The sequence below is a fragment of the Mastacembelus armatus genome, chromosome 5 (assembly GCF_900324485.2).
Source record: "Mastacembelus armatus chromosome 5, fMasArm1.2, whole genome shotgun sequence".
Taxonomy (NCBI): Eukaryota; Metazoa; Chordata; class Actinopteri; order Synbranchiformes; family Mastacembelidae; genus Mastacembelus; species Mastacembelus armatus.
The window spans coordinates 10,121,520-10,354,107 of record NC_046637.1 but is presented as its reverse complement, the minus strand read 5'-3'; the positions used below and the strand labels follow the sequence as shown (position 1 = coordinate 10,354,107).

Sequence of the window (232,588 nt, the reverse complement as noted above, 5' to 3'; positions counted from 1 at the left end):
CCTCCATTGTGGGCTTATGTATGTGGCAATGCTGCTACATTTTCTAGTGGATTAATTCTCATAGACATGGTAAAAAAAAACAAACAAAAAAAAAAACTGAATATTTGAATATTTTACCATTAGCTATGATGGAGGGCAAATATTTTTAAATTCAAGCAATTAGGGCGAAGAAGCATATGTAGAGCAGAGGGGGGGAAGAGTGAAAGGAGGAGAGGAGAAAGACAGTTCCATCAATGTTGTCTCGTTTCTATAGACCAATTTAATCAGTCAAATGAGCACCCCCAGCCCTTGGAACGTGTTATGGTTCAATAATGCGTCCTCCTCTGCATCCTAAGAAAACAGCACATGGTAACCAAACCTGAGGCAACTCTGTAGTGATGCATTTTGTTTTATTTTCTGCAGTAGGATGGGAAATGATTATTAGTGCAGTAACCAAAGGATTACACTTAATGATACTGCAGTATTAGTGAAGTATTATCAAAGGATGCCAAAACTGTAGATTTTTCATAACTACATCTGAATGCCCCATAGCTCTACAGTCCTAGCAAAGCTTGATTTCCTAGGACTACACTCAAACACGTGAATGATAACTGCACACAATCACATAACCACACATTCTTTCAGGGAAAGAGTAGCTGCAGCTTCTTTTAAAAGCCACTGGTGTGATGCAGACTATTGGCTTTAGTGGCTGTTTCACTTCATAAACAAACATTACCTTCTAATACCAGGCTTCACTATACAGTCACTGTTTCGGTGCACGAGAAGAGCATGGTTCCTAAATGCTGTCAGCAACAGCAGGCTGAGTCTGCACTGTTTGTCGCTCTGAGCTTTACGTGAGGAAAAGAAAAAGCCAGAAGATGACAGGACAAAAGGAGAGAAAGAAGATTATTCAAGCTGGAAGAAAAATACCCCACCCACATCTGAACCGTATTAAAAAGAACAGCTCGGCATTGAAAAACTGCAGAAGATATAGACCTACATTAGATTACAGCACCTTATCTTCAATGGGCAAATATTCCTATAAGGGTGTAAAGCAACTTCACTATTTAAGAGCGACTCACCAGCCTATTTATTGAATGCGACTCCTCAATATGTGTCAAGGATTGAGGTTTCAAGAAATTCACAGCTTTCATTTTCCACACATTTGGTCTGTGCTGATTCTGTCTGAATGGACAGGGATAAATTCTTGAGCTTTATGTCACTGAAAGGGGCTTTAAAACTGCAATCTTAGTAGCTCATGTGGCTACACCTGATTTGAGTCACAATTCTAATGTTTTTAGACAAGAGATATTGGTTTCATTTGTGTGACCACCATACAGGTTAGTGCATGTTTCCATCAGCCAGCAGCACTCACCATTTAGTCGCCTTTCTTTTTGGCTGTTGAATATAAAACAGCTCAAAGACTGTGGGCTGTCTCTCCAGTGCCACCAAAGTTATATGATGTGCAGCATGACAGCAAATGTGCTGATGACAGAAAAAAAGTTGACAATCTACTTTTCCTGTCATAAAAAATGACCAGCTGGCAGGGTCCCGTTGTCCAAAGAGACATGCCTGTGCACATAAATTTGTTTTTGCATAACTAATGCAGGATTTGTAGCAAGTCACGATGACTCAAGCCCAGTGGGTGAAAGGGGGGCAGGGGGGATCTGTGTTTTGTCAACCAGAAAAGAGCTAAGCTATGACTCACACAGGGCTGCAGTGTGAACTGTAGCGACATCTTAAGCTGACCTACATGTTTCATGACACACATACCATAAGAAGCAATTATATATGTGTTGATGAAAACACACATGGCTATGGTTCGATATAACTATATACTGTAAATATGTGAAATACCGCTTCAGCATCAAGATTTTTTGCACTACAAAAAAAACAAAAAAAAACAAAAACACTTACATGAATAATTACATTTATTACTACAAGTATCATAGCTCAGAAGTGTTATGGCCCTACAGCTTTCCTCAGGCTTGCTCCTTTCACGGCTGTAGCTTAGAGATGAGATATGATCTCCCTTGTGCTGCTGCGTTGGAGAAAACACATTGAGGATGCGCAAACACAGCAGGTCCACAATGCCAGGAGCATCACTCATTTGTCAACACACATATAAGGCAGGTTCACATAGACGTGTGCACACACATCCTCACACATGTACACAAAAACACAAAGGCTGACATACAAACACATACAGGTCTTTGTCTTGAATGTCGTTACTATTCAATTTAAGTACACACACACAATTGGGGACTTACCCTAACCTTGACCATAATCATAACATGAATAATTGTAACACCACCCTAACCTTAAAACAAGTTGTCACCCTAAAATTGAATGGTGTGCATGGTAGGGAACCACAAGAAAGGTTGAATCACACACTTTGTGAGTGCATAAACATGTGAGTACCATCAGGTGTGCACACACACACAAGAATGAGTGAATATTCATAATTACAAATGTTTGTATCAACAAATGAATCATTATACAAAACACTTCATTCAGTAATTAATGATTCATGTGAGGGGTCGGATATTTACATGTTTCATAATGTGACTCTTGATACTGTGTGTGTTTGTATGTGGTGTACACAGACCTGATTAAATGTTGCTTTGGGGGATTTGCTAAAAATATCTGTGGATGTCTGAGTAAATATAAAAGGGTCAAACCTCCTGTGGCTTCACTGGCTTAATTTAGATAATCCATGAAAAATCAGAACACTCTTTGCACATCTGGCAGGGACACTGGACGCTCATGACATGGTACGAGACATGCTCTGGCTTTAGTGGGGGCATGCATATAATCAAAAATTCCAGTAATTTAATGAATTATTCAACTCAGTTACAGTCCAGTCCAGGTGTTATTCAATCAAGCTAATACTGGGGGATAAAAACTGATTAAATGGAACTTTGCTCTGAAGGGAATTTTAGATGTAGGCAGATTCATTGACAACACAGCTGGCACAACCCAGAAAGTAACAGGGTTATTTTGGGGCTGTGTTATTGTTGAGTCCATCTTAACAAAATGTGTGACAATAACAAACACACAGAACTCACCTGAAATTGTTATCTGTATTGGAAATTGATGCTGCCAGGGGAGTGAGAAACAGCAGAAAAACACGCTAATTGTCTATTCTATTCTTTGATGGTACCTTGAGGAATAGATGTGTGAATTCAGGCTGCTAACCTTGTTCTTTTTGAATGATCTTTAACAGTGCTGCGTGGATGGATGGAGCTACAAAAAAAACAAAAAACAAAACACCCACACACAACTCATACATGTGCAGCAAATCTCCCCATATCACAATTTCAGCCTTTGGCATACCACACATACAATACATATACACACACACACACACACACAGGCACGCACAATAAAACTTACTCTGCAGGGTGCTGCAGTGCTGACGGGGCTGATGGTAATATTTTTACGATAGGCTTAACTGCCCTGTAGGTACAACACGAAAGACCTTAAAACTACCATGGCAACAAGTAGGACGGTGTTAGTTTGACCAACACAGCAATGAAAAGTGAGACTGATCATATCAAGCAAAGTAAGAAAATTTTAGTAATGTCTTGATACACTATAAAGAGCATATGTATCAGCATACCCACAGTTGATATTTGGTATCTGGGCACTGACCTTCTCATTCACCACAGCGATAGGGGGATGTTCAGCACAGCAGGGAAGACCAGATATGGAGCTATTAAATCCTTGAACAGCAGCAACAGCAGTGGAACAATTGAAAGGAGTATATGCAACAAAGCTCTCCAGCGAGTGGTGCAGCAGCAGGCAAGGCCGAGCAAAAGAGTGAGCAGACCACTGACGACTAAAATACAGGGGGGCTCTGGATATACAGTATATGGACACATGGATACACATCATTCTACATGTACACACAATATTTTTTAGTGATCAGATTTTTATCCTGTGCTTGGCCTTCTGGCTAGACTAATGGAAACATAAATTGAGGCAAATCTCTTTTCGGGGTTAAGGTAAAAGAATAAACTCATTGTAAAACATCAGTGATGTCTTTAAAATGGCACAGTTGAACAAGTTAAAAAGGACAAGCCACATATATTTTAAATATCTGATTATTGTTTTGTACAAAACTAAATTCAGACCTACCTGCAGCAGTTTGGGACTAGTCAATACTCAGTTTGCTAAACATTAAATCAACTGACTACAGCATAATACAAACAGAAAATGACACTGATAACTAAAGGTACAATAGCTGTTGGTAGAATATCTTACAAAGCAATAAACAATTTGTGGCAGCACAGTGGATGAGTGGTTAGCCCTGTTGCCTCACAGCAAGAAGATTCAAAACCCGGCATGGGCCTTTCTGTGTGGGTTTTCTCCCACAGTCCAAAAACATGTATGTCAGGTTGATTAGTGACTCTAAATTGCCCATAGGAGTGAGTGTGAGTGTGTGTGGTTGTTTGTCTTTGTGTGGCCCTGTGATGGACTGGTGACCTGTCCAGGGTGTACCCCTGCCTTTCAAGAGAGCTGGGATAGGCTCCAGCAGATCCCTGTGACCCTGGTTAGGAATAAGCAGGTATAGGTAATGGATGAATGAACAGGACACAAACTAACCCTCTATTCCAACACTTTTTACACATGATGCCATAATGCTCAATATATAATATATATATGCCCCACTGTGCCATCCTAGTTTTTTCTAGGAAAATTCACAGACTACTGGGTCTGAAAATGTGTGTGTGGGGGCTACAAAAACTACTAATGAACTAAGGTGTCTGGAACAATATAGCCTGAAATCACATATAAATTTTATGGATTTTAAGTTTCCTCATGTGATGGCTACTTTAACCGTTTCATTAAAACATATTTTACACTTTCTATCTTTATATACAGTGGGTACGGAAAGTATTCAGACCCCTATAAATTTTTCACTCTTTGTGTCATTGCAGCCATTGTCCAAAATCAAAAAAGTTCATTTTATTTCTCATTAATGTACACTCAGCACCCCATGTTGACAGAAAAAAACAAATGTAGAAATTTTTGCAAATTTATTAAAAAAGAAAAACTGAAATATCACATGGTCATAAGTATTCAGACCCTGTGCTCAGTATTGAGTAGAAGCACCCTTTTGAGCTAGTACAGCCATAAGTCTTCTTGAGAATGATGCAACAAGTTTTTCACACCTGGATTTGGGGATCCTCTGCCATTCTTCCTTGCAGATCCTCTCCAGTTCTGTCAGGTTGGATGGTGAACATTGGTGGACAGCCATTTTCAGGTCTCTCCAGAGATGCTCAATTGGGTTTAGGTCAGGGCTCTGGCTGGGCCAGTCAAGAACGATCACAGAGTTGTTCCGAAGCCACTCCTTTGTTATTTTAGCTGTGTGCTTAGGGTCATTGTCCTGTTGAAAGGTGAACCTTCGGCCCAGTCTGAGGTCCTGAGCACTCTGGAAGAGGTTTTCTTCCAGGATATCTCTGTACTTGGCCGCATTCATCTTTCCTTCAATTGCAACCAGTCGTCCTGTCCCTGCAGCTGAAAAACACCCCCACAACATGATGCTCCCATCACCATGTTTCACTGTAGGGATTGTATTGGGCAGGTGATGAGCAGTGCCTGGTTTTCTCCACACATACCGCTTAGAATTAACGCCAAAAAGTTCAATCTTGGTCTCATCAGACCAGAGAATCTTATTTCTCATAGTCTGGGAGTCCTTCATGTGTTTTTTGGCAAACTCTATGCAGGCTTTCATGTGTCTTGCACTGAGGAGAGGCTTCCGTCGGGCCACTCTGCCATAAAGCCCCGACTGGTGGAGGGCTGCAGTGATAGTTGACTTTGTGGAACTTTCTCCCATCTCCCTACTGCATCTCTGGAGCTCAGCCACAGTGATCTTTGGGTTCTTCTTTACCTCTCTCATCAAGGCTCTTCTCCCACGATTGCTCAGTTTGGCTGGACGGCCAGGTCTAGGAAGAGTTCTGGTCGTCCCAAACTTTTTCCATTTGAGGATTATGTAGACCACTGTGCTCTTAGGAACCTTGAGTGCTGCAGAAATTCTTTTGTAACCTTGTCCAGATCTGTGCCTTGACACAATTCTGTCTCTGAGCTCCTTGGGCAGTTCCTTCGACCTCATGATTCTCATTTGCTCTGACATGCACTGTGAGCTGTAAGGTCTTATATAGACAGGTGTGTGCCTTTCCTAATCAAGTCCAATCAGTTTAATTAAACACAGCTGGACTCCAATGAAGGAGCAGAACCATCTCAAGGAGGATCAGAAGAAATGGACAGCATGTGAGTTAAATATGAGTGTCACTGCAAAGGGTCTGAATACTTACGACCATGTGATATTTCAGTTTTTCTTATTTAATAAATTTGCAAAAATTTCTACATTTCTGTTTTTTTTCTGTCAAGATGGGGTGCTGAGTGTACATTAATGAGAAATAAAATGAACTTTTTTGATTTTGGCAAATGGCTGCAATGACACAAAGAGTGAAAAATTTAAAAGGGTCTGAATACTTTCCGTACCCACTGTATATATGTATGTGTGTGTGTATATATATATATATATATATATATATATATATATATATATATATATATATATATACATAATATTTATGTTACATTATAATTTAAACATCCAGGCTATTTAAAAATCAACCACAACAGTTTCAAACTGAGATTAAAATGGCAACAACATTATTATTTGAGATCTTATTCTACTTTGACTTGCTCCTGACTCCCACATTATGAATATTACTGGCTTACTCCATGCTGGCTGACACTGAAACCTTCTAAGGACTGAGATTAAAGTGGCTGCTTCCCTTTCTCTCTTCTTGTGGGGTTCTGAAGCAGCAGCTGTGCATCTACAGATGTGTGTGTGGGGATAATGGTGCATTTTCTTTTAATGTTTTACTATGTTTCGCAGCACCATATGATGTTTTCACTAGGTATGGGCAGCAAAGGCAATCTCCATGGCAACAGCCTTACAAAAGCTGAACAGATTCTCACAGTTAATGCCTTTGTGTATGTGGAAAAGATGCAAGTTTGGATCTATCGCACATGTAGGATATGTGTACAACACATTAAGCATGCTTTAAACTATTAGGTGTTTTACTTTTTTTTTTTGTAGATTTACTATAAAAATTTTATAAACTAAGAGACTTGAATATTTACTTTTAAAAGCAACAGTGAACAGCCAGCTAGATGTTTGCAAGGCCATGCCTGTCAAAGATGATTGCATCTAAATTAAGTATTCCTGGAGCAGCCGCTCAATGTCTAACAGAGGTACTGTGAGTTGTAAATCATTTGCCACTTTTAGATAAATCTATAGGATAGAAGCTTTGCCTAAATTAATTTAGATTGGATAATGAAAATGCAGCCTTACAAACTCTGATTCACTTTAATTAATTGCTCTTGCTCCAACTGAAAAGTTTCAAAGACAGCCTTTGCTTTAATTTCAACCAGTCATTTTCACACTGGCCCACACAAACACTGTGAGAAAAGATGGAGGTGTGATGAGAGAATTCTCACTATGGTTGACTTTGTATATTTCTTCTTGTCTACTCTATGTCACTATCTGTGTTGGGCCCAGTTTGCCCATAGGTTTACTGCTAGTCAAAAACACTGAGAATGAAAAGGTGTCTATTTCAGTCCTTAAAGGTGTGTAAAATGTGAAAGATTTAGCAGCATCTACTGGTGAGATTGCAGAATGCACCCCTTAAACCCTACTTCCCCTGGTTTCTAGCCAAGAGAGAGGGCACAGTGTCCATGATGTGTCATGCCAAAACATGATTCCCTCTGTAAGACCCAATATTAGCTTTGTCAATTCTTGCCTAATATAGAAACATGGCTCCCTCCATGGGCAAAGACCCACTTCTACTAAGATTAAAAAATTGCAGTGGTTGGTATTTTCCAGTGACAACCTATTTATGAATACTATATTCCATTTCTGGTAAAATGTTACACATTGCACCTTTAAATTTTTTGCAGTTTATTTAAAGCAGCTATAATCCATGTTATTATAATAATGTATCAAACAACAGCAACAAATATGAAAAGGATTATTCATAGCGACAGGTTATCGCCCAAATCTACAGCTCCTCTCAGCTTTACAAAATTTCATAGCAAGTGTCTTTCATTTTTTAGTTATTCAGCTCACACTGTTTTGGTTCACTCAGCTCTGCTAGTGGATGGCAGCTGTACAGCCTAAAGCTATTTTAAGCAAAACATTCCATAAACCTTTTACCTTTTATCAGCTAAAAAGGCATTTGTTTTAGTCCCAAATGGATCAAATGCTAACTTTGCTCAGTAACTGCTGGATGTATGTATGCCTGTGACACTGTTTGCCAACTATATCACATCAACTAAAAACATATCAATATTGTAGTGACAACCTTTTTATGATGCCCCCCACGTTGCCAACAATTTAGCCATATTTTGGGTTGTTAAACTTTACCTGCAGAAGCTTCTAAAAATCGATTGCAAGTCCACTGCAACTTCAATTAAAATAACGACTGTTAATCCATGGGAATACAAACAGCATTAATTCCATGTGAATGCCATGACAGATTCATGAGGTAATGTAGTCACAGTATTTACAAACTACAGGGAGGAAGAAGTAGGCCATATTTAGTATGCACAAGTAATGCACATCTTTATGGTCACGATCACATGTCTAAATATAACATTTGCATAATAGTGGCGATGGAAACATGTAAAAATACTTTTTTGTTCTACAGTACTGCCACTTCACTGTCCCTGAATCAACAAGGCACTTTAACAGGGTGAGTGAGCTTATTACTCAAGATGCAGAAACTTTTAACAATATTCATATAGCTGAAAAGATGGCTTGTGGCACTTACTAAGTAGATAACATTTTTTCCTGCTCTTGACATCATTTCTAAGTGTCACAAATGTACCTTCAATATTAATTCATGCAAATACAGTGTTTTGGGCACTAAAAACACACAGGTGATGCTTTTAACACAGATGGCATAAATAGTGTTCAGTTAATTTCATACAAATTGCAGTAAAAGGAATAAATCTAATCAGTATTTGAAGCACTCCCCATTGCCCTTAAACCAGCAGCAGTTCTCTTTGGTTTGACGTGCACACAGTTTCTCCCGGTATTTTGCAGGACCTTGGAGAAGCTGCTGCAATTCTTCTGTAGGCTCAGGCTGTCCCAGTGTTTCTGTCTCTTCATTTGATCCCGGACTGATTCCACACTGCTCAGATCTAGTTTTTCTTGTCCCTGAAAATAGTTCTTCATGAACTGTAATGGGTACTGTAAGGGCTTGTTGTCCTGCGAAATGGGATGCACTATGACTCTGGGATCAATCAGAGACCTGTGTCGTGTGATAAGAATCTAAAACATCTAAACTGCCTAAAACCTTTGCACACTACTGTAGATGTGAGTGACTGCTTTTGTAAAGACTTGCCTTACAATCTTCTTGGTTTTTACTGCTGCAGAAGTATTTCACATAAACCGCTCATTAAAGATTCATTTTAATATCATGGTGTATTTTGTTTGTGAAAGTTTTTTTATGCTGGCTAGCTGCGTTTGCCTTCAAGGATTTTATTTAATATCTCTAGTAGTTAAAGCCCAAACTCTGCCAAATGTAAAAATCTGGAGCCTGAGGGAAGTGATCATTATCATGTCAGAATGACTGAATTCTCATAGATTTTTCTATAAAATATGTAATGCAATATAAAACTTGCAGATAGAAAAAAATGAATGGAAGCAGATGACCAGCCCTGACTTTTCTTGAGTCTGTTCTATTATTTTACAAATAAAGAAATGTTGTGATGGTTAGCACTCAGGTTAGCACTTCCCATGCAGCTGCTACAGTATGTTTCAATGAAAAGACAGCAAATGCAAGCTAAATATATCACATACATTACATATTGCATATTGAAATACTTATTGACTTCTTACCAACTTCATTAAGTCAAGAGACAGGGAAGTAAATGGACTTGGGTCCTTTCACGTTCACTTTATATAATTGATACCGAAACCATTTATCTTTAGATGGGACTTACAGTCTGTATGATACAGCAGACAGGCTGGTACTACTACATGATACTTACCTTAGTTATCTGAGCGCAACCATCTGTACCAACAAATTAGCATGAGCTCACCTGACCGCCACCTAGCTAAACATGGCAGAAAACCGCCCTCTTCTGGCTGGTTCACTTCGGATTTTACGTGTTTACCAAAAAAGTAAAATAGAGCAAAGTGCTAGCAAGTTTATGTTTCATGCCTATAACGACTCATACACGTAGCTCCGTGCAAACTAACGTGTAATTAACGTGTTAAACGTAAATTTATAGGTTCAGATTGCTTACCTTTCATCTTTGACTCACTTTCCCGTGAGCCCCCAGTAGGCAACGTAACACGGTGACGCACATTTTAGTCGACTGTCAACCACACAGCACATCCAAACTGAACTGATGGATGTGGTTAAAGGGAAAAAATGGTACTAGTATTGATATCTAGAGGTTGTGGTCGTGTTTAACGGCACGGAGCTCTTCAGTTTGAGATGTATATATTTATTTATGCGATCAGAACTTCGTCCGGCACGTTATTTAGTCGATAGTGCCACTAATAAACCACCTCGTGTTGTTACTGGAAAGTAGTCCTTGTTAGTTTAAAATGACTCTTCCAGCTTTGCACAACTCCGGCGTACTTTACAGAAGGATTTTGTCACAGTTCCCTCAGGATATCAGCTTAGCTTTTGTCTATGGATCTGCCGTTTTCAAACAACATGGGACCAGCCAAGGTCAAATGGAGGTAAATGACACATGTACTGAGAGCTTCCAAAATCTGCTCATAATATTAAACCTGCAGTGTACAACACAGTTAGAGCGGCATCAAAGCATATCCTATAACGTTATAAATGAAAACTCTTTTGCTTTTAGATTCTTATGTGAGGGTTTGAAGTTGAACTCTGCCCATTTTGATTGTTTGGAAAACACAAATTTGTAGAAACAATAAGATGATATGATAATATGAGATCACCAGGATTTCACTGATTGCTAATTATAGCCTACATTTTCAATGAGTTAGTGCCTCACACATTAGTCATTACATGTGAATTTGAAACAATGTCCTAATTCACAGTTTAAGACAATGTGGTTATTTTTGCTCTTAATACATATAGAAGAACATGCTAGACTTTGTTTTTGCGGTGGATGACCCAGTGACGTGGCACACCATGAATCTGCTGCAGAACCGCAAGCACTACTCCATACTCAAGTTGCTGGGTCCGACAAAGATCAGCTCCATACAAAATGAGTATGGGGCCGCAGTATACTACAACACGCTAGTGCCTGTGGATGGGAAGGTAAATGACTTGGTCTGGCTTCTTTTTCACTGTTCTCCTCAAAGGATAATGTGTCCTGTCTTACTGAGCCCACATTGAGTATTCTTTTTCTTGCTGAGATCAGACCATCCCTAAACGATTAGTAAACAATTATTTACTTGATTTTTGTATTACTGAATGCAATTTAGTGGATTTATTAAAAGAAATGCCAATATAGTAGTCTCCTAATAACCTAAATGAATACCTATGTCTCATAATATTTTATTTTAATTTGTTTTTTCTGCATAAACATAATGTATTAACTACATACATATGTGTATAACCTTCCCTTCTTTACAGATAATCAAATATGGGGTCATTAGTACAGAGTCTCTAATTGATGACCTGATGCACTGGAAGACCATGTACATTGCTGGGCGCCTTCATAAACCAGTCAGTATCCTGTTTTTTTCTGAATCAGTCAGAAAAACCTTGATCTGTAACACTTTTGAGTCCATCCATCCATTTTCTATACCCGCTTTTTTCTGAAAGCCAGGGTCATGGGGATCTGCTAGAGCCTATCCCAGCTCTCTCTTGGGTGAAAGGCAGGGGTACACCCTGGACAGTTGTTTTTAGGCATTAGTCTTGACCTAAATAACTAAACATTTATTTTAGTACAAAATACATTCAATGAAATCTCTGTATACTTTACTAAAAATGTATGTGCACAGGTGTATGCATTTATACTTATGTGTTTCTATGCAGGTAAAAATGTTGATACAAGGTGAAAATGGAAAGCTCCGAGCTGCCTTGGTGGCCAATCTGAAGAGTGCTGTGACGGCTTCCTTCCTCATGCTGCCAGAGAGCTTCACTGAGGAAGACCTTTTCCTGCAGATAGCTGGTCTTTCTTATGCTGGTAACTAACCCATACAACTACATCAGTCAAAATGCATACTATGCAGATGTAAATACTTTTTAAAATGCATTTGCAGTATGTTTCAATACTGGACTGTTATTTGTAGTCCAACTCTCAGCATGGTTCTGAGTTGGTTTGCTGACAAACAAATTGCACTAAATAAACTGGACTGCTGCTAATAGTTAGTCGAGACACTTAATTAACCCTGTTGATTTGTTCAGATCCAATAAAGTGAAACAGTAGCAGGTAAATTAACATGTTTTTTGTTGACCCTACAAATGCTTCCTGCTAAAGATGTGCTAATAAGGTGCATGTTGCCATGCAGTGTCCCCAAGCAGGAGCTACAGTAATGCCCTGATGACTGAGCTAATGAGTATTTTAACACTACCAGGAAATTTACACAGGAAACTGAACACCAGAAGGACTTCAGGAAATTAGAATTTGTTATTGAATGATATTAAAACAGGGAGGAAAACAAATGTAATGCAAATATAACAATAGGTATACTTATCTGTCTCTGAAGGGGATTTTAGGATGGTGATTGGAGAGGATAAATCCAAGGTGGCCAATATTGTCAAAGACAACATTCAGCACTTCAGGATTCTGTATAATAACATCCTACGAGACTGCCCTCAGGTGGTCTACAAACCTCAACAAGGAAAATTAGAGGTAAAACCTGACACAGACACGCATTCGTAGAACACACCTTTCATATCTGAGAAATGCAGATTAAATTGAACATTGTGAACTGTTTTTACATTTTTTTAATACCTTAAAATCAAAATGGTATATAATGTCAAAAATTCTGAGGTTTTTGAATGAAAATTTTATATCATGCCTTGAAAACAACACTCAATTTGACCTGAAGAATACATTGTTCTCACAGTAACATTTTACTGTGAGAACTAGTAAACATTAAATTGGGTGTGAGTGACTTGGCACTCTGCCCTCTTATGTGCTCATAAAACCAATACTGGTCCACCTGGGTAAAAAAAAATGCTATGATTAGCCCTAGTATGGGCCTGTTAGAGCAGACCATACTCCTCTTAAGTTTAGACTTTGAATGACATGATATATTCCTCCACAGTTTTTCTTGATGTACAGTGTCATTTTGTTTTTATTTTTTAAATTGTTACAACCACTCCCTGCTACACTAAGGAAATACGACCTCGGGCATCACACCATCCTGGAATAACATGTTTAGTAAGATGTTGCGAGGATTAGAGAAGAGCTACTCTATGTGCTGTTTGTGAATGTATTTGTGTCATTTGTAATTGAGTCACATATTTTGCAGCAAACTTTGTTTTGCTTTTCAACTGTGCGCTGTGAGCTCTGAATATGGGAAACGCCCTTGTACCTCTGTACATCATCGGGCAGAACAGCAGAAGTCACACAGGCACGAACTAGCTGCAGACTGACGTGCATTTGATTCATAATGCAACAAAACATTTTTAGTGGCTGTGTCAGTCTATTCACTAAAATATGTGTTTCCGTCCCTCTTGTTTTTTCAAGGCTGTGTAGGTCGGTGGACTTGTATGACACCACTGGTTGGATTTAGCAACACATTAATTAACATTAACTCTAAGCAATGGGAACCTTTAAATAACACTACTTTTGTGTATTGCAGTTTTTAAACACTCCACTTGAAATTTCCAAAAGAGACTGTTTTGCTTTTCTGTGGGATTGTTTATCACATTGTCTCCTTCTGGAAATGCCTTCAGATCCTAATTTTCTTCTGTGTAGTGGTTGTCTTGTTTTTACATGTTGACTTCATATTTGCCGCTCCCTGAACCACCACCTTATTGTGGTGGAGGGGTTTGAGTGCCCGAATGATCCTAGGAGCTACGTTGTCTCGGGCTATATGACCCTGGCAGGGTCTCCCAAGGCAAACGGGTCCTAGGTGACGGACCAGACCAAGAGCGGTTCAAAGACCTCTTATGAAGAGAACAGCATGGACCGTGATGTCGCCCAGTACGGCGAAGCTGGGGTCCCACCCTGGAGCCAGGCCTGGGGTTGGGGCCCGTTGGCGAGCACCTGGTAGCTGGGTCTCCCCCCATGGAGCCCCACCCAATCCTTTGTGGATCAGGCAGTGGTCGAGGGCAGGGACCTCGACAACCTGATCGCTGGACACTGAAACTGGCTCTAGGGACATAGAATGTCACCTCACTGGGGGGGAACGAGCCTGAGCTTGTGCGGGAGGTTGAGCAGTACAGACTAGAGATAGTCGGGCTCGCCTCCACGCACAGCCTGGGCTCTGGAACCCAACTCTTTGAGAGGGGCTGTACTCTCTTCTACTCTGGAGTTGGCTGCAGTGAGAGGCGGTGAACTGGTGTGAGCTTGCTCATAGCTCCCCAGCTCAGCGGCCACATGTTGGAGTTTTCCCCCGTGAATGAAAGGGTTGTTTCCCTGCGCCTTCGGGTTGCGGACAGCCGAGTACCCTGCGTTTCTCTTGGGGGGGGGGTGCTAAAAGGTGCTCGTACTTGGGACGCCATCATTCTGTTGGGGGACTTCAATGCTCACGTGGGCAGTGACAGTGAAACCTGGTCCGTCCGTCTTGGACTGGTCCGTTGTGGTGAACAAGGAGCTGAGCCAAAAGGCAAAGCTCTTGATTTACCGGTCAATCTATGTTCCTACCCTCACTTATGGTCATGAGCTTTGGGTCATGACTGAAAAGACAAGGTCTCGGATACAAGCGACTGAAATGAGCGGCCGGGCGCTCTCTTAGAGATTGGGTGAGGACCTCGGTCACCCGGGGGGACCTCGGAGTAGAACCGCTGCTCCTCCACATCGAGAGGAGCCAGCTGAGGTGGCTCGGGCATCTGTTCCAGATGCCTCCTCCCTGGGGAGGTGTTCTGGGCATGTCCCACTGGGAGGAGGCCCTGGGGAAGACCCACGACACGCTGGAGGGACTCTGTCTCTCGGCTGGCCTGGGAATGCCTCGGTGTCCCCCTGGAAGAACTGGAGGAAGTGTCCAGGGAAAAGGAAGTCTGAGTGTGTTGTTCAGGCAACTTCTGTCCAGACTTGGTGCAGGTTTAACAGGGCACTTATTGTATGTTGCCAGGGTGGAGACTTAAGTCAGGGATTAAAAGTCTCTAGTTATCAGTAAACACTAAAGGTTACTGGACATTAAAGACTGACAGGTGGTCTGCCAGATATGCACTGATCTGCACACAAATCTGTAGCTGTTTATAGGTAGGTATACTGTAAACTTGTCTACAGCGGAGCGCTACACCACTGACTTGTTTACTGGGATATTTGATGAGATCTGTAGATGTGACAGGTGTTGTAGCTGCTGGTATTCAGTTTATAGTATAAATCTTTGTTTATTCATGTGTATCTGCAGGTAGACAAAAGCCCTGAAGGCCAGTTTATCCAGCTGATGGCATTACCACGTACCCTGCAGCAAAAAATCACTAAGCTGGTAGACCCTCCGGGGAAGAACAGAGACGTGGAGGAGATCCTGCTGCAGGTGGCTCAGGATCCAGACTGTGCAAGTGTTGTACAGCAAGGTTTGTACTAAAGTATGGGTGGATGAGTGGAGAACAAGGGAAAAGATAGTGAGAGAGAGGTAGATGGATGGCAAAAGTAATCACTTCCAATTTTTTTAATGATGAAAAATTATTGTCTGTTTGTTATCCTAAACAAGGGAATTACAGTATATCAAAACAGTCTAAACATCTGATGGACAAATGGATCACTTCATTTTTTTTCACTTTTTTTTTAAGTAATTAATTATTAATTAGTGGATAGACCAATTTCACCAGTCACCTTTACATGGCAGCAAGCAAAAAAAAATATCTAGTCTAGAATACATGGGAAGCAGTACATTTCTTCTGTGGTGAAATTTCCTTGTAGTGGATTAAACATGTTCTGCCCATAAGCAACATAAAACCATATTGCTGAGGGATGAGCTCTTAAGTGTGTTATAATTGTGTTTTGTTTCTCCTCAGGTATCTCATCTATTGTGAAATCCTCCAGTATAACACAGAGTGTCAAAAGCATTGCTACAGCTGGTAAGCACACTTGTGATATTTTAACAAAATTCTATAACATTGTCAGGTTGTGCTAATGCTCTATAGGCCAATTTAGTGCTTCAGATTCTGTAACAGAGAGATGGGACATTTTGAGAAATAGGCTTATACAATTTCTTATAAGCAGTTTCTTTGCCTAGAGTTATACTGTGTTAAAAAGACTGATACTGCTGTCATGTCTGGGTGCTAACTTTTAACATATATCCACCAGCTGCTTAGCTCAGCATAAACAAGAGGAAACAGCTGGCCTGGCTGGTGTGTTCAGTTATCTTTGGACAGAGTCGGTCTAAGATGGTCGACGACTGTAGCTTCAGATTTACAGTACGGTGATGAAGATGTATCAGCCCTGTCCTCTAAATCTCAGCAGAAAGGCAAATTAGCTTATTTATCAAAATGTCACATTATTCCTTTAACATGTTTTTTTTAATTTTAATTAGCAAAATCAATCCTTTCTTAAGAAATGGTATTTTGGACAAACTAGACATCTCCTTTAACCTTCCGTGGCATATTATCAATAGTTGTACTGTAAAAATAATGTTCTTCTTTCGTGGTTGTTAATGTTCAGTGCTCGGTGTGTCCTGGTCCTCTTCAGGTTTGTGGAAGACAGTATCATATAGCTCCAAAAAACTGAGGAAGATGTGGAAGGGCTGGAGGAGGAAGTCATCTGTCTCACAGATGTTCTGAACCTGTCTGTTCACCAGGAACCTGTCTGTCCTTGTAGCTCCTAGACTTGCAATCAGCATCCGCCCTTTATTTTTTTACAGACTAAACTTTGGTTTTATCACCCCAAAGTCTCTATGAATGGAAAGCTGTCTGAATAATTTTGAACCACTTCTGCTATTGTCCTTTTTTTAAACAATTCATGAATGTTTTAGAATAAAGAGTGGCATTTCACAAGTCTGACTGAATTATGGCTGACATTTAGGGATAGAATGGACCAGCCTGCTTTTTGATTCAGTGTAGTTAAAAAACAGCACCAAATCAGGTTGAGCACAGCATGGTATCATCAGGTACTGCAATTATAATGAAGAAATGGCTTATATGACAAAATCTTCTCATGTGGATCATTTTACAGCTGTGCATTTTCTCCACAACCTAGATGACAGATGAGCAGTTGACAGGTGCCAGCTAAGATTTCCAAATAGTACTCAAGTTTGGAGAGCACTGACTTCCTTTCAGCTCCGGAACATTGCTACATATTACACACACACACAGACACACACTTACTGTATCTGTCCTCTTGCCTCCATCTCTTAACTCTTAATATCCAAATGTTTTTCATAGTTGTACCACAACCAGTATTTATAAACTAAAAATAGAACTACATTTTACTGAGAAACTGTTTGGGATCAGGCTTTATTCTTTATCATCATGAAAAGAATGGGTTTAATAAATGTTTTAATATAACATCATTTGTGTTTGCTCTTGTGTTGTATAACAGAACTTGCTTATAAACAAGACATTACTCTTAAATTATATTTTTATACAATTACCTATCCTCCACCTTTTTCACATTTTAACAATTAGGGAATCTGTCGGTAAAGCTGCTATAAAAATCAAACAAGTGCTGTTCTTATAGTTAATTTTTAAACAATACATACTGTGTATAACTAAATACACCTTGGCCATTGGTTACATTCAGTAGAGAAAAGGATCAAATCAAAAGAAGCGTAATAAAACAGTAAAATAATAAATTATCAAAATCTTCATATGTTTAATAGCAGTTTAGCCATTTAAAAATACATTATGTCGTACATTCACAACTGGTTCCAGTTACTTCCTGGTTCTGATCATGTGACAAAAAAGTATTATGGTGATCCTTTTCACATTTTTGATGTCTATGTTGAGACACATTTTTATAAAAGTAAAAGTTTCTGGACTTTCACAAAAAAGCAAGGATTGGAGAAAAATACACAAAACAGTCCTAAAACTGTTGGTCAGATGAAACAAGAAGAGAACACCCATTGGCTTACAGAAACATTAATTAAACTAATTAAAATTAGTTAAGACTAGAAATAGAAAAATTAATGCAGCACTTCTACTCTTGGATACGGCTGCTTTCACTGGAGTCAGTAAATCTCTAAATACTGAAGGGCCTTGCTCAAGCAGTTGTGAAGGAGGAGACTCGTGTTGTGTCGAAATGAATCTAGATTAATAAGACTCAGATGTTCCACCACACCAGTAGTAAACACAAGGCAGCCGGTCAGGGAGGATGTGATGCAATGGTTTATTATCATAATATATGCTGATATCATTGCTCCGGTCCTGCGCCAATCAGCGCGCTTCACTTTCACCACCTGCTAGGAACTGAATTCCATCATTCCAGGCATTCCTGGCCCTCTCCCTCCTCCGTCTCCTCCTCCTCCTCTTCCTCCTTTACAGCCAACTTTGTCCCGACAGCTCGGCTACTGTTTTCCTCCCTCGTCCGGGGCCGTTTTGCCGCGGCTTTTTGTTTTGTATCTACATATTTTTGTTGTTGTTGTGATTTATTTCTCGTGTGGACTTTATCATACTGGAAGATACCAAAGTGGCGCTTGAAGGAGGTAAGTGCTGCAAAACATGAAGTTGTGCGTGTGCCTGACATTTGGTCCGGGTTTGTCTGTACGCGCGATGAGAGTTGAGATATCTCCAGGTTATAAATGAAGACTGTCCCTTGATGTACGATGGGTAGAGTTTAAATTTCATTCATAAAAACACTAGCGGCTTCCCGACCTTTCTCTTATCATACAATTTAAAACAAAACAGCTTGACGGATTTTGGAACATCTCTCCTCAAAGTGCGGGGGGGTGAATGAATCGGTTTTCTCTTGTGCCAACTTTACCTTAGTGCCAGACTATTTTGCCGTGGATATGTCATATGTCTGATGAGTCAGGCTGATATAAATACTCTGCGCGGCTGGTGGGAATAAAAGCAGACGCACTTGCTACTAATATAATCAGTTTCACTTTGGTTGGACTCGATCTCGCGTTTCTTCGGGCGCACCACGTAGGTTAGTTGGCGTTAGAAACATGACATGTTTGCAGCGTAGTAGTGCAGCTGCGGGGCTATATATTTTTTTTAATGACAGTCTTGCTCCAAAGGCAGTTTTCGTGGAGAAATGTGAGAAAGGTATCTTAGGAATGCAGAGAGAGGGAAGAGAAGCGCGTTGGAGCTTTTTTTTTGTTTTGTTTTTTTTTTTGTAATCCACAAATACCTTTCATAGCGCAGCTAGAATGAAGGCTCAGCTTTGTAGGAGAAAAATCCTAAAAATGTAAAAAAAACAAAAAAACATCACTAAACATATTTTAGACGGACCAAATATCACAGGAAGGTCACAGTGATGCAGTGGTGGAGTAATCCTGCCCTTTAAAGTGATCAATGCAACCCTATGAAATACTTTACTCAAGTACAGAATACTATCAGGAATATGCAATTACTTCGGGTGTCAAAAGTTCACGTACTTAATATGCCGACTTCCCCCTAATTGAGTCTTATATATCCATAGGATATAATGCTTTTCTTCATAATAAACTGAATATCTGGGGGTTTTGGACAAAACAAACTCTCTGTAGATGTGAGCTCAGGCACTGGGATAATCCACCAGGCCTTTTTTCACCAAATGATTGATTTCCTTTGATATGCTGGGTTTTCTTTTTATATATTTTCATCATTTAGAATATGATCATTGAAAAGACTATGACTTCTGGACTTGAGGGCTGGTTAGATGTGGCTGATCATTGCATCTAGTCTCAGTTTAATTGTAGGTTTTAGGCATCGGCCATGATAAATCTCGGTCAGTAAGAGATTCACAATGATTGTCATTCAATACATTTGGTTTATTGTCCAGCTCCTGGAAAGAACCACATAGTTATGTTGTAATTATAGGAAAAATGTGGACAAAACACTGCTATTTTAGTTGGTTCAGTTATTTGTGTTGAGCTCGTTGTTGGCTTTCAGATGAATTCCAAGGGAAAAAATTACTGATCCTCGCAATAAATACAACAAATAAATATTTATTAAATAAACAAACATTAATTTATTGTAAGCTGAGACTTTATTTTTCAATCATTTCAATATTCTAGGTTAACATGTATGAACTGTAATTAGCACCAAATTATAATGATTGAAACAAGCTTTTCAACACAGTGCCCTCCCCTCTGTTTCGCAGGCATCCAAGCATGGAGACTCCACTGGATGTTCTGTCAAGAGCAGCATCATTTGTTCATGCGAATGAAGAAGAGAGTAAGTTTTCTCACAAAGCTGTGGGTCCTTTTGTGTTTGTATGTCAGCAAAATTTAAGTTCAGAGACATGTTTTTTTTCCCCTCCTCTTCCATTCTGGACTTGTGCAGATTAGAGTTGATTAGAGCTGATGTGAGTTGAGTTACACATCAATTAAGTGCAATAGGCCTGTGCCCCGGACTGTTTTCTGACCTAACACAATAGGCGTCTTTGTGCGGTGCAAGCTCAAAGTTGCAGGTACAAAGGCAAATAAGACCAACCGCACTCAACTGCCATGAGCGCTGCTTTTTAACTAGCTGCTTGCTTGTGTTAACCTGCTTTCACTGGAATCAGGGTGCGGTGGTGTTTGCATATCTGTTTTAGTCACTCTCTTTTTCTCTAACTTTTAGTCCGTGTCACAATCTCATCTTGCTCTTTTTCAATCTCCACGTTTCCATTGTTATTTTCTCGTGCACTGACTTCTTCGGTTGTTTCTTTCTTCCTCTACCAATCATGTCTGAAAACTTCTGGCTTTGCTGAAAAAAAAAAAAAAAATTCCTTCCGAGATTAGGGAAAAAATGCCAATCCTTCTCAGCAGGCCCCTCTACTGCAAGCAGGGCCCAGAACTGAGGGGCACTTAACATTCAATGGGTACCAGTGGATAATTGATCTTCTCTGTTTGTGGGTGGTGGATTACTTTATGTTTTTTATGTATTGTCTACAGCGGTGTCTGGCAGCACAGCACTAACAAATGTAATTTACTGCTGTAGAGAAAAAAAGAGTGACTAGAACTTATTAATTTTCACATATTTATTTTATATTGTGGTGGAATTTAAAGCTCTGGAAGCACCAGGGGGCAAATAAATTGGAATTCTTAATAGGAACCAGTTCCATTAAGAAAAGTTCATATTGTAAATACGGTAGAAGCTTGCTGTTAAGTCCATTTTATACATAGAAAAGTTCTTCCTTTAGAGTTCACTGTCTATAAAAGTTGCATGCCACTTGATTAATGTTGAATACACAGTAAACAGAATAATACAGCAAAATATACTGTTAGGTAATCACTTGTTTTTATTGGTGTTTTGAGAGACTGAGAATTTTTACATGACATCAGTTTGCCCCATAATGGTTCACCTTATATAAGTGGAATATCAGCTTCCTTGCACTTCTGAGTAAAATGGCAAGGGAGTTCCCCTCCCTGCCTCCCGTGCTCCCTCGCTCCCCTGCAGGGTTTTTGTTTTTTCCTCTGCACTGATGTCACTTTTTGTTGTGGGTCGTTCATGGCCTCTTTGTCCAAGGACAAAGCACTCAAAGTGTTTTAACAATAGAGCAAGGAAAAATGGGTGAACTAGTGAACCAGCCAGCTCACAGAACTAGTCCACCAACCAGCTAGTGTGCCAAACCAGCTACAGCTCAGCCAGCCAACCAGACCAACAGGCAGTTGAGTCAATCGCCTCTACCTGCTCGTTTGCATTTATGACAAGGCTTTGTAATGCCCATGCAACACTTGACACCAGAGCACTTGCCACAGAACAGGGAGAAGCTTGGGCCCGTTTTCACAACAGCTGCTTCAACTTACAGGGACAGGGTCATAGTGGGACTTGCTGGGGCAGTGCTGCAGTTCTCAATATTTAAAACCTGAAATGAAAAGCATTGTTAGGTTTTTAAAGTACACCCCTGCAGATAAACCATCTCTGCTGGGAAGAAATTTTTCAGATAATTACACAAAAAGATTTCTTGAGGGAACTGGAATTACAGTTTATGAATAATGTATTAAGTCAAATCTGAGGTTGTGGTTCTTGGCTCTAAAACGGAGAATATACTACACCAATATACTGAAATAGGATTGTTGGCCTTGGCCCAGATTAATTAAGACTGTGTGAATATAAGTGCTTAGAAAAGAAAAAACTTAAAGAAAACACATAAGTTTTTATTGAAATGGGGCAAATCCTGACTGATTCTGTTTTCTTTCTGCTTATACATTTACAGTAAAGCAATACTTTGCACACACTAGTAGAAGGCATTAGTCACAGTTGATACAATTTGAAATATCACAACCATAGATCTATATCATGGAACTGCCTTATAGGTTCATGTCAATTCAGTTGTATTTATATCACAGAAAGTCACAAATATGTCTGAGAGAGATTAAAAATATATACTACTACTATAAATATATAACATGCAAACGACTGTGCTTTAATCCTGGACGTGTATCAGAAAGCAAACAAGTAAAAAACATTTTATACAAGGAAAAGAATGAAACAGTAGTTCAAAAATTAAAATACTGAGAGAGTAAAAAAATTTGTGATGTTTTTTTGGTTTTGTTTTTTTTCCAAAAGTTCCATAAGGGTTGAAACCAGCCAGTATTTTGTGTACTCACCATAATGTGTGTGAATCCAGACTCTGGTTTAGCATATTCATCTGTACTGTAGCAATCCATTGTTTGAAAACAGACAATCACTTTTTACAGGCTCTGAAGGAAGAGTCAACTTTGAATGTGCATGATCTCTGCTCTGTTTACACTACTCCGCTAGCTTCATTCACTGTTATGTGTAGCCAGACGTTTTGGCCTTATCCCTTAATTATATATAAAGTGTAGAAAGCAGAGGAAGCTGCAAACATTGAGTGAAAACTGAAAACAGGTATGCTGTATTTTACACTCCATCATAGTGATGTTAAGTAATCAAATCTAAGCAGTGACTATTTGAAACATCAGACCGATACTTCATTCAAACAGAAACCAACTTCAATGAATATTTATTTTGTGTTTGGTCCCCACTAACTCCTGGGGGACACATTTGGATCTGTAGAAGCTAAATGCTTCATCATGCTCTTTTTTCAAGAAGGAATAGCTGCCTGTTGTGGTTGAAAACAACATTGGTGACAGTGAATGAAAACAATAAAGTTGCGGGTCAGTGTGTTTATATTCACTGAAGTAATTGGGTTACAGTTGACTTTTCCGTTTAACCTGATTTCTTAAAAGTCATCTAAACCTGGTTTCTGTAATTTAATATTTATTAAAATTATTATTCATATTCTAAAAAAAATATATTATTAATAATTATAAAAATATTATTAATTATTATTATTTAGTTTAATTATTGTTGAATTAAAGAAACCAGGTTTTGATGACTTTTAATTAATTGGACAGATCAGATTTTTTTTACGTGAACTTAAGGATAACACAGGTTTCAGCCACATTTATGGGTAACCAGGTGACAATTAACTGCAAAAAGAGAGGTCATTAAACACAGCAGTGCATCATTATGTTTAAACTTTATCCAAAGTATAGCCATTTTAAGGTTTTCCCAGCAGTGGAAAAATGTTTAGAGTGAAGAATGTGGGTGCCAGGTCAGAAAAAAACTTTTTTTGAGGGTTTTTTTTTTTTTTTTTGGCATTTTGATATGATCCTAGAAAAACAGAATAAAACTTTTTCATTCTCTTTGACATACAGTAGATAGATGCATAAACACTGAATCATGATGTCAGACTGAAAGGACAAGCTGTCTGCATTCAATGCTAATCATAGGTCTTAAGACAAACAGCCCTGATCTTGAGTATACAGTAATTATACACTTTCTAAAAACGCAGTGAAGTAATCTGTGCTTTATATTTAATGGTGAATGTAGGGAATTGCTTAATACTTGCCATCACCCCTCCATAGCAATTTTGGTGGCTACTTGGAAGATCGTACAGTGTGCTCCACCCTGCCTGAAAGCAAACCTGTATTTGAAATCAACCTTACACAATCTGGATTTCGCTACAGGCTCTTAGTGTTTCGAAAACACTGCATTTTATATATAAAATATAGATTTTTAAAAAAATATAAAAATATTTTTGTGTAGCTTTTGGTTTTAATGTTAATTTAGTGAAATTGCCAGCATGCCTTGACCATGGTTTTTGGTTTTTAGATGTTAAATCAAGGTCAGTTATTCCACAGAGGGCTGGTGGCCTAGAGCCATACAGGAGAGATGGAATATGGACCTTTTGTTCTTAGCAGGAACCACAACAAAAGAACTGGTGCCAAGAAAAGATGGTTGAGTGAGATCTGTAAAGTGCCCTCTGCTCCAGTTCTGTAGACTGAAATCCTGCTTGTTTGTATAGAGACACACAGTTACAGACACACACACAGAATCTCCCATTCATTGTTATAGTTTCCATGGTTTGTTCAAACACTGGAAGTTTTTTCCTAGTTCTTTATGAGGGTTTTGGTCTAAGGGAAGCAGTTTATCAAAGCACATACGCTGTTCTATGTCATTCTTGCACTGGATGAAGCTCAGAGAGGTAATATAGATGATAGACAAAACATTATGAACCCCTAACAGTTTAATACATGTAGTGCAACAACACCACAACCTGCAGCCTTTAAAACTGCAGAGCTAATTCAATTTCAGCATTAAAAAAACCCAAAACCCATGCATGCTAACTTGAACATTTATTTGAAAGCATCACTGTGCTGCTAGCATGTTGCATGCTGTAGACTCTTGTTTAAATAGGAGCATGAATTTAAAGCGACAGCAGATTCTCAAAGCTCTTTTTAAACAAAACTGATTCAAATCCTCAATCCTCTCTGGATTTTTGTGCCTTTCGTTTTCATTTTTGTTGGATCCTTTGGGACACATTTACTCAATGTTGTGGCCTGTAGGCTTATATTTTCATGTTTATTTAATGAATGCAATGGAAGCTGATTCTGTACAGGGCAGGCAATCTGAAAATTAACCTGGTCATTGTGACCATGAGCTGCAATGCCATTCTGTAGTCTTTGGTGTCCAGGCAGCTTACATTGCAAAAACTAAATTTGGCAAATGGGTTTGTGAGCATTTTAAACTCTTAAAGTGTGGTAGGGCAGTCCTGTCAGCAAGTGAACAGGGGAGACTAGTCAGGGCCTGTTAATGCTTGATGATGTGTATACTCATCACTGAAAGTGAAATCGGAGATCTTGCACGTTGGCACGCTGTCTAAACCTCGCTGGAGGCAATCTGTATTCGTGGTAGAAGGTCATTTTAGCAAAGATTCATGCCTATGAGTGGGATGGGTTAGGTTTTGGCATGTGTGTACAGCTTCTTCAGAAAGGAGTGGGTTTGCCCTCCAGCTTTTGCAGGTTTCTAATAGATTTCTCTCTATGCTTGTGTGGGTAATATGACACAAGGGTTGTGCAGCATCTCTGTTTTTTTGTCTTCCCTGCGTTGCTTCGTAAGGCAATTTGAAGTTAGTGAAGTGAGACTTAAAGCGTGGATCAGTAACACAGCCAGTCATGGTAAGAATAACATGGGCATTGATGCATTGGAGGCAGCTTGATAATGTACTTTTGCGGGTTACTAAACCCATTGTCAGCTCTTTTTTTTTATATGATTAAAAACATGCAACATGTACACATGTCTGCTCCTGTTCAACAGTGTGAAATAGTGTGGTAGTTCCTGGAGTGTCTGCTGCTTGAATGGCAACCTCCATATAACAGCAAAAATCCAGAAAGTCACTGCTAAAATGTCCAGTGGCATTTGTTCTTCAGCTAAAACAGGTGATTAATTGATGAGCTAGGCAGGTGAATTTTCTTTTACTTTTAAACAAAGCTGGGCCCACTTTTCCTGTGTTTCCAGTTTTTACTCCATGCTAAGTTAATTGCCCTCTGGCTATGGCGTCATGTCATGTCCTACTGATCCTGTTGACAACTGAAAGAGCCATAGTTCTGAGAGTAAGAAATGCTATTGTCAGTGTTGACTCTGCTCACACAATAAGATTACAAACTTGAAATAGTGTCACAGATGACCAAGATTTATATACTCCAGTGACTATACTGAATGAATGAACAGCCAGCATGCCTTGTGATTAAATGAACAGACAGGCACTAATATGTATACATGGAAGGCTGTATGCTGTCTCCACCACTACCTTTGTTTTATATTCTATTTTCCTGTTGGTCCTAATCAGTGTTTGTTGCCTGTTAGGAGTATGTCATAAACTCACTGTTTGAGCTATCACCTCCTATCAGTGTGTGTGTGGGGCTCAAGAAGTCTGCAATAGATAAATCTTGGTTATCAGTAAAAAGTTTTATGTGTTATAAAGATTTTATGGTGCCAGTGATGTATAGCTGATGTACAACATAACACTTGTCCTACTTTAATGTTGACTTCATTGCTCTATTGCTTGGCTCTTTTTTTTTTTACTCATCAGAAAAGACATTTACAGTATGTGAGGCATCACTGAAGGAATCCTATTTTTGCCCTTGACCAAGGTCGTGAGAACAGGAGAAGTTTTGCTGTTGGTCTGCTTGTTGCTCTTAATGGTTGGGAGTCAAAAAGATAAAATATAACAAAGGCTGCAGTTTAACCAATTATAGTCTAGCACTGTGATGGACAGAGTCAATAATGTGTAATAAAATTGTATCTGCATTTCTGCGTGTAGTAAAACTGGCTCTGAAAGCAGTTAAACACAAACTGGGCCCTCGTGATGAAGGAATAGGCATAAAATTGTGGATAGTATCACTTCGAGGTTAACTTGTCTCAATATTGAATGTCTTAACCTGCTGCATGGAAAAGATGTGCATGTCAGTATTCATCTGTGTTCCAGTATGTTGCACAATTACACACTGAATTGCCTGAATGTGAAAGTGCAGCCACTGTCTTTTTTTCTATCATGAACAATATTTTGCATTCAAGCTGGAGTGCAGGGGAAGTGGTGAGCAACAGTAGCTGGAGACAGAGAAAGGAAAAAGATTTGAAGGAATAGAGGTTCAGGACGGACATTAAAAGGCTGCTGAGACCCTATGTTGCATTATCGACATAGGGTCCATTGCCATTCTATTTCTCATGGGCAGTAGTCTGGCAGTTTATTTTCTTTTATGCTCAAATCCAGTCATCAAGCATGCCAATTTGAAGTTTGTGTAGACATATTTTCATGGCTTCTGTGGTCAAATCACCTGCTGCTCTCCTTAAGCCTGTGTTGTTCATCATAAGTCAGTGGGTTTTGGACTCTTGATTGTTATATGTATACTCTAATTCTGAAGGAGAGCTAAGTTTGAAGCCAAAGTGGGCATAGAGAAATTTCTAACATGCTTACTTATGGCGTATGAATGACTGGTTGTTTCCCTCTTACCATTAGTCCGTGTCTTCTGGTCTGACCCTCTTAACTGCATCATTTCTGTGCCCCTACACACACACTTCTCTCAGCTATGGACAAACTCTCTCTCTCTCTCTCACACACACCCGCACACGCACACACACACACGCACAAAAGCACACAAATGCACACAGGTGCTTATGTTCCCGTCACTGCTTTGTCTGTGTCATGGTTCAGCAGTTGGCCATTAGGACCTGAAGCCAAGGGGCTGTCATGGTCACAAGGTCAGAGGTCAAGTGTTAAAGGGTCACTGTGCCAAATCACAAGGCTAAATATAATCGACCCTTGTTTTTCTTTATACACGGCATTTCTGTTTTACACTTCAACTGAAAGTGTTAGTATATTCTTTCATATGTACATCTTCATTCTGAACAAGACTACATGCTTTTTTTGGCTTTCAGGTCCTTGTCTCATCTCTAAAATAGTTATTTGTAGCTAACTGTAGCAAAGATGTGTTTTCACCTATCATTTGTTATTCCAGCAACATTTAAATGATGTTTTTTTTCCCCCCAAATTCTATGTGGTAAATTTGGTTTGACTCCAGGCTTCTTACTCTGCTTTTTCCTCTTTTTTTGGGCTGGGGAGGGTGTAGATACCATATGCTTCTCTGACAAATATTATGATAAATATTTCACATAGAATTTTTATCACTACCATTTTTCATAGGTGAATCTTCTCTCTCCGTCCTGCGCATCAAAATTTCCTAAACGCTGGCCTCAATCACATTGTCAGTGTATAGCTTTATATGGCCCTTCACCTCACAAGAATGGTTACTCAAATTTTGTGTCCTGGTCAATGCAACCTTTGTAAGTATTGGCATTAAGACTGAAAATGTGAAAGAATTCATGTCGTACATTCGCTCTCAGTAAATGCCACGCTTTCTGGTCCCATAACATTTCTGTCGTCTTAGCGAAGGACCTTTTCCTCAGAGCTGTGCTGACCACACATACTTTGCATTCTTCTCTTTTTGATAGTACTCGCCATAGTTACTCAGAATTAAATGAAACAGGATTGAGCTGCCTCAGACAAAGGAAAAGGTAACATTTGTAGTGCAAAAAAGTATGAACACCTTTTTAGTGAAGTTCAGTTGAGTAATGGTTCCAGACTTGTGCAGGTATTCAACAAGAAAAGTCGGCAAACAACACAAAATTACAACAGTTTTATTTTATTTTATCATTCAATAAAATACCTAATACATAGTAATACCTTAGAAAAACAGCGATCAATTTCCATTACCAGAAATCAGATCTGTTGTGGCATAAAGTAATTTAAACACACCTAACACCAAATTAGCAATGTAACAGACCTTTATTTACCTTATAGTTTTTATTTCCCAAATTTGGAGTGGAGGACTGCAGGGGAGCACTTTATGGTTGGAGAAAGGGGAGAAAAGAAGTGGTCCAGGATGGACACTTAACAAAAACTGCTGGGGCCTGATGTTTCATTGTAAGAGAAGAGTTTTGTTAAATCTGTAAGGCAAAGGGTGCAGACAGCATGAGAGAAAAAAAGAGCAAACAGAAGGTGAGAAGAGTGAGACAGATTACTCAAATAGTAAAAGAGAGGCAAGATGGCCCACTTTAAGAATGAGTGGGTCACATGACTGAGATATCTTGGCTGCATAGCACACTTTACACAGGCCACAGCTGGCTTATCTTGTTTCTTGTCACTGCAGATTACATAACATTGCTGAAAAGCCACTGATTATAATAATACACTGGTGGTCTGGGTTCCTATTTAATGGCACTACTATGTAATATTAGAATTCAGAAACTCTTCCAAGTGTAAACTTTGGAACAGCACAAACTGCTGTGAAAAGTAAACACAATGGGCCATCAGTGATGAATATGGCATGATTGCTTTCACTTTCTTAAAACCATTGTTTGAGATGCAAGTGCTCAACAGGATAATGAATACAGCACCCTCTTTGAATAGATGTCCACGTGGCCCACAGTACAGTTGGATACCATGTGTGGATTTTTGTGGGTGACATCTGCCGTGCACTGATTGTAAACTGGGACTTCCAACATATGCGAACAGGTCTCTGTCACATGCTACAACTATCACTAATAATAATTACACATCCGCTAGCCTAGTGCGAATATATAGCAATGAAATAGCTACCATATACAGTACCTACCACGTCCACAGTTTGATTTCAACCATAGATTTATTTTGCCATAACTTCCTCCTATTAAGTATATCAATATAAGCTGTTAAATATATCACAAATTAATCAGAGCATCCCTTTTTAAAAAGGCAACTCACAATATAATGCATTTTACAGTCACACAACATTACTAATGTTTTGTGGGATATGTAGTTCCAGTGTTTAGAATTAAACTAAACTTTAGATTTGTTAATGTTTGACAGTTTCCTCCTTTTCATAAACCGCACACAGGCACACAAGGGTAGGAGATGACAGAATAGCTTTGCTACCACATAATCACCCGTTGTTATCATTGTTTTGGTGTGGCAACCTGATATTTCCTTGTTATTATGAGTGTGTGTGTTGATCTTTTCAGCCAAACACTCCCAGAAATTTTCTGTCCAGGTATCTCGTTACAGCTGTGTAATTTTGCCCCTGTAATAAACTGAGCTTGTGTTTGTTCCATGATGGTTATGAGAAACAGGAATTAATCCATATAGGATTTGTAGATGGTTTAAAAACTGTCAAACAGTAGCATCAGAACTTTAAATACAGCCCTGTCAGGTGTCTGTAGACATTTTGTGTGTAATGAAACCTTTTATAACCTCAGGGTTTGTTGGAAAGAGTTAACTAACCTCCCTGATACCAAGAGCTGAGACAACAAACTACAGAGGGGATAAATGTCTTCAGTCCATTATGTCACCATGTAAACATTGCCGGTAATGTGGTGACGGTATTTCGCCAGAGGACGCCATAAAGTAATCAAAGATTTAACCTTTGATCTCTGGCAGTTTTCCGCCATCCTGGCTTATTTAAGAGCATTTTTATACTCAGGTTTAAGGCCAGTTTGGGGAACTTACACCAAAATGATCCTCTTTTTGGTCATTCTCACCTGTGCATAAAAGTAAATAACTAGAATGGCTAATATGAAGTTAGAAAGGCAAAACAAAGTCAACCTTTTTCTTAATGACCTGGCTACAGTCTTTTATTCTGACAGTGTTTGTGTCACAACAGTGGCGCATGTTATAAAGCATTAGGATGACTCACCACCTGCCTTGTTGTTATCCAGACACACCCACTCCCCGGTGAAGCTCAAGCCTGTTCAGACAGAGACATGCAACACCGGAGGAGATTAAGTAGGTCCTGCAGCTCCTTGTCCTGATAGATTAGTTAAATAAATATAAAGGCAGGAAGTAGGGATGGTAATGACAGGAAAGCAGGAATGGCGAGTGGTTGTGTACCCACACCAATAAATGAAAGACAGATGCGTTAATGGACGATTAGCCCATTTGAGATAGAAACTAAGGTAAATAATTACTGAGCATAATCTGAACCTGATGAGGTCCAGCTAAAAACAGAATAGTGCTTATATTGTAAGGATAGAAACTTCATAAACAAGCTCAAGTCTGTATTAGTTAAATTATTCATTGGTATGATTAGTTTTAGTTTGTAGGCAATGATACTTTGCCAAAAAAGTTTGCATTTAATTATATAGATACTTTTTTCTAACAAGCCAGTTGTCACATAAGAAAACAAGCAGTGGGTAGAAAAGGTTATTACCACAGTAACTTATATTTAAAAACATATTTTATTTCTATGGAGAAAAGAGGTGGCATTTCACCAACCTGTTGTGTAACCATTAATCTCCTTAGTATACCTGTTCAGTCTTACAGCATGCCAGACTGAAGAAAGACACTGTGTTAGAGATTTTGTTTGCCTTTATAAGTAAATTCTAAATCAGGTTTATGTGAAAATTGCAAGACAGATGTGTATGTTAAAGTAAATGCAGGTGTCACGAGGAAACAAACCCTGTAACAACCAGAATTACATTCCTTAAATGCTCGTTTGGTTCATCTTTACATGCAGTGGGTTTTAATTGATGATCAATGTTAACATTGCATGGTCATTGTAATTATTATATATTATAGAGAAAATTGTTATAATCATCTTTGGTCAAATTATGAGCTAATTAACTGTGTGAAAAAGAAAAGGGCAAAAATGAAAAATGGCAGCCTGAAATAGAATAAGTCCATTGTGGAATATTAGGGAACCAATTTTATATTTAAGCTATTTTTTTTTGACAGTCTTAACAGTAGAAAATGGGTTTAGAGAGCCACTGGTGAAAGCTTGAATGAGCTGCCACCAAGCTTTGTCAAAGTCACAGTTAAAGTAGCTGACAGGTCTTTTATGTTTAATTGTCCTGTTGCTGACTGTCTTATTCTGGCTCTAGCTCGATGCCTGTGAATGTTAATTTAAAAAATGTGGCTTGAAATCATTTCTTGTTGCTGAGATTTACTTTGCCTAAATAAAATATAACCTGGTGGCCCTGATATTTAGATCTGCAATTTTAATTCCTCTGACACATTTTAATCTTACCTCCTTGAACAAGGGTGAAATTTTGACTTTTTGGAATTGATTTTTGATCTAATGATTTTAGATTTTATATCATATATCTGATTGTTAAATTAAGAACTCCATAGTTAGAGAAGTGGATACAAATAAATAAATCCCTGCAAAATAATGTCAATAATGTTTAAAAGTCACCTCGGCCCTCTGCTGAAAAGCACTTGTTAAAATTGAGTCTGATGGCAAATGGGTCTTGAAGCCTTTTAAGGGGGCACTAGTCCTTTTGAGAAATGAATGACTTTTCATTCTGACAATCTGTCCATATTTTTATGTGGCATGAGGTTTTGTGCACAGATGCACTGTACTCGCCACCTGAACAGCTAAGCTGTCTTTTTACAGCTCTGTGTTTCAAGACAGTGAAATATTTCCTGAAAAACATTGATCCACCTGGAGCTTTATAAAAGTTTCAAAAGTTTTAATTTTTACTTCTTGCTACAGGTGTTGTCACACATTTTAAACATAAGACATTACAACTGCTGTACATGACAATAACTTTCATTTTCAGGCCACTATTTTTTTTTTTTTCAGGTTTTTGAATTTAAGCCTATGAATGAGTTGTCACCTGCAGCACCAGCTGTAGCAGCAGCACTGAATGGGCTCCCTGTCTGAACTCAGCCTTGTTGTGTGTGTGAAACTGGAAACAATGGGCGTCCACTGAGACAAGAACCATGTTCCTTAGTTGAGAGCCACTGTGAGAGGGAGGCCAGCAGGGGAGGAGGGGAAAGGCCTTTGTGTTTATGCTTGTGTACAAGAAAGAAGGGGGGTGGTGTTTAGAAAGATGTGTTTGTGAAGCAGGGTATGAGGGTGTTTATGTTGATGCATGCGTACATACTGTGTTTGTGTTTATTTTGTAGTCACTGCTTGTGTGTGGATGAGTGTTGAGTGATTGGGAAGGAGGGTGTAACGTCCTGTGTAATCTGTCAGTCCAAGTTTGAGCAGTGCTAGAATTTAAAAATGACCCTTATTAGTGATACAGACGTCAGCCATGACTTTGGTGGTTGAATAACGGCCCATCCAGTCTACTGTCAAATGAAGTCTACAACAGTTTTAATGAGGATAGAAAAGTAAATCATCTTGCTTGAAAGCTTTAATCTCTTCCTTTTGGTTTCTTACCAAAAGGCATTGAAAGTAAATTTTTATTTTGACTTTAAACCTGCGTCATATATACTGATTCAGTATAGTGTTTTTAGTACCCTTCGTGATGTTGCTTGTTTTGGGGCGCAGCGTGTGTGCCGGTATGTGTCACATGAAAACACAAACACATGACAACATGTGTGTTTGTGTGCAAACTCACAGTAAGGTCAATTCACACCCTGTTGATTGCTGTACGTGCTCATTCAGATACCCTGCTTATATTTCTAAGTCATCCTGTATTCTTTTTTCACACAGATCAGGTATTGTGATGGTATTGACATTATTATTCATCTGTGATGTAGATACCAACTACATCTTCTCATGTATTCCTCTGACTTTCCATTTCAGTTTCCAATTTAAGTTCTATTAGTATGTTGAAAATATTTTATTCTTACTGTGTGTATTATAATCTATATTTCTTGTCATTTTGTTGTGTTTTCCTGACACTGACTATCTCAAACACCAGGGGGCAGAAGTGAACCACTCTGAAAGTCACTGGACATTTGATAACTTTCATATCCATCAGAATTAATACAATTTTTTTCTTTTTTTCTTTTCTTTTCTTTTTTCTTTCCACTTACACAGCAACTGCGGCCAATTTATTGGCATTTTCACACACTGTATACATTTAGCATATAATCTATTCTGTTACTGTAATCTATTCCTTGTTACCTGTTACAATGCCAATATGCTGTATATTATCAATTACTGATGATTTTTGATTGTTTAGTCTTTGATCCAAAAAGATTAATTCAACCAAAACTTCAGTTTACAGTATTACAAGCAAACCAGCAAATCTGCATTTTTGAAAGTCTGAAATCTGCTGTATCTTGACTTGAAAAATGACTGACACAATTAATCTGCTGTCAAAATAGTTGCAGATTATTTTCCTTTCTGTCAGCTCATAAACTAACTGACTTCTTAATTCAGCTCACTAGGAGTCTCATAAAAAAAGTGTAGCTGGAGTGGAAAGAAAGAATCGGTTTATAAGCACAAACCTCATAAAAAGAAGCATTGATTACTTATTTACCCTCCTGGCCTCTTTTGTCTTTTATCTTTCCTGTTACTTAACTTTTCATCTTTCTTCTCCCTGCTTCCAAATCTATTAACAATCACTGCATTATTCCCTTACTCCATTATCAAACTTTATAGCCTGTGTCCTATCACTATAATATTCCTGCAGTGACTCTCACCCTTTGATAAGGATATAGCAATCTTATCAGTTCTATGACTTCTTTAATCTCCTCACTTATCACTTGTACAGTTTATTCCTAGAGGGACACAGTGCTCATCTGCTGTAGCCTATCTCAGCAACCAACTTCCAACACAAGTATTATTTCCCTTCTTAAAAAAACAAACAAACAAACAAACAAAAATACAGGATTACAACTGCAGCTCCCCTCTTCTCTCTGTACGTGTTTGGAGAGGCTGATCTTGCGGGTAAAACATCTCTGATATTTGAGGCGCTCCAGGGATTTAGCGAGCATGCCCAGTGCGCCCCTGTCAGCAGCAGAGCACAGCGCTGGTGCAGCATAGGAGTCATACCAAGCATAGCCTGCGTGTCAGTGCAGTCGACTTACAGCTGGCTGTGAGGAGAGCTGACGCTATTCTTTTTTTTTCTCCCTTTTTTTTGCTCTTTATCACCGTGAAACATTTACCCGCATTTCCAAACAAGTATCCTAAACTCAGTAGAATAACTGGAGGAATCCGGTTTCGATAGTATCCTGCGGTTTTTTTTGACTTTTTTAAGGGGGTGTGTAGAAAACTAAAGTTGGAGGCTGGGCCTTTAACTAGCTTTTTGGCCATCGTTTGAGCGCAGCAAAAAAAAGAAAAAAGAAAAGCTGGTCTTTTTTTTTAAACTCGATAAATGCTACTAACGAAAATGGACCTGTTGAACTACCAGTACCTGGACAAAATGAACAACAACATTGGCATCCTGTGCTACGAAGGTAAAGTGAAGTGTTTGGGCTGTTTGTGGGCGGTTGTCACGCTTGTTGTTAAAACTCTGCCATTACGCTGTGACTTAGCGCTAGCGACGCTGTTGGTCCAAGTTTTCACTCAAGTTACTGAGCCTTAGCTGTAACATTTCCACAACCTTAAGAGAAAAATGTAGTTTTTAATAAGCAAATCATAGTTAATTACATTTCTACACGTCCTCGACTGTTTGTAATACTTTTCGACGGGTTGAACTGAACGTTAACGCCAACGTAACGTAACGTACGTCATTTTTCATAGAACGTAATTAAGGTTATAACCGTCAGCAAGGTTAACTTTAGCTAGTTTTCATTTTATTTAACTATTTGCTCGTTATCCCAAAGACTTGGGTGTGTTTTTTGAGTGAGTTGTACAATTTTCTGTCTCCTCAAAGGACGACATGGCTAATTACTGAGATCAAAGGCTGAAATAACAGTCTGTAAGCCATGTGTGAATTTCATTGGCTCTGCTCCTAAGGTTGACTCATTCTGTATTACTAGTTTCACAGTTATTCTGACTCATGCTATACCATTTACACTCCTTTAACTTGGTAAATATATTCCTATAGTTATCCTGTGTGAAGCTTTGACGCCGTGTGTTGTTTTGTGATTGCAGTACAGTAGAGCAAACAAGAAGGTTTGCATTTGAAAATCTGTCTTTTTCGATAAGAGCCGTGATTTCTCTCTGCTGACACCAGGTTATCTGTAGCGTTTAGCAGTGTAGGATTTCAGGTTATGTCATGAACATAGTTAGCTGCCGTATCTCTGCGAAGTGGCTGACTTTGGCGTAGTGTAGCTCCCCTCTGCTGTTAGTGCTCACATGTCAGGCTTTGTAACATCATCCAGTCTTTCTGGGGGGGGGGGGGGGGGGGGGGGGGGGTTACTTAGATGCGAGATTCTTCCTCTATCCTGACCCTGTCCCCATGTATCATGCATAATCAGCTTCATCAGCAGTGATAAAATATTTCTTTACCTTCACAAGCATGTCTGTAGAGATTCTACAAGGACTTGTATAAATAATAATGACAATGGCGTGATTGTAAATAAAGAAGAACCGATTAAATGCAAAAGTTACAGCAACAAAAAAGAAAAGCAATTACATGATAAACTTTTCTCCTCTGTCCTTCAAATTCTCACCCCAACCCCGTGCTGCTCTTTCCTAACTAGCAGCTCATCTGCAAGAATGAACTTGTAATAGCACTGGTATTAAAATTGTGTGACAGAAAATTATTTTGCATATTTGCAAAGAGGCTGGCACCAAAGTGGCAGATGGTCTAGGACCTCTTTATAAGAGGACAAATAATTGTAGCTTGCTGCCTGTCAACATGGTAAATGCAGAGATGAGTTACTGTGTTTGCACTGACTTTACTGAAATTGATGGCAAAAGCACAAGATGCTTTTCTTGGTGGTTGAGCATGTGATTAAAGGGCTCTGTCAATAGAGTTATGTTTTTGTCAGTTTCTAATGGTTTGTAGAAAAAGTGTGCTGCTGTAAGTAAAAATGCTCAGCAGTTTAAGCCCACCTGCCATTCTTTTGAAATTTTAGTTACTGTTTCTTTTAACGCTCAGTCTTATGTGCAATGGTAAACCTGCCACCGACCTGGGATTGAAGCCATTTAGAATGGGGGGCTGGGGGTTCTGTGTGACTCCAAAGCTTCATCTTTCTCGTGTTTCATCCTATCTATGTCTGTCTGTGAACAAAATTAGAGGACTGCATAGAAGGGTACTGCTTTTTAGTGGTATTTTTATACATGTATATCCTCTGGGTGTCTCTTTCACCTGATGAATTTAGACACTATGCTTTATTTCTATCACTGGAGGCATATCTCTGCAGGATTAGGCCATCTATTTGTTTTTCTGGGGGGTTTCTGTGTGTGTTGTTTTTAGCTGACAAAGCTAAAATCAGACTTCATCATGTGCCTCATGATAAGAAAACAAAGATAAAAAACAGGGAAAAGGGCCAATCAGTAAAGAGAATGAAAGAAAGGCCCTTCATGTTCAAACATGTTGAGCTGAGAAGGGGTTGGAGGAGCTTTGTGACATTGTGGCTGCGCTGGCTTGTTATTGTATATGTGTGTGGTCAGACAAACACACATACATACATAATCTTAATACCTTTCATTGACCATATTATATTAGTGTAATAGTCACCTTAAAGTGAAGTTTAATGATTTATGTAATGATTAGATAAAATTTTAAAAGTGGCATGTGGCAAGTATCTTAATTATATCATTAAAAAGAAGCAAAAACATCAACATCAATGAAATTATTTTGTTGTTGTCCATTGTTAACTGATGAAGGAAGGCCATTCAATTGTTTATCAGCACTAAATTACCTACATCGACAGTTTGGTAAACAGCTGCTAAGTTTAGGCTTTAATCTCCTTCAGTACTACACCAAGTGATTGCTCCCATTTAAAAGCAAATGATTTTGTTTTCTGGACATAAGAAACTGTGGTGTTAATTATATTTTTGAAATGACTGTTTTAGGGGTGAAACGACATGTGTCCGCATGTTCAAATCTGCCTCTCATTCTGTAAAGCTGTTATCACTTGAGGGATGCAGGGAGATACTGTCTGTACCTTTTTTTTGTTGAGCAGGTGAAAATAAACATGGTTCAAAAACTTTTTAAAGCCAAATATATTTTTGTCAACCTATCTAACCCTTTGTCTGTCTTGTTTTCCTTTCCTCTTTCCATCAGAGATCAAACCATTTGTAACATCCGGTTTAAAAGTTCAGCTCACACAGACAAGAACATCTGTGGAAGAGCTTTTAGTATGTTTTTTTTTTTTTCCTTTCTTTTTTTGAGTATTTAAAGCATAAAACCTCTACGGACCTAAAGCACCCCACAGGGCTAAGTTCAGGTTACTAAGAAACTCAGCCAAAAATAACTACTTTGCTGCTTTGCAGTGGAAGAAGAGGACATGCTAGGACTCATCTTTTTTATGTATCAGAAGGGGAAAAAGAGAGAGAAATGGAAAGATAGAGAGGTTCACCTCCATTTGTAATCCAATCTCATCCTGATTCCAAGCTTTTTGAAGTTCTGTCAAGAGAAATAGGCTTTGATCATGTGGAGCTAATAAACTGAGAGAGCAAAGAGAGGAAAGGAAAAGAATGGAGATGAGTAGAGATGATTTAACAAAGAAAATTGTTGTGTGTTGTTTACCTGCTGAACAAATATTGCAGATATGCCTATAAACTGCAGAACTCTAAATCATTATTAATGATGCGTACACTATAAGCTGTAGCTATTTTTTTCATGTATGTCAAAGCATGGCCTCCTGTCAGTGATTGTGTGAGTACTTGCTTTTTGTTTTTCTTGTCTTTTTTTGATTTGCAGGTAAATTGGACATACTTGCAAAGTTGTTTTGGTCCTTTCTGGCGTTGGCAGTCCGCCCTTCTGTGCACTTTAATTTCACCTGCTCCTGTGCATGTATCATATTCAGTTGCATTTTTATTTCAATAACCCCATTGCATGCATTCTACTATTAAAATCCTCATAATCTCTAAGCAATTGAACTGAACATCAAAAGCTTAATGTTTGGAGTGTTTGTTATAGTTTGAAGTAGGCACACCAACCTGAACCAGCTTAACATGCTGTTGCTCAAGTTCACTATTGAGCAGCAGTTAGAGCAACAGTATCTGACTTTATACAATCAAATATCTTATTTGTTTGCAGGGGAAACATTGACAGATTCACCCCTTGCTGAGTGCTTCGGTCGTGAAACTCTGATAAGCTGTTAGGCGTCCAGATCCTGATTGGACAGTGTGGTGTTACAGTCTCTCTTCTTTCACTGCCACCCCTGTCCTGCCGATACAATGATGTCACCCTTGTTGCCATGGTGCACAGTGGGGCGAGCAGAAACATGCCAGAGTGGGAGGAGCTGGTGGTGGTGTTTGTAAGGCCATGCTAAAACTTACTATACATAGTGAGCACTGGTGAGCATTGCCCACATTCTGTTTAAATAAAAACACTTTTCTATGCACATTTATGTGTGCGTGCTGTGATGTACTGATAGAATGATTTTCAGAGATGTTTAAACTGCTTTTTACTCAGACTTTATGACCTCCAAGTGTTGTACGTCCGCATCCAAAGGAACGCTTTCCACTGTAGTTTACAGGTAACTTCCTCTCGCAATGAAGGCAACTCGGAAAATGTTGCAGTAAACAAACATTATAGGATTGTAATGTTAATAGTCTCATATTCATCCAGATTATGGAAAATTTGAACTTTAACTTCAAAAAGAAAATGCTGCAAATGTGCAAATGCACTAATGCTGCATAAATAAATCATTTTCCAAAATGTAAGCAACACTGCAGTTCATATAGTTTGTAACATAAATTGGTTTGAAATGAATCAGGAGCAATAGTTGGTTGACTGAGTAACATTAGTACCTAACTTAATTTTAGTATATTCAGTAGTTATGGAGAAAGCTGCAAGTTGTAATGGGGAGTTTTGAGGCATTATGTTTTGTTTGGGAAAAGACAGATAGAGGAGGCTGAAGTGGAAAGTCCCCGTGCTGAGACAGAGCCAGTGGTAGTTTTCCTGATTCTCCTTTTCTCTCACTCCCACTCACTGACGACTCTGTAGGTCTTCTGTACCAGGACAAGACTGGAGGGAAGTCAGACACAGAGAGAAATAGTTCACACCACACACATGTATGCAGAACCCATCCACAACTATTTCTTTCAAAACATTCATAACCAGATACTCCTCCGCTTATGCCAGAGGTTTTTGCTGCTCTCAACAAAATGTATAAGTCAACAAAATACATGGTTTGAGCTGAAACACAGACTGTACAGTAAAACACAGTTATGAAGTAGTTATTGTTGTCACCTTGTAATAAATCAGTCACCTTCTACCTGAAAATACCATAATTTGAAAAATTACCCTAATCTATGGCTAAGAACCATGTGAGAAGTGAAAGCATGTGTATTGACAGCATAATATCTGCCAGGTCTTTTGCAGTCCTGTTTGAAGTTTCCAAATGTCACGTCATGAATATCCTTTGTATAACATAGCTCTTTTTCTGCACTGCAGGTGCAATACTTTAAATTCTGTTTAGTTTTGTCTGCTTTTTCTGTTTAAGAACTGATTACCTGATTAACTGTTTCTCTTCTGTTTGTTTTCTCCCTCTCTCTCCTCCCTTTCAGGTGAAGCAGCTTTGAGGGGGGACCCCAGACTCCAGTCCCTGTCTCTGTCCTCATCTTCCTCCTCCTCATCATCTTCCTGCTCTTCGTCATCCTCCTCCTCCTCCATCTCCAACCACAGGACGGGTCCTCCTCCCATAAGCCCAACCAAGAGGAAACTGAGTGGGGACCAGGGTGACAGTGACATGGATGACAATGAACATGTGGCAAAGATGAGCCGAATGTTTGCTGCACAGCTGTGAGTATATACGCAGAGACAGTCATTTGAGGTTGTATAAATGAACAGGCACTTACACACATTCTAATAAAATCCATTATAGGGACCTTGAAATAGTTATTTCTAGATACTAATTTCCTGAAGTGCTAGAAAATTGTAGATCTTTAATCTTCTCATTTCTGTTCATCTGTTTCACACACAAGCACACTGTAGCTTGTAAAGAAGCTTCCAAGATGCTACATATGCATATCCAAAACTCGTCAAGTTTTAAAAATAAGTCTCATTTCAGTGAGACACTAGTGTTTCTGTGGACCATGTGTTTGTGGGATCCACGGAAGTCCCCGTTTGGACACTATAGTGCTACACCAGGTTTAGCTGATTCCACAGTCTTCTCCTTGTAGTCACACATGTATGGGAGCTTAGAAACAGGAACTGCACAACAGAAAAATTACATCTCCAACGTTCCCCTATTCCCACTTCCAGAGATTCCAGAGATTCTGGAGAGCAGTGGTGAAGGACTGCAGTGGACTCAGAGCAAATAAATCCCCCCCCCCCAACCCAACCTCTCGGTTTGACTGAGTCAGTCATGGGACTCCAGCCATTGCTATTTATTGCAGAGAGAGTCAAAGAGGTGTAGAGTTAGGTACAGCTGCACAGTTATATTTCCTAGTTCTTGGCAGTATGGCCTGTTGCTGAAAACAAGGATAATGTCCAGAATTAATGGTTGGTGTTGTCATTTTGTTTCATCACAATCACCTGTTTGTTGTCCCCATGACTGTAAAGTGATACAATGGAACACAGTAAATGGCATACAATGGAAGCCCTGGATTACTAACGGAGCACAATTACTAAATATGTGCGAACACAGAGGGATGGGTAGATCCAGACACAGTACACACTGTCCTGCTGGCACATACACATTTACACACAAAAACAAACTTACCTCACCATTTAGTTGAATTGAGCTTATGTACCACCTTCAGGCCTTAAAGGTAAATCTGAATACGTGTCAGCTGTTGTCAGCTTGTATTCATAGAAATGGTGAACCAGAGTTGAAATGTCAGAGTCCACAGAAGTTTCTGAAATCACTCCTGCAGTATAACCCAGACCTCTGCCAACACCCTACAATGTAACTGAACACACTTATGACTTTGTCAGGTCTTCATATTCTCCAGATTAATAATGATTTAACAATTATAAATAATATTTATTTAGTAGTTTATTTAGATCATTTATTTCCCAGAATGGAATAAAGGCTTTTACTTGGTGAATCTCCACACAGCAACATGAATTGCAAAAGCTGTATATGTTTATTTGTTTCTTTGTAGTTAGGAATCTGTGGCTGTTAAAGTTTTTCTAGTGGCACAAGGGAAAGGGTCTTTTTTCCTTTACCTTGTGGCTTGTGTAACAAAGGTTTAGCTTGTGCATCTTGACATTTGCGTAATCATCTTGTTTTCTGTTATTGATGTGTCAGTGGTGGTAGAATTAGCATTGCACTTTGCAGAGAAACCAGGCAGTAAATCCATCTTCCCACTCTGTGTTTCAGTTGTTCTTCGCTCTGATATTTCTCATGCACCATGCGGTTAACTTCTGCATACATTGCTCTTGCTCACATATCACACGTCGGATTTCAGTTGGTGTCCCAAAGTACAATGGGACTTATTGTCATATCAGCTTTCAGTTGGTTGCAACTCCTTGCCAAATCTTTCTAACACAACCACTTTGTGTAGTTAGAATTAGATGCCCTAAAAATAAAACAGTTGCAGCTTTAGCTGATGTGTACAGCTTTTAAACTGCTCCTTGAACCATGATTATTTCCTAGAAGTAAACTGTGATAAGCCATAATCCCTTTTTTTAATCTTCATTTTAATTATGACCTTCAAGTCATTTGACTCTCAGTGCTGTAATTACTACCCAAGGAAACTCAATTGCTGGGCTTTCTAGTTCACAAACTTCATTAAGATATTTATTTTATCCTGGATACCTGTTTACCTCAGGGCAATCGTAAAAAGTGTCTTATTTTTAGTCACTTAATTTGAGGTTTCTCTAAGGACATTCTTTATTCTTTCCCTGGCTAAGGTAACAGCTGAGTGACTTGTTGAAACGTGCAGAGTAAGCATCTGAAAAGTTTTCCTCCTTGTTTTCCTCAGTGTTGTGTCTGTCCAAAGAACAGTGATTATATTGATGTGGGGAATAATCTGTTGCCGTTACAGAAAATGTTAAGCTAAAAATAGTGAGAAAAAACTGTATAGAAAGCACAGTAGGACACTTTACAATCGATTCCTCTTTATTTAACATAACATGAGCTTTCTGCTTCATTTAACTCATCTGTCAGTTGTAGGTACAGTGATTAGGCTTAATTTGAAAATTACGGTCTTAGAAAAAAGCTAGACTGAAAGCCAGAGAATAAACTCATGCAACTCCCGACTTCATTCACACACACACACACACACACACACACACACACACATACACACGCGCACACAGTGTTTCGATGTCCAGAGATGGTTATCTGACACCATTTTGGCTTGTTGGATTTTGCTGGCTGCTTCTGCTTTTGTAACTCGCTTTTTTTGGGGGGACTGGTCAAATGTGATTGTTTCTGTATTTTTCAAAGCTTTACTGTTCATTATCTTCTTTTTCCACTGTAATGCTTGAATGACAATTTTCCTGGCTGTTAACTATATCAGTTGCTAAATAATGTGTCTTTTTGACAAATTTTTATTTTTATTTTTGTCTCTAAGTTCAGTCATATTTTCTTTAAGTATTGATACAGACAGACACCTGACACCTCAGATGCAGGGTGGGGCTAGGAAAGTGGAAGCTCAGGTTTCTTTTGTTGTCCAATCACAGCAGGCTTAAGTCAGGGGAGGCTGGGGTAAGAGAAAGAAAACTCTGGACCAACTTTTATAAGAGTATCTCTTTAATTTAATCTCCTTAATGCAATACAGAAAGTTTTACGGCATGGTGAATTCTACATATATATATTAAAGTAATATTATTGGCAGACTTGTATGTATTTGTGATGGGTATGTCTGCACTGAGCCCGCGTGTGTTTACATATGTTGTTGTGTGTGCTGTCCATACAAGCATGTGTGGTTGCCCATCTGTGATCATCTGTGTGTGCTGATGAGTGGGCTTCTTGTTAGGCAGCAGGGCTACTTTCTCGTTTTCTCTGGGGAGTAGGAGGAGTCTTGAACAAAGAAGCCTTATCCTATTGACTGGAGCCTGTGGGCTGGAAGCTTGCTGCGGCCTGCTCGCCTGCCTGTCACTCTGCAGTTGTAGTCCCATCAGTGTAAAAGTCCACTTACTCAGCTGTTTCATTGCTATGTAAAAGTAAGAGCCAGTCACAGAGCAAGGTTTTGTATAGGCGAAATCAGCACTAAGTGTGTTGATTTCTATAGATATTAGGAATTCGTTGTCCTTTGTTGAACTAACTTCCCTGAATAATATTGTTTTTAAAAATAGCCAGATTATGATAAAACTGAGTAGCTGAAATTATGCAGTATTTTTAGCAAACAATGGTTGAAAGTCATTGCTTGGAGCAAATTTTTGTTCTTGGTCATGCCACTTTAACCTGAGAACCAGTTCTGTTTGTTCTATTGCTGAAAAATATAGATATGAATAACGTTTCAGGGATCTGAGATCGAACGACATGCTTTTCACAGGTGTATGTTGGCTTTCTTTAATACGTATATAGCTAAAAGCACCAAACAAAGTTACTGTAGCATACAGAAAGTGCAGCTGCTTTCTACTGGGAACTTCATCAGTAAGTTGTTCTCATGGACGTTGTTCTCATGGAGGCCAAACGGGGAGAAAATAAGAGAGGGAGAGTGAGTGTGTGTGAGAAGGAGAGAGAGAGAGTGTGGCCAAGGCTAGTGAAGTCACTGTTACCCTCTTGTTTTACATGGGACTATTTACGTAGTATGTGAACATGTGGGGAAAGGAGGGAGACCATTTTTTTTCAGTGTGTCTGTTGTTTGTTTTGGCTCCTTGTTATATCCATATCCGATCTGTCCCAGCCTTGATAACAAAGGAGATTCTTTCATTTCTCTCTCTCTCTGCATTCAGTTAACTGGAAAATATGTATATGATTTTTGCACTGAAAAATATAGAGCTGTTTGGAAAATCATACAAAAGTCTGTCTTACTTTGATAAGAAAGATTTAAAGTAGTGTTTTCATTAATTTGATATGATTTTATATTATATATCAAGGATTTATACTGGATTTATAATACACATCTGTTGAAATGTATTTCCTCTGGGTCTTGACTTATTCTAATTTTAAGGGATGCAAATATTATTGCTGCTCAATTCCACTACTATAGTCTGGCCTGAGCAGAGTAAACTGGGTTGTGATGTTTGTATACTTTATATACATAGGCTGGATAAGCCCTGTGGCTCAACTTCTCTGTCTGTATGTGTCTATCCATTTTGTGGGTTTCTGTAGACCTCACAGGCCTGGTTGTAACCTGTGGTTGAGCCTTCATCCTCCTCCTCTGCTTTTTTATTTTTTTGTCGTCGTCTTTTCTCTACGCCCTGATTCTTCCCAGATGTTTCCTGTGTGTATCTCTCTCTCTCTCTCTCTCTCTCTCTCTCTCTCTCTCTCCCCCCCATTTATTTCCTAAAGGAGTAGGATATGAACCTCTGCCCAACCAACGATTTGTAGTGAGGTTTTGTCTGAAGACTCTGGAGCATAATTGTGAGAAAATGCCTAGAACGTTTATAGTTTCTGTATCTTTGCCTAAAGTTCAAATATAGCTAAGTTAACAAGTTGATATAACCCTATAAAGCTGAACCAATCACACTAGATTTGAAAATCATTGGTAGTTTATATTTGTTTTATGCAAGTTAGCTTGTACAGAGCTGCCTGTTAAGTCAGCAGGGTTAGAAAAAGAACACAGGCACACAACTTTCTTTTTTTAAATTATTCAAACACAAGATGCCTTGATCTTTAACTTGAGGTTAACTTGAAGACAGAGTATCTTGTGAGTGGTTTCTTAAAAAGCTATACTTAATGACAGATCTGTGTAGTTCAATATTGTTCAGGATATATGACTGTCATTTCTGTATTCAGGGTTGGGCTAACTGGGTTTTACATTTAGGGATCTTTCAATGAGTACCTACCACAGTGATCACCACTAGTGTCAGGCTGCACATAACCCAGAGTAAAATAAAAATAGTAAAATAGCATCAGATAACAATTGGCCATTCTGCCGTCAGTCACATGGTTCCCATTTTCAATACTAGTCAACTAGAAAGAAAAAATGTAAGCAATAAAGTAAAATCCCACTTTGAACTTGGAAGTGCACTCAACACAGAAGTGCTCCACAAAGTATTCAAAATATAATTGACTCAAGAAAGAGCTCTTAGTGTCTGAATATGATTTTAAGATGAAAATATTAGAATTTTCTGACATGGTAGAGTGAGTTATTAACCCTGTTGACATTTATGTGAAATATGTTTGAGCTTTGTTACCAACCCTGTGCCCTGTCTTTTTTTCACAGTCCCTTATTTTTGTTCAATTTGTCTCTTGGCACCCCTTTGTTGGTGCCATGTCTCAGAGTTCTTTACTTTTGAAAGGCTGCTTTCCTCTGTCTCTGTCTCCCACTTTTAGCTCTCATCTGTCCTGTGGCAACTCTCTCATCAGCTTTAGCCCTTGTTACCATCCCCATTCCTCATGTGTAGCCCTCACCATCCGCCCTTTCCATCCTTTCCCTCTTTCCCCAGCTGCGATAATTGAGAGGTGAGTAAGAGAGACAAAGACACAGGGTGGGTTTTGAATGGCTGATCCCTGGCATGAAATGTGGTCCAGGGTTTGGTGGGCAATCAAGCAAAGGGAAGGCGGGGGCAGTGGTGGATTCAACAGCTACGCCATTTATTGGTCAGATTTGTTGATCCCGTTCACTGGCTCCTGCGACGGCCCCTCTTTGTGTGAGGATGTGGGCATGCCTGCTCTTTGGCAGTGATTAAAGTTTGGAACAACTTCCACAACTTAAACTCAAGCTCCAGCTGCTGGGAGGGGATGAGAAAAAGAAAGAGCTTTATTATCTGTTTCCCTCTTAGCTAATCGAGGTTTGTTTATATTTGAAGATAATGGAGTTATGGAGGAGGACTTTGTAGCATTTAATTAAAAGTTGGTGTTTCCTGTGGCAATGAACAGTATATTCACTAGAGCACAGTTTTGTGATTATTATGAACTGCTTTCTATATGATTATGGTGTAACTCCACAAAACATCGTTTTTAACTATTTTATAAGAAATAAACCAAAACTTAATACCACTTTGGGAAAACATAAAAGCTGGTCAGCTTTCGGACAGGATCTACCCAAGTACTGCCAAGTCTGTCCCTCTTTAACCCTCAGGAAGTTTGCTGCGGATTGTGAGAGAAAAAGAAGGAAGACAAAGGGGGGGGGGGGTTCTCTGCTAATGTAAGCTCTCGGCACAAATGGAGGAAACTACCGACCTCACTCTTTCTTATAGTAGAAGTCTGGGCCATTCACATGCAGCTTCCCCCTCTCCATCTCTCCTCGGCTCTTTCCTCTCTCCCTCTCTTGAGTTTTGTGGAGACTATTTATTTATTTGTGGAGAACGGTGCTGTGGGCTCCAGATGCTTGACCCAGCAGTCAGGTTGCCTGGTCACATGGATCTACAACTGTTTGTCTTAACTTTTTGTTTTGCATCCAAACAAACCTTAAAGGGCCTGCTGGCCATCGGCCCTTTCCATCCTCTCTTTTCACTCTGTCTGCTATGTATTCTCATTCAGACTTTTTCACATGAGTGGAGAAATGCCTCCACACGGTAAATGGTGAAGGATAAAGAAGGGAATTATGTGTCATTTTCTATCTGTAATTGTTTAAATGCTGTAAATGTAATCACATTTTCCCAGTTGAGGCTTCCTTGTTTTGTATAGTATGTGTGTGTGTGTGTATATATATATATGTCAGTTAAGGAAGTCGGTGTAAATGTGCCCATTTCTGAATGGCTGTATGTGTGTGTGGGTGCCTGGAGTTGGAGGGAAAAGAGATGGTGAGAGGGAAGTACAGTAACTCTTGTTCCCTGTAACTGGGCCTCAAATTGTACGGGGGGGGGGGTGTGGAGGAGCTGCAGGAAGGGTGTAATACACAGTTGAACACACACACACACAGAACACAGACCACAATTGACGCACTGAACAAAATAATTACTACCTGTTAAAGTGCAAATGTGCTCAGTAACAGGCACAGCAATTTCACAGCATATCAAACATATTAAAGTCATTATCATCAGAGCTGTGAGTTGAAAAAAAGAGGCCAAAATCTGTGTTGTTTCTGTCATTACTTGTGTCCCTTATCCTTATCTTTGCTTTTTCAATGATTAAAATATGAGCTCACCGCTTGCAGGGATGAGGATCTCTTTGAGGTTGAAAGTAATTTTCTTTCATGTGGAAAGTGTGGCCAGCCTGCCTTCTTTCACCTTTAGTATTCAGCTCATGGTTGTTATTGTCGACACTATGCTGTAGAATACTAATTGAGTGAAAAAGTACAAAAACAACGATGTCAGTGACATCTGGCAGATTTAATCAAATGTCGACATGTGTATGCTCTAGTAGCACTGCAGGATTTTTGAGGTTGACATCTGACAGCAGCGAGTGCAGCTGGCTGCAGACTCACTGGAGAGATAAAGTTGAATTGCTTTACTGAGGAAACTTCAGAGCTTTGAACTTTGCCCATTTCGTCCCTCTGTGCAGAGACAGCTTTTGGATTTCATCCATGTTGGATAGAGTTAGAAGAGGGCTCTTTCCTCCTTCCTAGAAAAGAGTGTGTATGTGTGTGTAAAAAAGTGCTTGTACAAAAAGGTCTTATCAAAACCTCCAACAATCTGAGAAGTAGTTTGTGTGTGTACAAATTCAGTATTCTTTGAGTCTTACAGTATGTGACACAGACTGCAATTTACAATTGTCCTTTACTCTTCCCTTTTTCTCCACATCTTCTCTCTCTCTGAGCCTCTTTTCACCCCCACTCCTTTTTATATCTCTTCACTATTAGTCACCCCTTTTTTTTTTCAAATTTTTATATTTCTACTCAATCTACTAACAGTCTTCTTTTATTTTGTTTGTTTTGAGCTCCCTCATGGCTAGGGTTTGGAAATCAATAGTTTATTTTGGATCCACCGTCATATACATAAAAGATTTTTTAAACTAGCAAATTTCTTATTACATTTCTTTTTTAATATTAAGGAACAATATACTTCTGTAACAGAAAATTTTGAGAAAACAAATAAGGATTCAGAGTCAGTATAATTCTGTCCACACCAGTGACTGAATGTGACTCTACATCTTTCCATCAGGAAACCGAACGGAGACTATCATAGCTCTGCCATCTCTAAGGACCGGAGCCGGAGCCCCATCGAACGTGTGGTGGTCCCCAGTGCTCTGGGAGTTCACAGCAACCACCTGTACAGCCACGCCCATCACCATCACCCTCTGGCTAGCCTAGTTGGTATGGACCAACCACTGGCACTTACCAAAAACAGCATGGTGGAGTCGGCACGCAGCAGTGCAGCCGCTATGACTACAATGGCACACACAGTCAGCACCGTGGAGCGCCAGCAGGTAACATGCTTTTTTTTTTTTTTTGACCCCAAAACTGACTCCATCATTAACATATTGTGAGGTGAAACTTCAACTCTGGTAGTGTGACCAGTATGCTTTCATCAGCATAGCTACTTTATTGGTCAAAGTAGAAATTTGGCTTGTTAGCTGTAAATGTTTTAATCCCCTGGTGGTCAGTGAATCACTGTTTCACTCAAATGTCAGACCTACATCTGGACTTAATTCTTAAACTTAAACTTTTCCTTTTTGTCTGCATTTCTATTTCTGTTCTCTTTATATTTACTCTTCTCTTCCAACCTCTTGTTGTATTGTTATAAAAGAGTGGAATTTATAGTTGGTTTTGATGTACACTTGACATTGAAGTTGAATGTTTGTGTTTCAGAATCGTCCTTCAGTGATCACATGCGCCCCAGCCAACAATCGCAACTGCAACCTTTCTCACTGTCCGGTCTCCCACAATGGCTGCTCAAACCTCGCTAACAACTACAGAAGAATCAACAGTGAGTGCACTTATGCAGATGCATACATGTAGACTCAGACAGACATCCTACATCTCTGCATTCAGATATGTTACAGTGGCTGTATTTTTCAGAACTTATGTTTAAGAGGCATTAATGGGCAAACACAATCTCTCGGCAATGAAGTAGCACTCATTATCACCAAATGATCTGTATTGGCCATGCTTGTCTCTAAAAATGGATATAGTTTTGGAATTAAACTAATTTCCCATCCAGTGCAGTTTGTGGGAAACCTATTCCCAAGAGCACAACACCCTCCCGATGAAATACAGCAGCTCATAGTCTCCACATTCAGACAGACTTATATAACGAGTGATGCTTAAAAAAAAAAAAAATACATTCCAGTTTTCGTAGTGTCAGTTTCTGTTTATAGCACTTCATTTGTTGTGATGGTACTTCAGGTTATTGCTGTATTTAGAAAGTCACTTGAGGTTTTATTTGTCCTGTCTGAGTGTCATCCAATTTTTCTGTGGGTTGATAACTTTACTGTGGCTGTTTTTTATGATCCCAGTCAAATCCCTATGACCTCATTGAGGTCAACAATGAAATTTAAAACTTTGACTTTTTTTTTTTTTTTTGTTAGAGTGCAGTGGCAGAGGGAAGTAGATGTTGAAGTCACTATTTTTCCACTGACCTAAAATACACATTGCCAATGTTTAAGTGATGCTGGGCAATAAACTGCCCACTGACCATTATACAAGTGAGATTTTGAGATATTTCTCATTTCATTATGAGAGCTGAAAAGTCACTCTTGCCTTCTCCTATCCTACCCCTTCCAGCCAACATAGCGTGTGACCCTGTAATTGAGGAGCATTTTCGCCGCAGCCTTGGGAAGAACTACAAGGAACCTGAACCTGCTGCCACCAACTCTGTGTCCATCACAGGCTCCGTGGATGACCACTTTGCTAAGGCGCTGGGTGAGACCTGGCTGCAGATCAAAAATAAGGGGAGTCCCTCGTCGTCTGGCAGCAGCCCAAACTCCTCCCCTGACAGTCACATGGTCAATCACAACCACTCCCCTTCTGTGGTCTCCTGAAGGGGGAGGGATTTAAGAGGGATTTCCCCTTCCAATTTTTGCAGCTCCAACATCCACTCCCTTGTCACTCCTGGTCTGTCACCAGCATCCCAGAGGGAATGCCCACCTGCTGCTCTGCTAAAAACATCCAAAACCTTCAAGCCTGCTCTCTCTCTCTATGCACTCATAGAAGATCAATCAAGCAATAACAAAATGGTTGTTTTTTTCCCCTTCTGTCCCCTGGTATGCTAATACCAGACAGTTATCAGTAATGAGTGATGAGGGTTCGACTTGGGGACTGACTAGAGCATTAAGCTGCTCCTTCCAGTCATTCATCATCCCTGCATATCAAGCTTGGAGCTGAGCAAGTGTCTGTAGTTATATGTACATAAAGAGAGAGAGGACAGGCGGTGTTTTAATTATTAATTTTTTTTTCTACTTTGTTTCTTTAACAGTAGTTTTGTGTATTGCTTCTGCATTATGAGATGCCCGACATTTGCAGGAAAAGATGAGAGAAAGACTTTGGAAACAACAATCCCAGACCACCTAACTGTGCTACCAAAGAAACCTCAGATGCTAATGTTTATCAATGCCCACCTCAAAAACAAAAACAACAAAAATCCCATCTTGTAATCTCCTCCCTCACTTTCTCACCTCCCTTCTCTCTCCTGTGTGTTCTGGTGATTTTGTTACTGTATGTGAATTGTTAAGTGATCGACTTGGTCTGATTTGCACTACTCTCGTAGAGGGTAAAGCGTGGCATATTAATATCACAACCTGACACTGCTCTCACCGACTGATAAAGCTGATCAAACTGATAAAATCCAGCTCACTGGGACCTATATTTGACCTCCCAATAACTCCTGTCAGAAATGTACCCGGTCATAATTTCATCCCGGGCCATGACAAAACAGTACAAGCCTCATTATAATGTTATTTATTGAATCTGTCTCTGAAAAATTGGAAATTCATGCCACTGGGGTTGGGCAGTAGAAAATGGTAGAGATATAAAAATTCCCCTGTTGGCGCTCTATGTGCAAATACAAAATGTCTTGGAAGAAGCAAGACATAACCCAAATTGACTCCACTTCCAAACTGAAGTGGAAAATTTGCATAGTGCTGAGAATTAGATTTTTTATTACTTGTAGGTCGTGAGAACTACACTTTCATCCGGTTTAAGTAGGCTGTGTTGAGTTGGTATCAGCATGGATAAATCTTTTGCTGCCCAGGCAAAACCAAAGTAAATTACTACACATGCTTAAATTGTGCCATGCTGTTGCATGACAATAGTACAAGCCCAGGGAGTTTATCAGATCAGCTAACTGTGGTGTTGATGGACATTGCCACAGCCATTATGAGGGGAGATTAGGACTGAAAAGTTGTCCACAGTTGTACAACCTGCCGTGTGATGAAGGTTGGGCTTTGCTGAACAATGTGCTTTGATGTGTTTCCCAGGCTCAACTGCTGACAGTGATGAGGGGATAGATGACGGTGCATGTCACTTTGTGGTTGAAAGAAAAAAAAAAAACACACAAAAAAAACCCAACGTCTGGTTCTTCAACCAGGGGAGAGAAGATTATTCCGATCTCTTCAAACACACCTTTGTTTTTGTAACTCTTTGAACATGGGTGTTGTAATTATATCTGGCTTACACCCTGCTAATCCCTCCCTCATCCTACACACTGTGGTTTTGGTTGAGTTCTACAAAGTTTTAAGGGTAAAGTAATGCTTTTACAGATGCATGTTTTGTGTTTTGTTTTTAATAGCTGGTATCTATTAGTGTTTTTAAGCATTTCAATCTTAGCTAATATTAGCCTTTTCATTCGGACGTTAGTTGTTACTTCTTTTGTTGTCAGTAACAGACATAGACACTATACACTCACTGCTGGGTCAGTCGTACTCCATATTATTATTGTTGTTATTATTACAGTTTTGTATTTTTGTTTTCCATTAATATCAGCATGGTAACAAACATCTGTGGTGGGACAGCCTCCGGACAGGCTCTGTTTAATGATAAGAGCTGTGTTACTCAAAACCATCTCAGCATGATTCCCACAGCAGAGCAGTGATTGTTCTAGTGTTGATTTGGCTTTGGGATATGCAGCCCATAAAGACTTTCTTAAGATGTTGATCCATCGGTGGTACAGGATGCCTTAACCTTCAGTGTGACTGAGCTGAGACACCAAATTGGCACAGATTAGTCTCCACGGCCTTGTTTTCCACAAAAGCATCAGTCTAATTGGTTCTCATCTAAAAGAACTTTACCCTTACTCTTGCTGCAAGAGTTAGGGATGGGATGCTTTTTGGATGTAAGGAAAGATGATACTGTCCTCATAACATCCTGATGATACAAAACGCTCACATTCAAATTTTTTTGTGCAACTAAAAAGTAAATAATATTGCAGTAGTAGATTGGTAAACATAGCACACAGATGCTAGCAAACTAAACACTTTGCTAATAATTGGAAATAATTGTTTTTTCTGCACAAACTCTTATCAACCCTTACCAGTTGACCTTTTGTGTCCTGATTTGGTGTCCAGCCATTTTTTGTGTGTATCTGAATGTGTTCTTTTCTGAACAACATTGGATTGTTGCTGCAGGTAAGCTAGACTTCTGCAGTCAAGTCTAGCAGACTTGATATATAAAAGCCTGCGCCAAGGTGGCATACATTCCTCCTATAGGGAACTTTGTACAGGCCTTGTAAACCCTTATCTCCATATCAACAAACAGATCTAATAACTGGCCAGGGCCGCTTGTCCCGGAGTTCCTTGCCAACAGCATTTCTTGTGTCTTTCCGTGAATTACAACATGTCCACTTCAGCATGTTTTGGCCCAAAATCCATACTGTATCACAAAGGAACAACCAGTGCCAGGAAATTTAGACCATGGAACATAGAGAACTCTCAAAAAGCTGAACTTAAGAGTTCATTGTTATTCTGTATTAAAAAATACTGAATCACTTCATGTCTCTGAACAGAGATTCAGGGGCAATTAGGTTCATATTTGTTTGATTTTAGGTCATTTTTATCAAGTACATCTATTACTGAGCTGTCTACATGGGATGCTTTCTCAGCGCTGTACAATGTCCACACATTCCATCCTCACCTATCAGAACAGATGTGACATAACCAGAAATTGATGTTAAAATTTCTCGAGTCTTCGGATACCTAAAAGTTTGAATTATAACCCAACTGCCAGTGTGTTAATTTCCATAACAAGTGTGTATTCTATGATCTAAGATGTGCTTTCTGTGACAGGTTCATAGTGGTTTGGTTGGTGGTTATTGGCAGTTTGGATGGTTCGGGAGGGTGTGGGGGGGGTGAGGAGCAGAGTTTCAGGAGCTGAGCTTCTGTGAGCAGTCTGTGAGCCAGGAGACTTTCAGCTGCCACTGAAAATCTTTTCAGTAACACCTCCTCCTCTCAGATTCAGTTGACCCTGATTAAGATTGGCTGTATTTAGCAACATGCTAGAAAACATGAGGGCAAGGGCTTGTTGTCCAGAAGATTTTGTTATTCTATTATTATTCTTTCTCATTATCATTTCACTACCACCCTGTAGGTAGGAGGCTCTCTTTCTGCTTCGGCACACACTCCCTACATTCTGTAGGAGAATCACTTAATAAAAAAATACTTTTTTTATAATAGGTAACTATAAGACCATCATTACGCTGTGCGTAACGAATGTACAGAGAAAAAAAATCGTAGGTATTTTTTGAGGATCAATTAATTTGTTAATGATATGTAGCTATTTAATTGTTGTTTTTCCCTGTCCTTATATTGTAATCATTGCATTTTCTTTTTTGTGAAAAAGTTGATCTTTTTTTGTTTATAGAGCTTGTCTTGTTAGAGTAAAGGTTCAAGTGCAGGAACACAGTAAACGTATGAGACCACAATCAGCCACTGGTTTGTCAGTGACAATCGCTACTTCCATTGGTCCCCGATGTTGTGCAGTCGGGTTGGATCGTTTGATCATGTGACTTCTGAGACATTTGAACAAACATTTCACTTGAGCAAAAAAGAGTTTGTTCTTCTAGAGGGTTTGTGAGCAGTTTGCAACAGTTAGCATGTTTTGCATTAATGGAACATCATCATTTTGCCACTAGCCCACCACATCTAGCCAGCCCAGTTCCTAATAATTTCCATGTAACTGTAAAAATAAGCATTAGTCACGGGCTAGCAGGCAGGTAAATTTTCCACCACTGCATGTAAGCAATCTAAATTATCGGTTTGTGAAAGTCTTGATAACTGTTTTTGGTCGACAGATGGGAACTGAGTTACAAGTAAAAACCATCAAACATCTGTCAGATTGGTTTGACTTGTCCTCATCACTGAAATCATAACTCTAACAAAGCTTAGCTGATGAACATCACACCACAGCATTTTCGTACATACTTGATGCTCAGGTTCATCTGCTTCTTTGCCTGTCAGTGAGGCTGAGATGATCTAACACACCAGCTCTGGGTGGTACTAGTTCCCATCTGGGGAGGCCATTCTGCATCTGTAAACATTAAAGCTGTGCAGATAAATCAAAGAGGAGGTGGTCTTTACTCTAATCGTACCACATTCTACAGGTCATTTTTGAAATGGAAGTAGCATGTACTTAGTGGTAGTAATATTCTGAACTGTAAAAAAAAAAAAAAAAATTGCATCAAGAAAACAATTTGTGGCTCTGTGTCTCCTACTAAAAAGGTTTTGGCAGGCCACCTTTTTTGTACGTAAAGTAGCCTTGATGAACAATAAAGTGCTTTCAAACCACTGTGACTGTGTGGGTGTCTTTGTGGCTGTGCAACAGTTAAGACAGATGGTACAAGTGGGCGGTTATTTTGGAGAATGGGTTCGAAGATGCAGATAAATGGATTGTATACAATGCAGTGTAATGTAGAAGAAGGCAGAAGAATTCAAATACTCATCAGAATCCCAAATAAAACACAATTTTGCAGCAATGCAAGGCTCAAATGTAAACAGATGAATAAGGTCACAATTTATTCCAGTTTCTGGTTAAATTACAGAAGAGAATCAGTGCAATTACAGAACAACAATTACAATAATTAACAGACTTAGTCTGAATTCTCATCTTAGAATAAATTTGGAGTCAAAAGTCTCAGTTCTCAGGATTTCTAATAGAACTATGGCTTTTTCTCAGAATTCTTACTTCGTCACTGCATCAGGAATAAATCTGTGAACTGTGACTGCACTAATTGTCTTCTGTTAATATCTAAGCAGCTGTTGAAATACTTTTACACATTAGTAGATGAGACACGGGGCATAGAAGAGTAAGAAAAGAAAAATCTGGCACAGACAAAACATGCATCGACAAACAAACCATAAAGCCCTTCAGTTTCTCTGTTGGCTCTCATGGATTAAACTGCATTTATAGCTTCCAGGTTGTATAGAGTAACTCAATCAAGTCACAGTTAATGTACAGTAACATCTGCTCAGAGTAATATGTCCAAAGAAACAAAGCTGATTTCTGTATTTACTCTACTGTACAAACAGGGAGATGGGTGGATTTGCTGAGCTGTTAACTGTGACTTTATATTGTCATGATTCATTTGAAGCGCTTTTCCTAAGTGAGCGAGCAGATGTAGTATGCCAGTGTCTTGCCAAAAGGCTCTTCAGCAAATTCATTGCAAATGTGTTGATGAAGAGACTATGGGAACCAGTATTTAAAGCTCTGTAGACAAAATGAAATCCCTGAATACATAATGTTTTGTTGTGTTTTAGCTCAGAGTGAGTAAATGTAACTGATAACACTTCAAGTATTGATAAATGAATTGATGAATACATGATGATTTCTTCAGCTGATCCTGTTTCTAATGTAACAGTCAAAAACAGACATGGATTATTTCGCTGTTTATTTTTTTTTACCAAATTACTACTCACTTGTGAAGGTCCAAGTCTTCGGCCGATGCTGAATCTAAAGGATTCAGCAACTGCTCTGTGGATGTTTTTATAATGCACTTGGTTTTGATTATGTGAGTTTTATAATTATGTCTGCAAAGCTTTTAGTGAGTCATTTACTCCCCCAATCCTTTGTGAATGTGAGATTCATTAAAAAGAAGTAAAGAAACATGGAGTGGAATGTCCAGTCCTTCAGTGGCTTGCAGGTGGTCCCCGAGTCCTTTAGATGCTCTCGTCATCGCTCATATCCCAAATCTGAGAAACACACACAAAAAGACACAACATAGTTAAGACAGAAGAAAAAACAATTAACACAGAAATCGCTATTTTGTCTTCAAAACTGTAATTTGACTAAACAGTTTTAAGTCAAGGGCAAATGACTAGCTTTTCACAGGCCTCAGAGGTGTCTGCTCAGAAAACACCAGAAAAAGCCAGTAAGGTGCCGTTAAATATGCCCTGTGAAGTTTGACTATAAATACTCAGCCCTCCGTCCATCCATCATCTGTACTACTTATTCCTATTTAGGGTCACAGGGATCTGCTGGAGCCTATCCCAGCTCTCTTTGGGTGAAAGGCAAGTCAGGTCTCCAGTCCATCACAGCTATGAATATACATGTACATGGTAAATGTAAATGCACAGTATTCAATATACATGTACAGAAAAGTTCTTTACATTCAGTGTTTCTCATCAAAAATGTGTTGGTCTCTCTCTATGTTTCTTCTTGAGTTCAAACGTTTTTTTTTTCCACCTTCAAAGTGTCAATTTCTGAAATATTTCAAATCAACCATTGTTTTGACAAAATGTATCGAAACTTAAAGATGCACATAGAGTGACCAGAATTATACAAACCCCAGTCCATTATAATCCATTACAGTACCGAGCCAGGGCTGTTTTAGGTGGCGTTGATTTAACACACTTATACTAATGAACTTTGATTCAATTTGGAAAAAAAAAAAAATCACAACAAACTTCAGAGATCAACAGGCAGCCTATTCTCTCATTCTCTTCACTTCATGCACTAATTCTTTGAACATAATTTTGAACATAATTACTCACATTCATCACATAGAGGTTTCTCACTGGGAAGTGACAGTACCACGTGACACGCACACGCACACACACACACACACACACACACACACACACACACACAGCAACCTCTTTAGCAATACTGTGTCAGCAAACAACAGCGTCTTTCTCATGGCAGCAGATTCTTCACATTCCCGCTCAGTAAGACGTAATTCACATACCTCTACCACTGTCTGGAATGTTACACACACATGACGTGCACACACACACACTCACTCAGTTTTGACACATACATGCTGGATTCTCTTGAATGAGCTGCCTTCAGGCCTCAAAGAGCTCAAATCTAACTTAACTAGCCACTTTTCATGTAGAGTGGATGAATGGGGCATATTGGTGTGAAAAATATGACTACATACTTATTAAGGTCCTTTTTTAAGCCCATAAACACACACACACACACACACACACACACACCTCTATGGAGAACAGATCATCAAGAGACATCTACAAACCAAAGGAGGGCGGCAGCTGAATTATTTTCTCTGTTAATGGTTTGGTGTATGAAATGTCAACAATTTTCCAGGGCCAAAGACGACAACTTCAAATGTTTTGTTATGTCTGCACAACAGTCCAAAACCCCAAAGCCTTAATAATTCTATAAACAGAAAAAAGGCAGCAAGTTTTCATATTTGGGAATAAAAAACACTCAGTTTTTATGTAATTGCCTAAATGCTGCCAAAGGTTTCTACAACAAGTTTTGGCAACCTGTTAATTTTTTTGGGGGGTTATGTAATTTTCCAAATAATTTCCTTATAATTTCCAGAAGCAGTTTCCTGGTCAGTGTACAACAGGTTGATTGAACATGCAACATGTGAAATGGGTCTGCAGGCGAGCATACAATTCAACATATAGTGAGAAAAACACAAAACAAAACACTTCTGTTAGTGATGAGGACGGAAGAATACTCAGGGGGCACTAATGGCTCTGTCACTTCTGCTCAAAGTACAGCACGTCCTCAACAACACAGATACACATCTCTCAGTTAGTTATACTGTGGATCCAGTTTTGGCACGTTCGCGTGAAACAATCAATAAATTACTTTATTATGAACAAGCCTCACCTCAGGCCAGCCTCATTAAAACAGAAAACAAACCTTCTTTGAATTCTGACGAATATACAGGGTGCGTGAAGGCAGAGCTGAATAGATTTGTGTGTACTTGTGTGAACATTTGTTCTCGTACTTCGGTCTTAGAAGCAAAAAGTCGTCTAACCTGTTTTGCAGCGTGATAACCTGAGAAGTCTACTTCACTACAGACCAGTACTGACTGCTTTTTGTTGTTGTTGTTATAGTCTTCAGGAAGCTTTTATTCAGAAACTGGGTTTGAGAATTGCAGAGCTCTGTGGAGAATCAGGGACAAACTCATATCAAAGCTAGACGACTGATATTTCTGCTCCAGTGCTGCTGGGGAGCGAACATCAAAAGGATAGCAAGAAAAGAGCTCTTTGAAATGAAGCGACACTGGATCCCCTCTTTGGATGGCTGCAATGCCGCACTGATGGCGTTTGTGTGTGTGTGTGTGTGTGTGTGTGTGTATGTCGGTGTGTGTTTTGAGAAATCTTTTGTGCAAAATGAAAGAGTGAGGGGCAGAAAAAAGGAGACAATCTGAAGGGGAGGGGGACCTTATGTAACATGAATAGGACCGGCAAACTGAAGCCAACAACTTTACTACACTCTTTCAAGCATGACTGAATACTTGAGATGTTTCTCAACCATTTACCTCTGTTGCTGCAATGCATAAGCAGATTTCTGTAAAGCCAGATCAAAATAAATTACTTCTCAGCTCGGTCCAATTAGGAAGCTTATTGTAAACACCAGCATCTTTTATTCGGAGTAACAAATAATGTGGGCCTGAATGTAAACCATTGAAAAACAAGAAGTCGAACTACGAGGCCTCATTTATTTTAGGAATGGTTGCATAAGTGCTAATCATAGAAAACACATCAGCAAATTAAAATCAACTGGAAATATGAAGTCATTTAAAGAGCAAACATGCAGAATATTTCCTATTCCATTGTTTGATGGCCATCATGATGACCATTGAAAAGTCTTAAAGGTATCACATTTGCGAAGAACTTGTTTCCAACATTGAAAAATGTGGAAGCTAATAAGATGAAAACAGAGGTTGCTACTGCAGCACTAAATATTAGTACAATATAAAAGTCCTGCACAGGTCCAATTTTTCAAACCTTTCCTCTTCCTGCATCCAAGGTTTGGTGAAGATGCTGATCTTCTGCCTGGGATGCACAGCTTTCACACAGTATCATGTTGCCATCAAGTGCAGCTGTAAGGTCTTAGAGGATTCTTGGTTTAAGATCACTCTGGAAACATTAAAAGGTCTCCCAACTAATGGTGGTGTCATTTGCTTAATAAGCTACAGTAGCTAATTAAAGCTGATAAAATCAACAGTTTTTATTTCAATTAACAGAACTGATGCCTCCTGGATAGAAATTACAAACCTCTGCCTCTCTCTGCCTCTGTCTAAAATCAAGGAACCATGGTTTCATATGGACTTTCAAGAGGTAAATCTTCCTAAACTGCACATGGAAAAGTCTGAAAACAGCCAATATAAAGATGCTGCTCTGGTAATTATGATAAAAAATTTGACTAAACAATCAGAAAAAATTGACAAATTAAAAACCAATGAAACTACTAGTTAGCTGCAGCCCGTTAAACTGTATCTCTACCAAGTGGCTGAGCCCCCACACCACACACACATACACAAACCTATATACACACACCATGACAGCACTTCAAAAGGATTGGCAGGAACATAATCACTGACACATCTTAAACTCGGCAGCAACCTTATCACTTCGGGACCTTGAGTCCCTGCAGGTTAGAAAAAAACAAAAAAGGCTTATTACATGTTTCATAAAGTCCAACAATAAGCTGCATGTAATCATTGAGTGAATGTGTTTGTGTTTGTAATCGGTCGGGCTCCAGTAGATATGACAAAAATAATCCAGGCTAGTTGTTGAAAAAAGGCTGGGATCTGATCAGATAGAGGAGGTTTTAGCTGGAAGCCGAGGCTGGTGGAGTCACAGCCAACTCTCTGCTGCTGCTGATTATTGTTCCCCCACAAATGCAACACAAGCCTCAGCATGAAGGTCTTTGGCAATATTTATCACACTGCAGGACTGGGTCAAAGCACTGCTTCTGGAAAAATTACCACCTGAACTACAATATAGTTGCTGTCTGGCATCAAGACGCAACTCTTCCACGTCTGCGATTTCAGCAGCACCACCACTTTCAGGCAGACAGCTCAGGATTGTTGCTCTTTATACAAGCTGATTCAAAATACTGATCCTGCTTACAGGAACACATCCTACGTGCGGGTGGCCTCAGCGGGAATCCAACCTCTAAAGCCATTCAACTAGGCAGCGCTACACAACCACTGATGGGCTTTGCTATTAAACACACATGTGCTTTACATATTAGAACTGACACCAAAGCACAAAGCGCGAAGTCAAGCTTTCATCATAGAGACTGGCTCCATCTGATATGCAATTAGTGGACCACACAGAGGGACGTGGTTTATGGCTACAGGAACACAACGGTGTCTGTGTGCTGAATGGAGAGGAAGAAAAGCAAGAACTCCTGTCTAAGTGAATTACTGACTCATTCTTGTGATCTTGGATCATTTTTATGAGGTTTTTTTTTTTTTTTTTTTTTTTTTTCACAGAAGCTGAATAAACTGTAGAGACCAATACTTGTTTGTCCAGGCTGTTTATTGGAAGATGAAATACAGGCAAAGCCCTTTTCAGAAATTGAAATGTAGCCTCGCTGGCTTCACCTGTTTGTTAAAGTAATGGCTTTTTGTCATTCACATGTGTAAATTATGTAAACTTCATTATTCAGTTTGTTTTATGCAGCTGTGAAAAGAGCCACAATGCTTGGGTAACAGTTGGCATCCAGTGCTGAGCATTTAGTGGAAAAAGTACAAAAATTGATATTTTGTTGTTAAAGCCTTAGTTAAAGCCCATGTCTTTGCAGTGAACATCTTAATGCATTTTCTATTATTTGTATTAATTGTTTGCTATAGACGTCCAACAGTGCGTGAATACAGAAACAACCAGATTTTGAGCTGGGGCATTTAATTTTTTATATTTTTTTATATTACTATTATTATTATTGTTACTGTAACATTTACTAATATGTGTTATTGTTATTTTATAACTCAATATTTAGCAGGAGTGACACTGTTACAACTGTTTTCCCTGGCTTCTCCGGTTTCCTCCCACATTCCAAAGACATACAAGTTGGGTTAGGTTGACTGGTGACTCAAAATTGCCCATAGGTGTAAATGTGAATGTGAGTGTTTGTCTGTCTCTATGTGTCTGCCCTGTGATAGACTGGTGATCTGTCCAGGGTCTACCCCGCCTCTCACCCAGTGTCAGCTGGGATTGGCTCCAGCCTCATCGCAACCCTGAAGGATAAGCGGTCAAAAAATGGAATGGATGGACAGCTACTTAGCCTGAAGCACATTTATTTTCTGTTTGAGTGTGTGGGTGTGTGTGTGTGTGTGTGCGTGCGTGTGTGTGTGTGTGTATCTATAAACCTATGGTACACAATTAAGATCTGTGCTGCATTGGAAGTGTTACCGTAACCTTACTAGATATGATGTGCATTATGACTTGGCCACTTACTGTATATAATTAGGTGCATGTCTGCAAGTGGCTTTAGTCAGCACTGCAGTGACTTAATAACATGTAAAGTAATAAGTAATTCAAAATAAAAATCAAGGCTCATGAGGTCACTGTGTTTGGCTCAAGGCCAGAAAATTTTAATATTCCAAATTGAAGATTTGGCAGAGTTGCTTATATTCATATTAACACATGTCTTCAAGAAACAATGCATGTAAATCATAGCTAAAAGATTTTTATTTCCACTCCATAATCATTGTTTTTAGTGAAGCCCAAACAGTTGTGTCACACAACTGTTCGGATCAAATAACCTCTAGTACACTATAGTCTTATCCAACATCAGTCAGACAGGAAGATGCATTTGATGCTGTCTGTTATACAATAATATCATAATGTTTACCCCTCTTTTGCCTCTGAGGGCAGGTTTTACTGTGAGGAAAATCCACACAGCTACTTCTACAACAGACAAGCTCTTTGGTAAGTCAAGTAAAATGATATGTTTTAATGGTTTCAAGTAGTTAAAAATAAAAGCTAAACTCTGTATTTCAAATCACTGGCTCATCCAAATTTGAAGAGGGTCTTCCTCCATCACTTTACCCATTTCTCCACAAGGTCCATGTTCTGTTTTGGTTTGTAATTCTTAATTTAATTCCTACCCTCTCTACTGGCTAATCACATTCCATTAGCAATGGGAAGATCAGCCCAAACAATGCACAATGTTTGTGTATCAACGCACAAACCCACATGGGAATAATGTGAGTGTATCGATAGAGCAGCTGAGAGTTTTGGAAAGAAACTGAGACTGACTGGTTATTAAATGATTCCATTGATAAAAACTGATCTATTTGATTATTAGATGTTTTTGCATTTATTTAGAAATGTGTCTGATCCAAGTATTTTGTATTTGATTTAATTATTCCTCCTATGTTAGACCTACTTTACATTAATGTGCTTGTTGAGCACAACAAACATGGTGGATTTTAAAAAACTACCAAAAATGTTCAATAAATTAATAAGATGAAATCAAATACAAGGTATAGTATTCCACGACAAATCACTCTAAGCTGACATAGATTTATAAGCTCAAACAACATTTAAGTTGAAACCACAATACTTTATAGTGCACTCATCCACATGCTCATAATCACCCGCACAACACATACACACTGACTATACACGGGTCTTATACCTCTACACTCATACCGGCTGGCTCAGGCCAGTGGATGTGAATAAATAATACAGTTTGAGTGTTGCCTTTCTGAGAATTTGATTTCTGGTATGGAGGAGTAATCAGCTGTGAAACGGCAGCGCTTTGTTGTACAAGACACGTGAGAAGGTTTACAATTTGCTCAGGGGAACAACCTTAATCTAGTTTTGCTTTAACCTGAGCCTGTATCTGTAAAAAATAAAAAAAATAAAATAAAAAAATCTTCAGCTATTTCTCTAAAATCTTAACTTTGGGCTCTATTCAAACTATGCAATGGTCTGTCAAAATAATGTAGATAAAACAGCAGGAGCTTGAGTTTTATCTTGGGAATAATGGAATATGAGCTCTGAGGAATACAGGAGTCCCTTGATTGGATTTATTGAGAAAGCTGCTGCCTTTTCATTTGGCAGACAACCATTTTGTGGAGTGGTTTCTCTTTCTTTTCTTTCACTAAGACACTGTCTTTCAGTAGTTAACACTTATTATGGGCTAAATGACCAGAACAAGATTCTTTTCTTGTGCAACTGACTGGACCTGTGCACTGCTCACTTCTTTGAAGCTTGAAAGTGCAGCGTGCTTATGGTCACATTTAAATGAGCAGCAAGTGTTGTTGGGAAGGAAGTGCTGTGTGTTATCTGGAGTTTCTGTATGTGGCTCTGCAAGAGAGCAACTCTCAGCGGTCCATTTGGATCACGGCCCATGTGTGAACACAGAACATCTATGGCCTCAAAGCTTGGCAGATTTACACATTTACATAATATCCTCGAACCCACCGCATGCCCTACTGCTGCCGCCTCTACTGATTCCTTAAAAAGGTTACCACCCTATGTGAGATGGATAATTAGATGGAGACTATTAATTTGTGGATTTCTATATTCATCACCTAAAGCACAGGACCACAACAGGTGTACTGGCATGTGAAGAACAGAATAGAGCCCAGTAGTTTTCAATTTTTGTACGTAATTGGTTGCTGACAGTGGGGATGCTTGCATTAGACTGACAATGAACCTCTGTTTTGGGATGTTCAATATTTTTTTTATGAAAAAACAACATAAGACTCAGTCATCAAACTCTTCTAAAGTACAGAATCTTCTTAAGTACATTTTGGGTCAAAAACATCAGAAAGCTTTTTTTTTTTGCCGTGGGTTCTGCAACAGGCTGGTAATATGTCTGTTTTCTTCCATTTCTAATGTATTATGACTTGCACAGTCTACAGAAAAACACAGTTTGTCATTCATTAAATCAATATTACTCATTAATCTTGCATCTGGGAAAACAATGTGTCACGTTCCAGTAGAAAGATCAAGTGGGATTAAGAGCATTAAACCTATTTTGTCTGTGCAACCTCTTCCAGTAATTTACACATTTTGATGATCCCACATACACATGCAAGCAAACGTACACAGAGACGAAGATGTTGAAGAGTGCACGTGTATACCAGCCTTCAGCAGAGAAAATGACATCCAGTGGACCAATGTAACACCAACTCCTGCTGCAGCACACAGCATTTCCAGCTAAATTCCTGGATGCCCTTTAAGACATTCCTCCACAACGTGGCAGGAATCTGCAGTACGATGCATTCACTGGCAGATACAGTGTACAGCAGGGTGAAAAGGTAAAAGGTCATATCCCTCTCAAAGTCAGGAAACTAAGACAGGCTGTGACCTCAGTCTCTGTGAGTGGCTCATAAAGGTGACAGAGAAACAGCAAGAGTCATCTTGGGAATGAATGCTTCGTATTCAACAATTAATAAAGATGAGTATAATTTTCTAGTAAAAACAAACATGGAGTGTCTTATTAAGGTGCTGTTCACTGTACAAGTGAAACTGTACAAGTTCACTGTACAGTAAAATACAGTATATCCCCTCATTTGGTGTTTTGATGATGGTGGAGAGTGTCGTCTAATGGATTAGTCCCAAATCTCCCATACTGTGTTGAGATTATGTAACTAGTAACTGCGGCCACAGTGCATGATTCATATTCATTTCCATCAAACCATTCAGTGACTCCTGGATACTGTGTGGAGGCATCTACATCTACTTTATTGTTTCTCTACTCATTTGCTTAGGTTTTCCCTTTAATATGGCAAAAATACAAACACCAAGCTTGAATAACTTTACAGCATAAAAACAAACAAAGAACGACACCCTCTGCGCTGTGATAACAAGATACAGTGGGTGGTACTTTGAGAGGGCTGCTTTAGTACAAATCAAATGATAAAGAGGGAAAGTGCAGGCAACTAACTTTGTTTCCAGGCTACACAATCAAATCAATGAAGTCAGCTGCGTCAACTGTTCCTCTGAGGTTGGGTAGGACCATCTTGGGTCGAGCTCCTCGAAAATAAATTTGTGCATGTGCCTGGACCTTTTCTTAAAAGAGGACATGCATTTAAATCAGGGAGATGCTAATCTAATTTACAATTATATGTAAAATATGCAGGTTACTGCAGTACACAAAGTATACAAAGAAAAAGGGCATGGAAGAGTAAAATAAAATAGTTAGGGGATATGGAAATAACAAAATCATAATAACTGAGCAAACAAAATCAAAATTATTGGCCATTACACTATTGCACTATTGTGAAATTTATCTAGCAGTAATGACATTGTTACACTGAGGAATCCAAATACAGACACTGCTTCTTGGTGTTGGACTCCAGAATAGAGCAAGCAGCCAACCAGGGGCCAGGGTCTACCACAGATGACAAGTACTTTGTTTCTTTACTTTTTTGGCAGAAAATCCTACCCAACATGAATTTTACTTACAGCTAGTGTTTTAAATAACACACAAACTTAAAACAAACACTTGTGGCATAGTTCATCTCATTATACATCTTACCAGAAGATGTTCTGCAGAACATGTGGTGCAGGAAGCTTTGTTCTCTAATCCAAAACTTGTCTTTGATAAAACTGATCTGTAAAATATTCCCACTGCCTTTTTTTTTTCTTTCACAGGACACATGTCACGAGTCCATGTAGGCAGGTCATCATGTTTTTTTGGGTGCTGTTTTTTCAGGCGTTCATCCAGCAATGAACAGTAAAATCCTTACTACTGAAGAGGACTATAGGGCTCCTAATGTGTTCTGTTTAATAATGTCTCCAGGGAGCATATAGATTTCCACACAATAAGCAGATCTATGGCTAATATTGCTTGGCAATTAAAAAGTATTTCCAGATGCCTCAATAGATATAAGACACTTGGTATAATTCAGATTTAAAGCTGTAGGTGTGTCTAATTTGGATGTACAGGGACATTCTGACACCTACATCAATTCTGGATGTTCAACACAAAACAAATATTTCCAAATTTTAAAGCCTTGACAGTCAGAAAGGGGTACATGTTAAAAGATGGATATTTACTTTGCAGTACAGTATGTATGGCCTGTGATCATACAGATCCACTCGTGGATTTTTAATGTTCTTAATGTGCTCTTCCCTTTTTGGCAGCGATGCTCTGTGTTCTCTCTGGTGTCCTCATTGTTCCAGGACTACAGCTCTCAAGGGAGAACACGGAGAACAGGTCACAGAATAGATGTGCGTGCGTATGGGTACACGTCCCGGTCACTGAGACTTAAAACAGGAAGAGGACACGGGTGGAGACAGGAAGAGGAGGGTCACCCATGAACCTAACCTGCCCTCTCAGCAGCACATGCACTAACCTAACACTCTGAAATGGTTAATATAATTTGAAAGCACACAGCTGATTCTATATGTTTACTATTATCAACAAATTTTACTAAAAATATACTCAACCAACAATACAATCAGTCTCTCAGTATTTCCCTTCCTCAATCTCTGGCTTTAAGCCCTAAGTCCATTGGTTTCTATTGAGTCACTTATATTGACTGAGCCATGCAAACATTTCAGACTTTTACTACAGTGGAAGTCTACAGCATACAGGGAAAAGTTATATTCTTCTTTCAATGTCAAATCCTGGTACCTACATTACCCACAATACAACTTGACAGTGGTCAGTTTAGTCAGAGATTTTGGTGTGTTAGGCTCTATAACCTCAAGCGAAGGAAATCTGGTAGGCTCATGTCTTTCTAACTCCACACACACTGTTGTTTTTTTAAACATTCAAACCTGTAGTCTAGACACAAACCAACACTTCTGACCTGAGGCAATTTATCAAATTTCAAACAGTTTTAAGCTTTAAACTGCTCTCACATACGCAGTAGTACTCCCTGAGACTGTAAACAGACTTGGATGAGTAAAATTGGTGGAATTCCCTTTTAACTACCTATGTGGTAGTTTGGGCATGTGTTTAATCTTTTTCTTCTGAGTACCGTACATGTACCGTGCATGTACATTTACTGCACTGTGCATGGTGGACACAGTCTACAGACACATACTGCACAGCACTGAGACACTGAAAAATGTAGGTTCTGAAATATTCATTTGACTCTGACAGTTTGGAGATGAGAAAATGACAGAAAGGAAAAAGTGACTGAGAGAGGAGAAATGAAGCATAAGAGTGGCAGAGGGTTGAAGTAATGGCAGGCGGAACATGAAGGATAACGTGGGAGTGAAAGTGATGGGACCCTGATTAAAAGAGGAAAGGAGATGGTTTAGAGGAGTTCTGGTGGGAACGGTGTAAGTGTATAGGTCCCAGCTGAGGTCACGTCCCCTGGCCGTGTTTTCATAAACTCCTGAGTCTTGGGGTAATCAAACAAAGCACCAGCACTTACAACACTCACTCAGATAGCAAAGCTTGGAGCCAAACCTCATAATAGAGGAGCGGCAAACCCGGAAGTAATGCAGCATCCTCATTACTTTTTCCTCCTTTTCCCTTTTTGCTAATTAAGGCAGGACGTCTGCTCTTTTTCACTATTTCTCTTTTCTTAACCACAAGTCGGTCAGACACCATCACCAACTCCACCATCACCACCACCTCTTTTTTCTCCCTCTTTTCTCTCAAAGTCATAAAGGCCAGCTACAACAACAAATGGAGTCTCTCTCGGCTGGGTGTGGTGGCCTGCAGAGCAACAGCTGGGTCCTGTTCTTTCTCCTGAGACACTGATGGACTGCTCGCCCTCCTTTTCAGGACAACTCTCTTAAATATTTATCCTTTTGGCTCTCACATTCTCAGGATTTCTACCATTTTGAGGGACAACCCTTTGCCTTTCTCTGAACTATTCAGTGTTTTTCTTAGAAGGAGCCCCTCTCTTTCTAGGTACTGCTGTTAAACATTTAGTCAAACATATAAAAATCTCTCTCTCTCAAACCATCCTTTAATTCTCAAAAGTTTGGATTTTCTCTTGTTCCATCCCCCTTCCCTCTGCTTCTCTGTTGTTTTTTTTTTCTCTCACTTAATCTGTCAGTCCTCTGCTCCCTCTTCCCTTCCCTGTTCCTCTCCCTCTGTATCACCAACCGGATCCCCATTTCCCTCTGACACATTTCCTGTATACCAGAGAAGGTTATCAACACATTTTCTGAGTCACACAAGTGTTTCGCAATGCCACCAGTTCCACATCCTTGTTCAAAAATGGGTAAGAACATCACATAATTACTTACATATCTAAACATACTGTAGGCAATATGTAGTTTCCAAATTACATAAATATGACATAACAATTTCACCATCTATACTGTTTTATTTATTATTTCTTTGTATTACAATTGCTGTAAAGTATGAAACTACTCTCCCTCCATTTAGTATGGTGAGGCATCAGGCATGTGTGTGCGTGTGTGCAACCATTATAAACTCTACCTAATGAACCGTTTCGAGCATGCAACTAACCCAATGGCAATAACAGATCAACTTCAGAGGCTGTGTGAGTGAGTGAGTGAGTGAGTGAGTGTGTGTGTGCGTGTGTGAGTGTGTGTGTGTGTGTGTGTGTGTGTGTGTGTGCGCGCGTGTGTGTTGCCAGTTCAGACCTGCCCTAAGTTTAATTAGAACTGTGAGTCAAACCCAACTGACGTGTGGTCAGAGGAGCAATCAAACACAAGGAGGGCCCCATGGGTACATGCACAAACACACACGCGCATGCATGTAAACACGTACGCAGACACACACCCTTACAAACTCATATGTTACACATGTGTAACAACCACCCCACGCACAAAAGAGAATAAAAATTATTGAATCACAAGTTTTCCTTCCTTTCTGTTGTTTTAAAAGCACTCACTTCTCAAAGGGACTGAGAAAATAACATTCAAAGGAACCAACCTTTATGAAGCAGCATGCCCAGACACACAGACACACACACACAGGGCTCACAGAAGAAAAGGAGGCAAAGTGCCTTGTAAACCACAGATGAAGCAATCTTTTCATCTGGTGCTATGAACACCAGACAGTCACAGTTTGTCATTACAAAGGCCTCTTTACACTGCGAATCAATCACTGACAACAATCATCAACATGCCTTTTCCTGAGGGAGAGGACCAGGTGCTTCAGGGGCTTCACGGACCAAACTTTACCTTTTACACTTTGGATATGGTACTTGTGACATATCATTTTGGAGAAGGCAATATTTGTTCATAAATCGATTAAACTAAACAAAATTATTTCGAAATTGTTGTAGAACCATGAGATTTTGGATTGTCACGACTGATGGATTGATTTCTTTAAATTGTTATTGTATTTATCATTTTGTTATTCATTTGTGGTTATTTTATGGACCCCAGGAACTCTAGTGACCACTATCTGGAAGCTATTGGGATTCTAATAAAGAATAAAGTTCAAAATAAAGTTCCTTAATATTGAAGAATAATACTGGTGTTGCTACTTCTTTTCTTACGATTTCAATATTCAGTGTCACACTATATTTAGACATTTAGTATGGCATGAAACGGAACTTTGCATTTTTTAGCTTAATTAAATCGCAACATTGAATTTTTGCTTTTTTTTTTTTCAGGAAAATCAGGTCAATGGAAATTATACCAGTTACAAGTGTGTCCATGAGCAAAAGTGTTCCTGTGTGTCAGAGAAAGACACACACACGAGGTATATAGACATAAATGCAAATATGCATAAATACATATGCATACACACATACATCTACATATATGGTAATTTTTTTCTATTTCCGTGTGTGTTTGTGTATGTGAGTGTGAGTGTGAGTGTGTGTGCATGAGCAATTTTCTGAACCAGAGGCTCGATGGTATCACTGCCCTCCATTTGCTGGGCAGAACACTGTTGGAGGAAAAGATAAGAACTGGCATTGTGACCAGATGTACATTGTGAATGTGTATTTGCATGTGTGTGTGTGTGCGTGTGTGTGTGTGTGTGTGTGTGTGTGTGTATTTCTTACTCAGGACAGATTACCTGTGACAAGCCAGACCAGCCAGAATTAGTCTACAGTGCACATGCAGGCACTGACATGCATACGTGTACACACAGTATTTCACACACAAACTTAAATATATACAGAGAGGGCCATCCTTATCTCTGCCTTTGATGCAGCTGCAGTGTTTATCTGTATTAAAGATTAGCTGAATCTGGAACAGAGGAATAAACAGTCCTGCACTCTGATAGGACTTATGAAAATACTTAAAGTCATTACTTGTATGTTTGCTCATGCAATAACTGGAAATGTTTATACAAATGCAGATCCTACCTAAGATTGTGTACACAAAAAGTAGCATGTTAACCCTCTAACACAGAACAGAACTTGTTTTAAGTTGTAATAATTATAAGTTACCTTAGGATAACAACTGGAGTTGCATATCATCATGGCGCTTTATAATTAGGACTACAGAATTTATAGGAATGATATGATATGCTGCCCTCAAAATAGAAATCATGGTACCTTGATGTGTTAATGCTGTGTTCACAGACAACAGCACTGCATGAAAAAGTGCAGAACTTTCAATCGTTTCTCTGAGGCCACTGTTGCCAATGCAGAGGGTTTTGACAAATAAAATTGGAGCGTTGCATTTCAAAAAAAGTTGATGATGCTACACTGGGACATGAGGTGACAAAGCTCTGCACTGGCCAATCACAAACGTGAAAGTGCACATTCCAGGTAATGATAATAACAATAAATGTTATCTTTATATAGCTACTTGCACAAACGGAGCTAAGTGCTTTACAGAAAGCAAAAACAGTAAAACAGTGATAGACACAGACGACCTAATTTGTTCGCGGAGCCAGTTCCACAGTTTAAAAGGTACTTATTAGAATTGCAGTTGTGCGTATGTGTCTTATCTTTTTAGGTCACATTAAAAATTTCAATTTCTGATTGAGCTATATGCATTAGAAGATAAGCCTCTGTACCTCTGTAGCAAAACTATCCTGATAATGTAATGAGTGAGTCCATAGTGGGGAGATTTTCAGAAGTGAAAAGCCCTTCTAAAAGTGCAATGCTGATACAGATACAGAAATAGTTGTTAAAAGCTGCAGAAGAAGAAGAAGGGTAAGAGCTAAAACAGGGATGACTAGACTACTACTCAATCTGTCGCAGCCCAGTCATCTGTCTATCTGTGCATAGAGCCAGCTGCCAGGTCAGATGAAGGCATCACTCTGGACTGTCTGGCGCCAGGGAGGTGAAGCCATGTATAGGAGCAGGGCTGCTGTAAGTTTTCCCATGTAGTGAGGGAAAAGTTGGTTTATGGGTCCTATTTATGGCTTATGAAAAAAACTCTACTGTGATTAATGATTGGTAATTCTGTATCCCCTAGACTAAAGATGTGGGACAGCTGTCCTGGGTGCTGTGTGTGTGTGTCCCCTTTGCCCCCACCTACAACACACCTTTTCACCAGCTCCAGCCTTCTGCACAAGTGTATTAATAATAGACAGCCCACCCAAAGTAGTACCCCAATAGATTAGCATAATGTGCTCACTAAAGAAATGAGATCTTATCTTTTCACACTGTCCCCTTCATCATTTTAATCTAAACTTGGGACAAATCTAAACAAACAAACAAAAAATAAATATATATAATGCAAAACTAAGACAGGTAACATGTAGTCCTAAGTAAGTAAAGAACCTGAACATGAAGAGAGTGGAAAGTATGAATATTGGGCTTATTGCTACAAAATGAGCCAAAATAATACGATATATCAGTGATTAGATATTTCGATCTGTGCTGTATGTACCCTGGGTGCATATATATTTAACTGGTATTTTGCTGAAGATAGCACCCTGTAATAAGGGAAACACTGAACAGCTATGATACTCATATTACCTCAACTACAGAAACAGAAAGAGGGGTGGAGGGGGTGGGGGTCAAAGGAATGAAGATGACATACAGTAGTTGTCCTACCTGACCTGAATCCTGACTGGGTACTTGCCTGGACACAGAACACCTGCTGTTTAACATGGTGACTCCACACAGTAATGTAGAGTAAGGCTTATTTGGAATCACAAATTACAGAAAGTTGTATTTAAATTATCCAGCACGTTGTATTCATCTGTAACTGAAAGATATTGGGTGATTACAACCTCTAACTTTTTACTTATATTTTAAACTTGTCTCTGTGGAATGATGAGGCTGGCAACTGCCATATTTGTATAACTGCTTTTATTTATAGTATTTTCATTTCTGTTTCATTCTGTATGTGTTTGTCATTGCTCACTGTGACATCAGTTTACTAGAAATGGAAATATGTACACATAGCTTGACACACACTGAAAAATGGTCTGGACTGAACATCTGATAAATAATGCTGTCTTAAAAGCCGGAAAAGAAATGGCTAACAGCAGATAGATGAAGAATAAAAGGAAAAGAATAAAAACACTGGAAAAATAATATTTATTATAGCTACCATGGTACTTGGAACAGAGATTTACTTACATCCTAGCACACAGGAAAGGGTCAGGAAGGTTAGGAAGCGAGGTTAAAAGTCAAGCAACTGACTGACATGAAGCTTCTGAATTTAGCCCCTAAAGAGCTAGGGAGATTTAGACTCACTGCTGTATGTATAGTGCTGAATGTGTATATACAGCATGTGTGAGAGAGAAACTATATAAAGAAAGGAAGGCTAGGAGGTGTGATGTGTCTGTACATAGGTCACATACACACACATTTATAATTAGCAGTGCAATACATGTCAAGCAGGCACAGCTAGCACACATATGGGACATAAATACACAAGCTAAAGTACAGTGACGCATGATGACACTGGTATATATGTGCGTGAATGTGCACTTTACTTTCGTCACCATAAACAAATGCGAGACCATCCAGAATGTGAGAAGGTGGAGACAAATAACAATATTAGATAATGTCAAAATTTTTAGCTAATAATTTCCTAATCAGTTTCCTTCTGTAATCCAATACTAAATGTATGACAGTGGAAGTACTCAATAGAATTTCAAATTGATTATTCCTAATTAAAGTATTAGGTCGCTTACAAACTCAAACTCAATGCTACTAACCAAACCAACTTATATAACATTCTGAGAGTCTATTTCTCCCAAATTTATTACCAGATTACATTGTTCTTTCCAATAACCAACATCATGAAAGCAGCCACTTAATGTGTACTAAATTTAAAAAAAAAAAAAAAAAAACACACTGTTCCTTCTCACGACACATATATCAATTTAAAAAAAGTTCCAAGAAATTGTGCTGAGTTCATTTCTTCTGTGGTATGTGTTTCTGCTTGGAACGAGATGTTTTTTTAAAAATGTAGTTTTTTTTTTTTTCCTGCTTGGTTTTCCCATCTACCTCATTTAAGACAAGAAAAAAAAGACATGTTGTTTGAGCATATTCTGTAATTACATTTCACTGAGCAAAATTACTTTAGAGTAAATTTAAAAGAAATGAAAAGAATGAGACTTTGATACAAGCTGTCAAAAATTGCATGTGTTCACAAAGCAGCAGCACAAAAAAATAATTAATTTCATTGGACAATAAATTGAAGTAAATTGTTATGAAATATGCAGACATTAAGGACAAACATTCAACTACGCTCAATTGAAAATCTGAAATTAAGTTTTGCAACATCTCTTTCAGTCTCCATGCCTATTCCCTTTCTCTCTCCAACTCCCTGTCTCACAGGAGGGTGTGCAGCATCTTAATGAAAAAGCAGACTTAATATGTTTTCCCCGAGTCCATCTGGTAATAATTGTAGCATGTAGCAACCGTAGCTGTGTTTGGATAAAGCTCTGACATACATGGGGCCCTCTGACGCTCAAGGAGTGTGTGTGAGTGTGTGGGTGTGTGTTTATGTGGGGGAGAAACGGAGACGGAAAGGAAGAAGAGAAAGCATGGGACTGATGAAAAGAGTGCGTGTTTCTCTGCGTGTGCGTGTTTGTGTGTTTTCCAGGCTGGTGGGTGACGGGCCAACGTAGCTACATGAACTTTAGCGTCAGCACACTGTTTTACGCAGAGAAGCATGAAGCAGAGCGGGGTTGAGCTAACCTATCATTCTTCGGGGCATCAGCATGACTCAGTGGTTATTAGTGACTTCTGATGGTGCGCAGACTGTTATCAAAAAGCCGAACACACACATATCTGGAGAAACACAGGTGTCTGTATTTTACTGAATGCTGATTCTGTGTAGCCGACTGGAATCAGACCAAAAGAGAAGAGCGTCAATGCTAAGGATCTTAAATCAAGATTGAGGTTATCTTAAAAATGTTACTTCTTACGTCAGACGTGGTTCAAACTTAGGTCGCTGTCTAGCAAATCTAAAATAACTTGGCAGTGAGACTGGCCTCAAACCCTTTTGTGTATGATCCTCCAAACTGTATCTTCTTCTTTTCCTTTCGGCTGCTCCCTTCAGGGGTCGCCACAGCGAATCATCTGCCTCCATTCAACCCTATCCTCTGTATCCTCCTCACCCACACCAACTATCCTCATGTCCTCCTTCACTACATCCAAGAACCTCCTCTTTGGTCTTCCTCTAGTCCTCCTTCCTGGCAGCTCTAACCTCAGCATCCTTTTCCCAATGTATTCACTGTCCCTCTTCCGAACATGCCCAAACCATCTCAATCTGGCTTCCCTGGCTTTTTCTCCAAAACATCTAACATGAGCTGTCCCTCTGATGTACTCATTCCTGATCCTATCGATCCTCATCACTCCCAGAGAGAACCTCAACATCTTCAGCTCTGCTACCTCCAGCTCTGCCTCCTGTCTTTTTCTCAGAGCCACTGTCTCTAAACCAGACAACACTGCTGGTCTCACCACTTTCTTGTACACCTTTCCTTTCATTCTTGCTGACACTCTTTTGTCACACATCACACCTGACACTTTCCTCCACCCGTTCCAACCTGCTTGCACACGTCTCTTCACTTCTTTTCCACACTCTCCGTTGCTCTGGACTGTTGACCCTAGGTACTTAAAATCCTCCACCTTCTTCACCTCTTCTCCCTGTAACCTCACCGTTCTACTTGAGTCCCTCTCATTTACACACATGTACTCTGTTTTACTGCAGCTAACTTTCATTCCTCTCCTTTCCAGAGCAAACCTCCACCTCTCTAGATTTTCCTCCACCTGCTCCCTGCTCTCACTATAGATGACAATGTCATCGGCAAACATCACGGTCCACAGAGATTCCTGTCTAACCTCATCTGTCAGTCTGTTCATCACCACAACAAACAAGAAGGGGCTCAAAGCCGACCTTTGGTGCAGTCCCACCTCCACCTTGAACTCCTCTGTCACACCTACAGCACACCTCACCACTGTCTTACAGCTCTCATACATGTCCTGCACCACTCAAACATACTTCTCTGCCACTCCAGACTTCCTCATACAAAACCACAGCTCCTCTCTCGGCTCCCTGTCATACTCTTTTTCCAAATCTACAAAGACACAATGCAGCTCCTTCTGGCCTTCTCTGTACTTCTCCATCAGCATTCTCAAAGCAAATATTGGCTCTGTGGTTCTCTTTCTTGGCATGAAATCATACTGCTGCTCACAAATGCTTACTTCTGACCTCTGCCTAGCCTCCACTTCTCTTTCCCATAACTTCATTGTCTCATCAGCTTTATTCCTCTGGAGTCCTAGAAGTTTAAACTTTCAGGAAGGTCTCTTTGTATTCTAATGCATGTAGCTCAATAAGTAAGGATTAAGGTAATTTTTACGATTTCACTTCAGAATTCTATAGTGAGAGGATGATGCTGCACAAGTACAGATTACACCATACACAGTGCTGTTGTATGACTAAATCTTCAATATAAAGCCTCTATAACACGCAGTTTGGAACTAAATCCTTTAGAACAAAATCATATCAAGACTGTTTTACCCTTTTCCCTCTACATTATGCGTCTGATACTTTTGGGATTTGTGTCATGAAGCTGTTGTGAAAACTCTTGACTAAATAAGACTAATAAAAATTCATGTCACAAGATCAAAACCACAAAAAAAAAAAAAAAAAAGTGACAAGTGACACATTCTTCTCTAAGTTCAATGCAGATGCCTCTATCTTGTGACTTACTGGCAGTGCCAATTGGAGTAGGTGGGAAGGGACTGAAATATGAAACTCTGCAGAAAGACCCTTTGTACTGAGAGGGTCACACATCCTCTGTTTGGGGCACTCACAGGCGGACAGATTAATGTATGCGGTGACACACAAACACAGGCGAGTAAAAAGCATCACTTACTGAAAATGACAATTGAAAGATGTAATAGAAAAAATGAGCAATGATCATAGGGTTCCTATGATAAAAGCAAGTATTGAAGCCCTGAAAGGACACGAAGGCTGAAGTCTCAAAACCAGATCTAACTACAACTTATTTTACAATTGTGGACATGTGACACTGCAGAACAAGAAATTAGTATATTAATTGAAAAATGATATATAATAGATGATAATGAAATTACTGTATGATTCCATACCCAACCTAATTACTACAGACAATTTTATTAGCATTATTATCATGGGTAGGTTTTAATAACACTGTAGCCTCTTTATAATATGGTAATATGATACTCAGACTGTGTGGAGAAAATCCATCTCCTTTGTCCTCTGGTTTTTAACATAATGAGGATTTGCCTGATATCTATGTGTGCCTGTGTGACTGAATATATTCAGTATTATATGTAACTTAATGTACCAAGCCAAAGATAGTGGGTGGGTGTCAGAGGTACAGCATCCTGTACAGACACTCATTTCCTTTTTGGTCTCTCTGAGTGATTGTGTGTGTTGATTTGTCTGACCCAGCCTTCTACAGTAAGGCTACACCCAAGAAGGATAATCAAACTAAGCACAATACCGTCTTCTGACATGCTGACATATACGCACATTACGACACAGTTACCTGGTTTATTGTAACCTTTGTTTATTTGTTGAAACAGAGGCTTCTTTTTAGACCAACATAGCATCTTGGGGTAAACATGCTTTAAGACTCAAAAATTTCACCTCCTAAATTTAGTTAGTAGAATAATGTTAGTACACTGGGAACGGAAATTTCTGTTATGTAGGGTGAATTTGTTTAATCTTAATTAGGTTTCACTGGATTTTCATCAACTCCGTGACTTGCCAATAGCGAAATGAAGAGAAGAATTTGAGAAGAAAACATGCACATAAGGCAAGACGTGACAGTCAGGAGGCCTAAGTATACTTGAGACAACCTAGGTCAAATGAGACATTTATACATAGCAAAGGTTCACATCTATTTTAGAATTGCTTCAATCAAAGTATGTACATAACAGCTTGCATCACAGCCTCCACTCTGCTGCATCATGATAACTTTGGAATCTTGGCATTATAATCCATACATATGAGGATGAAACTGTACGTTCTCCAGCAGTCTCTATTTAAGATACAAATCCTTTCTTACCTGCACAACTTTTGTGCACCAGCAAGTTGCTGTGTACGGTTAGCATTATTGTCAGATTGTGCCCGAAAAGAAGTCCAAAAATGTTGCTGGTAAGGAGGTTTTAGTTGCTGTTAGATGATCTGATGAGCTGAAGTATATATGTATGCAGTTATAAAGTTATAAGGGAGTGTGTGTCTGTTGTGGTGATTTTTCTGACCACATACATCTCATGAGGCAAAAGATACAACATGTTGACTACTAAAACAAATGTGAACTTCAAACAAATGTTCAATTCAAATACATGTAACTAATTTGGCAAATCCCACATTCATAGTACATCATTTTCCACACTACTATGCTCCTGCCAGAGTCTGAAATCTCAACAGGGCTGATCTCACAAAGAAGCCATTCACACTGAATCATACACATACATACGTACACGTGCACATGCTCACACACACTTACACACACATACAGAGTTTTCAGTCTAAACTTTTACCAAACTTGAACTCCCCCAAAAACCTTGTAGTGACCGCATAAAAAGCAGTTCTCAGGTTACAAACTCGCCCAAAATAGACCCTAAGTACATAGTACTGCTATTTGGTGACGTAGATTATAGTTTAGAATGGTTACACACACTAGCATGAGCAAAGACACACACAGATACCCATAGCCTATAATGAATTCAGTGCCATACTTCAGGGAAAGGGAAGAACATTGTAAAAATAAACACTACAATACAAAAAGTCCACTGTTAACCTGAACATTGTAACCAGAGTTATTGTGAGTGATATAAAGTGAAAAAAAAAGACGTACCCTACAGTACATCTCTACAAACGCCCTGAGTCTCAAAGCAATAAGTCATTAAATAAACCACTGGAAGTGATAATCATCTTCCAATGGTGACTCGTAGCTGCACACAATTCTAATATCTATACATGAAAAGGAATCCAATAAAGGGCCTTTAAACCCTTAATTTTTCCACTGAGATTTATCATTATTTCAGGCCAGTAATTCTTAAAATATGGGTCAAGACCCAAAAAAGCCACAAGCTTGGTTCTAGTGGGTTCCCGTATGACATAAGTAATAACATGCTTTCATGAGCAAGAAAAGAAGTTCTGTCCCTTCCTGGAATTGGAAGAAAAAACTGAAGCAATGTCCTCGAAGAGCAGTAGTTTTCAGAAGAGCTAATCTGTGTACAGGAAACAGGCGCTAAGACTTCTGGCGCTAGTGGGCTGAGCAATCAAAACAATCTCTCTATCTTCGGATTGAGGAGAAAGGGACCTATGCCAGACTCTTCAGCACACTTCATCAAGGAGGGGCGGGGGTGGGGGTGACAGGAGAAGGAAGAAACAAATGTAAGAGATGGAGAGAATGATAGGGAACGAGGTGGAGAGTGGTAGCAGACGAGGAGATGAAAGATAGAGATGGTTAGAGTAAGACGAAACAAAGAAGTCCCAACAATAGAAAAGAAGAATTGGGGGGACGGACGGACGGACGGACGGACGGACGGACGGACTGACTGAAAAACCTGAAATTAACTTGAACTTTACTGGTTTCTGCTCTTCATACAACTTTGTCTCTTACATCTCGTGTCCTCATTTGTCTTCTCTTTATCACTGTTTCTCTTATCTACACTCCTTTTTTCCACATTTCCCTCTTGCTTCCATGCCTCTCTCCTCTCCCCTCCTTCTGTGTGTTATGAGTAGGAGTTGTGGAGAAAGTACGTGGGATTTTCCCACAGCTCGACAGGACCAGACCCAACCCCCACCACCCACACACTCGTTTTCTGTCTCTCCCTCCACTCCCTCTGTCTCATGTCAGATGGGAGTCTTGAGGAAAACCACCCATATTCCTCCACCGAGTATTCTGGATGTTTGCTGGAACTTTACGCCACTCGTTCCATAGACATCAACTGTGTGCTGTTATGGCAACACAATAATTATAAGAAGGTTAAAGGACAAAAATATCTCTTGGAAGTAAAGCAGCTTTAGAAATCCTACTAATTAAACTCTTGCAAAAGGTTTTAGTTACCAAAAGGGAACAATGCTGTATGAAGAATTTTGCATGGATTTCCCAGGGTCATAAAACTTACTCAGCATCTAAAGAACCATAGCAAGCTTGATAGAAACATCCATGTTCTGCACACTTATCTAGGTCTAGGTCACAGTTCCAATAGGTTGAGGTCTGGTTTATGTTCAGAAATTGCTTGCAATATCCTGTCTGCTCTTGACCCACCTTTAAAATCAAGCATTTCTACAATTGATCGATTATAACCACTCTGGACATCAGTGTGAAAAGATAGCTACGGTATGATAGAGAAGGGGAAGATGGATAATCTAGGGTATACCTTCTGTTAAATGAGGACAATTCACCCTTTACAGAAGCATATGATGGCTTCAGTCTTGGTTACAAGTGTCCCTCTATGCACTAGAGGTCACTGTTCTATTAAGCCAACAGAACCAGATCACAGCAAAAAGAAGTGACCTTAAGATCACAATCTGGACACTCCGATGTTCCCAAAATACCCCCCTACAAGATGCCCCCTGGGACACCAACATAAGCCTTTCACAACACATTGACTAGATAGTAGACAGGACGACCAAACTCTTATTAAACTTCAGTCTCTCAGGCCTCTGGGTATCTGTCTGCTTGTTCAAGAGCACCAGGTCCAGACAGGGCTCCTTTTGCATCCAAATAACATACATTACTACTGTGAGGTCTACAAGATCCCTGGCCCTGGTTTTTCTTCAATGAATGTTGTGGGTCTTTACCGTCATATATATAAAGCTTCAAGACCTGATTTTCTCTCATTAAACAGACTTAAGAAAAAAATCAACCACATGTTCTAACAAGCAGTGTGTATGATATTGTGTTTTTATCAGTGCACTTGTTGACACTTTGTCCTTTTAGAGTCTTTAGAGTCTTTTAGTGCAGAAGGGTTCTGTGTGCGTACTTGTTTGTGCAGATGTATTTGAGGGTATATGATTTACCTCTGCTGCCTGTGTCTCCTGGTGCAACAATGTCAGTCCTGTCAGATCTTCCAGGAAAGAGTGGGAGGAATTAAAAACCTTAGACAGGAAGTTGAAGCCTTCTCTCTCATAGTGGTCAAGTACCTGGGCAAAAGAAAAAAAAAAAGAACAGAAAATGTAATGTCTATTTATAGAACAACAGTACATTCTTTTTACCTGGAACATTTGCACTACAGGAACATCATCAATCATCAAATATCACTGTACTGGTGAAAGGTCCATAATTTTCCTACATTTTATTGAAAGTATTGTTTAAACAACAAAAGCTTATCAGTGTAATTATCACTTTGGTAATGGCAGCCACCTATAAATTCTTTATTAGTCCAGCAAGCTATAGGCTAAAATTTAGGATGTTTGAAATGACCTATAATGCGCTGTCATTTTGATGAGGAGCAGGCGTTAACACGGTAAGTTTGATTCCAAGTCACAAGGGTCAAAAAGATTCTCTTATATACAGTGGTGTGAAAAAGTGTTGGCCCCCTTCCTGGTTTCTTATTTTTTTGCATGTCACACTTTAATGTTTCAGATCATCAAACAAATTGAAATATTAGTCAAAGATAAAACAAGTAAACACATCATGCAGCTTTTAAATTAAGGTTTTTATTATTAAGGAAAAACAAAATCCAAAACTACATGGCCCTGTGTGAAAGAGTGTATGCCCCCTTAACCTAATATGGCCACCCTTAGAAGCAAGAACTGCAATCAAGCATCTGTGATAACTTGCAATGAGTCTGTTACTGCGCTGTGGAGGAATTTTGGCCCACTCATCTTTGCAGAATTGTAATTCAGCCACATTGGAGGGTTTTCAAGCATGAACCGCCTTTTTAAGGTCATGCCACAGCATCTCAATCAGATTCAGGTCAGGACTTTGACTAGGCCAGTCTTCATTTTGTTTTTTCTTCAGCCATTCAGTGGTGGACTTGCTGGTGTGTTTTGGATCATTGTCCTGCTGCAGAACCCAAGTTTGCTTCAGCTTGAGGTCATGAACAGATGGCCGGACATTCTCCTTTAGGATTTTTTGGTAGAAAGCAGAATTCATGGTTCCATTTATCACAGCAAGTCGTCCAGGTCCTGAAGCAGCAAAACAGCCCCAGACCATCATACTACATATTTTACTGTTGGTATGATGTTCTTTTTCTGAAATGCGGTGTTACTTTTATGCCACCGGTGTTACTTGCGGTGTTACTTTTACGCCAGACGTAAAAGTATCACCGCAAGGTGTGGGACACACACCTTCCAAAAAAGTTCAACTTTTGTCTCCTCAGTCCACAGAGCATTTTCCCAAAAGTCTTGGGGACCATCAAGGTGTTTTCTGGCAAAACTGAGACGAGCCTTTATGTTGTTTTTGCTCAGCAGCAGTTTTCGTCTTGGAACTCTGCCATGCAGACCATTTTTGCCCAGTCTCTTTCTTATGGTGAAGTCATGAACAGTGACCTTAACTGAGGCAAGTGAGGCCTGCAGTTCTTTGGATGTTGTTGTGGGGTCTTTTGTGACCTCTTGGATGAGTCGTCGCTGTGCTCTTGGGGTGATTTTGGTCGGCCGGCCACTCCTGGGAAGGTTCTCCACTGTTCCATGTTTTCACCATTTGTAGATAATGGCTCTCACTGTGGTTTGCTGCAGTCCCAAAGCTTTAGAAATGGCTTTATAACCTTTTCCAGACTGATAGATCTCAATTACTTTCTTTCTCATTTGTTTTTGAATTTCTTTGGATCTCAGCATAATGTCCAGCTTTTGAGGATCTTTTGGTCTACTTCACTTTGTCAGGCAGGTCCTATTTAAGTGATTTCTTGATTGCGAACAGGTGTGGCAGTAATCAGGCCTGGGTGTGGCTAGAGGAACTGAACTCAAGTGTGATAAACCACAGTTAAGTTATGTTTTAACAGGGGGGGCAAACACCTTTTCACACAGGGCCATGTAGTTTTGGATTTTGTTTTCCCTTAAAAAAAAAAATAAAAACCTTCATTTAAAAACTGCATGATGTGTTTACTTGTGTTATCTTTGACTAATATTTCAATTTGTTTGATGATCTGAAACATTAAAGTGTGACAAACATGCAAAAAAATAAGAAATCAGGAAGAGGGCCAACACTTTTTCACACCACTGTAAAAGCACCTTTTCCCTTTTCTTGCCCAGGCCATTTCAGAACGTGACTTTCTGCACCAAAAATCATACGGTTGAGACAATCCTTTTTGAATCTGATGTGTATAGTTGGGGTGGAGGGGTGAGTCATGGTAATGCCTCACAAGAGATGTCCACTTAGATCAAAAACATTATGCAGTGGCAATATGGCATCTTTCCCTCCAAAGCAAACAATAATATTTTAACGTGACCAAATTAAATATGAAGTCGCCTCAGGCACAACGTCCGCAAAGCGACAGCTCAGCAACTCTGCAGTCACGCTGCTGTTTACCTTGATCTCCTACCAGTAGCTTACTGACTTCAAATGCCCATACTAGCTTTCCAAAACACACAGACACACATACAGACACATACACAGACACCCTCTTTCCTCTTGACTGCCATCCTTAACTTGGACGCCCACAGATCCTCCCCTGCAGGTGTAGGGTTACCTCTGCCTCAGACATCAACAGACCGCCTGCATCAGTGCCTGTGCGTGCGTGCTTGTCTCTTGGTAGATCGACCTGGCGTCTAGTCTTGGAGCCAGACACACCACACACAATACACACTGCCTTGTCCGTTGTTCATCTTTTCAGCCTCTCTTTTCTTTCCTTCTTTCGCTTTTATTTCTTTGACTCTGCACTTCCATCTATGGGATCTGTTTACATGAGAGGCTGACAGCCCAAAACCCATTTTGTTGTAACATAGATGCCCATGACAAAGAAGGCAACTTGATAACTGTGATGATTTTATGATAATAAAGTCACTCCAAGAAATGCACACAGTCACATAGTAACATGCACACACAAACACAAACCATACACTCATTTCATTTTAATAGACATGCAACACAATGAAAAAAAAAAAAGAAAATGTTAGCTAAGATTGAGTTGTATGACTCCAAAAATCTATGATTACATGTAGTTTTGTGTGTAGACTGAGTGCATTAGCACTTTTAATTCCTTTTACAGTTGATAATGGTACAGAAGGCTTAGGGAACTTGACAACAGGGAAGGATCTAAAACTAGCTGCATTCTGGCACCAACAAAAAGACAGACCAGAAACAGACCTGAAACCTTTATTGATTTTTGTTTTGATTTTTCAGTGGGTTTCAGGAACGATCACATGCTTTTGACCGATAACACCAATCAAACAAGCTACAAAAGTAATCAAAATCCGGGTTAGTTGATGTGCTACACATACATATATTTACATATAATTTAACCCTTTTGAGTCTTGAGTTGTTTTGGCCATGCCAAATACTTTTACTACCATAAAACTACTTTTACTACTACCATATTTCAAAATGTTTACCATGCCAATGTTTGGTATCTTTTTTTTCAGCACATCACCAATATGATTTGACAATTATATTTTCACTTTGATCAATTAACCCAACATATTGCATCCAAAACACATAAAATCACATTTGAAAAATGACATAATTTTAGACACTAACATGGTCAATAAAGCATTATAGGTTGAAATATTTATATTATATTTATATTAAATTGAGCGATACATGATTTTAGCATAGCATTTCAAAGCTGCACTTTCAACATAAGTTGCAATCCTCAATATGGCTTTTATTTTATTCTGTGACATCTTGAACCTGTCATTTGATTTCATCACACTGGCATGATAAGAGACTCTAAAACATCTAAACTGGTGATGTCTTCAGTCTGATGCTGTTTTTGTTTAGTCCATAGTGTAGATATTAACTGAAAGTATCACATTAAACATACATGGAGTGGTCTCAAAGAGACTTTGACTTCAGCTGTAAACATACTGTACAAATGTTGTGGATTGATGGCTTTGTATCACTAAGAATAAAGCTATACCCCATATTTATCAGTTGTTAGAAGATAATCCTATAACTGTATGAGTGGGAATAAAAAAAATGTAAGGGAAGATTTCAAAAGAGAACATGTAATAATTAACACTGGTGAATGGCAACTATGACAGAAATTCTTTAACGTTTCGTGGTTTTGCCATGATGTGTCACTGTATACTAAGTGCTATGAGTAAATAGTTCCAGGTGACCCAGTGGATTTAACTTTCCATGTTAACATATATGGTCAATGTGTCAGGTTAGACATTTGCCTTGAAAATGCAAACTCTCCATACTGACTCATTAAATAAACGTAGTTAACGCTCTGTAGCTGCAGTACAGACATTCAGCAGGTGTTGAACGTATACGCACAGACAGTATGAAATAAAATATGAATAGTCTTATTCTAAAATGAGAGAACACCTTGTGATTTACAGATCACAATTAAACTTGTCTTAGAGCTGTCCTGTATAATTAAGAACAGAGCAATCTGAATTTTCATATACTGAAATTCCTGAAAGAAAAAACAACTTGGCATTACTTTCACATAAAAGATGAAAATATTGTGAAATGTGCATGTTCTCCCTGTGCTTGCGTGGGTTTACTCCGGGTACTCCGGTTTCCTCCCACAGTCTAAAAACATGCATGTTAGGTTGATTGGTGACTCTAAAATTGCCCATAGGAGTGAGTGTGAGTGTGTGAGGTTGTCTGTCTTTGTGTGTCTATATGTGGCCCTGTGATGGACTGGTGACCTGTCCAGGGTGTACCCCTGCCTTCCACCCGAGAGAGAGCTGGGATAGGCTCCAGCGGATCCCCGTGACCCTGAGCCAGGAAAAGCGGGTATAGAAGATGGATGGATGGATATTGTGAAATGTATTAGGGGTGTAGATTGCATTCATTATCAATTAAATGCAGCAATCATTTTTGATTAATTAATTTTTGTTTGATCATTAACTTACAAGTTTAATCTACTTGACAGTTTTATTGTTTAATATACTCTAATGAAACATGCAACATATCAGATCCTAATCGCTTTTCAGAATTGTTTGTGAATTGTTGCCTAATCAACTAACTCACTCTTTCTTCCAGCTCTAACATATATAGTTACACTATCACAGTAAGTTCTCCAACAAGATTCATGTACACATCTTGAAAACCTCAATGGAATACACTCTGTGGACCTTTTAAGCCTTTTGCACATGAGAATCAGATTTTGGCACTGTGTATTTTAAATGCAAGGTAGTAACCCTCAGAGATTTAACAGAAAAACACAGTGAGTACATTTGAACTGCGTGTCTTTGCATTTATTTTGCTAAAAATAGTGGAAGGATATTTGGTAGTGTTAGTACAAGAGTTGTAGTAAGAAGTGTCTGGCACGGTTTTAGACAAAGCCACGTCAGCTCTGATTTACTCTCTGGTGTGTAGTTTTATTGGCCTGCAGGCCCAGAAAGAATTAGGAAATACAGACACACACACACACACACGCGCGCATACGCACACGCACACATAGAGTCAGCCCCAACTCCACAGGAACTGCTCCAGCCCAGACAGGGGCTGAAATGTTTTGTTTCCATAGTGACCTGGCAGCACAGAGCTGACTGCGGCAAGAAATACACACAGACAGACATGTACTATACTCACACACACATGCACACAGAAGACAAAGGGCACAAGAGAAGGACACACACATTACAGTGAATGGACTGATAAATGGACAGAGGAACACACAAAGGGAAGAGAGATCTGGGGATGGGAGAACAGGATGGGAGAGAAGGTAAAAGAGATGGAGGGAAAAGTGCAATAGAAGCAGGCTTGTAGGAAAGAAAAGAGTGGAAAGCGGTTAACAGAGAGGGAAGAGGTGTGTGGGCGGGATTAAATGAATCAAAACATATTCAGCAATTTCACTACAAAACCGTTATTCCCAGCCTCATCAAAGGATCGTATTTCCTAACTTATGTTGTCCATTGTTCCTTGCTATACAGGCTTTACCAAATCCCTATCAAACCATAAGAGCCCTTCTGTGCAGACCGAATAATCTCATCAGTCACACGGCAGAAACATGACACCTTAGGATGGGGTGGAACTTCATGCTTTTTTTTTTTTTTTTTTTTTTTTTCAGAAGCAGCGTAGGTGGAGAAAACTTTAAAGTTTTAGAGGACAAGCTCAGCAGTACCCTCCCCCTCCTGCCTCTTGCTTTCTCGCTCTGTCTTCACATGAAAGTGATAGATCTAGGGCTTTATGACCTCTTTATAGACACAAAGACTGCATTGAGATCAGGGGAGAAAGAGGGAGAACCAGCCCTCCACTCATCACAACACCCTTTCTTCAGCCCTGCACTTCCTCTCTTTATCCACCCCCGTCTGCTTTTTTTTTCTCTCTCTTTCTTTTTTTTTTAACTTTCTCCCTCTCTTGTGGTTTTCTTTCCCTTCCCCCTGGTCTTACATTAATGTACATGAACCAATCACATTGCTGGACTCTGCTAACCACAGGGCCACCTGGGGCATTGATTGACCAGTTAGCTGTGGACCAATGAAAATGCAGTAAAAAAAAAAAAAAGAAAAGAAAAAAAAAAGGCTATTTTCTCCCACCCCACTTAACCGATTTTGGTTATGCAGACCCTTCAACAACCCATCTCCTATACACACACACACACACACACACACACACACTGCAGTGGTTGGACCCAATTCCACTTGTACGACAGTCACTGACATCAATGAGCAACTGCTGCCTGATTGTTGCCATATGGTTTTACCAGCTTTTCTGTGTGTGTGTGTGTGTGTGTGTGTGTGTGTGTGAGAGAGAGAGAGCGAGAGAGAGACACTCCAGTATTCCTCAAGGAACAACATTTCAACACAGCTCCACTGACTTAACAATGTGGAAATAGAAGAGATGGGAATCCCCCTATTTCTGCTAGGGCTGCAATTTGTGTTTCAAAACATTGTTGTTACATAGTTACTGTATCTAATTTGATAAGTAAATCCACACATATCTGTATCTATGTTTCACTCTTTCTAACAACTTTGTCTGCAAAGCAGATAACGCCAAAATATTTTGTTATAATTTGTGCTACTTACAATGGGCGAACAGGCAGTGCATTTGTCAAAGGCCAGGCTGGCAGGCAGGACATTGTCGAACCTCGAAAGAAAGCCTCGGATCTGTGGAGGAGAAATCAGCACGTCACAAGCGTTATAGACACAGAGAAGCAGAATCCATCTTCTTCAGCAATCAAAGTGGAACGCTATTGTCAAAGTGACATTTAGATATGTGAAGACCAAAAGGTATAATCACAGAGAGGTAAGCTGAAGAAGAAAAAAATCAACAAAATAAAAATAAGAAAAATAAGCAGGTAGAACTTTTTAGATAATCTCTAACTTGTGAAAAAAAAAGTATTCTAGCATCTTAATTCATTTAAACCAAAGCAAAGATAAGAGAAGTAAGAAGAATAAGAGAGTAGAAAACATTTAATCTGGCACCAAAACATTAGGAAGCAGTTGGACTTTCAGTGATTTTACATTTCAGAATCAGGCTGAGAGCGCCCTCTGGTGCCAGAGAGATGACATCCTTTTCCAGTGAAACCATTGCTGATAGCCTTCCCTCCTATTTATGGCTAGAGTAATTATGATCAATTTCCTTGATTACTGACTAAAGAAACCCATTCACACACACACACACCAACAACTCACATGTTGAAACACCACTCATCACCAATATATTGCTTTCATCGCTTCCCTCGCTTTTTTCATACCCACATCCTCATCCCCACATTTTTTTCTTTCTTTTTTTTTTTTAAATACACGCTTCATCCATTATGTTTTCTGGTGACGCACAAAACCCAGAGCATGAAATGACTTCCTGACTATAATTATCTGGTGGTGAGACCAACAAATATATTGAACATTTGTGACCAATTAGCGCATAATGCACAGCAAGTGAATAGGAGCAGAAATGAAAAGCTTTCAGTTTTTGGCTGGGAAATTCATGTGCACACTCTATGACATTTCCTTCAACCACTTTTTAATGATGCTTCATAGAGCCACATTTGACCTAGCCCAGGCTGTGTGGTAACCTAAGGCTATTGAATTAAAATACGTATTTCTAATGGTGTGACTAGTAATTATGTATAATGTGTTTCTGCATTTTACCCTGCAAAATATTTCACTTCAACAACTGCATAACAACCAGAGGCTCATTTCATTCTGACCATCTACGTATTTCTTCAGTCACTTCCTTCTTGTCTCATACATCCTCCCATTTGTGTGCTGATCATTTCAATTAAAATTGCCTGCTCAAGGACACACAAAAACAGCCATAAAAAGAGCTGCAGGGATTGAAAGATTAACTGCAGTAACAGGATGTACTGATATAAAAAATGCAAGAAGAGAACTGGCACAGCAAATATGTCCAGGGGTTGAATTAAATCAAGGGCTGAGTGGATGAGTAAGTCAGGCCAATAGGAGAGCGTGGGCAAGTGAGATGGACTTGATTCTAAGTAAAACTGCCCAGCCTTTATATAAACCATGCATTGAGTAAAAAACCTATGTATAATATAATGTCATCTACTTAGTCTGCTGCTTACTACAATTATTCAAACAACCGCAGGTATAGGGGTGAATGTTACTCTATATTTTATAATAAATGAAAATGAATAGCAGTTTAAATCAGTCACTGAACGTAAGACTAATGTCATTTAAGAAGGCAAATCAGTAACAGTTTTAGTCCTGGAGACCAAAGTTTAAAAGCATTACACTGCTGCCTTTGTTTTGAGCACAGTGCTGATTTACAGGATTGGACTAAAGAGCTGTTTTTCATACATTTGTAATCTATCTCAAATGTTGTCATTCTGTTTTTGACTATTGGAACTCTGTTTTATTCTCCACACATGAAAACTACTAAATGTCCATCTCTGTTGCTGCTCCATGCCTCCAGGCCTCTTTCATTTTTTTGGATTCACATATATCCAAAAATAATCTTTGAGCAATAGTCCTAACCACAATAGAAGATGGTTAGAGAAACTGCTGCGTTCCAAGTTTTAAGCATGAACTACACTACAAATGATGCAGGTGGTTAAAATTTACATGAAAAAGGGTTAAGTGCTATTGCACAGGGGAGATATTATGCAGTTCTTGTAAGTCACCACAAGTTGTCACTGTGGCACCACAGAAAAGAACACCTTCAGACCATACAAAGACAGTATTGAATTAGCAGTCAATTAATGCTCCAACAAGTATTTAATGGATAAAAAATATTTTTTAAAAAGTGGAACACACACACATGGATACACATCTTTTTGTATTACTCTGCATGTATCTCTATAGTCATCATCATCTTATTTCACACAAGGCACCACATTTGCATTTCATTTTCTCTGGGTTATTTAGTTGAAATGCCATGAGCAGCAGAGGTGTCAAGCAAATGGCAGAAATTCAGACTTTCAGGGTGATGAATACGGATGATGATGCAAATGGAGGTGGTGAGATATTTGACAGCAGTCCATAAGCACAATGACACCGTTTGGATAGCCAAGGATCATCTGGTCTTCCTCTGCTTGGTGACAACTCACAAAGCAGAGTACAAAATCATTACTTATATTATGTTGACTGAGAGGAATTTGTACACAGCAAAGCATTCTTGCATGAAGCAATAATGTTTTTTTTTTAATTAAGTTTGTAACATTTACCATTGAACAGAATATAGAAAAATGATTTGTCTGAGTTGTGACTGGCTGGATTTCCAAGCAATGTCATAGAGGGGTGAACACACAGGGGGCTTTGAAAAGAAAACAGAAGATCTGAGACTATATGCAATAAGTAATATTAGAGTGACTTGTTGCACAGTAAACTGCTTGAATTACTTGAACATCCCAAAGTGAAAACATTTTTTCCAACAGAGAAGAAAAAAGTGACAACCAATAAAAAGAGACTGAAAAGATTGTTCAGATGTAAACTTGACTCACCCAGCTACATACGTGCATTTAGAAAGTATTCAGATTCCCCTCACTTTTTTCAGTTTTGTTATGTTGCAGCCTAATACTACAATTACCTAAATTCATTTCTTTTCTCATTAATCTACACTCAGTGCCACATAATGACAAAGTGAAAACTGAATTTTAGGAATGGTTGTACATTCATTACAAAGAAAAGACTCAAATATCACATTTCATTTTTTTTTACAAAACTGATCTATTGTAACCAACTCATTATCACTGTATTATTTTTAATTTTCAAAACTGAATTTTGCTCACTAAAGAGCTAAATGATCTGTCCATGTTTGACCTCAGCTGTGGTGCTCCTGAATTCCTGAACAGAACTGAATTAATTTTACTCGGTACAAAAGCAGCACTTCAAAACTAAAATGAGCTCATAAAAGGAAGAATGGGATTCATAGCAATAGATAAGGCATGCATATCTGCAAAACATTTCATAGTTTTCATCATAAAACTTTTTCCTCTTGCAGTAAATCAGATTCCTAATTTAGGTAAGACTGTAAAGACCTTTTTCTTCTCCTAATTGTTATGGTGTTATGCTATGGCTATATGGAGTCTCCTTATTGGAATGAAGAGTCATGTTTGATCCTGACCTTTACTTTTAATCAAAAATAGAACCCCCCTGTTCAATGTAAAGTAATCTCTATCTACAGTAATAAAATTAACAGTATGCTTGCAAATACTTTCATTAAAAATTTTTGTCAACACTACCAGAGATGTACTCTTTACCTCTATAGTAGCATTGACATTTGCAGCATTGCTGGACTGAGATTTAGTTCTACCACCATGCTATTTACAATTGAGGAGGATCAAACATTAGAAATAAATTTCAGCATAATGCCGCCTAAAGGAAGCTCTGCTTCCAGGTTTAGCATTTTCAATTAAGTTGTCACTCAAAACAACTGAAATCACAAAAACATTACACTTTAAGCAAGGCAGCTCTTATTAAAGGGTGGTTGTATTGAACAACCCCACACCAAAGAAATGTATTTTCTGTTTATAAAGTATATTTAATGACAGACTGACAAAACCACCTGTAGAGCATAAATAAAACCATCTCTCTATTATACTTGATTATTGCTGTCCTATTCTTTTCTGTTGATAAACCACCATGATGTATTCCTAAACTATTTGTTTGTTTGTGGTCAATGTGAATACAGTGAAACCAGAGAGTAGTACAGCTATGTCATCTCAAAAGTTAGCATGTTCAAAATACAGTCTGAACTACAAGACACACAGACACCCACAAATAAAGATATACCACATAAGGATGTGGTGATGGCTAACGTGGGTATGAACTGGAGGGGGGCTGGCAAGTGGACGTGCATGGGCAAAAAGCACATGATGTCCTCAGTATAAAGCATGCAAATGCATGAGACTGAATTTGAGTGTCTGACCTGATGTGGCACTAGACCCAGAGAGGTGGGAGGTTCATTCATTCGGTCGTCACTGCTGCTGGCCACTGCATAGCCTCTGGATGGACAAAGAGAGAAAATTATATACCTGAAGCCCCCAAAATTTGCCTTTTATTCATGAATGTGACCATATTTTTAGCACCATTTACCTGCTATGCGAATAAAGAAAGTTGAAATTCAATTTGACAGGATAAAAAGAAAATAAAAGGCAGTATCCTTCCCTAAACAACATTTCACAATGTTACATGTGTTTTCCCAGGTATGAGCCCTACAGAACATTTCATAATAATACACGCTATTTCATTTATTACACACAATCATAACAAATATACACAATACTGCATAATAAAGAAATACAGAAATTTATAATCTGTGTAATCTATGACAACTAAATGGTTGTATTTGCTTGAATGTTATATACTTTATATGCTCCATGAAATCTGAAAGCACCCGCTTACCAGTAAATCTAGTCAGGTTTAAATGAGCTGACTCTCTATGAATAACAATAACTGCAATACCAACCCTAAGAGGAGTTTCACAAAGTAAGAACTGTCCTTACTCCTGCAACATTAATCCCTATGTGACAACGTCCTAAAATCTTTTGATGTTACAAAGTAAGATTCCATCTAAAAGCTGATGTAAGAAATAAATGCATGGAGGAAAGGGGGTTATGTAAAGGAATAAACTCAGCTACTGCTTGAAGTGAAAAACCAGGACATATAGAGGACAGATGCAGAGTTCTTCTTATAAAGGAAGGAGGTAAAGAGAGTATATGAAAATTCCCCTTTTCTCCTTTGCTTTCTGAGCTTTTTATCCAGGACAGGCAGACCAGCTCTATAATGGCTTATAACATCTCAAAACACTTTGAGAGAAAATGGCTGTCTTATCAGGCCCAGAAAGACTTTCACCAAAACAGGCACACACCACCATATATTTCCTCATAGACACACTTGTGCACACAAACGCACTCTAAACAGGCATGAAAACATCCCCACCAATGTATGAAAAATAAAACACTTTAGTGAGTCAAAACACTCGGCACTCAGTACATTTAAATCCCAGTGTTTAGAAGTATAAAAGTGAGCAAAGGACGATAAACTGCAACAAAGCTTCTATGGAGAACAGAAGAAAATTTCAGGGGGCTATAGTCAAAATAAGGACACTATGTGGTGCAGAGTTGTTCCATCAAAAAGCAAAAGTAATCAAGTACTGGATGAGCCACAACCTCAAAGGCGCAGCCTTCTTTGGTTTCAAGCCTGTATGTAGTAAGGTACCAGCAGAAAGCTCTGCTGGTGATCAGGGTTGTATAGTAGCATCTGAGTGTCTGTGGTCTTGCAGACCTTTTTTTGTATTTTAATGTGAAGTTAGTCGGGAGGAAAAATCAAGAGAAAGAAGATATGACACGGAATCTTTTATATCCAGATATCCCACAATTCAATTTTCTAAGAAGTGAACATCAGTAGCATCCTGACTAGTGTATGTTAAATCAAATCAAAATCAAATCAACCTTATTTACAGTATACTCAGGTGATTATCTGGCAGCACTGAGAAAGAGGTAAGAGTATCTGCCTGTCAACCACAGAACATCGGTGCATGAAGTCACTCCACGCAGCATTAGGATAAAACAGGCTGTGGTTTACTGTATCAGCATCAGTGCTGTTTTCATGTTCTGTCAACATGAAACTGAAAAAGTTCATTTTGAATACAATACTAAAGTTAACATTGAACTGTCAGCAGAAATGGTAAGGAGAAGAGCATTACATTTTTTCATCAGACATTAAAGCCATGACAAATTATGCTCCTGTGTAATCTTACACAGAGATCACAGGCACTTGAGCTCTCCAACATAAAGCAGCAGTTCTTCCATTGTTTTAAACAATAAAAGAACACCTTTCCTTCTTTATTAGCTGCTGAAGTATAAGTACAACTCAAGAACACATACAATGAATGGACTGCCTGGACAGACCGTTACTACTTCTGACACCACTACAACACAGCAATTTACTGTGCTTACCCTTCACTGTGCTGCAGAATGGACACCATCATCTCTACAGCCAGGGCTCCAGCAATCATGGCGAGGCCTGGTCTGCTGACTGTGCACTGCTGATCCAGAGTTCGATCCCTGGTTGACTGGTCACATAAAAAAAAACAAAAGAAAAAAAACAAAACAATGGCCTTAAATGAAATAAGTGGCAATATAAGAACTGAAATGGCATCAGTATACAGAGCTTGATGGCAGAAAATTGTTTCATTTGATTTTAACCAGGTTAAGATGATCCTCTTATCCAAATTGAAGTAGGCTGAAAATGCAATTGTCTAAAAGTCTTGATTGCAGACAGTTTACTGGACATTGATTATAGGCATTACCTTAGTAATATCATGAAACCATACTATTTTTCTGAATTCGACCATCAAGGCCTGTACCAAATTACAGTACATGGCACTACATCTAATAGATGTCTGCATTTTACACTCTGGACTAAAGAGGTAGAGCAAGAAAAATGGCTATAGGGACCAGCTAAGATTCATAAAACCATATTAACAGCATGGCATGCACTGCATGTTTCGCTGTGCTGTGAGTGCTGCAGGTCCAGACAACTAACAAAACAACACCACAAAAGCCACTTATTAACACAACTTACCAATTTCTGTTCATTTATTTATCAGTCTCAAATCCAAAGCTGATGTTTAATAATGCGTGAGCATGAGCTGTGTCTGTAATGCAAATGTTAATAGTGCTATAATCTGTGAGAGTGTGCTGGTTGCATATGGCATTTATAGAAGGAGTCAGAGCTGAATGGCACAGTTTTCAACAATTCACCGTGGCCTTCAATATCGAATAGATGGTTTTCATAAATTACTCTTATTAAAAGGTCACAAGGAAGAAAAAAGACACAAACAGTGGAGGGCATAGATTAAAAATGAACACTGGCAGAATGTGGGTGGTGAGAAAAATATGATGTTGACAAGTGGAAAGGTTTTGTCTGCCATCTGGATGGTGCCGGGTCTGCAGCATGACAATTCTCAATGGAAAACTTGAAATGAAAAACGGTATTCCTATAAAATCTTAACATAATCACAATCCTTAGACTGAACCATGCAACTTAAACTTCTAACAGACTTTTCCAACACATTATGGGAAAAACAGAATGGGCTATTAATACAACATTGACATATCGCTTTATAAATGTCTTCCAACTGTTAACATGTCTGGGGCTTTAGCAGTTAGATGCCCGACTATATGCATCAAGTAGTTGCTTACTTTGTCTGTCATCGAGTGCTGAGGAGTGAATATATCAGAGCTTTTGCACAGTTTTGTGTTTTTTATTCATACATCATGTCACTGTTTTCAAGTGTTTGCTTTGAGTGCATTAAGTGAATGAATGTTAGGTGCAGGCTTATTAACTGTGTGTTTTCCTCACATCTCCAGGTGCGACAACATCATTGCAGAAGTAGCAGCCCAGCTTGTGTCCTGGGATGTTGGAGAACAAAGAGGATCCCGGGACGAGGGGTGCAGAGGTGGCTGGTGTGGAGGATGAAGAGGAAGCCGAGGAACAGGAAGGGGAGGAGTCTGCTCCTGCAGAAACATTCTCACTCACGAGGGTTTTCTTCAGGCCGTGGCGCATGACGACAAACGTGTCGAAGCCTAGCGCAGCATTCACTACTAGCTGGAGCATGAGAGACAACAATTATGATACAGTATGGTAATCAAAGGTTTTTACAGATGCACATCAGTGCCTATAAAAGATTTTAAATTACTTTAGCTTGAATAGGGATATTTTACATTTCTTCTCAACACACAGTACATTTCAACCAAATCAAACTAAATGGCCTGTTTTTCACAAACATAAGAATGCAATGTGTTACACCCTTTCAAAAAGCAATGACATAAAACATTAATAGTCTCTTTAAAATGATGAAAGCATCTAGATCTATGGAAAGGCAATGGGAATAATTTGTAAAGCCAATTTGTGTCTGAATCATCCCGATAGCACAAATTGCCAAATAACCTTTCAATGAGCAGGCCATGAACAACATCTAAACAGCAGTCAAAAAAAAAAAAACAATTTTACTGCATACAGTGATATAAGAGCTGGATCAGTGATTCAACTGCAGGCATTGCAAGTTCCTGACACAACGTTCAATAACTCGAACGTTGCCTGGCAACTAATAGAATTCCAACTGGTAAACAGAAAATTTGGCCAATGTTATTGAGCAATTTCAGTTTCCCAAGAGGGTAATAAAACCTGTTCAAAATGTCATGTCCCAGCTTAAAAAAAAAAAAGGAATAATGTCATAGCACATAGAGCAAACTGGAAAAAGCTTTGTCTTCATTTTCTTTAATTTAGCTTAGTACAAATACTTAACACTCTAATTCAACAGCCCAAACAAGACCACAACATTTTGTGTTTTATAGTCTCATGAGCCTTACCCTGGTCACAGGAAATGCTGAGTCAAAACAAGTGAGATACTGAAATTAAATGTGTCAAGTGGCTATAATCAATATTTTTGTAATAATAACCTATTGAATGACAACATGAAGATAATGGGACAATATGAAAGGGGTTGTATGTCTGCATTACTGCAAATGAATGATGCTGGTGCTCCATAATTGCTGTAAATAAGCAACTGTTTGTCCCCTTTGCCCTGGAGTGGTTGAATTAAATAAATGAGTACATTTCAATTTAGGTTTGGTTAATCTGTGACTCTAAATTGTCCCTGAGGTGTTAATGTAAGTGGTTGTTTGTGTGTGGGAGCCCTGTGATAGACTGCCTAGTGTGAGCTGGGATTGGCCCCTGCGTATAGCAAGAACATACAATAGGTTAATAAGGATGTTTTGATAGGCATTCAATAGTACAGTCTGTTCCACATATATCTCTTGTATGTTAGCTGAAGGCAGCTGTTTCCTGCTGCCGGAAAGGAGGTGGATGAGAGTAAGTACGCCAAACCAAAGCAATGAGCTAAAACAGGCTGCTAAGCCCCACCGAGCTGCCGAGCAGTAACTGTGTGTTCATCCCTGCAGGGATGCACTTTATACATAATCATTTGATTGTTTATACAGAAAGTGAATATTTTAACTCCAAACTCCAACAGCGGGTGATAGTAATTTGGCTGTTCTGCTCCTCCCTACCTTCCTCTTGCTGGCAGCTATCACTGTAGGCAGCCAGCGGCTCTCCCTCGTATCCATCAGTAAGAAGACCACATCATGCTCCGAAATGAGTTTCTCCAGCTGCTCTACATCCCTCTGGGCTTGGGAAAGAGTGGCCTGGGAGAAATTCACTGGGTGGCCAGGCATGGGGATGCTCATATTGTAACCTTCTGCATTCTGCAAGAGGAAGGAAAAGTGTTGACAGAGAAAAACAGGACACTGCTTATAAATCAAGCCAACATTTACAGTGCATTTACATAGACATAGAGCAGTGGAGTGGCCCAATACAAAATACTCAGACTGTGATGATTTTAACTGCATTAGAGTTACATAAGGGGGAAATTAAAGAAAACTTCAAATTATGGTGAAAAACAGACTTCGACTGCCTTTATGTACCCTGGAGGACACCCTGAATCACTGAAGAAACATCAATTTCAATTTATTTGTTTGTATAGCGCCAAATCACAATACAATCATCTCAAGGCACTTTACAAAATCCAAAAACCCAACAAATCCCTTATGAGCAAGCACTTGCTGACAGTGGAGAGGAAAAACTCCCTTTAACGGAAGAAAAAACCTCCAGCAGAGCCGGGCTCAGTTTGGGCGGCCATCTGCCTCGACCGGTTGGACTGAGTGGATAGAGCAGAGAGAAAAGAGGAAACATCGAAGTTAAGCCACTGAAGATAATATATTAAAGGAATATTACTCTTTAATACAACACTGTCCACATCAAAAAACGATTACTAAATATTACTTATTCACATAACCTAACAGGACTCTCCTGTACATGCATGGCATATTAAGAAAAGAAAGTATTAAATTGCCACTTTCAACTCTACAAAAAAATCTTTAAAAAAAAAATGGTAAAATGAAATGAGTGAAGTGAGATCTCTGAGGAATCAGTGACTCGTATTGCTGTGGCTATCTCCAGGAATTGCACACTCGACAGTGAGGCAAATGGATGTGTCAAGAGTAATTTCATAGTCAATAGAAGGACAGAAAAGGTCAAAGATGGAGTGTGAAATCTTAACAAGAAGAAATTCCACTTTTACTGAATCAGTGGGCTGCTCTCTACATTTCAAAGAGTGGGCACTGTCAACCAATTCTTGAATTTACATGTCACACTGACGCAAGTATTGCTAAGCATTGTGGGGTGATTTCAGGCTGCAGAAATTGTAATCATTTTCCAGTTTCCACAAGCTCAACCTGCAGCTGAGAAAGAGAAAAAAAAAATCCTCTGTGGAAAAAAAAACAAAAAACAAAAAAAAACTCTTCTCAAAAAGATAAACATTTTATGACAATCCAATAATGCCACTGTTGATATCTCCAACTAGCTCTGAATGGACTGTGACAAAATCTGTAGAGGTGGTGCCAAAACTACAAACGGCAAATGTCACTCAACAATATATGTCCACAGACAAAATATGAAATTTACTTCTGACATTTCCAACATTGTGACCTTGTTTGAACCAGGTCCCCTTGGTTCAATTAATTCATTTCTCTATAACACTGGCACCTGATGCCACTGTATGAAGGAGAAAGAAGAAAGGGGACGGAGATGGATGCAGCTGGTATAGGCAGTAGACAAAGTGTCTGAACACACAATGACAGTGCATGGCCATCCATCACCGTTACGTCTCTATTCTTCACTTCCTATTTTATTCCCAGGAGAATAAGAGAGAAATGGGCAGAGAGGGAGGGAGACTTAAATATGAAGTCGATGACATGACAATCATTTGTGTGTGTGGGTGGGTGTTTGCATGTACGTGTACATTTAAGGAGGACATCACAGGCAAGCTGGGGAAAGGACAGTTCTGCAATGTTTGCTGTTAGTCAGTTTAAACAAAATTTTATGAGTCACCGTACAGCCCAGAAGGTGCCAACATTACTGACTAGGCTACCTTCCCGATACACAACTGTTGATACAGCATGCAATTAAAAATTAATTGCAAAACTGAAAAATCATAGTAATGCTTCAGCCTGTACACATTCTCCGGGTTTTCAACCACCAGTGGGAGATAAAGTACTCACACATTTTACCCCATTAAATGCAGAAATACTCCACTTTAAAAATACTCAATGTTACAGAAAAATCCTGAATCTAAAAATGTACTTGATTAAACCTATTAACCACCTGTCCAGGGTGTACCCCTGCCTTTTGTCTGGAGACAGCTGGGATGGTTGAGCCGCGTGACCCTAAATAGGAATAAGTGGGTATAGATAATGAATGGATGGAAAACTATTAACAATAATGTGTTAATGTCTCTTATTGCTGTAATTTGCCAAAGTGGAGAACAGCCATCAAATATATGTAGAGGAGTATAAAATAAAATACTGCCCTACAGTGTCACACACTATTTCATCTTATTTAAAAATAAATCAGATTAATGAAACTGGTTATTTTATTGTGTTGGCAAGTAGATCTAATTTCCCATTATTAAGTCTATAAGAGCGTTCCAGCAGAATTATATGGACTATCAGTTACTAAAAACAGACTAATTAATGCAAATGTATGCTTTATGTTACACTACAGGACTAGAAATGTAAAGTAAGGCAAGCTATTCACATAAAAAAATGGGGGATAAAATATCAGCATTTCATTTCGACTGCCACCTGTGCAGAAACAACTTGGCAAACATGTTATCAAATTTTCATATATATATTTTTAACTTCCATAACCTTCCTCACTCCAGCATTAAATTAAATTGAGGGGGAGGCAGGAGGGAATGTAAACCATCAGATTATAAACTGGCTGGAGCTTTTCAGAGAACCAAACGTGCATACATCAAAACACAGGTGTACACTTAAGTCACATCATAAATATGCATTCAGTCTATGTGCTTGCAAATAGCTTAATAAGAGATGGGCTCACTCTTTCACACCAAAACAGAGCCCTGCTGTGAGTGTTTGGCTGCTTTTTCATTTAGTCACACGGAAAAATATTTCTCCCAGAGACCTTGCTCATTAATTATCAAAGTAATGAAAACACCAGAATTAATATGTGAGTAGCACGGTTCTTGATTTTCTGTCTTGTTTGGCCATCACATCTCAGGCACGTCCAATAAAAGAGGAATACAATTATAAACCTAGCTGACAAAATTCAGATTACTATAATGTCACTGCAGTTGTATAGTGTTTAGATCTTAAAGCAGCTCACAGAAAAACATCTAAACATAGCCATCCTATTTAACTTAAGAAAAACCTGGCAAAATGAAAGATTCCTAACTGTTAAAACCCTGAGGACACACACGACAAATGAGATAAAATGAGTGCGTTTCACAATCTTAGAGGTTTTACTTGACTTCAGGTAGGTACTCACCACTCCAGGAAAGATTTTAGTGAGTCGGTCAACAGCAGCCGTGGCTTTGGACTTCCCTCCCCCGAGACAGTCCTCAAACTCATAGAGCGGTTGCCGAACTGGATTGGAGTATGAGATCTTTGCATTGTCCACAAATGTGATGTGTCTCACCCCCCATCCCTGAAGAAGAAAGGACAAACACCAATCAAACAATAATCACATCATTTTTATTTTTAAGTCAAAGGTTTGGACAGACAGTCTTGTTCAATCCTGTTGGGGAGGATGGGTGCCCAGTGTGTACAAAAGTCTAGAGACCCTATCAATTGCATTACCCCAGGTTTGTTTTGTTTTTTTTAATACCTGCACTGAATGTCTGAGTGGTCTGACAATGCTAATTGTTAGAAAAAAGAAACAGAGACCTACATGCATATGAACTTACTATCTGACAGAGGTCTAGTGTAGTTATTTAAAGATATATATACAATAAAGCAAATATGTTTTAATTTCATATGCATAATTTAAGGTTATCAAAAATCTGAGCTTATGACAAGATTACTGGACAACATTACATTATAGCAACTGGCGAGAGGAGACACAGTTTTCTGTTTGTTATCTGGGTATGGTAATAAGTTCCAAAACCATCTCTAGGTTATTGTCATGTAAATGACCAAGGCAACACAAGGTCAATTATTTATAGTATACAGAAAATTTCTTGGTACACTTTGTTACCTTATTCAACCTATGAAAGTCAGGGATGGCCTGTAGGTGGCCAAGGAAAAGACAATAATATAAATGGTTAGCAGAGCAGACCTGAGCTGGTACCAGATAAAATTGAGTGTTTTTAAGACTTCCAAGTACTACAGAGCCATGTAAAGAATTGAATTCTTGAAAGTCTGAACATGTTGAGCTTGTATTTTTCCAAGACATTCAATAGTACAGAGAAATCCTAACTTAGTCCTTCTGATTTCCCTCTTGTTGAATGTCACTGGTAGCCATGTAATATAACAAAAATCAGATATCAATTAAGGTATTTTTGTTTCTTTAATATCACTGCAGCCCTTGGGATGTGGTAGGTTTTAAATGTCTTACCAGTTGTATTGAAGAAAATAGTCATTAAAAGCCTGTTTTCAAAGATATTTTTTACCCTTTTCTCAATTGCCAAGCAAGTTATTCCTGCCACTTTTTGTCTTTTAAAGCTTTTCATAACCTGTGCCAAAATTCCAGTTCGCTGAGATTTTTTTAATAGTTAAAAACTTTCCTCCACATGTTTTTTTCAGCACAGATGGTGATCTCTGTTTATTTTCATCTTTAGCTCTTCTCCAGATGTTCATAATAAATTGAGTTAATTTTGTCTCTGTTGGGTCTACAGTTTAGATCATGTCTTGAGGTTTTACACCAAGATTATTATAACAAACAGTGCTCCTACTTAAAACAAGATATTTTACCGGTTTTGTTTGAAAGTCTGGGGAAAATTAAAGTGTCATTCAGTGTTAAATGTCTATTTAAATTCCGTTAAGCCTGCTCACTGGTAGGAGACGCGGAAAGATTTTTCCACAGAACAGAGCATTTCTGTTAGTGTTAATATCCTTGTTTCAAAACTGACAGTTTAATCACTGTATAGAAACATTACAAGTTCTAAACATTACAGAATATTATGTTTCAAAATATTTTATATAATTTTTTACACCGTCAAAGCAGTGTGCCACATTCCAGTGTAGTTTCATCACTCTGCTCACTCCTTTACTTTGCTTTCCCACCCTTACCATAAGAGTCCTGGCTACGTTGCAGCCTAGAGTCCCAGCACCCAGCAGAAGACACTTTGTGTTCACCACCTTGTCCAGGTCCAGGGAAGGAACCAGCCGCCATCTCATTAGCTTTAGGTTAAGATCCACTGATGACTCTGCAAGCCTGGAGAGTCATCAGAGTAAGTCGAGAGTGAAGACCTTGTTCGTCTTCAAAATTCATTTAAGCAGCTCCACGAAAGGCTAAGTCAACTTAAAAACATTGTTTTGTTTGCAGAAAGAGATAACACAGTATGTATCGCTGCAGTAAAGCAGAATAAAGAGGGAGTCTAAGGCTTTTGTTGTCACACTCTGCACTTTGTTAAGCTAAAATATCTTTAATATTTCATCTCAGTATGAGATCTGTGTTGTGGGCTGACCCATCTGTACACCTCAACAATTTCCTGCTGTGTACTTTACCTCTTAGGGTCCATGCATTCACTGAGGTTGACCATCCTGGGTCCCATGGCCCCCTTAGGGTTCTTCTCCCAACCTACACTCTTAGGACACACTATGAAAAAACACACAAACCATAAAAAATAATCATAAGATATTCTACAAAAAAAAACAAAAAAAAAAACAGCTGAAACAGCTAGTGTCAGTGTCCACTAATCAAGAAACTGATTCACTTCAGGCAATAGGTATCTGGCCATAACAATGTTATGTATTGTTTGTTTAAGATTTGACATATCCATCCCTGTGATGTCTGATCACGTTAAAATGCACTAACTACTTTCTCATTCATAAATATTCACCTACCTTGCTACAAAGTATTGTCAATATATGCACTGGAATCAAACATTTCCATACAGCTATGCTCTGAGAAGTAAGGACAATTATACTTTCACATTTCTTAAATTATTCAAATTCAAATTAGGTTAATTACACAAAGTTATTGCAGTGGCATGGCTAAAGATATATGTGTGGCTCATCCAGACATACAGGAAGAAATGATCAGCAGCAGAAGAACACACAGTATAACTAAGTTTAGCATGTTTTGGAGATTTACTGTGTTTGGTTATAGTCTCATAAGCTCTCTCATACAGCTGTGTTGCTACACTGGATGTTGCTTTGGCTTCGGCTACTAAAAGCACACATCCCATTGTGTAATGTAGAGTAAACATAGAGAAAATGGTCTGAAATGGACAATTTAAAAAGGCAACATCACTTCTTTCATTTTTATTTTCTAAATGAACGTTGTCGATATCAAGTCATGCAATCATGCATATGTTTGCCTCCCTTTTCTTCATGTCACACTTATTTTAAATCATTGCAAGGCCAAGCGTAGTGTATCAAGAAAACTTGGGCCAAGGATGGACGGGCAAGTCCATGCTTTTGCTTTATGAATACATTCACAGAGTTAATTAAAAGTCACATTATGCTGAAGAGTTACAGTGAAGTAAACAAAGACACTTCATTTCATCATCCACTCAACAAAACCGTCACTGACTACAAAGCTGCTCCCTTTCCCATCCTGCTATTACCATTTAAATTACTTCCATTCCTTATTAAACAGATAAAGGGGTAATAAAGAAGCGGATTATTGTGGCTTGAAAAGGAAGCAGACAGTGGTGAGTGAATTACTGTAAGATTAAGTTCATCAGTTCCAATACACTTTAATAAATTCACTGGAGCATGCATGCACTTTCAGATGAACACGTATGAATTCATGTAACACACATGTAACACACGCGTAGTGTCACGTGCACACGTACAACCACACTCGCATACACATAAAGGAAAAGAGATTACCTGAGTTCTTGCGAAGTTCAGGTAGTTTGACCTGGAGGATGACACTGTGCTGAATGGAGCGACGTCCCTGCAGAGTTCTGTCCCTAAAACATAGCAACTCCACTGTGCCCAGCTTGGAGCCCCTTCACACACACACACACATATACACGTACATGCAAAAAAAGACAAAAAATTCAAAAAATGAAAAGGACACCCACAATTCACAGGGTAGAATGGAAGCTACAAAGACATGGACAGTAAATTCCATTACAAAAAGCTCACATAATGGTAGATTTTGTGCAACACACAAAGTCCTTGTGTAGTTTAATAAACACAGATAAATGATATGACCTACACGTATCCACATAACATCACTTTTCCCCTAATATGGTACTAAATGACTGTCGGAATACACAGAGATCAGACTCACATTGTAGCTAAGCTTTAATTCTGTCTAAGCCAGTATCAACAGTTTATGATGAACACAGAGACAGACTAGCCAAGCGTAAGATTGATGAGGTTTGCATTGGGTAAGAACTGCCTCTGACTACACAGCATAAAAACTAAACTTTCTAAAGGGATTTGCTACTGATATGCTACTGACATCACAGCACTCTATGACTAAACTGGTGCTGATGGGAAAGGATAAATTTAAATAATTAAGCAATGAAAAGGTTTTTGAAATGGCACAAAAAACACATGTTCCAGGAAATACTAAGCTCTCTAGGAAAAAGTGTGACAAAAATTACCATGCAACTACATTTACAGTTGTGTAAGTGCTTTCAAATTGACTGTTTTACCCAACTTAACTGTAGCTTTTATTCTTCTTTGTCAAAATCAGGTTAGGTAAATAACTGCATTTCCAGCTGCATTACCTTACAACTTTGACTTTTTCATATTGCAGAACAACTAATCATTCAAAATCTGGCAATGACATTCAGTGCTTATGCTCCTAAATTATACAACAGGAGTGCAGCTGCACTCTCCATGTAGTTTTTTTTTAAAAAATACACTTAAGCTAAATGTGTTTAGTTTAGCTTGTACTTAACTTTTTTCCGTTGTCCTTAGCATGATGTTTTAACCTCTGTAACAGTTTAATCACCATATACTGTAAACCCCATCTTTGCTTGGTCTTTATAAATATAAATGTAGCTGAAATGTTTAAAAAAAGGTCATAATATAAACCACTGTGGCACGCTTTGGAAAAAGCTGGCTGGTTGTTAACACTGGCTGTGTAAAATAGAAGAAAAAAAATATTAATCTGATTTGATAAAGTTCTTGATGATAAAATGTCATGGAGGACAATGTAGTCTTGAAATAAAGCCATGTTTAAAATCAGGAATAAATGCTAAATATTACATTTGTAGGTAACAAAGTTCTTCCATCCGAGTTAGTCTCCTTCTTTCCTAATATTAAATTAGGTTCGATTGGTTTTCTATTGTTATCCCATAGCAAAATGTGTTCCATCTTTACTTTCTTTATGTGGTGCAAATGCAAATACACTGCAGTGGACAAAATCTTTATTGCACAGTCCCCAGACAACATGGGATTAAAATGTCTAAGTGACACCTGTAGCATGTGTCACTTGTTCCTAATCTGTGAGTAAATATTTGAACATCTTTAAACAGGGATTCATGGTTTCAGTCTTAGTAATCAAGCTGTCGAGTTGCACCGACTCCTACTCCTCACTGGTGCGCTGAACTATTTCTTCTATAAATATTTTGATAACATTTATCTTTCAGCGAAAAAAAAAAAAAAAAACATACAAGCCTCCACATTCCTCTGTTTCTGCAACAACTTGAATCAACAAACCCTTAGGAATTTCTTGTGTACATGTAAGGTTAATAATGCTGTAAAATCTGTTATTTGTACTAATAATGCCTTTCACAGACACATCATGTTTAGACACATTAAACCAAAAAAATGTAATGCTGGAGGTACTGATAAATCTCTTCCATTGTGCAGTCACCAAAACCCTTTGTGAACTTATGAATGGCAAACCACTAATATGTCGTATTAATACAATGGTGACCTTAAAAATTGTTATTGAAACTTCACAGTAAGTTTCAAGATGAAATATGAATATATCACATATCCTCACAAACAATGCCATCAAACTACAATTTGTCTACACAACCACAGAAAGACGGACGCACACACAAACACAGGTTTACCATTGGTTAGCTAAGAGGACCAGCAGATTTCTCAGAGGCCAGCCCGGATGTTGAGACAGAGTACACGGATCGTAAACGCCCACAGTAACCTAGAAAAACATATATAGTTTGAATGCGTGCATGTGTGTGTGTGTGATAAAATTGACTCTAATCTAAGGCAGAGATGAGCCATTAAAACTACCGTAAAAAATACAAAGTGAATCTAAACAAAGTCTTTGTTTACGTTTAAATCATACTGAACTTATCCAAGAGCAAAAATGCTTATAACCATTACTGTGAAAGATGATAAATATATTAAAAATACAACCAAATAAGCAAAGAAATCTGTAATTTTGGCCAAAGTAACTGTCTTAGCTTGACTACCTTTTTAGTATCAGTGAAGAATGTATCCCAGTCCTCAATTAGAGCCATCTGAACAGCATCATTTGTGTGCTTCATTAGAAAGTAAGGAACGGCAGTGATCCCTCTTTTGATACACAGGCCATCATAGGCCTCCTGCAAGGCTGCAATCTGAGACAGAAATCAGTAGTAGTCAGTTATATTTATAGAAAGCTCTGTACTGGATATTAACACTGTCAACATACAGTGCCCTCCACAATTATTGGCACCCCTGATTAAAATGTGGTAAAATTGGTCGTTATTGGGTCTTTCAGCAGGATAATGACCCAAAACATGCAGCAAAATCTACTAAAAAAATGGTTCAGCACACATAATATCAAGCGCCTCCAATGGGCATCTCAGTCCCCAGACCTCAACCCGATTGAAAACCTATGGGGTGAACTGAAAAGGAGAGTGCAAAAGAGAAGACCCCGGACCTTGGATGATCTGGAAAGACTGTGCAAAGAGGAATGGTTAAAGAACCCTCTCTCTGTACTCTCCAACCTTCTGAGATGTTAGAGGTGATTAAGTGCTGTCTTGTTGGCAAAAGGGGATTGTACGAAGTATTAAGATCAAGGGTGCCGATAATTGTGGCACACGATTTCATATAAAGTCAATTATTTGTTAATGTTATTTTTGTTTTTTTGCTGAATAATTGTACTTCAATTAAAGGTTGGATTTTTCTATTTTTTTTCTGAATTTTGGTTTTATTTTTAAAAAGAAAATTAATTTATTAGAAGCTTAAAATCCAATCTTAATCAGGGGTGCCAATAATTGTGGAGGGCACTGTATATACAGAAAGGTTTTATAGCACAACCCTAAATATTATATCTTATAATGCTTTATGGTACAGCGCAACAAAAAAGGCTTACAGAAGCATCCTATCAGCTTTTCTGAAATATTAACAAAGGTATATTATAGCAATTACCGGGATGGCCCTTGCTGTATTTTTGTGATTCTTAACACATACTGTATACTGTAGTTGTTTAGTGTGTCTACTCATTTGTACATTTGTCAGATGACCTCATACACATTCACCAGATCCTGTTTATAAAAATATGTTCTAACTTACATAATATGTCTCATTTCCAGTGTATTTCACAAGTCAGATAAACAATGTTGTCTGGCCGGGAAAATGCTTAAGAAATACGAGCTTTTGCCAATACTGACTAGTGAAAACTGTCAAACTGTAATTTTGGCCTGATCTTAGCACTAAACTAATTGAACCTTGGTGCAGTAGGCTGGAATGTGTAGTAGTGATTATTTCTACAAAGAGAATGAGACAAAAGAATGGACATGGGGTGAAAGGGCAAAAAAACTGAGAAATCTCCAGTGCTGTGGACTGCAATTGGCATCATGCTGTTCGTAAGTCATTCAGATGTTCTTTTAATGAGGCTTTTTCACACCTTGGATCCACAAACCTGAAAGCTAGCAATTCACTTGTCTTCATTATACTACTGTCCAGGTTTTGGAAAAAACATTGTCAAGAGCTGCATCAGTGACTGCCAGTCCAATCTAGTATTACTATTGCTCTCTGACAAAGTAGTGGGTGCTGTAAAACAGGAAAACTGCAGTAGAACAACAAAGCAAGAAAGTGAAAATTACAGTGGTTTGAAAAATTTTCTACAGTTCTTCTGGTTTTTATACATATAGTGATTATCTGATTATCAGAGTATTTCAAAAAAGGTGGAAGAGAAAGTGGCTGAGACAGGGTTCCTACAGACTAATGAGCCAGTCATCAATAAGTATGCACACAAAGCCAGTGATACAAAGTTTTCAAATTTTGATAAGCACATGCCATGTCTGCAGTCCATGTCCACTGTGGACATAAGTGCATAAAACCGTTGGACATAAATTCAGGATATTTGCTCTTGTAGGACAACATATATCATTGAAAACAAAGACATTAAAAGGTAGAAAACCAGTGAAAAATAGTCAACTGTAAAATTTATATCTAGAATTTGGACTGAGCATCAGCACTTCAGAAATTCACAGATACTGAGATGAAGAAGACCCAAAACAAAGACAAATTTAAAAAGTTGGGAGAAGCAATGCACTTACAGTATAATCTCAGATTGTACTATGTTAACATATTTATATTTTTAAAAAGCCAACCTGTTTTGCTGAGAAAACTTGTTCTAGGACAGTAGGCTGTTGGACAATCTTTATCCCCTCAGGAAAACAGAGTGCAGGAAAGCAGAACCAGTAATAGAAATGGTACTTCTTCAAATCCTAAGAAAGGATTTTCCAAAAAAACGATGAAATCAGTAAAACAAATGAGAGAAATGTTGACATTTATATATTCACACTATGAATTTCTAAGATGCATTCCATACGCACTGCAAAGGTCAAGAGAATGAATCTACAGAGGTGTGATGGGTCCTTCAGTGCAGCCCCAGACTGAATAGCCTCCCATATCTACAAATACAAGACATATAAAATTGCTTTCATTCAATTACTTAATTTTCTGTTGCACAACTAAGTGAGCATTTCTGATATTGGTTTTATACAAATAATCCATCAGATGTAAGGATGTGAATTCAGTTCAGCTCATAAATTTACATAGCTCTGGCACAAATTGAAAAATATTTGCTATTTTTGGAAAGTATTGCCGAACAAGCAGTCTCTAAAATCATAATGACAACTGCACTTACTAAAAACACTTTCTCACTACTTTCCTTATAAAGAAAAGTTTTCTGCATGACCACTATATCTTTTACAACCATGTATGCATTTTGTGTTTTACCTCCTTAGCCTCCTTCTCCAGCAGAGCCTTTTTATCAGTGGTCTTAAAAGCATCAAGTGTGTTGGTGTTATACAAAGTACCAACTGCTGGACAGCAGTGGGCTGGAGTTGGCCCATCCCTACCAGCAAAGAGTAGAAATCTTAGCTGTGATTCAATCTTTTTATCTGAATTTGTATTATTCACTGCGCCTTGAAATTTTTCAATAGCAACAGAATAACTGTTATAATGTTCATGCAGGCAATGTGCTGTGTTATACATACACATCAAATGCACTGAACTCCAAAGTCAGGCGAGTAGGCAAACCAACTGGGTCACCTAAAGGACAAAAAGGTGAATAACAAGTTTAACCATACATCAACGTCATTTGAAACATGTTCTGGATTAGCTAGTTGACAACCTGTTTTCATGTATGACACTATAAAAAATAGAATTGCTGAAAAAATAAAAGATCTTTATAATGATACATTCAGACCACACTGCTCACCATTGTAGTAGTATCCCTTGATACATTTTGGGCTCTCATCCAGTCTATAGTCATTAAGTTTCTTTTGAGTAAGTTGGTGCCAGAAGCCTGCCTCCAGAGCACTGCTGAAGGGAGCAAACTGTAGCTTGAGGTCTCCAGCGGAGGATGTTGCTTCACTTGCGTCAGATGCCATCACAACTTCACCGACAGACTCCCTAGACAAGTTCTGCAAACCGTGAAATAAAAGTGTTGTAGGTTACAAAACACTTGCAGGCTCTTTCCTTGCGACAGACTTACAGAAGATAACGTTCATGTATTGTAACTAACAGGCCTAACACATAATCATCCATTAGCTGCTGAGCTGTGGACCTGGAATCGTGGTGTCGAATACACAATCCAGTCACATAACAGTAAAGGGATTCAATTTATTTCACCAGTGACCAAGTATAGCAGCAAAACTCATTCACAACAGCATAGTGTCATATGCTGCACAGACTAGTTGCAGTTGTGCTGGTAAAGCTGAAGTTGATTGACAGACAAATTGACCTAATTTCATTACATAAAAATACATAAATGATTCATTTCGTTTTGTGCATCATATCATCAACAAGAAAAGATCAGTTATGAAGCTTACCGTCAATAAATTTTGTGTGAATCAAATAATCAGTCAACCTTAGGCTAAAGTGTGATCAGCATCTACCATTATCTTTGGAAAATTACAGATCAAACGACTCATCATTGAATCCAACACTTCCATGTCTTTTTGGCATTTAAACACTTTAAAGCCTTTTAGGTCAGCTGTTGTATATTTCATTCTTTAATTAATAATAATAATAATAATGTTAACACAGACCACATAGTGAAAACAGCAGCTTTGGCAGCTTGAACTGTTTTTACACACAGCCAGCAACTCCAAAGCAACAAATCTCAACATGCCGGTAAACATGTATTTCAACCCGGATGAATGGGGGTGAAGTTACACATACTAAACACCGTTTCAAGCTAAAATTTCAACAAGCTGAGCTTTGTTGACTTACCAGATCTTTGCTTCCTGGTGAAGTTAATCATGTGATAGCGGGGCTCGTCAATAAAGCAGTGAAGTGTGGGTAATGAGGCTGTCAGGTTAGCTTAGCTGCTACGGAAATTATTTCTTTTTTTTTATGGTGCAAGCACCATTGAGTAAAATACGAAGAACCAAAATAGAAACAAGAACGCGCAAACGACGAAGCATGAGAAAACCGAGAGAAACTTGTACGCTCCGTTTCTTTTCATGTCGGAGTGTACAGGGGACGGCAAATTTATAAGCTATAAGCTAACGGAGAAGTATGTTAACGTCTGTATCCTCCTCTACAGGATTACTAGCGGGCGAAGACACAAACGAAACATACCAGCACTGAAACAGGTAAAAGTCTAGAGGTCTGTGAATGTAAGAAAGGAGCTGCTAGCTTATTTTTACGAGACTGTTGACCGGAAATCAGAAATCGGCCGCAGTAAGTTAGGGACCGTGTAAAAACTACACGGCTGAAAGAAAACGAACGGTATAGAGTTAAAGTCAAGTATCTGTCTGCTTGTGTAAGGTAAAAATCCATTAAGTTCATTCGAACTCACAACCTTGAGAATAAAATCGATTTATTAAGCTTCTTTTGACTTAAAATACTCTTACATTTTCAAGAACTCTGGAAATGGTTGTGGTTTGGTTAAAGTGGATCTTGGATGACCTCAGTGGTCGACATAAATCAGTTTAATATATTATTTTCTGTGATGCTAATGATAACACATGGCAGCATTAGGCTATAATGAAGAATAGAGTGATTTTAGTCTATTTGTATTTGAACATTTGACAGGGGTAGCACTGCAATGATTGACTGAATCAATAAAAAAAATATGACATGAGATAAAATGATATAAACTTTATTTATTTCCAAAGGAACTTGAGGAAAAATAAAGGGGAAATAGTAATCAGTAATTATTTAGATCTTTGAGTTTTGGACTGCTGCTCAGACAATTGGAAATTGCAATATGCTGTTTCTCTGAGCAATTGGCAGTATTTTTAGCACAGCTCTATGTCTTGAGATATTGTCTCTAATGCAGTGTTGAGCCACTGACAGGCATAACAAACATCTTCCATGCATGTCAGTGAAATTTTCTTTATGCTGTCCACTTCTATTTATACATATCACACAAAATCTTTTTTTTTTCTACAAATAAGTACAGACATTCTGGGAGATCCAGGTCAGCAATACCTGAAATAGACGAATAGAGCTCTAGAGACATATTGAGAGCTCATGGATCCATTTAAATCCCCCTTAACAAGAGAAAGTTTCATCTCAAAAACCATATAATTGAAGCACCTTAAGCAATATCAATGAGTCATGCTGTACAGTTACCACATTGGAGACAAACATGAAAACCCAGCTATAACTACAAACCATAAATTCTTAAAAAAATAAACAACTTCTCATACATAACAAAAGAAAAATTAAAAGGTCAAAGGTGGAGAGATCCTTTTGACTGAAGTGTTTACCCTGAAGGTGATGTTATTGTTCATTGGATTTGAGCTTGGCAGGTTTTCTTAGAATAACAATAATAATAGTTCAAGTTACTGTGTTATTTGTGTGGTCAAGGGGACATTAGCGTTGAAGAGCTAGAGCCCCTGTAGCTGCTTTACTCTGCATGTACATGTTGTTTGCTATGAAAACATGTATATTCACACCAGTTTTTGTTTTTTTTTTTGCTAGAAAATTAAGAAATAAGTCCAACTTGGCATATAGCACATATTTCAGGTTTCTGCATTTTTATGACCATTTGTGTTTGTTTTGGCAAGTCATCACATTAAAGGTGTATTTGAACAGCTACCTTCTTGACTGACATACAGTAAAGTATTAGTTTTTATCAGAGTCAGCTGTCACCTTGCTGGTAATATTTTCATTGTTCCCACAGTAAGAACAAGTATAGGGCTGTTTCCTGTTTGTCGTGTTCTTATGGCCTTGTAAGAAAGCAGTGTATATTAATAAATATAAAGGGGTCTCAGTTAGTTTTTGGTAATTTGATTACCTGCAGATTTGTTTGGACATTTGCACCAGTACGACAGTCCACTAAATCCAGCATCATACCATGTCATATCATGCATCTTTGTTATATTGTGCTTGCATGGTGCTAGGTACTCCAGAGTAAAGTTGTGTTGACAGAAAGAACTGGTGAGGTAAAACTGACTATAAAGGTGGCATTTATTTAGAACTGCATACTGTAATTTATTACCTCACTTTAGGTTTAACTAGGTGTAACTAATGAATCAGCAGTTACAATCATTTGTTTACAAATCATGTTTACAAAAACTCTCTAAAGTACTAATGTTTTCCTGAATACCAGCCTAACACTGGCTCGATTTTGGTGACAGAGATGTATTCAATGCAATCACACAGATGCATTTTCACATTGTCACATGATCAAGCTCAGTTCCACCTCTCTAAGGCTGGCTAAGGCAACTTCTTCGAAGACTCCAACGGACAGTTCAGGCTGCAGAAAGAATCCCTGGTGCCACTGGTGTCACAGGACCTGTACACCTCACTGGTCAGGAGGGTAGAGAAGATTTCTGCAGACGCCTCAAAACCAGACCACAGACTGTTTGAACTCCTCCCCTCTGGTCAGCGCTACAGACTGCTATACGCCAAAACCAGGCACAAGGACAGTTTCTTTCCCCATGCCATCACACTGATGAACACTTAAACACTTAATCCATGTTATCTGACAACAAAACACTGTGAACAACCACCAGTGCAATGTCTGTCCAAGTGCAATAACGGTCAATAACAACTGTAAATATTGTAAATATTCAACACTTACTTAGAAACTCTTCTACTGTCTGGACTTGACGTACTCCTTATTCTATTTCTATTCCTATTCTATTTTCCTGACTTGTAATTAAGTAATCTATGTACATATTGTGTTAACTGTTGCAACAAGCACTCTGAAAGCCACTCTATCGGAGTCAAATTCCTTGTGTCCAGAATACTTGGCAATAAACCTGATTCTGATTCTGATCACACAGATGCTTTTTCACAATGTCACAGCATCGAGCTCAATTTCACCTTTCTGATTTATTTGTATGGCTACAGTATGTAATGACTCAAAATGTGTTTGTGTTCTCTGTACCCAGGTTTCTTGGTCTAGATTTAATCTAGAGCTTGTTGGCATATAACATGGCAGTTTGACATTGCAACCCTATGTCAGGCAGCATAATTCACATGCTAAAATCTGCAACATGACATTGAGTCTGACCTGAGAAAAATGCAGTTAATTAAATATAAGAAACCTTTTTCAAAATCAGAATACACTGTTTGAAATTATTGTGGAAACTGGTAACTATTACACCATTTAACATTCCAACAGCAGGATTGCAAGCATAGGCTTTTCTAAATAGAGATATAATTGTGTTGCAATGCTTTGTCTCTAGAGCCTGATGCCTTCCCTTTGTGTGCTTGTTCCAAATATTTATTCAGTACAAATGCATTATATCTTGAATGCATTATATCTTGAATTTGGTTGCTTCACAGCATTACTGAATAATATGTGTGCTGTTTGGCTAATGAGCAAGATGTGCTACAACACATCACCAAAGAGCAGAATGTAAAAAGCTTAGCTATCAGCAGCTAAGGGCTTTGTTAAGTCAAATCCTTCTGCAGTTTGAGAGAAGAATTTAAGTGGTTGTAGGGCAGATACTTTACAATAAAAATCTTAATGAAATATACAGACAGTAATTTAGTTAGTGCAAAGGTGTGTGCGTGTGTATATACATATACACACACGCACAGGGGGCAATAACTGCTCAAAAATGAAGGGAATACTTATTTGTCACAGTACAACACCAAGTCAGTTAAACTTCAGGGATATCTGTCCATTTTGGATGCACAATTGATTGTGAATCAGTTTCACCTGCTTTGGTGTGAATGAAAGTGACAACAGGCACAATGGAGAGGAAAAAACAAGACTATCCCCAAAAGGAATGGCTTTGTATGTGGTGGCCACACACATATGCTCTCTCCTTATCCTTTCTGACTGAGGGGGGTGGTTCTGGAATGCTGGAACACACCGTTGAGCCTTCTTGGTGTCATGGGCCCAACTCAGGAGCTACAGGGGGGAGTAACACTAGGTTTAGTTGCGGATGTAGCGTATGACAGGGTGGTTACAATAGGTTAGTGTAGGGGAGGGCATTGCTGTGGGGCCCTGGAGATTTATGACAGCATGGCCTGATAACCTCCTCTTTGGGGCCACATGGCCAGACAGGGAGCTTCCATGGGAATGCTCACCATTTTTTGGCACATTCCATCGTGTATTACTAACTCTACTTATCCTTTCTGACTGACTATAGTTGTGTGTTTTGCTAGTGTCCATGTCACTACTGGTAGCATGAGGGTGTACCTGCAGCCCACTCAGGTTGCATAGAGGGGACATCTATATCTGCAATCTCAAGAGCATGGAGGAGATACCAGAAGACTGGCTGGACACAGCACCACCAGGGCAACAACCCAGGACCAAGCTCAGTATCTGGTCATCTGTGCAAGGAGGAGTAGGAAAGGTGCTGTGAAAACCCCACAAAATCATCTCCAGCAGGCTACTGGTGTACATAATTCTGACCAAACTGCCAGAAGCAGACTCAATGAGGGTGGCACGAGGGTCCGGCTCACCGTTCACTGATGCACTGATTTGGGTCTGGGAGGACATCCTCCAGGACACCATCCTCCAGAACTCATCACGACATTGTCGGGAGTGTACAAGTACTCGGGGGGCCTACACACTTCTGAGTCAACATTATGAGTTGCTGTGATAAAAGTGATTTTGAATAAAGCCCTCTATGGGTTCATGATTTTGGTTTTAATTGGAACAAATTATACAATTTACAATTTAGTAAAGATATTTAACTACTTAACTTTAATTTGTGATTTAAGAGTTCACTTGATTTTTTTTTTAGCAGTATACACTGTACAGTATCTATGTATTTAATACTTGAATGTTTAAAAGCCCTTGAAAAATCATTGAAATAAAGGGACATTTGAACCAATTCTGAATTACACCTCCCAGGGGTAACAGCTCACTAGACACTAGAAAAGATTTGTGTTTTTCCTGGCCTGACATCAGAGAGCTAATGGACGACCACTAATGCCCCATATCCTGTTTTAATGAGAAAACAATCAACAATGTGATGCATGGCGGTGCTTGTTAATCTTTAAACGTTTTGTGTCAGCATTATGTTGTACCATGTGATACATCTGGTCCTTTACATGAACATTATAAAAAAACAAACAAAAAAAAAACAAAACACATAGACAGTTTCTTTAAAAACCCATTTTATACACATTTATGACCAGAACACAAAATTTATGTTCCTGTTTCTGAGGGTGAGAATTCAAAACACTTTTTTATTAGTATAACAGACAAAATAAATAAAATGTGATTTAGAGACTAACCTCAACTGTGCAATAAATTACAAAAATACGACCAAAGAGGGGAAAAAAAGTGACATATAAATTACATTTACAGTTTTATATACACTACAAGGACATCTCAGACATTTAACTGTCCCAACTGTTATGCATGGACAGTAGTACCCTTCTCCTCAGACACATGAAGGTTGTGATTCCTTGCTCTTCTCTTGCTGTGCTTTTCTTTCATAAACGAATGTTCAGAATATTTCTGAAAACGCGTTTAAAGTTCCCATTGCAGAGTGGATATATAAAAGGATTGAGAGTGGAGTTGATGTAACCCAGCCAAATGGTGAACATATGAAGGTCATGGTGCACACACTCTCTGCAGAATGCCGTGACCATGAAAGCTATGAAGTATGGTATCCAACACAGCAAAAAAACAGCGATTATGAAGCCTAACTGTTTGGCTGCTTTGTGCTCTTTATGGATCCTCAGAGTTTGGATACGCTGACGTGATTGGTCAATAAATCTTTGCCATGTCTGTTTTAGTGTCACTGCATTAGCTGGGTCTAAGTTGTCTTCTACAACCCCCTCCTCGGTCCAGGGCAGAGCATGACTGAAGTCGTAGTTGTTATATAGCACAGACGTGAATCTCTGCACATCTGAAACCTGACTAATATCACAGACTCCACCTACTGAGTTTGGCACCGTTTGTTTGTTCTCATGATTTCCCTCAGGGCAAATCATGTCCTGCGGTCGACTTAGGGGTATCTCTGTGTTTGGCTGCTTCTCCGCGGGAGACAAGGAGCATCTTTTGGCCTTTCGTACCATTTGGATTTGTTTTGTTGTCATGTCAAGCAGTGGTGCTTTACACTTTACACCAGTTGTTTTGTGTGCTCTCAGTGAAGCAGTTGTCTTATCAGCCTCCTTGAGGGAATATGTCTGATCTAATGTGTTCTGGTCAAGCAGTTGTTTTTTAGATAGTTTGATTGGAATCTCACTTTCTCTTTTGGGTGACTTGGAGTCATTTTTCTCTGGTGTTTGAGAATTTCTTCCATTCTCATTTTCCCCAAATGAATCTGTTGGATGAATGATCCTTTCTCTGTCCCGTAGATGTTGCCTTACTGCCAAGTAGATGTGTATGTAAAAAAACAACATCAAAATTGAGGGTACATAAAAGTTGAAGACAGCAGTGATAACCTTAAACCATGTAACAAATCGGAAATCTGTGTCACACTTGTTCTGCTCCTCGGGTTTAAGGTCTACATGTGTGAAAGATCTCCATCCTAAAATAGGAATAATCCATGTCATCGACAGCAGCCATGCTCCGGAAATCATCACACTGGCTTGGCCACGCGTTCGATATTTCAGATACTTAAGCGGCTGTCTGACAGAGCGATACCGATCCAAACAGAGAATAAACAAGCTGAAAATTGAAGCTGTGCTAGCCACATAGTCCATAATAAGCCAAAATTGGCAGACAGCCCGGCCCAGCTTCCATTCATCCTCCAAAATATACACCAGGTTCAGAGGCATAACTGTGGTGCCTACCATCAGATCTGCCACAGACAGGCTGACAATGTAGAGGTTCCCGACTGTGTGGAGGCTCTTCTCTCTCTTCACAGCATAAAGAACAAGCAGGTTCATTATGATAGTGAGGAGCGAAAGAAGTCCCAGAAAGATTCCCAGGAAGGCGCTGTGGAAGCGATCGTAAAGTGTCAGGGTGTGATTGCTCCTCAGTGAGTCACTGTCAAGGAGACCACTCCAGTTTTTGTTGCTGTAATTGACATAGGTGTTGGTGCTGATGTGTAGAGGGTCTGTGGAAGGTGACAAACCAGATTCCATCATGTTAGGTGAGATGGTCACTTCTAGATCCGGTCAGATCATGGAAAGCTGTTGGCCAGTGTGTCTTTTATTGTGGCCAACATGTTTGGACCAGAAAGTGTTAACCAGCCTGCTTCCCAATGAGTGAAGCTTAATCTGCCCTAATTAACGTTGCCTTGATCCATAGTCCAAACTCTGGAAAACATAAAGGACATCACAGATTATACTATTGTAGTATTCGCATTTTTCACACAGGATTAATTTACAAGAAATCACTTTCAGGTCTTCATCCTCTCTTTGAACTTCGGTCTGTGTTTTCTGTGTTTACCTGGAATCTGAGTTTAACACCTGCTTGTACCAGCATGATTTTGTTACATCAGAAATACGTTGGTATGGAATCCAGTCATGTGCAGTATGCAACCTACACAAGTATGATGTGCAAACCTGCCTTCTTCAGTGCACTTAGTAGGAAACTGAATTAATCAGTATTTAAATAGGCATATCTAGATTGGAAAAGGGAGTACAACAACGAAATACAAAAACAAATGAGACAAAAAAGATTTTTCAAAGAGTATTTTTATATGTTCCATGGAACATGTCTGGAGGAATCGTTTATAAAGCACAGAGGGACATTTAATAGACACAAGTGCCTACACTATGAGAAAGAGAAAAATAACTGGGTACTTCCTGTAATGTTTTCCCCTGTATTAATTAGCTAGATATTATGTTTGCTCTTTCTTTTTCACTGCCCAGCTGGCTCTCTGTAACACTCACACAAGGAGAGGGTGGCAAATGCTACGACACAGCAGTACAGCAGACAAATTGTGTAACTGGAGGAGAAGATGTTCTGCCTGTGCTGTATGATGGAATCTCTGTTTTAGGATGTATAAAAAGCTATACTACACCATGTTTGAATCTACAAAGTTAAGCAAGAGATCTCATAATAAAACCCATCACTATACTGTACTGCCAAACCCTTAATCCCGACTGTTTGAGATGTATTGATTTTTAAGAGAGTAGCTTGAAATAAACCTGTTGCCATGGAGGCAGGTGGGAAATTTCCACACATAGCTTTTACAGACTTGTCTTTCCGTGAGTAATCTGTGAATTTCAATACGTCATTTGGCCTTTCTTTTCTTTTTTTCTTTGGAAAACAAAGTGAAGTATGTGTTTTCCAACGAGAGAGAATTATCATGTGTGTATCATTTTATCAGAGCATCTAATCCCATCTCATATCAAATTTAACTGCTCACAAAACATAAACAATAAAAACTACATACTGGAGTTCAAAATGCTGGATTAAATGATGCCAATAAAAATGTGAATATAAATGCACATGTTTGAATGTATAACAGAAGCCTAAAATGTTTCAACATACAGACATTTTTAGAATAGAAAATCAAATTTCATTCTCATAATCTCTTTTCCCTTTGTCCATGTTGATATTTACTGATAGGGTCAAAATATAAATATATGCGTCTGTCTTTATTTCTCTCTGCTTACTCACTGAATTCCCACTGGAGGAAGAAAAAAAAAAACACCAGACCACTCACAACTGTGGTGGAGGCTGAAAGGTTCTCAGTGGAGCATCCTCTGAAAATGACTCATTCTGTCATTTAGGTTTTGATACTAAAAAAAACCGAGCAGCTTTAGAATAAACACAGATTTCTTTGCTCTCATCAGCCACCATTTGCATCTCCTTATTTACACCGATTCAACTAATGAACAGATATCTTTGATCCACAGAGCCTCAAAGAAGCAGTGAATGAACTATGGCACCGTCCTGTGGATGCTGTATGCCGAGAGGATTTATCAGACCTTTTCCAGCTTCAGATTACAAGTCATTTCACCAAGTGCGGACACTGGCAGGAGCATATAGCAAATATAAAAGCTTTAGACTGGTGATGATGTAGTTTTTATGCCATTAGAAAAAGAAAACATTCAAATGCGAGAAATATGAGGGGTGAACATATGCTGTATACTGTCCCTCATATTTTGTGAAACTTAAATTGAAGTGTCTGTTTAGTGGGTAATTAAAAGACATGTAGGCCTATGTGATTTATTATTAGCTTTCACAAGTCTCTTTGGCTTTGAATCTGATGTGTGAGTGTAAACAGTTTTTTTCTCGCTCTGTTTATAGCCTCTGTGTTTGTACAAAAACTGCCTCCGCAACGCAAATATTTAGGAACCTTATTACTCACCCAATTCCCGCAGAATAACCAGATAAAGAAGGACGAAGAGCAGAAGTGCTGCACGGTGTTTTGCGCCTGAGAAGCGCACTAACCTACCGCACCACAGGAGGACAGGATGTATGTCCACCACTAATTGTTCAATGTGATTACCTTTAATAACACTTGACTGTCTGATTATATTACACAAGATCAGGAACACAGACTAATTGTTGAAGCGTTATCTATCGAAAATGAATAATGGCTCTCATGCGAGATACTAGGACTCGGTGCGCAGAGAGCCACCTGTTGAGCTGCTGCAGAATCACGCACGAAAACTTTCAGGTTTTACATGCTATGACTACAATCGACAAACTCGTTCAACAACAGACACTGAAATTGCTTTTGTCATTTGCTGTAAAAAGTGTCCCATTTTAAGAATTATCGCTGCCTATGCGTCTGTAGAGTAGTTTCACACTTACCAACGAGCATGAATGTCCAGTAAAAGCCGTTTTAATTCCACGTCGTACTCTGAGTGCACATCAGAAAACGAGTGAAGGACAGAGGTTAAAATTGCAACGAAATATTCTCCCTCCCCCTTATCTCCCTCACTGTTTGCCCCCCCCCCCCCCTCCCTGGACTGAAAACAGACTTTGGAGTTCACATGATTTCCCGCTGAAGACTCCCTGCCATAAAAAGGACCTTGTTATTGGAATGGATTTTCACCTGATGGAGTAGCGCACGATGATTCGCAGTGGCATGATTCAGTGTGTGTATGATTCACAGTACAGTTTACGCACGCTGTGAGCAAGTGGCTCTAACTTCCTCCATCTCATAAAATCTGGACATTATTGTAATGGGGTCGGGCTGTTCGAGGTTGGTAAATAGTGCGATCTACAGGTCTACATCGTCATAAACATCTGTATTTAACTGTATTAAACCTTTAACTTATTGGCGCATGAGGCTCTTTATGGGTGAATTCAGCGTCAGGGAGAGGGGAGGCTGGGAAATGTATGGGGTTATTATTAATGGAGACTGATGAACACCATGAATTCCTCCAATCGGAACACAGGCTGGAATGATAAAATTCACTGGAGGGTGTAGTTAACCTTTAAAGCATAAGATGAATTCCGGTTGCTGACCTAGTTTGAGGTGTATTGCATATTACATCAGCTGATGTCTCACCTATGGATCCAGCCTCTCAGTATATGGTTCACCAGCTGTCTTAGGGCACCGTGTCCTCCCACACTATAGTGCGCCTCACCGCTGCCAGTGTTTGGGTCTGTGTGAACATAAGGATGGCTTCTGTGACTTGGGTGTGTGCCACCAGTATGTCTTCGCCCTAAGTCATGTCTCAGATTTTAAAAATATGTGTAAATCAGATGCAATTCCCCTGATAGAATCTAAGGAATTAGCTTACAACAAAAATATCACTTTTGAAAATAAAAATGCTCAATGTGGTTTGAATAGAGTGGAGGTTGATGGATCTCATTACAACACTTTGTCCCTTGTTTTAAAGCTTAATTATTACAAGTGATCCAGAAATTTGTTGTTCAATATATGCACTGTCTACATTTAAATTGTTTGTTTTTTTTGTTAAGTATCTAAAACTTCTTGATATAGCTTAAAGCCTGGGTTTGCACCTCAAACATTCAAAACATACTCACCTAGAAAAGTTAACGCTTCATGTCCCCAGTTAGCTGTTGCTCAAATCCTGAGCAAGGTGGCAAAACAAATGCTGTATGACCAAAGTGCCATTAGAGGATGTGTTGTCTGAACTGTTATGACATTTGGCAACTGTGAAGAGTAACATTCAAAGTTTCTTCCGGCTGGATGTGTGAACTGTGTAGCAGTTTATTGGTCTGCATTTACATAACAGGTGAAGAAATACAGACACTGGAACATATCAACTTTATGAGATGTGTGAAAACCACTAAGTAGTATTATAGCAAATCAAATAGTGCAAAACAATAAGGAGTCCAGGGTAGCTGCATTTTGGAATATTTCTGTCACTAAGTCAAGAATCGAATTAATTATTCAGCTTTTTTGAATAACAATTGATTTGCTTTATGATAATGGCCAAAGTTTAACATCCCTGTAGCAGTAATGAGAACTTAAGGAATAAACTAAATAACTACAAATTCCTACAAAACATTTCAAATAGAACACTGTTGGAACATTAGTTTTTTGTTAATAAAAACTTTCCCCTAAGATTCCTGATTAATCCTGATTAACCACATACAGTTAAAAGAATGTTAAATGATCCAGATTAAAGAAAATGTTTTGAGAAATACATACAGTAACACTTACCTGAGTCCCTACTACATCTTAATTGTTTCAACATTTAGTCTTAAAGAGTAAAGAGGTCGCCATGCACAAGAAAAAAATGTGCAAAAATCAATTGGAAAGTTAGAATGGTATAGACAGTTTGCCAAAATCAACAGTTGGGTAAATTCTGAAAGAGCAAGTGCATGCAGGAAAACTGGCACACACAAGCTGGTAGACTGCGAAGAGCACCCAGTCTTGTGAATGGACATAAAATTGTTTGTATGGGTCAGAAAAATCCTCGTTTAGACTCCACAGCAATTTAAGAATACTTTCCAGGATGTTGGCAGACTTCATGACTATAACCTGAGACGATTTGCCGAAGATGCAAATCTCAAAATAAAAAAGGCTATGATGTCCTGCATAAAAGCAAACAAATATAAATCAGTGATGTTACCCGGTTTGATTAAGCAAAAATGAAACTAATAAAATGATGGAAAGAGGAAAGTGTGGCATAATAAAGGAACTGACCCAAATCATCTAGAGGTACCACAACAAACAAAAATTTAAATGTGGCTGCAATGGAGAGCATCAGCAGGGAAGTTATAAAGTACCTGCTGATGTCTGTGGGTTGAAGGCTTCAGGCAGTGAGTAAGTGACAAAGGATTTACCACAAAAGATTAAATTTGATTTAGTCTTTTTTTGTCACTGGTATTTGTCCTTTTTTTTTTTAACTGCTAAACTTTTCTGCTAAACACACTGTATTGGAAAGGGAATACAGTTGGAGATCAATGAAGCAGATGTGGTTCTTGTCATATTTTGTTCTATAGTTATGTTGTGTATGATAATGACAGTATAGATTTTGAATACGTCTTAATTTACTATTAGGGCACTGGTTCCAGTTTTGTGCATTATCCTCCCCCAAGGAGCAAAGGTTTTGTTGTAGCTTTCAGGAGCTGGTCGAATAGCAGGTTGAGCAGAAAACTGTTCCTCCATGCAAAAGACTTTAAATCAGAAATTCTTGAATCCACAGACCATGAGTTTAATTGTAAACCTCCAGAATTATAAGAATGCAACTTCAAAATTAAATAGTGCATCATGTCATACATGTGGATTTGTGTCAGTTTTCCCCTGGTCATGCTCTGTGTTGGTGCTTCTCTGCTGCAGAGACAGAGCCATCAATATTATTCTTGGGAAAGGCTGTAGAAAATTTGATCCTATTTTCAACATACAGATCATAACAAGGAATGTTTTACTGTTGTCACTTGAAAAGTGATTGAGCCCACGCTTCAAGACCCAAAATACTTTGGAGACAGATTGACTTCCATCTCCACTGCATCTATGAATCTATTTGCCTATTTACATTATATTTTCCAGTAACTGATTTCTTTCTCCAATTTTATATACTTGGACTGTTGCACCTTTATACCAAAGCTAATTACTTAATAAAACCTGATCGGCAGTAGAACTTTTTCTCGATATGATTTTCAATCCTGAAACATTTATTTTCATATCATTTTAGTTTCATAAGCGAGGTTCTTCAACTTGACAGAAACATCCTCTAGTTGGGCTGGATCAGTCAGCGGTTCAGTGAACTCTTCAAAGAAATTGGGGTCTTGAGTTGTCAGGCCATGGCAAACTGCAGAACTGATGATGTTAAGGCACTCCTCAATACAGTCGAATTGTCCTGATGTGTTTTGGCAGCCATACAGCAGAATATATTAATAAGAGATTTAAGAAAAATTCTAACATTTGTACTTATTGTATATCTTAATACAGTACTCCTTGTGCCCAGAAGTATGTGTTTGTTAGACATTAGCACCATATGGAGAAAACACCCCCCGCCTGTCAGACTATGGCAACGTATTAACAGAAATAAAAGAGATACAGCTGTTACCAAATATGCACCATACATTGCTGTAGTTTTCATAGCCAGACCTACCCTGGCTAACAGTTATGGCCACTCTCCTTAGGGACATCGCTATACTCATACTTGGGGATACTATTATGGCTGCAGACTGTTCTTGCTGTAACAACAAAAAATGGCCTGTAATATGTAAAATATAAAACATGGGTTTTAAATTCACAATTACCCTGGATTTCAGAAAGTGATAGTTGCATATGAAGGATTTTTAATGAATGTCCCCTCCAAATGTATTGGAAGAGTGAGGCCAATTCCTTTATTTTTGCTGTAGACTGAAAACATTTGGGTTTGACATCAAAAGATTAATATCAGACAAGAGATCAACATTTCAGCTTTTATTTCCAGGTATTTATATTTGGATCTGATACACAATTTTGAAGATTACATAATTTGTAATGGAACACCAAATTTTTAGGTGAGCAAAAGTATAGGAACAGATAGATTTAAAATAGATTAAAGTGACTAAGACTTAGACTACGTCTAAGATTAGTTGCAAATGCTTCATCAAGCAACTTCATCAAGCCTGTGACCCATTGGCATCACCAAACCTTTGCATTCTTCTTTTGTGATGTTTTTCCAGACTTTCACTGCAGCCTCTTTCACTTTGTTTTGGGGTTTACTCCCTTTGGTCTCCTTATTATCAGGTAAAATTAAGCTGGCCAGTTTAAAACCTTCCACTTCTTGCCCCTGATGAACGCCTTCGTTATTTTGGCAGTATGTTTTGGGTCATTATCTTGTTGCAAGACGAAGGATCTGGTTGCATCTCTCTTTAAATTGGCAGACGAAATGTTTCTGTAGAGTTCTGAGTTCATTTTGCTGCTGCTCTCATGTGTTACATCATCAATGAAGATTAATGAGCCCGTCCCAGAAGAAGCCATGCAAGCCCAAGCCATGACATTATCTATCACTGTGTTTGACAGATGAGCTTGTATGTTTGGGATCATGAGCAGATCCTTTCTTTCTCCAAACTTTTGCCTTTCCATCACTTTGGTAAAGGTTAATCTTTGTCTTATCAATCCGTAAAACTTTGTCTCAGAATTTTTGAGGCTCGTCTCTGTACTTTTTGGCAAATTCCATCATGGCCTTCCTATTCTTCTTGCTAATGAGTGGTTTGCATCTTCTGGTATATATTCTATACTTGTTCATGAAGTCTTCTATGAACCTTAGATTGTGATACCTTCACTCCTGCCCTCTGGAGGTTGTTGCTGATGTCACTAACAGTTGTTTTAGGGTCTTTCTTTACAGATCTCACAATGTTTCTGTCGTCAACTGCTGCTGTTTTCCTTGGTCTACCCGTTGAAAGTCTGTTACTTGTACATCAGTGGTTTCTTTCTTCTTCAGGACATTCCAAATGGTTGTATGGCCTATGGCCAGTGTTTGTGCAATGGCTCTGATTGATTTTCCATCTTCTCTTACATTCACAATTGCTTGTTTTTCACCCATAGACAGCTCTGTGGTTTTCATGTTGGTTACACCTCTAAATATAAATGCAGTCTACACAGGCAAATCTGAAACTAAGCATGGACATTCAGCACTATTTATTGTTTGAATAGTCAATATAATAGGACACATCTGGGCAACAAAACACAACTATCAGTCCCATGTTCCAATACTTTTGCTCACATGAAAAATGGGTGGGTTCAAATGAAAGGTGCAATCTTCTAAGTTGTGTATCAGATGCAGATGTAAATACCTGGAAATAAAAGCTGAAATGTTGATCTCTTGTATATGTCAAACCCAAATATTATCAGTCTACAGCAAAAATAAAGGTTTTGGCCTCACTGCTCCAATACTTTTGAAGGGGAGTGTAAATAAAATAAGATAAAACATTTTTTATAAAGTAGTATTTTTTTATAAAGTGCTTACTCTGAAAACAGTGTTATGAGTTGATTTTTGTTTTTGTTTGGGTTCACAAAATTTCTTAGTTTCTACTGTGAAATATACTTACTTTTACACATTATATTATGCAGTATATGGCAATAAAATACAAAACTGATCCAAAAATGCATATAAATATACACGTGTGTATATACACATACAGTATAAAGTACCCAACCACCACAAACTACATCATCCAGTACCTCTCTGACACGTTGTTGAATATATATTCAGAGGGGGGTGCTGGATTGTTTCATTTTGAGCAGGTGTACCTAATGAAAACCTAACTCAGTCTAGTCACAACAGTCTGTCTGTAGCTGTGTGAATAATAGAAACACAAAAGAAAGCTTGTGTCATTAAGGTGATGAAGCTGAGACTCACCAGAGATATCCTCAGCTCCTGCCCTAAATGGCGGTGTTGATGAGGTGACTTAAAAAAAAGGTGTTAATTAGTAGTTCACAGTTAGTAGAGCTGACAGATGTTCTGTCACGTTTGTCAACATAGTTACGATATATCGCAAGCTGAAATTTCAGAGTGCAGAAAATAGGCTTCAATGACAAAAGACTAAATTACACAGTATTTACTTCCTTGGAAGTTGAGGGACTGTGCATGTAATTTCCTTGTCCTTACTTTGTCTACTAGTCGCATGTAGGTTTGTTGTTAACAGCTTTTCTCAGGTTGTGCTTGAAGTTCATTTTAATAGCTAGGTTAATTCTACAGTTTGTGTACTGGGGACGCACCGAATTTGACTGGATTTTTTATTTTTGGATGATATCTCTGAGTCACTTTGGTGTTTCTCCACTCCTCCAGACATTCTGGATTTGTGTGAGTCCAATAAATTAATATTGTATTTTGTTATCAATCAACAATATCACAGGGAGATATAATATTTCTACAATAAGCTTGTCCCTTCAAGGCTCATTGTCTGCTTAAGATTATTTTGAACAAATTTCTAGAATTGTATGTCTGTATACTGCCTGTTTTTAGTCGTACTTTATATCCAGTTCTGCTTGCTTTTTCTTGTTTTCTCTGTCCTTATTTAACATACTGTCGCACCAATTTCACACCTAAACAGGTGTTTTCATTTATTTTGGGCTGAAAAGACCTCTCCTCAGGGACTACGTGGGCTCATAGACTGCTCTTTTTTGTCTTCTCCAACCTCAGCTGTTTGTTTTGTGGCACTTGTTAGGCTAAGACAAATTATTTTTTTCCAGAATGTGGAGATTAGTGACCTTATCAAATTGCTGGCGTCATTCTGCCCAACTTCTGCCTGACAATAGGTCAGAAATACACCTTTTCTATAGATGGACTGTGCTGCAAATGCAACATGTCACCGACATAACAGTGGCAGCTGTGACTCTGTCGTCACACAGCCACAGAGTTGAACCCTTAAAAGCACCTCTGGGTTAGTGTTACGTGCACAGAGTCTGTGTGAAGTGTGTAGAGCGACACATCCGGTGTAGGCAGCTGCATTGATTACGTAGATGGAAATATATAGAGTTTTATATGATGGGAAATCCCAGCTGACAGATGACATGTAAATTAAAACACCTTTGTGAGTGAGCAGGCCCTGTAATTCATCAGGTTTATTTTGTGTCACACCTGCTCCTGTTGAAGTAGAAGATGCATGAACAAAATCATGTTTCTACCATCCCCACTCTCCTCTATGGGAAAAGGGTGCAGGTGAAGAGGTGATGAGAAGAAAGAGCGGAAGGAAGGGCAGGAGGACAGAGAGGGAGAAAAGAAAGGTGAGATAATAAGACAAAGAAAAAATTTTTGTTCTGGCAACCTATATTGTAACTAGAAAAGGAGCACTGGGTGGTTAATGAAGTGTTCTTATAGCTAGAAGATTTACAGATACTGAGCTGCTGGACACCTTTGGAAAAATCCCTCCATTCAGTATAAAAAATGAAGATAAATGAAGCTGCCCTGTAATCAAAAACTGCACAGCTTGAGTTTACTCACAAAAACAGGAAGGCAGCCATTATTTACAACCTGTCTGAATCCTTAAATGTGAACCTTCCCCTGATGAAAATTGAAAAATGAGCAAAAGGACTAGAGGACCGCAGCATGGGAGCTGTGGGATAAACGAGTCACCAGGGATTTTATATGAGTTGATCAATATTTATGTTTCATAATCCATAAAAAAAAAAATCTGTGCTGCACACAGTCACTATGATACTGACTGTATGACTGTACATGAACAAAGATTTAACCTGACAGATTGGAATATGAATGTGCAGTAGTGACAAGGGTTTTCTATTTCTGCTCCACATCTGTGTGTGAGTAATCAGATTTCTTTGTGTGTGTGTGTGTGTGTGTGTGTGTGTTTGTCCATGCATGTACACATCATAGTAAGGAGGTGTGTATTCTAAATTTTGTGTGCAAATTAGTGCGTCAGAGGTCTTTGTAACTTCATTAAGGTCATTTTGTACTATGGGAGCCCATAAAGGCCTGTAATTACAGATTGTTGGAAAAGAAACAGGCCAGTTACAGTTCATTGTTGGGTGGGGTAATTATAGCTTTCAAATTAAGCCAGATGCCTCTAATGGGAAACAATTAACAAATATCAGTTTTATTTTTTTAAGCTACTAATTTCCATAAATGATTTCCCTAATGGCTATACATAGGTATTGACATAAAATATTTACTGTGAATACAAGCATGCTTTAAATCTAGTATGTTTTTAGACAATTTCTAATATCACTTTTTTTTTTTTGCGGTTGCTTGCCATAGCAACACTTGAAAAGCTACGCAACCACGTCTGTTTTTTGTAGACCAACAGTGACATCTGCTGGTCACGTTTATGCTGGCTGAACTAATTCATAAAAGAGGCCTGAAAAAAACAATTTGAAGAAATCTCTGAGTATGTGAAAATAAAATCACTTTCTAGGTAGCTGGAATCAGTATAAGCCTTTGTAAACCTGTAAGGCACTATAAGTCACATTTATCATCAGATCTGTGTTCCTCTGAAGTAATACAAGCATTAAATCTATGTGTAATCTCCATTCACCTGTGGGATTTACTCTGCTGTTAGCACTGGTAATTGACTTTACAACCTTTTGTTCAGCTTCTGTAACAAATCCATCAAATGTCAACACAGAACAGATGAACCTTAAGAACAACAGAGGATGAGAGTCAATCATAATATTCAAACAATGAAATGCATTTTTCATTTTGCTGTATTTACTCAAGGAAGTGCGATTGACCTTCATTTATTACCTCCTTTTATTCCTCTCTTTTTTATCACTGCCATCTTGTTCTCATCATTGACTTCTCACCTCTGTCTGGGTTCTTCTTTCACTTGTCATTTTAGATACCACCTTACTTTCACAGCAGCTGCTCCAACCTGTCCCAGTGTAATAATACAGATACAGCAGAATGAGACAGTGATGGAAAAAAATCTCAGCGATCTACTTTACTCAAGTAAAACTGTAAAAATGCTCCATTACAAATAAAGCTGTGAAATTTTCATTGAAATTTTGTGCTCAATGCAAAAAAAAAACCAATCAGTTTATATTCATAGTTGCCAGTTTTCTGTTGACTGATCATTCTGTTGATCATATTATGTATTTATCCACTAGCATATCATGTTTTTTTTTCAATCTTCTAGTAAGCTTTTTATGTAAAATAATAAGTCATGGTAAGTAACTTGTAATTTTAGTGTAGTAAACAGTATATTTCCATCTGAGCTGTACGAGTATGTGAAATTTAACTGTGAAATTTGTATTGAATTAAAGCATTTGACTAAATATACATAGTTCCACCACTGGAGTTTGCTTGCCTTTCAACAAGAAGAACTACAAAAACCATGATGTGCCCTTGAGCATTTGTTCATGTTAAAATAATTTCAGCACTTAGTCATGTTATTTTGATCAGAGCCTAAAAGCATTATGGAGAGTTTTTTTTTTTTTAACCAAAACTATATTTCATCACATCACTTAAATTGTTATGTTTTTTATTAAAATGTGCAGGCTGAATGCAGCAGTGTACAAAATGAGTAAAACATGATTACAAAAACAGATTGCATCAGTCAGACAATTTGAATAAGGTCACCAATCTGCCTTTCAGTGGACTTTATTCCAAGATTTTGCCAGCATGTCAGCATTTTTCAAGCTGTGCTGCATCTGATAAATGCTTTTGTCAGGCTGCGTATCAGGGCCCTCTTCAGCGGCGCTCTTTTTGCCGTCATTCAGGCGAGGCAACTGCCATTAACTAGAATGACAGAGGCCCACTTCACACGCCCTCTACATCATCTTCACTTTCCTTTTTATAAACCTCTCATCAGCCCCCTCTCTCCCTCTCTCTCACCCTGTCTCTTTCTCTCAAATCCATCTTCTCTCCCCTTTTCCACTTAATTTTCTCCAATTTACTCCGCTTCCCCCTCCTCCATCCTTCTCACTGCTTTCCTCCATCCCTCAGTCTCTTGGGCATTTTGCAGTCACATAGTCAGCCATGTGAGGTGAAGGACTTGCATAATCTGCTCTCTCCATACAGTCTCTCTTTCAATCTGTCTCTCTTAGTATGTTTGTCTCTCTAAAGTGGTGCTAATTTGACAATGGAGCGGAGGCTAGAAGTCAAATTCACCTCTTGTTTTTATGAAGAGGAATCCTATTATATTGTAAATGCACATGCAGTCTTTTATGCACACAGCTGGATGTACTGTCAACTGGGTCTGCTGTTTTCTTGTCAGTCAAAGTAATCATCTACCTTTTACATTTAAATTTTTTTAAACTGTGATGTAGCAGCACAATTTTTATATTAGAATTCTCTATTCAATCGAATGACTCTAATAGTATAAATACACAGACAGCTCCATTTTCTGGTATAAGATATTATGATGAACACTGATGAGTTAAAATGTAATTTTTAGTTACAGCTGACCCTCTACCTTCACACCAACCACCCAAACAAACCATAATCTCTATCCTTCCTGACTAAGCAGAAAGAGTGATGTGTTAGTATACTGGATAATTTTATCCCATCCATAAAAGTAGGCAATATACAGTCAAATGTCGCTGAGAGATAGCAGCGAGGCATGGTCATGCTGGCTCATGCAAATCTATCCATCATGAAATTCAATTTAAGTTCCCCCCAGTTCTACCTCAGAAAGCTCTGTTTTGAATGATAACCAGCTGTCCAGGGGCCCTCAGGTACTTCAGCACATAATATTCTAAATAAGGGCTTGGCTAATAAATATGTCAATCCATAGCTGCAAAAATGTAAAGATTCGAGTGGCAAATTTTTTTCTGATAGTTTGTCACTAAGGCTAATAAAAGACTAAGTGTAATAGAGATATTAAATTTAAATTTGAAATATAATGAAAAACCATGACTAGAAACTTTGATTACTTAAAAAACTTGAATTATTTATAGGATTTCTTACAACTTATACAACTTATTCCATCTTTATTTTAGCCATTTTTAGATGAACATTTTTTTTGAAGATAAGATAACATTCTCTTTAGATTCTGGTATAGTTTATAGTTGAACATATAAAGGCATACACTGATATTCATGTGGCTTACTATATTCTATCTATATTTATATAAAACCTACCATGTCAACTGAGATACAACTCACTGAACTTTATAATGACACTTTAGATAAAGATAAAGGTTAGCGTTAGGCAAGTAGTGGTTATGGTTAAGGTTAAAATAAGTCTCCAGGAGACAAATATGTGTGTGGCTGTGTGCATGTGTGTGGGTTTGTGGGTGCTGGGGTGCCAGGCCAGGGTGTTGGACTGACTTGGCACAGACAGAGTCACTCATCTGTTTCTAATGAAGAATAATGCACTGCACTGAACATGGACAAAAGACACATGCAAGCACACTGCAGGTCCCACTGACAGTTTCTGGACTTTAATAGCTCACACTGATACACACACAGCATACACGCAAACATGTCTATAGTCTCATTGTTTCATGTTTTGAGATCCACACAAAAAGACAGAGTAAGTAGGTTTAACTGTAGATGAATCCCATTCAGAATTTGACTTTTACTTTTTATTGCATAGATTCACCTGTGTTTGCAGAGCTTAGACCTGATTATTTTAAATAATCATCTTTACATCCACATTTATCCAGGTGAGAAATAATATCTTTGCGTAGTGCATTTTTACTTCAATGCAGAAAGAATCCTTTATTTGGTTGTGATAATAGCGTTGTCGACTCCCATTCGCTGAAATGCCATTGCTCACAGGCTGAAATGTGATTTTAGGCAAGGAGTCTACATTTCTCAGCTCAGTAGTAGGCTGCACACCGAACGCCACTGGCTAAGCCACATATGATTATCCTTTGGAGGGGAAGCAGGATGACACTGTGATACAGTGAAACGACACCAGGGGACAGCTGAGTTCATGACTTTCAACTGGCACTGTATTTGCTATTGCATAAAAACCCTTTAAAATATTACAAATTATTTCATAATGATTTCATTTTTCAAATTGTTATGTAAGCATATGAAATAACTATCTAAGATGTGGAATTACGTACACAGAAAACAAAAGAGATAAAGGGACAGACTTCAGTAAAAATATAGATAGAAGTGTTTAAAAAATCCCTTGGGCAATATTATATATCATAGTTAATAAATACATTCCTTATTAACCTTGCCATTCAGAAGGAATATTTTTTATCATGATTCCTCACATAAGATTGTATACTAGTAACTTCTTGATACTGTATCCAACCTACATTAATAAAATCACCCTAATTAATGATGAAAAGTAAGTGGAAAAGGCAACAAAGCTTCTGCACACAGTTCCTTCCAGCAGCTGCCTGGTTATACTGCAGAATTATTTCAGTCTGTCACTGCTGATTTCATTTTGTGATGAAGGCAATAAGAAGGGTCAGGCATGGCGAGACTTAGCAGAGGGTTTTTAGTCAAACATCAAAAACTTTGACCGGTTAAACAAGCTTATGCCATTTCAACTAAAGCACAGAAGAAAACTGTTAAACTGGATTGTACAGTCATTTCTAATGCAGTTGTGCTAAGAGAACAAGAAAAAGATTTGCTTGGGTTTTAATTTACAGGATCCTTATTTCAGCTTTTTACTTCTGTTAGGTCATTTCAGTCAGTTTCAAACTTTCTCTTCTGTCCTCCTCTTTTGTTGTTTTACTGTTTCTCTTCCTCGCTTCCTGTTTATTGTCTTTCTTTCAGTATACAATATATGTGCTAAAACACACAGTTTCCCTAATGACATGCATGTCTGTCTTACCTTTCCACTTATGTGCACATACAAAGGCACATTTACACACCCACACACAAAAAGCATCAAATGTATATACTTGTACAGTTTTAAGAGCCTGTGACCTTCAGTGTCTATGCAGAAATTTTTAGAGCTCAAGCATCCTGGGGCTAAGAGACATTATCACACAGACAGTACAGAGAGAGAGAGAGAGAGAGAAAAGGAAGGGAGGTGGGGGGATGTAGACATTATCTTTGCAATTCCAAGCCCTGCCCATCATGTGGCAGTGTGCAGCTTCTTAGGAGTTGCTGTCAATGGAGCAGAGCCAGTCAAAGTCAACCTAATCCCTCACACAAACTCGCAGATATGTCTGGTGTTTATCTCTGCATGCAGCTTGAAGCTTACTGCCTGCCTCCCCCCAACAACCCCCACTCGCGTTCTTCTGCTCCTCTCCTTTTGATGCGTCTCTGGAAACACAGGTCCTGCTAATGGAGACAAGAAAAGGCTTCTGACTACACTGCCTTTTTGTTATTCAGTCCAATTCATCACAGTTACATTAAAAAAATGGGGGTATGGGGATAAATAGATTTGTTATGTCTTTTTGCATTTGCAAAAAAAAAAAAAAAAAGAAAAAAGAAAAAGATTTGGCAAAGGACTACAACAAATGTAAAATGTCAGATAATCATAACAAATTTTCCTGATGTTTGACAACTAGCCAAAGAAAAGAGAGGAGTGGTGCATTTTCTTTGTGACTATGCAAACTATTCTTGCTGCACTAATTATAGAAGGTCCACATTCTATCCTACTCTTTTTCTGTTCATTTTGCTTTTTTCATCAATGAACTATAATTTATATATGATGAGAATTTATTTAAGCAATTGAGAAATTAGCATCTCCGTTGTTAACTATAAACATTTATGTGTACAGACAAGGTGAAATGCATTTCATACTGTAATGCAAACTGAACAACAGAACATTATGTGTAATTATTCTTCCTTTGGCACAAGAACCCAAACATCACTTGACCGAAGAAATATTATTTTGTTGGGGAATATGTAGCAGCTTATTAAAGGTAAAGCTGCTCTTGTATATACAGCTTTTATTATTATCACTATATATTAATTCATCTCTTTAGAAATAGGAAGAATACAGTCTCACTACAGGATCCTCTAAGCTGTTTTGGGAGAGACTAGTGTGACTCCTTTTGCTGAAGAAGAGCATTTGATATGATCAAAACATCCACTAAATAGATCCTGTGGTGAAATTGTTTTCCTAGTCATTTATTATGTTGGTCTCTATGATTCATATAAGAATTTAAATATTGTAAATATTTACTGGTCAAAAATGAACAAATATGTATCCCTTTGTTCTACAGATCTGAAGATATAGCTAAAGCACTGTAGTACACGGGCATACATTTACAGACCAAAACATATCACACACCCCCCACCCGCTCTCACACAAATGTACAGATATCCATCTCCACCACTCCCCACTCCACAAAATCACACAGACTCTCTTCCTGTTGCAGATACAGACTCAGTGATGCCTACTATGCTTTCAAATGCATCTTTGTACAATAGATTGAGTTTGATTTATTGTGTTTTGTTGTGGTCCAGTTTCAACCCAGATTTTGGTCACAAAAAATAAATAAAAGAAGTAAACAAATATGACCTTTTATGGGCTTAATCCACCTCAGCAGTGGCACTGCCATCCTTAAGTGGCACTGCTGTGCTTATTCAATACAGTCTCAGAAGATTTTATGTTGACTATATATCATAACAGTGAGCAGGATGACGTATTTGCAATCATCCAAATGTGATTCTGAATATATGTTGACAAGATAAAGAAAATACATTTTTTGTGTGTTTGTAAACAAAGCACCAGTAGTTTAATTTTTTTACTTTGTACGAGAAGGATGGCAGAAGTCATTCTGTGTAAAACAAAATTTTACATTGAATGAAGACTAAAAAGTCAAAGTACAACCAAATATTCTGCATTTCAGGTGAAAGTTTGACAAACCAAGTGGGCAGCCAAAAAATATAGTAAAGTAAAATATTAAGGTTAGAAGACTTTCCATCCCATGAGTCAAATGAATGATTGGGATAGTATTCATTTACCTTTTATTCAGCTTTACCTTTTTCATGGAATGAAAGGGTCTCTGTCAAACAGTGTTTTGCTTGATGGTGAATTAATTATGTCCACCACAGGCACACCTGTTAAAGATGTGCTGCATGTCAGGAATCAGAGAGGTAAAATTATGTTCTGTCCTTTCTACTTTCAAAATAATTTGTTAGGTCAGAAACCACACATGTAATACAGAAATGCAGGAAAGGTCAAACAGCTGATTAAAGGAACCTTCACAGGTGCTTGTAAGACTATTACTTTAAAAATAAAAGCATTGATAATCCTTTTAAACACCTCAAGCTGAAGTTTAAGTTCAAAGTGGAAGATAGCGTGATATACTTGAAGCATGCTGAACTTTGAGAGAGTGGAGGTCACTATGGATGGGTGATTGGGATTGGGCACAATGTCTTAGACTACATGTCATGGTAAAAATCATCCTGGATCCTGGATTTTAAAGGTCCACTATCATTCTGGGACACAACATATTGTCCTGTTAATTGCTGGAGGGTTCCTTAAATATGAATATGGGAAGAACATATTTGAAGTGTGTACATAAGGAAGTGAAAGACAGTTTTTGCAGACAGTCTTTAAAAGCTGTACTGGCTCATCTGTGCATTTTTTTAAATGAGAACTGCATTTAAAAAAAAAACACCCAAATTGGAAATAAATCAGAAATGGTACAAAATACACATATGGAAACCCCTCTTAGTCAGTGGCTCAGTTTGAAAATGTAATCACTGAAATCAGTGGCTATAGTGTTAGCTCTTGGTTGGAATGGAAACCAGCAGACTCTTGAACCTCAATGGGGCATGATTGGAAAGTGCTGGCATTATGCTGCAACAGCTTTTTTAAAACTTCAATAACTAGACTGATCTTTTGTGTTACACACATTTGTTAGTTAAACAAATATATGACCAATGTGCAAGACGTCTTAAGACCTTTACATACTTTTGTGTGATCAGTTTTTTAGTGTAAGTACCATATAAATACAATTTTTGATGTAAATGTTGAATATTTGAAAATGTATTAGTGAATGACATTAAAGATCAGATGAATATATAAATATTTGAATACCTTATAAATAATGAATCATTATTATATGCTTTGCATATTTGCATTTTAGACATGAAAAAATACTTGTTCTCTAAACATTTGAAAAAACAATCTTGTTAAAATCACAAATACACACAGATTTTGGTTCTGAATGGTACATTAAGTTATATTCTATAAAAGCTTAAGTAGCCTGCTGTGTGAAACAAAATGACGTACTCTTTCACTACGGAATGTGAATGGCATAGTTGAAGACGAAATGACATTTGTGTTGTGACAAATGTTCTTGTAGTAACTTACCACTTATTTCCAAGCCCCTGTTACAACCGGCAATAGCGAAGCTGCCTTACCTTATCATAACGTATGGTGTCATTTAGCACAACTTATCTAATTTTCCTAAAATAAATAAGGGTTATCTATCTCTGTAATGGTATAATAATGCTGTCAGTGTTGACCTACATTAATGGTGGCAAGCCACTAATCATACAGCCTGACAGGAGAACAGCAACCTGCTATAAATTAAAGGGCACCAGGGGAGCCTCCGTCTCTTTCTGGAGCAGTAACACACACTACTAACTGCTGGGGTTGTAGAAGGTAACCTCACTGCAGCCCAGTGGCCCCTCTGATACACAGAGGACTGGTTTTGAAAGTGACAGATTAATTGCTGCTTTCTGCTCAACCCCTGAACACACCAGAGTATTTGTACCCCATGGGTGGTAGAAATCAAAGTTCCAAATTAATCAAACATGAGCTGAGAAGGGCAATACAGACAAAATCAAATGAAAGATCTAAATTCAATAAAGCCAACGCTGTAATTTCTGGGGACAAATGTGTGCACAAGAGCTTTGAGGGCCAATAAAAATCTTTTTTGGTTTCATCACTTTTGCCCTTCAGAGTATGTCGAATAAAATGGTCAAATAATTATGCCCACAGGTTCATAACAATAATTATTTTATGCCTTTACTGCCTGCCTCTACTTCGGTTCAGACTTCAATATTTAGATGCTATAGCATAAATGCCAACATTGGTGATCCTCTGGCTTTCATCATGTCAAAGTTTAAAGCTGTGAAATGCTTTGTTTTATCACTTAATGCATTTAAAACGAATTATTTTGTCATCAGCCTAAATTCTACTTTATGTTTAGTGTAAATTAGAAATGTTAGCATGCTAAGATGCTAAATTAAGATGGCGATCATGGTTAAAATACCTACAAAACATTAGTAACATTGGTAACACATCGGTGATGGGAGCATGGTGTAATGGTGAATGTTAGCATTTACCTCAGGGGTTCAGTAGCTCATTCAACAACAACAACAAACTCATTCACCCAAACTAATAGTACTTTTTCTAGTACCAACCAGTATAATTTCTGATTCAATTACAAGTTAATTTACTATTCTTTAAAAAAAAAAAAATAGAGAATTAATAGAAGGAAAAACTACAATGAGGAGCATACTGTCAACATCATTAAGAATTAGTTTCATCACAATCCTCCTTGATGGAAGTATATTTTGTAGCACCTCAGGGAGAGAATATTAAGTTAATGTAAAACTAACATCATTATGCCTGTCAACCAGAACCGCTTAACAGCAGGGAGTCGTGTTCTCAATAACCACTCTCCTATCGTTTCTCGTTACAGCTTAATGAACTGAGTGTCAAGCAGCACTTCATTTCATTTTGCCTTCAGTAAATGGATATTCATTATTTATAGATAAACAAACATGCGAACTTGTCTTACCTCATTGCTCGCACTGGGTTGTAGTATTTTATATGGGAATGTTAATCGCTTAATAGCTTTTTGCTGTTGTGCTAACATGACTTTTTTTTTAGCTCCATTTATGAAACTTTTTGCATTAAACTGTTTGTCAAAGGCATTTTGATAATAGATTATACTTATGACAAATGCAGGCTGGTCGGTCTATAAACTGTAAAGATATAAATTTTTTTCCCCAAGATTTCTTTCCATTGTTTTGCTTTTCACTGTATACCAGTGACATGACTGAGTTCATCTCAGCTTTGGACTATTTCATTTACCCCCATATTCTCAAAATAAACACATGTGCTATATTTGTATAGCACATTTCATAAAAAGCAATCCACAATGTGTTACAGGAAATATATCATAACCCTCTTACATACCAACAAACAGGAAATAAATTCCAAAAATAATACCAAAGACAGAAACACTAGGTAAAGAATTATGTAAGAATAGAACAAGTTAGGTACCAAATCTGCAACTGCAGTTAAGAGGACACTGCTAGATTGTTTGCTCATATCCATGTGCCATTGGGCAATCAGGTGACCTCATATGTTCACTTTCAGAGGAGGGAGGACTAAATGAAATGAAATGATGAATAGTGATCTTTTCTGCTAAATTCTTTTGATATTTAATATATACCAAATAAAGAAAATAACATTCCAAACATATACAACGATGTCCTCTAAACAAAGCCAAACTTCCAGCTGAGGGGAGCTCTGATGTTAATGTGAGCTAAACAGCCAGGTTAGCATATCCCGTTATGGATGGATGAATGGTGAGGGGTGGATGGAGGGAAGACTCGAGGTCATATTCTCTGTTTTCTCGCTGTTTCTCTCCATGAGTCAGAGATAGTCAGACTAGTCTGGATCCTCTGGTCCACTGGAGACTGAATCAGTTCTAGTAGACTCCATGTAGAAATACAATTTCTACATTTCTATGTGTCTGTTCTTTTTTTTTTTTTCCAAAACAGACACATAGAATCACAAATATCAGATGCTGCCTGTTTGAGGGCAGCAGAATCATTTAGCCCACTTGTCTAATGCTGCAATGCATTCTAATGAATCAGAATGCATATTCATTACATGACCTATTTTGCTGGATCTTTGGATGAGTGATGTTGGATGAGTAAGTCAAGACCTGGTGGAGAATTGATGCATGCATGTTGAGGGCGTGTAGTGTTGACCTTTCTGGAGGTGTAATGGACCCGTTTTAATGTGAAATTTGAAATGGAGGCTGGTCAATAAACAACCCAAGCAACCTAACTGCAATCAATCTGACATTTAAGCAAAACCTGCCTGAGGGCAGACATCAGAATTGTAATAGACATATAAAACATTTTATGTTTTTAATTTAGAGCACTGGTCTTATTCATTTTCGATTTACTATTGACAACTTATTAGTTGTAATAATTTTAATTCTGTGTGTCAGATTCAGGAATGCACATCATTGACTCAGTTCCGCACATGTAGCATCAGTCATGTGATGAGAGAGTGAAGTCTGACACATGCCAGGTCGTACATTTTTGAAAACCAGCAATCCATAGGTACAAAACATTTGTTTCAAATTTAGTGTTTTAATGTGCTTAAAGTCTATATAAACACACCAATATAATAATAATAATAATAATAATACAAAACATATTTAGGTTTAGCCTCCATTTGAGCTAGAAAAACACTATTGAACATCTGTTCTATGTTTTTTTTACAATAGTATTATTTCTTAATTACATCATCTAAGTAGAGTTTGCAATTTTTAATACATGTAGAACAGTTAAAATGTACCAAACAGTGAGTTCTTCTGGCATGTGAGTAATTATGTGAGTAACTAAGCATGAAGTGATTAAACAGATTGATGGCCTGCGACTTGATGTGGGCCCTGGGCACAGTGAGTAACTTTAGCTTTTATAGCTTGTAGACTTCTGCAACACCTCACTGAATAAGCAGGTAGCATGGGCTTACTTGTTGAAGAAAATTTGCAAGGACCTGAAAAATGTAGCGCTTTCGCACATAACGCAGTGTTTGTATTATTTCTTGTGACAATAAGACTGTAAAGACTGTAAGACTCTAAGACTGTCCTTAAGGGATTGAATAATAATATTTTATTTTTAATCAGTCAGAAAAGACAATACTTATATTACAAGTATATCATATACTTATATATATATAATATATATATATATCTGAGGATTTCTATTAAACCATGGTTCCCACAAGCTTTGTCTATGGACTAAATGAGATACAGTACAAACCCATTCCCATATTTTTAAGTTTGTGGATCTCCAATTTGTGTCAGACGCTGGAGATAAGCATTTGACTGGGGGCTGATGGATCTCAGGGGTGAACTGAAATTGACTGAAAGATAGTTCTGTTACACTGTAATGAGATTCATGATATCAGTAGGTGAGATGGCTGCTAGCGAGACACCCTATGCAGCTCATGATTTTTGAATTCCCTTTCCCTATCTATGTTGCTGCAGCAGGCTTTGCACATAGTTCCACGGGACAAGCCTGTACCATCACAAAACTAGAAGCCAGCTGTTTAAGTAAGGAAAATCCCAAACAGCTTCTTTGCTTTGGACTTAAAAAAAATGTCTTCCATAGTATTACGGTTCCAAATTCATAAAATCGTTGACCCTTTGTGCTCTCTGGGGAAACACCTGCATTTCTTTCTAACTCCTTTTTAAAGGATTTCCTTTCATTTGTCTTCCTCCTTTATACAGCATGTTCATTATAAGCGCTACCACAACTCAGTGTAGTAATGTTTTTGCATGACTTACATACTCAGGGCTGAGGTGACATCTTGGCATACTGTGCATGACGTACAGTAATGTAGTGTATGACAGGCATAGTGCTAATGAAATTAACTAAAAATATACTTCAGAGGACAAACTGGCCAGGACATGATTTCTGTTTTAAATGTCATTGAAAAATCTGACATTCACGGATTATATTTTAGTGCCTCACCAACACCTCTCCTCATATAATTCCTAGTGAAAAGAGCATGGTTTGATATGAGTCTGAACTTATTAGACACTTGTTGCCTGCTTATATATCTGACCTGTAAGTCACTCCATAAGAAACATTTCAGTTAATTTAGATTCAGGGTGTGCAGATTTAGGGAGATCGTCCACTGAGAGACCACATGCAAATGCTTAGTGATTTACACCATTTCATCTTACGGTGTGGGTTGATATCTGCCCTGACCAGCAAAGGCCAACTAAAAAATATGCACTTTCTAACATGTGACAAATTCACAGCTGCAGTTTCCACACACTGAAATGTCCCATGAGGCTGAAAAACACAGGAGCCTGCAAACAGTAAGAATAATGACTAGCCTCATGAAGATCATTAAACTGAATTGTGCTGCTATCTGACTTGCTGTGCCTCAGGCAGGTCCCATATACAGATTTCATAAATGTGACTATATTGTTGTTTATTAGCAAAATGTAATTGTCAATTTTAATACTACTTTGTGATAATGGAAAAATGTAACAATTATCCAGTTTCTCTCCCCTTAGGGCCTAAACTATTGAGTAAAACAGACGGAGGTTTACTGATGTGTGTTGTTCAAACATAACAGGCTTTTAATTGATTTGTCCTCCGGTGAGACCAAGTTCATCTTAGAGAAAACAGCCTCCCCTCGACTAGTTTGGTTTGTGTGAAATGTCTCATATTGCTTATACATGAAACTGTTGCCTGCATCAAAATCCAAAATACAATTTATTCTAACAGTGTAAGATTGTTTGGCATTACAAGTACATTTTCTATCCAAGTTGTCATCATTACTTGAATAACTGCTATGATGTTTCCTCTCATTCCCACATTGAGGTCATTTGAGGATCTGTGGGTTTTCTAGCCTTTAGAAACTCTTTGAAACGAAGGAAATGGCTTATGTCAGCTAACAATTCCACTAAACACAGTTTGTGTTTGGTGGCTTAGAAATGAAGCCTATCCTTGTGTGAACCACTGTTGACTGGTATAGACTTTAGTTACACAGAGCCTATCACACCACAAAGAACTCTTATCAAATATCATCTTAATTCTGTACATGGGCATGGATGGTGAAAGGAAATATTTTTTTCTATGTGTATTGTGTGATGGAGGCTATAACTGGAAGTGAGGACACTGACTCTAAGCCTTTGGCATGAAGAAGGGAGCGGGTCTTGGTGTTTGTTATGAATCCAGCAACAATGGGTCAGTGGCTGAAATAGATGAAATTTGTAGAAGTATTTTTCTTTAAAGCAGCTCACTGCAATACCAGATACACAGTCATATTAAAGCCATTGTGATCCTCTCAGCTGTGTTTTTAAAATAAAAATAGGTTGTGGCAGGGTTCGCTGGTGTTCAGGAGAAAGAGAGGAACACAGAAAAATAGAACAAAATACAAATGTGCCATTAGTGGGCCAAGCAGCCAGACACAGCAAGCCTAAAGGAAATAGAGATCAGGGGGAGAATGGGGGAGGTCTGTCAGAGTTATGCACCTTGAATATATACTAATAGCTTTTTAGCTAATTTACATATATGGCTTGTCACAACAGGCTTTTAGGTGAATCTGAAATCTGCTATATTTACAGCAAATAAATGCCTATATTTCTATTTCTATTTAACAGGGTAGTTGATTTAAAGTATTCAGTAATACATTTTTGAAGAGAAAACTCAAATTTTTTTACAGTACTGTGCAAACATTTGTATGCACTGCAGATGTTTAGATTCACACAATATCATTATGACAATGAGCCTGAAAGTACAGTCAGAGTCCTAAAGAACTACTCTATCTTCAGTGGGAGAAGCAAGAAGTAGCAGGCTTACAACAGATGGTATGGCTCCCACAGAGCCCTGATCTCAATATCATCAAATCAGCCTGAAGAGACAAAGGACAGCCTAAATACAAGATGTTTTGAACAATCTACCTGTCAAGCATTTTGAAAAGCTGCGAGCAAGTGTAACAAGCAGGCAAAGTGTCGATACACAAAATTTGATTGAGATGTTTTCTGTCCACCGCACTTTGTATAAGATTGTTGATAAATATGATAAATATTTGAAATTATAAATATAAGCAATGTATGCCATTATTTTTGAAAGAATACTCATGTTACCTTTAGAGCTTTTGCACTGCACCACATACATGTTGACACCGATCTGCTGTCTGTATCCAGCTATGATCTATTCACCTTGTGCAGAGTTGCTGCAGCCTTTCCCAGCATCCCAACTGGGCTGACACTGCAATGCTGGTCGCAAGCCTCTCACTACACTGTTTTTCTAAATGACAATAATATAAGTTTCCCATCAACATGTTATAAAGTGTTATGGCATTGCACATCATTACAATGGTTTTATTACTGGTATAGAGATAATTCGAATAGAATAGAACTATTGCTTTTGTAAGACAGTTGTTGCATCAGCAGCTGGAACGTTCTGCTGCCAGTAGCAAACACTACTGGCACTGTTGTATAGCAGAGTGGATTACATAATAACATCGTCCATTGTGTCAGATCTGTGACACTGGCAGGCATCTTCTATTAACACCCTTGTTGGAGCTTTACCAATACTGTAGGTTTGGTTTTTATTGACTGTTAATTTAGTTTTCTTATGATCAACCAAACTAGCCAAAAGACTGTTCATCTGCTGCATGTATGCAATGATGATAGACTGGGAAAAGCGAAAAGTGAATGATCATGGTTACACCTAGTGGTAACCTCATTGTTGCCAAATTAGATACTTTTGTGTTGTCTTTGGGTATTTGTTGGTGTCAGTATAATAATATAGCCTTGTTCCTGTTCATAATTAAGGTTTTATGACTGACTAAACCATATGACTGTGATGTGTTTTATTTTTGAGATGACTTACCTAATGTTGCTCCATGACTGATTTCAGTGATTCTTTGTATTTTGCTGACATAAAGTACACTGTAATTTGACTGCTAATACCATATTTTTTTCTAAATCTATTGAATTTGTTTGTTTATGTAAAGGTTTGTTTGTCTGGTATATGTTTGCTTGAAGTAAAATTCACAAAGGGATCTTTTTGCATAGTTAGGGCAGACGATTCTCTTTTGTTTTTGCTTATTTATTTACTGCTGCTCAACTGAAGTATTTACAGTCAGGATAGCGGACCTGTGACAAGACAAAGAACTCTGAACTATGAGATTCTTTAAGCAGATGCTTGTTAATAACTAAGACACCTTCTCTGTATTCATGGAGCGCAGTCAGGTTTTCTCCATCAGCACACCCAGCTACAGCAGAGGGAGAGGGAGGAGAAGAAGGGATAGTGTTGCAGACCAGGATAACATAAAGGCATCATGGATCATCAGTTCCCAAAGCTGTGGGGCCTTGTGCCTTTCTCCTAGTGCCATTCAGGGCATTCACTAACTGTATGAAAGGGACTGTGGATTAATTCCTCCAGCCCTCCAGTGCCCACTGCACTATGAAATGCTATAAATGCTAAAAACTGAATATTATCAGAGCTTCCTTTTCAAATACCTATTGCCTTTAGCTTTTTCTGCGTTATGCCTCAGCTGACAGAAAGTCCTGTGAGCCTTTCATACTCTGACACAGTGACATAGAGAATACAAAAGACAAGTTTCTTTACTGAAGATGATCAGTGTGTACAAGACTTGACATTGTCCAGGTTTTAGTTTTTCTGGAAATGGACACAGTGTGTATTTGGTGTTTACATTGTTTATACAGTAGCACTTGAAGAAGAATTGATATAGCTGCTTTGCAAATATAAAAAAGAACAATGCCAAACAAAACAGGAAAATGGCAATACACACACACACACACACACATCTGCTGACAATGTTAGGTAAAAATAGTATAGGTGATATACACGCCTCTTCCATGAAGACCTTAAATGTGCCAAGAAAATTCTATTTTTTAATAGCATCTTGGAACAGAGACAGAAATTCAACATATTTGCCTGTGATAAGAAATTTTAAAACAGTGTACAGTGGAACCCTCCCCCCTCCACCACCACCAAACATCACACAGTGCAGAAGTAATTATCTGCAATCACTGTGACTGCTCCTGTAGATGGGGCTGGGTGACCTCACTCAGAGATTGACTGACCTTGAAACTGCAGGGGTGCTTGGTAATTTACTAGGTCCAGACTTACAACAATCAATGCTGGACTTCAGAAATGAAAGGAAGACAAGAGAAAGAGCACCTCTGATTGCTAAAGAGTGACCAGTCACACAAAGAGAAGCCATGTCTGTGAAAGGTTTCAGCCTTTTTTTTGGGTAACCCTCACAAATGAAAGAGACGGACAGTCCTGTCATGCTTACACTGTGAAATTGGTTGTTCCACAAAATCAAGTCACGCCTTACAGGGTGACGTTGATAACACCGATTTGGAGACAGAGCTAAGAGATGAATTAAGTTTTCTGTGTATTAAACGTCATTTGATATATTTGAACATATATTAGAATATAGGCCAATAGGGAGCCAGGGCATGTAATATAGTAGGAAGGTAGTTTGGTTGTCTTTGTTAGAAGCACAGAACTGAATATTAACAATCAGAATCAGAATCTGTTTTATTGCCGAGTATGTTAGACATACAAGAAATTTGATTCCAGTACAGCGGCTCTCAGTGTGCTTAAATTATCACATTTTCAGCGTCGGTGACATGGGATTCTAATTAACATGATCACAGCCAGGCCATGTTCACCATCGTGTTGTCCCTGAAAGTCCTTAGGTTTGTGCACATGAACATGCATGTATGTGTTTGCACTTATTTTTAGCTGTGGTTGATGTATGTATGTTCCAAATAAAGTTAAAGTTATTGAGGCAGGGCTTAAGCAGTGTATGTAAAAGTGACCTCTTTCTAAAAATATAGTCACAATGAACCTTGATTCATTAGATAGTAGGTAGTAAAAACTACCTACTGAAAAACATAGACACGTCTAAGTTCTGGGTTTGTATAAATTACGTTCATTCCATAACCTTGTGCTTTTCTTTTTCGGGGCTGGGTGATGTTGCGTTGGCAGGGTGGGCCATGTTCCAGCTTCTGACTGGCTGAGCACACTTGATCCAGATAATCAGCAGTGGGTAGGGTAGTGGCCCTGAAGGAACATGGGCTGCCTCCCCTCGTTCTCTAGTGGGTACGTTTGCCATCAAATACTGACACTGTGAAGCAGCATCAGTATGTAAAGCCACGTTTGTCAGAAATGTAGCCATGACAAGTCCACTTAACGGTCTATTGAGTGGCAATTCCTATGTTACAGGCAATATGGTTGAAAGCTTGAAGTTCATAGGCAGACAGTATCAGCAGACAGTATCATGTGCACTACAGCCCAGTCAGAGACAGATTCAGTATCACAGCCAAAAGAATCATGGGATTTTGTGATGTGGGTAAAATATTTCTGTATGTGGATATAACTATGTATTTGTTCCAGGGCTTTAAAAATTTTTTTCTTTATTAGTTCCCGATGGAAACTTGCTCCCTACATTTGTCTTGGTCCTAAAGCCAGCACTATTGTCTAGGGTAGAAACATCTTTAATAGGAAAAGCCACACGAACACAGAGAGATCATGGAAGATATTCATTTCAGAAATCTTGAATATTATTCATACATTATAGGCTAACCATATTAATTTTAATATGATTTTTAAAAATGTTTTTTAGGATCTTGTGTCCATTCCATGACACCTGATTAGGTTTACTTCAGGCAACTGACTGAACTGAGTATAAATGGGCGGAGCCTAAAGCAGGCAGTAAGAAATATGGCCAATGGGGCAGCACACTCCAGTGAATGGCTCTGGAAAAGAAGAAAGGTGTGTCAGTGGGGCAAGGATAGGTAAGGTCTGGTTGCTGGTTTGTCTGGTTTTCTGGTCTGTTGAGTGTGCTGTTTAAGCCAGCAGCAATCTTCGTTCTAGTATTGTTTGTGTTTGACAGTAATCTTAGCTCTACCAAATGTTTGGTGTGCATAAGACGGGCTCGAGTCCTATTAGGCTGGTTTCTGCTTTAGGATTAGGTTGTTCTGCTACTGAGTGGGCTGCCCAAGCTGGCAACAATGGTTATAATGGTATTTAAGAGTACCAGTTTAAGCCTACCAGGTTAGTTTTTTTGCTGCTGAGTGGGCTGTCCAAGCCAGCAGCAATCTCTAAGGTAGGCTTCAGGCATACTAGGCTAGTTTGTCTGAGCATGTTGGGTGTGTGGGTGCAGGCAAAGAGGGTGGTGGTTGTGGGATGCTGGAACACACTGTTGAGCCTTCTCCGTGCCATCTTTTGGCACATTCCATTGTTTTTTTTTTTTTGGTAAGGCAAAAAAACAAAAAAAAACAAAAAAAACATCACAAACAAATCCTCTACATTAAATTACAAATTAAAATATACAATATGACTTTTCAGCCTTGATCCAACCCTTTACTGTGCATCATATAAAATAAAGATGTCTTTGTCAATTTAAAGATGTTCTGTCAATTTAAATTCAGTCGAGCTGCACTAAACAGCCTGTGCCATTCATCTCTGTGTGAGAAATAAGCTATAGGTCATTGCACAGCTGCACCTTCACACAGTGCTGTTCTTCACTTAGCATGTCACGTTCCTAATGGGAACATAAGGACGAAATGGCTCAGAATCCTCCTGCTCGGTTGTCATGTAGCATCTCGCAATGTCTCAACAGCTCACGGCTTACTTCCCCCTCTCCCTGTCTGTCTTTATCACTCTGACTTTCTTTCTTTTCCCTTTTGCTCTTTTCTCCCTTTTTCCATAGCTGAGTTAAATAGGAGGTATTTAACTCTGATGTGAGAACATAATGTCTCCTGCTCAGTCAAAACTACATTTATCAGTGCCACAGTGCCTTTTGCATTGAGTAATTGTGCACCATTGTTTTGCAAGACTGCCTGGAGATATTCCTGCTGGAAAAAAGGAAGTGAGGTCGGTGGGAGAGTGGAATTTCGAGCCATGTGAAAATGAAAAGAATGTGTTGTTTTAGTATGTGGCACATGTATGATTAATTGTGTCATTAGCATATACAACTGATTCCACGCTACAGTATGTGAATAATGCACCTACTCAAAAGTCTTAATTTTTGTTTTTATAATTCATGGTTTAAGCATTTCTTCAAATGGCTTTTGCTTCAGGGAGGAATAATTACATTTTATTTGTGGTTTATTTCAGGCATCTTCTTTTTTGTTCATTGTTAAATAATCCTAACGTTAAATGGTATGTAAGCCAAGGAGGATGTGTTTCCCTATTCGTGTTCATAGTAAACAGTCACTAGAACTGTTATTCACAAAGCATGCAGGAACCATGTTGGGTGTGCCTATACATTTTCAAAAGTTACTCTGAAATATGAATTGAACTACAAATGGCACCCTCAGTGGGTTTCCTGTAAGGCCGCTGTAAAGTACTCTCTTTGTAATCAGGGCACAGGTGATGGGCTTGTTTCTCTGATGGCACTGAAAGTACCTAATGTGGAATAGTGTGTTCACATCATAAAGTTATTCACTCTTTCATCATACCTGCATCATATTTCCTAAAAAAGCTTTTAAAACAGACCCTAGAAACAGGAACTAATTGTTACACATTACTCCTAATTCTGTGAGCGTTTGAACCATTTAATGATTTCCATAAGCAAGCTGGCATTATTTAGTCAGTTAGGACAGAACTGATAAAAAGCTATCAAAATAGGCACTTTACTGAAATCTGTAACCTGATGTAAGAAGAAGTTCCAGGGAGCAGTCACAGGTCTCTGCCTGTGCAGGTAGAGTTACAAGGAAATAAACTGTTTTCTGTTTTACACAACTCTTGACCTTAAAATGTAGATTGTGTTATCTGTGCTGAGTGGTGGAAGCTGCAGCAACCTCAATGGCTCTACGTGGTAATTATTTAATGCTGGAACATTAGATTCTGTCATTATTAAACAATCATACGGCTAATCCGATCAAATAAGACAGCTGCCATCTCTTAGAAATGCAACCGTCTGGACAGTTCAGGGAGAAAATCTTTTGACTGGTTATGTACAGTAAGACTGATCACTGTCTGTTGACCAATAACTGCGATACTTATCTTTAAGGTATTTTAAAACCTGGTGAACCATCACTGCAGTTGTCCCATGCTTAGGAGCCAAACAGGGGACCAACAGCAGAAAGATGATGGATAATTGCACCTCCTGAAATGGGTGGACTTTCACCAGGAAAACCAGGCTCTGACTGATGCACACAATAAGGCAATATAGAAGAGTGTTAATTAGTAAATTTTATTTTTGGCTGCACTTGTCTCACTTGGCTTCTTTAAAAAGCAGACAAAATTGCAATTTGGCTCAAATAAGTACACGTAAAAAGCTCACTGAAGATAATTAAAATAGATTTTTTTTATTGCTGCTTTACAGTATAATGTTCCCTTTGTGCACAACAACCTGTGGTCCTGGAAGCAAATATTTAGACATGTAGATGTGAACCGAAGTGCATTCGGACTGTGAAGCATGTCTTTGAGTATAGGGCTCGCCACCTTCCCAAGCTTCCCAGTCATTCAAATGGTAAACCAGCAGAACCGACTCTTAATTCATTAAGCAGCATTAATAGTCCAGTCCAGCTCTCGGCACTCCAGCCTGACTCACTGTTTCCCACTACTTTCTCCCAACAGAGAAAAGGAAAGCTTTTACCATGAGAAAAGAGACAGAGGGGAGAGTTAAAGAGCTGGATGTGGCACGCTTAATTTGTAATCTGTCTCTGCCATTTTTCTTCGAAGCATGTCCTATTCAGTTTTTTTTTGGGAGGGGGGGTTCTCCTCAGTTGTACTCTAGCAGTCATCACAATACTCCACTGAGTAAAGGCTTATTTTAAAGAATACAAAAAATTGTAACGTCATTGGTAGGCTTACATAAATAAGCAATGAAAACAACAAAAGAAAAATTCTCCATATCTAGTTTCTTTGGTCTTGATAACTGCATTTACCATTGCCATCCATACCATCCATTTACCATTGCCATTAAACATAACTGGGGCATCTTTTTTCAAATGTTTTGAAAAATAAATTTGCAAATTAGAACATAAACAATTGAAACTATTTAAAAGTGAGCAACAAAAACACAACAGCCTTAGTAAAACTTTTTTCAATCCACATGATCTCCATCATAAAGAACCACATTCAGTTCTTACATCCCACAGATTTCGGTAGGGGCAGATGAGCCTTAAAGAACATCTGTATGCACACATAAACTGACTGCAGTACATTCAGCACCATGTTGAGTGGTGAAACCCAGCTTAATATCCAACCGTCTCTCAGACATCCACCTAATTGCATTCAGTTTCTCTCAGCATGCCCCCTGGCAGTGTTAAAATGATGAATGAAACAAAGGCAAGTAGATGTTCTGCTCCAGTAGTTCAGGTTTTGGGAAGAGAGGGAGAGAGAAACAGTAGCAGGATGGGAGCGTCTCTGTACAGTCACTCTTTCTCAGTTACTGAAGCCGTTAGAAACTCATAGAAATATCTTTTGCCCACTATTTCCCACATAAAATCTGTTACTAAAAGTAACAAAAGATGTTTCAGTAGTTTGATAATACTGAGTGATGGGCTTGCATTTGAACTGTCATGAAAGTAATTATACTGTAAATAATGTATGTATATGTTTGTGTGTGTCAGAAGGCTTGACAGCCAAGGGCAGGAAGGCATGACATCAGATTTCTTCCTCTCTTCGTAAGCAGCACTGGGGAGAGTGAGGACGAGAGATTTTGTTTGGGGGGGGGGGGTGACAAATGTGTGCATCTGTGTCTGGATGTTGAATAGTTGAGTAATAAATTTAACTGCACTGTAGAGAACATTTATTCCGTTTTTTTTAGAATCTTTGCTTTATTTGTGTATGAGGATATACAGACAGGTGGAGACATGTTAAATTGAAGTTTCTACAGATCCGTGGGAAACATTGAAGAATTGTGATTGCACTTTGAGATCTACCTACCAATATCTGTCACCAGCTATATATTATCTAGTGATTATGTACGGTAGCTTTCTGAGACCTAGGCTAATGGCTAAAGGCTAATGAAGAAATTCAGTAATTAAGGTTGTTTTGTTATGAGAAAAAGACATGAAGACATGGATTTAATGCTTTGTAACCACTAGAATGTAGAAACCACTGTAAGAATGACTTTTATGTATTTTTTCATAAATACTAGTCTTTTTAGTACATCACAGTTGAGCAAATGCATGTGAAGCAGTTTTGATGGTTGATTTCAGTGTTCCTAAGGCGACCACTGCAGCTGGTTCTCAGACAAGCAGCTTTCATATTCCTTTTGGTTCACCCTGAACAGACATACTTCTGATGTAGTTTCTTTGTTACTTATTTATTTATTTTTTGTCAGTTGTGTTGGTAGCAAATGGTGTCAAGTGCATGATTTCTTGAGAGACACAAATGCATTAACATCCTGGCTGAGAGCACTGAGCTGATGAGGTGACGGTTCTTAACCACAAATGAAACAGTAATTAAACCTTCTTCAATAATAAGTTTTTTTTTTTTTTTAGAGTCAATGACATCTCCTGCTTTGGCTCATCATGAGGTTTTAGCACAGAGTGTCCTACATTAGCACAAAACATTGCTTTTCAGAAATAGAGGAACACTGTCGAAGTACTGTGTAATTAAAAAACATGGATGAACAAAGTGAAGAAAGAAAGAAACACTTTTTCACATTTCCTGCCCAATTTTCAACCTTATTTCTTGCTATGTACAGTATGTTTCTCACTGGTAGAATGTGGGTTTTCTGTATATCATACATACCATACATTTTGTACCGTTTTGATCTGTTCAACAAGAGGATGTTGTCAAAAGAAAAATGATTTCTGAGAGCTCTGAAATGCACTTCACCACCAGTCTTCCTGGTACATTTGGTGATAAATGTGGCGTGGCAAAATGCCCCAGAGACTTGAAGAAATGGAATGGGTTCATTGGTTGAGGCTCTGGCATGGCAGTCACTCACTATATAGGAGAGAAGCAAGGATGTGGGGGAAAACCAATAGAAACTTTGTGAGGAGAGCAAGAGAGTGAGAGAGTATTGAGCTCTGTTTGGGGCTCCTTACTCTTTGTGCCAGGAGAAAGGAGCTGTTTCCAACTAGAAGTTACATTCCCTCTCACATAGGTCATTAAATAAATAAAGCAGAGACTCTAAAAAACTATGAACACATACATCTATCTAATGTATAGCTCCATATATGATTTCATAGTTGAGTTCATGAGTTCAATAAACACATATATCCACTAATCCTGGTACATTCAAGGTTTGGGTGAGCTGGAGCCAATGCCAGCTGACACTGGGCAGGAGGCGGGCTACATTCTGCACAGATCCATCACATGGGTGACACATAGAGACAGGGGCAGTATTTGGTTTGTGCTGTTATGGTGACATGCTGTGTCTTCCTCTCCTATGCAGTCAGACCAGCAGAATAGTTTCCCACCATCTGCTTAATTATTAGCATGATTGGTTGAGTGGGGTGGCTCCTGACCACTCTGGGATGTTTGTAACTTACATGCCCACACTAAGCTGATTCTGTACTAGCTGAGAGACATTTTAAATGACTTGTTCTCTATGGTAAAAGATGCCACCTGGAATCATAGAAGCAGAGTTCAAATGTATAACCATTGATTCATTTAGTCACTGTAGGACATGCATGTTAAGCAGTAAAACTACTTGAACAGTTGCTCTAGTTTACATAGCATTTGGAGGGGAATGTCTTCCTTATGTTTCTTAGACTGATGTTTATTTGAAGAATTACTACATTCAATCAGGCTCCAAGTAGAAATCCCACAGCTATGTGATTAAATAATAGAGATGGATTGTTGGAGCATTGCTTCTTCCAAACTGCTGAAAAACAGCTTGCCAAATACTAAAAATGCTGTGTTTACAATGGGCTGTGTGTCACTTGGGACTGACTGCAAAGCATTTGGCCAGTGTAAACGTAAGAGATCTTCAAAAACAAAATAATACCCAGAGATACACCAATTTGCTACGTTTTTATGGAATATTCACCGATCCAATCTATCTCATTGCAAACTGTTAAATATTCCACTCATTGATATAACTAATATATTTATATTAACTTAACGTAAATCAAATGGGGGGATATGGCCTCTGCTGTAATCAGAGAGGTGTTCAGGTCTTATTAGTAATCTAGCTACAGCGAGGCAGTAATGTATTATGGCACCACAGGATAATCAAAAGTAGCTGTTAATTGCAGGTGACTCTTTATGTTGTGAATGAATAGAGGTTAAAGTTAAATAAATGTCTTTAAACCCATACTATATGTGATACTGCACAGCAGTGGACAGCAGTAACGCTCTGTTAGTGCTCCAGTGATGAATACAAAGTCTGTATCACTTGGACGCCATTTCAGATGAGACAAATATGTGTCACAATTCTGTGTAGTGCTGTGTGTGTGTGTGTGTGTGTGTAGTTCAGGCAAGGCTTGGCAGGGGCTTGGCGTGCAGGCAATTAAAACTGTTCATTAATGCTTTGTTACACAACACACTAGCTAATCCCATCATATGGCAGCCCGTGATAAGGGCATTTGCTTCTCTCACTGCCTGCTTGTCTGTCAGTCTGCTGGGAGCAGATATGCTATCTGTATCCTGCTGTAAAGGTGAACAGAGGCAAAGCCATGAAGGCTCACTAATAATGTGATTCAGCTTTGGTCATCAGGAGGAAAAGGATCCCAGGTGATGGAAGGGCTTGACAGTGTGCACCAGATAGCCTTTAAAAATTTAGGTTTTGTGTAATTGCTGCTGAAGGAAAAGATTCCTTCAAATTAAATGTCAAAATTGCATCATTTTTCCATGCACTCTAAAATGATGCATAGAAGTGTTTACTGATCTAATACTTCTCATCAGCAGAGCAACGTCACATCAATCATGTTCTCTAGTTTTTACTCTTTTGCTTCTGTAACACTACAGACATCAGCAAAGACAAACTTGTTAAAGAAATGCTAGTAATGCTTCTATGTATTAATTGTTACAAATCAATAAAGTTGGAAATAAACAATGCTGGTTTAATCGCTCTGAATCATCTAAACAGCTACAAAATGTAATATTTGCATGAAGCTGCTCATAAAAATGGGTGAACAGCAATTCTTTATCTTTCTGCCATCCAACACTTTAAAATAAGAAGTCGTGTTATTGTTGATAACTTGAAAAAGACAAGTGCTTGGTCTGACCTGACCATGAGTGTTTCCAATCTTTTTTTTGTAACCATCCGATTCTGTGACCTGTAGCAGTGCAACAACAGTTTGCCTTTGGTTAGCACCAAGTAAAAGCATTTACTGAACTGATAGAGAATAAATGATAAAGTAGAATCAATATCACTTTAATGTACACTCAGCACCCCATCTTGACAGAAAAAAACAGAAATGTAGAAATTTTTGCAAATTTATTAAAAAAGAAAAGCTGAAATATCACATGGTCATAAGTATTCAGACCCTTTGCAGTGACACTCATATTTAACTCACATGCTGTCCATTTCTTCTGATCCTCCTTGAGATGGTTCTGCTCCTTCATTGGAGTCCAGCTGTGTTTAATTAAACTGATTGGACTTGATTAGGAAAGGCACACACCTGTCTATATAAGACCTTACAGCTCACAGTGCATGTCAGAGCAAATGAGAATCATGAGGTCGAAGGAACTGCCCAAGGAGCTCAGAGACAGAATTGTGGCAAGGCACAGATCTGGCCAAGGTTACAAAAGAATTTCTGCAGCACTCAAGGTTCCTAAGAGCACAGTGGCCTCCATAATCCTCAAATGGAAAAAGTTTGGGACGACCAGAACTCTTCCTAGACCTGGCCGTCCAGCCAAACTGAGCAATCGTGGGAGAAGAGCCTTGGTGAGAGAGGTAAAGAAGAACCCAAAGATCACTGTGGCTGAGCTCCAGAGATGCAGTAGGGAGATGGGAGAAAGTTCCACAAAGTCAACTATCACTGCAGGCGCTTTATGGCAGAGTGGCCCGACGGAAGCATCTCCTCAGTGCAAGACACATGAAAGCCTGCATAGAGTTGGCCAAAAAACACATGAAGGACTCCCAGACTATGAGAAATAAGATTCTCTGGTCTGATGAGACCAAGATTGAACCTATTGGCGTTAATTCTAAGCAGTATGTTTGGAGAAAACCAGGCACTGCTCATCACCTGTCCAATACAACCCCTACAGTGAAACATGGTGGTGGGAGCATCATGTTGTGGGGGTGTTTTTCAGCTGCAGGGACAGGACAACTGGTTGCAATTGAAGGAAAGATGAATGCGGCCAAGTACAGAGATATCCTGGAAGAAAACCTCTTCCAGAGTGCTCAGGACCTCAGACTGGGCCAAAGGTTCACCTTTCAACAGGACAATGACCCTAAGCACACAGCTAAAATAACAAAGGAGTGGCTTCGGAACAACTCTGTGACCGTTCTTGACTGGCCCAGCCAGATCCCTGACCTAAACCCAATTGAGCATCTCTGGAGAGACCTGAAAATGGCTGTCCACCAACGTTCACCATCCAACCTGACAGAACTGGGGAGGATCTGCAAGGAAGAATGGCAGAGGATCCCCAAATCCAGGTGTGAAAAACTTGTTGCATCATTCCCAAGAAGACTCATGGCTGTACTATCTCAAAAGGGTGCTTCTACTCAATACTGAGCACAGGGTCTGAATACTTATGACCATGTGATATTTCAGTTTTTCTTTTTTAATAAATTTTCAAAAATTTCTACATTTCTGTTTTTTTCTGTCAAGATGGGGTGCTGAGTGTACATTAATGAGAAATAAAATGAACTTTTTTGATTTTGGCAAATGGCTGCAATGACACAAAGAGTGAAAAATTTAAAGGGGTCTGAATACTTTCCGTACCCACTGTATATGAATGTCACCTAGCAGTGATACAGTGAAATCCCAAAAAGTCTTTTAGCAGAATGGCCATGGTTTCGGTTGGTTAGTTCATTAATGGAGTTTCAGTCAGTGTCAAGCTAGTCTGATAATTGGTCTTTAAAGGTGCAATGTGTAAAATGTAAAAGATTCAGCAAGACCTAGTGGTGAAATTACAGAATGGCCATGGGGTGTCAGGAGACATGAGACTATTTCTACGATTACAAAAATGCAATGGTTGGTATTTTCTCGTGATTACATATTACTATATTTAACTTCTGCTAATAGATTGTTGTAAATATAACACATTGAACCTTTAGCATTCGTGGCCTAATGAATAGGGAGTCGGACTTGTAACTTGAAAATTGCAGGTTCGACTCTCAGGTGGATGGAGTGAATAGCCAGTGCCCTGTCCACCTTCAATACCACGACTGAGGTGAGACCCTTGAGCAAGTCACTGTGCTGGCTGGCACTGGCTGCCCACTGCTCCGTGTGTGTGTTCACTACTGTGTGTGTGCACTGGGATGGGTTAAATGCAGAGCACAAATTCGGAGTATGAGTCACCATATTTGGCCACATAAGTCACTTTCACTTAAATCACCATTAAAATGAGCAAAAGATAAATTAAAGTCCTAAATATTAAGTCATATCTTACACAAAACTGAGTGAGTTTTTTTGCTGCAGATTTGATAAGGGATTAGAAAGGATTTTGATTTGATAAGCAATTGCCTAACTTCACAGCATCTTTCACATGAAACAACTGGAAAAATACAGCCTTGCAGCTCTAAGAACAGTGAGTAGAAGATTTTTTTTTTGCTTTTTTTTCTCACCATGCTGCACATGCCAGCACCCTGTGATTCTGATGCAGTTGGAGAGTGTGCATGCTACTAGGAGCCTTGGCCAAGCTGGCAGGGAGGGAAAACAGATTTCCATTTCCACAGTGTGTGCTTTTTGGGGCCCTGGAGCTGACTTCTGAGCTGCTACTACCTCTGCTAGACTAGAGCTGTCAGAGCTACTCCACTCATGTCTGCGTCATCACCCCAGCTGACACTTCTACTACTGCCCCATGCTCAGATTGGCTGACACACACAAACACACACACACACACACACACCCTCACACACACACACACCCTCACACACACACACACACACACACAAACAATATATACATGCAGACACACACACGCAGGTCCAGGTATAGAATCACCCTCTTGCACTCACTTACCAAAAGTCTGTCTATGAATCTTACTCATACTTTAGACACATCATACAGACACACCATTCAATATTCAATAACATGCATCATCGCTTTTCAATGTTTGTGAATTATGCTTAAAGAAAAGGTATGCCTACACAGTTTATCCACACCAGAGACGTGGATCAGGGTAAACATAATAATGCTGTGACATCAAACAGTAATTCAAAATTTCAAGTTGTGGTACAGTATATTTGCTTTCAGAATATCTGTACAACATTATATTACAAGTGGTTACATTTGAGATGGTGAGAATTAATTAAAAGAAAGTATGCATACAACTGTCCTACAGATAAAACTGAATCCTTGGTGGCTGTGTTTACAGATTTATTAATCTCAGTTGGTGAGATAGTAATTTGCTCTTATAATCTGAGATGCCTTGCAGGGGAACAGCCATACTGTGGCCAGAGCCAGTCTGATGTGTTGAACTGAAGCAGCCACCAGCACCAGCAAATGTTCACTAGATATATGAACTTATGTGTTATTCAGGCAAATGTCAGCAACTGTTTACAACTGTGCCACATGTTCATGCGTAAGATTTCACATAATACCGTATCTGGTGCTGGGCACTGTGTCTAATGTGGGTTTTTCAGGGATGTTATTGTACTGCACAATCTCTGGTGTGCTGAGCTTGTATTTGCTTGCAAGGAATGATGATGACAGAACCCAGATGTCAATTGTAAGCTCTATACGTATCCTGATTTCACCTAATAACGTGTTCCACATGATTAGGTTGACTGAAATGCAGCAGAGCTTGCAAGGCAGTTCAGGCACGATAACTGGTATATGCAATGTACCTTTTGCATTAAAGTATGTATTTAAGCTCTCAGTATTTTGCTCTCTTTTTTTTTCATTTGCCATGCTTGTTGTTGCAGTGCTCAGCCCAAACTTTAGAGGTTACTATTGCAGTTCCATAGCATCTGCCTGCCATACCTCAGTGTGAAAGTGTCAGTATGATTCAAATGAAATAGGCTATATGAGTTGTTTGAGCATATCTACAGGCTATAGTCTTCTGAGTAGATGTAATCGAATGCAGGGGGAAAAAACGGCTGTCACAGAGATGGAAGGGGCATAGCTATGACAACTGCATCTTTTCCCCTCCGACTCCTCTGTTGTGCTTACCCTTCAGCATTCTCATTTTAGCCATCACAAATCTTGTTCTGTTTTATTTTAGCCCCCTTTCATCGTACCGCCTCCTCTAAGAATTCAGTGTCTTTTGCATGTGTTTGCAGTCTTGTCAAAATAAATCGTGCAAATGTTGCACTTTCGGACAGTCTCTCCTTAAAGGCATTTATAAAGCAACACAGGTACATGTAGTATGAAATGCTGCCTAATTTCATGCCTGCACTTGGCCTGGATAAAGTGGGAATTGTCAAATTGTGTGTCTTGGAAATTTTTAAAAAGGCGTTGCATGCAATTCTGCAGAAAGCCAGAGGCTTTCAGATGCTTTTAGACTGCATGACTACCACTTAGATTGAAGCATACTGAAGTTTTCCTGCATTATTATTTCCACTTCCCAGTCTTTGTTGTATTGTGCTTACTTGGGGATTGACCAGGTCAGAGCTTAAACCAAATGACAACTCTCTGTATATAAAACACATTCAGGTTCGATCACACATTTATATGTGTTCTGTCAAATAAAAAAAGACATCATTCTTGTAAGATGTACAGTAGTTTAATACTGTCACATCACATTTGAATTTGTTCTCATTATTGCACAGACTTCTAGGCCATTGCTTATGGATCCTATCCCATCCTTTTACTAGCGATTTGAGAAGCAAACTGTCTACAACAACTGCAGTGGGTCCCCCTGCCCATCAGAAACGAGTACTTCCATCACGTCCACATCTACTCCCAGGGTGGCTTGCTCCTTCTGTAGGCAGCTCTCTGTGAAGGAGCTCTGTCAAAGTCAACTCTCCAGGGGGCATCCTGGTGCACCCTCTTCTCAGTGAGGAGCTGGAGAAGCGGACTCCGATTTTCCTCTGCTGGGTGAGCAAGCTTTGCCAGCCTTCTCCTTCTCTGTTGGTGCTTCACAATTTGCTAGAGATCATCTGCAAGATGGCCAACTGGTACGGTCTCCCAGCCCCTCTGAAACCAATCCAGGCAATTTGGGATGCTCAGTTTGCTTGGTACCATCCACAGTCATATGCCATTCTCTGCTGATTGCAGGATGGTGTTTATGCTTGCCCAGGCTATTGCTTAGGTGCCCGGCTTAGTTGTATGTTTTTTCATTTGGTGGAAGCAGTTTAGGTCAGGCCATGGCTGTAGGTTATGTCCTGGGTTTGGGCCCAATAGGGCATAGAACTGCTTTTGCTTAGACCCACAGGCGATAGCCAGAGGGCTGTGCACCAATCAGACAGAATGTTGGTTATATGGTGAATGTTGGTTTCCCAAGATTTTGTGAATTGGAACCCTTTGGGATTTGGGTTCCAGTGTTTGCCTTAGCTGGCTGAAGAAAATGCTGGTTATTTTAGGGAAGATTCTGCCTGAACTGCCACATATATGGGAGAGATGCAGATATGACTGAGGCATTGGAACCCACCCCAGGTGGACAGAGACAATTTTCTCTTCATGCATTTGTGTGACAATGGGGTAGGGCCCATAAGTGATAGCTCAGAGGGCTGTGCCCAATTCACAGAATATTCAATAGCAATACGCAATCAATGTTCTATGAATATTGCCTGGTTAATAATTGGAAAGACACAAAATTGCAAAACATACTAGGAGGTGTAGGGGCTTGTGTGGGTTTTCTCCAGGCACTCCGGTTTCCTTCCACAATCCAGAAACATCTATGTCAGGTTGATTGGTGATTTTAAATTGCCCATAGGAGTGAGTGTGAGTGTGTGCGGTTGTTTGTCTCTATGTGGCCCTACTATGGACTGGTGACCTGTCCAGGGTGTACCCCTGCCTTTCACCCAAAGAGAGCTGGAATAGGCTCCAGCAGATCCCTGTGACCCTGAGAAGGAATAAGCGGGAATAAGCGGGTATAAATAATGGATGAATGAATGAACACAAGGAGACGTACAAAGCCCTTGCATACAAGTTTGTCCTTAGTTTGAACCATACTGTGGCCTGTGTGGGGTTGCTATTCTTCAATCTTTCTTACTGAACTATAATAATGGTGATTGACAATGTCAATTGTTTAGAAATCAAATACTTTCTCTATGACCTTGGTGTGTATGGGTGCAACAAAAACAAGAATTACAGGGTTTGAAGTCTTTACAAATGTTTGATAAAAGAGCCAGAAAAGAATAATGATGACAAAGACAAAGCTTGGCACAGGCATGTAAGACACGCCATATAATTCATGCTTTGCCATATCTTATGTGCCACAGTTGATTTTTTCACTTTACTTTTCAAAAACCGATACCAGAGCTTCTTCTACATTTTTCACTTGATGCATTTTGTGATGATTTTTTTTGGCTCCTTGAATTACTTTGTAGGCTAAAAATGTAGGCTAAGTACTGCATGACAGCGGGGAGATAGATGGTGCATTGTGACTGGGAGGGATTGGCTGTGAGCCAGTCCAGCTATAGTGTCTGTGCTGGCACAGATCTCAGTGCAGGTGTCCCAAGGATATTGTTGTGGCAAGAACCATTTCGTCAGAAACTGTTATCTAAGTTTGCAGAGAACATCTCTTGTGGTGATGTAGCTGATTGCATATTCATTTCCACTTATGTAATACATCACACATTTGCATATCATTGGGCAGGTCAGTGTCATATTGCCCAACAATGCAAACAGCATACTCAAATAGCATTTCCATACCTGTTAAGTTAGTACTTATAATTATTAAGAGTCACATCTGTTCTATATCTAAAAATGTCATTGTACATTTCACAATTAACCTATTAGCTTTTGTCTGCATGCCTGAGAGAAAGGCACATGACACAGATATTATAATCTATAGATCTTTATTTATTTTTGCAGATAACAGATATTGCAATCATGCTTTTTCATATAACACCATCTAAAGACATTTATTATATTTTTACATAGAATATTTTACATTAGGCCTAGAAATATACAATATTCTCTGACTAGACTTTTCTATTGCATTATGATAATTATCTTTATTATTACTCTATTATGTTATTGTAATTATAGTTTTTACAGTTGAAAGAGATATGTGCTTTAGTTTCTGAGATAATATCACTGCAGAGAACAGCAAATATTATCACATTTTTTGTTCAACATTTAGACAAAAGAAAAACTTAGGTTGTACGAACATTCACAGATACATGTATTACACAGTCCAGTTTACAACATCATTCAAGAGAGAAAACTGCAGTATGGTAGCTATACAAAATTCACAGAACCCTTTGTCATTGCACATTTTGTTTTCACATATCTTTGAAAAAAAAAAAAATAAAAGTACATAAACAGGACTGATTCAACCTGATTTCTGTCGCAGGTAGCTGCCACAGAAGCAAATTATCTTAATCTTCCTTCGTTGTAATACAGTGATATCTGTGGTCTGTCACAAAGTCAGATTCTACAGTTATATTTTATATTGCCGAACGAACTTGATATGTAATAATAGGTTTTCCTTATACCTTATGAAAAGGAGAAGTTTCGGTGGTGTTGGCCTGTATAGCTTCTGGCTATGTCCCGCTGTGTTAACAGTACTTTTGCTGGCTTTGTCCTCTGACTGACCCAAAGTTTCTCTCTCCGAGCCTGATATTGGAAATCTGCAGTCACTACAGGACAGAAATGCTCTGTGGCTTCTACGAAAATGACTCAGTGACGGCCATCAAAGTTCATTTACACTGAAAGAGATGATGCTTTCTGAATAGCACATAGATAAGACACCAATTTGGATCAGCTTTCGAGTGAGCCGAAGTATAGCGATAATTGTTTGTGTATAATGGTAGTATCTGTGAGAATTTGGTCACATCCACCTTTGTTCCTGAGGAATGGGTTACTAAATATATACTGATAAGTAAACGGTTCCACTCATAATACTGATAGCTGTTATAGAAATCCATCATACACTCTCCAGTGCAGCAGCCACTGCAGCTCACTGGTATATTTTATTCTCACAGTTTATAATATAGATCTGAATTAGCACTGGATTATTGAATCACAACTCTTTCTTTCCTCCTAATTGCTTGTCAAGAGAAGGAAAAAATACATTTCAAATACTCCCCCTCAGGCAGAAATGTTGTACACACAGGACAAATGTAGGATTTCTGTAATGGCTAAACCTTTATTGTTAGAGCCAGTAGTTCACAGGTCCAAATTGTGCTTGTAGGCGGTTAGTGTATTTACTACCCTGCTGTTCTAGAAGAGAAAAGGGGATGTTTGATTTATTCTATATATAGTCGATAAAATGTCCGCACCAGTCTTTTTAAACATGAGTATCATTTTGGTCCTTCTAACGCTCACATATAAAAAAAACGACCTGAAAATGATTCTACAAAAAGATTCAGACAACATACAAAGTTATTGTTCTTTAGAAAACAAAGAAACAGTTATAACAGTCTCTTGCTATGTATCTAATATAAGATATTTTTGCTGTGGTCACAGGTTTCAATCAAGTCAAAAAAAGTTGGATGCTTCAAATTCCAAACTGTACTTGTGCTTTTCAAAGGTAGTCCCAGACATGGGTGGTAAACATTTCAGTCAAACTGCAGGATCCTGCAAGGGAGTGATAGTCCGGCTTAATTCTATTTTACACATACAAGCAGATTTGGCCTTACCTGTTGCACATTCCCATATTGGCTTTGCCTTAAATTGGTCAATAATCAATTTTCACTTTACAAACTTTCAAACAGATTTTTTTTTTCCTCTTACTACACTGCATTCAGTATAATGTATTTATTTAATGTACAAGCAAAATGCATTTAACCAAAATTTCTCTTTGTACAGTAATTGTAGTTTAGTAGATTTATTAATATCTTCAAAGTAGCACAATACTATTGAATCAATGCAGGCCTCCAATTTTAAATTATATATCAATATACAGTAATTTCCTAAGTCACATTTCCTTTTCTAAAAAGACTAAATTTTTTTTTTTTTTTTTTGCATAATGAAATTCATAATGTCACAACAACTTTGCCGGGTAGTTTCTTTTTCCTCATAAGTATTATAACTCTGTATTATACAAATAAACAGGAAAACCCCTAAAAATAACTGTGTAATCAGGTTGGTCTCACATGTCCCCAGGAGGTAGGTGAATAAAATCAGACGTAGAAGTCTGGTGGTCGTTCCCAACCTTGATCACGTATCTTCTGTAGTGAAGTGCCAGTCTGGCTGTCGAGACAGAGATGGAAGAGGTTTCTAGATGTAGGCTTCCTCATTGGCAGGGTTCTGGCTCTGGTTTTCTGTCTGCTGATCCGGGCCATTTTCCTGAGCCTTCACCAGTGTCAAAGGCTTGATCATCTTCCGCAGACGCTGAGAGGGAGAAACACAGGGAGGAGCAGTGACACTACTGATATCATACATGTACATATACAGCTTAAAAATGAAATCACAATGACACACTGTCCTATACTATAATTAAGGACTAAACAGCTGCAAAGGTTGTTATTAAACCCACAAACTGAAATAAAACACACGGGCTACAGAGCTGTGAGCTTGAAGAATGCAAGGTCTCAGGGTGTAAGCGTAAACAGCAAAAAAAAACAACAAATTAATACAGCATGGAATTTGGCTACTGAAAAAAGTAAAGACCATTATTTATGACACTCACAAATGCTTCACTGATGCATGTTACTAAGGCCACAAATCAAAATATCCCCAATGTGGTGAATCTTCCATCCTTTCGACTATAGATTTTGTTGGACCCGTGCGCTGCGAAACAGTAGGCATTTATACGGAGTGTTTGTGAAACTAAGCATTCGCCTGGATGCAGAACACTAATCAGCTTGCTGATTGCTACAATTAGACAATCAGCCATCAGCTGGTACTGCAGGATCTGACACCTGCACATCGCCTCTGACAGCCTGTGTTGCACTGCCTGCAATTATGGCCCATTTATTCTGTCAGTGGTGGCTATAATGCGATATCTGTCAATGTGTCACTAAGGACTGCATAGACGTAAGGTTATTATTCGGCACATTGATGATGACTGCAAATCAAAAAGCTCTTAATGTAAATGGTGTTCCGGAAAAGGCATTATCTACCATTGATTAGGATCATCAGATCAAAAAAAATGCTGTGCACAATTCTGTTACGCAGAAATGAATAGAATTTACTAAGAAGCCACTGGTTGTGCAGCAGAAGAGGCATTTTAAATTGTTTAACAGAGCTAATTAGAAAGTCTATTTTACTAATCCTTTTATCAGTCCTCTACTCTTCATGGCAATTTGTCACATCTTTACCCAGCATGCCTGTGTGTTTTCTCATTACAAAACGTTTGAATCACATTGCTGCAGCGAACCTGCAATGCACAGAACAGAATCATACTGGCCTACGCAGGCATTTACACATCCAGTGTGAAGAGTCTTTTGCCTGAATGACATCTTAGTTACTACTTCCACTGCCAGCAATTATTTAAATGTTTAAAATGTAAGTGAACATGAAATGTGTTATGTATCAGTGTATTCTGATAAACACATTTAAGCCAGTCTGCATTGGCAAAGATCTACAAAGTGACCTTAAGTGTTAATCCAAGCTTCCCCCCATGGTCAAAACTGATCTGTTCTATAAAATCCCCAGGGCTTGTGCATTACATTTATCAGCACGCTCTAAATACGCCACCGTATTCCTGTGTTGGATTTGTCTACCATACAGAATGTAACAGTATTTCTGAGCAAGAAATCTTACACACTCACACAAGTAATCCACTTGAAACTCTTAGAGCCTGCCTCACTGTCGACCAGCTAATGGATGTGTGAGAGCCATAGAGCCAGGTGCACTGATACATACAGGAAATTCACAGAAAACTATGACTATCTATCTGCAAAGTACTAACCAAAACTAATGGTATACATACCCCAGCATAAAATCCAAGTGTGTTACTATTTTCAGAGTAAGTAAGTTTCAGTAAGTAAGCAAGCTACTGTACCTGTGAATTCTATTTGATTTCTTTACAAGGAAAAAAATAATACTAAATTCTATGCAGTGTAGTGCAAGTATGTATTACAGTAAGAACATGGTAATTATTGTTACTGCAGCATTTATTAGACTGAATCCACATTGATCTTACCTCTTTGTATGTGCCTTCAAGTGTGAGGAACATGTAACCCATGTAGCCAGGAATGAGGGTCATGGAGGATAGGGCCATAAACCAGCCAACGCCCTGACCCCAGGCTGGGAATACATATTCACCCATGGTGAGGGGAACCATCTGCACTGCACTAAACAAAAAGACCCCCTGTACAGGAAGGGACAAGATAATACATTTCAGCATCTTCATTATCACAAATATTTTATCATGTGGATATAACGTCACCTGGGACCTCACAAGCCTAAATAATATCCTGTTGGTGTCTGGTACCTTCTGGGTTAAATCTTTCATGTTTCCCACAGATGTAAACTTACAGCCACGACGAGTGGAGTGAAAACAACCCAGCAGGCCTTCCACCACAGACAGGGCCTGTAGCCGATCATTTCCTCGATGTTGTCATAGAATTTGTTCACACCTGGAACCAAACATAAAGCATAATGACTACAGTTTTTGCTGTCTTGGCGACAGATATGTCTGTTTTTGGATTAAAAGTTTACAAGATTGCAGATTCATAGGTGTGACTCACCATAGAACCATGAAATTGAGATGCACTCAAAGAAGACCAGGAAGAGCAGGGACATTCCACTAGCTGAGTAGTAATCAAATAGCTTGAACACATACAGTCCACCCTGTTGAAAGAGGAAGAGGAAAACAAGAGATAAAAATATTATATGACAGAAAAAAGGAAAAGGGGGAATAATACGGTAGCAATAATACAGTTGTATTGGATGTGCAAATCAGTCAAGTTGACATTGAAATGTGTTGGTAAGAAAAAAAAACATGATTTTGGATTTTGCTTTTGGCTGAGGACTCTTACATCTACAAATGTGAATCTTGTTATAAGGGTAGTGCTACAGGATGTCTAGTGGGGTCAACTAACCAATGGCTTTTATCCCCTTGGAAAAACAAATGTGCTCAGCTGATTTCATGGCGATCTCAGATATTCTGTGTGCAGAGGTGACATTTTGTCAGCATTGTGACTCAAGGGGAAAACTCAGGAAGCCTACAAAATGGAAATAGTTTCCTCTCTGGGGAATACGGATGTGCTCAGTAAATTTCATGGTAATCTGGCACTCACGCCTTAATTAACTTTTTGTGAATAAGTGAAAGGTTTTGCCAAATGGTGGCACTAGACAGTAGCACAGGTGATTACCATAACTGTCAGGAATCGCTGCGAAGGCTACTTTAATAAAAATCCAAATTTCATGGCTTGTAGGTGTGAAACATCACAGTGGACAAAAGTGTCAGAAAGACAGACAAATCAACTGACCACATCCTCATCCTAGAGATTCCCTAGAAGGAAAATTTGTTATTGTATGTTCACAGACAGCAACATGATGCTAAATGACCTGAACCGCTTTGGCTAGGACCTGCACACCCAGAGTGAGTCTGACCTCTTCACATTTTATCTTTGTTACACTTTGGATTGGATATGGGTACCATTTGGTGAGCTGAGTGGTCAACCTATCTGTGTAAACAGTCTTTCAGGGTACGAGGTCATACTGAGGTCATGCCACTCGCATCATGTGGGACATGTGGAAAATATTTTATGATCCTGTGACAAAGCCAAGCCAACAACTGCCAGGAACTATATTCAATGTAAGTGTGTTTCTGTATTTTTTCAGGTGTTTAAACCTGCACTTCATAGACTTACACAGCAATTGTTCCGCCACAAAAATCAGTTTAATCAATCAGTGTTCCTGAACTAACTATCCAGTAATGTCTTGATGAGTTGGTCTATTTTTCAGTAAGGATGAAGATAGCTGTTATCTTTTTGATGTTGAATTTACCTGTGTGATGTTGGAAAGGCCGATGATGTAAGAAACAAGGCAGACAACTGCAATGAAAATCTCTCTGCGGTTTCGGAGAAGTTGAGGGAATTCATCAACCAGTGCAGTGATGAAGCCTTCCACGGTGCAGAACTGGAGAGATTGTAGAGTCATGTTGAAACTGTGTTACGTAATACTCTGTTGTCACAATAAAAATATTAGGTCAGTTGCTACAGTTTAAAACTTACATGAATGAAAAGAGTAATAGGATTATTATTACAATTATATCAGTGTCTTTACATGGCAATGACATATCATGAAGGTTTCCACTGAGAAGCAATAGAATCCCAACCCTAAGTATTACTTTTACTTGTATTTTTGACACAAACTAAATATGACCGTTGTGATAATTGCAGTCTAAAAGCCACAACTGAGACCATTGCTGTTTATTATATTTACCTGGCTGTCGATTCCCAGCATCAGTAGCATAGAGAAAAAGAGGATGGCCCAGAGGGGAGAGATGGGCAGCTGAGTGACGGCCTCAGGATAAGCCAAGAATGCCAAGCCAGGTCCTGATAAAAGACAAATATTAAGGACACTGGGACACAATAAAAGGTAAGTTACAGTTTCGTCATACCCAGCTATAATTGGTTTAATAAGTAGTGACATTTTTAAAGCTAGGTAGTCCAGTAATTATTGGAATACTGGATAAAAGAAGAAGCTACAATGAATTCAAGTCAAAAATGTCCTTTAGAGAAAAAATGAGTCCATGCTGAATGTCAAAATTAAATATTTAAAAAAAGGTTAGGGGAAAAACAGCAAGCAGTTTTTTATTTTTATTTTAAAAAACCGAGCTGACATATAGCTAAAATTTCCCTTTCCGGGTGAAAGGTGAACATTTCTAGCAATTTCACTCATTTTAGCACAGTTCTTCCCCTTCTCTGTGCTTATTGTCACTATCGAGTTTCAACATTGATTGCAATTACCTGAGGCTGCCACATCAGCAATGGGTCTCTTTGTTACATTGGCCATGAATCCCACAATGGAGAAGATGACAAAGCCTGCGAACATGCTGGTGAAGGAGTTGATGCAGCAGACAATGACAGAATCTCTGTAGGGGAGAGACACAGCGTCAGGCAACCATTGTCACGGCTGTATCAATTCCTTATCAACCTGTCACACATTGTAGGGAGGTTTTGGGGGAAGGGGCTGTGAAGCGCCATTTTGCATCCTGCTGCAGCTGAAGAGATTTGTATTGACCTGTTCTTTTAAAATGTCAGTGAGCCCCAGCGGTTTCATACTATATACATACAGTATGTACAGTACAGTAGTTTGGCTTGCAGACTGATGTTTACCCTACAATGCGACAGTGGCTGAGCCAAACCAAACTCTGTGCCTACGAGAGGGAAAACAGGGTAGAGCCAAAATAATCAAACGGCTGAGAAAGCTGGAGGCTCAAATAGTCTCAAAATAGAAAGGTACAACTGACACTATGTTGCCAGGAAACCAAAAATAATCCCAGAAAGAAACATCTGCACAGTTGTCTTTAATAAAAAAAAAAAAAAAAGATGTGTTAGTACAGGATGAGAATGAGACGCTACAAATTTTCCTCTCCTCCCTTTCGTTTACGTGATAAATACACCTTAACTGCAACATTCTGTGAATCATCTACCTGTATACGTTGTTGTTGAAGGGATTGTAGCTGCCGAGAGCAATCAAAGAGCCTAATCCCAGCCCATAGGAAAAGAAGATCTGAGTGGCAGCATCCAGCCACACCTGAGACAGAGATTAGGAAACACGTTTAAATACCAGGTGTAGACTCAGAGCTCTGGGAAAGTTGATGCTGAATAGAGAGTTTTATCTTTCTGTTTCTGTGACCTCCTTTGTCATTTGAGCTAATTTAAGTGGTTGCACTGATCAAGCCGTGTTCTCAAATGTGTCTTGCCTCTAACAAACCTTTGATGTAATGGCACGAACTGAGAATAAATAACTTTGTGATTGTGTCACTCCTAAGTGCTGTCAATTTACACTTGGTCCTATTTGATCTACTCTGATTCCATTACATCCCGTCTTCATCTGGCCTGATATCGTGTTCTACTTGAACTTTAATGATGTAGCTAAGTACTTTATTCACAGTGTTTGCAGAAGAAAACACAACAATCTAATAATCAATCAGAATTATGAATTTACTGAGAATATGTTTGTTTAGGGCCTGCACAGAGGGGCTGATGGTAGGATTTGATGTCAACGGCATGTACAGGGTCTGCAAACAGTCTATGAAATTTTGCCTCAAAAAGCCAAAATTAATTGAACTTCAACCAGTCTTAATCTCTGCAGATTAATGGTGGATTTTTTTTAATCATCTGGGCCTGCAGAAAAAGTGATCAGGTGAAGGAGAAAGCATCGATACCTCAGACTCCTTAAGTTTGTTAAAGTCTGGTGTGATATAGAAGAGGATCCCATCAAATGCACCAGGTAGACTGACACCACGACAAAACAGGATGAACAACATGAAGTAAGGGTATGTGGCTGAGAAGTACACCACCTGTGGGAACACAAAGTATAATATTGTCTCTCTAAACTATAACTATCTTTTGAAAATCACATAACTATCAAACAGTGTAGTACTTGGAATATTTGTCATGCCAGGGAGCAAGAAGAGCAAGCCACTTAATCGTTCACCTCATCATGAACAGTGTTACTGCGGCACTATCCTCACAGCACACCACAGCACAATGACCTAGTCAGCCATTCCCCAGAGGCGAGATGACCCCAGAATAGTTGGGTTCAGCGCACACTCACAGTGCACTATTTCTCTTCTTATCTGAACTAATTTTACAGTGGCCTATCAAAGTCAACACATTGCAGATTACTAGTGAGAAAAATCCTATGGCCACCACAAAAAAAAAAAAAAAAAAAATCATGAAATTATTCAAACAGTTATTATCATAGTGAAAAATAAACAAGCATGACTACAAAGGTGAATAAAAAGAAAGCACAAATGATGTAAATATGTAGCTCAGTGGGCAGTGGCCAAGTTTAAGTCTTTGTTTTCCTTTATGGAAAATGTTGGTCAGCCTTTAAATGTATATATAGGATGTTTGGGATTAAATTTAAAATGTTGTATTGTAGTTGAGAGTGTCTGCGTATTAGTTTAACTTAAAAAAATGTGATATTTTCAAATATTTCATGAGAGTAAACTTTATTAAACTACAAAACGGTTTTATTTAGAACTTAAATTTTAACTAATCCAACACTAAATGTAAACCAAAACCAGTCAAATCATATAAATAAATGGTTAAGTGAAGTTATGTAATCACAAATCCCTGTTTGAACAATAATCCAACATGTTATTGTGCCAGTTCTTTGACCTTGAGAAATTAGTTTAATGCAAGCAATACAAGTAAAAATGATACATATTCAGTTATCGGATTTTATTTGCCCAACTTTATTTTTGTCTTTGTTTAATCCTTATACTTACTTTGCCAGTCCAGCTGACCCCCTTCCAGATACAGAAATAGACGAGCACCCATGCAATAGCAAGTGTGATAGCCAGTGGGATCCTGACTTCTCCTGGCTTCTCCAGACCATCAGTCAGCTGGTGCATGTTACGTCTGCAGGGAACAAGTAAAGTGGCCTTAATACAACACACAAATGCATCCTTGATTGCATACATACAGAACCCATGGATATCATGAAGACCATTTCCATTGCTTTCTTTTCTCATTCCTAAAGCTTTTTTAAGGCAGTCACAGGAAGTCATGTGTGACTATGCACATTTTTTCCTAGGCTTGTTTAAGGTCATTTGTTGTATGTGCAAATGATTCTCTTATAGAGCTATCCAGGGATTAGTAAAGAATTTGGTGAACCACTGGCTCATCAGGGGCATAAAGCCACATTTGCCTCTGATCTCTGATCAAGCCTCATTATGCAAAGTTGGGACCATGACCTTTGAGTGGAGCTAAAATGTTCAGCACAGAGAAGTGAACTAAACAGACTTTTTATGTCCAGCTTACTCCCAGAACTCCACCACAGCACTGGTGAGGTTTCTGGTGTCTGCGATGCTGTAGTTGGTGTAGCAGCGGTCTGTGTTCCAGGGATTGCCACAGGTTTGCCATGGCAGCTCCTGAAAATTAAAGAAACAAAAAAATCACACAGACAGCTCTTTTTACTTGGACCACTCTCCCACCGCTGGGTCCCATTCTCTCTGGCTGTCAAGCAGCCAAGACCATGATACTCATTGGGGACACTGAGATTTCATGCTTTTCTCAGAGGAGTGAATGCCTCATCACCAAATGCATTTATCAATACCTTGTGTAAGGCGCTAATTATGTGGGAAAGGAAGTAATAAATGTCATAGTCTGTTAAAGCCTGTGTACCCTTACATAAGAGTTGCTGGCAAACAGAATTTGCCACATTGCTAAAAGGTTTACTGTGTAAAAATACAACCTTGAACAAATAAAAGACAGAAAAGAACAAAAGAATTAAAAAAAAATTGTGTTTCTGATTTAAATGGTCTTTTCATTTATCTTTTTTTTTCTTTTGAGAAAACAGCAGGAATAAGAATCAAATACTCACAGCAGTGAAGGAATTGTACAGATAGTAAAGAGCCCAGGAAATGATTACAATGTAATAGATATTGAGCCAGAAGGACAAAACAGCAGCAGCCAGACCCACACCTGAAACAATGGGAGAGTATAGCCACAGGGTTACATTTGAGCTGAACTAAGATGGAAATAATAAAAAAATATAAGACATTTTTGAAAGGTTTTGTTATTAATGGGGATCAAACGTTGGCTCCAGTATGAATTTACAATGCCCCCACATCCCCCACCCCATCCATCCATCCATTTTCCATACCCGCTTATTCCTTAACCAGGGTCACGGGATCTGCTGGAGCCTATCCCAGCTCTCTTCGGGTGGAAGGCAGGGGTACACCTTGGACAGGTATCCCCCACCCCTCCTCCCCAAAACAATGTCTGTCTATGTCTTTAACCTGGCCTTCCTGAAGCTGCCAATTAACATAAAAAACAGAATTTGTGGACTTAAATAAAACGCAATAGTGTCTTTACCTTTGAACATGGGGGCCAGTTTCCACACACCAAGCCCTCCAATAGAAGTGTACTGACCAAGAGCCGTCTCCAGAAAGAACAGGGGCATGCCAGCAAATATGAGGGTCAAAAAGTAGGGAATCAAGAAGGCCCCTGAATGAGAGGTGAGAGGTAAAGGTGAATAACTGAACATAAGCCATAAAACATTACCATTCAAAAATAATCCAGATATGATATTTGGTAAAAGGGGTGTACGACTTCACACTGCAGCCAGATCACCTCACAGGCTCTCGCTTGTGCGCAATTACGCACGGCTACGAAAGTAGAAATAGCACTTGACGTGTATTTTAATCTAAAAAAAAAAAAACTCCGGGAGCAAACTGGCAGGTTTTGATGTCGAGATCTTAGCACTCCGTTTGGTTTAGGGGTACATGGAAAATTGCCAAGAATTCCTGATTACCTCCTCCGTTTTTTCCACATAAATAAGGAAATCTCCACACATTTCCGAGTCCGATTGCGTATCCGACACAAGAGAGAAGAAAATCAAATTTTCCAGCCCACGTTTCTCTCTCGGGTATCTCCTTTTTCGTCTTCTGCACTTTCACCACCAAGGTTTTAGGTTTATCGTTTGGCGTGGTGCTGGGCGCGTCATTCGCCGTCTCCGTCATGACATGTCCGTCCGAAGCTTTGGTCCCGTTGGTGGCCATGGTCACTGTGCGTGTCGGATAGTCCTGGCCAGTGGAAAGGATCAGGTTTCAGCGCTGGTCCAGACAGAAAGCAGCTTCTCCGTCCCGTAAAACAGCTCCGAGACAACAGCCGAATAGAGACAAACACTCAGGGTAATGATTCAGGGCGATCAGGCGCAGAAACAGAGATACCTTAGCAGCGGTCCACCCTGGAAACATAATAACGACATAGAGACTTAAAGATGCATTAAAAAGTGAAATTAGAAGACATGAGTTAGAGGAGATATTTTTACTTGTTCCCCTGCAAATTTACTATTTTGAAATTTTGTTCAATTTGAGTAATTCTGCTGTTAAAGATATTCACATTATAAAGTAATATGTGTTTCTGAATTGCAGCTGAAAGTGGAATTACTTTTTCCCTATTAACGGAGCAATTTGATGTTTTTGGAAAGAATAATATAACATGTTTAGAATTGGTTATTTAAAAGAGAGTGTGATTATCTGCATTGAAAAAAAGCATAATATTACCGATTTTTTTATTTAAAAAGTCATTTTAGTTATATCCACTTGGGAGGGGGGGAAAAAATCTGCCTCAGGATCTGTGAACTACACTGAATCAAATAAAGACTTCTCCTGCAATAAGAATCACTTTTCATTGCCTGGTGTGAATGCGTGTTAACAGGAATTTAGAGACTGCTCTTGTACTTGATTCATTATGCTGTAAATTTGGCGGCCCACTTCCCACTGCTCCTGCCCAAGAGAAGAGCAATTAAACACATTTAGGAGTCAGACGCGACGATCATGTCTAATGAAACACTTTGAGAGGCTGACGACCACTGGGCTTTACAGCTTGAAGAGCCATTTTTATCAAATATCTGTAGACTTGAATTAAAATAGGCCTACATATATATTTTTTAATTGCCTATGTATTAAAACTAATGGAGTTAGATTCGCTTTTTAGTAAGGCCCTGCATTTCCATCCATCCATCCATTATCTATACCCGCTTATTCCTTGACCAGGGTCACGGGGATCTGCTGGAGCCTATCCCAGCTCTCTTTCGGGTGGAAGGCAGGGGTACACCCTGGACAGGTCACCAGTCCATCACAGCCTGCATTTACAATATATGTTTTAATATATATTTATATTTTTTTCAACTTTTAAAAAAGATATATAGCCTATACATTCGCTCTCGCCATCATATCCGGTGCGTAATTGTGAAAAATGAGGCAACGCGTTTACAGCGATGCGTAAATATTTAGAAAAGTCTATTAGACTCAATTCGCACCAAATCTGTTGTTTCGAGTTCACGTAGCATTTGATTTCAAATAAACACGCACGCTAAAGACAGACGTCCATTCAGTGCATAAAGAATACTGTCTACGTTTTTTCCACACATCTCAGTCACATTTGGCACATAAAAAAACCACACAGACGCTGAGTCAAAGCATCAAATGCGCTAATTACGCTTATGAGTTAGGTCTGCGTCGCCATCAAGTGAAGTGCAGTCGCACATACGTGCGCACTGTCAAATTCAGCGTATCTGCAAATGCCAAATTTCTCACTTGTCCTCGCTTCTAGCATGTCGACAAAACACTAATCATTTCCCAGTTGATATAAAATCCTTAATGTATGAGAGGATACTTACAATAAAGTATTTTTCCTTGTCAGATTGTTTCCCTGATGGGGAAGAAGTTACTTCCTCGCACTTTTATAGAATCAGACCAAGATGAAAACTTTGCATCCAACGACAGCGAGCAAATCTATGATCCTGAGAGGGGGAGGATGGTGGACAAATGCGTCTTTGAGTGCGAGGTGCTGTCCTTAAAGGAGTGGTGCTGAAAGAGAGGAGGGGAGAAAAGACGGGAAAACGAGCTGCCGCCGTCCGAATTGAAGCGAGCAGGGACGTAACTAACAGGCAGCGCAGGATCCTCGCTCATCTACATACCGTCAATGTCACCTCAAAGTCGACCCTCCCCAACTCCAACATTTCCACCACTGAAATGGCAGCGGGTTTGCGAGAGGAGCATCATCTTGTCTCCAGGTTTTATATCCTTACTCCTGCAGATTTTTTTGTTTTTTTACATCAGCAACTTCTCTCCCCCTACACTCCCCCCTTCTCTCTCTCTCTCTCCCTTTCTGACTCTGAAGGGCCAGTGGATGCCTTAGTGGGTTACTTAACATCTTGATACTATCCTCTCTATGCCTTTGTTACAAGTCCACTCTAAAGATGACTAGATTCTATCAAGTTTCCATAAATAAATTTTACACATACTTAAAGGACAATTGTTCACTTTTTAATTTTCTACATTTGTATCCATCTGTGATTACTGGGGACAGCTTGTGGAAAAAAAATGCCACACTTCAAGCAGATACAGTGGAAGATGCTCTAGCTCCTGGCAAAACATGATTAGAGTCTCCCAGGCAATAAAGGGAGCCAGCATGTGTGAGATAAATTGAAAACTGTACATATAATCTTCTTAGCCTGCTGTCTTCAGAAATGAAATACCCTTGTGGAACATCCGGAATGAGCAGTCTTAATGCAGACTTCAACTCCCACATCAAGATCAATTATTAGGGTCTCACTGGGAGATTAGACTCTCATAGGGTTTAACACTTAAAGTTTGAGTTGTGTAACTACATAAGCACTAAACCAGTGTTAATGTTAATGTTACAATATATCATCTGCCTTTGGTGGTGACCAACGTGTGACTGATGCACAGTGATGGTGTATTTTTTTAAGTCTTTTGCAGTCATAAAGCTGTGAGGTGGAAGTTTATCATGATTTTAGATATTTAATCATCATAGTACGCAATATCATCAGTAATGTCCCCCTGCTCTGCTTAATCTTTCCCTTCCATCATTTAGCCTTTCTCTGCCATGCTGATAACCTGCTACTGAAAAGCCACACAAATGAGAGCAAACGAATGAATGCCCAGATGGTGAACCAATGAGGGGTGAGCTAACCTTCTAATGATTCTAAACAAAATGTAGCATTTCTAATCCCGACAGGCTGATTGGCCTCCAGGCTGGAGCACCTCAAATGTACAAAAAGCCTCCTGTTGGCCTGTAGCTTTCACATGAAGGGAATTCAGAATGCCACACTGATGAGCGCTGGTGGTGCAATGCTTGTGGCCCTGGCCCCACCTGATGGTGTGCCTGTGTGCAGTGGAGCTTGTAATTACAGAAGGAGGAGGTAGAAATAGAGACTACAATACAGGCAAATACACAATATACAATTCACGCATCCGTACCATAAAGCAGGCATCACGAAAGGGGGAAAGGAAGTGCTGTTACACAAACTTAGCAGAATTTTGCCTAGTCTGGAAAAACAGCGCTTCATAAAGCCACAGTTGCATACTAGTCATCACTAATAGTGGAAAATAGGAACAATCCCAGGTTTCTTTTCAGCACTGTAGCCAGGATGACAAAAAGTCACAGCTCTGTTGAGCCCAGTGTTCCCTTAGCTCTCAGCAGTGATGACTTTATGAGTTTCTTTACCAATACAATCATAACTGTTAGAGATAAATTTCATCAGATCCTTCCTGCAGCTGCCCCAGAACAATCTACTACTACAGTAGCTCTTGAATCATCTTTAAGACCTCAGTTATGTTTAGACTACTTCTTTCCCATAGATCTCTCTGAATTCACGTCAACAGTTGTTTTAGCAGCTCTCTTAGACCGCATCCCGACTAGACTGCTCATGGACATTGTGACACTAATTGACTCAGCTTTATTAGACCTGGTCAATTTGTCTCTAGTAAGAGACTGCATACCTCAGGTTTTTAAGACTGCAGTAATCAAACTGTTACTCCAAAAGCCCAGTCTTGATCCAGGTGTCCTCGCTAATTATAGACCAACATCCAACCAATGCTTTATCTCTAAAATTCTTGAAAAAGCTGTTACACTTACACAGGAATGAACTACATGAAGATTTTCAGTCAGGATTTAGAGCACATCATGGTACAGTACTATTAAAAGTCACCAATGATTGTCTCTTAGACAATGGACTCGAATCATGCATCTCTTCTTCGTTTCTTTCTCTGTCTGTAATTATACCACTGCTTTTGACAGTACATGTAGTTATAGTTTTTTGCTTTTATGTCATTGAAGGCGTTATGTTTTAAGGATTCTGTATCTGCTATATTTTTCTTTTGTGAAAGGATGTAATAAATCACTTTAAATAAAACCAACATTCTGTTATATTATTTTTGCTTTTGAAAGATTACAAAAATTGGTCTGTGTTTGCACACGTATAACAGATATAAAGATGCAGACATCTGAGACAGAAAGACAGAAAGGAGCCCAAAACTGTGGCTTTTCTCTTAATCCTAAAAAAAGCCTAGGTTATTTTCTGGTGGTGTATAGAGGGAGGGTTTGTTGTCAGGACTAGTTATGTGTAACACTGTGGACTGATGGAAATTGTCTGGCTCTTTATTGGTAAGTCAGTCAGGTAGGATGCTGTTAGGCCCCTCGAGAAGAGCCTTGGCACGACGTTTCCGCTCACATTGAAAAGACTGAGACACAGTGATGTGTCTGCTGCCAGGTTTTTAACAAAAAGAACCCAGGGTGCATTTCTAACTAAAAGGAAGGGTGGAAACACAGCAGCAAAGTAAAACAAATACTGGCTTCCCTCACTGTTCCCCTAGCCAGGGAGAAATACAGAGGTTGAAGTGGGAGACTATAAAAGTCTAAAAAGGCTATAATGTTCCTGCCAAGCTGGCTTATGCTGTGATTCTACTTCTTTCACTTGATTTTTTTTTCTTGAATCAATTACTATTAAATAACTGAATGGCCAGAATATCAGAGAAGTTTCAGACCAAGACATGTCCTGATGTGTAATGAGTAATGTATTGTCTGTCATTATGCCATGACATGTTTTGACCCCTTTCATGATGATCACAACCTTAACGACACAGGTTTCCAAGGTGCTATATGCAACATGTAATTCTCTATGTAAAGTGAATTAAGTGATGAACATAATTTTTTTTTTTAAATTCATTGTATCATTATGATTATGTAGGAGGAATTAAGTGAAACATCTTTGGCAGGGAATGCTTTTTTTAAGCTGATATATCAAATAAGAGAGCCTTTAGGAGAGCTTTCCCAACTACAGCTTAACTACGTTAGGTGTAAATCATTGCAGTTTATTGTAATTATTGCTGACAGGACAAGGATTTCAAGACAAGAATTTTACAGCAATCCATCACGTAATTGTTAAAAATTCATGGCAATCCAGCCATTAGTTGGTTTGATTTTTCACTATAAACTAAAACTGTCAACATAATGACTGTACTGCAGAAAAAGCCAGTGGATCACTAAAATAACAAATCATCCAGTGTGGACCATACATGTCTGCCAGCAGCATGGCTAAAAATATTTAAAAACCTATTCAAACAGACCCAGTATATGAGCATGTCTGTGTCACTGATATGCTTTTATTTACAAATTAATGAAAGAGCTATTGAATGAATAAAGGATTAAAGTGGTAATTAAATTAGATTTACATATTTGTTTATTCATTGCCACCACACACTTGATGCTTTTTACAGAGATTAACGAGATTTTGAATCACTCTTGACTCTGAATTTATTCATCATAAAACTGATTATGTTACCTTAAGGGCATTGCATTCTGGGTTGGTGACATGGTCAATTTTTGTTTGTAATGTGTCAGAAACTGCAAAGTTTGAATCATAAGTTACTACCAGCCACCACTACTAATAACAAGAGATAAACAAAAACAGCTGAAAATAATCATAAATCACCAACTCTGCTGTTGGTCATTTTTGTCACATTATTTGATTAAATCTGGTCAGTCAAAATTAAAATGAATTTAATAAAAAAGGTTACAGTTCAATATCACTGAACTTTAACCTTTATTGATTTAGAACAGTATATCAGTTTTGGCTCAATGCACCACTGGAATTATTGACTTACTATTAAAAATCAAAACTAAATGCTGTTCCTTTTTTCCAGTGCATCAGTGGACTGTATAAGAGCAATGCCAATATGCTTTCACATCAGGTAATACTATATTTCATTGTAAAGTTTTAATGGGGAGTTTTAATGGTCCATGTCAATCTGATGTTTCGTATGACAGAGCAGAACAGGGTCGGGGGTTTGGACGTTGGATGAGTGAATTTGTTTGGCTTGTAGCTGCTGAAACTCTGTTGGAGCTGTAACTGGGAGTGTTTCTGCTCAAATGGTTTGCATTGAATTTAATGTATTTCTACTAAAAAACAGAAATGAAAACTCAAATATAGCACTCTACGTTGCAATGGAATGCATCCTTTCATTGAGGTTGCAAGTCTGCTTCCAAAATCGTTTTCATGGGTTGTTACCCCTAGTTAAAGTAATTTAGGCAGATAGAAGGTGTCCATGAGTCGGGACTGATATTTAGACTTAATGGCTTTCAGACAATCTGCATTCACTGCCACCTGCACCCTCAACGCATGGCCATCTGATGTTGCCACCACAGCGGAGAAGGAAGACTGGAGACAGAAAGAGTGGAGGTTGTGATTGTTCTTACATCTCCCCTGTGCATTTTGGAGGATTACAGTAGCTTTTACTGTAATTCGAGATCGTCTTCAGAAATATTCACTGAACAACATCATTAAATTAGGTCAAAGGTAAAACTGGGCTCAATTTAATATAAAAAATCTCAACATTCTAAAAGGAAGCAAGAAGAGGAAAGTAAATCAATTCCATTCACATGACTGTTTAAATGCAAATCCCTGCTGTGATAAATGAAATATTCATTCAGGTGTTACTAGGCAACTGAGCTGTGGGCTTGGTTGGTCTTAGTCTTTTGGCCATATCTTTGGGACAGCTTTGAGGGCAAAGGCCATAGACAATGTGTCCTAAGAAACAAAGTGGGCCTAAAATTTTTGGGTCTGGAATTTAGGGACTCTCTCTTTAATTACTATTTTTAAGTATGACCAAACATTTAACACTTAATAATGACTTTAACAAGGCTGAAAGAAAGCATTTTGCTTTTAGGTAAGCTAAAGTCACAGGTATTGTCTCCTGCAACAGTCAGGAGCATTCAGACTGAGTTAACAGGCTGACATCGGAGAGAAAGAGGCGTCTTGATTGAAAACAACAGTTACAGTTTATGTTTGTACTGAGGGCCAAGACCTGAGGTGTTAGTTCCAGGGCAGATGAGCAAGACAGATAGCCAGAGGAAGAAGGCTTAAACAGAGAACCAGGGGCTGAAGCTCTTTTCAGTTTCAGAGCTGGTGTGCTCCTCCAGCTCCCCTGGGCTGCTGCTGCTGCTACAGCAGCTGCTGAAAGAGGCTTCATTAAGTTTTATAGAATCCCTATTATGCATCCTTAGATGAGGTTTCTAGGGGTTAATTTGAATTTGTTTTGCTCCATCAAATGCTTTATGTTGTTTTGCTGCCTAAAGCCTATAGGCTTTTTTTATGGACTTATGATTACTAAAATCCATAGTCCTGTATGCACTCCATGCAGTCTGACATTTTAGCTAGGGGCTAATTAGTACAGCAGCATAAATTTAACATTTTAACAATAAAATTGCTTTGGCTATAAGAACTATTGTTCGTATAGCACAAAAACAAAACTGCACGTATATACTGTATATTCACGCAATTATGACACCTTTTTTTTTTGAAAAATATAAGTGTATGGTATATGACAGTATATGATGACTTCACTGAGGAGTGAGATGTAATTGTTCTTTGTACTTTAATTTGGCTCCTTTTACTTTTTCTCCAATCACGTTTACAGCTGAAATGGTCAATACCCAGTGAGTTATTATACAGATAACTCCACTGCATCAGTCAGTTAATTTCCTTTGACCCCCTAAGAGTTTGATCTCTTGTAATTTTTAAATCCTTTCATTTGAAAAGAACAAGGCACAAAAAAATCACCATGTTCTTAAAATGTGAAATCAATTATTTTTGGTTAATGAAGTACAAAGTGAAAAAAATCGAAGTGAGCAAACTCTCACCTTAAGAATTACTGAATGCAAACAAAATATGCTGAAATTTTACACAGCTTTGCAATGCAGTCCTGGTGGCAAGCTTTGAATATGCTTTCTGATCGTGTGTGTGTGTGTGTGCATAATGTACTGTATGTTTATGAGTAGTTTTTCCAGTATATGTGTGTGTGTGTGTGTGTGTGTGTGAGGGTGATAGAAAATGAATCAGAGCAGGTGTCAGTAATCTCTCCATGCTCCCCTTCTTATCGCCTATTCACCCCAGCCGTTTCTATGGTAACAACTCAATGGATCACCACATGGATGACTGGTGCCAATCCACTAGTCATTGGCCTCATAATGGATGCCCACTCAGGGAAATAATTGTAAATTAGGACCGAGCAAAGCCTTGTCTGTATGAAATACATCACAGGCATATTTGAAACTTCTTGGTCTCCAGTTCTCACCACTTTTTAAACTTAAAGTTCAGGTTCAAGCTCAGGTTTTAGAAAGTGCATACAATTGTAAATAATTTATTTTTTGAGTGAGAAAAAACTTGCATGTGGGCTAGGCACCAGGTACCTACATGCTTAAATGTTTATTATGCTTAAATGATAACTTGCCATTATCTTTCTGTCCCTTCAACAGTTTTATAGTTTTAATCTGATTTTTAAAGCCCAAGGAATTTACACACATCGAAGTAGCTAAACATCACTAATTGTAAAGCTACAAATATAAATGTTTGACAATGCAGAATTCATACTTACATAAAATTAAATTGCTTGGAATTAACCAAATTGGATCTTTGATGATAGGTACAAATGGACAGAAAGAAAACAAACTCCTGCTTGTGGATTGGTTTCAGAACCACAGTGAAGTGGACAGCTCCACCTGAGGTGGCCCCGTCAGCCCTGGTTGCCTTGGTCCAAGGTGGAGCCATATGTCTTAATGACTATATATAATGGCTTGGACAAGACCCCACAGATGTAGGTTTCACACATCATCAAGTCATTGTTAAAAATCAATGTTGAGCAGTGTACGCTCAGAATTATACATGCATTACTCATGTAGGTAAAACGATTAGTGAGACAGCAGAAGATAAGGAGCAGAAAATACACAGAACAATTAAGGTTCACACAGGAAGACATTCAAACAACTGTCAAACAAAGCTGTAGTATTACCTGGAGCGTACATTTGAATGGATTTTTCTTTTAACCAAAAAAAGTTTCCTTTGTCTTACAATGATTCTTAGAAGTGACAGATTGCTCAGATTACCACCTTTGCATTCTAGGACAGGGAATTGTAGTGGTCTGCATAGCTGTGCAGGAGAAAATCACTGTCCTTAGTTTGACAGCTTGTCAGCAAATGTGACAATTAAAGAGTGGAGACTCTAGACAGATGCATGTCTGATGACCATGTTTGGATGTCTATTAAGACAGAAATATACAATCACCACCATCCATCAACAGCTCCATCCACCCCAAAGTCTGAACAAGTGATCAAGAAAGAAAGATACCATCTGTCCATCCATCCATTATCTATACTGCTTATCTTGTAGAGGGTCACTGGGGTCTGGAGCCAGTCCCAGCTGACATTGGGTGACAGGAGAAAGATATCAAATAAAGTCAGAAAATATATATGGTGAATGTCTTATATTTCAACTTATCCATTGTAGGGTGGCTAGTGTGCACTTTTCAAGATTGAATATACAACAATGCCATGTGCTTTTCCTCTGACTTAAAGATTTGCTTGGCCATCATAGCAACATACTGATGCAGACAAACCAAAAACATGTGGTCCCACTCTCACTGGCAATCAATCCTGCCAATTGAAGCACTATATGAGGGTGGTGACCACTATATATTGATCTTTTCTGTGTGATAAGTGTTCACAGTATGAATGCAGAATTATAGTTATGGCTTTTGAAAAATCATAGTAAGATATGATTTGTTGCAGGGGTGATATTGATTACTGTTCCAAAATCCCTGCTTGTCTTTTTATACAAAGGAACGAAACAACCTCGTATAACTGCATATTGTTGAGTTTTTTTTTACCTTGACAATAACATTGACTCTAACCTACAGTACTTGAATAAAAACAATACATAGCACTTTCACTGGCTTTTGTTCCCAGAGGTGTCAATTGTTGCTTGCAATCCAAAAATTTTTGGGGGGATAAAAAGTAGTCACTTTTTACAAAAAGAAACAATACTATGAAACAGGTTTTTAAGCCGTAACTATGGATCTGCTTTTATATTCTATATAAATATATATTTATATAAGATCATAAAACATTATTCCAATATTGTGCTGTCCATGGTCATGACCTGACTCATAGACCATGAAAAAGAATGGGGCAGACACAATTTCCAGCAGTTTAAAACAAATGTATTAACTAAAAAATAAATGTTCCAGGAAATGGAGAGTGTAAGTCAGTGAGTAATGTCAGTGTGGTCGAGTGTAGGCATAATGTAGTATTGTTGAAAGGTACAGAAACAAACAAATTAATTAGTGCCAGGAAAACAGGAGCATGGCAGGCAAAGAGCAAAATGGCCCAACAGAGCCTCACAACCAAGCTGTGCTAAATGACTGGGAGGCGCAGGATTTAACCCCTATATGACCAAAATCACAGGTGCTTTTACTCCACAATCCAATTCCACAGGCCAACGGCAAAATGTGAGAGACACAACCAAAGACAAACAGGCAAACACTCCAGGTGGGCTTCTAACACCAACAAAAAAATTAGAAGAAATAATAACTAAGTCAGGGAATTAATGATTAAACACAAACTACCTCTTGGAATTTAGGTAGGTTTTAATCTTTAACAACTCTGAGTCTGTGATCAAAGATGATATAATAGCCTCATGGCAATGAGAAAGCACACACTGATAAAAGATAATTGGCATGACAACAGTGTCTTTGAACATCATCACTCTGCCCTATTTCAGGATTCAGTCTGTAGGATATAGATATAGAAAAATCCATTACACCTTGAGAACATGAACAAGTCAATTTACAGAGAAGCTTGAAACTGAAGAATGAATAGAAAAAATGTATTGTTTTTCAGTTATATTATCTATCTAGATAATGAAAAGTGGTCAGTTTTTCATTGAAGCTATGGTGAGATTATTTTTATTTTATATCACAGTGTTTGTCTTGCTCCCTTAACAAGCTTTAGCATGAGTGTTAATTTACTCAACTGTGCTTATGCTACAAACTGGCATCTTAAAAACAATTCAATAATCCTCATAGTACCTTCTTGACCTAATGAAACTGTGGAGATCCCAGAATGATGACAGGTTTCATTAGGGCATATCATACACCAGTGGCAAACAGATGTTGTATTGTTCGATTTTCTTACCATCAGATCCAAAAAAACAATTGCAAGCTCTGTGTTAGTGCCAGTGAAATTTGTTCCCTTGTGCTGCAGTATCTTTTGGCTGTTATGACAAAAAGACATATCAGAGCTTCTAAATAGACATTTAGTATGAGGAGCAGATGTACTGTGACATGACTCTCAGAATGGCTGTCTGTTTGGCTAACTTGTGATGTAGACTGACAATGACAAGTGAAAAGGTTCCAGCGGGTGTTTTGTGGCTGAGCCACCCGTTCAAGCAGAACATGCATGGAGACCAAGCTAACCTTGCCTGAAGAACCTACATGCTTATGAAAGGCTGCAGCCAGATAAAGTGTAATATATTGTGACACATCACAGCACTGACACGCTTAAATTAATCTGAAACTAAGCAAATAACCCTTTTAAAGCTCCAAAAAAGCAATTGCAAAATACTAGCAATTACTGAGTGGCGCTAACGCCTACTGTTTGTGTAGGATGGATAAAGATCACCTCTGTCTCTATCTAAATATGTGCCCATAGTTTCACTTTATTTGCCCCCTAGTTATTTTACATTTTATGTGTAGAGTTAAAAAGTTCCCATTATGGAACTCAAATCTAACTTTTCTCATTCATTTTTATTTTATAAGAAGTTCATTGCTCCTCAGATAACTGTGTAGGTCACTGCTTGTAAACTGTAAATCAAATGGGGTAAATGTTAATGCACCTCTCAGGATGACACAAATAATTGCAATTCACTGATAATGTATTATAATGTATTATTGTTTCTTATCCACTGGCCTACCATGAGAATGTGACATAGTGGGAATAGAGGATGAGCAGACAGCGGATTTTAAAGGGCCGTCCCAGTGATTTAAAAAAAAAAAAAATGTGGGAACATGCAAGACACAGATTACTTAAAGTAAAAGTCAAAAGTGAAACAGCAGAGTTGCCTTTTAGTCCTTAGCATGAGACAAGCTTCATGAACAGTTCCAAATATTTGTATTACACCTTCCCTGTGTGTTGAAATTATTCATCATTGAAACTTCATTACCTCAGCTTGTATCACAGGTTTGCAGTCACATATGTAAATCTCAAACCCAATTCAATATAACCAAAAGGTGACACTACTATGACAATAGTATTTCTAATACTGAATATACTGAAAAATTCATATTTGACTATGCTCCAAAACCACAGTATAAATAATCATGTGTTGTCTCACTGGTTGTCTAGTCTGTAGTTCTTGTTTGAGCAGAGAAGACCTGTCTTCTTCTGGTCCAATTGTCAGATTAAGGGTTAACTGCAGAAATCCATTTCTTATGGACTATGCTTCTGTTTCCTGGGGCATTATGAAACTAACATGCATGATACAGAAATTGAGTATTAACAAAGAGCAGAATGAGAAAGTTACTGGGAGGAAACTAGAAACTAATATATGTGTGTGTGTGGTGGTGGTGGGGGGTGTGGGGGGGGGGTGACCTTGGATAATCAAGAGACACTGCAAAAATGAGAAAAAACATGGGACAAACAAGACAAGTATGATAAAAATGATTTATGAAGAGATACATAAATAAAGGTAACAGAAGGAAACAGAATAGTAGGAATGGTTGGAGGCAGTAGAGAATTAGCAAAAGCTAGGCGCTGCTGCTGGCTTAACTATCACATGTTTACATCACTGAAAGGTTACCATGAACAGTACTGACAGTTCTGCCTACCAGGCTCTGACTGGCATGCTTTACTCATAGACAGGAAGAAGAGAGAGTAAAGGGAAATAAAGAGCAAAAAGGAGAAATGAAACCAAGAGGGACAATACAAACAACAACAAAAAAAGAAAGAACCAAGAAAAGACGAAGATGCAGATGCAGATGTAAGAAGGTGGGCATGGGAAGGGAGGGTGAAATGGAAAAGGAACAGGGAGGAATAACAGACAAAAGAGGAGAAAAAGTCCAAGGGAGTGAAGGAAGGGTAACATAGAGACCTTAAATGAACAGAGATGATTGCGTGACGCTGAGTCATTAGTCCTGGAGTAACAGCACTCATCACACTGCCACTTAGAAAGGGTAAGAAGAGGACAGTTGGCCCAGCTGGTAACTGCAGCACACCACTATACATGCTTACAAGAAGCGTTTAATACAAGCTTTCACATTAAAACGTGTGTTAAATGTTACATGTAAAGCTTTGTACTGCTTTACTGATGAAACAGTACCATGATAAAGGTGCTCCTCTGTACACACCTCATCTACATTTGTATTAAATTTAAAATCTTTTAGTCTAACAGCGTTACACTACGTCCCGCCACCTTTTCCAAGGTGTTGCCTCACAGCAAGAAGGTCCCGGGTTCGCAACCCATCAGGGTTCTTTCTGTGTGGAGTTTTCATGTTCTCCCCGTACTTGCATGGGTTTACTCCTGGTACTCTGGTTTCCTCCCACAGTCCAAAAACGAGTATGTCAGGTTGATTGGTGACTCTAAAAATTGCCCATAGGGGTGAGTGTGAGTGTGTGAAGTTGTTCGTCTTAATGTGGCCCCGTGATGGACTGGTGACCTGTCCAGAGTGTACCCCTGCCTTTCACATACAATACACACATGCAAAATCACAAAGTCGGCAAAGTCAGTTCAGATAAGAATTTCTGGATTCAGAAGTGATTTGCTGGCTCCTAACATCTTTTTAACATTAGCTTTATGAGAATGAAGTGAATTAGTTTCTAAATATGTTGATCACTATTACACAGATGTTAACACGTTTCAAAATCATCGCAGTTAAAAATAGAGAAGCTGTACTTAAGCTGCAGAAGCTTCACGTAACAGCTGGGGTTCTGAAAGAATGAATACTTTAAAAAAATAATGAAATATCACTTAGCTGAATGGATCTAGCATGAAGTTTTCTTTTATTTCAAACTAAATTAGCCACTAATGGATGAGCATGCAGCATATACAAAATAACAGAAGACATGACATGAAAATGCATATAGTACATGCAGCAAAATGCAGCTGAAAGAATGTCCTGTCCACTATATATTGTGTGCTGAACATGTCTGAAAGGATGTGATCCAGGCGCTGCATCCACAGGGACTAAAATAACTTTTCAACATATTGCACTCACAGGAGAGGAGAGGCACTTCATATATACAAGAACAAAACAGATAAGATCGCCTCGGGCATCGAATTAGGACCGAATTAGCCTCCTCTTCCCCTGTGTTATTTTTGTGCAGCTGCTCATGGCATAGTAAAAACCAAATAATCTACTCGTTACTGCAAAGAACATCATTATATGTTAACAGCCTATCCATGTTGACACACCATTAAGCGTAGGGAATTTGGGTAATGTGCTGTACCACAGTTTGTGGATTCATATACCTTCTTCCCAGACTCAGGGGATGTATGGGGTTATCCAATGAGAAAATGGGGAACAAAGAAGAGAAGTATACATACCATTTTTTTTATGAAAGCGTGTTGTTGAGGCATTGTTAGAAATGACTAATAACCTTTGTTATTCTGATTAAATACAAGTCGATATGACCAGGAATCTACTAACAAAAGTGCACTATGTGATTCACCGTCTGACAAGAGGAAACTAAAGAAGATCCAAACATAGAGGAAAATTAGAGAGCCACCCACAAAAAGAGAAAATGTGAAGAGGTAGACAGGAATGGGCGGGTACTGAAGAAGAAAAAAAAAAAAAAAAACCAAGGAGCAATGCGAAAAGTTTAAAAATAGATTAAGTGGAAAATTAACCTAGAAGAGGAGGAGATGTTCATGTCATTTAGGTCCGCTTCCTCTGACCTGGCAGACAGTTCTAACTCCTCAGTTCACCACACTGACACCAGAGGCACCTTTGCCTGATTCTTTTTGGATTATATAACTGAGGCACGCTGTGTTCTTCAAAGTGTTTTACATATAAATACAATGATGCAGATCCTCTCCTGTAGTTGTACCACATAATGATTTTATGGCTGCTGAACACAACTGTAGGAGGCATTTCATTTTCATGCTACCAATTCTCTCTGTTTCACCGCAGTTTCTTGTTCGTTTTTCTACATCATAGCTGGAATATTCACAAAGACTGTGGTTGGACAGACTGCTTCTATCACTGATGGGATTCTTTTTAGTGTTTCACCTCCTAAAGGATTAATACTGCTTTAAAGTTTTTTTTTTTTTAATATATTAGTTTGACATAATTATCAGACAAGTTCATTTACAGGACATGTTTGCATGCACATCTAGAAATGGAAACTCCTGCTTTTAACAAGTGAAGAGCAGGTACAATAGATCATGTGAGACATGTAATTTACATTTTTTAATATTTTTATCAATTCGGTCTATCGAAGAGCATATCTCAACACACGTATTGGACATAAACCATTTTCCTAAAATTTTAAATTAGAGCGGTTTCTTAGCAGACACAAATGCTTTAATAACCTCTTCGTTTGATAGTATTATGAGTACACACTTCATAGGGTTAATTAAGGAGCTGGTTATATTACTGTAAATTGGAAATTAATGTACTTTTCAACCAGCTGAGTTAATGTGGCTTAATGGGGGTCTCTACCCTATATCATGCATGCACACAGAAAATAATCACATATGAAAATCAAATGAGACCATCAGTTGGTACATATCATTATCTATCATTATCTATAAGCCAAATTGGTCAAAGTTCAACATTGTACAGTGGTGTAATTGTTTTGTGCAATATAATTCTGAAGCATGTGTAAGTTTTAATGAGGTGGAAAAGTTGGTATGTCAATAAAAAAGATATGTGTCAAAGTGCACAGAAACAGGCCTGTAGAACAGACTGTAAACTTCCTCAAACTGATACAAGAAACAAAAACAAATCTAATATTTTTATCATGTTCTCTACATTGATTATCACTAATTTAGGTTTGACTGGCACTCTTTAAATTTCATCAGCTTGTTGCCTCTTCTTTTGCAATGATTCAGGAGCACCCAACTAGGGAAGCAGCCAATAACAATAATTAGTATTTCTTGATTTGTTTTTTAGTTGATTTTCTATAAAATGTAGTTACAATTTTCACAACTTTCAGGTGGAAACCTGGCTAAACCATATTACACTATACAACTGCTTTAAAAATTGAATACTTTTCACCAGATATATTATTTCCTCTAACAATGCAGGTATCGTCACAACACACACTCAATCCACAACACATATTCGTAGTTCAAGACAGATGTGAGCTCAAGGAACAACTTCAATTATTTTTCCACTGCAGGCTCTACATGGTGACCTTTCTAAGCGGTAGGAGTGGAGTGTTGGGACGGAGTGGCTGGAGCAGTGGCTCACAGAGAGGTGTCTCTGCCTGCAGCCAAACTCATCAAAGTGTGTGTTTTCACATCCCTGGACCTGAAGGATGTAGAAGGTGTCTGTGCATGCATGTACTTTGTACCATATATTCATGGCTGGGTGTTTCAGTTTGTTCTGGGCATTTACTGTAGGTGAAAAAAGTCCTTCTTTATGTAGTGTTTTGTCTGTGTAGTGCCTTCTGTTAGTTTCATAGCGCTCCAGGCTCCTGTACCACTGGTCTCCAGAGAGAGGTGAATGTATTGAGTAGTTTATTATGTCTGCTTGGGAGGCAGAAAGTGTGAGGGAGGCATAAGTGAACACAGGTTAATTACGAAAGCACAGGTTTCTGTTCAAAATCATCTTATTTTGAAAGTTTCTCTCTTGGACTGTGCTAAAAAAAAATGAAATTTTAATTTTCTTACAGCTTTTTGTTTTTGATTTTCAAATGTCAGTTACTGTATGTGGTATAGAGCCATTTTGGTGCACCAATTTTAGTGGCCCTTTTCTAATTGACTGACAGCTTATTCAGTTTCATTGTTTAATCTGGCTGACATTGGATGACATGGGCATTTAGAGTGAAAAATTAATTTCAGCACTAAGCAGTTGATGTTTTTTATGTAAGGATGAGTGAGACAGAGCATAACCATAAGTCTTTCCATTAATAACTCTCAGTTCAGAGTCCATTTAATGCAGTTTATCAACTGTTCTCTGTGTGGCATAGCTTTAAAACACTCACTTCACATTTACAATCCTTCTGGAGCTGTAGATAAGAATATTCAAAATGTGACAGTTTCTTATTTTTTCACAGTTTCACATGAAACTTTTCAACAGAAGCTACACAGAAGCTTCAAAGGGTCAAATTACACTGTTAACCTCAATTATCCTGTGCTTTACACCAAGGGTTGGGGGTCACAGCCATGATGAGGAGTTTCATTTTAGAATCGCCAGAGGTGTTTTGGCAAAGATAGCATCACTCTCTGTATCTGTCCTTCCTTACCCATCATCATCATGTGAGCCAACACAATTGCTTGGTTGAATGTGTGTTGTTTACAAAAGGCCCAGAGCTGAGATACCTCTCAGAAATAAGCCGTGACAAACTAGTCTTGTCTTTTTTTGTTTTGTTTTGTTTCTAATCATGTCTAAACAAGCCTTCCTTGCCTTTGGGTACAATCTGACATGTAGCAATGAATAGGACGTTCACATAGGACACCAGGACCCACTAGGAGCCGAGCAATGTGACAAAAAGACACTAGCTAATTAAAAAAAATACAAGCAAATAAAGAAAGTATCTTCCACACTTTCAGATATATGCTTTTTTTTTTTTTTTTTTAAAAACCCACTGCCGACACACAAAAATACAGAAATGCTGCAGGTTGCAAAGAGCACAAGTATGAGGTGTGATACAAATGATTTCTTAATTTGAAACGTGATGAAAAGCAGCTTTAACTGTTTTATCAAAACAGAGAAGTGCTATGGTTTGTTGAACAATAGGGCAGATTTGCTAACTAAGGCATACTGGTGTGACAGGTTAATAAAAATGGAATTAAACTGAAGCACAAAGGCACAGTGTAACCACTGTTGCTGAAAAAACATCATTAACACTTGAGGCTAAACACTTAAAATCCAATGCACAGTCACAGCTCCTTTCTGCTCCTATGGGGGTTGGCCAAAGCAACATGAGCAGCAACAGAAGTAGAACATTAGCCCAATACAAAATAGCACAGTTATTGATTTATCAAAGTTATTGATAAATGAAAAGAAATGGGAATGGGAAAAGGCAGACATAAACACATGCAACATACAAAACTGAGATATGTATGATACAATACATATGTTATACAGTATTAACCCTTATCACAACATCCTGATCTGAACAATCTATTACTATACTAGGCAACACTGATATATTTCATCATCCAGATACGATTTTATCTCAGGCAGTTTTTAATAAGTCTGTTTTTATTTATTACTTATGTAACCCTGGTCCTCATTAGCCCGTGAGTGTTTTCAAATGCCCTTCCAGCATTTCAGCCATAATGCGCATCAGATTAATGATGTATATTAGATTTTAAGCTGCATTTCCTTCAAATTCCCTTTTCATTATGTCATTCTTTCTCTCTTGAGTTGTGTTAACTCATCAATGATGAGACAGAGTAGATGCTTTTTAAACAGTAAGAGGTGGCGTAATGGTACCAAGGTATTGACTGTGTTGGTGATCAATGCCAGTAAAGTGTGAGGAGTGGAAAGAAGGGCAGTGAGGATGAATAGTAAATGAGCAAAACTACGCAATCAATAAGAAAATTGCTTCCTGTTTTGGGGCTCTTATTTTGTATTATTTCCTGTGTTCCCTGTAGTTAGTTTCCTTTAGCTTTATTTTTTTATTACTTTTGATTATTGTTGTTCTTTGTTCCCTGATTTCTTTGTTGCTCTCCCTGTGTGTGTGTGTGTGTGTGTATGTCTTCTCCTGGGCAACCAGGTGATGAGACACATCTGATGCTCTTTAGGCATCATGTGGATTGGGCATTTAGGGCAGCTCTCCACTTCACCTAGTTGCCTGGTTGTACTACAACCTTTGTTGATCACAGTTGGCTTGCCACTCTTTGTGTGTCCATGTTTCTTGTGACCTCTTCAGACTTTGTATGTTCCCTGTCTTCCTGCTCACCATGTTGTCTTCAGTTTCTCCTCCTGGCTCCTTTCCCTGTGTTTTTTTTTGGATCCTCGTTCCCTGCATATTACTCACCTGCTTCCCCGTGTGTCCTGTAAGTGAAGTTATTCAGCGCCTGCTACTTGCCTTTTTTTCTGCGTGTCCTAGTTCCTGGTCCTAGTGTGTTAAACTCTCCAATCTCCATGTTTCCTGGGTCTCTGTTTCCTTGATAATTTGAGTCCTCCCTGTGTGTATACTCTCCTGCTCCTGGGTTATCCCTGTATCCTCATCCTCATCATCCTGTGAATACTTTACACTGAATTTCTTTTCTACTTGTCTTGTATAAATAAAGTTCATTGTCTGCAAGCCTGGGCCCAGATCTCTATTTAATCCATTACAAAATGTGACAAAAACAAGCTCTTCTAAATTAAAAGTGTTTGTGACACTGGCTGCAATATTTGGTTTCTATAGTAGTAACTTGTCTTAGGAAAACTCATTTAAAGCTATATACTGATATAGATACAGACAAGATACAGAGCTCACAGTTCTTCTCAGTATTTGGAAATGATATCAAATAGAACCTTATAGAAGCGATGCAAAATGCAATAGAGTAAATATCAGGATCCTCAACTAAAGAGACACGGCTCTGAGGAATAATGGGTGGGTGTATGAATGTGAACTGGTGGATATCAATGTTGTAAGCGATTGGAATAATTTTTGCCTCTGTTATAATAAGTGGGTGACTGGAGCAGTCTGGGGGAAAGTGTAGTTCTGTCACTACACAGATCCATGGATTTAACTTCAGAGGAAATCACAAAATACTCAGTCTTCTTCAATGGCATTTTGAGTGGCTGGGTTTGACAGTGTGGGCTATGGGGCTACAATAAACTGTGGTTTGGAAGATCTAAATACAGTCTTAGGTCTTTGGTAGCAGTTCTGCACCCAGTTTAGCAGCTGTATGCTTGAATACGTGTGGTGTATGAAGAAAATTGAGTAGCCGTGTACATAAAATTGTTGGTTCGGTTTGATTGCTTGGCTTTTGGTTGTCTATATATTGTGCGTGAGTGTGTTACAAATGACACCTGCAATCCAGAAGAAGGGTTTTCCAAGGTCAGGGATAAATCAACAGAAATTACACAGCTGCCAAAACATATTACCACAGAGCCATGCAACACAGGGCCCACCCAATGAGCACACACCACTCACTGAGTCTACAAAGCAAACAAACATGAACTGGGGCAGATACACATATGCATGTAATACACCAATGGACAGTATAAACAGTATAAAGCAAACACATTCATAAACACAAAACACACAAAAAAAAACCCCATTTCATGCTTGTTGTTATCATTTCTGATTTATTTTCTTCAAGCCACTCTATTTATTGTGTAAATTTAATTTTCTTTTTCAGTCAGGTGGCACACACTGAATGATTTTCTCACACACACCTTTATCACAAAGAATAAACCACAGCAAATGTGACTCAGTTTGCTTATGGCTTATAAAAACGTAGTGGCAGTTACCACAGTGCTTTTATATGTGATTTCTTGACTTAAAATAAACAAAAAAAACCAACTTGAACCTTCGATTCATTAGATTGGGGCAAGAAGAGCTACGGGTTGTGTGTTGTGAGGGATTCTATGTGAGAATTATATACAAAGTACAAGCCCTTGAAACAGGCTGCTGGGACTGGACTTAAAATAGAGCAGAGGGATGTTCTGCTGATATGGAGACAGCATGTCCAGTGAAGGAGACCTAAACAGGATCCAGCGTATCAGTACCTTTTGTAACCTTGAAATGACGAGAGCATAGACAAAAAATGTATACTTACAACATATCTTTGCATACAGATGGTGGATATTTACAGACTTGATTTATTGTTCATTAAAAGGATAACATATATATTAATTCAATGTTTTTATCTGAAAACAACAGTCGAATGCAGTTATTTCTTTTCAGTTGCAATCTGAAGCAGTGTTGGGTGATTCTATCCATCCATCCATCATCTGTACCCGCGTCTTCCTATTTAGGATCATAGGGAGCCTATCCCAGCTGGAGCCTATCCCAGCTCTCTTTGGGTGAAACCAAGTCCATTGCAGTGATTTTATATAATTGACAATGAAAACTGTTACCCCTTTCTAACCCTGAGTTTCCTGTCTGACCACTGCACTTGCACACTCTCCAAACCATTGTCTCTGTATTGCCACCTTTCATTACACACTAGATTACTCTCACTCATGCCCCTGTCGTCTCCATGTCCTTTTCCCCATCCTTCTCTTTCCTTTAGTTTTTGTCTTTTCGGTACACCCATCTATTTCCCTCCTCTTTCCATCTATAGCATCTCACTCTTTGAGATGATTCTTTCCCTGTGATAACCCAAGATGTCATAATAAGCATGGTTCCCGCACTTAGTAAAGAAATACATGCAGGAAATGCACTCTGGACATGCCATGATAAGATATCTGGGTATTTATTGCTGCTTTTCATTGGAGAAAAGGCTGTCACCATATCAGTCAGACACACTGCTCAATTTGTGAAAATGACACATGCAGATTGAAGACAAATATATTTTTGTAAGCAGAAAACGCATTCATGTTAAGCATATGTGGTCACATATAGAAACATTACTGCACATGCACACACAAAAACATGCACATGCACTGTTGTATTTTCACCTGGTGCTGAAGCTTTTTTAGTCATGGTACTTTGAAATTTGCTGCCCCCTGCTGAAATTAAAAGAATAATTCCAGCTTCATCTCACAGCAGCACGGGATGAAAAGGAACAAACAGTGGTTCAATTTAGTGTAGAACCCACTACCACAGTATGTTGTACACACAAGGAACGTGACTCTGGTACAGTGGTTCTACATGGGCTTGTCATAAGTCAACAATATATACACATAGTAGAGAAATTAAAAATAAATGTAAGTAGAAAGAAACAGAAATAGGACTAGGAATTGAAACAGTATTGCTTTATTTACTTGATTATCTACAATTTTTATTTTCCTTTATCTTCCTTTCTTCTATCAGAATTAACTTAATTTTTCTAACTTAATTTTTTAACTTAATGATTGATATTAAATATGTAATATAAAAATACAAGAAGTCTGTTAATAGGAAATCTTATGCAGTGTAATGAATGAAAGGGTATTGGGAAGTGGGTATTATATTAACTGCCCTCTATAATTTTAACATTACAGCACAGGGATATTCTTCCACATGCATCCTTTTCTTTTCTCTGTCAAAAGATGAGGATAAAAATGTAGGTTACGATGATCTTTAGGCAAGGCTGATGTGGGACCATGGTGTGTTGTTTCTGTCTTGACTATGTCCTGAAAGCACTGCCCCAGAACACAGTGTTTGAGCCGCCTCATCTGTTATGCCTTCTCTGTAACCGCAGGGAAATCTCTTTCTCGCCATTCTCTTCTATTTGCACACAGTGTTTCCTTATCTGCCTTATGGCATCTGTATCAGCCTGTCACTTCTGTAAATCTACATTTCATGCATACCAGTTTGTGTTGAATGTGCTGTGTAATCGTTACTCCATTCATAGAACGATGTGTTTGTTCACTTGTCTCTAATCATGTTCGAAGGCTGCTCATAGTGCTGAATTTTCTGAGAATGATTACTCTTTTTAGTATGTTACTGCTCATTGTTTTGATTTTATGTCCTGCAGATTTACTTACTGTTGCGCGAAATGAGGCCGTATGCTGGCCGAGTGGTTAGCACTGTTGCTTCACAGCAAGAATGGCGTTGGTTCGCAACCCGTCATGGGCCTTTCTGTGTGGAGTTTGCATGTTCCCCCTTTGTGGGTTCACTCTGGGTGCTCTGGTTTCCTCCCACAGTCTAAAAACATGTATATCAGGTTGATTGGTGACTCTAAATTGCCCATAGGAGTGAGTGTGATTGTGTGGGGTTGTTTGTCTTGCACTGGTGACCTGTCCAGGGTGTACCCCTGCCTTTCACCCAAAGACAGCTGGGATTTGCTCCAGTAGATCCCCGTGACCCTGGTTAAGGAATAAGCGGGTACAGATAATAGATGGATGTAGTAAATAAACACATAAGCTAAAAACACACTGATTATTTTACTTAGGAGGTAGCCAGAAACCTCCAAATAGACGCTAATGTTATTCCCTTTCTGCTTGCTGCATAAAGTAGCCAACTGTTTGATACCAAGTTAGCCACATGAACTTAGGGATTTCTCACCATTATGTGATAATAAAATTTGTTTTGCTGCCAGGAAAAACACTGAATGCACACAGACTTTAAAAAACTGCACAACCTGGCCTCACTCCAACATGTAGAAATAGCATGCTAGAAAATACTGTGCAATATGTACGTTAAGCTCTGCTTTTGTGTGTGGTGCAATTGCCGAACTTCATCAGCTTACGCTAGTGTGGGAGATGGTTAGGATTAGGGAAAGGATAAGAGAGACTGGAATCTAGCTAATGTCTGGTGTACGCATTGCACACAAAATCTCACTTACTGCACATTGTACACTTTTTTTCAGTGTTCTTTTACTCTGAACTCAGGCTGAACAGAACAGTAAATAAAGCATACTTAAATATAATAGTCATATTACAATAAATAATAATTTTTGCAATTAGTAGTCTCTGGGAAAACTTTCACCCAGTTTTGAATTCCTATTCTATTAACTAGCACCAGAAGAACATGAATATTACACCTCTGCATGTGGGAAAATTGTGTTCATAATGTATACAGTTTGTACCCTTCAGCCAAATATACTGTTTAAATTAAGGTTTTAAATAAAATTTATCTTCAAAAAAAAAAAAAAAGCAAAAAACTTTACAGCATTAAAAAAGATTTTTCAACTGACAGCCATTTACAGTAACCTTCTCATAATCTGTGAATGGGTTCCTTAGCTGCAGAGCTCAGTAACTTTTTCAGCTCATAAATCATTTGAAGTTTTCATGCGGCACAGCAACAAAAGAAGATTTTACATCATCTACCGGATCAAGTCAAAATGTCACCTCCAAATCAGAAACTAAAGCTGATTTCTGAACTGTGACAGTGTGACACATTTACACGCACACACACACACACACACACACACACACACACACGCACACACACACACAAGCACGCACACAGAGGCTTAGAAAGATTGTAGTTGGAGGACTGTGAGAGGAAACCAAAGTACCTGGAGAAAACACACAGACACAGGGAGAACACGCTAACTCCACAGAAAGGCCTGAAAAGAATTCGAACTCAGCCCCTTCTTGCTGTGAGGCAGCAATGCCACTCCACTCCACAATCCCCACTGCTCCACCCAGGTTGTGTCACTGGATGGATCATAAGCCTGAATGGTTGATTGTTAATTGATTCAACAAAAACGCCAGAGTCTACACTCAGTTTTCCTTTGTAATATTTATTCTTAAAAATGAGTAAGCAGACAGTTCATGTGTCCTGTGAATACCAAAATGTGTAGAACAGTACAGAATAGTAAAACACCTTTCATTATATTTCTATAACAAGATCTTTTGAGTGACATATCAAAAGTCAAAACAAAGGACATAGTCTCTTTTTTTATTACAGCAATACTTTTTAAACATTTTTCATGTCAAGAAATAGACCACAGATTTCTAGAAAGATGTAAAAATATACATCGACAGGATCAGTGTTAAATAGCAGGCTATATTTCTGATGCACACAACTATTAATTTGCACAAACATCAGTGAGGAGGTGATAATGTCATAATGCAACCACACCAGAGGGACCAATCACATGTTTAAGAGGACGTCACAGCTCAGACAGGAGGGGCTTCAGTCACTGAACACTTCCTCAATTTCCCTCATTACTTACTCGATCATGCACTTCCTCAGCTCATCGCTTACTTATTTCTTCCCCTGCTTTCTTTGCCTCCTCCTGAAAAACTTTAGAGAGAAATTGTGAGTTTCATCCCCTCAGATGCTCTCCTCTGATTGCATTTTCATCAGGAAACAAGGACAAAGGAAAGAAAGGATGGGAAGTGAGAAAGTCGGACAAAGCAAGGAAGGGAGGAAGGACAACTCAGAGTCAATTGAGTGCTGATTGGATGAGGCTGCAGTGGATCTGAACAATGAAACCAGCTCATTGATTTTTCCTACAATTAAATGGATGACAGGATCAGACCCAACTTTCAACCCTGCAGTGACTCTGGCAGCAAATTTTAAAGATTAGTTTTTTTGTAGAGGTTTAATGCTTTACAAGAAGAAAATGTCACTGAAACACTAATCAATAGCAAGACTATTGCTGATGCATAGATGTGTGACAAAACACAAAGCATTCAGTGGTATCACCATTTTATAGGAGGCCTTGTTGAAGTTGTCGATGTGAAATGGAAAAACTAAAAGAGGTAGACAAGCAGAGATTGAAAATGTAGAGGAAGAAAGTGGGAAAAAACGAGGTGGACAGAATAAAAAGTGGTGGGATATTAAGACACGTGGGTACGGAAATGCTCATCTTCTCTACAGATGGAGCAGGAAATAAAAAAAAGCAGGGGTTGAAGCTCGTCTGTCACTCTGTGTTAGGCTCAGTATAATGACTGTGAAATGACAGATATCCACTACTTATAAAGGGCAGCTAGAGGAGAGATGTGTGTTTTTAGACTCAGCCCGCGAGTCACTCACCACTATTTGTAGCCATGTACAGATTTCAGCTCAAGTCTAAGAAATGTAAAATTAAAGATATCTAAAAGTGAGGGGATCTGTTTTATGGTGCTTACACCCTGGACCTCTTTTTATTTGCCCTTCAAAATTACTGTAAACCTCCTGAGCAGAGGCATCCATTTAGAAAGAGCAGTGCCATGGAAATCTGCAAAGCCCTCAAAGGTCCGACATAGCCCAACACAATGGTCAATAACCTAATGATATCATTCAGTTACATCCAGTAAGCAGAATTTTTTTCTTATTTTGCTTAGCAACAACAAAAAATTCAAGTAAGTAAGAATCACTGAAGGTTAAAAAGGATCCACAGCCCTCCTAGTTGTGACTGGTTTAGGTGGCAACCAAGCATTCAATTGCAAAACTCTTTATATACAACTCAAAGTTTTCCTTACAGGGGAATTCAGTGCCCTCCTACAGCCTCAGTACTAAGACATACTGCAGCATCCTCTCTTAGAAAACAAATCTATGTAGAAGGGTCCATGGTGCTACATCTTAGAGAGTCACATTTGGGTACCTAGTACCTAATAGAGAGGCACAACACTTTGCCATTAAATGTACAGTGTAAGCCTTTCACAACACAACACATTGGTATTGTTCTAAAGGCACAGACACTAGTGTGACCAGTACTGACAAGGTACCAGGGCAGGTTTTAACAATATATATACTGTATGTCATCAAACATATTTTAAAATATTAATGGTTAGAAAAGAAAGAAGCGCTGCTTTAGTCACAATGTTAACTGAAAACAACAAATGTGTTACTCAAAGTTTGTGCGGAACACAAGCCGGCTAATCATGTGATAACTTTTCCTTTTTTTTCTTTTTTTTTTTACAAAATAAAAATAACACTCCAAGTCATTTGTTTCATTTCCTGTTTTGTGCAGTAGTGGATACTGTTGTTGTTGTTTCCTGTAGTTTTTTTTAATTTATTTATTTTGTGAGGACGGCAGGCAGCTTGGCTGGCCAATCAGGCGGTCAGTTAGAAATGTGTCTCCTTCTCTGAGATAGTGGATATTTTCCCATCAACCTTAAGTTTTGCATCGTTGGCAGCATAAGGACTGAGGGCGGCAAGTTTTCCTCTCATTTTCAGGTCTGGGCTGGGAGTTGTCAACTTCTTCATTCTCTGCAGAGAGAGAAACCGAGAAAGAGAAAATAACTTATCTCTTATTATACGACCACAATACTACTTCTAAAAGGTGTATAAAGCAAACACAATTTGTGCATATAATAGGCAGAAATAACAAAATATAAACCAAGATTTTTCTGTGCTACAAAATAATAGATAGACATATACAATAAATCTGCTTTTACCTAGGTGCTAATATTTCTACACTACCTTGGGCTGTGATATCATTCTTTTTGCTTCAGGTCTGCCAAAGGTGAGCAGCGACTACTGATCATCTCATATCAGAAACCTACAATTTGTTTATCTGAACACCCCAGAGGTATGATAGAAGATCATCCAACTGTGTCACAATCCCTCTGGTAAAGTCAGATGGAAAAGATAAAACAGCTGCTTTTTTTAGGCTCATTCAATACAAGGTGGGACCGTTCTTGATAGAACTTTTTTCCAAATGCTAAAAATCAAAGAAATTGTGAAATGTGAGTCATGTTTCTTTTTTCATAAGAAGAGATGTGTACACAAGCACCAGGCTCTGTAATATAGTACAGTATAGTATAGATGTTTGCAGGGCTGAAAAGGGCCCAGTGTTCAGTCAATAATGTAGAAAGCAGGTGAAGACTCTGAATTGCAAATTCATTCCTCAGTAGGCGTCACACTTGTTTCTCCTACAATGCATTTTGACATTGTTTACGAGTGCAAAATTAGTTTAGTTTACTCTGTCATAAAACAGATGGTGTTCTTCTAATGAAGGGCTCTTGTGATGGTAGATGGTGAATGTAAAATAGTAAATGAATGACATGCTAACAGAATTCAGATATATATATATATATATATATATATATATGTGTGTGTGTGAGTGTGTGTTTTTACCTCAGAGAAGGTTCCAGGAGTCTTCCAGATCATCCAGATAATCCCCAGAGGGATGCAGACCATTGAGGACATGGCCATGAACCAGCCAATACCGTAGCCCCAGTCAGGGTAGGTGTACACGTTGTTGTATTTCAGCGGTTTGTATTTAATCAGGAAGAACAGGAAAATTCCCTGCGGCAGACAAAAACAACAATATATTTATAAATTATTTGAATTTGAGCATTTTATAAATAACTGTCACATACTTTGAAATCAGTGTATGATGCTGAATACTAGCATAGTTAATGTAAGGCCGAGAGCCAGACACGATCTAAACCAATTATTACTTGAAAAAAACACAGTAAACATACTATCAACAACAATACTTTCTCTTAAGGTATCAACCAAAGCTGCATATGTGATGCACAGTTTTTTCCAATTTTTGCAAGATGAACCATAAACAAATTCACCAAACAAAATTTTATACCTTAACCAATACACTCCTCTGTATTTGAAGCCCATAATAAAAAAATAAAAAAAAGATCAAGAGCATCTTCTGTATGTGTCTGTCTCTCATCACTGTTGTGATGAGATATGATATGTTGTTTGCTGTTGTTGATGTCACTGCACTTGATTTTGTGTCTGCAGTGGACTCACAGCACAGATGCCCGGAGTCAGGATCATCCAGCACCATTTGATGAAGAAGACAGGTTTGTAGCCAATCATGTCCTCAATATTTAGGTAGAATCTGTCACTACCTAAAATGCAAATAAGTGTCACTCGGAGTTACAGAGGATCATAAAAATAATGATGTGATTGATGGCTTTTGACTGAATACGGTTGACTAGATAGAGCTGTTGACTGAATGTCTACTCTTAAACTTTCTATCAAGAAATCATTCTGCATTGTTGCATGTAAAACATATCAAACTTAATTAACAGAATTGGGTTGGCTGTCAGTTACTCTGTTTAAATTAGACACACAATAATGTAAATGTAATGACATTTATAGGCCTTTGCTGTTAATTGGGCCATGAAATGTTCACACTGCAGGATAGTTTATTAAATACTGTGCTTATTAAATGAAAAATGACTCCGTGACTGCTTCAGAAAAACAGAGAATGACAGCTTTTCACATTGCTATAATATCATAATATTCCCTTTAATGTCTCGGTTAAAGGATTTGTGTGCCATGTACATCAGTGAGCAAATGTTGTATGTGTTTCAGCCCATTGTCCAGCAGAGGGCAGACAAGAAATATTATTACAGCAGGGTAAAAATATGATACAAGAGTCTGAGCAATTTTCAGTTGACAAGAAAGGAGAAGGTGGTGAGAAATTAAAAACAGGGATTTGAGACTCTTACCGTACACCCAGCCGATACATATGGACTCAAATATGGCCACAAACAGCAAACACATTCCGCTGGCAGCGTACGAGTCAAACAGCTGGAAGACATACATCCCTCCCTGATAGGACGAGACAGGTGTCAGTTTTCTGTCACAGACACTGGATGAGCATCAGACTTGGTTGTATAACTTCAGATATGAAGTAATTTAGCTTCTCAGGAGACTGATGGCAAACACCCATACAGTAAACACATAGACACAGCAAGCCATTAGACTTCCACACCTGTACATTCAATGTGAAGCTGGAGCCAGCAGCTGCTAATCTCATCTCAGCATGAAGGCCGGAAACAGGTAAAAGGGTGACTTTGCCCAAATGTAACAAACTCTGCCAGTACGTACAAAGCTCACCACTTTACACATTATGTCTAGTTCAGGTAGTTGGTGCATAAAACCAAAATTACAATTTTTTACATTTATATTGGGATATTTACAGTACTAGGTTATTTCTTTTTACAGTAGCTTAATATTTCTTCATGCTGTAGCTGACATTGACTCAAATTACTCCTTCAGTGTTGCAGTTTAATGGTGGGTGTGCTAAAATGTTATCATCCCACCTCTACCCAAGACAATGTAGTTGCTCTTTCTGCTTCCACTAAAAGGGCCATCATAAATACTGTAAAATCTCACATGAAACTGGGAGTAGGGTTACATCACAGCTTCAAACTGCTAGTAAACAACTATGCTTATCATGTGACTATCCTCTTGCTCATGTTTCAGCCAAGTATCAAACTAAGACCTTTTGAATCATGTTGAGTCTGACTCTAGGCTTCTTGTGACATTTATAATGGCTCTTTGGCAGCAGAAATGAATAAAGTGTCTAGAGTGCAGGTGGTGGTGGGAGATGAGTGAAAGCAGTGAGAAGATTTAGTGATTTAGTGGTGAAAATGGCCAATGGCAAATAGATTGTGGACAGCACAGTGATCTATGATGGACAAAAGTATTGTGCTTCAGTATTGCATTAAATCTTCTATTTGGTGGCCATCATGAGATGAGAACAGTAAAGTTGGGGATGGATAGAAAACAGTACATACATAGACATGAAAAGCTTTTATTGGATGATAGACCTTACAGATAGTCTGAGGAACCAGATTCTGCTTCATTATTATAACATAAAGATCAAAGGTCTAAAAAGCACAGCAGAGCTGGTGGCAGAGATGCTGTTCTATATGGACAACCTCACTATGAACTTTGAAAATCAGGCATCTAGTGTAGCAGATCACTAGCCCATTCATCAATGCTGAACAAAGATCAGATTGTGTATATATTTTATTGATTAATTTTAGTCCACTTTTAGGCTCCAAACATTCATTCATTCATTTATTCAATATCTATATCCCCTTATTCCCATAGGCTCCAAACAAAATGTTGAACTGTTTCTATTACAGGGAGGAACAACTACCATCAGCAATGTACCTGGCTCATCTTAGACTTGTGATTTGATGATGAAGATGATGATGATAGTGATAACGATGATGATGATGATTACATGTCTACATAAAAATAAAAACATAATGTGAAGGTAGAAACAAATACAGAGATAGGATGACACACCTATCTGTTATATTTGTAAAACTAGAAATGCACTATCACAGGGTCAAATTACTTTTTTACAATTACAATTACAAGTGATGACTTCAAATTTTATTTAAGTGGATTTGAATGCTAATATTTACATACTTGAGGGAATCAGCTTTGCATCTTTACATGACTGTTACCATTTCACATGTTTTCACTTGATTCCTCAAAGTACTAATGTTATTTATTTTTGCCTACAGTAAAGTCCCCTGGAAATTGTTTTATTCTGTCATATAGTGTACTTTGTTCACCATTCCTTAAAAAAGAAAAGCTCGTTATAAACAAGCAAGAAAAACAGTTTCAAATTATCTACTAAATACCACAGATTCATAGTTTCTGAAAAGATAATAAATTAAAACTGTCAGCAGGTTAGTTCTTCATATTTTCTAAATAGCTTTAATGGTGTACATATAGCTGAGCCTTACCTCCGTACACATGATGAGGCCTATGAAGAAGGAAACTATAGACATGCCAAGAATCAGCAGCTCTCTGCGGTAGCCTCTCCTGAAGGTCTCTGGGTACATGTCCACCACAGCTGTGACTAAACTCTCCACACACACAAACTGTAACAGAAACAAACATGAAATACTCTATATTTACAGTTTTTTTTTTTTTTTACTCTTTAGATTTTATCAAAGGTTTTAAACTTTAAAACTGATTTTTAAAAGCTGGGTCTCACCTGACTGTCCAGGCCCAGGAAGATAAGCATCATAAAGAAAAGACAAGCCCAAAGCGGAGACAGAGGCATCATGGTAACAGCCTTGGGGTATGCAATAAATGCAAGACCAGGACCTGCATCACGAAAGAAACATTTATGGTATATAATTGTCATGATAAGTACAGGCTATGAAGTCCAGTTATAGTCTTTAAAGTAAATTTTACAGATTCTTGTAATGTTTTGTGTAATTTAGATTTAATTAGTTGAGTTGTGCATTTGTAGCCATGTACCATGTCATCACCGTAGTCCACAGGCGACCTTAGTAGACTAGTGTAACTTATTGTCTTGTCTAGATGAGATAGAGCTAGGCCTTGTTATTATTCTTGCTATTACACACTATTATTCTGTGTTTAACCTCATATAATCTCTGTGTATCAGCATGATTATTCTATTTACCAGGACATTACAATAAAACACTGCAGAAGTATGTTCAAATGCCTCTCTTACTGTCAGCTATGAACTAAATGCGCGTATGGACATGTGCATGTAAATGGGAGGACAAAAACATGCAGACACCTCAGAATGTAATATGAAATAAAAGTGACTATTTCATATAAAAGATGGCGTGTCAGTGTGTTATTTTGCACCTACATTTGGTGACAGACCCTGAGGAAGACATTATCTAAAACATTAAACTCAGACCTCACACTGCTCTAAAACAAACATTTCAAATCCGGCACTCTGTCACATTCACTAAATCATTCATACTGACTTGAATAAATCATCACGCAGAGGTCTAAGAGCCTAGATGAATAATGTCGAGTTATATAAGAGGTTATGTTGGGTATGATGGTTAGGGGAATCAGACACACTTTCTCTACTGTATCTGCTTTAACTGGCTTGTAATATATGGCCCCATTCCAGTTTTGAAACTTGGTAATTTAAATTTTGATCCAGTAACATGACTGTTTTTTTCTCACCAGATTCTGCCACAGCTTCAATGGGAACGTTTTGTTCGTAGGCCATGAAGCCGAGCACAGAGAAGATGGCGAAACCTGCAACAAAACTGGTGCCGCTGTTCAGACAACACAGCATGATGCAGTCCCTGAGGAGCAAGACAGAGAGGAAAAAAGATCACACTTACTGTGAGAGCAGTCGTTGGACTTTCCACTATCAGCAAAACAGACAGACTTTCTGCGTCATTCAGTCTCACACACACAGACATGTTTGTCCGTGCTTGTTGAACTGAAGCTAAAATGACATGCATGTGCAAATCCGTCCATTCTTATCAACCAGTGGGGCTTCACCTGGGTTCTTACAGTCTTTATGGTGACAACTGTCAAGTGTATCCAGTGATATGCTTACGGATTTTATTATCATCCAAGCTTCCATCTGCTAGTAACCACATTTTACCTGTAGCAGTTATTGTTGTAGGCGTTGTAACTTCCCAGAGCAGTGAGACAGCCCAAGCAGATGGCATAGGAGAAGAAGATTTGGGTTCCTGCATCCACCCATACCTGGTTGAATAGTGATAATAAAGTAAAGATACAGATTGGTGACAACTCTGCTGGAAGGCTGGACATCAATCTTTCAAAAGACATTCCCCCATGTCCCGTCTAATACTGCTGTTGGGGCCAAAATCTCTTATATGTGTTCAGTTTCATTGAGATCTGGTGACAGTGAGGCCCACAGCAACACACACAAATTGAAGTCTCAGAAATGTTTAAGAAAGCTGTTAATTTGATGTGCTCTTGATAAGCTATTTCATATTTTTACTGCCACTTCACTGATGCTTCTGAGCCTACCATCACTGAATATTTTAAAATTAAACCTTTTGTTTCTTCTCATCTGCCTGATTTCCATCATCTCAGTGACCTCAGAATGAAATCATGGGTGAGCTCAACCATTTTATTTCGCCTCAGGCACACAGCATAATAGCACATCATGGATTAACATGGTAAAAGTAGCTACAGTCTTTGAGTGCCTGAACATTCACTGAGGCTATTCCTTTCTACAATTTGATGGGGATTAACAGTGAACAGCCACAATATAACATTAATTTAACTTAAATGTTCAAGAACTTGTTTATATTGACATGTCCAGCCAATTGTGAAATTTGTCTATCAGATCCCCGCTGGATGAACTGCAATACTTTTGGTAAGCCCTGACTTTTCATTTAGTCTTCACCATGTTACATTTTAATTTGTCCAGTGCCTTGGTTGAAAACTAAATATCTGTTCCCATTAGCCACTCACATGTTTACATTAGCACGCCAGTAGCCTACACCTAAGTACAGCCTCAGAGAGCTGGCTGATCAAATTTTTTTAATCAAATAGTAATTTGGTGAACTGTGTCTGATCTGAGACGCTGTTCTTCCTAGAAAAGCAGCAGTTTTCCTGCCAAGCACATTTTGAGGGTTAAATATCTGTCAAGTATTTCAATTGTCAATTGTTCTCGACTTTCTCCAGCGGTTTAATCATCTTTAGTGTCACAGCTCGTGCCCATAACCACATGACTAAGATGCTGGCAGGAGTAGGAGATGTACATTTACTAAACTGCAAGTATTATTAGCAAAATCTTTTTAAAATATCAAGAATGTAGCCACTGTAATTGATTATATATTATATTATTAGGTTGTGAATACATATGTGGCAATGGTAGCATTGTGTTGTTGGGCTTGTTCAGGTAGAGCTTAACTGGTTTATATACAGGTATGTAGGATATTCCAAGGGTCACACAAGTTTGGGATAGTTGGGAGATGAGCCAGGGTGAAAAAGAGGAAAAAACTAATTTTGAAACACAAATTTGTTCTCATTTTTGGACTTTACTCTGGACTTTGCCTTTTAGTGAAATAATAAATTATTTTACCTCATTGGTCATAAGATTGTTAAAATTAAACCATCTGAGATGTTTAGAGGGTAAATTAATTTATTATATGTTTAGATTTGTTGTAAAAGGAGACAGTTTTATTCATGGACTACATGGGGATTTACACATGTAAGATTCTTCAGTGAGAATGCAGTAAGATGTGCATTATGAAACTACTTTGTAGTGCAGCGCAGGACCTTAGAACCCACAGGACAGCATGGGGTGCTAGCGAATTCAAACTTAATGCAGCATGGCTCTTTGAAAACTCTCTCACATCACCATTCAACCACTAATCTCATTTCCCCACCGCAAAACAATTGACAAACGCACGGTCTTCGCTCCCTCCTGGGAGTAACCACGGTAACTTCTGTGACCTCACAAACACAGGACTGTTCCTGTGGAAGAACAGGCCTTTCTCTCCTAATGTTCATTAATGTTCCCTTTAGTTCACCCTCGGCTGATGGCAGCGCAGCGCAGAGAAACCTTAAAGGCCCAGGCTCAGCGAGAATCGCTTGTTGATGTTGTGCCTAATTTGGCCAGCTTGTGTTTGGTTATGTTGAGACTGTGGCTCCAGGAAACATTTCTACTGCGTGAAAGCTGGATGACATTGACTGTAAGATAGTGATCTTGTAATGTTAATATACAACCATTTTTATGAATGAAATCCACAGATGTTAGATTTTTGTGTGAGAAGTAAAGCATCTATAGTAAATAATCACCATATTGTGCTACAGTATTCAAATGGTGCTTGCCTCCAGTAGTGAGTAAATGTGGAAAATATTAAGACACACATATAGTCTTTCTATAATAACTTTGTATTCCTGTATTTTTTTTTTTTTTTACAAAAAATATTTTCTTTCCTTTAGTTGTCATTGATTAATTTACCCTCATTAAAACATCCAGAATATATCAATATCCATTCAAAAGACTAAGTTCCTGTCACAAGATATGGTCTACTTTAATGAAAGTCTTAGTCTATGTGCACTGGAATTTTTAAGTTCCCACATTACTTTTTTTTTTAATAGATTGTTATCAGGCGGCTTCCATGCCTTTGCAAAACATTCTAGGAATAGGAATTGACACAAAATAATGAGACTAACAAATAATCAGTGCATTGTTTGTTGATGGAAGAACAGCATGAATGCAACCTCCTGATAGACTGTAATATGCATGGATATGATCTTATTCTCTTTAGCATCATCCTGGTTTTGAATAGAACATTGCAATGTTATATTCAGACCATGGCACACTCAAATATGGTCCAGATATTTTGCAGTAAATAATATTATCTAATCAAAGACATTATATACTGTATACAATATACCAGCTATCACCCTTTTTACAGAAAACCTATCAAACACAGCTAAAAGGATCGCTAATACCTCACTTAGATTCACCAGGTTGCAGTGCCTTTGCCATAAAAACCTCATGAGATGATTACTATATGCCAGTGTTGTGATTAGGGCTGCTCTCACTTCTTCCAAATGTTTTTGTTGTTCTTTGTTTTTATTTATTTTACAAAAAGGGGTAGCACACAACATCCTGGCTCCTGCTGCTTTGGAGGTTAAGATATTCTTATGGTGAAAAGTATAAAGGGAAAATAAAGTTAGAAAGCAAGTTTGAGAAATAGTGACAATAGTTTGGCATGAAAGAAGCTGGAGAAAGAATAAAATTGCAAAAAAAGAAACAAATTGTATGGGAAGATAACAGGAGAATAAGGACAAAAAGTGTGGTAAGGAAGGTAGTGCAGGGTAGAGGGTGAGAACGAGGGACATAGCCAGAAAGAGGAACCTAGTGTTGTATGATGAAGTTCGGGGTTGTAAAAAGATAAATACAGCTACACACTCCACACAGCCTGCTGAACTGAATAGAGTCCTGATTGTCCCAGAGGAAGCTAACGTAACACTGCTGTCAGATGTAATGTTTACTCTGCCAGACAGAACTCTTTATCACCTTCCTCACTCTCCCTGTGCCTCTGTTTGTGTCTTCATTTCCCTATCCAATTTTTGTCGTACTAATTAACCATCTGTCTGGGCCACTGAGTCTTATGTTGTTAAAGTCACATATACAAGAGTCTTCTCATCTGAAAAACAGCTGGAGAGCCTATTAAATCAAAAAATCCATTACATACTTTGTTTTAAGCGCTTGCTTCCCTTCTTTAAGTACTATTAGGAAATGACTTTTTTATTTATTAATATATTAAACCAGCTTACAATACTTTTAAAAAATTTTTCTTTGTTAGTTTACCAAGAGTTAATATTTCAGGCTTTATAAAGTCTTTACATATTTTAAGATAGAATAATGGTATGGTAATGTATGTTTGTTTTTTTTCACCATAAGGAGCAACAGTCTGGCTTGTTTGTCTGTACAGACTACCTGAATTTGTAGTTATTCTAGTTTCTAGTTATCTCACCTCATACACTGGCCATTGTTATGTACAGTAGAGTATAAGACGTTTGCCAGGATGTGTTGTTTAAAGTCGGTTGTCCAATTCTGTGGTAAAGAAATAGTAATCGCAAACTGTCATTTCAGAATGCTTGTGAGGCTGAAAATGTGCCATAAAGCCACAGAATGAAACTCTTTTTTTTCTAGTGTCTTATGTTCTCCACATTGTAGAGATATTTCCTCATTTTTCTGAATGAGCCTCACTTGTCTAACAAGTGAGGAGCTCATGGCTGTCAGTCAATATGTGAGCCTGCTTCTAGGCCTCTACTCCGATGAGACATTGTACATAACGAGGATGCAGGTGAAGGGAAGGGTTGAGCGTAACAGAAAGTGGGAGAAGCAGAATCCCGTGTTAGCACTAACTTTTTTTGTGATGTTGATAGTAACCTATAATTTATGTCCATTTGATGGGACATAAATAAAATCTTTCTGATTTTAAATACTGCAAAACATTTGCGTTTTTTCTTTCACAGAAATCAGTCCATCTACATAATCTAACTTCGTCTATCTGCACCAATCTGTTCTCTCGTTCTCACTCAAAGTCCTCATCTATCTCAGTTCAAGTTGTCATGGCACCCCATCCACTGACATTTTCTAGTCCACTGTTGCCTAGCAACCCGAGCCTTTTCCAGATAAGGTCAAGGAGTCTGCTCCATGTGTTTGTGTGTACATTATATGTTAATGCACCACCTCGATTAACCTCAAATCCTGATCTTTCAACCCCTCCAAAATCTCAAAGCACAACATCTACCTGATCCTTGATTGTGTCATTAGCAGCAAGAAGTGACAAACTGGCCTGCTTATAAAGCCACAGTAGTATCACTGCCACTAGAATGAGATACAAGACATAAATAATATAAATGAAGCTAAATCTCTAGAACTTCATAAAATTGTTATTTTTACTGTTTGTTGGAAGACAAATAACATTTTGATGGCGAATATTTTTCTTTCTGCACGGAATGGCCAAACAAGTTGTTGCTTTGTGTATACCAGATATTAAAGTGTTTTGATTCAATAGCTATAGTGTATACATAACGATAAGTGTAAAAACAAGAACCAATCCCCTGTTGCATTACAGTAACAACAACACCACCTGTCCCCCTGGCAGCTACTCCACTCTGGACTGGTGGGTGTGAGGGAGGGAGTGAAAGAAAATTCATTTCCATAATTCTCACCTCTTTAACCCATCCTGCTTTACTTTGCTATCATCTGCCTTTCTTAGATAAACTGACTAAAACAGTTGCAGTTTAAGCACAGTGCCATCAGTCAAAGACACCAGATCGGTTTACCATTATGCTGCATTTATCTTCCAGTTGGAAAACCCAAAATTCCAAATTGAGGACACAAGAATAAAATAAAAACAGTGGTCAGCACAGGGATAGCATATCTTGTGTATTGTATCTTTTACGATGCAGTGCAGTGCCCATGATGTGAAAAAAAACCCCATCCTTCTCTGTATCATCTGGATTTCTGGACCTGTCCCACTAGCAGCCACAAAAGTAATAGCAGTCACAGTGTATATAGCTGTACTTGCAGACATCATATACGCCACCTACAGGCACAGATAATAATAGCTTCTGCAAACTTGACGTGTGGCATCTACAGCCATGAAATGAAATTCATAGCTGCAGTCCCCTCTAGTAGAAGGGAAGAGCGTAACTCATTCTAAATAAGAAGAAGTTGGGATATAAGTTGGGATTCTAACACAAAGTAAGGTAACAGTAGCTCCACTATAAAACCACAGCAGTAACACTAACTGGCTACAGGTGACACAAGTGTTAGAATAGATTATGTTAGAATAGAATTATTACTTCCTTTGTCTGTATTACCTACGTGTTACTTAATTTTGAAGTTTTTCTTTCTTTAATGGATTAGTAGTAAAGACAAAGACAGTGGGGCCAAGCCTACCTGAGGGTCCGAGAGACGTGAAATATCGGGGTAGAGGTAGAACTTGATGCCATCATATGCTCCAGGCAGCGTCACTCCTCTGATCAGCAGGATCAATAACATGACATAAGGAAATGTAGCTGTCACATACACAACCTGCAGGTACAGATATGCACAATTATGAAATATTCATTTATGTACAGTCTACAAATACACAGTTGAGACTGAGTCACTGTCAGAATTTGCAGCAATAGTTATGGTATGTAATCTGACATGAGAAAATAAAGTCAAAATGAAGCTGTGAAAAACCATTTTAAAAATTATTTCATAACGTCAGGAAGACATTTTTGCATGCAAGATATTGGTAACACTTCAGTACTGCACTACTGCAGTTTATCTGGTTGTCAGCAATATTTCTCATAACCTGTGGTTTTCAGCTTGTAGTTCAGATATGTTTAGCTCTTTTAACTTATTCGTAACCTTAATCCATATTTACCTGAACCTAAAGTGACTGTAGTTACACACTACTGATAATATACTAAGCAGACTATGAAAATAAAACTAGTGCAGTTACAATGAGAAAACAGATATTAGCTACTGCCACATATTTACATTGTATCATGATTGCAGAAAAGTCATTTTTAGAAAATAAAAGATGATTTCTGATGAAATCTGTTTTTTAATATTTTCAGCCTAGTGTGTCAATCTACTACTAACAGCATATGGAGCATCTGACATGTTTTATATAAATAATATCACACACTCCAAGATTACAGAACCATAGCACACAGCCTGTAACCAAGGATCTGGAATAAAAATACTCATGGTATTGCATGTATAGAGATATATTGCACAGTATATCCCTTCTAGGGTATCTTACCAGAGCACAGCACCAGAATCAACTTCAAAACAGAGTGAACACCACACATAGCCTCTGTACAGTAGCTAATGCTTGCTAACTATTAAAATAACACTCCCTCTTTTATTGAACTTCTTAGGTTTTGCAGGATTGTGCAACATCTCAAGACTCTTAGAAACCCCTTGAACAAAGACTCTGGCCTCTTGGAAGGCAGAGGCGGGCAACATACATCCCCTGGCTTGCTGGCATCTAGTCAAAGTCCAATTGAGGACAGAACAGGACATAACAGAGCCAGGCCAGGGGACTGAAAAGAAAAGAAGGCTCCTCTGGCCCCATCTCCTAAACAGGAGAAGCCCAGAGGAGTGATGCTGGCAGTGTGGGAAAATGTGCTTCTCTTTGAAGCATGCACAGAAGTGCAGGAGTACACACACAAACACACACACACACGTACAACTTCATTCACAACATAGAAATGGGTGTGCACACGCTACAGATACCGATAAAATGGAGCATTCACACATGCCAGACTAAACACACAGTAATGCACGCCTGTGTGCATGCATACAATACTGTGTGTTTGCAGAATCTGAAGCATTTGATGCAGTGAAGCTCTTAATCAAATCCCAGAGAAGTCCAGTCCACTGTGACAGTTTGGTGACAACTTAATGCTTTTTTGTCTTCTCTATCATTCAGAAATTGACATTTTTACTGAATATCCAAAATGTTTTTAAACCATAAAAACCTTAACCAAGATATATAAATAAAAGAAATCCTAACCAAGGTAGTGTTTGAAGAGTAAGAGTCCATGAGATTTAATGAGACTGCCCAAAGTGTGGGAAAACTTGTCTCCTGCTTAGCAGATCCTTCTTTTAATTTGTCAAATAAAACGATTACACATCCTAAACCTTCTCTCCCTCTTTCTTTCCATCTCTCTGGAGATGAAAAGGACAATATTCAATCTCTCCATGAACTTTTGATGCTCCACATGCTCCTTCCAGCTCACCACGGGTAAACATTTAAGCCACCGCAAATTTACTGGTCAAACTTGCCCCTGCCTCACCGTAAATCTAACAGGAGGGCTTAAATGTGAGAATAGCTGGTAAATACGGCCAACAAAAGCAAACAGCTTAGCAGAGTTGGGGCTGAATGGGCTGTAGGGTCTGTGGAGAAGAAAGCACCTCTCTCTTGCAATGAGCAGGCTGTGGTTAATTTCTCATAGCAGAAGAGAGAGAGAGAGGCAGCAGAGGCAGTGGCTGAGGATATACTCTGCATGCTCCTCATGAACGCTCTCCTTTCCCTCAGTGAATACAGGAATCAATCTTGGACCGGCTGCTAAAGCCCAGCCATGAAGAAGCATTCTCCCCTCTTACTTCACAGCTAGACAAAAGACACTTCAGGGAGATATAGGCATTGCCGCCTAGTTGTTTTTTTCCCTCGTGATGTAGAATGTGAACCCATTAATTTTTCCTCACACACCTCTTCTCTTTTCTCTTTACTCTCTTTTCTTCCCTCATCTCTATCTCTCAGCTCATTCTGGCTCATTGAATCTGAGGACTTTCTTAAGGGCTACTGAGCACCCAAAGCAAGGTGCAGAGCCATTACTGTCCTCCACAGGATAGTAGAAGAGACATGAAGAGAAATTTTAAATGGAAAGGGTGATTTTGGGAAAGGTGGAAGTGGGAGGTGCAGACAACCCTTTTGTCCTCTACTTGCAGGGGGGAATGCAAGTGGCTTCCTGTGAGGGAGCCGTTCTGAGGACAAGAAGGGGAAGTGCTTTAGCCTGTGGTTGTTTCAGTGTGAAAAATTAAAACTGCCCCAGTGAATAAAAACCAAAAGCAGCAACAAAACAGCATGCACACACATTCTTAAAGACACATATTCACGCACAAGTAAATGTTGGATGATGTGATAACCACACAAATTATGCAAATCTTCATCACGTGACATCATCATGCAATATTCACATGTGGCACTCGTATGTTTGCATCGCAGTAGAAACAGGGCAACCACACAAAGTCGCACAGACACATGCAATAGTAAACATTGCGGTACTCTGTCTTACCTTGCCAGTTGACTTGGGTCCCTTCCAGATGCAGAAGTAGCAGATGAACCAGGCCAGGGCCAGACACATGGCCAGCTCCCAGCGCATTCCCCCCATGTGCTCAATACCATCTGATATCTTCAGTACTCTGCGTCTGTTTTGGCACAGAAAACACACATGATTGCTGATTTACAATTTGAGTTTAAGGTATCTAGTTTTGGGGTAGGGATATTGTGTGGTATAAAATTTGATAAAAAATTTAAATTTTTGTAGATTAAAACAAAAAATCATCCTCCTTTTGCTGTAAACTCTGGTCCAGTATGATCAGTGTGCTGTTGGTTATTGTCAGAAGACACCCTTCCAAACAGGAGGACACCTTCATTGATGCACACATGATAAAATGGTGACAAACTTGCACAGCGAAGGCAGTAGGCAACACTGGCATTTAAGGCTACTGACATTTTGCTCAATATCTAACATTTTGAGTTGCTACTGAGCAACAAAGATGTGATGGTGGGACAACATGCAGGATGATGACCCACATCACCAGGCAGAGAGAAGTCTGAGCTGGGCCACGAAGAACTAGTTTTTCATGGAGACTCTTCAGCCCATAAAAACTTTCTGTGTCGATGGTGGTCAAAGCATGACCACTGAACAACTGTACAACATGAGCCAAATCAAGGTTTGGTTCAGCAGAACACCTAGACTCATTATGTCAATCTGCTGTGACCTTTTTATACTTTAATGTACCTTCTAGATTGGTGGTAACCACTCAAGCAGCTTTCATACATTTTGGTGGCTGTAATATATCCTCTACAGCCAAATTAGGTACAATAGGAAAATAGGAGAATCTAATAGAAGGGACAACTGATCCTCGTACAACAATGGTTGAAATGCAAATCCATCTACCCAGTTGGCTTCCAAGTTGCATGTTGTTGTGCGTAGAGTCCTATTAAAAAGTTATTGAGTGTGAAACGCCTACAGGTGTAACAGCGCGGATGCAGCACGCAGGGTGTGCGCGACAATGACATCACAGCTTGTCAGTGATGGTGAATCAATAGCGCATTTCCTGTTTGTTGAAGCACAGCCGGGCAACAGCATTCATGGAGGATGAGAAGGGAGAGTCAGTGCCACAGAGCTACACGGGGCTGCCAAATCTTTGCCACCGAGTTCACCCCCAGAGCTCCTGACCAGCCATTGATCATCATGACATGTTCTTGGTGGCAGGCCACAGTCTAGGTCCAACACAGCCCCCCTATCCCTCCCTGGTCAGCCGTGAGGGCAAGATGTGAACACTAATGTGTGTAAATATACTTGTGCGTGGTGAAGTGTATATCAGTAAGTTTTTTATGGGCGCAACAGGCAGCATATTTTTTGTAGACAACTGCTTTTTATGGGCTCAATATCCTTCAGCGTAAGGCTAAGCAAACTGATGCCAGGTAACCTGCTCACATAAAAATAGACTAAAACCAAATAACATGGATTTGTTAGTTTTACCAAAGAAATATTTTAAAGTATAGTTTTGTTTTACATGAAATGAAAAAAAAAAACAGACTCTGTTTGTGTCCTTCACAAAATTCTTGTATTCAGCATTTTGTCAGCACACATATCTTTCTCTCAGTCTTTCTGTCAAGAGTCAGTGACGCAGTATTGATATTTCTGCACAGATGTGCCATAAACATGTAAAGCAGTTGTTTATTTGTTTGGGTATTTTCATCCTATTCTCTTTTTCTACATATTTTGTATGGGTGGTGCAACAGCTTCCTAATGCCATCATAGAAAATTTGCTTTTGTAAAAACGAAACCATTATTTTGTTGGCACAAACATTCATAAACATCCGTCCATTTAGATGGCAAAGCCCAGCTTGTTTATCCTGCATATACAGTGGAAAATAACTGTAACTGTGTCTTGGCACAGATGAAACGAGGCTTGGTCGGTTGCTTTTTTTTTTTGCCAACAACATGTTGGTTCGCTCTTGGGTCATGGCCTCAACACACTGGTGTTATGCTTATGTTGCTGGCTAAAATCAAATGTCTTCATCACTGTTACAACGTCACTTGTCATCTCACGAGACTATAATTTATAGCCAATTGTTGTGATTGCAGTATATGGTCTGAAAAGACTTGTAAATGGGTTGAAAATGAGATTTTGGCCAGCAGTGTAAACACTGCCACTGGCAGTGAGACAGGAAGTGCGGTCAGCATTACACACTGACAAGGCCTGATCCACTGCCACACAAATGGCTCTAGCTGAGAGACAGCTGGCCTACCAGGGCCTGCTGACACACAGATATGAAAAGGGCTGACTAATTATTGGGGGAAAGGTTAGGGGGGAGTCTGTGCAACAGTCTGCAAGCAGCAGCTCAGCTTTTTAACAATATGGCAGATAATAACATGAAAGGAGGACCTGATGTCGAAAACTGCCTGAACTAACAAAGCATTTACTTACAGTGTAACCAGACAAAACGCAGTTCCGTTACTAGTTAATACCCACGGTCACCATAATAGTATGTTCTTTTTTGTGTTTTACAAAACATAATAGTTTTACACAAAGAATAGGAACTGAGGAAGAACATGAAGTGACAAAAAATTAAAACAAAAAAATGTACTCACTCCCAGAACTCAATGACTGGAGAGGTGGCGTTGGGGTTTGTGATGTTGGTGGCATTTTCTCCATAGTAGTCAACACAGTTCTCTGTAGAAACAACAACATGTCATTATTTCTGGGAGCATACCGCAGGTAAAGGTGCAGATATGGGTATTTGACATCAACAAAGAGTTCTCTGCTTCATCCAATGTTCCCTCCACCTACCTGTGTTCCAGTAGTGTCCACAGCCAGCCCACGGCAGCTCGGTGGTGAAGCAGTTGAAGAGGTAGAAGATTGCCCAGGCTAGGATGACTATATAGTACACGTTTAGATGAGCTTCAATCACCTGCGTTGCATAGCCGATACCTGAAGAGGCAAATCAATGAAACTGCAAATTAATGGCTCGATTTTTAATTTACTGGAACCTTCATAGCTATAAGGACCAATGTTAATGAGACTGTGGGTTGTGCAGCCAATACAAACTGGTAGTAAAAAAATAAAAGAAGAAGAAATGACTCATTCAAGATCATCACAAAAAAATGAAATGCTAGAATATGATGTGCTCGTGACTAAAAAGTGTGTTTCCTCAGCCCAACTGCTTCTGTCTGTAAAGTTTTTGCTTTAATTATTAAAAATCACAACCCGGTAAAAGACATGAAGTGAGCGTGACGTTACCCTCAAACAGCGGGCAGACTTTCCTCCAGCAGGTGATCCCTCCCTCACTGGTGAACTGACCCAGGGCAGTCTCCAGGAAGAACACGGGGATACCGCAGCACACGAAGAAGATGACGTATGGAACAAAGAACGCACCTTTATGGACACAAAAACAAATAAATCAATAAACACACACACACACACAATGTGATTGACACTTGATCTATAGTAGAATAACAAACCTCAAAACATAAATGTTACAAAACAAAATAACAAAATGTACTATCCATCCATCGATCCAGCCATCATCTATACCTGCTTATTCCTATTTAGGCTCACAAGGATCTGCTGGCGCCTATCCCAGCTCTCTTCGGGTGAAAGGCAGGGGTACACCCTGGACAGGTCACCAGTCCATCACAGACAAAATGTACTACTTCATCCTAATTTTAAATGTCTACATTTAAATTATGTAAACATCACTTCCCAAAATTCAGATTACTACACTCACTGTGATGCCACACTTACACTGCAGAATGATCTTTTTTAGATAATGAGGATCCCTGCTGTGCAGTCTGTGGTGGCTAATGAGGGAACTCACCTGTATTATTGACATGCTTGTGCTTAATTAATAAAGAAAATCATACTTTGAAACTTCTGTCTCAGTTTTTATACAGTGAATGCTCTCAGCTTAGGTGCAGTACGATATAGAGAGCTTGTCGTACATCCTTTACTCATGAATTTGTCTTGTACATTTTAACAGTCATATCCTTTTCTATGTATTTTACAGTTTTTTAAATCACGTTAATATTTGCTACCTTCTGACAGGTACAGGGACAGGATGAGTTCCTTCTTCCTGCAAGGGAGCTTGTGTCATAGACATCAACAGTTAAAAATCTCTTCTATCATCTTTATTCTCTGATAGGCAGTTGGTTTGTTTCCATCCTTGTAGCACAACTAAGGAAAACCTCCCTACCTCCTCCATTCTTGTAGCACAGGTAAGGAAACCTCCAGACGTTGCCCAGCCCAATGATCTCTCCAGCCACAGACAGGACAAACTCAATCTTGTTGTTCCATTGGCCCCTCTCATTGTAGTCCCCATTGTCTAGGCTGGAACTGGACCCCTCCGGGTCTTTACCGTCCTCTGGTTTACCGTTTATAACAGGCCCGCTCTTCTCAGCTGTCATGACGCTCCAGCAGCCTGCTGAGAGAGAAAAGAAAAAAATGGAAGATTTTTTTGTTTTTCTTAAGTGACCACAATCAGAGTTCAAAATAGATTTATTGAACTTTTGTGGAATTTGAATCTTCCCTGGGACATCTGAATCTGAATAGGGACGAAACCACGCCCATGTAAGAGTTCCAGACTTATATATGTGAAAGTCCAAATGAAGTCAAAGCAGTCTAATTCATTTTCACTGATTATGCAGCAGCATGTCCCTTTAATCAGCCATATATCTAAACAGAACAAGAGCCTTGTGGAGCAAAGTATAATACCTCATTAACTATTGACTTCAGGAATTCAGGAATAGAATAGAATAGAATAGAACATGAGATGGTATACCTGTAAAATGATAATAGAGCATTTAAAGCAAAAATAAATTAATAACTTACTAAACTGAAATGCCCTCAGCCTACCAGGGAACATCAAAACCAATCAACCCAGCCATCATCATTTACTTACTGAATGTAAGTTGCAGTCTAATAAGTTAAAAATCACGTGTCAGTGAAAAAGAAAAAAAATGATGGTAGACTACTGCCTGTAAGTATGGAAACACAAATGATCATGCTACTAAAAATCAAAGACACTTAGTTTGAGTCGCTTTACTCACCAGTCTCCTATGGAACAGTGGCAAACCTCCTCTTGGCTCCCGCGATGATGCGCACTAACAATTGGCTTTACAAAACACAGGATGGTTAAGCCTGACCAGGGGGGTGAAAACAGGAGAGAGGGGGCAGAAGAGGAAAAGGAGAACAATCTGGATCCGCGTTGGGTGAAGTGGCTTTGCTGAGTCTCTCGTCGTCTATATAAAGGAAGATCCCAGACGTGGCGGAGTGACGGTAGATCTTGCACCAGGCGATGGATAACCTGCGACTGCGCTCCCACTCTCCAAGCGGTCTACTCTCAAGCGCCTCTACTTGGATAAAAGCCACGGGGTAACCAGTCTAGCTCTCCCATCAGTGTTACCCCGGAGAGACACGGGCAAAACATGAGGAAAGAGTTGGATATTATGTAGATTTAAGCATTTGATTTAGAGTTTCTCTAAAAACACTGACAATAACAACATAAAAGACATCAAACACATACCCTAAACGGATTTGAATATGTTTAAACCATGAGTAGAATATAACTACAACTGGACGATTAGTCGATTATTCAACTAGTCCAGAAAATGAACCAGCAACTGTTGATAATGAGCTTCAAGCAAAAAAGGCCAAGGATGCTGACTGAAGCCTGATTAATCTGCTGTTCAAAAATGAAAATAACTGTTAGGTTGCAACTCTTAAAACAGCAGGAAAAATCTAATATCTGCCATTCCAGTGGAAGGCAAGCACAAAGTCATTGTCTATTCCTTTGTTAGTATCCAGATGTTGTAGTGATCTTGGCTATTTGTTGTGCCAAGCAGGTATTTTCTTGGTGTTTTTCGGTGACCAGCATTAGGTCAAGTCAAAACTTTCCTGGATTTATTTTCTGATCTGTACTCCAGCATATATTTGAACTAGACTGCACACATCGTACCTCCATTAATGTACAGCATAGTTATAACTTCAGCGTGAGTCCAGTCAGATGAACAGAATCAGTGAGAAAACTTTGCCTATTAGAGGCTGGCTACATTACTGAACAGATCTGAGTTCATTTCTAAAGCTGCTTGTTTTAAGAGCGATTCCTTGATATATACCTAATAATATTCTGATATAATGGAACCAATACCAAGTCTACATTAGAGCCCGACAGACCTATTTGTTAGTATTAGTAGATGATATTAGCCCATTACAGATATACCTGGTTGATGCACAAAATGTACAAAACTACATCATTTGGCCACCAGAGGGCACTGATGTTTATTTTTTTAACTGTACAACTTTTCACTTAGTATATAAACTTCTTACGATTTTTTAACGACTAAATGTAAGGTGTCCTTATACTATAAAAAAAAGTTGTGTGTTGTAACAAAACTGATTTTTATTTTAAATAAACCAATGCCAAATTTCTTGAAACTTTCGTATCATTATTGCCTTTAAAAACGGAATATTGCGATAAATATTGCGCAAATTCAAAAGAAGGCTAAATGCTTTCTTTTTCTTGAGGTGTTTGTTGGTTCAAGACTAGTGGGAAGTTAAGTCTTATTCTTCAAAGCGGCAGTGACCCCATTAGATTTATGAATTGATGTCAGTTTGGTTCCCTTTGTCAGTGCGGTTGCTCCTGGGCCTTTGCTCCCAGCATACCAACTCACATCTCTTTGTCCCCTCCAGAAGTCACTCTGCACCCGAGCATGCAATATGAATGGATTTCTTCATTTAAAATCACTGGATTGTTGTTGTCAGCAGCTAATGATGAATGATCAGCTCATCATAAAGTCTTAATAACCCATGCTGTTTAAACAACAATTCATTCTTTATGGGCATTAAAAGGGAGTTTGTAGGGTTTATAAGGTCTGTTCATACACAAGTTGACTGCTTGGTTTCCAGGCGTGATAGACTCGGTGCACTAGGAACTCCCCTGACTCTAAAAGCCTGACCTAGTCTCTAAGAATCCCTTCACGCAAAGGTCACTCGTCATTAGAAGCTTAAAGAAAGTGCCCTGCATAAAAAGTATGGCCACCCAAAGTGGCTGGCAAACACTCACTATGCTTTTCAGGCAAAGTCAAGTCCTTTATTTATGTTGCCCTGTACAACATTATCAGACATGGAATGCTTGATGAGAGTAAATTATAATTTCTTGCAGGTATAGTGCTGCTTCAGGGGCCAAAGTTCTTGTTTTGTTGCCACTTTAAGTTATCTATACCCACTTATTCCATAAGTTTCATATCTACTCCCCTTAAAAGTGCTGTGTGCAGCCGCAGTGCAGGGAGCCTGGTGATAGCCGTGCACAGAAAAATTACTTTTGACCCTTTTTTGTGTAGCACCATATCCCATTCCTAAATTCTGGGGAGGTCAGGAGATGGTTATAGATAATAATATGAAAGAGATTGCTTTCAATAGAGATAGGTTAGAAATAGAAAAGCTATCACTCCAGCACTTGATGGTCTGTTGACAAGATGGCAGCAGGTCATTCTCCTCTACTTTAGCCTTCTGGCCTACTGACTCCAGAACAAGCAAGATGCTTCAACGTGATTGGCCACCATGCTATAAAAGGAGTACAAAGTTGCTGTTTTATTGGTTGCGGATATTGGGAGGAACAGTCACACTGCTGTCCAGTTATAACAGGAGGAAAAATATTTGTTGCTAGGATGTCTATCATCAGTCTTGTACAAGATGCTGTGAGTGAGGAAGTGAAAAAGCAGAGAGATTAGACAGGTGGAAAAACAACTGTTGCTTTTTAGAGGCAGAGGTGGAAGAAATAAAAAGGAGGAAAAGAAAATGAAGCTGAAACAAAGATGGGAGAGAGGCAGAATAGACAATGGACAGTGACAGGAGAGTGGACAGTGCTGTACATCCACACTGCTCTTACCCTCCTCTTACCCTTTTTCCATTTGTGAATGCGGCTCACTTTTTCTCATAATCTCTCTATAGCAAATACATCACTTTTCATCAATGTCTATTGGCCTGAGAAGGTCAGAGAGACCTCTTAGACCATTTGTGCTGTGTTTGCCACTGGTTTTACAAGTTAAGCAGCACAGTGCATTGCCTCTCATTTCAGTGCTCACCTTTCCACATTAGCAAGAAATGCAAAGGCAGACAAGAACAAGAAGAGTTTTACTGTTTTACTTTTTGTATTGGACAAGTTTATGGATATATGTGCGCAAATCCACTTCTTGGTGCGAACGGATTATAGTTTGCACTACTACAGCTACTAAGTGAAATGATATCTAGACATGATCTCATCCACCTTACAACATGCATGTATGTTAAAATGCCACACAGTAGTATCTTTAATGTAACTAAACTAATGAGACTCCATATTATATTCTGCATTCATTAACAGGAATTTAACATATTTCAGATAGGGCAAAATTTTCTGAAGTGTGCTCAGTGCTGGAAATTTACAGCTGAAACATTGGAAATAGTTAAAATAGATGAAGCTGCAATCAAGATTCAAATGCTGAAAATATGCTAAAATAGTTCAAAGCTGAAGTTTCAGTGTAAGTCAATTTAAATCTGTATGTTTGCACCAATGTTTGTGATGAATTGAGTTGAAATGGAAGTGCTGAAAAAAAAAAAGCCAGTTTGAGTGTAAAACATGGAAGACATTGCTATTTAAAATGTAAGTTGAAATGAACTCTGCTTTTACACAGTTTACATCACAGATTTGTTTGGCATGTTTGGAACTTAGCCCACTGCAAACAAGGACCCAAAGTGACAAAAGAAAAAGTCATAACTTCAGCCAGATCTGCCATTCCCTTGCAGTGCCCTGCAATGCTAATGCTTCGCCAAGTGTATAAACCTCCAGCTCAATGGAGACACCACCCCACATCTTCATATCAACAGCAATTTGTTTGAGCAATTCAACAAAACGCCCCCAGAACATTTAAACACGGGTCACTTCACTGAGAAAGCCTTAGACTGCATTGATGCACAATTTTCACCAACAACAAAAAGAAACTGCAAGGGAAAATGAAGAGAAAAGAAGCTAGGGGAAATGCTAGACAAAAAGCCCTGCGCAACAGATCCCAAACTCAGGTTCAACAAACCAGCTGCAGCCAATCCACCGCATCTATTCAGTTCACTTGAATTCAGAGTTTGTCTTTTCCCCATGAGACAATTAGTCTGGTGTCCAACAGAAGGTAATGTTTACATCCACAACAATGCTATGACAATGTCAGATAACAGTATAAAACAATGGGGGGTGTGATAATTCAGCCTGAATCTCAAACACACACCTACACACTCGTTTCCATTTCTTGTGAGGACATTACACTGACTTGTATTAATTTCCTGGAGACTTAATGATAACCCCTACATGCCTAATCCTAACCCTTACTCTTACCCTAACCTTAACCTCACCTTAACTTTAAATCAAGTCATCTCTGTAAAATTCAGTCCCCACAATGTAGCAAAAACATGGCACACACACACACACACGCACACACAAACACACACACACACATACACTCTGACCATACCTTACTGCTTTCCTTGAAGAACGCTGTAGCTTTCTCTTCTTGGCAGGACAGGAGCATTGAGTAGCTACCAAGAAGGCCACCCAGTAGTGAGCGAGACCTGCCAGCAACACCCCCGAGCACATGCCAGTAGAGCTGCGAGGGCTGATATTGGTATGCTGAATATTAATACTATCAGAGACATGCAACAACATGCACTTTAATAAAGAAGCAACTCATATAAACAAACATTTCCCAAGTCAAATCCTTCCCCTAAATCACATTGAACCAAGGTATTCCTTTAATCTGACAGTTAAAAGTGCTGCAGGTGTTAAAACATCTGTTTTTTTTTTTCTCTGATGGGGCTAAAGCGAGGTCATACAACTTCGTATACCACTAACAATGATGCAGGTGTTATTTGGGCCACACTGGCAAGTGCAAAAAATGAAGAGAAGAGTGAGGGAGATATGAGTCAAATAGGCCCACCATCTGTGCTGTACATGCCCACACACTGCTATGTGGAGCTTTCCACAGGCAGAAGTGACAACAGCTGTGTGGGTGTGTGCCATGGGTGCACAGGTCATTAGGTAAAGTAAAACAACAACAACAGCATTGTTGACTGAGTGTAAGGAACAATGAGCCATTTTATTCGCACTTATTTATCACCATGATGCTGCCAGCGTAGTCTTTTTAACTGTATGAGTTTGTTGCTGCGTTTCAGCGTGGTACAGTATGTGAGTCAATCTCAAAATGCAGCTGATGTTAATGGGACTTGACAAAGCAGGTGAAGCCCAGGTGTAAATAAAAACATTACCAGTGGCTCTGCTCTGCTTCGTTTGACCAGTGAGCATGGCAACTTCCAGTTAGGTTAAATGTTAATGCAAAAACACATCATTAACATTTATTTAATAGTGTGATTCCATCTATCAAAAGCTTTGAGCACAGTGAGGTCTATAAAGAAATGTTTGGTGTGTACCTGACTGGCCTGCACAGATAACTGACCTCAAGTCCAGCCAGCTGGATTAGGAGCTGGGTTTTATCAGCCAAGATCAGGGCTCAACCTCCTTTATGTTCTTGTTGGATTAATTCCTTGAGCCATGTACAAAGTCTTGTGGAAAACCTTCTAAGAGAGCAGAAGCTGTTATAGCTGCAACGGCCCTCGGTTTGACATCACATCCCAGCAGTCACAGAGCTGTTTGGGTGATATTTTGTTCAAATGTCCAGATGGAAAAACAGATGGCTGGACAGAACAGACCTGTGTAAAATCTACAGTCCTCACCAGAAATGCATATTTACTATTTCTTCTAATGCCTAAACATTTACCTAACATTACCTCTTGTTGCCATTTGAAAAGCAAAAATTTACCTTTTTTTTGGGTCAGCACTGGTTTCTTTTAACCTTTATCACTAGGTTTAACCAATTTTTTTTTTTACCATACTAGGAACATGGCTCTAGGGATGGAAGTGTTATTTTGGTTCAGTTTGAAATATTTTAACAACTATGGGACGGATTGCCTTGAAAATTGACCAAATGTGGACTAAAGTGACAGTACCGATGACTATCTCTGTCACTCACACAGTACCTGGATTGATGAACACTAAGGTAATAATTTTATTCATGCCGTTCACCCTGCAGATTTCTCCTAGGAGACTGATATTATTGAATCTGATGTGCAATTATAATTTCTATTCTTAGTTCTGTCTCAACCTCAGAGATATGCCAGACAGAATTCACCTGTCAGGCAGCCTTTGGATGCATGATCTATTTAGTACATCCTGGAGTGAAATGGACTATGGGTAATGAAGACAAACTGGAGAAATCGTGCAAAATAATAGCTGCTGGTGGTCTCATACTGTCTCAATCAGTCACCTCAGCTCATCTTTACCTCAAGATGAAATGTTTCTCAGTCTGGGAAATATAACACACCGACATCTTCCCCTGAGTTGGTCATTTCACATAACGCTGGCTGACATCTCAGTATCGACACAATGAGTGGGGGATAGGGGTATAATGCCTGTGGGGTTCAGAAGTGGGATGGTAATCACAGACCTGTCCGTCTGCTGTCATCAGGGAACTCAGTGGGAGTGTGTCTCTGGGTGGGAGTGAGAAACAGAAAGAGAGCATGTTTGTGTGTGAGTAGGAGGTGTACGAGTCTGTGTATGTGTCTGTTCCCAGACATCACATCTTATTCCATGACAAATTAGACTCATGGAGATTTGTCACAAAGAGGTTGGAAAAAAGAACAGTGAACAATTTCACCACTTTCCCCCTAAATTATTTCTCCCGTTCTGCTGAAAAGTGTTGCTTAACTAGTGAGATCAGTTGCATCACTGAGAAATGAATCCACCATTTCCATCCATCCATCTATTGGTTTTCTGATGTCACGCTGCTATGATTAAAGTTTGCTGTCTTCTGGGTTTTTAGTCAAATAAAATGTAAATTAAAAAAATGTATCAAGACAGCTCTAGTAAACTGCCATGGGCATTTTTCAGATTTTTCAACAATTTTTAATGTTTATTTGACATAATAATATACACATTTATCAACAAACAACACCCATCCATTATCTATACCTGCTTATTTCTAACTAGGGTCACAGGGAGCTGCTGGAACCTATCCCAGCTCTCTTTGGGTAAAAGGCTGGGGTACACCCTGGACTGGTCCCCAGTCCATCACAGGGCTCAACAACAAAATATATATATATATATTTTTAAATAAAATATTACCTTTTTATGGTATAGCTTTGTACTCTTATGTTGAAAAGATCATTTTAGTGAATAAGAATTTAACGGTTCATCAGTACCCATTCCATCTTTTTAATTGGCAAAACTAATGGCATCTTTTACTGAAAAAAGGTTTATCGTGTAAAGATAAACTTTTAAGCATGAGGTTTAACTAAAAACTGGTCAAAAACAAGACGGTGCAAGGTTATCATGCAAGTCTGGTATATCTTTCTGGCTGATATATCTGCTGGCTCCTCAAGTTGTGATTTGCTATGATAAAAAGAATGGGTTGACATGGAACAGGCTACCCGGGGGCTCCCAGCACAAATGGGAGCCCCCTTGAGGGATCACAAGGTCATTAAAGCATAGTGAAGAAAATGATCCATTTCTGTTACATATTGTCAGCTCTTCTACTGACTTTCCATTATTTTTATTGTTTTATATTTGTGAAATGCTGGTTAGTTTTCTACTAGTGACCTTCAGGGTGTACCCTTGCCTTCCACCCAAAGAGAGCTGGGATAGGCTCCAGCAGATCCCCGTGATCCTGGTTAAGGAATAAGTAGGTATAGATAATGGATGGATGGATGGATGGATAGTTAGTTTTTTCTGGTTAGGACTAACCATTTGAAGGATTTTTACAGGACTTTCTGTAGAACTGCTCACAACTTGCACACAGTAACACAAACTTGTGACAATGGTATAGGATGTTAATATTGATTTCTTATAAAGGGCACAATCCGCAAAGGCTTGGAACAGTTTTGTTAGCCTGAAAGCCACAGATGACCCCTACTGGTCAGAATTCTTTATTGCAGCAGCCCACCGTCTGACACAATAGTCTCCAGGATAACATCAGTGTCTTCATTCTCCTTAAGTGACCCTTAGTTTTCCATTGTGTGAAATAATCCATATAAAAAATAAAGAAGGAATTAAAGAAAAATCACAACTACGAATGCACTTCAGCACTTAGCACAAGTCACTTGTACTTTGTTTTGCTAAAACGTACCAGTCCTGCTTAAAGGTGCTGTTGACCAGTTTGCAGAATATTTACAGTCCTGAGGTGTATTTGGGAGATAACTCATCACATCTACTCACATATCACCTTTACTCTGAATCAACTGACAACGTAGCTGTTAGTGCCTTGAATGCAATGCAACATGTGTGTGTTCTCCCATGTCATTCCCACAGTCCCATCCCCCCAACAGGAACCATAGTCTCCCCTTATCCCATTAAGACAATTGCCAAGACTGGCTTTCAAACACGTGCACGTGCGTGTATGCACAGACCCACACAGACCCACATATATGGACGAATGCACACAAATATACCAACCAATACACACACTGGGCAGAGAAAGAGTAATTTCAAAATCAATCCTTTTGGAGAAAAAGGATTGAGAAAAAGAATGAGAGCCCCAAAAACCTCCACCAGTGTTGGCTGATTGTAAAGGACTGTCAGTTACTGCTGCTTTCTATTGGGCCAAAGGGAAGCAGCAGGATTCAACTTGGGGCCCAGTAAAGGGCTATTCTTCCTGGAAATCTGCCCTTGCACATGGACTTGAATGCACTTGGGTGCTAATCTTCCGAGCTGTGGGAGCCCACTCTATATTCACAGGCTGTGCCACCCCAGCAGGCACGGCCGCGCATGCTGATAGTACTACACACACTACAGGCTGATGCTAAAGCTAACACGGGGTTAATGCTAAAACACTGTGACAATTCTGGATTTTTCTGTCTGATAGTGGGATTTCTCTTGTTCTTATTCTCTCCTGAGAAATCTATTACATGTCTAGACCCGTGACAGTAATCTAATTTGATGGTGGATGTCTGCTTTACATAATCTTACATGGATACTGTAAATAGCAATGTCATCCTGTCAGCTTTTAAGTCTAGAGTTTCTTGAATTAAACTGTGTAGTATATGAAAAACTTTAGGTGATGGCATTTAATTCGATTTACAGTTTCCTATTCCTTGTTAGCATTATATACTGTGGTGACTTTTAGTCAGTTCAGCAAACCAGTTGAACTCAGATAAGCATACATTTCAATGTTTATCTCTGAAGTTTAAAAAAAAAGTTTAATATTTCCTTGGGGTGTTTTCCTTTCAAATATATTCATATTAATATTTCCCTAAAATTACTACAAGGTTAAATAGTTATTTTCAGGAAATAGTCCAAAAATTCTGATGAAATTACAATCGTTTATATTCCTCACAGGTAGTGTAGTTGTATTTATAGTGTGGTGTAGTTGTTATCAGATGCCTGGATTTTGGGATATTGCCAAGATTTCCCTCTCAATTTTGATAATTTAGCAGAAACCTCCCAAAATCTCTTGTTATTCTGGATAATTTATTGAAAATTGTGTCACACATGTTCATGATCTGCATGGAAAGACACGGCACTGATGACTCAGGACTTTGTCAGTGCTGTGAACATCATAAACAAAATCTCATATACCTCGATTGTAGTGGTTTAAAAGTAGAAATGTCAGACGCTGATATCTCAAAATCCAGACAAATGAAACCGAGAACATGTGTATAACCAGGCAGCAGTCAATGAAATATCATCACAAACTCTTATCTACATTTATGTCCGTTATCTACAATCAATGATCATTAGCAATAAGTACATTTAGTGTAAATATCAACAGTTGAGGGATTATGGTGAGGAGATTACATGTTTATTTAACCAAGTGGTTCCCAAAGTAGGGGACAATAGCACAGGAAAAGTTTGGGAACCACTGGTCTAAGGTAAGATTAAACACTTTTTACCATTAACCATTTCTAAAGGCCTATAATGAACATTAGTTCCAAAATATAAAGCTTCTTCCATTATTTTCTTATTTTGTCAGAAATGCATTGAAGTATAACATGAACCATGATATTGTTGTAGATACATATATTACCTGACTCTGCAGTTCCCTTCAGCTCTGTGAAGCATTTTAGTGACTTTCAGCTCATTGTTTTGTTTTTTCAGCCTAATCGTTACACAGGCAGCGAAAAAAAAATTGCATACTACAAAAGGGGAAGATTGAACACACATTCATCAGGTGACCAGAAACTGTGGAAGGCTTTTGATTTTGACTATGACTGTGCAGCTTTTGTGTTAGATTACAAATAATTCAAGTCCCTCCAACTGTGTTTTTCAATTTGTCAAAAATCCTCAAAATAACCTCATAGAAGGACTATGGGGTGAGCAAATAAGGGCAGTTTCACTCCATCTCAATGTACATACTGTAAATTATAAAGTTAGTATACGTCACTGACTAACATTAAAGCAACATCTTCCCATTTCATGTCTTCAACACTGATGCTCAATCTAATCAAGTTCTAGAGAAAAAAAAAATAGATACACTAGAAAAACTAGATCCACTGCACCTGGACGAACAGGATCGCAGTTGGTGTGTTCAGTTATCTCTAGTGGAACACTGCCATCCAGTGGAATTAGACATTTAAATAAATCAACTTCTGTGACCTTTGTGTTAGACAACAAGCTCTATCATTCATATTATTTACCAATCATGTCTAACTGACTAAACTTTGTGGAGGTGTGGTTGAGTGACAAAAACACAAAGCTTCCATCCATCTTTTTGACAGATGGATGGGGAATAACAGCAAATGTCATCAACTGCCTTTGAACAAGGGAGGTTTCTTTTACTGTACATGATCAGCAGCTTAAGCTTCTCAGCCACTAGGACACCCCCAGTAATGTTTCATTTTAAATGGTCAGAAGGCAGAAAGCTTGGGACTCTGCGGTTTAAAGGCATTACACTGAGAGCTGCATTTGACAATTAAAAGTGAAACCTGAAAAACATTTGCTATAAGCAGAAATAAGTGGAGAAAAAAAAAACAAAAAGTCATAGGACACTGTTAGGTGAAGCACAACGAATCAGAACAGGACATGTCACACGGGGCCAGGACACACCATGCTGGGTCATGCTGCTCTGGGAGATTTATTTAGTGATTTTTCATTTTTTTGTTTTTATTGTCTTTTTCACTTGTGCTCCTGTCAGGAGTGTGGTAAATGGGACAGTCAAGCAGCAAGAGTCACAGTTCATCATCGTCATCATCATCATCATCACTGTCACCACCATTATTATCACCTCCTCATAGTATCATAATAATAATAAGATTTCATCGTCATTCAATGTTTTCCTCAAGCTAGAAAATAATTTACATCACATTGTGTTTACTGACTTTTGAGACCACAAACATTCCAGCAACACACTCTAGGATTAAGGGTGGGTAACAATCAGAAAAGCATGACTTTTTGCATAGTATTAAATGAACAAAGACATTGAGTTCTTTATTTACAATTATTGTATTGATAAAAAAAATATCATAAAAACAAGATAAACACTTAAATCACTTACCCATAAATGGCTAAGTATGCCAAAAAGTTATTTGTTGGCATTTCTCTTTTTCTTTGTTCCACAAACTGCATGCTGCTAAATACAGTACATCGAGGCAGGTGAGAGTATATTGCGAAGAAGTATCATTGATATCATCATTATCATTATCATCAGCATCATCATCATCATCATCATCATCGTCATCATCATCATCAGTGTCATTATCAACATAAGTATTGGTTGTTACAACACGTGTTATCAATTGGATGTAAATCACGATGTTTAGTGTTTCTGACAGCTGATTACATACAGCCAAACAGCAGCGTTGGCAGTATGACTCGTTGTGGTGCATGATGGTAGACGTAGTCAGGAAAAGTTCCCGTTTTCACACTAGTCCGCATGGAGTTTCTGTCCTCATTTATTTACAAAGATTATTTTTAAACTCCTTGATGAAAAAGTGGTTTGAGAATGTTGGCTTAAGTCTTTTTTTTTTTTTTTTTATTGAAAATGCTGTTGTTACTGTTATGTTTTTTGTTTATTGTTTAAATTTTACAGACAAATAAACAAATAGTCAAGTTCAAACATTGGAAAGAAAACAAAATAAATCAACAGCTTCTAAGCAGAATATCAGTATCCAGACTGTGATTTTTCAACTTAGATAAGACAGATCTTTTTATTCAAATGGTCCATGTTTACTTTTTCAACACGCCTGAGCTGACTGGTAAAGCTTGTGCACCCTCTCCAGATGAATGGATAGAATGGGGAAATGACAGAGGAGGAGGAGGATATAAAAA

General features: G+C 38.7%; 6 protein-coding genes across 9 annotated transcripts; 2 read left to right on the top strand and 4 right to left on the bottom strand.

Moving 5' to 3' along the window:
* Positions 1 to 10,375: 10,375 nt before the first annotated feature.
* tamm41 (TAM41 mitochondrial translocator assembly and maintenance homolog) lies at positions 10,376 to 17,621 on the top strand. 2 transcript variants are annotated; one of them, XM_026305810.2, is made up of 8 exons: positions 10,376 to 10,756; positions 11,127 to 11,309; positions 11,628 to 11,720; positions 12,033 to 12,183; positions 12,707 to 12,852; positions 15,527 to 15,692; positions 16,134 to 16,196; positions 16,807 to 17,621. In XM_026305810.2, exons 1-8 carry the CDS (start codon positions 10,619 to 10,621, stop codon positions 16,896 to 16,898), a joined length of 1,032 nt encoding a protein of 343 aa, XP_026161595.1. In that variant the 5' UTR covers positions 10,376 to 10,618; the 3' UTR covers positions 16,899 to 17,621. The 2 variants fall into 2 exon arrangements, with proteins under 2 accessions (XP_026161595.1, XP_026161596.1); XM_026305811.2 differs by having other exon boundaries at positions 10,637 to 10,756; positions 11,167 to 11,309.
* Positions 17,622 to 18,617: 996 nt separating this feature from the next.
* vgll4b (vestigial-like family member 4b) lies at positions 18,618 to 55,438 on the top strand. Of its 3 annotated transcripts, XM_026307667.2 has the most exons (6): positions 18,618 to 18,757; positions 20,362 to 20,435; positions 40,343 to 40,577; positions 48,885 to 49,149; positions 49,532 to 49,649; positions 50,447 to 55,438. In XM_026307667.2, exons 2-6 carry the CDS (start codon positions 20,372 to 20,374, stop codon positions 50,701 to 50,703), a joined length of 939 nt encoding a protein of 312 aa, XP_026163452.1. In that variant the 5' UTR covers positions 18,618 to 18,757; positions 20,362 to 20,371; the 3' UTR covers positions 50,704 to 55,438. The 3 variants fall into 3 exon arrangements, with proteins under 3 accessions (XP_026163452.1, XP_026163451.1, XP_026163453.1); XM_026307666.2 differs by lacking the exons at positions 18,618 to 18,757; positions 20,362 to 20,435 and adding an exon at positions 34,750 to 35,166; XM_026307668.2 differs by lacking the exons at positions 18,618 to 18,757; positions 20,362 to 20,435; positions 40,343 to 40,577 and adding an exon at positions 46,097 to 46,302.
* A 195-nt stretch (positions 55,439 to 55,633) lies between these two features.
* On the bottom strand, positions 55,634 to 111,775 carry atg7 (ATG7 autophagy related 7 homolog (S. cerevisiae)). Its single transcript, XM_026307664.2, has 19 exons — positions 111,315 to 111,775; positions 110,299 to 110,503; positions 110,075 to 110,129; positions 109,815 to 109,932; positions 109,409 to 109,486; positions 109,184 to 109,300; positions 107,054 to 107,200; positions 106,691 to 106,779; positions 104,538 to 104,659; positions 103,206 to 103,296; positions 102,768 to 102,912; positions 101,026 to 101,184; positions 97,689 to 97,883; positions 95,980 to 96,225; positions 94,572 to 94,687; positions 92,540 to 92,615; positions 88,234 to 88,314; positions 81,169 to 81,291; positions 55,634 to 56,838 (listed from the first exon to the last, which is right to left on the bottom strand). The coding sequence occupies exons 2-19, from the start codon at positions 110,468 to 110,470 to the stop codon at positions 56,806 to 56,808; spliced, it is 2,163 nt and encodes a 720-aa protein (XP_026163449.1). The 5' UTR covers positions 110,471 to 110,503; positions 111,315 to 111,775; the 3' UTR covers positions 55,634 to 56,805.
* Positions 111,776 to 116,680: 4,905 nt separating this feature from the next.
* On the bottom strand, positions 116,681 to 121,232 carry hrh1 (histamine receptor H1). Its single transcript, XM_026307536.1, has 2 exons — positions 121,174 to 121,232; positions 116,681 to 118,718 (listed from the first exon to the last, which is right to left on the bottom strand). Exon 2 carries the CDS (start codon positions 118,545 to 118,547, stop codon positions 116,943 to 116,945), a length of 1,605 nt encoding a protein of 534 aa, XP_026163321.1. The 5' UTR covers positions 118,548 to 118,718; positions 121,174 to 121,232; the 3' UTR covers positions 116,681 to 116,942.
* A 42,906-nt stretch (positions 121,233 to 164,138) lies between these two features.
* Positions 164,139 to 175,366, bottom strand: slc6a1b (solute carrier family 6 member 1b). Its single transcript, XM_026306071.1, has 15 exons — positions 175,279 to 175,366; positions 173,407 to 173,841; positions 172,968 to 173,099; positions 172,474 to 172,574; positions 171,912 to 172,021; positions 171,377 to 171,509; positions 170,306 to 170,440; positions 169,568 to 169,671; positions 168,882 to 169,006; positions 168,355 to 168,467; positions 167,917 to 168,048; positions 166,653 to 166,755; positions 166,441 to 166,541; positions 166,106 to 166,273; positions 164,139 to 164,349 (listed from the first exon to the last, which is right to left on the bottom strand). Exons 2-15 carry the CDS (start codon positions 173,651 to 173,653, stop codon positions 164,236 to 164,238), a joined length of 1,818 nt encoding a protein of 605 aa, XP_026161856.1. The 5' UTR covers positions 173,654 to 173,841; positions 175,279 to 175,366; the 3' UTR covers positions 164,139 to 164,235.
* A 25,132-nt stretch (positions 175,367 to 200,498) lies between these two features.
* Positions 200,499 to 220,573, bottom strand: slc6a11b (solute carrier family 6 member 11b). Its single transcript, XM_026306070.1, has 15 exons — positions 220,299 to 220,573; positions 219,446 to 219,673; positions 218,494 to 218,628; positions 218,044 to 218,184; positions 217,845 to 217,926; positions 215,253 to 215,385; positions 212,353 to 212,487; positions 206,545 to 206,648; positions 206,112 to 206,236; positions 205,153 to 205,265; positions 204,899 to 205,036; positions 202,856 to 202,958; positions 202,149 to 202,249; positions 201,513 to 201,683; positions 200,499 to 200,642 (listed from the first exon to the last, which is right to left on the bottom strand). Exons 2-15 carry the CDS (start codon positions 219,654 to 219,656, stop codon positions 200,499 to 200,501), a joined length of 1,836 nt encoding a protein of 611 aa, XP_026161855.1. The 5' UTR covers positions 219,657 to 219,673; positions 220,299 to 220,573.
* Between the last annotated feature and the right edge of the window lie 12,015 nt (positions 220,574 to 232,588).

What these genes read in the sequence shown, in the direction of transcription:
- tamm41 (XM_026305810.2), top strand. Translation starts at nt 10,619, where the DNA reads ATGACTCTTCCAGCTTTGCACAACTCCGGCGTACTTTACAGAAGGATT. An exon ending in CTGGGCGCCTTCATAAACCA is followed by an intron (nt 11,721 to 12,032) that starts GTCAGTATCCTG and finishes GTTTCTATGCAG; the next exon opens with GTAAAAATGTTGATACAAGG. An exon ending in CTCAACAAGGAAAATTAGAG is followed by an intron (nt 12,853 to 15,526) that starts GTAAAACCTGAC and finishes GTGTATCTGCAG; the next exon opens with GTAGACAAAAGCCCTGAAGG.
- vgll4b (XM_026307666.2), top strand. Translation starts at nt 35,085, where the DNA reads ATGCTACTAACGAAAATGGACCTGTTGAACTACCAGTACCTGGACAAA. An exon ending in TGGCATCCTGTGCTACGAAG is followed by an intron (nt 35,167 to 40,342) that starts GTAAAGTGAAGT and finishes CCTCCCTTTCAG; the next exon opens with GTGAAGCAGCTTTGAGGGGG. An exon ending in CAACTACAGAAGAATCAACA is followed by an intron (nt 49,650 to 50,446) that starts GTGAGTGCACTT and finishes TACCCCTTCCAG; the next exon opens with CCAACATAGCGTGTGACCCT.
- atg7 (XM_026307664.2), bottom strand. Translation starts at nt 110,470, where the DNA reads ATGGCATCTGACGCAAGTGAAGCAACATCCTCCGCTGGAGACCTCAAG. An exon ending in ACGTAGCCAGGACTCTTATG is followed by an intron (nt 101,185 to 102,767) that starts GTAAGGGTGGGA and finishes TTTCTTCTTCAG; the next exon opens with GGATGGGGGGTGAGACACAT. An exon ending in TGGGTCTAGTGCCACATCAG is followed by an intron (nt 88,315 to 92,539) that starts GTCAGACACTCA and finishes TCTCCTCCACAG; the next exon opens with ATCCGAGGCTTTCTTTCGAG.
- hrh1 (XM_026307536.1), bottom strand. Translation starts at nt 118,547, where the DNA reads ATGATGGAATCTGGTTTGTCACCTTCCACAGACCCTCTACACATCAGC.
- slc6a1b (XM_026306071.1), bottom strand. Translation starts at nt 173,653, where the DNA reads ATGGCCACCAACGGGACCAAAGCTTCGGACGGACATGTCATGACGGAG. An exon ending in GCCTTTCCAACATCACACAG is followed by an intron (nt 166,756 to 167,916) that starts GTAAATTCAACA and finishes CTCTTTCAACAG; the next exon opens with GGTGGACTGTATGTGTTCAA. An exon ending in CTCAATTTCATGGTTCTATG is followed by an intron (nt 166,542 to 166,652) that starts GTGAGTCACACC and finishes GTTTGGTTCCAG; the next exon opens with GTGTGAACAAATTCTATGAC.
- slc6a11b (XM_026306070.1), bottom strand. Translation starts at nt 219,656, where the DNA reads ATGACAGCTGAGAAGAGCGGGCCTGTTATAAACGGTAAACCAGAGGAC. An exon ending in GTGCTACAAGAATGGAGGAG is followed by an intron (nt 218,629 to 219,445) that starts GTAGGGAGGTTT and finishes GTGTCCATAAAG; the next exon opens with GTGCGTTCTTTGTTCCATAC. An exon ending in TACAACAATAACTGCTACAG is followed by an intron (nt 206,237 to 206,544) that starts GTAAAATGTGGT and finishes CTTGCTCCTCAG; the next exon opens with GGACTGCATCATGCTGTGTT.